The sequence below is a fragment of the Parambassis ranga genome, chromosome 13 (genome assembly GCF_900634625.1).
Source record: "Parambassis ranga chromosome 13, fParRan2.1, whole genome shotgun sequence".
NCBI classification, from domain to species: Eukaryota; Metazoa; Chordata; class Actinopteri; family Ambassidae; genus Parambassis; species Parambassis ranga.
In genome coordinates this window covers 5,257,909-5,501,701 of record NC_041033.1, presented here as the reverse complement: position 1 = coordinate 5,501,701, position 243,793 = coordinate 5,257,909, and the positions used below count along the sequence as shown (strand labels likewise).

General features: G+C 42.3%; 18 protein-coding genes across 28 annotated transcripts; 9 read left to right on the top strand and 9 right to left on the bottom strand.

The window, feature by feature from the left end:
- Window positions 1-266: 266 nt before the first annotated feature.
- On the top strand, window positions 267-5,788 carry LOC114444542 (TRPM8 channel-associated factor homolog). Its single transcript, XM_028419193.1, has 12 exons — window positions 267-364; window positions 929-1,663; window positions 1,776-1,992; window positions 2,073-2,370; window positions 2,677-2,978; window positions 3,309-3,483; window positions 3,645-3,739; window positions 3,922-4,132; window positions 4,251-4,487; window positions 4,767-4,987; window positions 5,118-5,231; window positions 5,358-5,788. Exons 2-12 carry the CDS (start codon window positions 1,020-1,022, stop codon window positions 5,598-5,600), a joined length of 2,757 nt encoding a protein of 918 aa, XP_028274994.1. The 5' UTR covers window positions 267-364; window positions 929-1,019; the 3' UTR covers window positions 5,601-5,788.
- Window positions 5,789-6,866: 1,078 nt separating this feature from the next.
- LOC114444865 (endonuclease domain-containing 1 protein) lies at window positions 6,867-10,419 on the bottom strand. Its single transcript, XM_028419731.1, has 8 exons — window positions 10,176-10,419; window positions 9,458-9,560; window positions 9,019-9,106; window positions 8,840-8,929; window positions 8,648-8,748; window positions 8,450-8,564; window positions 7,999-8,155; window positions 6,867-7,385 (listed from the first exon to the last, which is right to left on the bottom strand). The coding sequence occupies exons 4-8, from the start codon at window positions 8,915-8,917 to the stop codon at window positions 6,994-6,996; spliced, it is 843 nt and encodes a 280-aa protein (XP_028275532.1). The 5' UTR covers window positions 8,918-8,929; window positions 9,019-9,106; window positions 9,458-9,560; window positions 10,176-10,419; the 3' UTR covers window positions 6,867-6,993.
- Window positions 10,420-23,611: 13,192 nt separating this feature from the next.
- dpf1 (double PHD fingers 1) lies at window positions 23,612-55,953 on the bottom strand. 3 transcript variants are annotated; one of them, XM_028419679.1, is made up of 12 exons: window positions 55,841-55,953; window positions 45,156-45,185; window positions 44,536-44,696; window positions 43,385-43,492; window positions 42,399-42,526; window positions 41,101-41,190; window positions 40,329-40,410; window positions 40,110-40,241; window positions 27,609-27,728; window positions 26,055-26,167; window positions 24,699-24,780; window positions 23,612-23,740 (listed from the first exon to the last, which is right to left on the bottom strand). In XM_028419679.1, exons 1-12 carry the CDS (start codon window positions 55,951-55,953, stop codon window positions 23,670-23,672), a joined length of 1,230 nt encoding a protein of 409 aa, XP_028275480.1. In that variant the 3' UTR covers window positions 23,612-23,669. The 3 variants fall into 3 exon arrangements, with proteins under 3 accessions (XP_028275480.1, XP_028275481.1, XP_028275482.1); XM_028419680.1 differs by lacking the exons at window positions 45,156-45,185; window positions 55,841-55,953 and adding an exon at window positions 31,711-31,744 and having other exon boundaries at window positions 24,699-24,802; window positions 26,047-26,167; window positions 40,099-40,241; window positions 44,536-44,649; XM_028419681.1 differs by lacking the exons at window positions 45,156-45,185; window positions 55,841-55,953 and adding an exon at window positions 31,711-31,744 and having other exon boundaries at window positions 40,099-40,241; window positions 44,536-44,649.
- Window positions 55,954-57,518: 1,565 nt separating this feature from the next.
- On the top strand, window positions 57,519-64,329 carry LOC114445325 (zinc finger FYVE domain-containing protein 1). The gene is made up of 12 exons (XM_028420291.1): window positions 57,519-57,739; window positions 58,467-58,748; window positions 59,021-59,243; window positions 59,395-59,612; window positions 59,732-59,838; window positions 60,447-60,555; window positions 60,687-60,784; window positions 60,915-61,032; window positions 61,424-61,594; window positions 61,689-61,881; window positions 62,026-62,124; window positions 62,280-64,329. The coding sequence occupies exons 1-12, from the start codon at window positions 57,623-57,625 to the stop codon at window positions 62,510-62,512; spliced, it is 1,968 nt and encodes a 655-aa protein (XP_028276092.1). The 5' UTR covers window positions 57,519-57,622; the 3' UTR covers window positions 62,513-64,329.
- A 5,258-nt stretch (window positions 64,330-69,587) lies between these two features.
- numbl (NUMB like endocytic adaptor protein) lies at window positions 69,588-114,969 on the bottom strand. Of its 4 annotated transcripts, none has more exons than XM_028420403.1 (9): window positions 114,673-114,969; window positions 83,261-83,411; window positions 80,435-80,509; window positions 79,006-79,080; window positions 77,057-77,197; window positions 75,791-75,998; window positions 75,402-75,671; window positions 73,068-73,253; window positions 69,588-72,979 (listed from the first exon to the last, which is right to left on the bottom strand). In XM_028420403.1, the coding sequence occupies exons 2-9, from the start codon at window positions 83,384-83,386 to the stop codon at window positions 71,820-71,822; spliced, it is 2,241 nt and encodes a 746-aa protein (XP_028276204.1). In that variant the 5' UTR covers window positions 83,387-83,411; window positions 114,673-114,969; the 3' UTR covers window positions 69,588-71,819. The 4 variants fall into 4 exon arrangements, with proteins under 4 accessions (XP_028276204.1, XP_028276203.1, XP_028276201.1 ...); XM_028420402.1 differs by lacking the exon at window positions 114,673-114,969 and adding an exon at window positions 92,820-92,988; XM_028420400.1 differs by lacking the exon at window positions 114,673-114,969 and adding an exon at window positions 84,172-84,290.
- Window positions 114,970-116,570: 1,601 nt separating this feature from the next.
- Window positions 116,571-124,459, bottom strand: coq8b (coenzyme Q8B). Its single transcript, XM_028420551.1, has 16 exons — window positions 124,355-124,459; window positions 123,675-123,856; window positions 123,470-123,593; window positions 123,131-123,339; window positions 122,639-122,705; window positions 122,268-122,342; window positions 121,802-121,921; window positions 121,619-121,704; window positions 121,405-121,545; window positions 121,244-121,325; window positions 120,429-120,522; window positions 119,924-120,065; window positions 119,191-119,298; window positions 119,034-119,099; window positions 118,730-118,816; window positions 116,571-117,334 (listed from the first exon to the last, which is right to left on the bottom strand). Coding segments are annotated over exons 1-16 (1,890 nt in total). The 5' UTR covers window positions 124,356-124,459; the 3' UTR covers window positions 116,571-117,028.
- Window positions 124,460-125,707: 1,248 nt separating this feature from the next.
- fbxo46 (F-box protein 46) lies at window positions 125,708-135,935 on the top strand. Its single transcript, XM_028419850.1, has 3 exons — window positions 125,708-126,128; window positions 131,589-132,204; window positions 132,278-135,935. The coding sequence occupies exons 2-3, from the start codon at window positions 131,725-131,727 to the stop codon at window positions 134,087-134,089; spliced, it is 2,292 nt and encodes a 763-aa protein (XP_028275651.1). The 5' UTR covers window positions 125,708-126,128; window positions 131,589-131,724; the 3' UTR covers window positions 134,090-135,935.
- A 246-nt stretch (window positions 135,936-136,181) lies between these two features.
- slc5a2 (solute carrier family 5 member 2) lies at window positions 136,182-140,390 on the bottom strand. Its single transcript, XM_028419078.1, has 15 exons — window positions 140,234-140,390; window positions 140,083-140,154; window positions 139,700-139,804; window positions 139,573-139,632; window positions 139,401-139,505; window positions 139,222-139,327; window positions 139,072-139,152; window positions 138,313-138,542; window positions 138,010-138,145; window positions 137,822-137,929; window positions 137,600-137,750; window positions 137,281-137,449; window positions 136,991-137,206; window positions 136,779-136,914; window positions 136,182-136,708 (listed from the first exon to the last, which is right to left on the bottom strand). Exons 1-15 carry the CDS (start codon window positions 140,330-140,332, stop codon window positions 136,500-136,502), a joined length of 1,983 nt encoding a protein of 660 aa, XP_028274879.1. The 5' UTR covers window positions 140,333-140,390; the 3' UTR covers window positions 136,182-136,499.
- A 308-nt stretch (window positions 140,391-140,698) lies between these two features.
- On the bottom strand, window positions 140,699-145,886 carry LOC114445459 (kelch-like protein 8). 2 transcript variants are annotated; one of them, XM_028420532.1, is made up of 5 exons: window positions 145,440-145,886; window positions 144,967-145,120; window positions 144,748-144,826; window positions 144,439-144,666; window positions 140,699-144,245 (listed from the first exon to the last, which is right to left on the bottom strand). In XM_028420532.1, the coding sequence occupies exons 2-5, from the start codon at window positions 145,118-145,120 to the stop codon at window positions 142,748-142,750; spliced, it is 1,959 nt and encodes a 652-aa protein (XP_028276333.1). In that variant the 5' UTR covers window positions 145,440-145,886; the 3' UTR covers window positions 140,699-142,747. The 2 variants fall into 2 exon arrangements, with proteins under 2 accessions (XP_028276333.1, XP_028276332.1); XM_028420531.1 differs by having other exon boundaries at window positions 144,439-144,826.
- Window positions 145,887-146,348: 462 nt separating this feature from the next.
- On the top strand, window positions 146,349-150,577 carry sars2 (seryl-tRNA synthetase 2, mitochondrial). Its single transcript, XM_028419725.1, has 16 exons — window positions 146,349-146,634; window positions 146,722-146,817; window positions 146,935-146,964; window positions 147,050-147,190; window positions 147,283-147,337; window positions 147,404-147,467; window positions 147,568-147,673; window positions 147,770-147,817; window positions 148,351-148,456; window positions 148,748-148,793; window positions 148,869-148,956; window positions 149,080-149,192; window positions 149,401-149,494; window positions 149,645-149,737; window positions 149,824-149,889; window positions 150,273-150,577. Exons 1-16 carry the CDS (start codon window positions 146,359-146,361, stop codon window positions 150,411-150,413), a joined length of 1,563 nt encoding a protein of 520 aa, XP_028275526.1. The 5' UTR covers window positions 146,349-146,358; the 3' UTR covers window positions 150,414-150,577.
- Window positions 150,578-151,049: 472 nt separating this feature from the next.
- On the top strand, window positions 151,050-154,356 carry LOC114445044 (vicilin-like seed storage protein At2g18540; the record flags this gene model as incomplete). Its single annotated transcript, XM_028419988.1, has 5 exons — window positions 151,050-151,185; window positions 152,819-152,859; window positions 152,945-153,014; window positions 153,273-153,338; window positions 153,452-154,356. Coding segments are annotated over exons 1-5 (1,128 nt in total), but the record flags the coding sequence as incomplete, so codon positions are not given.
- A 1,974-nt stretch (window positions 154,357-156,330) lies between these two features.
- LOC114444785 (inositol-tetrakisphosphate 1-kinase-like) lies at window positions 156,331-159,177 on the bottom strand. The gene is made up of 10 exons (XM_028419605.1): window positions 158,965-159,177; window positions 158,837-158,861; window positions 158,234-158,356; window positions 158,020-158,137; window positions 157,844-157,945; window positions 157,711-157,751; window positions 157,469-157,634; window positions 157,018-157,085; window positions 156,731-156,893; window positions 156,331-156,654 (listed from the first exon to the last, which is right to left on the bottom strand). The coding sequence occupies exons 1-10, from the start codon at window positions 159,045-159,047 to the stop codon at window positions 156,551-156,553; spliced, it is 993 nt and encodes a 330-aa protein (XP_028275406.1). The 5' UTR covers window positions 159,048-159,177; the 3' UTR covers window positions 156,331-156,550.
- A 188-nt stretch (window positions 159,178-159,365) lies between these two features.
- Window positions 159,366-162,215, top strand: psma6l (proteasome 20S subunit alpha 6, like). 3 transcript variants are annotated; one of them, XM_028419608.1, is made up of 8 exons: window positions 159,366-159,628; window positions 159,945-160,039; window positions 160,179-160,260; window positions 160,411-160,566; window positions 160,704-160,882; window positions 161,505-161,599; window positions 161,699-161,772; window positions 161,853-162,215. In XM_028419608.1, the coding sequence occupies exons 1-7, from the start codon at window positions 159,553-159,555 to the stop codon at window positions 161,754-161,756; spliced, it is 741 nt and encodes a 246-aa protein (XP_028275409.1). In that variant the 5' UTR covers window positions 159,366-159,552; the 3' UTR covers window positions 161,757-161,772; window positions 161,853-162,215. The 3 variants fall into 3 exon arrangements, with proteins under 3 accessions (XP_028275409.1, XP_028275408.1, XP_028275407.1); XM_028419607.1 differs by having other exon boundaries at window positions 161,850-162,215; XM_028419606.1 differs by having other exon boundaries at window positions 159,367-159,628; window positions 161,699-162,215.
- Window positions 162,216-172,726: 10,511 nt separating this feature from the next.
- On the top strand, window positions 172,727-174,970 carry LOC114444987 (homeobox protein otx5-like). Of its 2 annotated transcripts, none has more exons than XM_028419905.1 (3): window positions 172,727-172,826; window positions 173,963-174,114; window positions 174,332-174,970. In XM_028419905.1, the coding sequence occupies exons 1-3, from the start codon at window positions 172,727-172,729 to the stop codon at window positions 174,968-174,970; spliced, it is 891 nt and encodes a 296-aa protein (XP_028275706.1). The 2 variants fall into 2 exon arrangements, with proteins under 2 accessions (XP_028275706.1, XP_028275704.1); XM_028419903.1 differs by having other exon boundaries at window positions 172,727-172,852; window positions 173,965-174,114.
- Window positions 174,971-189,882: 14,912 nt separating this feature from the next.
- On the bottom strand, window positions 189,883-194,750 carry LOC114444396 (histone H3.3). Its single transcript, XM_028418891.1, has 4 exons — window positions 194,623-194,750; window positions 193,542-193,685; window positions 191,861-192,014; window positions 189,883-191,343 (listed from the first exon to the last, which is right to left on the bottom strand). The coding sequence occupies exons 2-4, from the start codon at window positions 193,667-193,669 to the stop codon at window positions 191,215-191,217; spliced, it is 411 nt and encodes a 136-aa protein (XP_028274692.1). The 5' UTR covers window positions 193,670-193,685; window positions 194,623-194,750; the 3' UTR covers window positions 189,883-191,214.
- Window positions 194,751-195,338: 588 nt separating this feature from the next.
- On the bottom strand, window positions 195,339-198,296 carry LOC114444395 (histone H3.3). Its single transcript, XM_028418890.1, has 4 exons — window positions 198,138-198,296; window positions 196,750-196,893; window positions 196,318-196,471; window positions 195,339-196,232 (listed from the first exon to the last, which is right to left on the bottom strand). Exons 2-4 carry the CDS (start codon window positions 196,875-196,877, stop codon window positions 196,104-196,106), a joined length of 411 nt encoding a protein of 136 aa, XP_028274691.1. The 5' UTR covers window positions 196,878-196,893; window positions 198,138-198,296; the 3' UTR covers window positions 195,339-196,103.
- A 506-nt stretch (window positions 198,297-198,802) lies between these two features.
- Window positions 198,803-205,198, top strand: nop53 (NOP53 ribosome biogenesis factor). Of its 2 annotated transcripts, none has more exons than XM_028418888.1 (12): window positions 198,803-199,042; window positions 199,316-199,392; window positions 199,494-199,593; window positions 200,054-200,256; window positions 201,294-201,349; window positions 201,461-201,556; window positions 201,745-201,846; window positions 201,928-202,092; window positions 202,304-202,479; window positions 202,908-202,974; window positions 203,353-203,429; window positions 203,538-205,198. In XM_028418888.1, exons 1-12 carry the CDS (start codon window positions 198,837-198,839, stop codon window positions 203,596-203,598), a joined length of 1,386 nt encoding a protein of 461 aa, XP_028274689.1. In that variant the 5' UTR covers window positions 198,803-198,836; the 3' UTR covers window positions 203,599-205,198. The 2 variants fall into 2 exon arrangements, with proteins under 2 accessions (XP_028274689.1, XP_028274688.1); XM_028418887.1 differs by having other exon boundaries at window positions 199,491-199,593.
- A 3,144-nt stretch (window positions 205,199-208,342) lies between these two features.
- gjd1b (gap junction protein delta 1b) lies at window positions 208,343-227,930 on the top strand. The gene is made up of 2 exons (XM_028418889.1): window positions 208,343-208,413; window positions 225,917-227,930. The coding sequence occupies exons 1-2, from the start codon at window positions 208,343-208,345 to the stop codon at window positions 226,764-226,766; spliced, it is 921 nt and encodes a 306-aa protein (XP_028274690.1). The 3' UTR covers window positions 226,767-227,930.
- The last annotated feature ends 15,863 nt before the right edge of the window (window positions 227,931-243,793 follow it).

Below are 243,793 nucleotides of genomic sequence, written 5' to 3'. Positions count from 1 at the left end.
ATGCGTAACATGCAGACTAAGCAAAACATCCAACATAAACTGGCCAGTTACAACATGCATGCTATTTTAAGATGTTATTTTTACACAATAAAATATACCTACACAAATTTCTGGAAAAATAATTGCCTTTTTATTATTATTTTTTTATTTCAAAAGCATTAGTTTTAAGGCATTAGAAAGTACTGGGGGGGGAGGGGTGTATTTACCTGTATTCACCTGAACTGCTGTCTTCCTCTTAGGCTGAGCTTGTGTTGTCTTGTTTTGCATACCACAGAGGGAGGGGAGAATTCACCTGAGCCTTTCCTCTGAAACAGACACTCCTGAATATAGACGCTGAGGTAGATTTTCATCAACAACAAATAAGGTATGTTTAAGCAAATTGTTTTTGTTTCTTAAGGATTTTTTTTCTATTCCTTTAAAGCTAAACCATCTGTGCCGGAGGTTGAGTTAGTATCATCTCTTTGATGTATTCATGCGAATTGCAGATAGTTTGTTATTGTTACTTACTTAGTTAAAGTATTGTAATATGATGTATTTAGTTGGCAGGCATAAACATTTATTTTATTCATCTGGTCTTTGACATTTTTTCTACTTTTACTCTACTCTTTTTTAGAGAAAAGTCTTATTACTCACAGTCAAACAAATGTGCATATTTTGAGTTACCTGTCCTGCCAGTTGGGCCACTATTGTTTTCTGTTGTTTTACCTGAAAAAGAATGCTGCAGAATAGTTGTTCCAGAATAGTTTTATAGTTTCAGTTTTACATCACTAAATTAAGAACTGTAGGGACGACATCGGAGGATATTCCAGCTCTTTATCCAGACATGTCAAACATTTCACTCTGAACAAGACATGGTGTTACCTTCATGTTATAGATCACATCAGCAGTTTCCTACTATTACTGTAAGCTCTCTTTTTGTTTTTTATAGGACAACATAGCTGCCATCCATTAAACTCAGCACACCACTTTTTGGTCTTCACTATTTTCATCCAACTTTAAGTGCATCAGTCCGTCTCAACATGTCCCAGCCCACCAAATCCTGGGCCACAGAGGCCTACACGTCTCTGACTAAAGGTCTAAAAGAAGTGGACCTCTGCGGCCCCTGTGTTCCCTGTAACCTGGTGCTGATTGGAGACTATGCTTTTCCTTTAGTGATGAACAGCCAAGGTCAGGTTCTGATGGCTGCCTCAGTGTATGGCCGCGGGAGGATTGTGGTCCTGGGTCACGAGGCCTACTTGACCACCTGTTCCAATTTGGTAGAGAATGCTGTTATCTGGCTTAAAGGAGAAGGATCTGACAACCTCTCTGTTGGGGTGCACAAGAGTGTCAAGGCAGTAGCTAATACTCTCAGCAAATCCACCTTCCAAGCAGAAGTTGTGAAGGCCTTTAGTGACAATGTGGAGGTTGGTGTGTATGTGACAGATGCATACAGCATAGGTGCAGATGTGAAGGAGCTGGTGGCTTATATGAAAGCAGGAGGAGGAGTGCTGATCGCAGGGCAGGCATGGAGCTGGGCAGGAAATCATCCCAAGGAGAACACCTTCCTTCAATTTCCAGGAAATAAAGTGTCTAGTGTGGCAGGGGTTTACTTCACTGACTGTTACGGTGAGAGAGAGAGGCTGCCAGTCTATCCTGAGATCCCTTTCAACTGGAAAACACTCAGGTGTGTGTACACATTTTATTTGAAGGAATGAAGGAATAGTCTTTCTTTCAAAATATTTTCACTGTGACCTGTAAGCTTGTTTTTTTACTTTTAATCTTTTTTTCTAATACAGAGTTGGAAAGGACTTTCGGGACGATTTAGAAACTTTACTCCAGGGGATTTCCAAGTTTGACCTCCAAGATGGGGTCTTAGCTTCTGAGGTCCTGGTTCACGGCACTCTTGCTTTCCCCATTGGTACAACAGAGAGTGGACGAGCGTTCCTGGCAGGAGCCTACTATGGTCAGGGACGGGTCATTGTGATTACACATGAAGGTCTTCTTGGACAAGAGGTAGGGTCTAAGTGATAGTGTGGTGGAATGGTTTGTGAAGGGAATCGTCTTCCTTCCTAAGTTTTTCATTTTCATCACAGACACTGGTTCCAGTTTGGAAGAATGCTGTCCGTTGGTTGGATGAGGGTCGGAATGGGGCTGTTGGTGTGGTGCCACAACTGGAGGCAGCCTGCAACCTCTTTCAAAAGTCAGGCATAACCAGCGAGAAGACAAAGTTCAGGAAAGACCTGAGCGTGTTTGTGTGTACAGCATACAGCGATGACTATGTGGAGGAAATCCATGACTTTGTAGCACAGGGAGGAGGCCTGCTGATTGGTGGACATGCCTGGTACTGGGCAGAAACACACAGTGGGCAAAATCTACTGACCGATTTCACAGGTATGATAGCATGCATATTGAGTTGAACAATAGCATGACCCATTGGATTTGCAGACACAAACTCAGAGACGAACTTAGCACAGACACGTTATAAGAGAAAGCCTGAGCCGGTCAGGGCTAGAAAGCACATGAACTGTGAGAGAGGAACAAGAGCACACACATACAAACAATTCCATCTTTTTGAGATCACCAGAAAACAGGAAACTGAACACAAGATCTTCAGGAATATCTATAGATAAGACACAGAGAAAGCAGATGTTATTAACAAAAAAATGTTTGTTTAAACTTTGTCACTTTGTCTTTCAGGGAACAAAATCCTGAACAAAATGGGCCTAAGTCTGCTGGAGAACACCATCAAGGAAGGTTCCTACAAGGCCCCAGTGCTGAGCCAGACCATCAAAGACACCTATCACTTCCGCCACCTTCTACAGCGTTTTGCTGGTCACGTGTATGAGGGACAGAAATTGACGGAGCGTGACGAGGAATGCCTGAAAAAACTGGGTGGAGACTGCGCCAATTTTCTGCGCATGCAGGCTTATAGCTGCTCCTCATATACGCAGGTGGTGTCAACTCTCACCAACGTCTTGAAGAAGTCTGGCATGCCGCAGGTAGGCAGTGACTTGGCAGGCTGTGTTCTTATTTAGTGAATAAAGATTCTCTGATTAACTCTAATTGGCATGGCAGCAGCAGTGCACAGTCAGCAACTACATATTATACTCCACTATAAGTGCAACAAGAGAAGTTGACATTTCCTGTTACCCCACATAAATGAACATTGCTCCGAGTAGCAACAAGTACAATCTGTAGAAGTAGGTTCCCAAAGTAATACCAACACAGATGCTGAAAAGCAGAGAGGGTGTCTGCTATTGTTAGTTTGGTGTTTTTAACCTGCAGCTCTGATGTCAGAGATATTTAAAAATGCACAATTCATTTTAAAGGTAAGTGAGAGCTGCCCTGTGAAGAGACCCACAGATCACCTTCTCCTCAGTGTGGGGACAGAGGTGTACAAGATTTGCTCAAATCCTGATGCCCTCCTGCCCTACCTCATCAAGGACAACCCGCTGATGCCTGTTTCGTATAACCACAGGGTCAAGCTTCAAATAAACACAGCAGGTCAGATCTCATTGTGGACAGATATTTGAATTATTTAGGAATCCTAACATGTTAACACTGATTGTACCATTAACATATTCAGTTCAATATGTTAGTGTACACTAATGTGAAAAATCTATACTTAATATATGTAAATATTTGTGTGTGTGTGCCTATGGCAGGAGGGAAGGAGTGGGTCAGTACAGGCCTCTACCTGTCCCCTGGTATGAAGACCTACATAGCCATACCAGCAGAGATTGTGAACAAAGGATGGCAGGTACTATACATGAAATCAAATAATTACGGAGTTAAGTGTCTCCACTTTCCAAGCATATGTCCCAGCAGCAGCAAATAGTACTGCACAGAAACTCAATGATCAGAACAACTGCTTTGCCCTGCTTGAAAGCTAGTGTCACTCTGTCCTGCAGTCTTTGTTATATTGTGTTGTTGTGTCCTTAGGTCCAGATCGGCTGTCAGACAGATCAACTGAATGCTGAAGAGTTGAAGAGAGCACCACGTGTTCATGACCAGTTTCCTGTTACTGCAGAGATGATGCAGGTGTGGAACCTGTGGGGTGGACTTATCTACCTGGTGGCCCCACCCAATGCACAGGTGCAGGAGGCAGAGGTCATAGTGCAGATGGCTGTACCTGCACCATACTATAAATCTGGTGAGTGTGTGGTGGACGGACATGTGGTGGGTGATGCAATTTTCCCCTGGGATTAATAAAGTATTTCTGATTCTGATTCATTTCCAGCGCTACATTTGTTTTTTGTTTCTTTTTTCAGGGGTGACAACAGCAGCAGATTGGGCCCGGCTGCGCACAGCTCCCTCACCCTGGGCAGAGTTGGAGTTTGACAACATCATCCTCACTGTACCATCAGATGTTGTTCGGGGGCTGGAGCACCCTGACAAGTTGGCGGAGTCCTGGAACAACATCATGAGGGGCATTGCTGACTTGGCTGTCATACCACACAAGTTTCCCCGGAAAGAGCGCTTTGTAACTGACGTGCAGATTTCTTATGGTGAGTTTGGCTACATAAGGGGACAGCATAAGAAGGGACTGACGTTCACAACTATGGGCTCTTTAAAAAACTGGAAATTTGAGGGACATTTTGTGTGATGATCATGTTTGGATTAAAAATGAATGAAAGTAATGACTCTGGATTTGTCTCATGCTTAGTTGAGACTTACATTTGGTTCTTTGCTCCGATTACTTTACCAATGTTTTCTATAAAAGCAGCAGAACCCTGAAAAATCATCAATATTAGGCAACCATTCTAATGTTTAGCTTTTCCATCTAGGTTGGATGCATGCAGGTTATCCTGTCATGGCACACACAGCTGCAGCTGTTGATCTGGTCAGCATTGACCCTAAGAAGAGAGACCTGTGGGGAGCCATCCATGAACTAGGACACAACCAACAGAGAGGCTGCTGGGAGTTTCCACCACACACCACAGAGTGTACATGCAACCTGTGGTCAGTGTATGTGCATGAAGAGGTGCTGGGCATCAACAGGGCAAAGGTGGAGTAATTCATGGCAGTCTCTGAGTATCATTATGGGATGTGCTGTCACACTTTTTATATGAACTGAATACTCTTTTTTAAATCTTTAATGATAGAATAGTTCCCTTGGATTGTTTTGTTGAATGCAGGCTCATCCAGACATGACTTTGGAAAAACGACAGAGTCGAGCAAAGGAGTACGCTAAGGGGGGCAAGAAGCTCAGCAACTGGAAAGTGTGGGTGGCTCTGGAGACATACCTGCAGGTCAGAGAATGATACTGTGCCATGCTGAAGTCAGCATTTAAAGACGGTTGTATCCATTTGTATGCAGTCACATTTGTAACGCTTTGAAGCTTGAAGTCATATTTAAATCTGTCTCCTCCCATGTAGCTCCAGGATCGTTTTGGCTGGGATGCCTTTAAGAAAGTGTTTGCTGCCTACCACAAGATGAGCAACTTCCCTGGTGACAACAAAGGAAAGATGAACCTGTATGCACAGACGTTCTCACAGACTGTGGGGATGAACCTCGCTGCATTCTTTAAGGCTTGGGGCTGGCCCATAGAAACAGCCACTGAACAGAAACTCTCCAATCTGCCTCAGTGGAGAGATCACCCCATGGTTCAGTATGACTGAAAGTCAGACTGCTACAGATTATAGAAAAGCGATTTACAGATATAACTGAAATCACATTACATGTGTTCTTTACACGTTTTCAGTATTGATAAAAAGCAGTAATTGCATGCTTGCTCTGGTAGGACAACAAGATATGAGATGCCATTTTTACCTATATTCCCAATAAAATCTCGCTTGATGACAGATAAAGAGAGACTCCATGGCTGTTTCTTGTTTACACAGTTGAGGTTACATCTGTTGACCAGTAACCACCTTTTCTTCCATCTTTTTTCCCACCTCCCTATTTTTCTGTTGGTCTAACCAGTCAGAGGTCATCTCATACTGTACAAAGGATGTTATTTAGTGTCACTTAAGTTCTGATGTCATCAGAATGTGCAGGATCTGGATAAAATTAAATTGTCAGGAAAACAAAAACGCATGTTAATAATTACCCACAACGGCATCAACCATCTACACTGCTCAACAAATAAAGGGAACACTTAAAGAACACAATGTAACTCCAAGTTAGTCACACCTCTGTGAAATCAGCCTGTCCAGTTAGGATCAACACTGACTGTGAATCAGTTTCAGCTGCTGTTGTGCAAATGGAACAGACAAAGGGTGGAAATGAGAGGCACTGATCAAGACAAGCCCTATGAAGGAGAGGTTCTGCAGGTGCTGACCACAGACCATTTCTCTGCTCTCATCCTGTCTGCCTGATGTTTGATCACTTTTGCATTTGGTCAGTGCTCTCACCCCTAGAGGTAGCATGAGGCGGTGTCTACAACCCACACAAGTTGCTCAGGTAGTGCAGCTCATCCAGGACGGCACATCAATGAGAGCTGCAAGAAGGTTTGCTGTGCCTGTCAGCACATTGTCCAGAATTTTTATACCAGCCTGGCACGCCCCCTGGTGGCTAGCTGCAGCAATACTTTTCCATTTGGGGCGTGAAGTGTGACACACATATCCAGTACACAGTTAAAGGATGAATGCATTCTGCTATAATTTTAAGGTTTCATTGTCATATCTGCTTTAATGTTACCGGGACACTCGACACTCATTTATAACAGGATTTTATACATGCCATAATATGCATCCAATTCTTTGGGGTATATTTGTGACCAGTACAATCATCAGGAAGATCCCCTAAGACAAAAACTCTCCGTTACCTACCGTTTGTATGGTTCTGCACTTCTTAAAAGATAATCCTAGAAAAAAAAACTTTTTTTAACAATTAAAGTCACCAAAACAGTTCATTCTTAATTCATAATAATGGGGTAGCCATTATAGATGCGTTAAAACTGTTGAAACATGTCTTTATTTAGTGTCTGAATCGGTGTTAAAAACTGTTTTGGTCATTTGTCCAAATCTAAATTTAGCCCAGAAGTATTTTCCAACATCTCCTCAGTGTAGTCTACACCCTGCAGTTGTTGTAAAACAGCTCCCCTACTGTTTGATTTGAAAACTGCTGCAGGAATTCTCCCAGTTCATCCAGAGAGACCTTCTCCACCCAGTTGTCCTCTGTGTTTCTTGCTGTGGCCGCACCACTCTGAGTGGGTCTGCCATTGTTGTCCACGCAGCAGTGGGCATTCCACAGGTAGTCTGGGATGTTGACACGCTTCACGTTGTTTTTGATGATCCAGTTGTCAGCAGAGGGAATGGCACCGACCAGCACGTAGGCCTTAGAGCACCTGTCCCTGAAAAGCTCAGTGAGCTCAGACTCATGGATTCTCCAAGCATTCTGGTTGAGTTTGGGGTTCTGAGGAACCACATTAGTCAGGGTGAAAGTGGCGTTGCGACTAGGGACTGCAAAAGAAAGAGGAGAGGGTCTTATATTTTGTGGTGTATCCAAAGAAACACAGGGTGGTGGAGGAGGACAAGATGTGGTGGGTGAGTCACCCTTTAAAAGAGTGATAATTTGAAGGCACGTGCATAGTTTGTCATCCATAGCTATATTAATAGCCTCACTGTTTGTCTAGATGCACCCTCCAAAGCTGCATTATGGTTGCCGTGACAACAAAAGTCACATGCGCACTCTTGACTTGTCTGTTTTTGCAGACTGAAAACATAAAGTACTACTTTTCTTTTGTAAGTGCTAGTTATGTGTTTGTTGATGAAGATTCTCAGTCATCCAGGTCATCATACGTAGAGAAGATTGAAGCAAGGCGTCTGGACTTGTAGACTCTACAAGTCCAGACGCCTTGCTTCAATCTTCTCTACGTAGTTATGTGTTTGCATTATCACCTAGTCTCAAGTTTAAAAGTTAATTATATTTTGTGCACAGACTGAATATCATACATTTGTTTTTAAACCAAAAACCTCCAAAGACACAGAATAAAGGGTGCAGCAGGATATTCCCTCACTTTATATACTGGTATCTGGTATTGTAGCACCACCTGCTGTCCAAAACCTCCACTACCTGCATGGTGTCCGTTGGGGTTGAGGTGACCACGATCGAAGCCAGAGTGTGTGTAATCCTCAGTGAGAGCCTGATTCTCTCCCAGATAGACCCCAGGGTGGTCCTGCCCCAGCCAGTAGCCATCCTTCATCTCCCTCTGCCAGGACATGTCTACCAGCTATAATGTAAAAGGAAAAGAGAGGTGTAAAAAGACAAAAACTTAAAATGTTGTGCATCAAAATTTTATGTTTTTCCTCCTTCCTCCCCCATCAATCATCTGATGACCTAACAGATTTATGCTAATATACTTTAAACATGGCACCACATCTAGCTACTATCTAACACTGATGCTTGACAATGAATTGTCACACATACAATACGATTTTTCATACAGGATCATTACTTGGTTTTCTGAAATCCCAATACTACTTGAAATATTTCAGATCAAACAGTGCAGTCGGACAGTACCAACCTGAGGCTCCACAAACCACCTCTTCTCCCTGCCTCCTCCATTGCTTGGCTGGAACACATAGGCAGAGTACACAGCAATGCGGTGGTGGGTATCATACAATGTGGCAAAGTGGTACCTGATGGTTCAGATTTTTTGAAAAATATTATCAGAAGATACTGTGTCAACATTAAAAGAAACATAAGGAACATGATAACAGACCTGTTGGCAAAGCGTTGACAGAGGCGAGCAGCACTGGGAGTAGAAACCCCCCACTCTGGCACCTTCTCTTTATAGAAGTACTTCATGCATTCTGGCACATCCTGGGGCAAAAAAAAACAAAATACCACATGCTCCTGGATGAACTCTTACACATTACACACTCAAAAGTCTCTTGAAAACAGGAACACAGACCTCAAAACGTTCCACCACGTCAGCATTGACTGAAAAGAGGAGTGCGAGTACAGCGCACAAATTTATAGAGGTTTGCATTCTGAATCAAATCTATGGATGACAAAAAATATCGGAGAGTTATGACAGACTGCAGGTCTGCCTCAACAGTATTTGGTTTGTATGTCGGTGTTTTCACTCACCTGCTGGTGCGCCTGTCTGCTGTAACAGCCTAATCTCATGTAACAGGCTTTTATATGTCTTCTCACCACCTCTCACCTAGTTTGTCCCCTGTTTTTTTATAGTATTTGTGTGGGATGAACCATAATATGACATCAGACATGGATGACCAAGAGTGAGTGTGTAAATAAGTGTGATAATCATATTCAACAGAACAGAACATCTGCTGTTAAATCATTTATTGTCTATGAGATCAAGCATATTTCCAATACATGACTATATCTGTTGCCTGATTCCTTGGAAACAAGATAAATTTGTACAGCTACTGTACAGGAAGAAGTCACAGCTTTGTTCTGATGGCTGACCCTATCACTTGAATTATAATACCAAGAAAACACTCTCATAATTATCACAATTACTTGATCGCCTCCTGGAATATTTATAACACATGCTTTCACTCACAGGCTCCCACCAGCAGCTCTTTAGGTTAGGTAACACTTAGATGTCATGTGCTGGTTTTCCCACGAATGTTGCACAAGCAGTGTTGGAGAACCTCACACGTGGACTGAAATACACAAAACTCTGAAAGTGAGGATATGAGGACATGTACCCAGAGAGGTCAGGAGGTCAGGTACAGCTATATCATGCTGAAGAGTCATATAGCAGCGGTGCGATGTGGAGATACTCTCCACTGTGCTGAGCTCAGCATAGCCACACGTTTTCCTACAGATATGCTGCAAAATTCTCTTCTCTGAGAACACTTCAGTGGACTCACATCTGCTTCTTTAAATAACCTCATCTCTCCCTTCGCTTTAAGTGTGCAGACTTGATGATTTATTTGTGTATCTAACTGAAGCACACATCAGAGGATCTACAACTCAGAGGGACACACTGTCCTTATTGCCCTATATATCTGCATTTAATAAAGAGATGTGCATGTTTGATTTGAACATCAGGTGCCCTATCATCTGTCTTACCTGGTTTGGTATTTTAATTGATTACAAAAGTTATTTGCACTACTGAAGTACACTGCGCGCATTTTAAATGTGAATGTAAGATTTAAATATTTCAGGAATTACATCAGATAATGTGCTAATTATGTAATAAAAGCTTCACTCAGTGAAGCTGCTTCACTCCACTGAGGCTATCACCTGCGGTGTGGTGGCCGTGTCTGGCTTACCTCCTCTCCTCTCTCTGGCCTCGGGTCCAGCCGGCCATGGCTCTCCGGTACGCAGCCTCGCTGCGCCTCCGGCTCCATCAACGGATCTCATCACAACAATCACACAACAATCACACAGCATGGCCTTCTCCGACGTCGACCCTACATCCACGAAGGATCCCGTCGTTTGTCCACAACTTTACATCCGAAAACAGCATCCCCACTCTCTGGTCCGTCCGTAGCTCCTGCTCCTCTGTGCAGCGGCTCCACAACATCCGGCTACGTCATCCGTGCTCTGGCCACATGACTCATGATAACATCCGGCTAGTGCCAAGTTCCGCCCCAAAGACTCCACAACAACAAAAGCACCTCAGATCTGCTCTATTCAACAAGAGGTCTGTTACTAACTTTCACTAACTGACCTCACCTTTTCTGACCACCTGGCTATTAACATGGACATTAACATCCCCATCATCCTGCCCAAACAACAACGCACATTAACCTTCTGAAGTCCTTGTCTCCTCCCACCCTCTATAACTGACACCATCTCCAGCTCCCTTCTCCCTGCTGACCCCACACCCTCTGAACTTGTTGACCACTAAAACCCTACTCTATCCACCTGGCTCAATCAGCTTGCCCCTCTCAAGACACTAACCGTATCCTTCACCCAGTCTGCCTCTTGGTACACCCCTGAACTCCACACCCTCAAGAAAAAACGGCGTCAACTGAGCGCCTCTCTAAGAAAACCGGTCTCACTGTCCACAGCCAAATCTTCAAACACCACACCACAACGTACAAAACAGCATGCAACAACGCCCGCTCCAAGTTCTACTCCGACACAATCCATGCCAATACCTCAAACCCCTGCACCTTTTCTCCCCATCTCCAACCTTCCACTACTCTCTAAAATTATGGAACGCTCAGTCATCGCTCAACTCCAGCAATACCTCCAGCTCTTTGAAATATTCCAATCCGGCTTCCGCACACACCACAGCACTGAAACAGCTCTATTAAAAGTCACTAACGACCTCCTGATTGCCTTTGACTCAGGTTCCCTCACTATTCTCCTCCTTCTTGACCTCAGCTCAGCTTTTGACACTATAGACCACACCATCCTCCCCAACCATCTTCAATCATCCATTGACATTACGGGCCCAGCACTCAACTGGTTCACCTCCTACCGCTCTGACTGCCACCACTACGTCTCCATCAACAGCTACAAATCACACACTGCCCCCGTCACCCACGGTGTCCCCCAAGGCTCAGTGCTAGGTCCCCTCCTTTTCATCCTCTACATGCTTCCCCTTGGACACATTATTCGCCAACATGGATTTCATTTTCACTGTTGCGCTAAAAGCAGGGAGATCAGGTAGCTGATCACCTACTCCTGCGTACATCAATACAGCTCCAGAGTATCGGGTACACCACTGGATCCTCTTTATTCCAACTAAGTCCATGCTGGTCACGTTGTAATGTCAGGGTTTGTAGTGTGGAAGGCGGACTCAGATGCAGGATAGCAAACAGTAGTGAATTAACTAAAAGTTTTTTTATTCAGCCCAAGGGTCAAAACAAAGGAAGGCAGTACATGAAGTGAAGTTACGAAAGAAACGGCTAAACTGAGGTTCAAAAATACTAAAGAACAAAAACTAGTAACTAAGAAACTGGGAACTAGACAGCGAAAACACAGGAGTACTAATAGGACGACACCACAAAGACAAAAGAGACCACAGGAGTTAAATAGACAATAGACAAGACACAGGTGAAGACAATCAGGGCGAGGCAATATGGTAATCAAAACTGGCGGGAAACATAGGGGAAGTAAAACATGAGGGAATACACCAAGAGGACAAGACTTTCAAAGTAAAACAGGAAGTACGAGAGAACTACAACACAACATGGGCAGACACCACAAGGGACAACAAGAACCACAGAAACCCAGGTAAACAAAACACCAAACATATAGTTACACGGAAAATGATAATAACCACACACAGGATAACTCAGAAAACCAAACCTAGGAAAGAAATGTACAAAAGAAACACAGGATCATGGCAGTTAATGTTTGTTTGTCCCTGTGCGTTTCTACTGCCCTGTTAGTAAAGTGTCTTTGAGTGTCCTAAAAAGCACCTTATATATATATATTATTATTAGTTTGATTGCTGCAAAGCAATCAAACTCTTGTTCTTCTACGTCTTTATTATTATTATTATTAGTTTGATTGCCATGGCAATCAAACTCTTGTTCTTCTACGTCTTTATTATTATTATTATTCTTCCGTACGTTTTTTGGCTCAGCATATCTTCAGAATGCATGGGCCGATTCAAACCATTCAAACATCAAAAGATTCAGCTCATGCAGGACATTCCCGGAAACCTTCAATAATAATTACAAATATTATAATATTAAAAATATTAAACATTTTCCACCCTCAAATTAACATTGGAGTCAATGGGAGAGCCCTTCAAACCATGCATTTTGCAAAATGCTACTGCTCCTACAAATATTAAGTTAGAGAAACCATTCGAGGCTTAAAATACTTCCAACGTCTTGGTCTTCAAAAGTTGTATTCAGAATTTGGAAGTTCAGCTCCGTCTTCAAATGCCAGGGGATTAAAGATGAAGTGGTTTTTGAGGTCTCTTCTGAGTTTAACATTAGTGTGTATTGCGTGGAATGTTGGGAGCTAGAGTGGGTGAGTCATCGCTCAGAGTGCGGGAGGGAAAAAAATTAAACCAGTTTCTGCGTTTCTATCCTGCTGTCACGTCTGCACCTTTTATCTGACAGGGATAATTTGGCCACCAGTTCGAAGGAAAAATGGTCTGGGTTCTGTTGGTGTCGGTCTTAAAACTCAACACCAAACAGTTTTGCCTGTAGATCGAGCTGTTCGGGGAGAGTGCCGGTCATTCCTCCATTAAGACATAATGTAAAACCAAAAACAGAGAAGCAGAGCTGCCATATTTTCTAACTCGCCGCCATCTCCACATCTTCGACATCCCAGACATAAAAATCGTACCAGTTTTAGAGCAACTTCTTGGGATTCTGACGGTGTTCTTATTTTTTGTCTAAAGTCTTCGGTTTGGAGAATATGAGACGTTGTTCGGAGGGTGGTTTTACATAGGAAATGCATTAGGAGGGGGAAAGAGAGCTGCAGTTAGGGGCAGCTGATAAACATTCCGGTTGCCATGGATGCAGGCAGGCAGGCAGGCAGGCAGGGCCGTTACCATGGTGACAGACTGACTCACTAGAAGCATACAAAGCAGCCATATTTGTAGTCTTTATCAGACTTTAAGCATTATATCTGTCATATTGATCATCCTTCAGCTGTATACTACTTTTCCACATTCAAATCACACAGTCTGAGCTTCTTATAGTCTTATGGTATTATTCCACCCTCAGACCTTTCATATGGTATATTCACAGGCTATTCTTTAAGGTCGTGACTTCATACTGTTCTTGTCTTCAGCTGTTTCTCTTTCATATCTTCATAATATTAAAACATTTTCTACTTTTCCAGATAAGAGCTTCATCTTTCTAAATTCTTAACTGTGTTTCAGCAAATTAAGTTCAGATTGCAGATTCTCCAGCAATTCAGAGCAATCGTTCACATCAGCATTCAAAGCAATGCTTCAGCTGCGGCAATCAAACTTGCATTTTCTTCAGGAAATGCTTTTCTAGTTATTATTATTATTCTTCCGTACGTTTTTTGGCTCAGCATATCTTCAGAATGCATGGGCCGATTCAAACCATTCAAACATCAAAAGATTCAGCTCATTCAGGACATTCCCGGAAACCTTCAATAATAATTACAAATATTATAATATTAAAAATATTAAACATTTTCCACCCTCAAATTAACATTGGAGTCAATGGGAGAGCCCTTCAAACCATGCATTTTGCAAAATGCTACTGCTCCTACAAATATTAAGTTAGAGAAACCATTCGAGGCTTAAAATACTTCCAACGTCTTGGTCTTCAAAAGTTGTATTCAGAATTTGGAAGTTCAGCTCCGTCTTCAAATGATAGGGGATTAAAGATGAAGTGGTTTTTGAGGTCTCTTCTGAGTTTAACATTAGTGTGTATTGCGTGGAATGTTGGGAGCTAGAGTGGGTGAGTCATCGCTCAGAGTGCGGGAGGGAAAAAAATTAAACCAGTTTCTGCGTTTCTATCCTGCTGTCACGTCTGCACCTTTTATCTGACAGGGATAATTTGGCCACCAGTTCGAAGGAAAAATGGTCTGGGTTCTGTTGGTGTCAGTCTTAAAACTCAACACCAAACCATTTTGCCCTGAAGGCCAGCTGTTCAGGGAGAGTGCCGGTCATTCCTCCATTAAGACATAATGTAAAACCAAAAACAGAGAAGCAGAGCTGCCATATTTTCTAACTCGCCGCCATCTCCACATCTTCGACATCCCAGACATAAAAATCGTACCAGTTGTAGAGCAACTTCTTGGGATTCTGACGGTGTTCTTATTTTTTGTCTAAAGTCTTCGGTTTGGAGAATATGAGACGTTGTTCGGAGGGTGGTTTTACATAGGAAATGCATTAGGAGGGGGAAAGAGAGCTGCAGTTAGGGGCAGCTCATAAACATTCCGGTTGCCATGGATGCAGGCAGGCAGGCAGGCAGGCAGGGCCGTTACCATGGTGACAGACTGACACATTAGAAGCATACAAAGCAGCCATATTTGTAGTCTTTATCAGACTTTAAGCATTATATCTGTCATATTGATCATCCTTCAGCTGTATACTACTTTTCCACATTCAAATCACACAGCCTGAGCTTCTTATAGTCTTATGGTATTATTCCACCCTCAGACCTTTCATATGGTATATTCACAGGCTATTCTTTAAGGTCGTGACTTCATACTGTTCTTGTCTTCAGCTGTTTCTCTTTCATATCTTCATAATATTAAAACATTTTCTGCTTTTCCAGATAAGAGCTTCATCTTTCTAAATTCTTAACTGTGTTTCAGCAAATTAAGTTCAGATTGCAGATTCTCCAGCAATTCAGAGCAATCGTTCACATCAGCGTTCAAAGCAATGCTTCAGCTGCGGCAATCAAACTTGCATTTTCTTCAGGAAATGCTTTTCTAGTTATATTATATTATAAACTGACATTTAATGCAAACTAAAGTAAGAAGCAAGTAATGCAAAACACATGCATGTGTGCAGAATGAAGTAAATGTATTACACAGCGGGAGTATAAATATATAAATGTCAAGATGCATTACAAAGAAACATGGAAATATTGCATTTCATAGTGACACAATCGAACAGCTGCAAATAAAAGATCTGTCCATAATTTGAAAACTGCCAGTAAAATTTTAGTGTGAAACAAAACTGATACTGCTGCACTGTTTTAGCTTTAGTTAAATTCTCCTGCATTTTATTGTGTGTTTGTGATGACGTCCTCCTGCAGTTACAGATACTTGATGCTCTGCAGCGTCTGCTTTAAATCCCTCAGTTAAATATAGCTGAATTTCTGGATACATTTTAATACCACAGTGAATATTGTTCAATTCTCAAAAACCTCTCAGGTTAATGCGGACGCTGAAATAAAATTATTTTGGAATAAAGCCAGAGAGGCCTGTGAATGCCAAATAAAACATTATGGATAAGATAACAACACTAAGGCATAACCGTATTTAATAAGGCTTGTATTTTCCCATTATTCTGCTGACATTCATTTTTCACATTAAACCATCTGTGTACATCTCACAGCAAAACAATGACTGCAAGGCGGTACATGACAGCACACAATGTAATAACTGTGTTTGCTCAGTGTAATTGCTTTATTATTAAGGGAAATAAATTAATGTAAATTAATGACCCATATTGTTTGGCTTTGTATCTAATTTCAGATGTGAACATGCGGACAGGGGAGAGAATGTTGTGGAACTCAGATGATCAGAAACCCAAAGCATGTTTGGCTGTTAAATTATTGGTTCAAATGAAAATAACCAAAATGTATAACAATTTTTCTACCACATTATGACTGAATCCGTTCTTTCTTTGTGCCTAACTGAATGATTGATGTCACACATGTGCAGCAGGTATTGGTCTTTTTATCTGTCTGGGTGCACTGCTGTTGTTACTAAACTCTGCCTCTAGGTTGCAGTGTTGAATCAGGATTTCAAGTTGAACAGCTAAAAGATTTTTTTTAACACCATTGTATTCCAGATGATTTAAGTGTTTATCTTCTTGGAAAATACTTATTCTGCAAACTAATGATCCAATCGCTGATCGGCTGTGTTGTCAATGCTGAAAACAAACAGTTTTGTCTTCAAAACCATAAAACACCTTCAAAGTGATACTTGTGACAGATAATCATTAAGGATGGTGCTGCAAATGACAAGAGAAGGTATTGAACTGCTGCTATGATGGATTTCAGTAAAGTCTTTTATGTTTTTGAGTCGGCCCTGAAGTTAATTTTAGTGGACTGCATCTTTAATTGACTTGAGTAGTGCTTTGTCGCTGGGAAAGATCACAGGGAGTTGTGTTCCCCAGACACAGATTTAGCGTAATCCCTGATTCAAAAGCATCTTCAGACACTCTCTGTAAATGAGAGGAGGTTCAACAGGAAAACTGTGTGCAAGAGTGATATGTAGACTGGGAAGGCAAAAAATCACTGGGTGGTAAATGGGACAATTGAACAAGAGTTTTCCCCTCCCCTGAGGTCAGGAAGACAATGATCGGTTTTATTTTTGATGTTAACACTTTGTTGTTAATTAGATTTTTTTTTAACTTTATACCAATTGCTTATACACCTGATTTTAAAACTACTTACATGTTTCAAGGGTTTTAATGATCTGTTTAGACCCAAAACCAAACTACTACAGTCTCCATCAGTGCAGCACTAATATACACAATCCCAACACATCTTGGTTTATGCACAAAGAGTTTTACAACAGTTCATTCATTCGAGGCCTAACAGAATATTTTAACTCTATTGATTACTTATTATTATTATTTTATTTTAGATTTAACAATAAAACCACCATCTTTTAAAGATGGTTGGTAAGTTAAATGAAATGGTGCCTGATCTTTACTATTAGCCTTACAAAGTTTTTTATATAACTGGATAGTTTTGATTTTTTTTTTTAATCAGAGATTAGAAAGGAGTATGATGGTGCAGCAAAAAGGTTCCTGGTTTGAAACTGCAGGCTGACTGAGGCCTTTCATGTGTTCCCCCTGTGCCTGGGTAAGCCTCCTCCCACATTCCAAAGACATGTATGTTAGGTTAATTGGAGACAAATGGATTAAGAGAATGAATTGATCGAACACAATTGGGGGAAAAATTACAGATCATGCATGTGACGTGACAAGGGGTGTGTGGACATTTCATCATCTGAAGGGTAGAATTGTGGGTCTAATAAATAATGCCAAACACCACACTTTTTGTTTGTGAATGTCGGTTTATTATAAATCATTAGTTTCTTGCAGACAAAACCGATTTAGGCAAACACTGCATAATTTATCAGGTAGTTTTGGGCACAATTATTAGACTCCATCCGACTTATGAAAGTGTGTTAACCTGATTCCTGGCCCTCAGTGTGAGTGGGAGCCGGGTGCAGTGGTCTGGTGGAAACACTGAGGTAGTTCCTACACAAACTGACTGCAGTGCTGAGGAGGCAAAAAGGTGAGACTGCATCTTTCCACACACTTACCTCTCTGTCTGCTCCAAGGACAGATGGCCAGACACACGTCTCAGCCTAGACAGAAGAAGGAAAGATAGGAATTCAATCCCCCCCATCCCCCAACCCCATTTCCCAATATCTTTTCCGCTTTATCATTTTCTCTCATTCTTTTTTTTTTCATCTTTTAAAGTCGCTTCATTTCAGATGCATTCATACATTTCCAATATCTTTATGTATGAGTCTGTCTCCCCCACTCCCTCCTCCTCCTCACCTCCCCCTTCACCCCATTCCCTCCATCCCTTTCTTTCTCTTTTTCTTTCTCCCATTCTCACCTCTCTCTACATCTTCCTTCTTCCCTATCTTCCTCCCTCCATCCCATTACTGTAATCCATCACTCTTCCATCAGCCACCATGCAAACAGGCCTCCTGGTTACCATAGCAACCACCTCCGGCCCGGCAGTGCGCAGCCCCTTTCTGATTGGCTGGCAGAGCCCAGGCAGTCTCAGTCTGTCTGGGAGATGTGGTAATTGGCTGGGAAGTCATACACACACACGCACACACACGCACACACGCATATATACACACACACCACATACACAAACACACAGTGCAGTGTTACATACAGTACATATAATGCTCACACATGCACATTAATACACACACATAAACAAACTTGTAGTTACTCTGAGCCTAAATAAATACGTACACATATTCTATTGGGTATTAAAACACACACACACACACACACACACTGCATAAACATCCTCTGAGATGTGAACAGGAGGCTTGGGTCAGAGTAATGAAGCTCATAAGAAAATGAAGGCTGCAGGCTGCGCGTGTGTGTGTACAGTATATGTGCATGAAAGTGCACGTTAGTGTGCACACATGTCTGAATGTATGTGTGGCACATGGGTGGTTTTGTGTGGGCTTCTGTGTGCACAGGATGGTAGGGGTTGGGGGTGGTGTGCAGGATTTTGGATAAGGTTGGAGCTCTGCCAAAGGATGGATGGAGGAATTGGTTTTTCAGGAGCATATTGTTAAAAATACCTATATTCCCCCAAGGAACCAAGTATGCACTAGTTTTGGTTTTTTTTTCTGTCTTCTGGAAGGTAGTAGGGAAGGAAAAAATGGAACTGTTGATTGGCTTGACTTCACCCTGCTGCTGTTGCTCAGCCAGGTCTGGCCAACACGGCGGCTGTGATGAATGTCTCATCTCCAGGAATACATCACAAATAGCAAAACTGTACCTGCCCTGAATAGCAAAGTGTATTCTCTTCTGCAGTGTTGCTGGAAAACAATTGTGGACAATGGGGCTTTTTTGTCCCCATAGCCAGTTTTTCAGGCCAGCTATGGAAGTAAACAATGACTAACCTCAGTCTTTTGTCAATTTATGGGCATTTCCTTCACTTTTCAAGCAGAAGAATAGGTTAAAATATTTTCGGATTGCACGACAAAAAAAGATGTTTTTGCCAAATTGAAATATGAAATCAGTTATTCTACAGTATGTTTGAATTTGACAGATTGTAATCTGAACAGTGAAAAGAGGAAAAAGCGGTTTGTGTTGGCCTCAGCTCTCATAACTGTGAGAGAAGACGAGTGTGGACCAGTCCTCCCCACCTGAGAAAAAAAAATGACTTGTAAGCTGCCCTAGTTGGCAACAATACAGACGAACACATGAGCAGACAGACAGACTGACTGCTGTCCAAAAACACAGAAACATTCAATGATTTATACCACGGGAACTACAGCAAATAATGCACGTGCACACACTCAGTGCACACAATGACAACACAAAGGTACAGCTCATTTTTCAATCTCATCTTTTTAATGGAAAAAAATGAGTCAAGGGAAGAGAGAAAAAACTGGGTAAATTGAGAAAGCCGAATGAATTCACAGAGAATGATTGACAGCAGTGATGACAGCAATGCGGTCACAGTCCACATTTCAAAGCATTCCCAGGTACCAGACAGAGAGAGAGAGAGAGAGAAAGAAAGAAAGAGAGAGGGGGAGAGAGGGGGGGGGAGAGGGAGGAAAGGGGAGAGGGGGTAAAAATGCCCAAGAAGATTTCATCTTCCTCTCAAGGTAAAAAATACAAATTAAAAACTCATCTTTATCCAGTGTTGTTTACAACAGACAAGCACGTTGAAAAAAGATTCAGAACAAAAAGTGCACCCGCACTCGCACACATACATACTTACAATTAGTTTCTTATTTTTCGGAAAGAAAATTAAAAAGTGCAAGCAAGATCACAGAACGACAATTTACAAGAGAGGCCCGAGAGCGGCTCGAAGTGTTAACTGTCTGTCCGAACCACCCTTCAAGGCCTAAAAATAGCGGGAGATAGGGGGATAATGGCATCAACTTGAGGCCTGGAGGTTCCCGGTGTGGCTTTTGTTCGAGCCCACACCCCAAACTCATCACCTTCACCTGGGTTTGTCCATTTGTACAAAGGGAAGGCTTCATTAAATAATCACACCAATACACACCCATCCAAAACCCCAACATGGCTTCCCCACCCTCCCCAGATAGTACAATCAGAATTAGTTTGACTCCACCATGCTTCTCCTCATAAGTGCCAGGAAAGCTCCAAATATAAAGGCTTTTCAGTCACCATTGACATCATCATCATCATCATCATCACCTGCATCATCATTGTCCATCATTATCACAAACATTTCCATCGTATTCACTCAGCATCACACTGTTCCCATCCAAACACACTTCAAGTCTAAATGTTAGCTCTGATTGGTTAATGAAAAAAAAAGTTTTTTTTTTTGATTTGCCATGAAATGAAACACCATAATCCAAGTGCATTATATGTGACGTGCACACTCAGGTGCACCTTCTCATGTATACTGGACATTACAATCCTCTAGCAGTACTGCGCCATGCAACTGGTTCCACTGAAAAGAAACTGTCTGCAGAATAATAGCAATAATAATAATTCATTATTTTGGTTCGGTTTCACTGACCTTCCAGTAGTCATAAATGGTCTCACACACACACACACACACACACACACACACTTAAAAAACAAATGCAGTCACACTGTGCAAATGTGAAAAAAAAACCCACACATCTAACGAGGAAACAAACAGTAAATGAACAGAAAGGTTTTATCTCATTGTTATATAAAAAAGCATCACTGATGATATCAAAATATGAAATCAGAAACATTTCAGGTGCCATTCATGCAACATTGGAGTCACATTGAACTGAGGAGGAGCACAGTATTTGTACCAACTATCCTTCTGTATCTTCGGATGGCAAACACAGTAATTACAGGTACATTCTGACGAGCCAGCAGATCCTTTCCCTTTACAGAGGCCTGATGCAGCATTATAATGAGATCTTCATTCAAACCATGGCTGTTACATACTTTGATGTGCACACAAGAATGTGAAATACTGTATGAAATGGCAAATCGTTGCCCTTAATTCAATCCTATATTTACAGCTATTGTCTCCAAGCTTAAGGCTTGCAGTTCAGAGAATGGATGTCTTGTCTTTGACAAACACACAATTCAAACATACTGAACTCTTAAATCAGCACTGCACTCCATCTTCAGACATTCCCATTTAACCTGTCATAACTAATCCAGTTAGACTGGTTGAGGCTTACATAATGAACCGCTGAGTAGAACCAAAAAACAATTTTTGTTTCAGTGCAAGCTCACTGAATGCATGCTGGCATATTGAACCCAAACTCTGCCTCAACAACTGGCCAATAAAACACAAAGCAGGCAGGCAGGGAACAAGAAGTTTCACTTTCATACTAGAGCCATCCTTTACTTTGACTTAACACTATATATCAGTCTTTGGGACCCTCACCGAGTTGAAAGCTATTAAAGCTAATACATCTGTTTGTCACTTGAATGTCTATGTGTGAGCAGAAGTGGACTTTCTCTGTACCAGAGATGCTATGACTGCAGGCAGGCCCACACAGTACAGTGGACCACCACAGGAACCAATTCTGGTAAAAATATGTATGCTGCTCAATGGCAAGAGACAAATCCTTTTGTGTAAAGACTGATTGTACAATGCTTTACACATAATTAAAAACAAAATTTTTCAAGTAGGAATTCCCACATAAATTATGGAACACAAGACATGGAGTTCACCGCTTAGTTACACACACAACTAAAAGGTTAATTTACGGTCTTTATGAACGAAGTGTTACTTTCAAAACTAATAAAAAAATACTTATATACGGATAATATGTGTAATTCATAATAAAACAGCATTAAAAGATACAGTCATTTGTCTCTAGCCAATAACATTCTTCTTCTTATGTTGTAATATTTTTCCAGAATTTGGTCTCATTTCTAATGATTCAAAGTGTGAGAGCAAAATAACATATGTTGCCAATGTCCATACACATGGTAAATAAAACTGAAGGATGTAACAGGCAAATTGTGTTTGTTACTGTGAAGTTTGTGCCAGACAATTTCTTTCCTGGGCGGGATGAAACCAACCTCTGTAAACAATCCTGTGCAGAATCACACCCACTTCCCTTACACTCACATCCATTCCATCCTGCTACTCAAAAGCTTTCCCAGTTCCCCTCCAACACAGAACTGGCTACAGTTTCTGCAGTGCTCAAATAAACAGACACACACACACACACACACACGGTTTAAAACACTCTCAAGTTTGGCCAAAAGAGTTCATATCACAAACACGTTATTGCGAATTAAGTGTGCTTTCTTTTCAAATTCACTTAAAAGTTTTTCTTTTTTTTGTCAAAAACAATTGAAATAACAACATGCAAATGAAAAAATAAAAAAGGAAGAATCATAAAAAATAAGTATTTAGGCCTCGGTATGAGCCAGACAAAGATCTGCACCATCCACGCGTCAATCCTACATTCTTAACACACAGATAACACACCAAGCACCAGGAGTGTTTCAGTCTCGCATTGGCTTCACAGTCATTGTTTCATAGAAGGAAAGGGCGAATAAAGGTCACGTAAAGGATTTGTGAGAGATGCTAAGCCTAAATTGTCATTTTTAAATACACTGTTTGATCAGAGATAGCTGATTAGAGAAAAAAAATCCTTCTCTCTTTTCATCACAGGATCATATCCGTGCACTAAGACCTTCAGTGTCAATCCCAAAATGCATCATTAATTTGTGGAAACTCCATGCAAGGAGAGAGGACAGGGTGAGGTCAGACGAGTTCCCGACCGGACGCTCCTTGTTTTCCAGTGAGAGGAGTTCTTTTTTTTGTGTAGATAGAGAATCAGTCAGAATTCTGTACAATTCACTCCCCCTTTGAAACTGCAGATGAATGACAGAGCAGAATTCAGTGTCTCAGCTCTGCATGGTGAGGGACAGAGGGAGTGAATGAAATTTTGGTTGGATGTATATTTCACAGTTGGCTAACACCGAAACATACTGCTCCGTGGTTATTCAGGGTCTTCATTGCCCTGTCCTCTGCTTAACACCTATCCATCTTATTAATTCTCACTCACTACTTGACTGCTTTGCAGCTGAAGATCATTAGGGCTCATCCGAGGGCCCTTACGAGGGTTCCTGTGGAGTAGTAAGCCTCAGAAGTGCCCTTGGCAGGCTGAAGTGTGTGTCTTGCTAGCAAACTTATTGCCAGCTGATGAATTCCTCTGTTGAGACAGAGCAGGAATGGAGGAGGGGGGGGGGAGTTCAGGTCAAGCACAACAGGGAATATGAGTGTCGGAAGTTTGTCCGCTGCTGGAGAGACATTTAAAAATGGGTGCTGTGTGCCCAGTTGTGTCAAAGGTCAAGGAGATGGATTGTAGAGAAAGTGGTGGCAAGCACAACAGAGGAGGGAGAGAACACTGAGAAAGAAGGGGGTGAGGTGGTGCAGGAGGGGATGAAGGGCCAAGGGGATGAGGCGTGGCTCCACAGATTAAGTGAGGGTGATGTAGGCTGAGGCCTTCTCCTTCAGTTGTCTCAGACACAGATGACAGCTCCAGCTTCCTGTACAACACACACACACACACACAGTGCATCACGGATCGGAAGTTCAATCACTGCTATTGTAAAGCCTCATGGATTAATCCCTCATTTCACACAGAGCATTAAGTAACACTGTAAATTAAAGCCTCATGTTGTAACACCACATGCTGTGCCTGTGGTTTGTGGATGCAGGGGATTTGACAACTAGTTCAGTTTGGATTTTGGCATTGGATTTGTGACATTAATTAAACATCAACTTAAGACAGATGCTATAATTTACCTCTCAACCTCAATACTTCAAAGTGAATGTAGGTCCTGCCTAAAGGTGTTGAGGCAACATTAAGCCCAGCACAGAATGAATAAGTACACCATCCGTCAGACCCCAAAAATAAGTGACTGCTGCTGAATTTTAAAAAATGTTTCTTGTAAATCAAAAACATTGCATGTGTGGGCAGAGCTTGACACTGTTAGTGAGTGTTGAACACAAGTGGCAATGCTACTGTATGTTCAGCCAAGTGACACTTTTGCCATGGAAACAGATTATCCTTCTACTACTCATTTCCATGACAACACCATCAAACATCCTGAGGCAGCCATCTTATGTGGCAAATGACAGTTTGATTTAAATAGACGTACCTGCTGTCATTTCTGTGATTACAGACTCAGTATCAGGACTCTATCAGCCTGGTTTATTCAGATTAAGATGTTCCAACAAAGACATGCAAATTCCTGAGGGTGTCACATTTTCCACTTCCAAAAAAAAAAAAAGAAAGTATGACTGCTTTGACCGCAGGATTAAATCTTGTCAGTGTGACTGTCTCTCCACCTACAGCACAGACAGTTACATAATCCTGTACCAACAACACAAAGGTTCTCAGATGAGCTTCTTTGGGTTGTGCAGTCTGACCAAAATACAGGACTCCTCCTATGCAGTAGTTCCAGATTATAACGCTTGTATTGTGTTTATTGTTATGCGTACCCTCTGGTGGTTCAGACATGGGAGGGCTCAGACAGTACATGTGGTAGCCTCTGTCACAATCATCACAGAACAACAGCTGGTCCTGCAGCACAAGAGAATAACAGATGTTATTATGTGGGGACAAATTTGACATCAAAGCAGAGAACAGAGCAGCAAAAATGTGATGTGTGTACTGCTTTGAAATGTGATGCTCTACACAGGTTGAGGTGTGATCTATATGTGCATGTCACTGGTGTATATTCAAAGGATGAATCCAGTTGGATATTTAAAACACTGTGAACCTTGTGGATCTTTATTTGGCATCAAGTAAGGGAATCAACAACTTTCCTTCTTTACACAAGAACATGCACTGTGAGTTTGTTATCTTACTGTTCATTACAGTGTAAATAACACCTGTTCAGTCCCTGGAAATTAAAAGAAAAAACTGCCTGTATTTCAGGTTGACATCTGTGCCTTTGGAATTCTTTTATTGAATGTGAAATAGCTTTGTTGGTGCATGGCACCAAGCACAATAGTTTCACAGTAAAGGCATTGAAAATGGGAGTTGTCTATGTTTTTGAGGGGGATTGTGAATCTAGGTTTTGGGGGTAACATTGTGAGATGGTCTGCTTTAGCTGTGGATGCACTGATCTGCCTTTTTCAGTCACTCATGATGGTGAGTGTCTTTATGCTTTGTGTGTCGACCAATACTGAATACTGACCTGGCACCGTTTCCTTTGCAGAAACGGCAACTATCCATCAAACTTGTTGTCTTAGCATGAAATACCTTCATACAGCTGACTCCGTGGCTCACTTAATGACATTGCTCCATATGCTCCTGATACATACATCGAATCTGGGATCTATGCTACTTGTCTTGTGTCTTTCAATGCCGAATAAACCAGTGCTGTTTAGATGGTGACGGGTGGTGCTGACTAGAGGTGCATTGAAAAAAACAGGGGAAAAAATGGAACCATATGTATTTTTTTATTTATTTTTGTTGAGTTTTGTTCAGCTTTTGTTGATCCTCCACCTTCCCCCTCAGCATCTGATTAAGTGTATCCGCCAGCACACGAGCAATAGAAAATAATAGGGCAAAAAAGAAAAGCAGTCATTCCACTGTTGTTGCGTCTTTAGTATGAAAGCCCTGTTTGCATGCAGAGCATTGGAGCTATTAAACATTCTGATGTGCGAATGAGCTGCTACGACCCAGCAGTTAAACATGAACCTTCTCTTCATGCACAAGCCTCTGAACCTGCAGCTCCTCCATCACTGCTCTACGTAAATTCAAGCATATTTTTATGTGGTATAGTGTACAGTCTGTGTGTGTGTGTGCAGCCACATATGTTTAACATGTAGTATAAAGTCAGATCCTACGTCATTCTCAGAGGTGCCACACAGGCTGCAGGACTTGCACTCGATGCACTGCCAGCGATAAGTCCTCACCGCAGCCGTCATATTCACTGTGAACTGCAGACAGGATGGGTGGCCTGGGTGCACACGCACACACACGCACGCACACACACACACACACACACACACACACACACATTTCACTATTGCTGTCTATGCTCTGAGTATCATCATCCATCATACAACTATTATATATATCCATCAATTTGTTTTCTGCAAGAATTTTAAATGCAGCTTTTCTCTAAATGTAAATTTAATTTAATATGTGGCAAAAATGTACATTTACTGAGCTACTGCAGAAAGCATAACATGTAAAAGAATCTCTTAGCCAGTTATGTTGTATGTGCTATAACATGGTCATTATGTCACCCTCACTTCCTGACCTGTGTGTGTTTGTGTGTGTGTGTGTTGACAAAGAAAAGGGACCATACCAATGTTTTGCATGCACCAGCCCATTCACTACAAATCACATACATCTTTTTCATTCGTTTGTTTTTTTTTATTTTTCAGATGAGATGAAACATGGAGCGGAATCAGTTATACAGTACATGCAATCAAATAAGAAGAACACAAGGTGCGCACCATTTACACTGAAATCTCTGTATTTATACACATAACCAGAAAAGTACAGCACATCCCAAACTTAAACAAAGTGAAACTGATAAGGAAAAAGATAATACAACAATGTGAATGAAACAAATACTGTTTGTCATTCATAACAAAAATACAAACTATGGAGATCATTCCCTCACAAACTCAAGAGGAATGATTGAAAAGTTAGTGGCCTCAGGTAGAAGAAGTTATGCACATGCAGCTGTTGAGTGACAATATACATTTTGTGATTTTACAGTCATATGTCTTCCACATGTAAAAGAATCCAATGTGTTGCTAGGTTATTTTTTTTACATGTTTTTCATCAACTCCTTCTATTTTAGGCCACGAATTTATTAATCATCCTTTCTAGGTTTCTTTGATCAATGAGATAGATTCTTAAAAGAAGAAACAGACAAAGTTTAATAATATTAAAAACCTGTGACCTGGCCAAGGAGCCAGGATTGAAAGATGGATCCATTTGTATTTCAGTGCCAGTAAGATCTGTATGAACTTGGAAAGGATCATAAGATCTTTTTAACCAAAGGACAGGAGGTGTTATGCATACACTGGAAGTGGAGACTCATTACACACCAATTCAAACTTCACAGACACCAGCTGAACACTTCCACATGTATGTCATTTTCTCTGTTAAGGTTCATCATTTAATAAATCGGCTAATTTTCACATTGGAGTGGAATGAGTAGTAACCAATGTCTGACACATCAGACAGCTGCGAGTCAAGGCTGGGTACCCTGTTCATGGTTTGTTTTTAAATGGGCTGAAACAAAAACATTGGTATGGTCCATCGGCTTTATCAAAATGAATCAAGGCTTGCATTAATATGAAATCTGTACTCTTGTGGAGCACTTCATCAACAGAGGACTGCCTTCCTCCTGCCAATCATCCCCTGCAGTGCTGCCCTACCTGAGCGTCCACAGTCCGCACAGGAGATAAGGTCTTCCGGACAGCCGGTCTTCTTTGAGCCTCCGAGGCAGAAGTCGCAGTAGCCGTTGGCGATGACTGAGCCATCCGGTGCTTTTTTGGCTGAGAGAAAAGAAAAAGAAAAGAGAGGTGAGTTCAGCTTTTCTTTTTTGTTTTTTTTTTTTACCAGCTGGACTCTCGGGTAAAGGGGATGAAGAGCAAAGTGTAAACTCATAAGTCAGTGTTATAAAATGTTGCCCCGGAGTGAGGAGGCTGTGTCAGTCTCTCAACAGTAAGACAGATCGGAGAGCTACAAAACAGACACAGCAGCTTTTGAGAGGAGTATTTCTGAAAGAGGGTGATTAGAGATAAAATGTTGAGATGTAAAGCAAATAAGAAGAAAGGAGACATGTAGGCAGTTCCCTCTTGTCCCTCATTATCTGTTTGCTTTGCTAAAAATAAGCAGCGGTGCAGGCCTGCGCTGGAGCCTGGGACTCTCCAAACTAAGGCTCACCCAGGAACTGAGGGGAAAGGGGGGGGCAGCGCAGGGAGAGGGGCATCAGCTGGGGGGGCCCTAAGGTCTGGTAAATATTGTCAGGAGTAGAGGAGGTGGGAAAGGAAAGGGGAGAAAGAAAGAAAAGTACAAGGAAGTGTGTGTGTGTGGTGGGAGGTTGCTGGGACAGACCTGCTGTCATGCTGAGTACGGAGAAGCAAGTGCTCCACGTGAAGCCATTTCATAATAATTATTAACAAGAGAGAAATTCCCCCTGCAGGCCTGAGCTCTGTGTATATACATGTGCATATTTGTGTGTGTATGTGTGTCCCACATCTACCCCCACCTCTCTGTCTGTCTGACTGTTGGTCTGCCTGTATGTCTGCCTCCTGTCTGTCTTACTGCCGTTGATTGCATAATCACTTTAATGGAAGCAATCACATAACCACTGCAGACTAGTTTGTATGTGCGCTTTCTTCCCTAAGATGTAATGCAGTGGACGGGTCCTTCACAGTGAGTCACCGGGCAAGGAGGACGCAGCAACAGTGAATACAATAGAGTGGATTACACAGGTACACAAAATAAACACACACACACACGTGGACAGGCAGCACTCTCACATGAGAGACAGAGGGGGCATTAATCCGTCCATTTCAGGGTGGAGTTTTGCTTGGCCCGGATAGGAAGGAGAGAGAGGAAGAGGGAGAAATTGATGGAATTTGATGGTGAGAAGGAAGGAGGAGGAGGAGGAGGGAGGAGGGATTGGGTTTCTACTCAACGGGTCTGGCTTTAATCCTCTGAGAACTAAAATAATAAAAATGAAAAAAAACTGATCAGGATGAGAGACAGAGGGAAGTGGTGAGCTGTACCTGCTACTGCAGGGTTATATTGAGAAAAAAATCACCAAGAGCCTGTCATCTATATTGAATGTAACTGCGTAGGACTTTATTGCTGGGCTGAGCACTTTTTATGTGGTGTAATGATGAATACCAAGGTGACGAGTCTACTGCATCTGCTGTTGGGCCTAAAGCGCTACCAGCAATGATAATCTAATCAACATTTATGGTATGTAAGACTAATAGTAAGCATAGTATCTTGAGACAAATGTTCCATCTGAATAATTTACATACTAAATGAAAAGCATGATAAGCTCTTTCACAATACGAGTTACATTTATTTTTTAACTGCACATCATGTTGCTGATGTGCATGTAATGGTTAGACATATAAGCTCTTTCCTATTTGTTCCTACTTCCTGTCAGTCAGCCTGGCAGTCTGGTCTTCTGTGGATCATATTGTTGGCACGATATAGTGATAATGAATTCAATATGAAGGCGCTACACACAGAGACGATGTTAGCAGTATTACATATATACATATATATGTTCCCCTCCTGTTTGTCAGGCTGCGGTATTTACCTGTATCTGCATTATTTCTTAAAGGGATAATTTGATTTAAATTATTCACATTTTCATGCAAATTGACATCATGTATAAAAGTGAGATCATCTTCCAATGACACATTGAGCCAAAGCATCCAACCTGTCAGAAAGATTGAATGATAATCAGTAGAAATCATTAACAATGAGTCTTAATCTACAATAGATAAAATGCAAAACTCATACATATCTGAGAATCACGATAAGATAAGGTCCTTTATTAGTCCCACAGAGGAGACATTCACAAGCCATGCATGTGATTACTGCTCACTGTAAACCTTTATCTAATAGAGAGGTAGATTTTCTTCATAAAAACCAAAGTATTGGGACCTGATGATAGTACTAAATGAAAACTCCTTATATAGGGTTATATATAGGGTTGTAATCTGAAATGAATTCATGTGGGACCTGAATCTGTGCACAAGAGTTAACAGGAAGGATCACTAAATCTAAAGTGTCTGAGTTCCACTGATGCCTTTTTAATATTTAACCCTTTCAGGTAATTACTGAGTCATTTCAGTATCAGGAAACTGGACTCTGGTGTGCAGATTTCCTGCTCCATCGAGAACAGAGTTCGGATGAACAACAGAGCGGTAGAGAATGAGAATATACAGCAGCGTATTTACTTTTTAAGAAACCAACACAGGCAGATGTTTACTGAGCGTAGCAGGAGGACGTATAAAGCTGCAGAGACATATGTGGTACGGAGGCCTGGAGCCAATGCAAACACCTTTTTGTCTTGTTCTGGTCAAATAAATTGCTTTTATCTTCACTGCTTTTATTTGTGCTCGCTGCTGCTGATTGGGCCTCGCAATCCCTGGTGGGATAAACTAGACTGGCACACATGCGGATAGACACACACACACACACACACAAATGAAACACGGCTGCGAAGGCTGCATTTTATCTGTGTGCTATAGTTGCATGTGCACGTGCGTATCTTTGTTTGCCTTTATATTTCTGTATGTGTGTGCGCTCAAAGGCCCCAGAGAGTGAATCAGCAGGTCCTGACGCATGTGAGTGATTCGGGGCTGCCCGCTGGCTTGCCTGCATGGAGGAAAAAAACTCCATCAATGATTAAATGCCCGCGGCCATGTTTCAGAAGCCGCCTGCAACCACAGACACGCCATTGCCAGCACGGGGAGAAAGGGAAAGAGGGAGCAAAGAGAGGAATGAGATAATGAGCAAAAATAAAAGACATACAGGAAAGAAAAAAGAGAAAGAAAGAAAGAAAGAAAGAGCGGCAATTGTCAGGTGCCTTCCCCTTTTCTCCTCCTCCCTAACCCTACAGTGTCTTTCTCCACTTTTCTACCTGCTTTTTTTAATCTTTTCTTTCCTTTACCTGACCCTCCTCTGTTCTCCCTCTCTCCTCTCCCTCCCTCCCTCTCTCCCTCCCTCCCTCTCTCCCTCCCTCCCTCTCTCCCTCTCCTCTTCCAATTACCAGGAGGAGTATGAGCAGAACCGCACACTTCACAGCTTTCAAGTGTTGGAGAGAGATCCTCCTGGGAATTATCCAGCAAGAGATGAATCCTCAAATGCTCCTCACCCCACCTCCCTCCTCTCCCCCCACAACACCTACCCGTCCCCATCCTTCCTCCCTCTGCTCATAATTTCTCCCTCCCGCTTCACCCCCTTTCACATTTTCTCTCCGTCCCCTTCATTCTGATCCTTCGAAATGTTGTGATAAGAAAATTCTCTGAAAAAAAAATTAAAAACACAGTGAGGAAGTTTTTTTTCTAGTCAAACACAACAGAGCAGCTGCAAAGCTGAAATCTAAAATCGTTTTGTATACTTTGTGTTTGCCATTTTTTTTTTTTTACCTAATTCATAATGATTGTGATTTTTTTCATTGTTTAGTCTAATAATAGCGTTCATGCACACTGTGTTAGTTTTGAGTTTTTAGCAGAATATTTCTCAAATTATTTAACTGATCTTTTGGTTTGTCTGACAAAAAAAATACATTTCTAGCTCTTCTTCCACTCTGTTCCTCCTCCTCCTCCTCCTCCTCCTCGTCTTCCTCCTTTAAGACTTGGACATGGAAGCAGTGCTGCAGCCTGACTCTGGTTGATAATTCCATCCTCTGGCCGGTCACAGTGGAAGCTTTCATCAACTTAGCTTTACCATCCGAAATGGAATTAACTCGACCTCACTACACGGGCGTGCAAACAGTCCTACCTGTTGACTTTCTCACTTTCTCACAAAAAATCCACTTTACATCATCCTTCATAAAGCACAACATTTGCTTGACATTTGCTCTAACTGATTGAGGTGATTCAATAATGCAGCTTCAGCCTTCTAGCTAATGCAGCTGTATAGCTCAAAGGTAAGCTCAGAAAAGCCCGTTGCCATAGTTACTATTTTCACAAAAATACAAAACTTGGTTAATCAAGGCTAAGATTTAAATGGGAATTAACAGGTGATGTGTGAATGTTTTCATTTCACAGTATATTTGTTCCTGAGAATCACTGAAGGCAACACACACACACACACACACACACTCCAGTACAGCAGGTGTAGACAGGAAGGAAGACAAAATGAGGAAGAGGAGGAGGAGTTATGGAGGTGAAGGAAGAAGAGAAACAGTAGGAAGAAAGAAGAAGAAGATGAGGAGGAGGAAGAAGATGTGGAAGCACAAAGGGGAAAGATGGAATGGAGGCTCCTGTTGTATAGGAGCAGCGGTGTGTGAAAACACACACTCTGCACTCCTGTCGCCTCGCTGCTTAATGAGGAGAGCCTCTCAGGAGTAGCGCACACACAAACACAATGAGAGCACACGCAGATGAAAACTACCACACACATACAGTAGATTGCGCACACACACACACACACACACACACACAAAGATTTATAACCAAGCCTTTGCATAATAACTTTTGCCGTCCAGTTTCAGTCCCATCCCCCCACATGCTCTCTTTAATGTGATGAATGAGTCTCTGTAACCCCTGTGTAGCCACACACACACAATCGTAGTTACAAACATTGCACTTATATTAGCATGAAACAAAGGGACAAAGAAATGGACATCATATAAGGTGCATGCATACACAGACACAACCCTCCCCAAATGCTCAAGGAGACATTTTCAGGCTTTTTTTATGCAGACAAGGAGGCAGAGATGCAGTCAGATGGAAACCGTCAGTCACAGATGAAAAGTCACTGGCTTCCTCTCTCCATCTTCTTCCTCTCCTCTTCCTCTCTCTTTCTCCTTGCACTTTCATGCGTTCTCATTATTGCTGCTGCTCTCTGTGCTTCTGATTCAATCTCTGCTCTTCATTGTGCTTCCTTTTTTTTTGCTTCCCTTTTCCTTATTTGGTCTCTTTTCCCCCTTCCTTCTGCTTTACTCTCAAAGAGGAAATTGGAACTCTTTTCTGCAATCCATCTGTTGTCACACTAATGCCTGCACCAGTGCTATGCTCTGTTCTTCCTCTGCTTTCCCCCCATTTCTGCTCCTTTTCCCCATCTCTACATCCACCAAATCTACCCCACCCTCCTTCTCTCTTAAACACATACACACACACAGAGTACTTTCACTCATGTCCAGTCAGCAGGTTGCGTAACTCCCAGTGCATTGTGGGACTGGATGCATGCATTTGTGTGTATGAGAGCGTGCAATGTGAGCTCGAGTGCAGAGATGACATTGCAAAGTAAAGAGGACAGAGGCAGTTTTGGTGCATAATAAAACTTGATCTATGGCTGCTTTGTAATCACACTGACCCACACGGATGCGCACACACATTCACACCATCCGTCAGACGCTGCAGTCTGCAGATATGTGCACATTTAGCAAACAGACACACATGCAAGTAAATTACATACACGCGCACAGACACACTGCCACTCCATAAATCATGCATGTAAAGAAATCGCACATAGACACAAACAGTGTGTGTGCAGCGCTTCGTGCACATGTACTCACATATGCACACTCCTAAAAAGAGCCACTTAGCCAGTACAGGCTTGTGTCCCTGTCGATGAAGAGTTAAAATGCAAATTATTAATCCTATTTTGTTCCAGGGAGAGAACCGGCTGGGAATGTGACTGTGAAATCCTGTTTGAATTTCACACAACCTCACATGGTCCCATGTATAATTTAATATGTGTGTGTCAGCCCTGCACTGTCATGTGGAAATGTCAAAAATGACCAGTCGGGATAAAACAGTGTAGATTCACAAAATAATTGAAAGCTGCATCCAAATTATTGCGGCATTGTTTGCAGTAAAGTAGGGATTTTTTTGTATGTTCTGCCATTTTTGTATGTGTATTGTGTCACTGTAGCTGTTGCTGCAATTCTGATTTTATTCCAAACAAAATAGAATTGAAAGTAGCATCGTTTTTATGCAGCAGACTTGAAAGTTTACTAGAAACAAAAATCCACCCTTTAGACTAGAATGTAGAAAAGTTTTTTTTTTATCAATCAAGTCTTTGTTGCATTATATTGTAGAAATAATTGATGATATTTCTTCATCTACTGTCTGTGCTTTACAGTCACTGTTATGTTCAGACAGAAAAACAGACAACAGGAGATGGTAGCGAGTGAGATGGATTTTGGGGTGGGGGTGGGGGGTCTGTTGGTGGTGGAGGCTTATTCAAACATGGCCAAGACAACTGAGGGACCACAGAACAACCAGTCGGCAAGCCACAGCACCACATCTTAAGACAGAATACCAAATGAAGCAGACTCCAATATTACCCTGCCTTCACCACTCCAACTGTCTGGGGGAATCTATATGATGAATCATGAAGAGATTTCTCTCTCTCTCTCAGTCTGTATAACTCTCTGCTCCTCGCTCTGCTTCTCTCTTTGTCTGTTTTCTTTCTCTCCTCCCATTCTTTATGTTATTTTTAATGAACTCCTCTGTGCCCCCTCCACTCCTTCCCTCCACTTCAACTTATTCCATTCTGTTTTTTTTCCTCCCTTTTTCTTTTCTCTCTATAACTCTCTTTCTTTCCTCCTCTACTATCTCTCTTTCTCTTTCTCTCTCTCTTTTCAATGTACATAACAGTGTACTCTTTAGGAGGGAGCCCTGGCGGTATCTATGGCAACCAGATTGCTAGGCAACAGCCATTTCTCCCTTCCTTCCCTGCGCCGTGCAGCAGGGGCAACAATCAACCAATCAAAAGCTGAGAGGGAATGTCAGAGTACGTGAAAAGTTCAGAAGATATCCAGAAAAGCAGTGAATGGTGCTCGCTGCCACATGGGCTGCCTCAATGTGCACAAAAATGACATCATGTAGGCTTTAAATGGAGATTCAAATTAATTATGTGGATGGTGTGACAAAAAATACAGCTTTGCTTTTGTTTTGCTGTGCACAGATAAATAGTAGGAGGCACTCTGATGTTCGTTAAAATACAATTACACCTCTGTGCACACACCGACGGAGCCCAATGGAAAGAGGTTTAAAAGATTACTCATTAAATTTTGATATTTTGGGAAAATTTAAAAAGCCCTGTTCTTCCATTTTTCATTAGAGAGAGTAAAAATATTAAAAACAAAAATATAAACCAGCAATTTTCTATGTATTACCCACTACTTTTCTAAAAAATTACAATTTTCAGAAATGGGAAGTTTTTACAAGAAAAAGCAACACAAAGACTGTAAACACATCTGTATCTGCCCAGTGACACAGCTATTAATGGCAAAGCTCTAAAACACCAGAGCTGGAATCTTACACAGAGAGCTCACGTATAGGAGTGATAATGAACACACAATGGGAGGCAGCCATTTTTTATCAAAAATCATTCTTTACTCCTCTGCCTGCATATAGCACGAGGTGGAGAAGGACAGGGAGGCCATTTTGAAACACAAGGCAAAAAAACTGGAATGGGGGGGGGGGCAACAATGGTGAGTAGGAACAGAGGGCTGCTGACCTTCAAAGGGCTCAATTACATGTCACACACACACAAACGTATGCGCACATACACACTTGAAGTTGGGCATGATTGCCCACACAGCACATTCACACAACTCAGTGGCACACAGACACAAAAAAGCATGTGTGTGTGTGTGTGGGTGTGAGTTTTCAAAAAACACACACACATATAAAAACACACACACTCACACTCAGAGCGTTCCTGCTGCTCCACACCATAGGACCGTCTGTCCGTCCAGATAAAGTGGCCTCTGAATCTCAGTTCTGATTTGAGAGAGAGGGGATTTAATGACAACTGCACCCCCCCATCCATCCTTACCTCCCTCCCACCTTCCCCTCTGCCTCTTTCTTCCCCTCTCTGTCTTCGTTCCTTTTATTTCTCTCACTCATTCACTGTTTCTCTCAGTCTGTGTCCTTCTTGCAATCTATTAATCTTATTCCTGCAATTATTTTCGCTCTCTTTCTCATCTCCCTCCTCCACCGTCTCTGTCTCTCTCTCTCTCCCTTTCTCTATCCAGACCAACAAAACCAATTTTCAGGTGGACACTGCGGGGCCGACCTCTAAAGTAAACATCCCCCTTATTCGTCCACTTCTTCTCAGACTCCAATACCCTTCATCCCCCCTTTTCTACCACCATCACGTCAATGCCAAAAGCACCCCCCCCCCAACACACACACACACACACCAACCAACCCCTCTGCACCTCCAACCTCTTCCTCTCCTGTTTGTAGGGAAAGAAACATAGTATGGGGTGAAGTCATGAATTTTAATGGCGCTGCTCATTTTGAGGAAACAATATATATGCTCGGATCCAGACATCTACATGAATGGTTACAAAGAGTGGCTGATTTTACTTATAGCAGACACAATGCAAAGGAATAGGTGTAGAGAGGAGAGGGTTACGTGAGGAAAGCAAGTGGTGAAAGATGGCAGAGGAGAAGAAGAACAGGGAAATCTCATCTCCTGCTAGAATAATGTGTCATTTATCACACTGATGGAAAAACAGAGAGCTTCAGAAAACACTGGCTTTTTAAGTTTCTGTGTCCTGTGTTTTCGATACTGCATGACACTGTAGTGTCTAGACAGCCATAGTATGAATATAGTATGAATTATGCATGCAGGGTTGCTCTCATTCCATAAAGCCATATTAATATTATTACATACTGTATGTGGGAATATATCGAATGGAGGAGGTGGGTGGAGTCTCGTCCATGACACTCAGCAGATTGGGAAAATGTATAATGGCATAATGGCACGCACACACACATCAACGCATGCACACTCACACATGTGAAGCCATGCAAATGCACTTGTATATCTGGCCTCACACACACACACACACACACGCACACATGCACACACACCATCCAAAAAAGCTAAGCTTCCTTTTTCATTTCACAGGAGAAGATTGCATTTTCTGGGGCTGTGTGTGTGTCAATGTGTGTGCATGAGTGTGTGTTTGTGTGTGTACTGACTGTTTGGGAGGGAGTGATGGGGGATATTAAACGATTCAAATGCTGTCTCTCCTGCTCTTCGAGAGACCTTCGACTGCAGCATGGACACACAAACATATATATATATCTATAAACACACACACACACACACAGTGGCCCAGTCTGTCCTGTTAGACAGGCCCATTTAAAAACACACAGTGCCAATTAATGGAGAGACAGCACAGTTTGAGTGTGGACATTGTTAAGAGTGCAGCATACACAGATACTGTGGACGTTTGTGTTCTGTGTGTTTATCTGTTCTATTCTGAGCAAATTGCTTGTTTTAAGACCAGGAGGAACAAAGAAAGTGGATGATTCGTCTCTGCTCCCTTTTCAAATGTCCACAGCTCTTTCTCTGTTTTTTTTTTTTTTTTTTTTTTTGAGTGTGAACGACTGTAGCCATTTTACTGATGATTATTGACCAAAAACACAATCTCCCGCAGGATAAATGCACACCATTGTCATTTAAAGAAGTGTTAAAAAAACGAAACAAAGCATGCCAACAGAAGACAACACTAAACAACACACACACACCAATAAAAAAGAAGCCCATGGGACAAAAACAAACAGCCACAAAGAAACAAAGGCAGCAAGGTTTGAGGTCTGATTCAGGACCTGTTCATACAAATCAAAATATTCATCTTTATTGCTGTCCACTGATGTCTTCCTAGTCCTATAGCCATGATACCTTTAGCAGGGCCCTTGCATCCTTGTACTAAGTGCAGTCTTGGGTTGCCTACAACCCACTTTAGTGTTAGGATACCACAGAGACATTTAATGCCTTTTACTGCAGAGGTGATCTTTGGACAATCTCTGCTGTTTAAATGTCTGTACAAACCTGTGTCCCTCCAGATTCTGCATAAGGCCAGTTTATAGCTTCAGGAAGTCTGCCAGTTCCTAGTAACTCCCACATATATTTTCAGCAGTTCATCTGATTAAATATACTGTAAGGTAAAAGTACCACAGGGAGTAAAATGACGTGATTTGAATCAAGGTGATATTCAAAGAGAGTGAGGTCCCTTAGATGTACAGGCGACTTTGTCACTAAGGGCATTACAACTTGTTAAACAGGGATTTAAGCAATAGCATATATAATGGATGAAGTGTAAAACCAATGCTAAGATGATCTTGTGTAGTATTGGGACTAACGTGTGACACTTGTTTGAACCTTCATATCTGTCAAATCTCCAGGATTCAATGTATTCTTAGTGAGTTCATGCTCCTTACATTAGCACTTATTAAGTCAAAAAGTATAGTTCCTATGGCAACTGTGTTTATGTGGTAATTTTACCCTTGCATCCTAACTTACAGCACATACAAGATGCACCACACCTTGTACTGCAAGTGAACATTTGCATTGGACACACTTACACATCATTAACTATAGACTCTTTAACAAGACACATTATAAGGCAACTGTTTCCCAATCTTCCACAAGCTTCTCTGCTATTTTATCGGCATGATCAATGAAATCCTGCCCTGACTTCACATTCACTTCTTCACATGACCACAGGAAGTCACACATCTATATAAATACAAGCTGTTTCAGTTGCCTTTACCAATTTTCCCAGGATGGCTGTTACTTCTAATTTCTTACTGCATTATTACATAGGTTACCACTTGAACAAATGCCTCTGCAACACTGATTTTGTGCATCGACATTGATACCTACACTGTTTGCAAGAAAGCACTGAAGCCATTAGCAAGCGATATAATAGATCTTCATTACAACCTCATAACATTGCGGATCAGTGCATTAATGGACCCTCATTAAGCCCTTTGAGAACGGCAGCCATACTGTGTGCTGTAAATTAAAAGATACATAGAGTAGAAATTAAAATATACAGAGATGTAACCGAGTGTGGCGTTTGTGCATTGGCAGTTCTTCAGAGAGTGTTGATTATAGAGATGTTTGTTCTCTCATTGAGCTAATATGTCCTTGCAGCAGTTGTTGAAACTGTCTGAAGTGTTAAATTAACTGAGATAGGTGATGGGTGGGAAAAGTGGAATTACACTCTGAATAAATTAACATTCATCATTTCCAGTTAGGTGAGGCCTGTCTCTACTGTATTATAATCATCTTTTTTATAAGGTGTCTACAGAGTAATAATGCAAAAGTCATGAAAGAAGTTTGAACGAGGTCTGACAGTGACATTAGCTCAGGGCTACAGATGCCCAGACAGTGAAAGGTTAAATTCTGCACTGTAATAAATAAATTAAAGGGGAAAAAAAAACATTAAAATTACCTTTGGGCTAACTTAGCCTTGGGGCAATCATGCAAATATTGAGGTGCCATGAGCCACCTTGAGTTGACAGGAAATAACAGAAACAAGTGTAAAGTGCAGTGCGTCCTACAATGCAGCTTTGCCCAATGCATGTTTTAGCTTGGCTAAGAGAAAAGGCACTAGAGTTTGAAAGTGACCTTATCCTGAACCTAACACACAGTGAATGAAAAAGAAAAGAAACAATGACCCAATATGGTAAAATATCAACTCAGTCAACTGAGAGAAAGCTAAATACTTGCAGTAATGCCTCGTTCCACTCCAAACAGTGACTGAAAATGAACAAAACAAATAAAACAAGCAGACGTTGAACTATTAAAAACTGATACAAAGGTCACTTCTGATTAATAATTAATTATAATATAGTTTAGTACATACATGCATTTTTTTTTAACGAGGGCAAACATTTGCAGAAAGAAAAACTTGTGTCAAATTTACATTGCTGTCAAGTGAAAGTGGAGCACAGTACTGGATGGCTGTTGATTGTAAAGCCAGATGTTGGTGTGTATCTGTGTTTTTGTCCAGTGTCACAGAGGCTATGGTGACCCATTTTGAACAAAGGCAAACTTGTGTATCTGTGTCAGTCTGAAAGCAGAAAGAGAACTGAAGAAATCAGCTAAACCCAGACGTCCACTGGGAGAAATCTTATCCTCCATGCACACAGGTGCACTCTTTGGATTCGGCTCAGTCAGCACTGTTTCTATCTACAGTGTAACGATGCAGGAGGATCTACAGGACAATCAATAGTTCTTGATGATATACTGATTATGAAGGATTGTTGGAACAAGCCTGAAACTGCCTCAGCTAAACTATTCATTCTCTGAGTGCGGACCTTGAATGTGTCAGTCTAGCAAACACTCCACGTGTAAGTAAATAATGGATGATTGAGGACGGATGGACAACTGTAAGTTTCAGACAGCGGACTCACGCTTGTGGTTGATCTTGCGCTGGAAGGGTAGCGTGTGTCTCTCTGTGTCCTCTTCACCCTCCTCATCTGCCAGGTGTGTGTGAGTGTAATGGTAGCTCAGCCCTGGGCGGTTCTTATAGCGCTTTCCACAGACTGGAACACACACACACAGTATAACATTAGCTTATTTATGTGTGAGTAAAGAACAAAAGAGTAAGGTGCAACAGATTTAGCTCTTACTGTCACAGACGTAAGGCTTGTCTCTGTCTTCAATGGCAGGTTGCAGCTCTTGTCTCTTTCTCATGCCCCCGACACCATAGGCCTAAAGACACAAACACAACATGCAAAATGCAAAAGTGCACATGTAAGAAACACACAAAAAGTTTGAACTTCTTGTCTTGTCAGCACACACACAATAAAACAACACAGTCCTCATTTGAGTTTTCAAGTGTCTACACACACACACAGACACACACACATGTTTGCATTCTAATCATCTGTTCTCAGTGTAAAGCTCCACTTCCAGCAGGAGGGGGCTGATGACACCTAGCAGGGGAGCAACAGTTCCAATTAGCAACCCTGGTGTCTGTGTGCATGTGTGTGTGCATGTGTTTGTGTCTGTGATGATTTTCAGAATACATTGTTAACACTTGATTATCTTCCCATAGGATGCCCCAAAAGAGTGGGTAAGGAGAACCTGTCTGATTTAATCAGAGTTGTAAAAAAAAGAAAAAAGAAAAAAAGGGGTCAGCTCAGCAGGATTTAAATCACAGGATCGGTTTGTCACAGACACACAAAATCACATTTTACACAATGCAACAGTCAAAACGATCATATTGTAGATGAAATTACAACGGTTTCCTCCAAATAAATGCAGGACTTCATAATAATAATAACTGGTAAATGTGATTCGTGTCTTCGTGTTTGCACGAAAGAAACATTTATTTTGGGGAAAGGAGAAAAAAGGGAGGACAAAAAACCAGATAAGTATGAAATGTCATTGCTGCCTTACCCGTGCTTTGGTACGGTTCTTGCGCTTTGGGACGTCTTCCTCCATCTCATCCACATCCAGCTCATGAGGAAAATCCCCGACAAGCAGCTTCTATAAGAAAATACAAAGAGACAGAGCAGGTGTGTCAGACAGGTAATAGCCTCTACATTAGTTTCCATTTACGCCTCTTTTTAACCTAAAATATAGCTGTATGTTTTGTGGGTGCTTGCATGATCACAGAGCAAAAACAAACGAACAGTAAATACAGTGAATTTATGTAGGTAAATACCTCATTAAAACAGCTATAAGCAACATGTTGCATGGAAGGAGACGTGCAGGATAAAGGCACAAGGTAAATAAAATCTGTGGTTAGATGCTTCAGGCTGTATATAGTGAAGACTATGAAGGCAATGTCACAGTGAAGTTAACCTTTGACCTCATATAAAATGTCACCACCTGATCTTTTTACCCTAGTTTTGTTAGGAATATTGTCACAATAAATGTATACATTCTTGAGACATGACCAGTAACCTCTGAACACAAAAACAGAAGTGAACATGCAGAGTGGCAGTCACTCACATGGAGGCAAAACAAACTACATATTCCCCCCTTATGTGATGAGTGTGTGACACCTTCTGTTCAAATGTCTAAGAAATACTTGGCACAGGCGTTTAGGAAAACACCAGCTTTGTGTTAAAGGCATTCATGTGATTAATCATTTCCGTCTCACTAAATAGATTATGGTAAGAGTTAAGTGTGGACATGATGGGGGAGAGTGTAATGCCTGCCTAGGAGAGCTGAAGCGTGGGGAAGCCCCAGATTAGAGGCCCTAAACACTACTCCACCTCTCAAAGTGACACCGTGAGCACCATTCACTCAACTGCTGATTGATTAGCTGTCCATCTGAGAGCTGCTAGCTTCTGAATACTCCACCAGATGAGCACTAAGTCTTTATTTAGAAGTTAAGTTTCTCTTTAATGCAAAAGAGAAAAAAAGCACATTTTAAAGTTGATGTGTAAAATACATGAATGGAATCCCTGTAAAACAACAAGCTGCCACACACTCACACACAACAGGAAACACGCACACACGCTACGAGCCAGGAGGGAGCTGTCAGAGCCGCGGGAGCCCGTGTCACCGCCAAAACACACACTCCAAGAGAGACAAAGGCAGAGACAAAGAAACACAAACACAGAGGGTAATACAGACAGATACAAAGAGAGAGACGGCCTGACATAAGAAGAAACAACATGACACAGAGAACAACAAACAACTTAACAGAGGGAGAGGAAATAAAGAAAGAGAAGCCGCAGTCTCACCTGACATTCGCTCATTGGCTCCTCTTCCTTAGTTTCTACCTTCTTGTCCAGGGTTTCCCCGGCGAGCAGCGATTCCAACACAGGGCCGTCTGGGATGCCCCCCTCCTTCTTTAGAGAAGCCTCGTAGTCTGGAGAACACGGCAATTACAATCAGAAAACAGCAGACATCTCACATTCATGCTGACATGCAGAGTTGAGCTGACAGCGCCCCGAGGAATTTGGCTGCTCCGTGAAGCCACAAGGACTTCAGTTTCTGTACTGCACAGCGGCTGATGTGATCATTTACATTTTAATGTCACATGACTGTGTGTCACTTGAGGGAACATTTGCAAAATTACCGGTACTTGTTTTTTTTTTCTCCGTGCAAATCAAAAAGAAATAAAAAAAAACTGTATGTAGAACCTTTTAGAAGTGACAAGCATCGCAATCAGTGAAACATGTTTGGTTAATTTTCTTAAAAATCCAGATACCTGGTATGAGGAGTGATTTAAGAAAGGAGAGCTCTCATTACACACATGTGCAGATCAACTCTTTAGGTGATGGTGCAGACAGTTTTGGCAATTACAAGTCAGCACTGTGTGTAAAAAAACACTCCAGAATCCATGCAGCTATCAGGCATGTGGACTTGAGCTGATCCAGACACAGTTTGGTACCCTCAGACTAGTATGTCTTGCTCAAGAGAAGGGAGCATTTTCCTGAAGGTTCCAGACACAGAAATCTGTAAAGCGATGATGTGTTCGCTCCACAGCTGCTGGTTCCTATGGGGAACTATGTTAAAAAATAAATCTGGTAGGATTTCTAAAACTAGCCTCTTCTACTTCAGGCCACAAACTTATCAATCCTCATCCTGTATATCACAATAGGGACACGAGGCGCTCACATGCCATCGGGAGCAACCTGCCTCACGGTTCCTACATTTCATAGATAGACAGCTTCTACAATTCTGTCAGTGTTCATCAAAAAGTTCCACCCTCCTCCCTACATACCAATCTTGAACTCGATGGGTACAAGCCGTGGGTCCTCCAGGATGTTTAGCCGCCTCTTCTTGCGCCAGCATCTAGCGGGATATGTGTACAACTGACCAGGAGCGTGACCTGAAACACAGAGGAACACACAGCTTTTATAGAACACACCAGTTCATTTATTAGTACATGGACAAGGAGGGATGATTAGATAATCATATTTATAACACATCAAAGTCTGATGTTCTATAATAATATACTAATTAACTAAATTTAGCGTTTTTACATCATTACACAGAAAAACTAGAGACTGTGTGAGGCTGTAATTAGGCCTTGTGATAAATGCTTACACATCTTAGTTTACTGTGTAATATTTTCCAATTAGCATTTCAGGTATTTTATGTAATATTTGGTTTATCTCATCTTCATTTATCTTCATCTAAGATTAGCTACTGTGAATATGTTGCAGGTGGCACCAGAAGTCACACTTCACCCTCTGTGGATCATGAATGTCAACACAAAATCTGATCTAATAGATGTTCAAATATTCCAGATATTGTTTGTGTTTGTTAGTTTTGGAAAAACACAGCTTTAGATTTATCAAACAAAAAGAATTAGACACAAACATCAAATCAAATAAGTTTTATGCAAATCAGATTTTAACTAAGATGACTTACAGGCATAACAACGAAACTTGTAGTGGCAGACACCAGGCTCAGTCTACAAACTATAAGATCATTAATGCACCACACAATACACACACACACACTCACACACGTATAATTGTATTCTCTGTGGAGTAGTCGGTGCCAGCGGCGTATCATTGCCTACAGGGGTGTCTGATTCACTGCCAAAATACACTGATGTTGCAGAGAAAGAGAAAGCAATGAGGAAACACCCTTTGGGGCAAAGTAAAAAAAAAAAGTTAAGGTGTAAAAAAAAAAGTTGGAGGTCTGGAAGAGGAGAGGCGGAAATGAGAGAGGAAGAAAAGATAGACAGAAACAAGCAGAGCAGAGGACGGAGGAAGGAAGCCGAGAAATAAATGACTGGAGAGGATAATCTGTGTGGTACAACAGCTGGCAGGCCACACACACACACACAGGAGTGCTTCTCAAACTAAAGCGAGCCACTTGAGTGTGCCCAGGTACAGTAAACACACACACACAGGCACACACCTGGTCCACGGTGGTTTTTCTCCATCCAGATGTAACAGTTGCTCTGAGCTACGCCGGTCTGGGAGTCCAGGAAGGGGAGACGCATGGAGCGCTCGGCGCACAGCCGGGCATTGTAGCTGCGACAGTGTTCAATGGCCTCCTTATAAAACTCCTCACCAAGACTGAGACAAGAAGAAGAAGGAGAGGGAGGGGTCAAAGGTGAAGGATGAGGAGGGTGGACAGTCCAACATCAGCAGAGAAACCATGAGAGAGAGGCTTTCAAGTGAACCTTCATGGACAGGTGGAGGGCAAGTGTGTGTTAGCCTCACACTGCACACATTTAAGAGGGCATGTGTGTAAGTCAAAAGGGTGCACTGGGTGCACGGGCAGTCAGAGTGTGTGTGTGTGTGTGTGTGTAGGCAAGCTGTGGCGATGCACAGTCCTATTAACCTGAGTCACAGCAGACGAGCTGGTAAGTGCACACTGTTAAAACCTCACACACTCTGAGTACAGTACAATCTCTCACACATCCCTTCACTGTGAGAACAATGTATGCACTGTGTTTTCTCACCTGTATAAGTGTGAGTTTGATTAACATTCAGTGTAATATTCCTCCCTTTGCCCCCCCCTCTCCTCCTTACCTGTTCTTGATGACTGCACCTCCAGATTGCCTGTAGGGAGAAGAAGAAAAAAAACCAATAGATGTGTGGTGAGTCACTCCTCCACCCCACCCTATTTTCTTCTCCATCATTTGGTTGGCTTCTTCTGCAACACGTTTCTTTCACTCTCTCACTTCTTTTGGTTTTTTTTATTTTTGTGTTTAACTTTCACACTCTGCCCGTTCCACTCACTGCAATTCATTTTTTTTGTTTCAAATTTCCATCTTTCTTTGCACTTCTCTCTCTCTCTCTCTTCTTTTTGTCTCTCTCATGTTAATCACTCCTCTCTAGTGTCTTCCTGCTGTGTGCAGACATCAAGGTCACTCTACTATACAGACGGTAGCTACAGGACACACAAAACTACACACACACACACGTATTCAGCTATAGAATACAAAGTAGAGCTGGTAATCATTTGTTTTTTTTTTACTGTACCAGCACAAAAATCAGCAGCTGATTAACTGATGGATTCATTTTGCTGAACCTTTTTGCTAACAATGCCTAGAGTGGGGTTGGAAATTTTGGTTGTAGTTGCACAATGCATTTCTGCATAATGTTTACTCCACCAATGCGCCACACTCATAAAGGTTTAAAAAGAACTATCTATACACTCAGCAGAGTCAGAGACCTTGTCTTTTTATTCCACATGTATTTCTATCTTGTCAAACGTGGCACCAACATTATCCACAATGCAGCCTGACCTTCAACAGCTCACTTCAGAGATTCACTATGTAGCTACTGTAACCTCAAGCTGTTGGCCTCAAGCAGAGACGAGGAGGAGGCAACAATGTTCTGGTGGGTAAGTTTTTTTGTTTTTTAAAGTTTTTATTCTTCAGCCCCCTGTCATGCAGTGAGTTCCCCTGAAGGCACTGCTACAACTTCTTTTACACACATACGTATTAGACCTTTCCAGCACCTGAAAATAAACTTTGATATCTTACTTACTTTTTCACTTTTGTTTGACTGTTTTATTTAGTGTAGGAAATTAAAACTTTGCTTTTCCTAATATTCAAATACAGCTCACAAAGCAAACTTCTTCCATCTGCAAGAAACAGCTCTGCTATTTTCCTGGTTACCACGGTGATTGGTCCCAGTCCCAAACCACAGGCAGGCGCAAAGCATCACCAACAATTAAACAACATTTGTATATGATATTCATCCAGGTTTTTATGCTACGCAACTTTAAAAAGTTATGTTTAAGTTCAACTGGTTTACATATCACTTCCTAAATGAGGCCCTGAGTCACCTCCCTTCATCTTCTGCTGCCACCTGAAGTACTACAGACCTGATCTTGATGCCACTTGATCGTAAACAAGGTCTAGTGGGATACTGATGCTATTGCATGGCTCAATCTGACAGCATTACATACGGATGCATGGTTGGTGTCGCACACAGGAAGCTGCACTTTGTTGTTAGTTTTCAACATGAACTGTACCCTGACAGATTTTAACGTGAAGTGTGATGATGTTTTGTCTCCCATTTCCTGATAAGGCCCTCATATTAGCTCTTAGAGATGACGCTTTTGAAGGCGTTTCAAAGATGGCTTCAGCTCAGAGAATCTGGTATGCAGATAAAAAGTGCGTGTCAATATTTGGAGCTTATCGGTAGTATGGTTAATGTTTGCTGCAAACTTTGTCTAAATCCAGAATTATCTTTTAGTTTGTAAAATGCCCCGAGAAGAGAAAAGATCACATTTCTTCACCAAAATCTAATCAGTTCCTTCCTGAGCCCAGGGCCAACATTTCTACCAAACATGACTGAAATCTGTTAAATATTTTTTGAGATACCTACTAATTAACAGATAGAGAGCAAACCAACTTGCAGGCTTAAAAACCTCACAGGCAGATTTAATTACTACGCCACCACACTACAACACAGTATGGATGTACAAACAGAATATAATCATATTCAAGGAGTAATAAAAGAAGAATTAAGTTTGAAAAAATGTGACGTTCTCCACATGAGGAAAGACCATTTTGTGACAATGTCATGCAGACACTGTGATGCGGAAAGAAGGAAAAAAAGTCAGCGGTGCCATCGCATCCAGCAGATGCTGCTGAGGCCTGACAGCCATCTTCTAAACCTCCTAAACCAGTCCTGCAACCTCGAAGGCCATTGCTGGATGCGTGACATTTAAAGGAGGTGATCGGGGCGTCACTAAGTGGGGCAGGCTATACGCTCATGCCTGTTATTGTGTCGTTGGGAATGAGCTTCTTCTTCTACAGCTCAGGGCCTGCAGTTGGCCACTCAGACAACTATTACAGTACTTCATGACTATGTTTGAGGCGCGTCACCAGAACTTTTCTTCACCATGGTTTCCCTTTTGGTTTAGTGGCAGTGATACTCTTGCAGTTCACTATATAATAACTGAAAACAGCATAGAGACATGTCCAAAGAAATATCAGGTTAGATCCACACAGCTAGTGTGAGGCCTGTGCCGAGCAGCTATGTGGATAAAAGCAACACCTGAATATTCACTTGTCCTTCAGAAGCCCTGGCCAAAAGAACCCATCCCAAACAAATATACAGTACAAAACTGCTGTTTTGGTATAAATAGTCATGAAGAGGGACACTCACACGCACTGAGAGGCACACAAACAGTCACATACATTCAGAAGACACCAGCCCAGAGAGCCTTACATGCTGCTTTTTTAAATATTAAGAGGAACATGGTGAATAAAAGAACTGGACTTCAAGGCTGCACTGTAGTGACCAAACTGGAATACCATAGAGAGAGACAGTGTGTGTGTGTGAGAGAGAGAGAGAGGGGGAAAAAAGAAAATATTCAAAATGTAAAACAGCTCACCCCTGAGCTCCTCATACTCCTCCTCCCTCTTCAAACCTGCTCCCCCCACCATCACCTCCATCACTTCCCTCTCTCTTCTCCGGCTGCCTTTAGAGGTACTGGAATAACTCGGTCCCCTTCTCGATAATAAGTTGACAGCTGTAGAAAATGGCTTCTTTCAATTTGGGTGCTTCCAATCTCATTATATTGTGATAGGAGAGCCGCATGACTGTTTGCCTGTTTGGAAGCTTGTACCGGAGGGGAGCTGAGGCACTCGAAGCAGAGGCTGAGAGGGAGAAACCCACATCAGTAGAAAACATTTGAAGAAAGAGAGGCGAGGGAGTGAGACTCATGGACACAGGAGAGAAAGGGAGAGACATCTACATTGGGAGAGGCAGAAATGGGAAAGGGACAAAAAAAGTTTGAAAGAGAGAGTGATGAACACTGGAAGAACTGAGCTCTACAGTCACACAGCAAGGCGACCTGTGAAAAATCCATTTTGGAGGTGGCTCACAGATCACACTTCTTCATTTTGTAGTCCTCAGTCATTTAAGAGAGGGCTGCAGACACATTTTCCTGCAACCATAATTCAGCTGTGGCTTGCAATGAGAGTTCATCAGACTTTCAACATCGTATTTGAAAAATAATAATCGCCTCCTCTTGAGTCTTTGATTAAAAAAAATCGCATTGAGTGGGAGGAAAGAGCGTGATCAGCAAACACTGCTATCTCTCATTGTGCATGGTGGCCTGCTTAGCAGAGTGGCAAACCTGAATAGCACAGAAATAAAGCTATTCTCAAATGAGCCAGGGCCACCGTTTGCTCCCTCATGAAGCCTGCAGGTTGGACACAGATAGAGCTTGAAAAACCACTCAGGAATTTTTGTTATATTTCTTGCCAGGAGACTGCTAGCTTAGCTTGACAAACTGAAGACTGAAAACAGGGGGAACAGCAAACCTGCCTTCAGGTAACAAAATCAATATGTCTTCCAGTAGGAAAGAGAATAAGATCCTCACATTGTTTCTCTTTGAGAAAAAAAAACAGGGAAGAATGATGTTAGAAGGGAACGATCACCCTGATATTCCTGTTGGTCCTGTTCCCTTGCAGACTTTTACACCACCATTACCCATTTCCCAGACCTGGTTGTGCAGTTCAGTGGAGAATAGTTCCAACCTGAAATGCTGATGACATGTTCTGCGGATTCTGTAGAGTGGCCAGGCCACTGAGAAGAGACATTGCTATTGAGTTTAACAATTTTTTGGCACTTTTGAGCACCACAAGCTGAGTGCCATTTGGTTCCATTATATTGGATAGATGGCAGAAAACTCTACTGCCAAAATCTCCAAAACTACGAAACTTAAAACATTCTGTGATATAAAGCACCACAGGCCACTGGAAATATATGAATATTTGATTTTTGGGAAGAATTGCCCTTTTAACGCAGAGGATATTCCAGGGAAACTCTCACAGCTGTGGCCCTCTGGCGTGTGGCCACTGTGGTCCTATAACAGCCAAACACTTGCTAAAAACACAGACCACAGCGAGAAGCTCTGAGAAACCAAACTGCCTATCATCAAACCACACAGCCGATGAAGGAAAGCTGAAACCTGTTTCTCCACCAACACACGCGCACACACAGTTAATGTAAGCCTCAATTAGCGTGAAAACTAATTTTACAATTACAGTCATTTTCACTGGTGATATTTTTTCAACATTTATGTCTATTTCTGGTTTAATTCGGCTATATTTTACACTAATGGATACAAACAGACTCGCAAGCGCTGAGAGAAATAGTAGCAGCTCGAGTAATGACCTGGCGCAGGGCCAAGAATCCAACAAACTGGAGCTGACTACCAAAAATGTCCAGGCAGACATGACAGAAATGACAATCATGTCGATCTGCACCAAGCAAGGACACAAAAATACAAAGGACGCACACAAAGTAATGCCTGATGCCACAGTGTATTTCGGCACAGTATAGACAATAACGTGAACCTTTAACCAAATACACACCCTCATCACAATTAGATGAGGATAGAGAATGAGTGTCTGGAGCCTGTTTGTGTGTATGAGTCCTAAGCCCACACTGAGCTGTCTGCCTCAGCCTGCACTGAACAAACAGCAGGGAGGGAGAGGCCTCCGTGAAAACACTGAAGAAACTGGTATCATTGGGAACACACACACACACACACACATAAATAAAAGCACAGCAGTCCCACCAGGCCCACCCTGGGTAAGCTATTGTCTGAATCTCTGGGTGATCCCTCAAGTCTCATCCAACAGGAGCAGTCCACTTCAGCACATACTGAGTCTCAGTCCATCCACACTCTGCTAAATCACACATACACACACTGCCAGCAGCAGTTCCTGGTTATGGCGCAATTAACCATACCAATTAGCTGGTTCTCCCACCAATAGGGAAACTGTGGGCTCCCCCTAGAGGTGAAACCACATTATTGGAAAAGCCAAAGTGAAATATAAGGGAATCATAAAAATTAGTCCACAATTACAGGAAACGTCTATGCCAACAAAGGATTTCATTTCATCTGTGGCTTCCAACTGGGTGAAATTAGGTAATTAAACTGGAAAGGAATGAAGTAGTTCACATGTAAATGGCTTTATGAGGGCTGAGGGCAGATTGTGTTTTGCACTTTAGATTTGTTAGCAAAATGCTGCTGACATGGCTGGTAGCTGTGTGTGTGTCTGTTTGTGTGTGTGTGTGTGTGTGTGTGTAACTTAGTTGAGGCCTGTAAAATAACACTTGTGTCTATATTCACAAGTCTGTACACCTGGTCCACACACCTGTCTCATCCACCATTGTCCATCTGTGCAGTTATTCACACAGAGACACACACACACACGTCGGCCTACAGGGCTTTGTGTGTGTGTGCAGTGGAGGACTAATATCAAGCGGCCTACTAGTGTTCTGTTCCTCCCCTCCCCCCACCTTCAGCCCTTCCATGGCTGAACTCAACAGATTAAACTATGCAATATCACCCTTACCAATTCACCCCACCCTCCTCCTCCAACCCTCACCACCCCCAATTCAATTTCTTCTCCACTCTCCTCCACCTCTCTCTCCCTCTCTCCCTTGCTCCCCCCTCACTCTCAGTCAAATGATTTGTCTTTTTTTTCTTCCAATCTGTGTGCGCACACACACACACACACATTTTCCAGTTCTTCAGAAGATTGCCAGGCTGCAGCAGTATATACACACAGTATACACACACACATATATATATATATATATATATATGTGTGTGTGTGTGTGTGTGTGTGTGTGTGTGTGTGTGTGTGTGGTGTTCTACTGTAAACAGGGTGAAACATCAGGACATATACTGACTGACTCACAAAAGACAAAGAGGCCACACACTGGCTTTGACAGTGACAGACAGACAGATGGACAGACAGGAGTGTGTGTGTGTCTATGTGTGTGTGTGTGGCAGTGTCTGTGCAGGAGTGGACGTCTGCCACACTACCAGCTGGAAAACGTCAGTTTCCTCGAATTGCTGTCACAGCACTGGGTCTGCCTGTGTATGTGTGTGTGTTTCTGCAACTGACTGTTTGCATATTGGAACATGGCGACAGATCTGACACAGAAAGGCAGAGTGAGGAAGGTAGACACAGCGGTGCAGCAGATCATGTCATTTCTGGCAGCGCTTTGTGTTACCTGCTGTATGTGATTTTAATGAAGAGTTGCGTGTTATTTTCTTCTCCCTCAATGCGTGCTGGGTGTGGCTATCTGAGAGTCACTCTAAATCACAGGCCTCTCATGCTTCCTGTTTGCGTCTACATAATTATGCATGTGTGTTATCATTGGTGCTTACCTTATTAGGCATGCTGAGTATTTGTGTTCCTGATCCATGTGTGTGGGTGTATATAGCCCATAGCTAGCTGCAGTGTGTATTGAGGGCAGTACATCAGGGTAAGGCAATCTGCCTCTGAACAGCTCCTTCAGGTGAGATTTATCACCACTGCACTTGGCCTCTTATTATGGCGATGGATTCCCTACCTCTGTATCTGAGCGTGCACATGTGAGTGCATGTGTGGCTATGTGTGTGTGTGTTTTCATGCCCCCCCCCCCCCCCCAACCCACCCACACACCACCACCACCACCTCCCCACCTCAGTCTGCATCCTTATTAAAGTGCTGCAGAGGGAAAGAACCATTGTTTTTTTGTTTTTTTTTTGACAATTCCTGATATGATCCATGCACAGACGCTGGGTGTAATGTAAATAGACAATGTCATGATGACAAGAGAGAAGATATTATGGAGAGGAGAGGAGGAAATACTTGGGTTGGTCTTCTTCTTCTCCTACCACACCTACGCCACTTGGACTACAGGTTCATGACAAAACAGAACTACAAATTCAAAATTTCCTGGCAGGAAATCACGCAAGGTCCCAAAAGCAGTGGAGCTGACTGACAGTCAGTTAGGTAGCACTGGAGAAATAGGTCATAGAGCTAAAAATACTATCTATGTCTCTCTCATTCTCTCTCTCTCTCAGTCTCTCTCCATCCCATCTTCTTAAAAAAGACAAAGTAAAACAGATAGAAAAGTCTAAATAAGGGGATGATGAAAGGAAAAAGAAATACCCTTAAAAAACATCAGACCTCAGGCTTACTTCCATATGAATAAAAAAAAGAGGTAAGAGAGTAAATGAGGGAGTGCAACAGCGTGGATGTGTGTGCGTGTCCCTGCCTCTGTATATGCATCTGTGTGTGTGTGTGTGTGCCTCCATACACACAAATGAGCGAGTGAGGGAATGAAAAGGAGAGGCTGAAAAGAGAAAGAAAGATCTAGAAATGGATGCTCAGGCTGTGGCTTCAGCCATCACGCGGGCTGTTTGCACACAGAGCCGGTTATTACGTGGAACTCATTTAGCTCGGCTCAGTCAGGCAGTGCAGAAATAATATTATATAGGCCCTGCCACAACTGCTGCCAATACCACTATCTACATCTGCACCTCTAAGCAGCACAAAGAAGTAATATCGCTGGAATGTATGCGACATCCGCTGCCATTTTGGCAAACTGTGCCACCTGTGCTTTTGAAGTTATCGGTTATATTACTTCTGCGCAAAATCTTTCCATTTTCCATCGTGTTTATTCCATCAGATTTGAACGCATTTTAACAGACCCACAGCATCTTTGTAGCATTACATAAGTTGGTAGCAGTAGATGACAGTCCAGTAAATCCCTCTATAGGAACACTTATGTATAATCTTAAAAAGGATCTAAAAAAAAATGTGTGCTTGAGTTTTTGCTGAATATTTAAACAGTGGAATGCCTTGATTCACAATGTAAAGACATCTGATGGGAGGAGGAGGGGCGTGTGTGTGTGTGTGTGTGATGGAGGGGGGGGGGGAGTTGAGGGCTCAGATGGTTTGAGGCCGAAAAAATAAGGAAAATGGAAAAAAGGGACCAAGACAGAGAGGAAATGGCTGAACAAAAAGGGAGCTGGTGAAACGAGTGATGGATGGACAAAGTGATGAAGAAGGAGAGAAGACAGGGCAGCATGGGGGTGATAGGAGGACAGAGAGGAAACCAGAGGGAGAAAGGAAGCATGAGGGGAAAGGAGAGTAAGAGAGATTAAATGAGTCTCTAATCCAGCAGGGAGATAGATGGGGGGAGAGGGGCTGGTAGGGAAATGCCCAGTTAGATTGGAGCAATGGCTGCTCTCCTCCACTGATCTGCACACATATGAATGCTCTACTGTACTTCCGCCACACTGTGCTCACACTAGGGTTGGAGGTGCGCATCAAACTGCTTCCCACATACACTGATTTCATTGCAATTTAATTCATAGATCCAGCAAGCTTTAGGGACATTTCAGGACACACAACAGGCATTGTCTCCGGCACACAGCCAGTCACCCTATTAGGGCCGACTTTGAACCCAAATTTTGCAAGTTGTTTGGCCCGTTTTACTGGATAGGCCTCTAATTTGTAAGCCTCTAACAGCAAGTTTGTTTGTAGACACACTAATTACCAGATCTTGTTTAAAGGCCCATCTCAGTGCGGTAACACAGTTAAACCCATACTGTGTAGGGATGGCATTTATACAGTTGTTGAAATATTAAAGGCAGCTGTGATTGCTGTGGCCTTGTGTAATAAATACATTTAGTTTTATTTCTTTTGATGCAGTGAGGAGGATCCAACACCCCTGCCTGACAATGTGGCCTTCTATATGCCTTCTTTACCACTATTTGTCTGTCTTAAAGCACTTAAAAATCAATGTAAGCCTGCCATTTAATACTGACTTCATTAGTGACCGACCCTGAGCCGCTTTTTAACCATTTCACTCTGCTCTATTCTTTTCCCACTATACCTCTGCTCCCTTCTCTGTCCCGGTCCATGCAAATCAGTCAATTTAATCCCCTGACATGGAGTCAGTGAGGGCCTCTGGGAGCAATCTGACCACACTTTTGCTTTGCTTGAATGAGCATCCCATAGAGGGAAGGGTTGGGGGGCAGAGAGAGAGAGAGGAGAGGAGAGAAGGAGATATTACAGACTCCATCCAGCTGTCCATTCCTGTCCTGCCATAAAATAGGCCAAATATTGCCAAAAATAAACCTTCAAATTGTTCTCCTGACTCTCCCTTTCATTGGTATTGGTGTGCTGAAAAGCATAGAACCAAAACACCAAAATACCATCACAGTCAATCAGAGCAGTTGTCCAATCAGTGCCATTGCACTCCTCCTCTCTGTGAAGTGCTCTTCAAAGCAGGCACGTACAGGGCAGCCGTTCATGGAATTGCACGAAATGTCGCCTGCATTTCAGTAGAAGCTGACAGACAATCAGACAGACAGACAGACTATACTCCATGCCCCTGCACAGGTAACAAAAAACTGCACACTCTCCGATGTTCGCCCCTGCTGCCTCTGCACAACACAGGTCCTGTGACTTCTTTTCTTTGTTTCAAACTGCCTGGGCTGGAACGTGTGTGTGTGTCCAAACACTCGGTTGTAGGTTCATATTGGATTTGGAGATGTTCTTTTTTTTGGCTGCATGTGTAAGTATACCGCTGACAGACGCACATCAGCCAGCCACCTTTTTGGCCGGGAGCCGAGGCGGGCAGCAGGCGTCTGCATTCCGCTGAAAACCAGTCTCAGAAAAAAAAAAACAACAACAAAAAGACCCCCAAACCCTGCACAAAGAGGATCATCACAGAACAAACTTCACAGGAAAGCCTGCGCTTTATAAACCCCTGGGTAGAAACGCATGTCCGCTGAGTAGCTCAGATTTAGGACGCTGGGATGTAATTTGGATTTTATTCTAAGCTTTTTTTATAGGCGCTGAAGATGAAATCAAGTCTCTGACCAGCGTTATTTACCTCAGCCGACAGATCTCTGAGAGGTCCGGCTGTACTGAAGGTAACGCTGCAGCCTGAAGCCCGGGCAGTGAGCGTCTTTCTGCCTACCTGTTTACCCCCGTCTCTGCCTCCCAAAAAAAATGTGCACTCAGGTACTATAAAGCCATCTAAGCTCCCTTCCTCCCGGCATGCCTGCCTCTTCAGCCTGGCTTTGGCCGTGATCTTGGCTGGCTACACTGGCAAGGGACATACCGGGTCACCCAAATCTACCTCCAGCATTCCTCCATATCCCTGCACACACGCTGCTGTTGGCTCAGGGATATTTGTAATATGAATTACATCGGAGCGCACAATAACCCACACATGCCAGAAAAACAGAGAGCTCCGACAGCTTTAAACGCAACTTTTCTTTAAGGCTCATTCGCATCCTGTGACATTATCTCTGCTATAGCTATGCATTGCATGTATAGATAGATAGCGGTGGTAATCAGGCTGTATCTATGGTCTCAAATTGCACTGACAGCATGCACGAGTACAAAGAGGCGCAAACGCGCAGGAAATGTTATACTTACGATTTGAGGGGGTTCTGTACCGCTGTGGCCATTTTGATATAGTATGATAGAATGCAACACTGCAGAGCCCGGTATTGTACATGTAATGTAGCAGCTATTTCAATTTCATTCATTCTCTGGGGCTGCGGCTGCAGCGAGCAGCCAATGGGAGGCGGGAGCGCTCTGTGACAGCTTTGGGGAAGTGTAGTTTTTTACGCATGTCAACATGAAACATGCCGAGGGAGACAGTACTACAACTACCGGCGGGAATAGCGCTCGGAGTGCACCCACAGTCCCGCCTCGGACTTGTAAAGGCAAAGCCACCACCCCCCCTCCCTCCCTCCTCATCCAAATTTATAGAAAGAAAAAAAAAACCGTCTACAGTTATGTCAAGGTTGGGTTGCAGGACTGCCTGTCAGTCTGAAGATGCCAGTTCCTCCTAAGCATTGTCTGGATGGGTGAGATTTGAACCTACACTGGCTCCTGGTGGCTGCTGATGAATTACTGCTGGAAATTATGTCAGAAAATATGTTGAGTAATTTTGTTTACATATACATAGATTATATGGGTGCGAATTTAGGCTTGTTATCGCTTAAACTTTGTCCATATAAAGGACACAATTTAAAAAAAAGATATCAGAGGGGTATAAGTGTTTTCTATTAATGAAACTTTGGATAAGTAAATTATTTTATTACAGCCCATAAAACACATTTATATAGCAAATTAGAAAGGTTGTTTCTACATAATCTTACATTAATGGTGGCGTGTTGATAGACCCATGGTTAATCTTATATTATCTATGTTAGGTAGCCCAGTACTGAGCAGCTTTAATTATTCATTAATCAGGGGTGATGGGTTGGGAGTAGGCCTATAATTGATTCTTTCAGACATTTGTCTCTCATGGTTGAGCTCAGAGAAAGGATGGGACCCTCTCCAAACCAGTCACCACTCCAACCTTCATTGCAACCTACCCTCCGCTTGCTCATTTTCCTGCCTGTATCTTCTGCTGAAACTACCCCACATGGGCCTTTTATTCTTAAGTGAAATATGTCATTGGCTTATACAAAGTATTATGTCTTGATTAATGACACCCCAGGTGGAAGGAGAGAAGAAATGATGGAAGGTGGAGGGAGGAAAAGTCCTGATGCAGCTCAGCCAGGATTGTTAGCAGGGATGCTGGAATTTCTTTCTCCATGTCATGTTAGCAGCAGTGGCGCCGCTCTGAAGCCATTCAGTGACATGCGATATTTATAGATCTGTGCTAACAAATATTTAATGAACATTAGCAAGCAGCTCTAACATGGCAGCATTGCTCCAATAAAACACTCCCTGTCAGTTCAATGGAAACTTTGATTTCATGTGTATTGCTCTAATTATGAATAAGTATCTTTTTCCGAATATGCATCATCTGTAGCTTAACACAGTGGTGCACATAGGTCTACTTGAATTGTTTTTGGCTTACATGAGTAAAATAAACTTTGAATTATATTACAGCTTAAACACGCGGCAACACATGGGCCATTTTATGTCATTTTGTGGTTTGTTAATCTTTGGTTTCAGAAGTAAGGTAAACGGCAGGTTTGTTGTTATGCCCCATTTTCACCACACGGCGGCACTAATGCACCGATCAAACCAAGCCGGGCACATTGCGTCTTACGTCACTGTGTACGTGATCCATAGCTCCTCCTGCAGCGTCAGTAGTCCACGCGATGTTGTTGTGATTGACAGACAGACTGGAATCATGCTGAACTTTCGTTTTCTCTCTGTAGCTGCCATACATTTGGTCTATGTGACTAAATAACGATGTCCGACATATTAATGAAAGAAATGGAGTGTATATCGATCGGTCCTATGAAGCCAGAAGAGCGTGCCGACGGGGTCCGGAGCTTCCTGCTGGTGGACGAACAAGAAAACCTGCAGGTAAAGTTAGCTAACGTCAACTGAGCTAACGGATGCTAACAGCTAGCCGCTAGGCTAAGACTGGGAAGACAACTCTACTTCTAAAAAAGGCAAATGTGTCACTAATGAAAAATTGCGCTACCGATGTGTAAGTATATCTAGCTCTCATAACTCTGGGGTAAAGTGAGTTTACACTTTTGAAACGACCAAAGTACGCTTGTGCTACCTTGCGCTCCGTATCTACAATATTTGCTAACACAACATCGAACAGCGTCGCCCGGGGCGTTCATAATGTTTAGCTTTTAGTAGTGTTTTGACTCATAATGGCGCATAATACCTGAGCAGAGGGAGGCAGAGCAGCAAACGGGTTCTTTATTTGGGGAAGTCCCTGGTGAGTCATTCCGCAGAGCTGATCAGCAGGGAGGCACCCACATACTGGATTGTTGCAACAGCTGTTCAAAGTGCAGGTGACAATGTCCATTTTTATACTTGTTTACATGGAAAAGCTCGAACTAATATCGTGTTTGTCCTAAGCGGAATAAAGGCTCGGAAGCGGATTGTTAATTATGGGATTTTTTAATTCGTGAATAAAACATAAGTATTTATTTTGTTGTGTTGTGCAGCCTCGTGTCATCCAAGATTTAAGCCTTGCTCTCACTAATTGATCCAATCATGTCATTATAAAGCGGCCCTACTATCCACTTTCTGTGCCTGAACAGTGCCTCTTTTCCCCCTCTCCTTCCTCCAGGTTCGTGATGAAGCTGAGTTTGTTGACAGACTTGGCTGTGTGGACGTTGCCGGCGTCAAGGTCCTCTCCATCTTTGGCAACACTGGTGACGGCAAGTCTCACACGCTCAACCACATCCTATTCGGCGGTGACACTGTGTTCTACACCTCCAAATCTCCCAGTTCCTGCACGGTGGGAGTGTGGGCTGCTTACAACCCCACTCTTAGCCTAGTCGCCTTGGATACAGAAGGCCTCCTAGGAGCAGCAGCCAATCAGAACCAGAGAATGCGACTGCTGCTGAAGGTAACTCTTGTGATTGCTTAAGGTTTTGTTGGATGTGTATGTGAACACTGAGGGTAAAATATATTGTACTCTTCATTTTTGGCTACAGCAAGATGACTTACTTTGCAGTTGCTACTCAGTCATCCATTTATAGGAAGAATTCACCAATGGCATTTTGGTCATATTTTTGGATAATGCATGCATCCTTATTCCTTTGCTTTATGACATTTTCTGTGGTTGAGAATAAGTTTTAGGTGTGACATGTTATATTTATTGTCCATCTACTCTTACAGGTATTGGCAGTATCTGACATGGTAATCTATCGCACACGGGCAGAGCGCCTGCACAACGACATGTTTCAGTTCCTGAGCAGCGCCTCAGGGGCCTACCTGAAACACTTTACACCAGAGCTGAGAGCCCTGTCCAGCCGGTGTGGTTTGGATGTGCCCCTCTCCTCTCTTGGACCAGCCGTCATTGTCTTTCAGGAAACAACACACACCCAGCTGCTGGGACAAGGTAGTGGAATCTGGATTATTTGAATGTTTCTGCAAAAACCACAGGGGATATTTTTCAAGCACATTTCTTGGAGCATTATTCATTTATTTCATGTGTGTGTTTTGTTTTGTTGTTTTTGCTTTATTGAAATGTATTTATTTTTCCTTCATAGACTCGAAGGTGGCCGGCCATGCTGACACTCTCCTACAGAAGCGTTTTCACGATCTGTGTTTGGGGACAGAGGCTTTTAGCTCAGTGCAGTATGTAGGCACTCAGACCATTACACCTCCCACTGACTACAGCAGGCTCCTGGAGGCCGTCAGGCAGCAAGTGAAGAACACTCACACACGCTCCCCCCGCCATCCTGGGATAGTGTTTCACGCACTGGAAGTAAGCGGGGGAGTAGAGAGCTTTAACCTGAAAGATGAAAAAAGAGCAAATCATTATTTTGAATTAGTTTGATGGGAATTTATGCTTCATCCAGTTTCTACTTCCTTTTGTGTGTTTAGGCTCTGAGTGAGCGTTTCTGTGGGGAACTATCAGACGACAAGATGACACTGTACTCCTTCTTCCCAGATGAGTACTTCACCTGCTCCTCTCACTGTCTCAGCTGCAAGTAAGTCGACACCATTGTATTCACTTTAGAGCCAATATTGGGCCTGAGACTTAATCTAATTGGACCTAATCCGATTGGAAGTCAAGTCATTTGTTGAGACGTGATATAACCTGACTATGCCAGCATACAAACTAAAGTTATCCCTTACAGTAAGAATATGTAAGCTGTTTGGAGCTATGAACTGTAGAGATCCCCATGTGCTGAATGTGTGCTTACACAGAATGGTATTGTTTATCCAGCCTTCAAGACATGATGACTAATCCAGTGATGACTGGTTTAAATAATTTTCCACCTGATACACTTGATAAAGACATTTCTGTCCAGAATTCTAAACATTACAAAGAGTTTTTGTACTGGCTGAATCACAGTTTTGGAATTTATGTTTATAGTGCAGAAATCTGTTGTTATTCTTGTGGCTAGTAATTATCTGGGACACAGAAGTTGATGTATTTTCCATATTTCTGGAAAAGCTAAGCTTTTTTTGTGAGAAGTCTGAGATAAGTGTGAGAAGTCATAAATACTATTCTGAAAGGATTCAGTCCTGTATTAGTAATTTATCTATTTATAACCCTGACTTACTGTCTGCACTGTTGGTCTAAATTTTGCAGTATTCGCTGTAAAAATGGAATGAACCATTTGAGAGACAGGGTCCCCCACATGGCAGATGGACTGTGCCAATATGCACACCAGTACAACAACAAGGTCCTCATCTGTAAGGTAAGACTCAGCTACTCTTATTACTCAGTTTGGGTTAACCTACCTGGCCCTACCGCTAATTGTTACTGTCCCTTTTTAAAGGCTGGGTTTTTCACATTGTCTTTGATACATTCTGTTTCTTGCATTCACAGAGGTGTTATGAGGGAGGCAGGGAGGTGATTGTTGTGCCCAAAACATCAGCTTCCTCTGACAACCCATGGTTTGGACTGGCCAAGTATGCCTGGTCAGGGTGGGTAAATACAGACTCACAGACGCTTTACTATCATTGCCTTTTAGCCAGTTATCTCATGTCCACCATCTGTTGTCTTGTTCCCTTGTTCTCCTACACCCCCACCCCCTCCCCACGCTCTCTGTCTCAGATATGTGTTGGAGTGTGGGCACTGTGGTGTGATCTACCGCAGCAGACAGTACTGGATGGGTAACCAGGACCCTGAGAGCAGCATAGTGCGATCTGAGGTCAAACACGTCTGGGAAGGGGTGAGTATTCCAGCCTGCATTAACATAAGTCTGTATTTCTAGAATTTAATTGGCATTGTTCACACATTACGTTTGTGTTATTTGGATAGAAATAAAAAGGCAATGATCAATGTTTCTTTGCTGTCATCATATTACAGAGAATCGAACAAAAAAGCCTATAGTGGTTTTAATTTTCAAAGTCTGACCCCGCTGGACAGAGGACAGTATTCAAATGTCAATGCAAAATGAATATTAGAAAGTATTATACAGATTTAAATTGGATAACAATTCTACGAGCCTTAATGCAGAGTACTACTCTTTCATATGCACAAGCTAAGAGTTTCCCTTAGTTTCTAATGCTGTTTTATGCTTTACTCTCTGTTTATTGTTTTGTTGCCTTCTTCTCTTTCAGTCTGACACCTTCCTGACCAACCACCAGAATGCTGCTCAGAGGGTCCTGGATGGGATGAACTACATGATTCAGTCCGTGTCAGAGTACAGCTCTGGCCCCACTAAAGCTGTGACAGCCTGGCTCACGGACCAGGTGGCACCTCCATACTGGAGACCCAACACAGAGATTACTGTGAGTACAGAATTTTAACTTCAGCTCAACGTTCTCAGTATCAGTATTGTTACTTTTGTCTTTGCATCTTGCATCTCTCCTTTCTGCCACTCAGACCTGCCATGGATGTCAGAAGGTGTTTGAAGAAGCAGAAAGGAAGCATCACTGCCGCTCATGTGGTGAGGGTTTCTGCCATCCCTGCTCCAGCCACAGGATGCCCGTGCCGGAGAGAGGCTGGGGCAGCAGTCCTGTCAGGGTGTGTAAGGCCTGCTACCAACAGGGAGGGCCACCTGACACTAACAGCCAGGGTAAGACACACAGAGCACGCCAACCAACTCATACAGAGTTCAGTCTCGACAAAGAGAGAGAACAGCGTTTCATGTTTTTGATGTTATTGACATGTGAGTATAATATGTATCTTAACACATTTATACACTTTATCATTTTTTCAGTGTGTAAGATGGAGCCTCGTGGTCTAATAGCTCGTAGGGTGACGGAGGTGGCTCAGTCTACGCTGGACATAGTCACCACAGCTGTGGACTACCCTCTCTGTGAGTGTGTTTACATTACACTCTGTGCACTGCAGCTGGTGGCATCACATTCCTTTGTTTGTTGAAAATGACTAATTATCAATTTACAGTATAAATTGTACATTGTTTACAAAGCTGACAAAGCACATAATGCTTTCAAACCATATTCCACACAGGTTTTGTGAAGGATGTGGCTCGGCCAGACTACTGGGTGCCTGACCACAGCATCACCCAGTGCCACCAATGCTCCAAAACCTTTACTCCAGCCATGTCAAAGCACCACTGCAGGGCCTGTGGGCAGGGTGTGTGCGGCCCCTGCTCCACACATGTCAAACCCGTGCCCTCTCGAGGCTGGGACCACCCTGTCAGAGTGTGTGACAACTGCCATGCCCGCACAGACAGCCTGTGACTTTTTAAATCAAGACAACTTCTCAAAGTGCCCTCAGTCTTCCTCAGATGATCCACAAAAACACTGTGAATCCCTGCACTGCTGCTCCAAGGGAGGAGGGAAGCAGCTTTGCATGGCAGAACTGGAATCAGCTTTGTTTTTGTGTGAAAAGACAAACTGCTTAAAAATGCTAAAAATGATCGCGTCGAGGCTTCATTACCACCTGGGATTTCTCATCAGTCAGTGAGGAGGAAAAACAACCTCACCTGGATCACCACCACTTACCAGTCAAACTGCTTTTAGACCAACTGGAAAGCTGGACCTCTGATTTAATCGGTGGCTTTTACAACTGTCTATGCACATTAAAACAGCAGAGCTTGGACTCTACTGCTCTCTACCTTCTTCATTCTTTCTGTTTGGACGTCCCTGCAGCAGGCTGCCCCTTATGTTTAAACAGTTTCCACAAAAGTTAGATGTGTAAAATGTAAATGAAAACACAATGCAATGATCCGCTAATCCTTTAAACCCTATATTTAATTAAAGACAGAACAAGTACAACAACAACAGCAGCTTCTTTTGACAACACACTGACATGTTTTCCTGTTGGTCCTTAACACAGGATTAGTAGCGTTCTGTTGGGACTCCCTTTGTTACTTTTTGGTTTCCTAGTAAGACAGATGTTTTTATTGGTAACAGGTCTAGCATTGAGACATGATATCCATAAGAATGTCATATTTTAAAGTGATACACTTTGGTCCTGAGTCCATGGATGCATTTCCACTGCAGACTGACGAGTGTCTCAGTACAGTGTGGGATCAGATAATTCCTTGAATCTTTTTTAAGATACCATACATGTACTGTAGATGAAAAAGATCTCCAAATCCTGTAATATTTAGAAATATTCTTAAAATGCCTGGCTATTTGTTCACACTGTCTTTTCTTGATTGATAGCTCCTCCTCATCATCACTTGTGAAAGTCTGTGTATTCTACTTTACTCATGTGACCTACCTGTTACGAACCAACGTTGTTAGTTGTTTGTTTTGTTTTTCCAAGTAATGCTTTTTCTGACTTTTTCAAAACTTTTTAAAACTGGCATCAAATTCAAAATGAGCATATTTCCAAAAGGCTTATTTTCTTTAGTTGATATGTTGATCCTTCAACTTTTGATAGGAATGATTTCCATATTCTGCATTCTGTTTTTTAATGATGTGTTTGTAAAAATATCAAGTTAAATACTTAAAGGGATGCACTAGTGGGATTTTTTTTATGTTTAAAGCAATTTTAAATCTATAATAGTCATGACACCATCTCACATGGTTACTTATATCTGCTAAACCTTCAGAAGAGTATTGATTGTGTGTGGTGATTTTTTTTGTCCTGACAAAGAGTAGAATGAACTTGGCGTGTTCCTGCGTTACTCAGGGTGGAAAGAGATGCAAGATGGGAAACACAAGCTGCAGCAGTGCGTGCCTTTATGGGACTCTGGATAATCATATCTGTTTTTGGAGGAATTCCTCTATATGAGCAAGGACAACTGAGATTATTTGTGCCTAATTTTAGAGCAATGGAAATTTTCCACCTTGCTCCTCCTAATTGTAACAACTGTATCTGCAACATGGTGAAATGAATAGAATACAATCTGTAGCTTAACACATGTAGACATTCCAATGTTTGCACATAGTACCCGTGTACTAATGTAGGTTAACCTTCCTCAGGTTATTATAGGAAATGAGTGCATACTGAATACACCTCCACTACCCTGGACAGCTGAGTTCCTGATATTAAACAGTGCTCATATAATCATGATAAAGAATAAAGTACAAAAAAAACACCATAACAAAGGGCGTTTCTGTGTGTAACACTGACTGACTTAGTGCTGTTTCTCTGACTACAAAATAACCACTTCAAATTTAGCAAATGACAATCTTGATTTGATTTCTGCTTGTCCAAATAAAGAAAACAGGATTTAAATCTGTCTGCAGGAGTCAGTTTATCTCCACAGTTTATTATGCATGCATTTCCTTCATTTAAATCCTGAAACCCTTCACAAAACGTACATTTCTTTTTTAAACTTAGCTCTGAGGTTACATTTAGGGATGTTTGGCCACTTGCTATCATAGCAGCTGTAAATATAGTTTACTTTAGATGGAATAAGAGTATAGTTTCTTCCTCTGTGCTTCCTTTGCCACCTGCCACACAATTCTTGTATCATTAAAACCCTGTTTCTTTAAAGACATTAACCTCTTTGCCCCTCACAGTGATCCTCTTTGATGTCAAAGGATATGAAAGTGACCATAAGTCTAATATCAGGCTGTAGTCACGTGAGCATGTAAAACATTCAGGAGGCTTTCTGTCACTGACAGTGTTTGGAAAGTCTAAAGTTAGATCAGAGGAGCTGCTTGGTACATACATATCCAGAACAGCACTGTAAATACACAAGGTTACCCTGAGTTCATGGTCCCTGGTGTCCTGGGCACTAATGTATCGCTGACTGATATCCATGAAGCAGTGCTCATTTCCTTCTAATTACACAAAAACCAATTAAAATTGGTCCATATGGAGGCTGCAGACAGACAGAGCCATCTGTCAGTGGACTGTAGACCTTTTATATTATATTGCAGATTACATGGGTAATACTCAGGAAAGAAGCATAAAAGTGATGTTTAGTAGCCAGAACTCTGTCATAGTTTTTCTTCTTTAATCACATCTGTTCAGTAGTCACTCAACACTTTCCAGCTGACATACTGCAGGTTGATTTAGTGTTGTAGAAAGAGCACACTTGCTGAATTGTAGAAGGGAAGCTGAAGTGGCGTTGGTGGTTCTGACTGACTGACTGGTGTACAGATGAATTACACTGCACCATGTGTCTGCACTGTTATTACTGTTTCCTTCCAAACCACTGTGGAAAAAAATCCATCATTCAGCACTCATTTCAACAAGACACATCCAGTTGGTGATGACAAAACCGCCAGTCCCTTCAGTTTTAGTCAGTGTCAGGTCACTGTGGGATCTGACAGTCACTGGAAAAAAACAGCTGGAAACCATCACCGGATGTCTAAACTGTCTGTAAGCATCCAGAACCAGGTTTTGTTTAATAGATGTATGTTTGTTAGAAAATCAGATTTGGGGATTTGTATTTATGTCTACTGTACACTTGTAAATGTCCAATAAACATGGGTAACCTTTCAAATAGATTTTGCAGACAGAGCTACTGTAACACTCACAGTTTATAGTCTGACATGTAAGAAAAGGGTCCCATTCCGTTAAGCTGCTCCAGCTTTAGGATCTTGAAGTGCATCAAATAAAAAATAACTAAAAATGATGGGTGATTCTGCTTGAGTGTACATAATTGTATATAATAATAACTGAAGTTATTAGAAAACACCGCAGTGTGGTCATTTATTAATGAGTCCTTCAGTATGATACAGTGTTTGTCTGCCAGTGTTGAGCCTTAACTGATTGTCTGGTCTATAAAGGTTACTGGTACCACTGCAGTCCTTCAGACATGCGCAGTTAAACAAAGAGAACCACGGTATTGACTTGAGCAGGTCTGCTGGGATCTGTTGTAGTTGTAGCAGCATGATGAAACAGGGTCAGTTGGGTCCAAGTTTGCAATGTCATGTATTACCACTGGAGGGCGCCAAATGAACAGAAATACTACAGCTACACTGTAGTAAATTTTACATGAGACCACCTACTGTTAACTGTTCTGAGTGAGGCCCAGCAGGGTATTCACTATAAAACTGTCCTATTTGCATATTTTTTCTTTTCCTGTAAGTTATTCATGTTTTTTTAGAATCACTCAATCTCTAATTCATAACTACATAGTGCAAGGGGAAAGTACACCTGCTACTGTAATCCATGGCAGCATAGGATCACATGGAAAGCAGGCAGAGGCTGTATTAATACATGCATGTATTGTTTGTAGTGATGATGCCTTTATTTTAATAGATCATCACAGACAGAAAAGCTGATTACATAAACTGTGTTGTTGTGTTACAGTGTAAACAGGCCTTGTAGCATGATCAAGGAGACATAAATATTAGATGATTCACTCACACTATCGACAATCCTGCAATCTACGTGATGCCAAACACTAAATACTAATACTACTAAATACTACTAGACTAAGCTTATTATTAAGTACTGAAAAGGCCATATTGGTGAGCATTGTAATCTTTGTCTCCTTCAGGCTCCTTATGTATAACATAGCACACAGGAGAGCTCCCTCTGCTTCAGTGGCATAGTAAACAGGCTGTTTCCATCACTGCCTGGCTCTGGTCTTCTCTGGCACCGAATGCTGATGAGTGACAGCGGCTGGTAGGGGGTGGGCGGTAAGAAGCTGATACCCCCTGTGTGTGTGTGCAGGTGTATGTGCGTTACATGGATCCAACCTCTGGGCTGACACACCTTTTGCTAAGAACTCCAATAGGAGCTCCACAATAAATGATAAATATGATAAAATGTTGTAGTGGTGTGCACACCTGTGTGTGTGTCCTTGCCCTGGCATTTTGAGGTTGCCTCCAACCCCGAGGGCTGTACAGTCATTATTTCTTGACGTGTGCAGATTTCTGCGCACGTGCACGCGCCATGCTTGCAGCCCCCTTCATGGAAAGTTTGTCATGGCCTAATGGCTCGGTACACAAGCATTAAAATGAATCGCTGCTCCACTACGTTCAAGCCTTATCCTTAACATTTACATTACTGTCACTGTCATGCTGTTGGAACCAGCTGTGTACTGAACAATAGACAAGCTGCTGCTCTAATCAATAGCAATCAATTAATGTAATTACTTCCTACTAGCTTCCAAAGACTGCAAGGTCACGTTCATTGTCAACAATACATCCAATGCAGTTAGCAGGATTGGACCTGTGTGTGTATTAGAATAATCTTGAAATCCAGGAAATATTAGCACACCTTGCTATGATGGCTGCTATACACAGAGCCGTGTGTATTTTTGTGATAAAGCATGTGATGAGATGGATAAATCAGTGTGTGTGCATGTTGCATGGATGCATTATCCAGTGCTGATCTGACAATCTATCCACGACCCATTACACACACACCATTACTGCTTAGACTGCTATCAGATGTTGCCATCACAAAGGCACACACACACACACCTACACACTCATACTGTATGAATGCACTACCAGACACATCCTTCCTTTCTGCGTCTGTTCCATTACATACACAGTGATGCAAAGAATTGACGAAGCAACAACCTTCATCTTGAAAATATCCACTAAAGGCGCTGAGAGAGAACTAACTGTAAGTGAAACAGCATAAGTCACAGTAATATCTGCCATCCACACACACACACAGTCCAGTGAAGACATAAAGAACAGATCACCCACACACACACACACACACAGCGTACCTGCCTTGTGAATCCATCAGGATGACATTGTATTATCAGCTGCTATCATCTCTAATATATAGGAAGCATATTTTTGCAGATTCCAGCACTTTTAGGATCTCATAAATTAATCTTTTACTGTGTCACCATGGAAACCAAGCCTATAGGCGGTAACTTTATTATACAGAACGATGCACAGAGCACTGGTGGAGGTACTGGTAGAGGAAATTAAAGAATAATATTAGGTAGATTACTATATACTATATATAGTAGGGTACTATACTAACCTTGCAGCATTTATTTTACGCTATATGTCTCTGCATCTTTCCCAGAAATCTGATAGAATCTGTACGTACAGGCTTTAAAATGGCACAAATTCTGAACTAAAAGCAGTCACAGATAATCACAACAAAGAAAGAAGCCCATCAACAGACTTCTCCTTAGAAGATGCTCAGCCTTCAAGCGGACATGGACAGTGACTTGAAAAGACTCAGGATATATAAGGAAAAGGGATCACAAAGAGGTAAGGGAAAATCAGACGAAGGATGGGCCGTGCAGATGGAAAATCCTGGCTTTCTCCATCACTGTAAGCCAAGAGGAACATTAACGTAAAAATAACCTATGTCTTATGTCACCACTTTAATTCACTTATATATGAGTAGCAGGTGACTAATGTAATGTGTCTAACATGAGAGCAAATAGTGTTCACTGAGGCTTAAAGGCACAGAGTTCCACTGAGCTCTCCTCCTCTACTCTTCTGCAACACACACTAATGGACTCTGTCCTCAGATCAGAGGACAATGGCCGGGTGAGAGTTACTGCCACCGCTAGAGTCCAGTGTGTGCGTGTGTGAGCGCTCGCTCCGTTTCTCACGGCCCTTAAGAAGAAAAGAGGCCTTGTCTGGTTCCATTAGTGACCTGAGATGAAGTAGCAGCAGCAGCAGCACTCGGCCCTGGCTGACTGGAGGACAGTGCTGATCAGACAGCAGAACATCCAGGAGCAGGGAGTTCAGTCAGAGAGGGAAGAGACGAGGTACACAGGAGGCAAGCAAGAAGATCAGCCGTCAGCTGTTTGGGCCTGTCACCAGCAACAACATACCAAAACTGACACCAAAGAGCAATAATGACATTAAGGATTAGTCTAGTGTCCTTTAAGCTAAAGGCACATGCTCAGATGTTAGATGTCAACCTGAGTGCCATGAAAGATGACACCTAAAGGCTTGTTTTATGGATCAAGCAATATGTTGCATAACAGCACCACAGTGGTGCTATCATCACATCTAATGATGGAGGCCCTGAGGTTGTTGTCTCACTCCAGCAGGGAAGCTAATTCCACCTATACCATGATGGACCTTTGTTTTTGTACAGATCAAACAAATACAATTAGCTTGTGTTAGAGGTGCTTTTAGCTCTTTCCAGACTACAATCAACTGTAGCCCTAACACAAGAACAGTAAGACAGCAAAAACAAACTCTTTTCAGGACACAGAAATTATATCAAAAAGAAACCAGGATTTACAATAAAGACAGGAAAGCAGCAGCTGTAAAAAGCCAGAAAGTCAGCCAGCTACAAAACAGGAGCAGGTGTAATATTATATTACTTTATTTATCTTTTGTACAATGTAATTACAATACAAATATGTTGGTTTAAATACAAAAATTCTGTAAATAAAGATTAAAAATAAACTCCACTGGTTTGCTTTGTTACCATCACTAAACTATGGTTTTACAATCAAGTTTATGAGGTCATTTAGTTTGCCTTAACGCGGAACACAATTAACCTACATTTATAATTTGGAGGGCCTGCAAACAAGAGTCGAGGGCTAAAATATATCTTCAATAAAAGAAAAGAATTGATTTCATGAATGAATTGGGCTTACATTTTTTGTACAGAAAAGATGGTAGAGAGTGGGTTTTGTTCATTTAAAACCTGGGAGTATGAATTAGGGAAGTGGCTCGTCAATTGATGTGCTCTGATGGGACCGCAGCCACAGGAAGGGGCCAAATAAGCTATTTAAACAGCGGAGAGTTAATGAGCAGGAAATCTAATCAGTGGCAGTCCACATCCATACGATTCAATTCCCAAGAAACATATTGAGAGCATCTCTGCTCATAATGTACAGGAACGACCTGTGGAACAGCCCTTCAATACACACGTCTCAACCCAGAGTGCTGGAGTTTTAACTGAATACAAGGTTGTAACTATATAATAAGCAACATTTTTGAGGAGTTGAGATGAAAATGATAGTGAAATGAAAGCGGCTTAGCCTTGAGATGAAAAAAAAAAGAGAGCAGACAGTGCTCATGTTGTGGGTTAGGTGACAAATGTGTCTTTGTTCTCAGCTCTTTCACACAATCTGCCTCTCACTTTAATCTCTCTTTTATCACATCTTATCTAACTCTCCTTCCTTCAGACATCCTCCATCTCGTTCTTTTATAGGTATGGCTCCATTCTCTCCTTCACCCTCTCACATACAGTTCATCCTTCCTCTCTCCTCCCTACAATCTACACTTCTACAGTCACCAGTCACTTTTTTTGTGCATCATAATTCCACACATGAGGTTCTTCACTGCTTCCAGTTCTTCGATTCAGCTCATGTTCTTCTTCTCTTTTCACCTCTCATCATCAATCCTCAAATCTCTTAAGAGTGTAGTGTGACTGCAGTCATACAGTAGAGGTGAATACACAGTCATACTGTACGTGATGAGACTATACCCTGTATTTGAACAAGTAAAAAGGATTTATGAATGTTGGAATGTAGTGCATTTTTCACCCAGTTGCACAGTGTTGGAGAGTTTCTTTTTATTTCCACTGAGTTGTTAAAAGTTCCTTGGGTTTTTGTGGTGAAGGTAAAGTCCAACGGACTGTTGTGCTGTATCGTCCAGAGTGTCTGTGTGCTGGATCTCCTGAAGTGATTTTTCATTTTCCTCATTTTCGCTGCCCTTGAAGTCAGGCAGCAGAAACGGGCTGCACAGTCAACGACTGACTGACTGAAGTTGCTTCAGCAGCAGTGGAGCATATATATTTGTGGGTGGAAGAAACATGCTGCTATGTACACTGGTCTCACATGTCACACTACACATCTGTCAGCCCTGCCTGTTTGCTTCCTGTACGACCCAGTCACATCTGTCTATCTGTAGCATCTCTACATTTCACGATTTGACAAAAATAAATATAGGGGTAGTAAAAAAAACATGCTCCTGAAACATCGCTTTTTTGATTTTTAAGTACACATACCTTGTTAAAATAAAAAATACAATAAATAAAATAATTTTGGCCATAAATCTCTACTATTGGTCAGTCAAGTCCTTTTGGGTTGGTAGGGTTGAGTCTCGTTGGCTGGTCCTTTCAGGTATCCAAATGTCTGCTGTGCTTGGCTAAGATCAGCATCAATCCATTCATCAGTAAACAAATCACTTCTCTGCTTCTCTGCATTACCTTGTGATGAAACCACATCTGCTAAAGTCCCCACCAAAATCAAGCCAAAAAAAGGAAACATCTCATGGGACTGGAATGCATCTGAGTGGAGTCCCCTTTTAAAGAAAGCACCCACTGAACTGTGTCCCCTAATCAATGTTCTTATCAGGAGCACAAGCGGTACATCTGGGGACTTGCAGCAGGTTAAAATAAAGCCAGAGTAGAGAAGTTAAAGCAGGGGATAGAGGCATGTAGCAGATAGAGCAGAAGGATTCAGTCCATTAAGTCTAGAAAGCTAGAGACCTGATCATCCAATAGCAGCCCAGCAAACTGCTGAGGTCCTCTCCATCTCATATGGGAGGATAAAGAAAGCAATTAAGATCAATTTGACTCCTATGAGAGCTTTTAGCACATTGCTAGGCTGCCACGGGCCGGATGCAAGGCTAACTTTAAGGACCTGCATCCCATTCTAAACAAAGATGCTGAAATTAGTGCCTGGCTTTCTCAGGCTATAACTTCCAGGACTAGTGCTACAGCTTTAGTGGGGCTGGCTTAGAGCTCAATCTCAAAAGTCTTCTGCAGATTGTTGGAAAATGGGTTGGCTGCAGGAGCTGGCGCCTTGTTCCCAGGCTGCTGAGCTGCTGATTTTGTCTCCAGTGCTGCCCATTTTGCCTCAAAGCGGTCATCATCTTGGGAATCGCTGACCACTGGCACTGTTAACATGCTGCCCTCAGGTGGCCAGCTGCTACTGCTGCCACCATTCCCACCACTGCCAGAGGTCCCGTTCTGGAGGGCTATTGTGGCACTGCTGTGCGGTGGGAGGCCGTTAATGGCTGTGGATAAAGGTGGAGTGGAAGAGAATGGAGGTGTGGAAAATCCTCCAGTGTGGCCAACTGCACCAGGTGCTCCTGGGTAGGATTGATGTGGCCCAACTGTCCCAAGTGAGCCCACTTTGGATCCTCCTCCAGCTGAACCAATAGCACCACCTGTGCCTGATGAGCCGGTGGCGGTGCAGAAAACATTTGCAACCATTTGTGATGGTGTGATGCCTACCACAGGCACACTGGCGTTGGGATAGGTCATACTGCTAGCAAGACCGGGCATGTAGGTCTGCATGGGCACAAAAGCAGGTTGGACAGGCTGGCTGGTGAACATTCCGACTGGGGCTGGAGTAGCATCAAATGCCAAGGGGAACGGCTGCATGGAGCTCGGGAGGGAGCCAGGAGGTCCAGGGAGGGAGGGCTGGATCATGGGTGCCCCGGACATACTTGGACCTGACATAGTGGGGATAGACATGGATGGAAGAGACATAGGGGGACCTGACACTGGAGGGCCTGGTATAAGTGGAACAGAAGATATCGACATGGGTGGGAGGGGCATCGCAGCCTGAGCTGACAGAGCAGAAGGGCCCGATATGAGAGGTTTGGTCATGGTGCCAATGGACATTGGGACAGTAGACACTGGAGCAGCAGACATGGCTGCCTGAGAGGGCATCTGATGACTAGACATGGAGGGTGGTCCAGGGATGGTGGGGATGGTGGGGCCTGGGGGAGGGGTCTGCTGTGCTTTCACAGCCTTGGAGACCTCTTCCAACCATCTCTCAGCCTCTGATGGCGTGCGTCTGTGTCCACTCTGCATCTGCATCTGCATCGCCACGGAAATCGGAGGAGGCGAGTGAAGAGAAGGTTCCGGCTGCACCCAGGAGGAAGTGGCTAAGAGAGAGAGAGAGAGTACGTTTTAGACAGTGGAATGACTCCCCATCTGTGAGCGCAGCTCAGTGAAAAAACATCTATTTCTTACCCTGCATCGGCACAGGTGGTGGAGGCAGAGCAGGGGGCACAGTGCTGGTCGGTGGGCCGTTTGCAGACATAGAAGTGTTGGAGAAGAGCTCATCTGACGGATTGGTGAAGGAGGTGTTGATCTGGCTACACAGAGCGTTTATACTATTGTCTCCCTCACCCGGTAGTCCCATGTCCATCTCTGGTACTAGCAAGAAATTGATGCACAGAGGGGAGGTAGGGAAGAGAGAAAGAATGGGAAAAAGAGGGGATAGGACAAGAGGAGGATTAAAGCAGAAGGACAAACAAACAGAGACAGAGAGGGAGAAAAGCAACATTTATTCAGTTGTGTAATAGACCCAGTTTGCATCAAAAGCAGAGAAACTGGAGCAGATGAATACTTTGATACTGGATGCTATTGACCCGCAAACAACCGAAAAAACAGAAACACAAATGATGCCTTGTGATAATCAGGACATACTCGCTACAGACAAGTTTCAACTAAATCACAGGGATGCAGCATAATTGTGGCATAACGTCCCATGTTTCAGGAATGTGACTTTGTTTAACCATGTTTTTAATCCAGCTGTAAGTGATCTGAGCAGTGAGGGATAATGTTACTGTCTGACTCTGGTTTGCACTGCAGCTTTAAACCTTTCTGCACAGACCGCTGATATAAATAGATGTAATATCTAATTCCCCGTTCATTTTCTCCTGGTCGCTGTCTTCACAACCTCAGAGACCTCAGGGTAATCACATTTCTTTCTCTCCTCAGCATCCTTATCTTTCTTTGTCCTTCTGGTTTTGTCAATTCTTTCACACTGAAGATTTATAGTATGCACATGCAGATGAATACAAGCAAAAGCTACTGGTGTGCCATTCGAGTCCATTCCTCTAACACATGTATATCCCTCTCAACTGTGTGCATTGTATGGCTATGGGCTTTGAATTACAGTGGAGGGTGCAGAGGGCACTGGAGGCATGTGTAAGGTCTTCCATTAAAGATTTGTCCCTGCTTTGCTCTGTGATGCCTCTCTTTTTTTCCATCAACAGAGTTCTCACAGAGTTCAGGGGCGCTTGAAGCACTTGCATGTGTGTCTGCACGGTGTGTGTGTGTGCAGTGCAGTGGCAGGTTTAAGGGCAGGTAGAAGCCTTGCTGAAGGCTAATCAGGACAGCTGATAGACCACACAGATCAATACACACATTGTTCAGAAAGTCACAAGGGAGTGGGGAGGCAAAAGGAATTGGCTGCTAGCATTTAGTGCATCTGTGTGTGTGTGTGTGAGAGAGAGAGGGAGACAGACAGAGAGAGAGCGAGCACTGTGTACGCTGTGTATATTCAAACTGATGGGATCAACCACCGCTGGATGGATCTGCTAACCATCAGTGGTGAATGAGAGACTGAAATCAAAGCATATAAGAAATGGTGTGTTGAATGTTGTGGTTTAGTATTCCAGTCATAGCAGCAACCCTCTCTCATCTCTGCTAATGACTATAATCAGCCCCGCTACTGATTCTGTGGCACCACACAGAGTGGGTGTGCCAGTGCCAGTGTGTTTCTTTATATGTCCGCATACATCAACCTGTCGGGGTTAAGTCAGTTTTTATTAATTGTCCTCAGAAAAAAAGAGCAGGGAACTCCCAGTTAGATGAGCAGCAGCTTACAGTCCTTCACATAACTAACACATAAGGCAAACGTCAGGACTAAACAGAAGAATTACACTTAGTCTCTTATGAAAACATGAATATAAATGCATCCCTGCAGGTTTATTTGGTAATATGATTACCAGACCCCTTCTGATGAGGGTCAGCGATGGCACACTGAAGCCAAATGGAAAAATGTAATAATGCTCCAGCAAACAACCGTGACACAGCTGGAACCCAGAGTCACAATGAGCATTTTCTGTTTGCATGTAGAAGCAGCATTCTTTGGAATAATAAAAAAAAACTCAGTTTGTAAGATCAAATCCTTTTTTTGTATCAGATGCTGTATCATTTTAGACGTGTTTTTTTTTAAATATCTGCAAATTAAATGTAGATCAATCACCTCTGGAGACACAACTAATGTGAATCATGTTACAAAGTTGTTATCAAGCTGTATAACTGAGGTGTGCTTTTAATTTCTTTTTGTTGTTTTAGATATCTGAATGAAGAGATAATTGACTACTGACTGTGAAAAAGTGCTACTGATGACTCATTTTAGGTTTGCTTTTGCTTTACATTGCAAAAATCGACAAATTCAGTCGATAATCTCCTGCTTATCTGTTGCCCCACGCCCAGATTCCATTCCTGGGCCCTTACAGGTCAGAGGGTCAGCAGGTGTTCCTTATTTGTGAATCTAACTTTTCAACTCACCAGGGTTCTTGGCCTGGAAGTCGGTCTTGCGTTGCAGCGTGGATGGCAGGTCATTAAGGCGGAGCGACAGCTGCCTTTTGAAGGGAGAGTTCTTCTGGCTGAGAGCTGGAAATCCCCGGAACGAGCCCTGACGCACCAGCTGCTCTATAGGCGCGTGGCGGCGGGGGATGGCGTGAGGCCCGCCAGGTTCAGGACGCTCCATGGGAGATGCCGCACCCTCGGGTGGAGAGGCGGTGCCCGGCGGGAGGGCTGGGATGGCAGAGGACTGGTCTGGAAGATGTAGAAATGGTCATTGTTTCAGACATAGTCCTAATAACTGTGCTGTGAGAAACCGACCACCAGCCTTATTTCCAACTTAATGAGTAGACAAATGTGTCTGTGTGTCCTACCCTTCTTCTTGTCCTGCAGCTTGTCATCTCGCTCGCTGCTGCTCCCCTGTTGGCTGCAGGAAGAGTTGGTGCGGAAAGAACCCTCACGCACAAATGAGGTACGACTGGCATCAAAGGAAGCCGTCACACCGCACTCCTTCTCCCTGCGCTGCTTCCTCTCCAGACAGGCAGCAAAGGCACAGCCGACTGCATGGCTCAGTCTCTCCCCCTGATTAAAAAATAAATAAATCCTGAAAAACTCTCATGACATGGCACATTCATACATGTATGTAGAGTATAATTTATTAAGATTATGATGCAAATTTTAACCTCAAATCATTTTGTCAAATATCACCAGACGTTCACACCCATGTCTCTGACTACCACTAATTCCAAAGTGCGTTCTGCAATTAATCCTCCTTCATTCCCACCTAATCCCTGGTACCCTGCTGGCCTGTCTACTTTTTACAAAGGCAGCCATGACAGTTATAAGAGGCAGTTGAAGAGTTTAAGATGAGCAGATAAAGATACGGATGGTGTGCAGTGGAAATAGAGACAGACAGTGATGGGCAGATAACTCCACAGGCTCCTGTCTAATCCCCTCTCCTAATCCCGCAGGTCTGTGTTGCATTCTCTCTCGTACACATTATTAATCCAACTCATAGTCTAAGCTGATGAAACTGCTGCGGGGTTGGAGCCACAATGCACCCTGACAGCACTGACTCTATCGCAGCTGTCTCTAAATTATAACCTGCTCGTCACTGTGTGAGTCTGATGAAGAGAAGAGGAGCGGGAGTTCATTCAAGTGGCTACAACTGTACTATGAGACATTGGTGTCACATTCATGCTCTGGTCATATGTGCATGAGTTTGCACAGTATGCCTGTGTTTAACCGCTGAAGATAATTACAAATTAAATGTTTGTGTACATTGGAAACCTGCTCAAAGTGTATCAAGGATGCTGCTCTACATGTCTAAAAACAACATTACTTGTCTTACTTATCCAACCTTTATCCAACAAAATGCCATTTTCCACAAGCCCCATCATCATTGTGGGTAAAGCATCTGACTCCATACTCCATAGGAGTATGGAGTCCATAGGAGACATTGAATATAAACATGGACTCTTAGCACATTGATGTTTTTACCCCTTAAGCTGTTACGGCTGTAGTTTTTTGTCTGCTAACCAATTACCAGTTTGTCCCAGAAGTTCTTTCTTTTGCAGACATTTCCTGAAGCTAGTGGAAAAGGCTTTTGAGGCTACGTGAAAGGTCAACAGTTTCCTCACCGAGTCTTTCAGAGCCATAAAGCAGTGGCACATCCACCGTCTGGTAGTCCCATCTCTGCAGATGTAGGAGAAGGCTTTGTCATAGTTACGATCAGGAGCACAGAAGGAAACCTTCTCTATGGTCTGGTCCACTATGAGGTCCTGAGAGAGGCAGATGGGAGAAATGAGACCGATTAAGAGGAGAATCAGATTTGACTCACAGTACATCACAGCCAATCGAATTGTTCCAGCAGGTGGATTGCATCAAATCACATCTAACACGATTTTGTCTCTGACTGCCGCCTAACTAATGACAAACAGGAAATAAGGCCTCAGTAGTGGGAACATTAGCTGATCACAGACTGATCTGATACTCAACACACAGCTTCCAACCTCAATCCATGACTCCCCCGCTCACACCCCCCATCCTCACCTCTGATGACAGAGGAGAAAATGACTACAGGCTAATGACACTGAGCCCTCTTTTAATCTTTGGGATGTTTCCACTACTTGCCCCTACCTTCTATAAAAGGGTTATTCAGCTGAGCAGCAGTGTCTATAGCCACAATAGAAGTAGCTGAGAGGGGGCCCCCAACTTTCTCTGTGTACATTAAGGGGCCCCGGGCTCACCTCTTTGACTCACCGAAAACAGAAAGAGAAGAAAAAACTGGAGGCGAGAGGGAGAAGAAAAGCAACAAAGAGAAAGAGGGTCCACACACTCATCCGCACACTTCCTTCCTCTCTTTCAGTGTTGGCGAAAACAAAGAGAGGGGAGGATGAGGAGAGAGGAAGAGGGAGGACAGGGAAAGGAGTAGAAAGGAAGGAGGGATGTGAGGAGAAAGAGGTGGAAGAATAACAGTCCATTCAGTGTGGGCCAATTAGTGAATGAAGGGGGATGCTGGTACCGAAGTGTAAGGCTGAGCAGAATCCAGAGTGTGTTTGTGTGAGTACGGGTTTCTTCCTGACTTGTATAAGCTACTCTGTTAGTATAAACACGCATTACTGTATGTATTTGTGTGTTTGTGTGACTCAGGTTCTTAGTGTATCACTGATAGGAAAAACAGTGACTCAGTCATTGATCTGGAGGAAAAGCCTTTCTTTATAATGATGCTGCTTAGACTGCAGAGCTGTATGTGATTCATTTTTTCTGTACACTGACAGTGGGAAACACGACGGACAGCCAAGTGGGCGTTACTTAAGAATCACGAATGGCTGATTCACAAAGGTATCGGTTGCCTTATGTTATGATGCAATAGATATGATTAAGTGCATCTACCAGTTTAACATGAAGTCTAACGCCCATGCTCACAAATGAGTAAAAAGGAGCCTGTTGGATTTTGCTAAATGATGGAGATCTATGACGTGGAGGAGTAGGAAGAAAAGAGACTAAAGGGAATGGAGAGCAGAAGCTGAGGGACAGGAAGAGGTGATGTCGTGTGTGTGGCCTTGCAAACAAAAAAAACATGATAAAGCGGCTGTGGGGCTGTGAGGTCTGCTTTATTCTTTGCTGCTTTTTACTCTGTCCTGTTCTTAATAGAACCACAGCTAGCTGCACTCACTGTGGGAGGCCTCCCTATAGCCGCCAGACACTCCTCAAGTCCATGTATGTTTACTAGATCTTCCCTCCCCCACTAAGCACCTTTAGCAAGATGCTATGAATCACACATGTCTGCTCTGAAACTGCACACACACACACACACACACACACACACTTTTGTCCAAACTAGCCTTGGAGCAAGAAAGTAGATGCATGGTGGGCCTTTCTGCTGCCCTCAAACTGGGACAGAACAAGACTTTTGTTAAGGATGCATGAATATGAGACATACAGGCTGGATGCACATCTTTTGACCAGATAGCTGCTATTTATTCAAGTGTTTGTGGGGAAGGACAGATTTGTAAGGTATATAATAAAAAGACAGAGAGGGGAGGAAAGTAAAAGGAGACAGGCACCATGTGCAGTGTGTTCTCACCTTAGTTTTGTCATCTACCACCCTGAGTCCGTCGGCAGAAACCCACAATACTGCTTTTATTGTCTTCTTCCCACTCTGGAAAGACAAAAACATGTGAGAATTAATCATTTTAAGCCTTACATGGACTTCAATCATGTTCGAATAACAGCAGATGTTTGCAAATATTACAGAGGTGTGATCGACCAGGGTATGAGCAAGCATCTAAGGCCACTTTTATTCCCATCCTTGGTTATGTAAGGTGATGATTACATCCTCACAGCAAATGAGGTGGTGGAGGGTTAAAAGTGGCGAGGCGGGCAAAAGGTAAAAACGCTGCCAGCTGGCAGGAGGAATCATTTCTCCAGAGGAGGGCACCAGGCAGCGCTAATAACACACTCAGCATGGGCTATGCTAAAAATACACAGGCTAAAAAAGCCTTGTGTGAGTGTGCATCTGCACATGAGTCTGCATATGAGTTCGTATGAAAGAGTGTGTGTGTGTGTGTGTGAAAGAGGGAACCAGAAAGCTGGAGCACTGCAGGAAATGGCTTTGAAACCCACAGCGAAGAGATAAGGAGCCTCAATTTTTGCATAATCCCATTGACACGAGGAGAGAGGAGGAGTGAGGATAGAGGTGAAGAAGCTGAGAATGATGGAGGGAATAGAAAGGAAAAGCTAAATGAAGAGGTGGAGTCGGGAATCAAAAGAAAAAGTCTGGAAGAAAGTTCTTAGTTTGCACAACTGCCGAGAGGAGAGGCAAAGAAATAGGCTAATACAGATGGAGGAATGAAGTATCCAGCAGGGAGAATCAAAAGAGAGAAACAAATGAAAGGAAACAGAGAGGAGAATTAATGCATGATACGTTCCTCCTGTGAGCTTTATACTGGCTGTGATTCAGTTAGTCCTAACAGGATTTCTGTCTGCCGAAGCAGAGTCATTTGTCAAATAAAGTTAGCCTCCTTTTTGGGGATGAGATTTAGAGCTGAAAGTGAAAATGCAAATCCTGCAAAAGTCCAAGTTGATTCCATCTATTTCAAGAAAAGTTCAAATTGTAAACAAAGCGACACCACGATGTGTGTGTGAGCTGTCTGACACTGGCTAGTCTGTGTCACCATGTTCACACGCTCCCTGTCCGAGTCCAGCCTCCCAGCAGGGCAGGCAGGGTGTGTTTGTGTGTGTGTGCTGGCCCAGATTTGATCCTTTTCTGTTGTTGACACATAGAAAGTCTGTTGAGCAGACAGATATGGACTAAGAGCCACCAGGGAAGGTGATTAAAGAGGAATAACAAGAAAGGAGAAGTACCTGCAGAGAAAGTGCGTGTGTGTCTTTGTGTGTGGGTTCACTGGTGCATAAGCTTTGTGTGACTGGGTCTAATGAGTAACGGTGAATTTTGTAGGACCTTGGTGTGTATTTGTAGCTGCGTCTGCAGCAGAAATGTTTCAGATACTCACAACTTTGAGCTTCTTCACTGCATCCTCACACACGTGCATCCCTCTCGACTCCTCCACCTCCACTAACCCCAGGTACTGCAGAGAAAAGAAAGCAGATTATTCAGAGATAAATAAAAACAAAACAAAACGGATTTTCATTGTGTTTAGCTTAACTATGTCAAACAAAAGATTAAGACAAAGTGACATAAAAGCTACCAAAGCCTCACTAGATGCTATCATGGTTATGGAACTCAACAGGCAAGTACAGCTAATAAGCACTCATAGTTAATGTATGGCTGTATGTTGGTGCTGATAAATGAGGACAGGAGAAAGAGAGAAATAGAAGGACGAGTAGAGTCATTTTTAGCCTCACATCCCTTTTTGTTGTCTCTCCAGTGCTCTGCTGTGTGCTGCATGGAGGGCCCATGGGGACACAATTAAAGCTGACATAGCTCTGCTGGAGTCGAGAGCCAATTGGTGTGGGGAAAAGGAAGAGGGCTTGTACGGAGAGCTGTGAGTTTTGACAGGATTATTGGATCCCTGAACTGAGGCACCTGTTGTAAGCAATGTGTGAACAAGTTTGGAGGGTTTTTTAACATTTTTGGTAATTGATAGGAAAAGTTGTGTCTCTTGACTGGGCACATCACAAACTGATATGACATCTCATCAACTGATCATTGATATGTCATTGTTAGATGAATTAAAGATAAATAATTCAAAATGAATGAGAATCAATGTCAAAGTTTTTTTTTACCAATAGGTAATTGTCTCTATCAGCTGTAAAGAAAATGAAAAACTGAAGGCACTATGAAGATTATGCCAAGAGGCAGGGATACAACGTTAAACACTAAAGCTCAGGCTGGCCAATCAGAAGCCTGAAAAAGTGATCATCATATATCAGTCTATGACGTAGGTGCGTTGAATTATGTTGCACCGATGTCCCTGTTCCCTAATATAATAATACAGTTTTGGCCATGTCTACATTACATAACCTGTGAAAATGTATATTCTACTTCAAAGCAGCAGGAGGCTTTAGATGTCTGTGGCTGTTTGATTGACTGTTGCTGTGAGGTAGTGACAGCTGATAGAAGTGCGACCGTGACAGATGATTTTGAAGGATAATGCATCACATAAATGAGACTAAATCTGATGCGACAACCTCATGAGTGAAGCTTTAACAATAGATTTCATGAATCAAACAGTGTGGTTGTACTCAAATGTATCACATCTGGCATATATTTAGTCTATTGTGATGGCAAACAGCTGGAATCACATAGATGTCAGTGCTTCTACAATAATATGCCAAACAAGGGGTGTTTCTTCTTTTAGATTGTGCAACACCACAGACTGAGTCATGCTCACTGATGGAGGGGTGTGGGAAAAAACTATATATCTTGTTGTTGTTTATAGAGAAATGAGGAGGAATGCCACATAATAACCTCTAATAACTTCCAGAATTTGACTTATTTTCCCGTTTGTAAACTTGATGACTTGCGCTGAGGAGGCACAAACATTTTTCAGCACACCTCTCTGCTTTTACAAAAGTCTTCTTTTCTTTCAGGACTACATTTAAAAACTTTGATTTAGCTCTTATGGTACAGTGGAGCAGCTCTTGAAGAAGCATTAATAGTGTATGACTTGTGAATACATTTAGAAACAGTAAGGAGGCAGAGATGTGAGAAAGAAACGCTGGCCACGGGACAAAATATATAGATGAAGATAAAACATACAAAGAGGCTTGAGAGTTTCTTTCTTTTTATGCATCAGTATCTATAGCTCTGTGGGCCATCACCATCAGGACCATTTTCCATTTGTCTGCCACTCACACCTTCGTCCTCCTTTGTTCTTCTCCGTCTGCCTTGTATTTTTCTTTTCTGTCTGTCGCCTTTCTTTCCTTTCTCCACACTTATCTAGACCTACATCTCTCTCACGCTCCCATTTCATATCTCACAGTGTCTCTCCGTCCCCTCTGTGTGCCCTCATCCCTCACCCTGTCATTTCCTGTGGTCTCTGTAATCTGTAACACCACATCTGTGTCGGTCCTCCCTCTCTTGACTGTCATTGTCTCTCAAGCTCTTCAACAAATCACTTCAGCTCCCAGAGAAGGGCATATTGTACCTGCTCAGAGTGCAGCTGGTTATCAGTAAATTGGGCTATTAATAATGCTTCTTTTTAAAATTTATTGCATGGGAGGCATTTGGCTACAGAGCTAAAATATGGGTCTGCATATGGTCACCTCATGTTTCCTGTAAAGAGCCACAGTATCATATTTTAACACTTTAGGCTTACTCATACTTTGCCTGCCTGTCAGCCTCATGATAAGGGATAAGGGTTTCTCACATATACAAAATTAAATCCGATTTCTTGGATTTTAAAGAAAGCGTTCTAAAATTTCTACTTGATTAGCTTAGCCTAGCATACAGACTAGAAACAGCCAGCTCAGCTATATTTCAGTGCAACAAACCTACATGGCATGTGTAACTTAAATAGAGCCTTAGGTAGTCTTGTCCAGAAGCAGATTCTGTGTTTGCTCTTCTTCTATGATGGTCAAGGATAAAGTGATTAAATGAGGACCTGGTGCACCTGCTATTGTTGAGTGTCTTTATACTGTCCTGACTTGTGTTATGATAAATGGCCTGCGGTCTAGTCCTAAAACCAGGCTGATTTCCTCTTGTGTGTGGCCCTGTGATTTATTTAGTTGAGGTCATGGTAATATATACAGAGCAGAGCTTAACTTCCACAGAGTTAAAACAAACTCTATAAGAGAGAAAGCTCCCTTTCCATAACAGAAAGAGAGACAAGCTTTTTCCATGAGCTTTGGTGTAAATAATATAAATAGATACTAACCCGAACAGCAAAGTTGCATTTGCCCTTGCGTACTGCCTCCTCGTCAGCCTGCCACTGATGCGGTCTGCTGGCCTCTGGCACATAGGTGGGCTTCTTCCTCCTCAGACTCTGACGAAGCTTGTTCATCTCCGGGGTCACGTGCTCCCTGGTACTGCAAACACACAAGATAGCACTGAATTAGTTTGTGTGGCACTTCCTGGAAAGAGGACTCAACTCACTCCTTTTAAAACACATAATAGCATTTAGTCTCAATTGACTTGTAACACTTATTAAAATCTGTTGAAACGCAACAGTGCATTTTTTTAAGGCAATGCTACTTGAGAGACTTGTACAGAAAATGTATGGCATTGTTTCATACAGGATTAGGAGTGAAGTGGGATTCCAATGATTAGCTCAAGCTCATTATACAGTAATCATCCCCGACAAAGCAGTGAATGCTACAAACACTTCGCACCAGGATGCTCCATTGATTCTCCATTCACAGACAGGCTGTGCAAATCACACAGGTGGAATGTTGATGAGCACAGTGCATATAGGGCACGCTTTCATCCCTCCAAGAAACATCAGGAGCAGCACACGCACAAAAACACACACACTCACACACTGCAGTCTACTGCCTAATTAGACCATTCATCCTCCTAGCCTGTTTAGTGCTGCTAATTTCCCAGCATAATGAAACATGATGCTATCAAAACATGACCTGCTTAAAAATAATAATAACTGTTTTCATTCCAGTCAAATCCACAGAAGTACAATAAAAACATTTCTCCTTCCTGTGTGGCTAACCTCTTAAAATTGTAAAATCTGTCTCTCAGAATCCCACCAGTAAAAACCACAAACGAAATACGTGTGGATGAAAATTAGAGCTTCCTGTCTCTCTCTGCATTTACTCTAATTAGCAATATTCTTACCATCTTGTCCATCCATAAGCTGGCATGTGAGGTTCTACAGGGTGTGGAAGCACACAGGTCTTATACTGAGACATGTTACGTCCTTTAGAAAAGCAGTCAACTGTACACTGAGAGGAACCTTTCCCTCTCTGCTCTGCTGCTCACAGGTCAGAGTTGACATATATACCCAAACAGACACATCACTTCTCGTAATCACTGCTATGCTGCTGGTAAGGCCAAAAGCTGCTGAGCCGGAAGTATGTGCAAAAAGGCGTTTTGTATCTCAGACACATACACTCAGACGTGTGTGTAATGTGGAGGATTCAAATGCAGCAGCTTGAGTGGCTTTACTCATTCCTGGCATGTAAGGCATGCATCCTCTGCCAAGATCAGGTTCACACACACACACACACACACACACACACACACACACACACACACACACACACACACACACACAAACAAAGCCCCTCTGCAAGCTCATCGTGCACACACGTCGACTGCCAGTAATTTCTAGGCAAAATGCCAATTGACTGGCACCTGGCAAGCACCAGCACTGATGCACCAGGTGTGTGTGTGTGTCAGTGAGGGGGTAGAGGCAAACTGGTGTGTAATGGACATAAGAGAGGTGGGGGGGGGGGGGGGGGGGGGGGTTGGGACAGTGGGAGAGGATGAATGAAAGAACAGGCACAGAGGAGGACATTAAATAATGTGAACTTGGGGGACAATTAAAAAACCATAAACTGGAAAATGTAACAAAAACAGTGCAAACAACACACTGTAGAAACCATTTTATAATAGTTTTTCATTGTATTAAAGCAGACAACAACTGAAGATAGAAGGACACACATTGTTTTAACATCTAAATCTAATAATCCCCAGTTACATATATCCACTTATCCACTCACTCACAAAAAGGGTTAAACTTAGGAGGAGTAGTGTCAACAACCTCTGTCTGTGGAGATACAGGACACACACTTGTCATAATTCTTATATTTAACACAAAGCTAATGAAAACTTTTGGAGAAAAACTACAGTAGAAAAGAAAAAGCTGGCATATGTTCAGAATTAAGGACACTCACTCAAGCATTCCTTTCATTTGTTGTTCTGAGTTACAAAAAGCAGCTGTCTACACACAATACACAACTGAGATCCATATTTGGATGTTAAAATATGACCCATGGCTGACTACCGGTACACTGAAATTACAGGTGAAAACAAGTTCACCGTCCTTCTCTTGCTGAGCACCACAGCATGAAATCTGGTAGTAAACACGTCTTTATGGAGAAGCACATCAGGGTGGAGACATTAGGAGTCATGCAACATGCAAAAGGCCTTGCATAGCTGTGACCTCACCCTGCACAACAAGAACCATCTGCATGTGGACAAAACGAGACAGACAGAGGGGGTGGGCTGGCTGGCAGGCGAGGATGCAAAGCATCAAAATAAATCCATAAATCAAGGACAGCAATGAACTCCCTCTGTCGTCATAAACCCACGCAAAACTCATAAGCACTTCAAGTGTAGACTACACAAATAAGAGGCCTGGTGCCAAAAAACACATAGTTGCTCCCCATCCAGCGTTTTAGCTGCAGCCATCTGGAATGTATTGTTGCAGAGTGCGTGGCAAGAGGGACGACTTGTACTCATATGATGTTATGTCGTAGACATTCAAATTTGTTCACCCGAGCTGACCTCCCCTCATAGCTGCTTCCGACCCGGCTCCTCCCTGCTTTTCTTTTTCGAAGGTGTTTACACTTCAAAGCTCCTCTTTGCTCCATACTTATCCAAAGGATGCAACGACAGATGCAAAATAAAATGAGCCTGGAGCTTGAAGTCAGCAGTTCTGCTGATGTGAATGTGAGGAAATGACTTTCACATAGACGGATTTGGTGTGAAAGTTTTCCTACGCAGACAGACTAATAAAATGCGGTGAAAAGAAATGTACATTTTTATCCAGCTTGTTAAGTTGGTATTTTAATTTGTTATGGTTGGGAAGAATGTTATTAACAGTGTGTGTGTGTGTATTAGCCTGTATATACAGTACATAGCATAAGTGTTAAGAATGTTCAAATGTCATTCATACATTTGTGTCACCTCTGTATTGACTCCATATAATCTGCGTTAAGACTGCATGTGTGTCCAGCTGTGTCCTGTGCTTGCCAGATGTCTGATTGATATCTTTGGCACTCTGCCTCTCTTTCACACACACATTACATCCCTCCCTGTTCCAGATGTTCTGTGTTCCACAGCGGCTCAGAGATTTTGGCAAAATGAAACACGCTCCTCCCTCACACGTCTTCTCCACCAGATGCTCACAAAACACACCTCGTACAAGGAGGGGGACGGCAGGGAGGAGGAGGAGTATGGGTGAGAGGGAGTGATGTCACACACACACTGCTAACACACTGTATGAGTCGCAGCCACCTCGCATTACGGTAAGCCATATGTCTATGAAGCTCCGGAGAAACAAGGAGCGGACACTGTCCGCTGTCCGCTCTGTCCGCTCCTTGTTTCTCACTTGCTGTCCGCTGGACACATCTCCCGCTGGACAGCAAGTGTGTGTATGAATGTGTGTGTGTGTGTGTCAACAGAGGATTGTCTTAGCTTAGTCATCACTGAGCTGACCACACTGCACCTCTTCCTGTTTCTCCCTCTCTACTCAGCCGAATTCAAGTTGTCATTTTGACTGTACAACTGAGAAGCTGCTGTGTTTTGCCAACGTTCACACTGTGAATGTGACTCAGAGTAAATCTAAAGTCATAGCAGTGGAGAATAAACAGAAAAACATCCAGCAACACAGTGTTAACAACTTATTTTGCTTTGTTAAAATACAGAATAATATAACGTTTGCATCAATTTCGGATTTAGAAAGTAGAAATCAACACAGAGGAGTCCTCACTCAATAATAAAACCTAAACATGTACTCTAACCACATTACACACAAAGGTCCTCCTCTGTCATTTCACAATGACTTCTCCCTGCTGTGAACAAAATGGACAAATTATAAGCTAATAGGATTAAATCAAAAACACAAGCACATTATGCTGACACACATGTATACTGTATAGACACACACACACACCACAAACTGACCCAGTTTCTGGGCCCTGCGGACTTGCAGAGCTGACACTGAGTGACCCACATAGGGACACTGAAAGTTACTATCATCAAAAACTGTCTGTCTCTCTTCCTCTCTCACAAGCACATGCTCAGTGAAAACGACAGGTGGTGTGTGTGTGTTTGTGTGTCATTAAATAATAAAGGAGGATGATGTTGCAGAGATAAACCAGGGCACTTTTGTTTAGACTGAAGTCTGACCCAGGACAGGATGGCCTTATTTATTGTAGGGTTTTATGAGGCTGTGTTGGGTTGTGTATATGTGTAGTGTGTAGGAGACAAACACAGAGAGTGTGCTCCGGGCTGCTGTAAGTTCAGCGTCCCATCATGGAAAGGTTCCTCTGAAGGGTCTGTCTTTAACAGAGACAACCACAGCAGGAACAGCCCCAGAGAAACCACTAGTGCTCGCCGCTGTCTGTACTTATTCTGTCTATGTAGCGATATATACAGTGCACTATGAGTACCTGGGTGTGTAGTCATAACACATTACAACAGTGAGTGTGAAACAATGACACTTCTCCTGCTCAGTGTTTGCCACCGAGAGTGAAACAGCTGAGGAAGCTGCAGCTGTTGCAGTTGGCTGACCAAACACATGTTGTTAGCATGACAAGTTAAGAGCAACCTGTGAGATGTCTACACTTTATCGATGTGTTTTTTTGGTCTTTTTTTAGGAAAAAAGCAAAATGCTTCATTCAATTACAAAAATCTAACAAAATAAAAATAACAACCTGCTTCATTGTCTCTGATCATCATCACTATGAAGTGAAAGCAGAGTCACACAAAAAAAACTTGACAGTGAGGTGATATTTTTCAGGTCAACACAGACATAGGCTTAAATACAGACATAAACCTGAACTGTGCTCAGGCGGCCTCATGAGCCAACGTGAAGCATACGCCCTGAGGTGCAGCAGCTACAGTGAGCAAATCGTTTTTCAAAAAAAAGAAGTGAAGGTGCTCTATAGCAACAGCACAGTGTGTAGGTGGTTTATGAAGCATACTGCAAGTGAAGAGGTAAGATGACCACACACTGCATCACTGATAGCTCCTTATGTTTGAGATTAAGAGTGTGTACAGAGGCAGCTGAAGCAGAGCCAGCAGGCACCATGCTGTCTTTGTCACCACACACACACACACACACACAGCTCAGCCTGCTCCCTAAACCACATTATAAAAGGAGTATATTGGATCATATATCTGTCCGTTAATAAAATTCAGAACCAATCTACAATCCATAGTAGTTTTTATGCACTGCTCCCCATACTGTCCCTGGTCAATATATCTTATAACTCATAACACTGAACACTGTGTACATGTCCTTGAATGATTTTCCATATTGTTAAATGCATTATTAATGAAGCCTTTCTATCAGATTCCCCAGTGTGTTTCCTGTACTGTACTACGTGCTGTGTTCATATGTTTTAAATGTAACAAATAAAATAGAAAGCATATCTTTAATAAAAAAGAACTGTTTAAATTTATTGCCAGCAAATAATTCAATATCCAACAACCTCACACTGCAGTCATTTCTCGGTACATTTGACTCAGCGAGAAGAAAATGTGACAAGAAATCTGTCACAGCTGAAGCAAAGTGTCATTTTATTCCCCCATTTTTCTTCATACTCACAAACAGCCACTGAAAATGCACATTATGATTGCAATTCTAATTGCATTCAGTTTCTATCACAGAGCAGTCAAAAGGGGCGAGTCCCACCTAACAAGTTGGTCATATTGATTATCTTGTATTTAATGGTGCAGTCTGTGGCTTCTCTTCAGTGTCAGAGGATAACAAGTTAGATAACTCAAATGTCTGCTGAGAGTCCAAGCATGTGTGCGTGTCAGTGTCAACGTACTTAACAGACAGCAATTAGATTGACTCTGACTGGCAGGCACACAAACACGTCCTGTCCTTCCTCTGACCCTCTAATGCAACATGATCGTTCAGGGGGGATGCTAGGCAGGGTGGACCATTACAGAAAGCTGTCCTAATATAATTATAGTCATTGTGTGTGTGTGGGGCCACCTTGTATAATGAGATTGACGGGCCCACTGTGACTCAGTCTGCAATGCAGTTTGACAATTTATGGTGCGATCACAGCAAAGAGGGAAAAGAGCGTAAGAAAGAAGGTGTGACCATGGTGATGGATGAAGAGGTGACTCAACCTGCTGATCCAGGATCACATCTGTCATTGGCACTTTACTCTGCAATCAAAACCCACCTGAAACAAGTAACCTGCTGTGGGGACTCTCTGTCATCCATCTTTTTGAATCTGAATCAGTTTTTACATCCACAGCCTGCACTTTGATAAACATACATATTTTGTCTGTAGATTATCTGAGGTATCATCAGTCTTCATGCACATCTGCTCAGGCAAACTGAACATGTTGATGTAACAAAAGCACAAAATGTGTACACACAGGTGCTGAAGCAGCAATGATGGATGCGTAATGATGGACGGGAGGTGTGAGGAATCGTTTTACTGTTATTTCTATAAAACTAGGAGACATTTTCACCTGGATAAAGCTTCTCTTTTAATCAGCTTATCACTGAACATCACAGGAGAACAAACACACAATCTTCTTATGTTGTTTTAATTCAGTCTTATTTAATACATTTTTTGCTATTCTGATTAGGAGACTTTGACTAAAAAAGTAGCCTGGTCACTAAGTCAACCTGCCAGCTCTGCTGTGATTGAAGAAATAATTGCACGCAAAAATTACAGGCTAATAACATACTTGTTGCCATGGTAGCAAAAGAAATGGCAGACAAGCTTGTTGCAAAAGGTTTGTCTTAAATTAAGTTTAAACATTTGATTTATACTATAAGGAAGTTAAACTACAACATACATACATACATGATGAAGCTGACAATAAAGTCAGATAGTCAACTTAACACAGCACTCTTGAATTGTCAGCACTACAAATATAATATATATGAATATATAATTCTATAATTAACTCTGCCATGATTAAATGAGATTATCTGGCTTCTCATCTGTCTCACATATTAAATAGCCTTACCACATCATGCTCATACACAAGGCGACGTTTTTACACATATAAACATGCAACAAACACGTTTCCTCTCAGCCTGTCTCACTCACTGCAGCCAAGCAGCTGATAATCTTGAGGCGAGTTAGATTGTGTGCAAAGCGTTTTCCTACGAGAAAGAATTTAAATCATTAAAAAAAGTATCAAATGCAGAAGAAATTAAAATTCTGTTCCCCATCTTTTGGGTTTAATGTGTCACATTGCATCACACGAAGTCTAGGACATGTGAGACTGTGTAGTCATCACCTCTACACCAGGAGACACACACACACATCTCCCACACCTATTATCCTCTTCCTCCAGGCTTATCACAGTGCTGTGTCACTGCCCCTCCTGCCGCTGTTTTTTCCCACCCACCTATGTTAAGCCTTGTGAAGACTCTCTGTGTGTGTGTGTATGTGTGCATCTCTGCATGTTCCTGCAGAATTATTTGAATCTTATTTATAAGAAAAACATTGTGTTGTCCCTCCACAGCAATATAGAATAGAATAGAAGTACTTTATTCATCCCAAGCTGGGAAATTTCACTATTACAGCAGCAATATACAGACACTCAGCATACTAAACATATACTGCTAATGGTAAAAATAAACAGCATAGACATTATTTACAGAAAATTGAAATAAAATATGACAACAGTCGGTCAGTGTTATCTATGGCACAGACATGAGGTATTATACAGTCCTTTGGCATGAGGCAGGACAGATTTCCTGTAACGGTCTGAGTGTATATGTGCATGTATTCATACCTGTCTGTGTGCGCTTGTGTGTCTGAATGGGTCCAAGACACAAAAGGCAGATTAACGTAACAATATCCAAATCCCCCTCTGCCCTTGGAACAGCAGGCAAAGAGGACATAAACCTAGCTATCTGGCTAGCTCTATGGGGGTGTGTGCTTGTGTAGTGTATAGATGAGCATCTGCATCTGTGTCAAAGCTGTGTTCACGTTTGCATGCTAGTCTGTAACTGTGACAGTGTGTGTGTGTGTGTGTGCGCGCGCATGTGTGTGTGTGTGTGTGTGTGTGTGTGTACGGGGAAAGTTAATCTAAACACAGTGCAGCCAGGCATGAAGTAGAGCAGTCTAGTCGATATGCTCTGGTATCATATTGTGTTCTAAACTTTGTATCCCCTCCTATCAGTCTAGACCAGAGCCACAGGCCAGCTTGTCATGTGTACCACACATCTGATATGACAGGAAAGTGCACGGCACACTTTCATCTCAGAGATGAAGCACGCTCAGCGAAGAAATTGAACAATAATCTGGGCGCATTCCAGACAGGAGACAATTCACACCAACGTGAAACATTGAGAGCCTCAAAAACGTACAAGTCTACTTTTCGTGAAGTCAACACCAACAACTTTAAGCTTTGCTAAACTGTTTCTGTTACAGTGTCTCAGCATATTAACAGCTCCACCCTTGAGCTTCAGCTGTGCAGATTTTACATCAGTGTTGTGTCGGAGAACAATTATGTTAGCTGTTTTCACAAAATCTGAACTCACTCACAAAATAGTGTCTACGTCTGTGTAGATTCAAAGCTGCTGCATTTTGGTGTAATTAGAGACAAACAAGATATCTCACTATTTTTATCTCCTGTTTCTATGTGTCTTAAAAGAAGAACATTCTTTAAACTCCCTCTGACTCTGCTTTCATGTTCACACCGCTCATCCTCACCCTCCTGTTGAGTCTCTGTCTTGTCCTCATTTCACTTATCACAGAGGTCTCTGTCGCCTCACTCTCGCGCCTGGTTCTCTTTCTTTTGTGCAACACACATGAGAGCTGGCCTCCTCGATTATCTAATCATAGGCCAGGGAGGGAAGAAAAAAGAGGAAGCATTGCATTTGGTGGGGGATTTATTATAAGCTAAAAGGCTTGAAAACACACTGTGCTCAGGGGAAAGTGTTCGACAGGTGTCTACAGACACACAAACACAAGCTATTCATGCATGTGCAATGTACCGATGCTGTGCAAAGAAAAAAATGTTGGGTGTTAGTATCAATTTAGCAGGTTTAATCTCTTCCATATGGGCATGCAGGCTAATGCATCTGCTAAGGCTATTAGCCGCTATGAGCCCTGTGGCTACAGGCTGGACAAGTCCTATTATCAGTTTGGCAGTGAGAGAAAATGCCAGCATAGCCAATAAGTTAAACAACAACAACAACAACACACTGTCAGGAAAAGCACAGATCTTCCGTTGACCTCTATAGAGCTCAGAGATTTTCTCTCTTACAGAAACAGGGTCAACATGATGGACAGAAAAGAAGGTGAGGCTGAGAAAAGGTGCTGATTGCTACGGTAACGGTACAGTCGACCCAGTTAGAAGCAAAAATACATCCAGGTGCATAATCATAAACAAACACACACACAAAATATTACATTTATGCACCGATCCCGTCAAAGTAAAGGTGCATGTGGATGTCAACTGTGAGCTCCTGCACAAACATACACACCCCCCCCCACACACACACACACACATCCACACACCCACCTCTGTATCTGACTCACCTGAGTTCAATGGCCTCCCCCATCTCGCCCCAAGAACTCATCTCACACAGGAACAGATGAGGAGATGCAGAGATGACAAGCTCAGAGAAAGAACTCCCTCAGACTAGTGGCCACAGCAATAACAGCAGCGCAAGGAAGAGATGAGAGGAGGAGAGGAGCGAGAGAGCATGTGATGATACTGCGCTGTGAGGGACAGAGAGGAACGCGAGTGTGAAGAGAGAGGGAGGGAGAGAGAGAGACAGAGAGAGAGAGACAGAGAGAGAGAGAGAGAGAGACAGAGAGAGAGAGAGAGAGAGACAGAGAGAGAGAACCACACCTCTTCTTAAGGGATTAACTTGGAAAAAGAAGCCTGCACACATTTTCAAATACATGTACGCTGATGCACCCAAACACAATCAGACTGCCCACGAAACAGTGTGGATGAGCGTCTGCTATACAGACAAACTAACAAATGCAGCACACACAAGCACATATAGACTCACAGCTGCTCTAAAAATAAAGACAAATCAATGTTTGATGCTCCAAATCCTGGGAGTAAGGAAAGAAGGGAGTGGGAGGATAGAAAGAGAAAAAGAGTGTAATAGAGAAAAAAGAAAGGGGAGGGGTGATTAAGTGAGTCATGGCGGGTGGTGACACAGTTTTCTTTTGCTCTCCATCTGCTATGGGCGCACTGGTCAAGAGTGCACTGGGGGAGAGGGCGAGAAGCGGGGCTGGAGCCTGGGGACAGGCGCTGGAGCTGGAGCTGAACCTGGGGAATAGGGCCAGAGCTTGCAGGATGTGTTTTAGTAGCTAAGCCTGGCTGTGTGTTTCCACCAGACACACGGAAGAGGGCTGCTTTCCCAGTGCCGGATGCTGTCGAGCAGGTCACAGAGTTCCGAGTGTCTGATTAATTCAGGCTTCACTTTGCAAAATGATGAAATCTACACACCACATCCCTAAAACACCTGGTTGTGTGCATATTTGTGATGTTTTTTGGATATTGTGGTTTTTGTTCCAGATCGTTGAGCTGGAAAAATATTTGCTGGCAAAGCAAAGAGAGACAAAAGAGACATATGGATTATGAGAAAAAGCTTGAGCGATCTTTCTCTGAATGCTGAGATTAAGTGTTGATGTGAACTGGCCTGTGCTGGTGTTTGGTTTAGAGTTACAGTTACAGGAAATGTGCTTTCCAAGTTCACTAAGAAATTAGTTTGAAGAGGTTGTTGGAGACATACAGTGAACTTTTGAGGACATTTCTTTTGTACATTGTCGTGTTCATGGTGCGTGGTATTCACGCTGAAACAACTCGACTGCTGACAGTCTGAGGTTCTCTTCTATTTTTCGAGCTTCCATCCTCAATCAGACATGAAAAGTGGAACATTGAGATCTGGAAAGATCATTTCTTTCTAACTGGTCACCATTCAACAGTGCGCTCCAAGTCCAGACAGACTTCCTCCTTAAAGGACAGAGGTTAAATGTTGGTGGCTAGTACAACAGATCAAGTTATGGAGATGTATATATGGGGGTTAAACTGAACACTGGGTTAAGGAATAAATATGTGGGGCTAGAAGGGAGTTGGAAGGGTTTTGTGGAAAGCATGCAGAAAGAAAATGGTTATTGGGTGTTTGGGAGAGATGGGAAGTGAAAAGACAAGAGCTGGAGCTGAGGTGGGTCAGGCTGGCAGAGGAGTGGTAATTGAGCTTGAACAAGGGGGCCAGAGAGTTGTTTCTACAGGTGAGTGGTTTGGGGATTAAGGGCTAGCAGCACACGTGGACATGAAGGGGGATCTGACCTTGAGCCTGTAAGAGGTTTTTATGTGAAGCTTGTGGAAAATTACATTCCTAGATTTAAAGAGATGGACGAAGAGAGAATGTTGTCAGCTAGGAGTGGCTGGTAGGTTTAGAGGACTATGAAGGGTGCTAGAACCATTTCAAACCTTACTCTGAATTTCATCTTACATACAAAATTCCAGTTTTGAATGCTCAGTGGAATTCGGGAACATATACGTCCTGACATAATGCAATGGGTCTGAATATACATTTGCTTCCTGATTGCACAGAAGGGATGGCCAGTCACAGCTGAGTTACTTCCTCTATGTGCAGGATGATGGAGCCCAGGTAGAAGAATGTGATCACAAAGAAGCCTTTAAAACACATTTGGAAGTGTGGTGATGTAAATTCTTATGTGCACTGGCTTCAATTGTGTGGATAGCAAAAGACACAGAATGTGTTGAGTCATCTCTCCAAGTCCATCACAAGCTGCCAGTTGAACGATGACTGGTGCATGGAACAGGCAGCATTGGCCTGCACATCTGATATCATCATCAGATTATTAATAATGTGATATCAGATTGTGTGAAGGCTGATCTGCAGCCTGGGTTTAAGGTTATAGGTAAGGCTTTGGAGTGGAGGACTGAGGCTGGAGACTCAGCATAGTGTTGAGCGTGAGCAATATCTCTCACACATTCCCAAGCTTTCATGATTCCAGTTAAGCTGTTTACCCTCCAACACCCAGAGCCAGAGATCAGCGATGGATGAGACTGAGAGGGATCAAAACGTCCTTGTTGTGCTTATGGCTTTGTTCACGTGTCTGTTTCAGACACAGCTTTCTGAGTATTTGTGGCATACTGGAAACAATCAGCACCATTTCTCTTTATACCTTTACTTTATACTCATTGTTTCTATGTCACAGCTTGCTGACAGAAGTGACAGTAAACACCGACAGGCCTAACATCATTTGTGATTCAGCTCTGCCTAAACACTCCCATGGGGAAACTTGTATTAATGTTCACTGAGTCAGAGTAGAAAACAAATACATTTGTACATATGCGGCTAATACAAAAATCCATAAAACTAACAACCACCTCTAATCCATTCATCCCAAACACGTTAATCCCACTTTGACAACAAAGACGAGGAGGAGACTCAAAATCTCAGTTATCCTGTTGCATATGTTTCTAAAACTGAAACGATCCACACTAAATGTGCCTGATATCCAAGTGTCGACATATTGTATTACTGTCACACAAGCAGCACATTTGACTGAAGGGTTAGGTGCTTCCTATTATTGAAAGACGCACAACAACACCTGTGACATTTACAAAAAGAGATTAAAACCCCACACATCTGTCTCCATGGTATTCATGTTACTTTATGCTGGGACATAATTTCAGGGCACAAAGTTGTCATATTAAACTATGGGGGTGACACAAAGTTGGCTTATTAACGTTAGTATCACGAGTAAGTTTCATTTGTTTCCTTTGTTTTAAACGAATCATTTGCTCTGAATTGTATATTCACTATTAACTTGTCCTCCTCCTCGTCCCTTTTCTTTTGCAATCCTCCACGACTGAGATGCACACAGAGAAAGAAGAGGAGGGTGAGAAAGAAAAGGATCTAAAAATAAGAAGGGAGAGTGGAAGACAAAGCCGGAAAGAGACAAAGAAGATGTTAACTAGCCAGAGGAAAGTCTTTAGTTCTGCACTGCATCAGAGCTGTTTTATGTTGTGTGTGTGTGTCTGCAGGCATCTGTCTGATTGTGTATATCTGTCTACTGGGCAGACACTAACATAAGCCTATTAAAACTGCTGTGTAGTTATGAAACATGATGATCTCACCAGCCAGGTGGTAACCACACACTTCCTGCTCACAGTTAAGTAAGCCCTCTGGCACGTGTTTCAAATGAGCTTTCCCACCAGTTAGAGCAAAAACAAAGAAACGTAATCATACTGTGTGTGTAATATGTGTGTGTCTGTGAGCATGTTAAATCGGAGACTCTGTGGTTTTACAACCGCCATGCCTCAGTGACTCCCTAACAGCCTGTTATTTTAGCCAACACAGTCTGAATGTAAATTAGGCTCCACGTAACACACAATAACACACACACACACAACCACGATTAATCATCTGTAAAGTAACAAATACTCAATAAACAGCCGTCATGTGCAAATAAGCAATCTTCCACTGTGCCATTGACCGAGCATTGCCTCATACAGAGACATGCACAAAAACAAGAGTACCTCCGCTGAGTCTGCAACGACACTAGGGCAAATTAACTGTGATTACTGGGCAAGTCCTTCATCAAGTCCTTCCACTTTATTAGCATTGATTTGTCATAAAGCTGCTTGTGATTTGAGTGAAAATGAAATCAGGCCAATTTGTCAGTTAAAGCTGACCTTAAAAAGATTTCATGCAGTAAACCGCAGGACTTTAAAGCAAAAGACACTGATTTTGACTTAGACTCCACCAGCTGTGTCTGATAAATGATGCTGTTTGGACTTTAATCTCTGGATGTAACAGAATAAACACTTTTGACTAACATTTACATAACTGAGCTATCTATTTTTATTTTTTATTTTTTTTAAGCTGGGTAACGGCCTCTTCTTTTTTCTTTAAAAAAACTATATGTAAATCATAAATCAGGTAAAAGAACAATAACGTTCATACAAATAAGTAAACAAAGTGCTGTTTTCTGTACTAACACTAAGCCAAGTGAAGGCCTTTGAACTATTTCCCTCAACATAACACATCCTTAAAGCATGCACTCTAAACCTCAAAAAGTGTGTGTAGGCGTGCGTCCACAAAACATGTAAAGACTGGTCTGTAATTCAGCAGCATAAAAACTGAAGAGACTGGAGCATATAAAGACTTTATTGTGAAGGAATTCAGTCTGAATTCTGCTCAGAGGAGCAGTAAGTAAGACTATAATGATTTATATCAGCTATATAAAGTTGTTCCAGTGAAACTTACCTTTTCACACAGGTTACAGAGCATCATTAGCATTCATCCAACATCCTTTTCATTAGCTGTGGGCTGTAAGCAGATGAGCTCTCGATGCTTTGTTGGGAGTTTAGCCACTGTCATCATGTCGTCTTACTGCCTGACTGACTTCTGATTAACCAAACACAAGCCAACCAATCATCTACTGATAAGACAGCCTGATACATTTAATTTACCCAGTCAACTCTGTCAAAGAATCCACAAAACCACCGCATTCTCTTCCTGTCACAATCTGTAAAACTGCACCTAATGGACAGGTTGTCCAATAGCGATGCGTGACAGCCAAATCCACTGCTTTATCCTGACGGGCGGCTTGATCGATCCCCACCTCTGGTCAATACCACTCTCTTTTTTTTTTCTTTCTCTACCCATCCCTCGTCCAGCTCTCCTCTCCTCAATGACTCTCCATCATCATATGTCTCCATTATCCCAGACTTATCTTTCTCCACAGACCAAGCCTGTAGTTATAGACAAAGCCTCACTGACCAGTTGTAAAATGATTGAGGGGGTTATGCCTTCAAGTGGCTTCAATACACACACACACATACACAAAGGCTGATAAATGTAAACCCACTCACGTAAATGTAAACACATTTGGTACTAGCTTACATGATAAAGCATCAATAGCCTTATGTATGTGTGTCTATACTCTAGTATGGGTCCGGCAATGGCAGCACCTCTCTGTCACTATTACTAATCAACATGGCATCCAAACTCCGACACGCTACAGTAGACACATATACATCTGAGGACCACATGAAAACCTTGCTGCTGCATGGCAACCGGATCCCATGGCAACCAATGGTATGGTTTTTTTGTGGGCTGGAAGAGTGTGAGGAGACTGAGAGGGAAAATAAAAGGGGGGGTGACAGATATTTGGGAGAAAAACTCTGGAAAAGAACAAAAATAGAAAGAGAGAGGAAGGCAGAGGAAGTGGAGAGCAGCATCAGTACACACACACACACATTTCTTTCACTGTGCTGAGATCAGATGAGGGTGAGGACAGAACCAGACAGTGACAACATTGTGAGTGAATGGAGACCTCCCTCTTGGCAGATCACAACAAGGTCTTGCTACTGTGGAGCAGAGAGATGCAGAAACACAAAAGAAACATCACTCTCTTAATCATCTGCTGCATTGCTTCAGCCGGCAAAACAATCAGATATAGTTAGAGAAAAGAACAGTGTACAGGACGGAACTTGTTATTACCCTGAAAAAAGGTAAACAACTGACGGCTTTATTTCACACCTGCACACCCTGCACTGTGCAACTTTCTCCCACGTACACAGTTCGTGCTGTCATCCGTTAACTTTGACATAAGCTAACTATCTCTTTTACTTAAAACAGTTGCTGCTTGATAACAGCTAACCAGAGCTCATCATAAAAGTGCATCATAAATTAATTACTTTAGGATGAATTTAAATAAAATCTGAGTGACAGCACATCTAATCAGCCAATTTATGGATGAACATAGATGGGTCCGAAAACACACAGTATTCTTATTTCCCTGATACACCTCATATACAAAACAAAGTCACTGTAATCTGCAGGCTGTTGTCTTACTTTTGCACAGAGGATAATAGCATTTATCATGCCATGGAGGGGTGGAGAAGAGGAGAGGCCCTTACAAAGCACTGATCTTTGTTGCAAGTGCAACAGCGCCCCTGCTGGATAGCAGCTGCATCACAGTCATTGTAACAGACCAGCTGCCTGTGCACATTTTGTGCATTTGTCATTATCCACTCACTTTCACTCACCTGTTAACCTCTGACCTTCTGTCATAACAGGAAGAGTTTTTTTCTTCTTCAATTCCTGATATATACAAATAAAATGTGTGCTGAATACAAAACACATGCTGTCTTAAAGTGAAGTGAATTCACATTTCTACAGATTGTCAATACAAAGCATTCATGAATAATAATAATGGACTTAATAATAATTAACATCTGCTCCATCACTCTCTGCTGGCCTGTCTGACAAGCTTCTGTCTGTCTGTGTTCCTAGACAGGAAACAAGATAAAATCTTAATATAATTGCTGGTTTGGAATAAAGTTTGTATTTAAGGAGGCAAATATCTATTACAAATTCTTTAAAAATCAAATTCTTATATTTTTTTAAATTCTTCTACATGTAAATGTATATTGCATAAGGTCTGAGGTTTATCGGCCTGTTTATCCATCTGTCTGTCAGTCTCTCTATTTGCCTGTGTGACATCAACCATCTGTCTGCCTGCCCTCAAATCTGTCCTCAGAGAGTCCTGCAGCATTTCTGGGCCACAAGGAAGCTGTTGTGTCATTTCCTATTTGCCTTCATCATAACAATCCTCCTTATAGCAACATCTGGTGAAACAGCAACTTACTACACAGGAAACAAATCATACCTCAGAGACAGATTTGTTCTGATTTACAGTAATAAAAGAGAGAGAAACATGGAGGAATTACAGTCAGGCTGTGTTACCATTGTGGCTGCCTTTACAGTGGTTTGGGAGTTTTGGTTTCTGCGGGGAGGTGAGATGGAATGACCTTCACGGAGTTGTCCTGTCTTATTGACTGGCACTAAAAGCCCAAGCCAGTCACGCAGAAACACACTGGCAGAGGAATAGGTTCAGATATTCAGGCAGACATACATTGTGTTAGAGGTGGCACTGTGGACTTCTGAATCACAATACATGGAGTGACACTCAAGATTTGGACTGAAAGCCTGATTTTAGGGTAAATATTCAACAATATTCCATGTATGGAATGTTCATGAAATGATTTTTGGGAGCTTTACATAGTGTTCACTTGTTTAAACACATTTTAACTTCTCACACATAACAATCTTCTTGGCCATTTTATTGGCTGCCACTTATATTTGGCTATATTTTGGTAAATGCATGTCCTTTCAATTGCCCTAAAATGTGAACACTTGTTCTCTGGTGGAGATTGGATGTAAAATAAAGAAGAAAATGCAAAAGATGGGATTTAACTCTCTATGAAAGGATATGCAATGCCCTGCGGCATTCCCCAGATATGTCACTTTCGGTAATTTTGTAAAAGGACTGGAGGGGGAAAGATTAGAAAATAGATAATGAGAGAGGATTAAAGAGAAAAAGGTCAGGCCAAATAAAGAAACTGGAAGAACTGAATATACAAAAAAGGATGAATGCAATATATTATTGACAGAAAGAGCAAGAACAGAAACACACAAAGGAAAAGCGAGGAAGTGAATGAATGTAGGAATTAAAGCGAGAGCAAAGAAAGGAATCTGGAAAGACGAAGGTAAGACAGCCGCTTGGCAACAAGTCGTGACTCACATTACAGCTAACAGTGACTTCTAGAAACACTGTCATGTGAGAGCCTTCAGTTTTGAGAACATCAGTTAGACTCCAGGAAAAAAAGGAAGTGGAGGGAGATTGTGAATACACAGAGTAAACACTGGTGAGGTGAAGACTCTCAGACAGAGAGGCCGGGCCAGAGAGAGAAACAGAGCAGAAAGACAAGAGGACTGGTGTTCAGGGCAGAAAACGGACACTGAACAATAGTCACTTTAACAGGAGGACAGGAGAAAGAAACTGAATATATTTTATTGTCACTTTGACTTCAGGCTGACTTTAATAGTATCAATCACTTTGACGTTCACTTTCTATTTCTAAACTCCACTTCAGGACAAAACAAAGCTCTTCAAAAGCAAAAGGAAGCCACCTCAATAGGCATCATGCCCCTAGAAAAGTGTGGCGAGACAAAAGAGAGGAATTCTTTTAGAAACTGAGAAGTGTGTGTATGTGTGTGCAGTCCCCCCCAGTCACTACAGATTACAGACACGCACCACAGATGGCCAGCGTGTCTCGTCTTTTCACCACCACCACCGCAGAGAATAATGGCCAGCGGTGGCCCCTCCTCCTCCTCTTCTGCTCCCTTTCTCTTTTGTCAGCACGTGTGTCCGTCAAATGGAAGCGTGTGTCTGGGACAATGGCAGCCAGACAAAGAGCCCGCCTACCCCCCACCAGGAGGCTGAATAGGGGGGCACGTGGGCCTTGTCATAGAGGGAACAATAGCACTGGGGGAGAGCGGGAGAGAGGGAGGGAGAGAGGGTGTGGCACCCCAGCACCAAGGGTAAGGTGCAGCCTGGGTGGCCCTGAGTTCAGATTTGAACTTGAGTTATTTTAATGGAGGGCAAGGATCACAGAATGTAATATATTACAGAAAGGTTCAGCATCACTGTTCCCTCTTAACCATGTGAATTTAATCAGGCAAATCATGTATTTATAAGTCACCAAATTATTAGTCACATTATGTTATATGAAGGCATGGCATATGTTTTCAGACTCTAGCGCCCAGGAAGCCACAGAATGATAATCAACTTGGAGGGACATACAATCTCTTTGGGATCAGTAATCCATCACAATTATGTCTCTTACAGGTTTCTGTGGTTGTGCAGTGGTGAAATTAGAGCAAGAACTATAGGTGGTGCTTGCAATGAAGAACATCAGATATCAGAAGCAACTGCTGCACAGCATACGTTATGATTTGCGTGTAAATATAATGACATCCTTAGATTAAGTTAGCTTCTTTCATTGGACAAAAAAACCTAATAAGACCCACTAATATCTCACTTTTAGTGTAAAAGCACACATGAACGCATGAACTCTTCTGGGTCAAATGACAAAGCTGATTAATACCAAAAACTCCAAGAGGAGCAAAATTATTTCATGAAAAAGTCGAATCACAAACCCTCTGCATTAACCTGGCTGTGAGCTATCGGGGTATGGATCTTTTGTCTAAAATGCACATACAGTCACACTGTATGTCTGCTTGTTTTCCTTTGTGCTTTCTCTTGCCTCTAGGTTGTGTCTTTTCTTGCACCACTGGCACACACACCTTAGCCGTGACGCCTGAATTCATTTATTCTTCATTTGCTTTTAAATTTCCAGTCCATGTTGGCAACACCGTGATGCTTCAGTGTTGAATCATCTGCTTTGAATGATTACCTATCTCAAATATGTTTCAAGTCTTGGCAAGTTAATGTTCATATAAATAAACAAATGGTTACCAGGTAGGCTGTGATGTCAAATACATGCAAGCAGGTCCCTGAAGTTACATCTGATGAGGATGGAGAGACTTGATGCCCATGACCAAGGCAGAAGCCAAGTCCATCCTGGAGGGCCAAGGCCCAGCTGGTGGAATCTCCTCCAGTCTCAGGCTTCACTCAGTCCAAACAGAATCCTGGGACACTTCAGATTAGACTTATTGGATTGCAGCCTCAACAGCAGGCAATATATAGGTACTCACATGCACATGTGTGCGCTCGATAACATGTATGCTTGTAAGTGTTTTTTAAGATGGTAGTTAGGATGTGTTGACAAGGGAGGGTGAGGGAAAGGATGGAACAGCTGGCCTGAGTCTGCAGGGGGACACAACAGAGGGTGAGTGAAGAGGGGGGTGGGCAGGACAGAAAGAGAAGCAGAGGGGCCGTCACATACACCCAGGCAGGCAGGCAGGCAGGCGGGCAGTGAGGGCTGCTGACGGGCTCTTTTGAGGCAGCAGCTGGTTGGAGTGGGGGTCTCACCAGCTGTGCCTCTGCTGACCTCTCCCCACAATTCTCCACCTCTTCTACATCCCTAAACTTCTCTTCCCCTCCCCCCAAGAAAACTAGAATCCTCACCAAAATGTATGCAGAAATAAACACACACACACACATACCCCACAAATGGCCATCTGTCAGTAGGAGGACAGTTGTCTCTCTGATGGCTCCATAAGAGTGTTGAGACAGTCTTGGTAAAAAAAAAAAACACAGCACCACGCCCCAAACCAATGCCCTGGAGATATGGAACTATTCTTAACCAGACATCTTCCAACAAGCCTGCTATGACGTCTCATATTCAGAGACAGGTCCCTAGATAGATCACTGCGACGCAAAGGCTGTGACTCATACTTGATGGCAAGCAACACAGGGAAAGAGAAAGAGCAGAGTGATGGAAAGAAAGATGTTTTCATTTCTTTATATCATCATAAGACAGAAGCACATTTAAAGGTGTTTTAGTAGGAAACTTGATGAAAGTTGAGTATTGTGTATTGTACTTCTCAAATCAAGCCCTTTTTAGAAGAGAGAAGCTGACTCATGAATCTTCCACCTCTCTTTGGCGCCGCCCTCATTATAATCTGCATGTAGGCTGACAGCAGATCAACAACCATCCGCTCTGATTTATACAAATAAGTTGCCTCGCCTGATGCAGGCAGCATCACTTCAGAAGTGCTTATTCAGGGCATCGCTAAATCAAGTGCATTCACAGAGTAATTGATTCAAGTTCTGTTCTTGTTTTTCCACTCTGTTGTGTGTCGCTAGCAGAGTGAATACGCTGGAAGAAAAATGGATGTGAGAGAAAGAGAAGACCAAGGCCAAAACACTGATTACTTTAAGGAAAGAAAAGCCAGAAAAAACGCATTATTAGGCTCAAGCTCAGAGAAGCGAAGGACAACACAACACTGGCGAAGACAAAGAGACAAATCTCTCTTGATTCTTCATGTCATTGTTTTAATTACAAGCATCCCAAAATATTGAATCCATTTTATATTTTGCCTACAGCTCACATTGCATCACAGGACACCAGCTGGCCATTGTCAGGTTCAGGGAAAAACAGCTTCCACATGTTTACATCCTCACAATGTAGTTATTGTTGCACTGAAGATGAACTACAAACATTAGCAAACACCCTGACATCTGTCATGTTCAGGCTTTTAACATAAATGTACCGTCACATCTTTTTCATTTTTAAACCAACAATAAGTCCTAGAAAATAAAACGGCTGGCCGAAATGTGTGTTTATGTAGCACGCTACTGATTATAATAAGAAGCTGACTGAGATGAATGGTACATATAGTCATGAATATCCAGCTGCATGTACAGCATTTACATCACATGCACACATATGCATCAACTTGTGTTTTAATCCATCCATGCTGACTTGGACCACAACGGCATGTGTGCACTTTGTGTGTGTGTGTGTGTGTATTAAACTGTTTTGTGTAGCATTTCCATTTAAAGTCAAGAGGAGAGTTGTGTTTATTGGCAAGCAAAATCTCCTCTCCTCTCCTCCCCCTTAAGGGTTAGCAGTGTGAATATTAGATAGGGACAGATTGTATTAGATAACACAGACCTACATAGGGCCATGCACAGACTGACACACACAGGGAGATTCATGACTTTCTAATACACAGATGGTAAGGATCTTGAGGAACAATTCACATGCTTAATGACATAAGAATGCTGCCATAACATGAGGCCTAACTAAGTATGACATTTGTTTAATGCAAGTTTTGTTTCATGACAATAACACAGAAGAGTGTTATATTAAATCTGCCACACCTTGCACTGTGAGTCAAACTGAACTCTGTGTCATTTCCCATTATTTTCACAACAATTCGTATTTTTGGTTCATATCCTGTAAGCAGCAGTGCAGTGATGCACATTGTGAGTGAGGTCCATACATATCTCTCCTCACTTTAGTTTGCCAAGTTGACGCCTTTTGACAGTGAGATGTTTCATTATTATTTTTTCCCCCACATGTTAAACACAGTCTGTTTGATGTGCAGGGGATTAGTGGAGAAACTGGGTGAAACTGAGAGAAAGAAGTGACTGATGAGTGCAACAGAGTGCAGGGTAATCAGGATACATAATGCATGCTTATGGTAACTGTGTCCCTCACAAGGTCTCTGAACAGCTTTATTCAAGAGACACAGAAACACATACACAAGCATACATGCATCTGCTCATTGGGCTGGGCATCTGTCCATCAAATTCAGTCTCCAGGGAGATGGGATGGTGAGGAAGAACTAGCATGTGTTTTTGTTTTCCTTAAAATGATCACACATTTGTATAAAATCATCATGTAATGTAAGTCCAAATCTGTAAGTACAGCCTGACTGAGCAGCACCTCAGCATCAGGACATATACACGAACGGCAAGAGTTGGCTGCCAGGATGTAAACAAAATCCATGTGAGGAAAGGAGCTGTGTGAAGAGTGTGTGTGTGGAGTTAGAGAGGAGAAAAACACTTCAAAGCTGGTGTACAGCTGAGAACAGGCGGTTAAAAGGGGTTGAGATTTTCCTCTGGCTCTCAGGAATGCAGAGCAAGAGCAATAACACATTCCCTATGTGGAGCACAGCAAGCATCATAGGATGAATAGCATGTAAAAACACACTCACGCACACACACACAGAAAGTCTGGACTTGGTCTGTTCTCCCTGCACATATCAAGCAGCCATCTGGTGAACTGGACAGTCCAGGACACGACTGAGTCAGACTGTTGTCCAGTTTCACTGCCATTTATTTCTATTCTCCATCACCTCCCCCATCCTCCTCCCCTCTACTTCTTGTAACACACACTACTGTTACTACTGTGATGTCAAAGGAGGTAGGGCTTAAAGAGAATAATAGATGCATGCTCACCTCCCCTGACATGTTGACTTCACAGAGAGTGAAGTGGCAGCACAGGGTGAGAGATGAAAAATGAAGATGAAGAGAGAGGGTCTGTACTAATCACACCATAGTGTTCCCATTACATCAAATCATTTCCACACTGGCGGGGTGTCGCCTTGGCATCTCCACAATATTCCTCTGTGATCCGAGGCGAAAGCAGGCACAGCCTGTGGGGCGACAGTCTATATACTTTGTATTGATCTCCTTGTTAAGGCTTGTTGAGGCCTGAGGTGCCTGGAGCCTCATCCATTAGAACATAACTTAAAAAAAAGAGAGAGCGGGAGAGAAAGAGAGCACTATGGCTTTATCCTAGATTTCATCATGCTTGTACAGTTCGTGCAGAGTGCAGTCAAAGCTGTGAAAATGATATCAGACAGATCATATTGTGCGTAATGATGTAAAGTAGCTTCAGCTTTGAAATATAATAGAAAATCAATGTTTCTGGATGTTTTTGGTCGTCTTTCCCAAAAGGGGCTTGGATGTGGTTGGGAAAGCAAGTTTGTGCAGGAGTGTGATCATATTAGTGTGTATAGAAAGATAGCAATAACCAGTAGGCTGGGATTATACTTTCAACACTTCTCTGTGTTTATTTATTACAGGTCATTTGGAACGTCACTGTGACTCTTCTCATAGCTGAAGCACAACTAGCTATAATAACATTAACCCACTCCTTCCTGTACATATTACTATATTTGATAGTTTGGAAAATATGCTAAATCCACTCTCCTACGAAGATCAAGATGAGAAAATCAATAGCACTCTTATATGTCTCCATTAAATACAAAGCTACAGCCAAGAGAGCTTTCGTTTACTTTAATTAGCTGACTACTTCCTGGAAATGGGTTTGGCCAAGAAATAGTCTGGTGCATACCCTGTAAAATCCCTATTTTCTGAAGTTAATAATGAAGCTACAGCTGGAGCCTGCCCTTTACCATTTGCAACTAATACTGCATTCTTCACTACTGTGTTCTTCGGACACACCAGAATAGTGACATGTCTTAAAGGTAGGGTAGGAGATTTCATTCTGATGCACTTTTTGTTAAATTAGTGTTAACTTCTATTTACAATCCGATAGCAACCAATTAGTTTCGCATTAAAACGAAGAATATTAATCATCCGTGGAAGCTATAAAATGCTAAAAACATCTGTGACACTGCACGGAGTATTGGCTGGTTGTCACTCTCTTCCTGCTCTGTGCACCAGAGAGGTATGTGCATGATGGCCGAAGTCACAGACCGCAGCTCGTCTTCAGGTGATGCGCGTCCATGTGATTGGAGGAGTGGCTTCAGGGTGAGCTCCTGACTCCCACTGAGTTTTCAAAATCTCCTACCCTACCTTTAAGTTGTATTGTTCTATCAATTGAGCTTCAGTTACACACATTCTGGCTTCCCTGTTCAGGTTTCAAAGTCATTGTACATTTTGATCATGCTTGGAAAACATTTAACTAAGATTTGCAGTCTCTCTGTCTCCATCTGCACTCTGCTTTCCCATCCATTCTTCCTAATAGTCATGAGTGCCTGCCTAACATAATACTGACTGACTGTACGGGGTACCGGGAAGGCCCTGGCTTGAGTGGCTGGCTGATTTACAAGCGTTCTGGGTGGCTGGCTCACCACGGACAAACCTTAAATCCTTACTGGGCTAGCTGGGCTTACTGGGTGGACTGGCTACTCATCTTCCTACAGAGGAGATAGACAAAGGCCGGTCTGTTCCTCTGGGAGCCAACAGGCAGAGACTGCCACTTCCCCTGACCAAAAGAGGCAGAGGGAGAAGGGGGGAAAGTGAGACAAGATGAAGAAATGAGAGGAAAGGGAGAAGACTGAGAAAGACAAAGAGCAGAGAGGAAGAGGTGCTTATTATTAACAACCGAGAGCTGCAAGAAAGTGGCAAAAGGTAGGAAAGATAGCTACAAACAAAGGTAAGGAAAAAGGGAGTTAGAGAGCAGAGGAAAGGTCTGCAGGTCGTGCACTGCCTGTTAGCTTTTTATTTTCCAATATGGTTGGTGTTGTGTGTAATGGCCTCTAATCAATCAAAGTGTTGCATTCTATTGCCCTTTTCACAACGCATTTGGCTCACAGCCTGTAGTCACGACAGGAGCGATCCAGTCTAAATGCTAACACTATCAACAATCTTCATCTCCCATATGGTTGTTCCTTTTTTTTCGTGGTGGCATTTGACTGCAGCTCGCCTGCGAAACCAGACAGCTCTCCCTCCTCCATCTTGCCCTCCTTTCATCCTTATCCATCTCTGCAGCACCTATGGCTCCTCACCTCCTTCTTTTGTGCCTGCAGCTTCATCCATCTGCCCCGTAAAACACTGCGACTGTCATGTGAAAGGCAGACTGGATGACTTGGATTGCCTGTTTTATTTTCTTCTTCTTCTTCTTTCTTCTTTTTTGAAGTTTTGTATTTTTTAAATACAACTGCACAATATTTCAATCATTTAAACACTACATTTTGGTCTAATTTTGTGAGCTGTCAACACACATCTCTAGACAGCTCAATGAATTAACAAGCATTAGCTGTAAAATCTAGCAGCAGTTAGATTCTACTTTCAACTAAAAACAAAATAATATTATTATCTGACCCAGATATAAATACAGTATAATGCTCTGTCACTCTGTTTATGAGCTTACTTGCTTATGCAACATGTCTTGCTTGTACATTTTTATTTGAACATAAAAATGCCTTGAAGGGCTTCTAGTTCTCAGGGCAGATCTCCAGGGAGTAGTTAACCCCGGAGAGGCCACATGCAGGTTGCATGTACACAGAGTTCATGTGCATCTTCTTTGATGAATGAAGGCTCCTAATGTCATAATTGGTACTTACTGCAAGACTTGAACAGTGACCTCACTCCACTTTGTAGCACTTTTATCTTCAGTAGCACTGCTGTAATGACCCTCTTGGGATATACAAGGTGTTTCTGGTACTTCCTAATCTGTATTTCTTCTCTCTGGTAGGGTATATAATAATATATATATGAGGATATTAAGTATATTTTTCTAGCAATCTTGTTCTTGGCCATAGTTCTGGTGTGGGTTCTCTTCCTTCCATCTTTACGATATATTTTTTCATATGTATTATGAAAATAAATATCTGCTGTCTTTCATTTCCATCTTATTCCTCTCTTGTTCATGATCATGATGCCAACAGCTGGAAGAAAGTGCCGCATCTGGTTTGCAGCTGGGTACTGCAGAAAGGCAGGCAGATGGAGAAGACTGAGAGTGAGAGGGAAAAGGAGAGGAGAGTGTAGGATGGTGTGATAACAAAAATCTTCATAAAGTATATTAAAGATGGTTGAGAGCTGCAGATAGCAAAAAGACAGAAAAGTAGAACAAACTGTAAAATAAAGGAGAACAGAAGCAAGATTACAGGAATGAGACGAAGACTACAAGACAACTAAAAAGAGGCAGAACTCATGGAAGATGGACTGAAGGAGCCAGAAAGAGAGAGAGAGAGATGAAGGACGTACAGTCATGTGGAGTCAGATGCTCCTAATCAGCTGCGTTGCTGTCAGAGCTACTCGCCATAGCAACCATGAGTCATAGCACCAGCAAACAGTGAGAAGGTTTTATAAACTGAGAGTCTCGCTGCCACATTCAGCGTGGCATCCCTCTGCGTTTTACAAGCAGTGGAGCGGGAGGTGAGCCACAAACTAGCTGCACCAAAAATAACACATCCAACTAACAGCAGTTATTCTTTTCCACGGCCAGTTATTTTTACAGGTGGATTTGTGCAACGTTATAGAAATCTTTACAAGAGGAAATTTAAGAGCTTGTGAACAAAACGTCCTTGTTGGTTATCAGTGCAGCAAAACTAGTAGGCCTATAGTAAAAGTTATTGGTGCAAAACATTTACAAACATATACTAGAGACAAATAGATACTATAGAAATCAAAGTAATCAAATCAAGTAATCAAATATTTCTTGCTTGATCCACCTGATTTCCGTGTGTATGTTTTCAACACAGCAAACGAAAACCTGACTGACAATTTTGAACATTAGAGTCAAAAGCAAATCCATAATGTATATGTGATTGCTCCATACAGCTTGGTTGTTTGGAAATCAACTAGGGAGGAGGAAGGCTAGATGTGTTTTGCCAGAGCAAATGAAATCTCAGCACATAGATGAAGGGTCTCTGCTTAAGACATGAGGCAACACAGAGGCATGTGGACACATCACACAGATGTACATCGCCTGTTGTGACCCCACTCTTTCATCCCATCCCACCTCACTCTCTCTTTCCTCTTCTACTCTCCACTCTTCACTCACAGCCCACTGAATGGGCCACTCTGTGCTGGAAGTTTTAGCTTTAGTTCCATCTGTCTCCCTAAGTGTCACTCTGAAACAGTTCGGTGAAGAAACAGACATCATATTAAAATCTGTTTTTTTTTCTGCTCTGTGAAATCAAAGCTCAGCAGCACAGGTACTGTACAGGCAGGGGAGAGAAAAAATCAGTGTGTGGGCTGTGGGTACTGTAAATAACACAAGATTAGAAACTAACAACTGCCATCCACTGATGCAGTCACGATAGGCCATCTGGTCCCATTTACCATCTCTCTATAGATCACGTGCAGAATCCTTATTATGCAATCATGTTTATTTAATCCTGGGAAAGTTCAAAGCATACATGTTTTATAGCTTTATCCTGCCATACATGTCATATAACCTGTGCAAGGAAAGCTGTAATCTTTAGGAAACATGGCTAAAAAGAGCGCCATTACTTCCTGAAGATCAACTTTTACACGTCTTTAAAGGAATAGTTCAACATTCCAAACATATTCTCATTTATCATCTTGTTCCTAACTTCAATGAGACGGTCCCATGCTCATGTTTGTGTACCTAACAGGAAATGTGACCATGCTCTCTGCTGAAGTGAGCACTGCAAGGCATTCTGGGATTTTAGAACAACAAAGCTACAGTAGAGACAGAGGACCAGGCGACCATAGCTTAAAAACTAGAAACACAAAAACAGCATGTTTAAACAAAATGCTCAACAAAACCCAGGCAGCAAATACAACAAGTGCCTTCTTTTAAAAAATAACATATACTGCATGCGTCTTTAGAATTTCCTAAATGCCCTTAAATTTCTTGCTAAACTTAAAATAGAGCAACCAGTGTTTCCCCTTTAAGATTTGTTTTCAGCAGTGTAATGGAGGGGAGGACATAATTAATTATTTGTTAATTCTGACAGCCTGCCATGTGTCTCCGACCTCATGTCACAGCGATTTGTGAGCTGTTTCACAAATGGGCTCCACGGTTGGCAGACAGCACTTCTGGTTTGCATGTCAGAGGAAGGGTTTGGTTTAAAAGCACTCTGCACTGGATCTCTATAGGGTGCCAGGTGTCATTTAGAGCTAACCTTGTGAAATCAATTGACGAGGAATAATCAAAGCAGCAGCTAAAAGCCTGGAAAAAAGGTATGGATCAAATCCGGCCCTGAGGGATGGTGTTACAGTGGCTTCTTTTAGCATTCTATTTTTTATATATATTTATAAATAAAAGGATTGCAGGTCTCTTATTACACCCTTTCATCTGAACTTCCACAGCTTAACAGGCTAAAATAGGCCATCACAAAGAAAAAAATAAATAAATTAGGAGACCAATAATATAATAAATGCAACCCTGGCAACTGACAGTTATTAGTTGCGACGAGTGCTCCACTCAGAGTTGTGGCTGCTGAGAAAAGACCTATTTCCACTTTTCTCGTTATCTGCAGAGAAAAAAACGCCACTGAAGCAAAGACATAAACTGCTGAAACAGGCGTGTACTCACTCTAACACACGGGCCAGCCTGCATCCCTCTGTACACGCATGATCAGTCCCACAGAAAACACAAATTGCTGCCTTCACACATGAGTGTCCACAAGACAGGCATTTAAATCCATTGCTCCAATCATTAATCAATCTAGTCTAACATAAACACACAAGTAGGAGCACATATATGTGCATTAAACAGATGTATAGACAAAACAATAGACTAATGTCTATGCACATATGAGCGTGCCATTAGTGTGAGCAGTAATGGAACTATATGGGCCAAAGGAGTGGTTGCATTTAACTAGCCTGCAGAAATCAGATAACTCCACTCAGCACATACTGAAGGCACTTAGGCATCAGACAGCAGGGTGTGTGTGTGTGTGTCTTTGCAAGTGAAGAGAGAAGAAAGATGAGGATGTCATGGATGTATGTAAATCTTGCGATCTTCATGGTCAGAGTTCAGTGAAGACTGACGTGATCACATGTGGAGACGAACCTTTGGCCCAAATTAAAAACAGCAAGCATAGAGCCAAGACATCAGCCAGATATTCCCACTTATTTTATTGTCTCCTCCTCTCCATTCCTCCGCACACTCTCTCTCCTCCTTGATTCATTTATCTCATCTACTGTAATTTCTGGCTCCTCTCCTCTTCCTGTCCCCCCACCATTCTCATATTTTACCTCCTTTAAGCACCTCAAATGTCGTTATTTTATTCTATTTCATTCATCCTACAGGCAGGAACAGAATTCTGTAAATAATTAAAGTGTTTGTGTTTCGGAGTATGGTTTCATTCATTAACGCCCACACATGCAAATGTTACAAATGTACAGTACACAAGCGCATAATACCTACAGTACACTGTAAATCCTCTGAGAAAATACCTCCGTAGATTTGTGTACATATTTTAGAGTTTCACTCTTAACCTCTTATGCTTGTAATCTCACTCCATAAACAAGTTTTCAAGAAGCAGCTGGATTACAAAAAACACCACAAACGCATCATGGAGGACCGTCTCTAAACAGGACAACTGCTTGGCCTGCAGTCTGATAGAGGCTGGAGTGTGCGGCCCTCAGGAAGCACAGGATGGCTGCCGGCAGTAGCTGGGCCGGGGCTGGAAGCGGGGCTGCTTGTTTAGCAGTCCCACCCTGACCAGCACAAAGGGGGCAACGCCCTCCTCCACCACCAGCCGTCCCAGACAACAATCCTGATTGGCCAGCTGGATGACCTTTGATCCCTGCTGTATTGTGGTCTCAGCTGGGCCAACCCTCCCCCTGTGTGTGTGTGTGTGTGTGCGTGTGGACAACAAAAGGCAGCCAAGTCCTAATGCAGCAATCAGAGCAGTGGAAAAGGGGAAATGGAGTGTGTGAGTGCATGTGTGTGTATGCATTTCTGTGTGGGTACTGCTGTGAGGATGGGGGTGGTGTAATTATGCTCTGGTTGTAATGATTGAGTTGCAGCAATGATTAGCTCCATTAGAGGCAATTGTACGTTCAGCAGCTTCTTCAAATTTTATCAGCTCTGCCTCTTTTCCAACCATAACTCTAAAGCAAACTCTTTCTTTTAGCCACATCCTTACACCAAAGTGGGCAGAACCCACCCCAGCCAATGACTAAATCTAACATTTCAAACAACACAAGCTTTGGACCACTACATGTAGCCAATTGGGGGAGCAGAGAAACTTTTTAAAGGAACAAGACGATTTGCCTCACTTGAATGAAAGTGACCTAAACCGCTATACACCAGTGAGTACACTGGAGGCTATGCGGGTAAAGTGCCTTGCCCAAGGACACACAACAGTGACTAGGGAGGAGTTGGGATTGAACCACCACCCTGCTATACCACTGAGCCACTGCTGCCCAACAATCTAAGGCGACCAACTCAAAAGCCATCCCTGCACCCAGGCTGATACACCCTGAGCCCTTCACCTACACTCTATACACCCCAACGTGACTCTGTCCTCACTCTGAGCCAGTGGGTCAGGGCAGACCACCCCCTAACAGCGTGACTGGCTGTCTGTGGAATGCCATGTCATGGAACAGATGGAGCTCCACAGACAATAGAGCCGCATGCATTATAGGCCCTTGTATACGAAGGCATGTGCCAAGTGTTTAAGGGAGTGTGTGTGTGTGAAACTCAGCACTTTGGATGCAATACTTTTGCTCTCACATTCATGTCATAGAACACCTTTTGTCCAAACAAAGAAGAATAAGCTTTAATGAATGAGCTTTAAAACTGATGCAACCATGCATACAAAGCACAATTCACCACACAGCATGATGCAATGGACAGAGATGGAGTAAAATCAGGTAGAGTTATGATCTCATATATTTTAAACTCTGGGCACGTGTTTCAGTAGCCATGCAGCCATGGAGTTAATGCCTAGAAACACCACATGTGAAGTAAAGCTATGGACCACACATTGCCCAACAGTCAATGTGACTCTTCACAGCTCAAATGACAGCACATTATCTCATTCCCACGCCAATAATGACGCAATAAAGCTCACTTCCTGACAATAATCGCTATAATAGGACCATAAGAGGAGATATATTTCAATGATGGGGCTGTAAAGTTAGAGCTAAGGCACTATGGCTTTAGGATAACATCCACTGGCACTATCTGTGCGCCGGTATTGTGTGTGTAGGTTTAGATATGGATCAAACCGTTATTAAAGGCAGGAGCTGCCACATTTCATTCATTTCACACATATGGGCCCGCTGGCGTGATCCATATGAAAAACGTTGCAGTTCTATCTTATAAACAAGAAACTCACCAACCCTTCAGTAACACTCAGAGCGGATAGTCCACTTCTTAGTGATGAATTAAAAACGCCATAAAGACATCAAAACCCTGGAAGTGTCAGAGAATCCAGTGAACTCACCCAAGAGAACGACGGATGATCGGCTCCCCGCTCCTCCTCTGTGGAAATCCAGGACCCCGGACAGCAATATGCAATGTAGAAGAACAATCTGTGACTGGTAATTTCACCAAATATTCTTCATCCGCACTATGAAAGCGATGTACGGAGGCGACGTGCTGCCCAGATCAACCTGGTGGGTGCTCGTACGCGCGCGCAAATAAAACACCAATTCTGTCTTACTCATGTAATCAAACCCAAATAAAAGAAAGAGCCCCGATTCCCGGATTCAAGTGTGATTTCGGTGGAAACTGATGTCTCTGTAGTAATCTCGGATGCTTTGGTTGTTGACTGTGCACTTACTGGGCTGCTTCCCCCGGCTCCACCCGCTAACCCAGCCTTCCCAGTGCGCCCATTGGCACAGACGGCCGGACATGCAAATCTACTCTCCCCATTGATGTTTTCCAGAAAGGGGGGAAAAAACCACGCAGGGTCCTTGTTTCTGCTGCTCCACTGCGCCACTGTGCGGCATCCACACGGCTGTGGAAACGTGTTACTCCAAGCTTCCCTGAAGGCAAATTTCTCTTTGTGCTTGTAAAGAATAAGTTCCTTATAGCCAGCAGGGAGCAGGTGCTTCACATCCACTGTTCTCTGTCAGACAGCGCTGCGAGAACTGCAGAAATAATTGTAATGAGTTCTATCTGGACCGCTTCCTTTATTTATTGGCCACTCATGTTGATGCAAATGTTTGAACATATTATTTGATAATAGTATATTACTCAAGCCTGCAAGAAAATAGCAACTGTCTGTTGGCACACCTTTTACACTGAATATTTTGAGTCTATATAGGTATAAGGTAGTTTGAAAGAAACTTACCCAACGTATTTTATTTATATAAATATCAGTAGTGATGCTGCATTAATGCCCCAGTAATTGTAAAGATACGCATTAAAATGTCAGAGTTCTGGCAGAACCTTTACCTTTGTGCCTTTGTAGTCACAGTGACTTGTGCTCCTTCATGCACCAGATGATTTGCTGTAGTATTGCATTATTTTCTCATTCAGCAAGTGTTTCCCTATCATGCAACACTAGTCACAATGAAAGGTTTGAGAGTAAGGTCCAGAAGGAGCGATACTCTTCTGCTATAAGGGGAATCCAGCTGCTTCTTACACGCTGAGAAACTCTCCAACTTTCCGTTGCGTGAAACTATGAGAAGAATGTGCTTTTTCTTCTTTTAACATGTGCTGCAGCCATTAACTGTGGCCCGATTCCCAAAACTCAGAAAAATAAACAGTGGCTGCTGCACTGTAAAGGTTGTAACAGAGCTCACTGGAGCGAGCACTAATGGAGATAGACTAAAAGTCAGGGAAAGCATCACACTTCAGCTCCCATCCCTCTGTGAGCAGTCCTCTAGCACTGTAGTGCTTTGATCAGAGACAAAACAGGAAACAGTACCTTAAAGCACAAATAGTTCCTGGAATCTTAGACCCATCAATGCCACTGTGAGTCCAGGTATTACATCATATGAGCACAGCTCTCATTAGGCCCAGCTGTCAGGAAAACAGTGAGGTCAAACATGGCCTCGAGTCATTGACATTTCCCAAATGGTTCTGAAACTGAAATGGAAAGATCAATACATGGAAGAAAGCCTTAGCTTGTTGCTTTTGACACTGGCCAGTAAATCTCAATTTGTGATAGATACACATATTTATTTCATAAAAACATGCACAGCACTCTGCTATATACAGTACAGTACACATCTCAGTAATAAAGAAGTATTCAGTAATAAATAGATGACTGTTCAACAGAAGTTGTAAGCCGAGTACTTTTTATAATGCAAGGCCATTACTCAGCAGGCTCCCATTAGACCATCTTCTCTAATTCCTCTGAAAATCTGCTCATCCAGTCTGACAGGCATCACATTTAGGTGAAAGCTTTATTCAGTAATTTATCAGGAAGCACACAAAGTCCTTTTAAAAGACGCGAACACTTGGCAGCATCTGCTGGCTTATTATCTGCCCTGAAGACAGAAGAAGCAGTCTCTTAGAAATACGCTGCAACTTTTACAAGGGTGCACAAGACATAGCCTTTTAAGACATTGTAGCCGTGTGTTGTATGGCTGCTCTGACAGAAATAATCAAGCATACACATTTATAGAATTTGTAATATTTATAGTGTTTTAATTTAATGTTATAGCAATTTATAATTTTTGTCACACGAGTAGGCGCACCGCAGTGAATGCTGAATGACACCACACCACAAATCGAACCCTCACAGTGAAGAACACTCATGGATCTCATGAGAGCACATGGTGTCTAAGCCCAGTCTGACCAAATCTCTTCTCTTACCAGAGTCCAGTTCTGAAACAACTGTGTGTATGTTAAACACTGGCCTGTGCTGCCTGCTCAGCCTGCCTCCTCCGGTTGTAGGCATTGTACACATCCAGAAACATGTCCTTGCAGGGTATGCGCGCCTTCAATTTGGAGCAGATGAGGAAGGAGCCGGCCATCTTGCGATGGAGGGAGTACGACTCCTCAGGTGGAGGGGTGAGGCGGTGGCGCAGCATGACAGGGATGAGACTCTGGATGCGCTGGGTGGTGCTCTGGGTGCCAAAGTCAAAGGGCTCAGAAGACGCAAAGGCTTCGCCAAGAATCATTACCGCCTCTACGTGGGCATCCTCAAAGGCCTGGTAGTAAGAAGGAAGAGGAGTTACAGTGGGAATCTGTGTGCAAGTGTTCCTGCATACATGATAAACCACCTAAATACGATTTTAACAAATACACAAGCAGCAGGAAGGCAAACACTATTAAATTAAAAAGATTTGTCAGTATCACTGCTCAGAGCTGGTGTTTGCTCTGAGATACTGTCTTCTCCTTTCTGTATTTAGTTTTGCAGCTCACCAACTGAAGTAAAAGACTGCCAACTCACTACCTTGCTGTAGTTTTTCTTTTTCTTATTTGTGTTGTCTTGAAAATGCAAATCTATCCAATTTACTATTCTAATTTAACTAACTAACTAACTTTAACTAACCAACGTGGACATTGTGGACAGCTACAAATACCTGGGTGTCCACATTGACCACAAACTGGACTGGTCCACAAATGCAGAGGCAATATACAGGAAGGGACAGAGTCGCCTGTATCTACTGAGGAGACTCAGGTCCTTTAACGTCTGCCAGACCATGCTGCAGATGTTTTACCACTCGGTGGTCTCCAGTGTCATCTTCTACGCTGTAGTGTGCTGGGGCAGCAGGATGAAGACGGCCGACACCTACAGACTCAACAAGCTCATTAGGAAGGCTGGCTCGGTGCTGGGAGTGGAGCTGGAGTCTGTGGTGGAGGTGACGGAGAGGAGGATACTGAGGAAACTCCTCAGTATTTGTAACAACACATCTCACCCCCTGCACGACACACTGCTGTCCTACAGGAGCACATTCAGCGGTAGACTGAGACTACCGAGGAGCAGCACAGAACGCCACAGGAGGTCCTTCCTGCCAGTGGCCATCAGACTGTATAACTCCTCCCCTTTCTGTAGGGAGAAGCGCTAGATAATCATGTCAGGCATCACTGTCATTCCCTCCACTTGTCTATATTATGTTTACTTAGCACCTTACATCTCCATATTTGTATCCATGTATCATATATAGTGCTTATACTGCGTACTGTACTCTTTTTTGGATTATAGTGACACTTATACTCTTATACTCTGTACTTAACTGCATTTATTGTGACTTGATACCTCTGGCACAAGAATTTCCTTCAGGATTAATAAAGTTTTATCTTATCTTATCTTATCTTATCTTATCTTATCTTATCTTATCTTATCTTATCTTATCTTATCTTATCTTATCTAATTTAATAAAACAAATCCATCCAATATCCAAACAGGACTGAATGTTGGGCTTTTTTTTAGCAACCATTGTCTTCATTCTTTTCCCATTTGGGAGATCATGCACTGCAAAGAAAACGGCATCAAGGATGTCAACAAGGAACACAAACACACAGAGAAGACAGAAGAGACAGAGGAGGATAAACCATATCAAAAATAAATGAGCACAGCAGCAGTGACTAAAATACTTCACCTTGGCCTCGAAGCCTGTCAGGAATTTTAGCTCTTTCGATTTGGAAAGAACAGTCGCTCGATCACCCACGGATGCTGCATAAACCACCTGAACACATAACAGCATAACAACATACACACACAAAATCAATATATGGATGAGAAAATGCATTCACCGAGCTCCAGGTAGCTGTGTGTGTATGCTTGTAATGTACACACATCTTCTCAAACACGGCAAAATTTAGCCAAATACTCTAATAATAAATTATTCAGAGAAATCTTGTTGCATAAGTCATGATGTGAAGGTCACTGGTATGTGCGGATACCTGTATGTAGTCATCTGTGAATGATTCTGGGTAGCTTCTGCAGGCTCCAAAGTCCAACAGAACAACCTACAAACATAATGAAAGTCTCATCAAGCTGCCGTGAATAGTGACTGTTTTGATATAGGTAAATATATAGTCAAAATGAATGTCTCCTCACCTTGTTGGTCTCCGAGTTGTAAAAGAAGTTGGCCCAGTTTGGATCTGTCTGCATGAATCTGAAGTCAAACAGCTCCCTGAGACACAGCTGGAGGATGTTGAAACAGATCTGAATTGGAGAGAAGAAGAGGCTTGCCTTTACTACCATGCTGTAAGTAATTAATGAGATATTTTAATGCTACACATATATGTATATCATGTATATCCTTCGTCCTCTGAAATTACATCTCAGCCAGGCGTCGAGACTTCATCCCATTTTGCACGTTACTCTCCTCAGTCTCACGGCGCTATGATACACTACTGCACATTCACCATGTCTAAAGATGTTTGCCTTACTGCAAGTCATACTCCGAGTGTAAAACCTCAACTGTTAAACACACACTTTTGCAATGACACAGTATAATTTCCACTGCTCCTGTCACTTTCACACTGTGTTTGATGTTTTTCTGAATAATTTACTAGCAAGAGATATTCTTGAGATTCACTGACAGTTATATGCATCTGCTCATTTGTGCACTTGTAGTATTATGGCATATGTCATTCATTAACAGTGATTTCAAAACGTAAACCTAAACTAAAACCTAAATATATAAGGAACTGGTGATGACCTTTAACTGTGGCTCTTTAATACATCACCTTTCTTACTGCAACGTTCACAAGTGTCCAGATCATGAATGTCCTTTTCTTTGTCTCTAGGAAATGAAATGTGCTGTTGACCAAAAAAAAACACATACCAAGTTCCTTGTCTCCTGGTCCAGGTCTACACAGCGGTCCAGAGGGACTCCCTGCACCAGTTCCATGGCGAGCACTCTGCTCCCTGACAGCTCATCAATCACCTCAGGGACTTGGAAAAACTCATCTCCCTCCAGCAGCGATCTGGAGGCCAGACACAAATGGTCCAGAATAAAAAAACACACCCATTCAAGTTTAATGATGTTTCATTTGTACAATCAGTCAGAATAATATTAAGAACACTAGCGGCAGCTATAGTAATAGTAGAATGAAACCACTTATTAGACACAGAAAATTGCTCCATTACAGTATATTATGTGCAATATAAGCAGTTTGTAGAAGCAGCCAGAAACCATGTTATTGAAGCCGCTACCTAATTATAGAGTAACTCAATGTAACTTAAAAGGTGACATGGTGTGGTCTCTATTTTGTTTAGCTAAATGTAGCTGCACACCACTAGGCTTCATTGGAGGAGGCTTTATAGTTCAATTACTCATGTAAACCTACCTGAACTTCTTGGCACACTCTGCCTCCCTCTTATAGTCACACTCCCATGCCAGTTCCCTCTGAAGAACCTCTAAACTACTGTCTGCAAACAGACCTGTGGGAAAATACAGTTCAAAACTCAACATAGAGACCATGTCATCATTTAAAACAGCAGCGAAGTTTCTTTCTAAATATATTTAAATTAATTGTGTGTGGGTCTAAAATGGGGGTGACATACAGGGCGTTAAATTAGGTCATGGTTCTGCAGTATTTCTGCACCGTTGTGCCCATGAATTAAAGAGAGAATCACCACCACAGCCTGCTGTCTCATTTTCTGTCATCTTCAAAATTCAAGATAAAGTCGTGAGGTACACAAATTCTACATTTAAGGTCATCTGCTTATCCCAAAAACAATGTATGTGCGCAAAAACTAATATAAGCAACACAAATCTATGTAATTCAACATCACCTGTCAGTAAGCAAACAGCTAGTTTTGAAGTACAGCTACAGCACCACCTCATGGTTTAAACTGATATTAAAAATATACGATGTGTCTGGAGTAAAACATTTCAATAACTTTTACACATAAATTCATTAGTCAATTCAGAAAGTACTGGTCCCTTCAAATGGCACAAATCACATTATTTGACTCAGGAAAGTTCTATTAATACACTTTCTCTAAACAACAGTCATCTGCCATGGCTTTGTTCAGGTTTATATCCAATGGCATTTAACAGTATAAAGTAACCAATAATTAGAGATTTTCCTCCTGGTTTAACAATATAGCTGAAGAACTCTTCTGTAGCTAAACAACTCAATGTGTATGTCTTTGTTACCTTCTGGCAGCACCACACTCATCTTCAGTACAGACATCAGGTTGTTTATGTCACTTTGGATACTCTCTGCGACTCCAGGGTACTGGGATGAATATGGGAAGATATATCAAATCAATACACAAAGTCAAAGCAACAAAAGGATTTAGTGAACACCCTCCTACCTGGATCTTCATGGCAATCTCTCTGCCATCTTTTAACACCCCATGATGCACTTGGCCGATTGAAGCAGCGGCAAACGGTTTGTCCTCAAAGGAGGAGAGCTTTTCTCGCCAGTCTGCACCAAGCTCCTCCTCCAGAACTTTCTACATAACCAGAAACATACATTACAACTCTTTTCTTTGAGGCATAAGATGATCGAGTGTCATGAATGCTTACATTCATCTGCCATGCAGGCATGAAGTCTGCACTCTGCCGGACTCTCTCAAAGATCTTCTGCAGCTGAGGGTTGATAAAGGAGTTGTCTGAGGCAAAAAAAGAAAAAACAGAATACTGTAATTTTCACTGAAAGTAAATCCCTTGACTTCGAAGACATCTGAACAGCTATTCAACAGTGTGTACCTTGTATACTGAGCATCTGGCCTATTTTGAGTGCAGCTCCACGAACTTTACACAGCGTGTTGACTATCCTCTCAGCATTTGCCTCCGACAAGAGAGGTGAGTCTAACAGGGCGCTCATGTCTACAAAATACAAGTACAGCATCAGCAGCGATATTAGGCACAACACACTAGTAGAGTAGTAGCATGACGAGAGTCATTTATCTAAGCAATTATCTCCAAACTGCAGCCTGTAAATAACTAAGCACTGGCACAAAACTGGGCCAACAGTGGACAGGAGAGCATAAAAACTGGGGCAGTGGTACATCATTAAACACAGTTCATTTTACACATTTTAAAATCTCTCTTCTGAGTTTTTTATAACATGTTAAATTTAAAGCCTCTCAGGTGCTGGAATATCAGAAATGTCTTGTCTATTGCACATGTGCCAGACCAGAGAATGTTTTACAGACTGTAACAAAATGTTTACCTCCTTTTTGTTTTCCTCCCAGTGACTGTTTTGCCACTTCAGCAATAGCACCGATCCCCAATCCTACTGCCAGTCCTGTAGCAAAAAGTCCCAGACAAACAATTCAGACCTTTGCCACAGATGCAAACCGATGAGTAAAAAACATTGTATCAATTATTGAATGTTTGAATGATTGTTCTAACTGTACAATATTACTCCCATTTTATTACAAATTCGGACAGCCCTTTATCAGCAGTTGTCAATTTAATTATGCATCATAACTCATGAAAATTGTTTTTAAAACTTATTGTACAATGTCACAACATATTTTTACTACTGTGCCCTGAGACATGGTAGACAATGACAGGATCCGTGAAATGACACATTCTTACCTCCAAAATTAACCAGCCTGCTGAGCCTTGTAGCAGGTACTTTCCTCTCTCTTGCACGGTCACTCAACTAAAGGACATCAAACAAGCAGATAAAATGTTATATTATAGGATGTCATTTTACAATGTAAGAAATATTATTTATAATTATTCATCATTATGATTTCAATTTATTGGTGATCGAGGAACTCATCAGCTGTCATATGATTAGCCTCTGGAAGCATCAGCAAATGTTTTGGGGCGTTTATTGTAAACTACAGACAATAAATGTCTGGACCAAAATACTGTTTACAGTTCAAGTAGATGGAAGTACAATTTACCTGTTCAAAACTACTACAACAGAAGTATTTGACGTATTTGCTTGCTGGTTGTAATAGTATTACAACCTCTGACTACGTACGTTACAACCTCTGACTACGTAATTATGCATGTGCAAGAGACCACCACACAGAGGGACACAATATCCACACCAATGTGCAGATGGATTTAACTAACCTTCTGTCTGACAGGTTTAACCTGGGCCTGCTTTGCCTCCCTGGCTTTTTTGATGTCCTCTGGTGTGAGTCTGGCTACTACTGTGTTGTGAACAGACCTGGTCTGGGTGTAGTAACGGTGGAGGCTTAGGGAGGTGTGGAGAAGGCGAGACTGCTGTCCAGGCCAGCCTGCTCCTCCTCCTCCTGATGAGCCTAGATTAGGATGCACTCCTAACAGAAAGAGGTAAGGGAAAAGGAAATACAAACCATATTTTTTACTATTTCTACTAACCACCGGTGACATCTAGTCAGTCAGTGTATGTCAGCTGATGTTACATGTCCATCTCTGCTGTAGACCTACCTTCTGTTTGGCTTTGCTCCACCGGGGTAAACTCAGACCCCACTGACCATTTGCCTGCTTCATCAGGGTCCATATTCTCCCAGCCTTCCGCATCCGGAAACACATCTTCCTTAACTGACTGTTGCTAAACAGAGTTGGGTTGGATTTAGCCAAATAATTACTTTTTGTATATGCAGCTGTCAACATAATTATCAGTAAAACTAACCTGACTGGTCCCGTCCATAAAAGTGCCCATTAGTTCATTCGCCACATCTTGGGCAGCTTTGACCCCTGCACCCAGTGAGGAGTTGCAGGCCATTAATCGGAGCTGTTCTCCCTGAGTGGTGACCAGGGCAGAGCCCACTTTACCAGCCCCACGGAGAACCTGCAGGACCTCTGCCAGCATCACTTTATACAGACAGGAGAGGACAGGGAGTTCAGTAACATGTTATATGATAGAACCAGAAGTAATGAAGAAAATGTCAAGTGTACTAAACCCACCACACAAAATGAACCAATGTTTGTAAAAATAGTTTATTTATACAAATATTTATAACGTAACAGATTCTTGGGACAAAGGGCCAGGACGTTTAACCTTGGATGTACATATTCAAGTTATGCCAATGTGTCATTAACACGTGCAGCCTACGGAGGTTAAGCTGCAGGTTACTGCAATACAAATGTTAAATATTAAAGTACGTACGTATGTACGTAATACATATTATTATTACGTTAATTAGCTCATTTTCTAGCCCTTGAATCACAGCTAGTATAACCATGTTGTGTAACGGGTGAATGTCGCCTCATAAGCTAGCTACATCCAGTTTTATATCCAAAATGTACACTTCTGCTGGAAAACACTTTGCTGAATGAGACATTCTGCTGTTAACAAACTAAGATACTCACTTTTCCTGAAAACGTGTTCTCCAGCTGTTTTGTTTTTCTCGGTGACTGTCCTCTTCAGACGCTCCCCAGTGTTGAGTCTTTTGCAACGACTCAACACCCGGAAGCTTAAATTTGACTGACTTGACCGGCATCAAATCAGAATACGGCGAAGGTTGTACCCTGCTATTTTAACCAATAGTAGTGTAAAACGTCAGATGATGAACAGCTGAATTATAACTATTTGTCCAATCACAGTTCGGACAAGGAGGACCTAAACCAAACAGCGTCTAATGAGAATAAAGGGGTGTTATCATTGCACGTGTAAAGTGGTGTATGGGTACGAAAGTGTAATTTTGAGGTATTCATATGTATTTTACTTGTATACATATATGATACTTTAGCACACACCAAGCCTTAGAGGGCAATACGTTTGAATACAATGCACAATTATTATTATTTTTTTAAGTAATGGTCACTATTTGCTGCCTTATTCAACAGCTTCGTAGAATTAACCTATGTGATTACTTACCATAAGTTAGTCAGAAAAAAGTATCAAACAGTGTTAAACTCGGTTTTTTCTTGCATGCATTGTTTGTAATTTGTGCAATGACAATAACTTTATTATAACAGCATTACCATACTGCAGAACCAATGTTTACCTACAGTGGTGGCCCTCTGCTGGACTGGTATGGTGCTACTTTCTTTCAGCTTTTCTCCAGCCTGTTTAAAACACAAATCTGTTAATCATACTGACCACAATGATGACATTTATTTTATCATTACCCATCTGAAGACAAAATTAAAACCTACTGCATGTACTAGCCTGCAGTGTAAATATACCAATGAATGACACAGCTGAAGATGCATGTGTTTTATTTACTCACCTACAGCTTTTGGGAGATAAGATGAAACTTTAATGATCCCTCCTGGCAAACTGGGTCATTGCAGTAAGAAATAGTGTGTTGTGGATTTAAAATTGAACAAAAGAGCAACATTTTTTTGCAGCAGCACAGATCTAGGCAAAAAAAGTACTAGAATTTAAAAAACACAATAAAATGCCACAGAAGGGGGAAACACTGAGTATAGAAAAATACTGTTATTGTTATTATTAGTTTAATGTAACATTAATGAGCTGTAGAGTGTTTTAGAAAGTGTTTAAAATGATTCTCGCACCTGTCTTTGACACACTGACCTTTTAAGTTGCGTTTTTCAGTGAGTGTGTGTGTGTCTGTGTGAGTGTGTGTGTGTGTCTGTGTGAGTGTGTGTGTGTGTGTGTGTGTGTAGGGGGGCAGGGGGCAGCAGAGGGAGGGAGCTGTGGAGACGCCATATATGGGCACACCACCGACTCTGCACTGCTATTGGCTGTGGGCCTTATGCAGCTGCTTGTCAACAAGATGGCCTTCCTCCTCTTGCCGTTTTGACACTGATTATTTTGGTATCCCCGAGAACATACCGTAAAAGCTTGTGTCACTTCTAAATAGATAGTGGGAGAGCGACTGCTGAGAGTCCTAACAAGGCGTACAGTCAGCTAGACTGTGTTCCGAGAGCTGACAGGCACTCAAGCTTCGATAGCAGCTACCACTAGACAAGGTTGATAATAGAAAGTAGCTGCTGGCTAATGTCGACGTTAGCCAGTAGTGAGCTAGCTTAGCTACGTGGACACGGGTAGTTAACTCGTGTCACCTGCATTTCAGCAGGCAGACTGCTTTAGTTTGAGCGAATTACAGCAAGGAAACAGTTGTCATCGACAATCTACAGGCCAAGCAGGTTGTCAGTGGAGATTAACACTGTAACGGTAAGTGAGGCGCGAAAATATAACGCTGAGGTTTTTTTAAATATCCTAGCTTGCTAGCAGGCGCTGTCATGTTATTATGCAGGTAAGTTATGCTATGCAGTTAGCAAGCTCGTTAGCTAAAGACGGAGCTGTTTACGGTATGTAACAACTGATTAATTAACTATACAAAGTATTAAAGTTACTGGAAAGAAAATGTGGTTTGGAACTCAACGTCAGTTGATGTTAAATATTAATGGATTGGAAAAAGTAGGTCCAACTTGACAAATAAACGCTAAACATTGTACTAGAACGCTATGTAAGCTAATTGTTTGCTAGTGCTTGGGTAACTAGTTTTTGGTTAAAGACCGTCAAATCTAATATCACAACATAGATTATCTGGTGCGGGCTGTTGTTATTTGCTCTGTTTTTGGGATTCCTCACTTGTTGGTTGTAACGGGAGAAGTTGGCAGTGTTTTGGTAGTTTATAGGGTTATAAGGTTATCTCAGACAACCAGGAAAAAAGTAGTGGTTAAATGACCTGTGGGCCTTTTCGTTTTCGACAAAGACATTTACATCACAGCATAGACTGCTCACTATGACACATCATAAGATTGGTAGTTTACTTTGTGTATATGCCCATTTGAAAAAGCACTACTAGTTTTTATGACAATTGAGTAATTAAACCTCATGTTTTAATTTCTGTTCAAACATGGAATGCTGTTTGATGTGATATTCTGAGGCACTGTATGATTTGCCTTTCTCCTCTCAGATGTGTAATGAGATAATGCTCTGTGTTGACACTTTGGCCTTTGAGATTGTAGGATCAAAACTTGCATCAGAGTCAAACTTGTGATGTTACAGCAAAAACATCAGATTCTCACACATGCATACTCCCACTCAGTCACTGCTATGCAGTCTCAGAGACAACACTGCAGGCAGGTCAGTCAATCTTCCCAGGTGTCCCGACAGAAGGACTGCTCTCATATAATGTTCCTGGGCAGACTGCTGGAAAAATGCCCTCAGCACTATTGTTGTGTTGACAGTTTGCAGCAGAGCTGGCCTGCTGGCTGCACGTCTGTTGTATTGTCTTCACAGGCGCACATGCAGAGAGTGATATGAAGCTAAGGTTTTTTGGCATGTCTTGGTACTGTCAGCTTTTGCCTGACTGTCTCAAACGCTATGAAACAACTTTGGCAGCTTTGGAGGATAGTAAGAACTGGCCATTTTGTGTTTTTCAGGCTGATGTTGATGATCTCTTCTTCAAACTTTAAAGTCAAAAGTTAAGAGATTGATTCGCTAATTACAGCTTTTTGAACCATAAAAATAGCATTTAATGGGTGTGTAGTGTACTCTTTTCGGAACTACATACACCTACCACAGTGAAATTATTCTGGCAACTGCTCTTGAGTTGGATAGTGAAATTACCCCATCCAGCCAAAAATCAAAATTAAAGTAGCGGGAAGAAACCATCAATATGTCACTATGCAAACAAGATAGTAATTGCTATGATAACTGTAAATGCTGATGTTGCCGATGAAGCAACAGCATACAGAAGTTCCAGGCTGTGTTCACATATGTGCTAAATTAGCTGATTGTTTATATGTTGTTTATACCTTTTGGAATGCTTAGGTGTTTCACTAGCTCAGGGGTCGGCAACCTTCAGCATTATAAGAGCCATTTGGGCCCATTTCCCACTGAATATCACAATCGGAGCCACAAAACCTATTTGATATTAATAAACTTACATATAGCTTATTTGAACATCGCTGCATTAGTGTGTAGCCACGTACTGAGTATTATGTGGATTATCACATTTTGACTGCAGCAGTAATCCACAGGCATTTGACTTTGACAAAAGGATGAGTAAGCTATTTCAGTACGCAGACATATTTTGCAGTTTCAAAAAATGTAGTCAGAACCTTTCAGACACTGAAGAAATGGTGTACCCTGTTATTGACACACTGCACTGTGTATACACACTGTATGTAGGTTAAGTAATAGAATTGCTGCACCTGGATATCGCTGCCTAATACAGACTAATCTGTAGTGTGATTTGACCTGTACTGTATACCTTTTCTTGTAGGAGCTCAGCAGGACTATCACTGCATAATATGCTAACTAGTGTCATTCAGACCATTCAGAGCCATTTCTCACTTTCTGCCTTCATCTGGAGCTATGTGTAGTCTTGTGTTTGGAGGAATGGTGAAGTCTTAAGTATTTATATTGAAAGTTATCATACTTTTTTTTGACAGTTGCTTTGTCAGACTGCTCGGGTACCTAACGTTACTGTGCTGACCAGGGCTCTATAGTGTTGCTGTGGTGTCACTGGCTGCCACTGTGCTTGGACAGGATTTGAAGGATTAGGCTGTTGCAGAAAGCTTAAAACCAAACCCAAGCCTTTATTTGCAGGAACTATTTCAAATGGGGAGGACTAAACGTAAATGTAGCTCAGCACTGACTTAAAACGACTGTAGGAAATCACATGAAATACTGAAAACAAAAGCTTAGATGATGCGAGACACTGGAAAGTATATAAGTTAGAAAATTTTCAGACAACATTTCAGTATTCTGTTTTATTTGTTTGGTCTTGGCTTTATTTTAATAGTCTTATAATGATGCACATTTTGCACTAGCTGTTATAAAAAAGAACCATGTAATATCAGAACAATACATCTATTTGTTTTTGTTTTTTTAGCAAAAATGATCCAAACACAAAATAATGTGATTGCTATCTAAGGCCACATTAACCCTGCCTCCCTCCCAAGAACTGGGCTTTTGGATGAAAATAAAAATTTCTCCAAAACAAAAACCATGTGAAAATGCTTGGCTCTAAAGTGGTCTGAGAAAACAAAGTTTTTCCAAAATGAGGATTCATCCCTGCACAGATAAGCCTCCATGCAGTGTGGCAGTAATATTAAGAAGCCTACTGGAACCCACAGGACCTGCCTAGCTGTCCTAGTTCTTGCCAGATTTTGGCTGCACAATTTGGTTGTTTGTCAGTACAAAAACACAAAGGAGAAATATTTTTTTTGTGTCGATGATGAAAACACAATGATTTTGTGACCATAGTCATGTATATATCTTAATATTTCTAGTTAATCTTCCTTAGTTTCTTCATGACATCCATTTCCCTAACCGCCCTAACTTTTGGTCTGGAGTTAAGGTGGCTGATTTGTAGCATTCATGTGTGAGACTTCATACTACAGTGTTGCAGTGGGCAGATGCTTTCTCATCCGGCCTCCTTCATGCAATACCATCCAATGTGGTATGAATGATAGATTGCATAGTGCAGTGAGAAGACGGGAGAAATGTTTAGTGGTTTTAAATGAGGTAGAGAATAAAATTGGTTAAAGATAGATTGAGAAATAGTCGTAAGGGGTCATAAAAGAGCAGTAGAAAAGGTTCACTAGCTTTTTTTCCACAACAGTATAATCTGCCTGCTCTTTGCAGAGTTGCTGTGTGATTATAGAGGGAGCATTTGAATTGGTTCACCACACTGTGTGGGCGGTGTTTGGTTTTTGCACTTCTCCTAGCCATTCCATTAGTCCAAATGTACAAAGCACCACCCATTCAGTGTTTCAGGCAGTGCACACAACAAATGACCTGTTTTAAAGTGTGTGGATTGAAGGAGTCCAGCAGGCTACTGTGCTTCTACTATACTTCTTAAACACATGCACCAATCAGTTACTAAATAATCTCTTTGATCAACTGAAATACCTAACATTATTTGAAGAGCTGTGCATTGATCATTTAAAGAACTGTGGGATTTTCAAGGGCTGCAATTGTAGCTTGTATTGGCCATTGTCTACTTAAAAAAACATCCTATGTGAATGGTGTAATTCTACAGTGAGCGGTGTAATCCTACATACAGCACATGATTACTAATTTTACTTTTTAGACAGTACTAACTTATAATATTACCATTAGTAAGCCCAGTTTTATTTTGGTGTGTTTTACTGTAGGCTATGCTATTTTATATCCTTGCTTTTTAGGGACAGGTAAAAGAAACACTTGAGAGAACTCATAAAAGAACTCACCCCCAATATCACAGTGAACAAAACAAAACTTTAGCACAAACAAAGTAAAGGTTCACTGATCAACACACTTCTAAACAAGTACATTAGCCTTTTGCTAGATTGTTTCTGGGGCTGACTACATACCTGGACCCAGAGATATGAGGAGATGCACCACACCTACACAAAGATGGTGTCATTTACTGTAGAGAAAGACCATACTTTACCACAGTGTTTACCAGAAGAACTGGTTCTTGTTCCCACATTTCCCTTTTCACATGGGCTCATGATTGATATGTTTTATTTCATAGCACTAAATTAATCAATTTAATGATTCAGTACTTTTGTCTGACCTGGTTGTTGTTCTTGTTTGTTACTGACAGTCGCTTTAACAAATTATAACCAATTCTCTAATGTCAATGAAAGTTTATATTGGCTGCTAGAATGGCTGGTCTGTTTGTTTGCTGCATGTCATGGCACTACTGTTGAGTCAGTTGTTGTCAATTGATGTAAATCCAAACTCTTGCCCAGTTTTATATTATTTCATTTAATCATCTAGTGTACACAGTGTAGCTTTTAAAAAGAGCACTTTGGGATTCACAGCTGGGGTGTAAATGTGGGTTTAAGAACTGCTTTTAGATGCAGGGGAGACTTTTCAGAGCCACAGTGTGCCAGACATGTTGCTCTGTTGCCACTTATTTCACTCCTTAAGCGTGCCGGCACGTTCCTGGCAATCCTTACAGCTGGCATCCCTGCAGAAGCAAAGCATGCTGGGTAAACTAAAGGCTTTCCCTTCTAGCCTGTAGCATAGGGTTTTTGGCATGGAGAAAGGGGTGAGGACAAGGAGGACATCTACAGCAGTTCCCTACCCCACCCCCTCCTGATGTGTTCTAAAAATAGGTCCAGCATATGCCTGCATGCTCCTCCCTGTGTTGCCTCCTATTAAGCAAGTCCTCTTTGAAGCACTGAGATGCAGAGAGGAGCAGGAGAAAGAGATGAGAGTCCATTTGGTGCTATTGTGTTCCATCTTTCATCCCTTTCATCTGCAGGCCACAGACCCCAAACCTGAAATTGAATCTCTTTAATTTAATTTTAATGCTCCAAAGTGGGGGGAATGATCATGGTACACAGTAGCAAATGTAAACGCTAATCAAGTTTGGGCAAAGTAGTGGGCTGGCCAGTTGTGATTAGCTGATAGTAGTATGATGATAGCACTGTTCTTTCCAGTTGAGTGATTGTGCTGGTGGTGTGGAATGCTAACACCCTGTGCAAATACCTCAAGGCAACTATACAGCCTCATTCGGACATTGATTATCTAAATTAATCCTGGCACTGAGGAGCATTGTTGCTCTAGAGATATGGGCTGTGTTACTATTGATTAAGCTGTTAAATCTCTCTGTCGTTTCTCTTTTCCATCCTCACCCCTCCTCAACTGTACTCCCACCTTTTCTCTATCCTGTTGATGCAGGTTGTATGCACAGTGCTGCTGGTGAGCTTGGTCATTGTGGCATCAGGTTGGCACCGGGACACAGGGCCAACAATGAGAGCTCTTGGTGTTTTCTGGCCAGCGTAGATGCCGAAATGTCACGGTGGTCTGCATCCTGATGGATCGAGACACCTTTTCCCACATCCGGCTGTGGTGCCCACGCCCCTTCGGCACCTACTCCCAGAACAAAGCTAGGAGCCCAGGCTCAGGGGGCAGCAGTGGAGGTGGTGGTGGGGCAGGGTCCCCCTCCCTCTGCAAAACTGACCCCTCTCCAAGTGCCAGAAGAACAGCGGATGGAAGTGAAGATGTTGGGATGATAGTGGGGGTGCAGGAAGAGACTGGAGAAGAAGAGGATGTGGGCTCAGAAAATACTCCACCTGAACCTGAGCTTGATTCCACTTCTCTGACACCCAGCCAGGCCACTCAGCCACCATCATCCCCTCCTTCACCTCCCTCGTCTGGGTCCCAGATGGAAGATGGCCGTGTGCTTTTAGACACCTGGTATGTTATTAAGCCAGGCAACACCAAGGAGAAGATTGCCTTTTTTGTTGCACACCAGTTCAGTGGAGCAGGCCAACCAAGACCCAGCGCTATGAAGGTAGGGAAACAAATGAATTTGTTTGTTGTGGATTTTATTATTCAACTAAACATGAATGATTTCTTTCCTACAGGTTAAAGGTAACTGGGCAACTGACTGTAGTAAAGCCAAAAGACGGAGACGATGCTCATCCTATGACCCCCCGACACGCTCCCAAGTCTCACACCTCCCTGACTCCTCTATTGGACCTACTAGCTCGGATGACCCACAACTAGGAGGGGTGAATGAAACAGACCTACTTTCTGTGGCAGAAATGGTTGCCTTGGTTGAGCAGAGGACCGCCATGGCCCTTCAGGGGATTGTGGCTGCTAATGTGAGCCAACACCTCCACCAGCCCCCTGCTACAACTCACAGTCAGGGCCTTACATCCCACCAGCACACTCTACTCCGGGGCACAGTGTCAGACCCCTCTCCTATGGTGTTTGTGTCTGACAGTTCAAATGGCCATCCCTCCAAAGAGGTCAAGGAGCCATCATCTCCAATTCAGACAGACCAGGAGTTGGAAGAGGAGCAGGAGTCATGCAGGGTAGCCCAGGCCATCGCACACTTCGAGTCCCAAAACCTGGACAATCGGCTCCATCTGGGCTCTGGTTCTGGGGTAGACTCTTCTAATCGAGAAAGAGAGCGCAGGAGAGGAGGCGATTCTGGCACTGCAACACCTCCTCCACCCCCTAGTCACAGTCATGGTGAGGTTAGAATAGCTTTCAGAGTGTCAAATCTGGACCCACGGTCTCAGCTGGAGCCAGCTGGCAGATCCCGCTGTATGTTTATGAGCTGTGGTGGTGGGGGTAATCAGGCAGCAGCCAGGGCCAAAGAAAAAATCACCTGCGACCTCTACCAGCTCGTCAGTCCTTCGTCCAGAGACCCCAGTAGTCTGCTGCTGGCAGCCACAACTGCTGCTCCCAAAGCAGATGGAGACCATCATCCAGACAGGTCAACCTGCGGCAGCCCAGACCCAGCCCAGGAGCTCTCCTCTGGAGACAAGAAGGCTGCAGGTGTGGGAAGGGAGCGAGTGACTGGTTTCCATGTCGAGGTAGTGGTCACAGGTGCTGTGGACCAATGTGTGTTTTATGGCAAGGACAGTACAGAGAATGTGCAGGAGGAGACGGTGTGTTTTGCTATGCCTAGTGGAGGAGGGGGTGGTGGGGGTGTTGGAAGCTCTACTGACCCTTCATCAGATGATCCTCCTCCTGGACAGCTTTTTTTCCTTCAGTCCCCTCGGGGCCAAGAGGAAGATGTAAAAGGAACTGGCACTGGCAGTGGGTCAGGAATGTGCTCTTTAGACTGTGCCAATAACAACAGTCCTGGGGCAGGTGTGGCAGTAGGCTCAGGGGAGCGGGCAACTCGACCAGACTCCCCTAGAGTTGGGGAAGACTGTTCAGACCCTTCACTGTGCCGCCTCTACCGCCATGTGTCCCATGACTTCCTGGAGATCCGCTTTCAGATCCAGCGGCTCCTTGAACCACGACAGTACATGCTACTGCTCCCTGACCACATCATGGTCAACATCTTCAGCTACCTGCCAACACGCTCCCTGGCAGCTCTCAAGTGCACCTGCCACTACTTTAAGGTGTTGATTGAGACTTATGGTGTGCGGGCAGTAGATTCACGCTGGAATCAAGACCCTTTGTACAGGGATGACCCCTGCAAGCAGTGTAAGCGACAGTATGAGCGTGGGGATGTTTCTTTGTGCCGTTGGCACCCCAAACCTTACCACCATGACCTGCCTTATGGACGTTCCTACTGGATGTGCTGCCGGCGTACAGACAAGGACACACCAGGCTGCCGTGTTGGGCTGCATGATAATAATTGGGTCCAGCAGCCTGCTGATGGTTCTCAGCCTATCCGCACCAAGAGGGAGGACAGGAGGGAGCAGGCCAGGTAGAGAGGAAAGAATACACCTCACTGATACCAACTTTCATCTCATTCTGTACACCTCCTACTCTCTCCCTTATCTCTGGTCAGAGACCAACAGGGGAGCAGAGAAAAGTATAAGGAGGAATCAGCACTCCAGGACTGTTTTATTTTTCTTTGCTCCAGCACTCCTTTCTCATAGTTGCCCTCAGCAGAAGGAGGTTGAGAGGTAAAGAAGGAAGAGAGGTGTGTCACTCTCCTTGCCTTTTTTTTTTCCAACCCTCCAAATCCCTCTCCTCTACTGTGATCCAGAGTGGCTACTTTGCAATGTTTGCATACCAGGTTTAGGGTCCCCTCATGCTGCTGTCATTCTGCTCCTTTTTCACCTTTTTAATGTTTGGGTTTCTGTCTAACTCTGCACATCATTGTTAGGTCATTTGTGTGAAAACTTTGCAGTGTATTTGATTGAGATTAGCATTCATAAAGTGACGCATAGAAATGTAATGCCCTAGAGCCTGCGTACTATTCCCAACTCCTGTTCATTGTTCTGTGTTGTATCACAAACTTCCATGTTAGCTGTACAATGGTGCTTTAAGGAATGAGCTGTACTGAGTCCAACAGATGTAAATCTCTTCAGTGGTGGAATGTTCAGCATCGCTTTAGAAATGTGATTGTATAAAGCAAACTTGATTTTCCATTGTACAAGATTGCCATTTGTACCTGTCCTGCACCATGCATTTCTATTTTTCTGAATGTGCTGTATTGTACGATGTTGATCAGTCCCCTGATAATGCTGCTGAAATCATTGCCTGTGTCATTTATGTTAATTCTGAAATAGCCATACCTTTGGTTTTGACAGGCACAGTCTCACTGAGACCAGTCGAGACGTGAGACCCTTGTCATTGTTTCAGAGTGGACCCTAACCTTGATGACCAGCCACAAAGAGGAGTACTTTCTGGTTTACAGAGAATTATGGGAGATAGACGTGATTAAGATCAGGGGGGTTGAATGGGATTAAAAGAGAAACTTGATGTCACTTTGGAAAGGCCTGATGTCACTTTGTATGGTTTGATTGAATTGCTTGTTTGCCATTTTGGTTTTTGTTTTTTCTTTTTTTTTGCTGTTATTGTGGTGTGTGTCAGAGAATGTTTGCTATTGTATTTGCTTTTATTCTGAAGACTGTGTTCTCTCTGTATCAGTCTGTCACTTGACTTCACCTACAAAGATGTATTTCTTTTTTTAAATATGCCATCTTTGTGTGAACCCCCAGCTCTCTTCCTGTGCTCCACCTTCCCTCCTCCGTCCTCCAGTTCGGCAGAGGGCAGTGTTTTGCCAAAGCCGTCATTCATGCTTTTAAGTGGGTGAAAGCAACCACAACAGACCGCAGAAACTCTCTACACCAGCTTCCAGCCTTAATAGCCCCCCTACCTCTTACCTACCCAGCAGGAGACTGAGGCGTCAGATACCTCACAGATGAATTAAGAGTATTGGGAGTTGCACAGGACCCTGTAAGTGGATAGATTTTACATGCTTGACAGACTCCATCTAGCTCTACTGGATCCACCCAAAACTCTTGTGTGGGAGTATAACATGAACAGTGCCTGGTGATGGCTCAGACTCTTCATTCTTGGGAAAAAACACCTCTTCTTCTCTCTCTCCTTTCCCCTCTAACTTGCTTTTACACTCCCAGATCCCCTGCAAGCTGACAGACTGGACATTGAAGAACTGATGTGATGAATGATGCTGAAACTCTGCATGGAGATGGGAAGATGGTTGGGTAGTCATGGGACACCTGTAGGTTCCAGATGTGTACAATGCTAATGGGAAATATCTGCTTAAATAAAAACAGAAGTGATGATTAAAACTGGAAATCTGAATCACTGCCTGGTTTGCGTGTTGTCTGAAAACTAATGAATGTCTGCGCTGAAAACACTTTCATATCTTATCAGAGCTGTTTTGAGTGATTCAAGAATCAACACTTTGAATGGGTTCTAAAAGAAAACATGATATGTAGTCAACTGCACATCCACCTTTCTCTGATTCAGTTTGCGCCAAAGTAAGTTGAGCTTTGAACAAAATGTAAGAGAACTTTATTGAGTTAATATTATAGTAGTGTCTTCTCCCACCTTTTATGATTTCCTTGTGATTGAATCAGCATGTAACCTCATACAGTAATGGCATTCTAACTTAATGAAAAAGTTTTAAGACTGAATTACACACTTTAAAACTTCACTGGAGGGCCGTAGGCTCTTGTGATTTTGTTGGTTTTATATTTGAATGGCTGCCTCTCCTGTATTGTGAAAACGTATTTTCAGTGCAGTGACAAATAATTACCAGTAGGTGGCAGCACTGTTGCATTTAGTTTCCTCCATTGGAAAACTACCATCAACAAAGTGATCCAAGTGTGACATTAACCTAAATTTCAAATTATTTCTTTGACATCAAGCGTAGTATCCCCACATAAATACTGCCACCGCCATCATGATGAGAGCGTGAGCATCCACAACATACTTCCAAACTGGGTCCTCACTGATGTCAGGCATCTGTTCTGACACTTCAGGGGCTTCTTGATCCTGAGTCTGGGAGTCATTGCCCCCGCCAAAGAAACGCCCAAACAAGTAGCAAATGCCAGACTTTTCTTCTTCAGCCACTAAAAGGCAGAAAGAAATGTTAATGATGTTAGTGTATGTGTTTTGTTTTGGTGTCTCTCTTTTTCGTACCTTCACAGCTACTGTTATTTTCCCTTCTCTTCTCCTCAGCCATTCTCCTGGCTGTCCTCCCTTTTTCCTCTTGCTCCCAGTCCAAATCCATCCTCTCCTCCTTGGAATAACGCAGACTGAACACCAGACGATGGAGCTAATTCAAAAACAAGAATAAGCTCCTATTTTGGGCCTTAGTGAATATGTGCACGTAGAGTACAATTATCACTTACATGTTGATCCTCTATGGGCTCGCTACAGTAGCTGACCAGCAACACCAGCACTGATGTACAGAAGAAGAGTATAATGGCAAAGTGGAGGTAATGGATGCCGCACACCAAGAAAGGACAGCTGGAAGGGAAAACACAGCTGCCGGTACCAAACCAAAACTCAGGCAACATCCGACACAGACCCATCACCAGACCACCTATCAAGCCCCAGAAAGCTCCCTGAAGGTAAGGGTAGATGGATATAAGAGAATGTATGTGATGTTTTAGTATATATAGATGTATATATGTCCCACCGGTTCATTGACCCTCTTTACAAACACAGCCAGGACGAAGACAGAAGCAATGGGAGGAGCCAGGTAGCTTGAGATAGACTGGATGTAATCAAACAGCTGGCCGCTCTGGGCTGCTTGGACAACAGGGATCCAGCTGATACTGACGGCTACAATGCAGAGAATCCAGACTCTGCAGGGGAAAAGGGAAAATGACTAGATACAGGTGGCTTTGTATCACTTACTACATTAACCAGCTATTTCCACAAGTCCTCAAATACCTCTTTCAAAGTTGTTACAAGTGCAGAGGTGCCATTTGTTCTCTATAACAGTATCCCTTTACCTGCCCACAATGATGAGCTCGCGCTCGGTAGCCTGTGGCCTGATGCGTGTCCAGATGTCCATGGTGAACAGAGTGCTGCTGCTGTTAAAGATGGACGCCAAAGATGACATAAGAGCGGCCAGCATCACAGCTAGCATCAGACCTCGTAGACCTGGAGGGCAGGAAGCAGAAACAGGTTAAGAATTAAAGTTACTATTTTAAATGTAGACAATATGTGCTTACCATTGGGCATAATTGACACCACCAGTTTAGGATAAGCAATATTGGAGCAGCCCACCTCAGTCCCACATATCCTCTTACAGTCTTCAGGAACCACACAGCCAACCTCGTCTGCACACACACACACATGCACAGAGTAAACTGACCAGCCTCAGCGGAATGATATTGGCCCTTTGTGTCTTTGTACAGACCTGGGTAAAGCACCCTGCTGATCATGCCAGGGAACACCATGAGGAACATTGGCAGCAGTTTGAGATAACCACACATTATGCAGCCAGCCTTCACGTGGGTGAGACTACGAGCTGCAAGGCACCGCTGCACAATCACCTGCAGAAATGGGCACATTTAAATGTTTAACATATTGTGCTACAATCCATTCTCACACTGTAAATAAACACAGTCCAATATTTTGTTTATTACATGTTTTATGTTAATACATATTTCCCTTCTGTGATTGTATCCAGCAAACATCTAAAGTTCAGTGTGATAGTCACCTGGTCCGAACACCAGTACCAGCCTCCCACTATTGCAATCCCAAACACCACCCCAGGCCAGGGCAGGTCTCCTGTGGTTGGGTCCCTCAACAGGCTGAAAGCATCTGGCCTGGGGGTGTAGCAGTTAGGGGAGATGTTGTAGCGCTCAGGGTCCATGGAGGAGAAATTACTGGGTCTGGCAGAGCTGTATTTGGCAAGCAGAGCATTGTAGCCTCCGACTTCTGCAAAGGCTAGAGGTGAGAGAGGGCAATACACATCTGATTTACCCGAATGTACAAGTAAGTGACTGTAGTCTGCATTCAGCTAGATAGTACAGAACTCTGTGGTTGTCTTATATTGTTTGCGCTGAAGAAATGAGTCAGCTGCTGACTCAGCACTACCTGTTCCATGCATCACCACCTCACAAATGGAGGCTGCACAGAAAACTTGCTTCTCTGACACTTTTATCTTGTCTCTTCCATCTTGGACTTTTTGCAGGAATTTACACCAGGATTAGACTCAGATATATGTTGACCTTTTATTTTTAAAAAATCAATAAGGTTGTAGGTCCTGGTGGTTGTTGTTGTTGTATTAACTTAAGTCTCAAGTTGAAGAGCTTTGTGCCTCTGCAGTGTCAGCATACTGTACCCTGCTGCAGTGACATTAATGATTACTGACCCAGGTTAACCTTCTAACTCTTGTGAAGCCACTGGAGAGAAGACAGAGGCCCACAGGGACTGACAAAAGCTGAAAACATACTAAATATTTGTTTGTACTTACAGAAGCCAGTGAGAACAAATGCCCCAGCAATGATGACAAAGGTCTGAACGGTGTCAGTGTACATCAGTGCAGCCAGGCCACCTGGTGGCAAACAGATCGCAGGGTTAGTTTTAGTAAAAAATCCCCCCATTGAAACATTTATTCACATACCTGTAACAGTATATAAGGCTGTTATCAACAGAAGAGTGATGACAGCGATGTAGATATTCCATCCTAATGCCTGCTGGATAAACACCGCCCCTGAAAACATATCCACCTGGACAGAGACGGAGAGGGAATCAAACACACACACACACAGTTTTTCTAAATGCTCGAACAGCATGACTTACTGAGATCTTGGTGAAAATGTACAGGAACAAAGAAATAACAGAGAGGTAGAGGCTGATTCTGGTTCCACCAAACCTCTTCTTCAGGTACTGCGGCATTGTGATCACCTAACAGAGCACATTATCTTAGTGACTGAAACATCATATTGATGCTTATGTGGTTTAAACTTCTTACCCCAGCTGTGAGGTAGACGGGTACAAACAGCCAGCCCAGCAGCAGTACGATGAACAGGGCCTGTCACAATAACATGTTTAGACCTTTTTTCCAGTCAGTTAACGCCGATCAAAACAATGTGACTTACATTCCACTCAAACCCTCCTACAGCGATGCCGCTGGCTGCCCCGGTGCCGGCCAGGCCCACAAAGTGACCGCTGCCAATGTTGCTAGCAAACAGAGATGCACCAACCTGCAAAAAGAACACAAGAATGCACTGAAGATGCAATAACTCCCCTTTTCTGATTTACATGACTGCAAACACATTGTGACCAAGAAATACACAAAGAAGGGAAATCTGTCAATTATTATCATACACACTGTAAACACTTATTTTCCTAAAATTACTTGTTTTTGAGCACAACATGTTAGTGTTAAGTTTGTAAATGTGTAATGGAAATACTGGTTCTTATAAAAAACATATCCTTTACTGTATATATATATATATAATAAGTTGTAAATTGAACTCACTGGCCACCAGGTCATGGTGCGTCCTCCCAGAAAATATCCACCAACTGTCCCACGGTTGGTCCTGGACATGGACTGGAACAGAGACATATATTTTCCTCCTTGTATGTGTCATAATCTTCTGATAATTAGACAGTTTCTCAGTTGTACTTACCCAAACTCCAACACCAATAACTATGATAAAATATCCAACAATGATAGCGATGTCCGCTGGGTTGTTGACGTTGACCTTCTCTGATGAGAGAGTCTCCATTGCTCTACTTGTGCCTTAAAAAAACGGAATAATCTACAGCTACTGTTTGCACCTCCCCACAGACAAAACACACTAAATTTGTATATTGATATCAAGCTGGGCAGCAGCATCAGGGTGGTCGGTCCAAATGAGAACTTTGGTCTCTGTGCATACTCAGCAGTTTATTAATTAGAATAATTATTAACAAACCATGAAAAACAACTTTCCAGTCAAGCAGTCCACTTGATTTTTAATGTTGACTTTCATCTATTCTGTGCTTTTACACCCATACAGCCACCGGCTGTCACAGAAGTGAAACCTTAAACCTTAAATTGTATGCTGTTCTGATCATTGAGAAGCTGACAGTAAAAGAAAAAGGCTCAAACATAAGCAAATAGTCCTTTAATCGTTTGACCACGCTGCTTTCATCAAAGCATCCATTCGCCTTTCACTTCACAAATGTCATTAGGTTGTACAAATGAGGACAGCTCTACTCGTCTGAATGGGCGTACAGAATGGAGGTGTGGATGTGTGCAAAGAGCTTTTACGCTCAGCATAGAAGACACGCATGCACACACGACCACTTTTCACTTCATACAAGCTGTAAGCACACTGAGGAAAAGAAAGAAATCGGTTGATCTGACATCTCCGAGTGAAAATGGAGAGCATGTAACAAAAAAAACACAAACTGAAGCTCGAATAAAGAACCCTACTGAATAAGTATATTTGCTACCTGTTCTTGGTGATGAGTTTTGGTCTGCCACACACTCACCTATAATTTTCTTACAATATCACATGTCTGGAACTGTAAACCTAAGCAGACGCCACTATTGTCTCTGTACTACAGCACAGCTCCTCCTGCATAACACCAAGGTTTCACATCACAATGAGATCACACAGGAGAAGAGAAAGCCCTCCACCTACTGTAACGTGAAGTCATTGCTGATGAGGAGCTAAAACACCACCACCTATACCTTTACCATCAAGACCAAACTGATAATCAGGAGAAAGGGGGATGTATGTATTAATGACATGTAGCTGAATGTATTAAATACAGTGTTACTGTAATATGAAGAAGCTAGTTTCCATGCTTACTAGAAATAACCTGCTGTCTGTGGTGTTAGACATCTGCTGTTAGCCGGGACATCTGGTGAAATTCCACCAACGAGTTTTAAATCATTTTGAAGTGGAAAACTTATAGGCTGCTTGCTGATTGTCCTGGCCGGCTGAGTCAGTAAAACCTTGTAGAAAAGTTGAAGTGACAGCTTAGACACAAGGATACATGTGCAGGTCACATTCCTAGATGTCTCCACAATGCATTTATTGCTTGTTGCTGTAACTGTACAATGTGCTATAACAAAAAAAACATGAACAATTCTAGGCCTGTAAGCACACACAGTTAGGTGATAATATTTAAGTTGAAATTTAAAGATACGGTAAAACAAATTGCTGTGCTTCTGTAACTTGTTTGTGGTGCTTTATAAACAACTCATGTACCAAATAAAAAATGTCTACAAGCCTTTTAAGTTAGCCTTTATTTGCATTGACAAAAGGCTTTATAGGCCCTCATCTGACAAATTAAACATGTTTTAGGTGAGTACAACTTAGAATGGTGAGAAATGTGATGGTATCCTTGTGCCCAAACTGCCAGAAAATTCACAGCATTAAAACAAGTTCCAAACATCAAAACATGATATAAGACAAATCAATCTGGAAAAAAACAAACAAGTTTTGTGAAAACTATTAAAAGGCCCTTTTCTCTCTGAAGGACTTCACCGTTTAAACAACTATTGTATTAGCTTACATTCAGGTGCGTGTGGACTGGATGTCATCCAGCTTCTGGCTCTACTTTCTTTTTGCTTGTTTGACTATCAATAAAAATTTCAAACAATTCAGCATCGTACATGTCTGCTCTGTCTGCAGTCCTATTGTATAAAATGGTATGAATTCATTTCAAAACACCAACATTTCAGAAGGGCCCCGTTTCAGGAAGCAGGTTTCCTAAAAAAAAAATGTTGTTAAAGAATTTCAGAAACTCCAAGTCAGGTTCCACAGTAATTGACTGCTTTATCATCCACTAATAAAATTTCAAGTCAGGTAAATGATGTATGAATGGACTATGCGGAACAAAAGGTAACAGTGCTATTAATGGAGGCTCTGTTCTTTATTTACTTGATGCCATTGTGAATCACACCATCTGAGCCCCATTGTTGATTTCTTTCATTACCTACACACACTGCACTCAGGGCGAGCATGGCTCAGAGCTAACTGAACTAACTTTGATCACATTTTTGGAACTCTCAGGATCACAGTTCACTTCATTTGTTAAACCTGCTGTCTGAAAAGGGGCCCCAGATGATGAAATGTGACACTGAGATGAGCCAGAAGCTCATTAGAACAGCTGCTTTAACTTCAGACATGCTGGTCCCTGTTAAGCTAGTCGGTGGGCTTCTTGCAGTTTTCTTTGGCTAGTCTCAATCTGGACAGGATGTGTTTCTTAGGGAATTTTAGAGTGGTACACCCAAACTGGCTCACCCCTCCAGTGTCTCCTGGAAGTTTTTCCCGTCTCTGAACCCAGCTGCGCCAGCCGGGCTTCCAACAGTACACGCTGTCATAGAACCTGGAGCCGTTTTCTCCACCCAATACATAAATCCTCCTTTTCCACCTGGCCACGCCCCCTGCTGCAATCCGCCGTGGCAACCCAGGAAAAACAACAGGGCTTGGGGCTCGGTCACTTCCACCGCCTGCACCGCTTCGTTGTTCTGTACCAACCAGCACTCCTCCTCCAGTCACCTCCCTCTCTACTGCTGAGCCCCTGCCCTCTCTAAAAAACAGCACACGCCCAGTAGCGTCTAAAGTCTCCAGGTTAGTGTAGTTTCCATCTAGGAACTTGGTGGTATCCCTCATGTATCCACCAATGGCACACACTCCCCCCCGCACTGCTACTCCTCCAGCCAGGCAGGTGGCACCAGAGTCCAGTGCCACACGCGTCCAGCAATCGGTCAGGGTGTGATAAATAAGCACTCCTGAGTGGACCACTGCCCGATTCTGTTCAAGAGTGGTTCCACCCAGGAGGTAAAGACGTCCACGCAGCGCTGCACAGGCAAAGGCCCGCAGGGGAAGGGGCAGCCGAGGTCCTGGACCCCACTGCAGTGTCGTCAGCTCCAGCGTCTCACTGGAGTCCAGCAAGGCTGAGCGGTTACAACCGCCCAAGGCATAGAGTGACTCTCCACATCCCAGCAGGCCTAGCATAGCCCTGGGCTGGACCATCGAAGGCCGCTCTATCCAGCGGTCCAGAACAGCATCATATTCATGGACGGCTGCAGACACAGAGCCCGTCCGCAAGATCCCTCCGGCTACAAACAGCCTGTCCCCTACTGCCGTGCAGCCAGGACTGACAAGTGAACCAAGTGCTGCTAGCTTTTCCCATTTCCCTGTCCGAGGATCAAAGCAGTCCACTGTGTAGTCTCTCACGGCTAAATTCTCATCTTCCCGAGGTGTTAGGTCCACACAGACAATCTTCTTCTCAAACATACCCTCCCTTGGTCTCAGAGGTCCCCCAAGACCTTCTCCAGCTGCAGCAGGCCCCAACTCCTGGCTTAGTCTTCGGCTCTCTTCCTGGGACAACAACCCTGGACGCAGGTGGTGAAGCAGTGCAGGCATGTGGGCATAGCGATCAAGGGGTTGGTGCTCTGCCCAGCGGCGTGCCGCGTCATAGACCTCTGCCTCAGAGTCCACGCCCAGTCGGTCAGAGCTCAGGAGGCTGCCTAATGTGCCATGGTCAAGCAGGAGGAAGTCCTTCTGTCGGGCAACCCGGGGAAAGTGCTGGGCTACCAGCCGCAGGGAGGCACGCAGCAGAAGCTGGTCATGGTGGGAACGAGCCAGAGAGTACATCCCCAGGCAGTTATCCACTGAGAGGTGCTCGAATAGAAATCTAAAGGGATTACAGTGGAGGAAAAAAGCAAATTCAGAGAAGTGAAAAAGAGGGGGATAAAAGAGAAAAAAAAAGAGAAAAATAAGTGTAGTGCTAAAACTCTTCTCTTTTTTTCCTCAATGCAGACAAAAGCCATATGTTAGTAACTCTTAATAAGTTTCTAACCATAGGGGCTAAGAGCTGAAAATGTCACCTGGAGCAGAGGTCTTGAAGTGGCATGACTTGAAGCCGGTTGGCAGCCACAAACAGATCCTCAGCTGTGTCCAGAGAGAGCCCTGCCTCACCGGTGTAGACAAACTGGATGACAGTCTCCATGACAGATGGTGTCACCTCCTCCAGTCGGATCTCCGTGAGACGTGACTCCACCAGGGGGCTGGTGAACATGGCTCGGAAGTACGGACTCACAGCTGCTAAGAGGACCCTGAGTGGAAAAATAAGGTACAGAAATGGAAGATCTGGTGGCAAGACAATAGTCAATTTTGCAAAGTGAGAACAATTGTACCTGTGACACATGAACTTCTTTCCCTCAACAAGCAGTGTAACATCACACAGCTGCTGTGCATCCAGGAGCTGCTTCAGTCCTAAAACACACAAGAGAGAGAGGTGGATGGGAGGCAGGATGGGGTGGTGAGGGTCAGAGGGGGTGGGAGGGATGAGATTTAGAGAGAGCAGACGGGTCAGAGATAAAGAAAGCCCGGCCTCATCATTTTTTCTGTCTCACCGTGTGTAATGTAGTCGCCCAGCGGGGTGGTGCTGTCATCGGGGAAGTCCTCCTCTTCCGAGTCGCTGTCTGACAGAGGCTCTCCTCCTCCCCCATCCCCGTCCTGCCATGGCTGGGGCCGCCAGGTGACTGTGCCCCCACGCACAGCATTCATCTTACACCCACACAGACACACACACAATTACACACATGCATTTAAAGTGAGCAATCACAGAACTGATTTACACATGAATCTTTAAGCATGCAAGGCCCTGAGTTATAATTAGAGGCTCAGGACACATATGACCCAGATAATACCCATCTCAGTGAATAACACTGCTTTTCAGGTAAAACATAATGGGAGCATGTTACTGTTTAACAGTTTCACACAGATTTATCAGACACTGGTAGAGCCTGTGTTCATCTTAGCTCAGTGGTTAACCTTTTCTGTTAAAGCCGGCTGTTCTGTAAACTGAATTCGGAGCTTTCCTCACCTTTGCTCTTCTTCTCGTTTCCACCGTGAAAGCTGGTTGGGTCTCACTTTCAACAGGAATTGGTGAGGCACTTTGGAGGCAGGCTAACTGTATCCAAACAGCCCGTTTATTACCGGAAACTTTGAAGCATTGGTGTCTTGGTCCTCTGGGCTCAGCTGAAAGGCTTGTCCCGGCCTGTGGTGAAGACGCGTCAGGCTACTCGCTGCTCATCCAGCCCCGTGCACACCATCACCACTAACTGACGGACGAAACTAGCTTACAAAGGAATACATTTCCTCCTGTGCAACCGTGCCTCATCGTGACCCGCATCAGTCCACCATGGCATTATAAACACACGTCCGGCTCGGCGGTGAGACAGTGACTACTGTAGTTTTTGGGCTGGAAATTAGGACTGAGTTCAGGTTCAGTCGGCCGCACTTGTCATGTCTGAACCGGATTACCGCAACGTTAAACTTCCGCTTATCTGATTGGCTGACCTTTGGCTGGTGACGATTGTTTGTGGGGGGAGTCGTTTTTCGTTTATACAAAAAATGTAAATATGGTCTTGTTTTTTGATCATATGTGGTATTTACGGTGTTAAAATGGAGTATTTAACGAAATATTTAAAAACAATGCATTTATAAATATTTATTTTCAATACTGTTCGAGTTAGGTTAATTTCCGCATTTATGGTGCTTTCAAGGCACTTGCGGGCGTTTTGCAGCGCTCACTGATTTCTAGAGAAGTTGAAATAAGAAAAGAAGAGGATATGAACCCATAAAATCGAATTATTTCTTTTCTTTGATTAAATTTTAAACACACGGAATCAAATGCATAAAAAGCAATGGGGTGCAAGAAGAAATGCAGGCTTGGTAGGAGCCCAAAATGATGGTGCTAATTATTCCCATCTCCTGAACGCAACTTCGACTAGAAGACAAACATGGCGACCTGCATCAGCATGGTTGCAAGAGCTGGAGGTTTTGCACTGAAAACCTTGAAGCCGGTATCCAGGCACTGTTCACGGCAGAGGACGTGCGTTTTCCGCCCGCAGCGTTTCCTGCACGAAGTCCGGAGTTGTTTGTACGAGCATGTCTGTCAAGGTTACAGCGACAAGCCCGAGCTAGACATGAGAGTAGTGTGTGAGGAGACCGACAAAGTCATCGCTAATGTGGAGAGCAGGAAAGGAGTGCTGCGAGGAGACGATGTTAGGGAAATTGTAAGCGTTTCGCTGATTATTTATTCCTTCTTTCCACAATACAACTGGATTTTTTGACTGTACTGAGTGTGTTTATGTACATTGTAGGTACGCGTGTGGCAGGAGCTCCAGGTATTAAGGACAGAAATCTCTGAGCTGGAGGAGGAGAAGACACGCATCAGTGAGACTGTCAAAGCGCTTGTGGTGAGTACAGCTTCACAGATCACTGTTGTTACAGATGCAAAGCACAGATTCTTTATTTTTTTGTGTGTGTGAGTACAAGTTGTCTAAAGCTATGACATGAAGCATTTCCCCTAACAGGCCAAGAAGGACAAGAAAGCTGTCGTTAATGTAAGTTTAACCCCTTGCATCTCATCTGATACATTTACTTGTTATTGACGCTTTCAGTCTTGAGTCCTTGTTGTTTATCCTGCAGCTCCCGGAGTATACCCAGGCTGTGCAGAGGGGTCGGGGGATCCGCAACAGACTGAATCAACTCTACCTCAGAGAGACCGAGTTGGATCGGGAACACTATGGCCGAGCGCTCCATCTGCCCAACACTACACACCCTGCTGTGGTGAGGATGTGCCCCACACTCACACTTCTTCTAAAGTATCTCTGAGATTCTCTGTGAAGCTGAAGTCTGTATGTTTTTGTTGCCTCACTCAGCCAATCGGAGATGAGAGCCAGGCGAGGGTGGTAGAGCTTGTCGGAAAGAAACCAGGTATGACTGTGAATAAATTGCGTTTACTCATATTTTTATGAAAATGTGTGTCTCTTTTTGCTTTAGAGTTTGACTTCAAGCCCAGAGGCCACGAGGAGTTGGGAGAGAACTTAGGTTTGATCAGGCAAAGGTGAGGAGAATTACCTGTTCCACTTTATATTCCACTTGCTGTATTATATAACCATCCATATTGACATGAAATGCATGCGTTAATATGTCCTATGCTGCAGGCATCTGGCTCATGTCGCTGGCCACCGGTCCTACTATCTGAGGGGAGCAGGAGCCAGACTTCAAACTGCACTCCAGAACCTTGCTCTGGACACACTACAGCGACGGGTGTGTATGTGAAAACATTCTAAATAATCTCTCTAAAATGGTGTTATTATAATACATGTAGAAGACAAACTTGAGTTTTATTTTTGCCTCCTGCAGGGTTTCATTCCTATGGTTGTGCCAGACCTGCTGAAGGGGGCAGTGTTTGTGAGTAGTAGTCATTAAAACACAACTTAACTTCAGGTTCCTCTCCTGGCATTGATTAAAGCAGTTTTATCATGCAAATGATCCTGGCATATTTTTGAATGGCTTACATGCCTTTGACTCATTTTATTATTTCCCACTTTAATCTCAATCTGGAGCATTGTACAAGCCAACATTTTTGACAGGAATCATCCAGGTCCTTCTCTAGGAGAAAAAAAACAAAATGATGCAATTTTCTGAAAATGAACATATATATGGTTTGACGGTATATATTCAAAGACTACATTTTGCTAATTAAGCCATATGGTGGTGAAAACAGCTTGGATTACTGCCACGACATTTTCACAAGGTCTTCACCAGAATGCTACTCCAGCTTTCACAAGTCACATAAAATAATAGTTGATAAAATTGTTTTTTTGTTCCATTCTATTAGAGCATGTCTGTAATGTAAAAAATGATCTGTTTAAAAATTAAGCATTACATGTGAAATTCTTCATCATTTCACTGGCTGCCATCATTGTTTCATCATCCTCCAGGAGGGCTGTGGGATGCAGCCCAATGCCCGCTCTCAGATCTACTCGCTGGACCCATCACGTTTCCCTAACCTCAACCTGGCTGGGACTGGGGAGGTCGGGGTGGCAGGTCAGACCAGTTTCCATTTCTTCACAGCATTACCAAAGTTCAATTAACAAGCAGTGATAATCTATGAACATATTTTAATAATGTATGAAGTCCATTAGGACACTGCAGTACCAACAGGCTTTAATCAACATGAAAGTAATGTCTTATCAGTAAAATAAGCTGACATTGATGGTTGTAATCCCTCTTAAGGTGTTGCTATGTGGCACGTGAGCCACTTTAGTGGATTAAAATTGAGCAGTAAAGAGGTTGTTGTAAAAAACTGAAGACTCTATTTGTGTGTTTTTTTCTCAGGCTATTTCATGGATCATGCTGTAAACTGGAAAGACCTGCCTGTGAGGTCAGAAGCACCCCCTGCTCCTCATTTACTGTAGATAGTGTTAAAACTGACACAGGCTGTCCTCTCTCACTGCAGGACCGTGTGCTGCAGCACCTGCTACAGAGCAGAGACAGACACAGGCAGAGAGACATGGGGGCTCTACAGAGTTCATCACTTCAATAAGGTTAAAGTAGCTGCAGTGCACAGCTTTAACCTGGAGGAATATATGAACCCATCTGTTTAATCTGAGTTACACCGCAAGTCACTTGCAGCCTGATCATCTGTGCGCATGTGTGTTTGTATTCAGGTGGAGATGTTTGGAGTGACGGCAAATGAGACTGGAGAGGAAAGCTCTCAGCTGCTACAGGAGTTTGTCTCTTTGCAAAAAGAGATGTTTTCTGCGCTGGAACTTCACTACAGGTCAGCACACATCTCACACACGTCACTGACACGGCTCTTGCTTTGATGATAGCCAAAGGTGAATAGTTACATAAAAAACCTTTTGGAATCCCATCTTGAATTTATGTGTAGAGTAAAAAATAGATTCAAATCTCTAATATTGCAGTCCTTCAGGTTTACATAACATCCGGTTATGGCTTGAATTGAGGTTGTATGGATTTTCCTTCAGAGTTCTGGACATGCCGACTCAGGAACTGGGTGCTCCTGCACACAGGAAGTATGACATTGAAGCCTGGATGCCTGGGAGGAACAGCTATGGAGAGGTCAGGCGCAATTTACGACTACCACTCAGTTACCTTATTATAATGATTTGTATTGGGACACACTAATATGCCTCTGCACCATCGATTTGTTCGTATGGAGATAATGGATTACGTAAATACTGTTGATCCTGAAAATGTTCTCTACTTCAGATTTCCAGTGGGTCCAACTGCACAGACTACCAGAGCAGACGCCTCAACATCCTGTATGAGAGAGAGGATGGCAGCCTGCAGTACGCCCACACAGTAAGACTGCAGATGAGCAGCACTGCCCGCTGCTTTACGTTACAACAGTACACCACCTCCACAATATTTTTCATTCTTTGTTTTAGGTGAACGCTACAGCCTGTGCAATACCCAGAACCATTATTGCTATCCTGGAGACACACCAGACCAAAGTAAGGCAACAAAGGACCACACTCATGTGGTATACTCATACACTGTGTAACTGGTGTTCTGACAGTGACGATCCAATAACTGCTGTATCACACAGAGGTTAGGACTACAGTAGATGCAAGGCTATAGAAGTGTCTGATGATCCTCTGCTGTGCTGCATGTCTTGCATGTCTGGTGTTGAAGTAGCTCCCCCTTGTGGTTGTTGTCATCAAACATACAGGTGTATATGTATCCTCATGCTGATTTATTTTCCCATCATGTTACAGTTAAACCTCTTTCTCAACACACTTTGTTGAACACACTTATGTAACTTCTCTGATATTGCTGACGATTGTTGCCGCTGTTTTCCTGTTTACTCCTTCATCCATTGTCATTGTCTTTCCAGGAGGGAAAGGTTCGTGTCCCCAGAGCCCTGCAGCCATACCTGGGTCTGGAGGTGATCGAGAAGCCAAAGTACACTCCGCTGAAATATATCGGACCCAACCAGCACAACCGGCCGTCCAGGCATGCACCAAACAACAGATGACACACATACAGCAGGTGGAAAATGTCTTCAATTTTCTTTAAATTAAACATTCTGTGTCAAGTAGGAATGTTCAGTGTTTCAGGGGATGGATCAGATCTCAACATAGCAATTTGCCACCACTGGAAATATATTGATTTAATATCAGGAAAGTAAACCTGATAACTGGGAATGATGAATGAAATAAATGAATAAATAAGTGTTCACGCTCTGTCTTATTTGTGTTTTGTTGTCCTGGTACAATGTTAGATTTAATACACACTGAATGACACTGTGACCTTGAAGGTGTATTTCAGATAGAACCCAAATATTTAATGGGTGACACACAGGAAGTTTGTTAGTGTGTGTGGTTCAACACCAGCGAACATATCAATAAATAACGTACAAAAGTAATTAACACATAGCTCGGGGAAGTGGTGGTGTTTACACAAATCCTCTAAATAAAGTGTTATCCTCCAGGTCTTCTGCATTAGGATTTACCTCCTGAGCCATTATCAGATTGGACGCTCACACATGCTGTCAGTGCATGAGGACCTGAGGCTGTGGCACAGGTCTGAGCTTTCATCCGGTCACAGTCACCTGACGCCGCACACACACGCACGCACGCACACGGCTCGCGGCTCAGCTCCACCTCGCTTGCTTGGCGGGTGTGTGTGTGTGTTTGTGTACAGAGGATCCGAGTCGTTATTCGAAGGTTATCTCGTGCAGGAGCTCCACTTCTCGGGTCCTATGGGAATTCTGATAGCCGCGTTTTGTCTCTGGGCTGCCGTCGGGGGTGAGTGTTCGTCACATTAATTAGACTGTGTATGTGTGGAGTGTTTTTACAGAATCCAGCCAGGGTTCATCTCTCAGCAGGCTGCGCCGGAGACAAGCCTCATCTTTTACTCACTGTTCCGCCTCAGCTGTTCTTTTTACATACCGACACAGAGCCCGCATTTACGGCAAAAAAAGACCAAACTAATGCTTTATAGACATGAAGGAGCAAAACGAAGGTATTTGCTAACCTAATGGCGAAAGCCTCCGGGTCTTAGACTAATAGGCTGAACAGGAGCGTCGTTATATAATTGTTTATGAGCCCACCGTCCTGTGTCTGTATTGCAGACAGACGCTGCTGGAGATTTATTTTTCTTACAAACAAAATAGTTCAGTGTGTAAAAGACTCATGTACACAGAAATAGTCCGTACGCGTTTTCAAATCTCCGCACAGGTCAGCGGGATCGCGCTCCGTGCGCGTGCTGCGCGCCTGGGGACGCGCGTCAGCCGCTGTGAAAAGGCTGATTAGCTAAAGTGTGTGCTTCCTGCTGCGTGTGAGAGTCACGGCGAAGTCTGCCTCCCACGGACACGGGAGTGTGCAAACGGGGCCGATATTAGGTAACCTACATAAAGCAGATCGTTTCTGTTGGTTGGTTTAATTTGTGTCGCATTATGTGAGGACAGTAACCCCACCCTGACACAACAAATCAAGCAGAGTAAACAACAAATAGTATCACTGCAGTTATGTCCATCAAATGGGGATGGTGGAGGGGGCGACACTGCGCATCCTCCAGCCACTATACATGTGTGTAATTTACCTTGGTTGACTCATGAACAGCAGGAACAGCCAATAAAATCAAAGCCAGATCACAATGTTATTTAAGGGGCCGGGGCGTCCCAGCTTAGAAACAGTGTGACACACACACACACACACACTCACATGGACATGCAGAGTCATTACAGTGTCACTTTACTGTAGGCAGCTGCACGTGTCTGTGAACGGGTTGATCACTGGCCAAAGTATCAATTAATCCTATTGATCCTGCTCTTCTCTTTAGACTACTGATCTGGCTGTGTGAGTTTGGTTGGAACACAGCCTGCTCTTATTGTGTTTTAGTCTTCATCTCATATAGATTTGATGGATGTAAACAGGTCAAACAGCTTTAAGTGAATCTTATACTGTCTGTTCATGGTATTTGTTTAAAAATATACATACTTATATGACACGTGTTTTTATCACGGAGTGAACACGGATGTGATCTGTGTACTGATGACTATAGGTCCTGGTTAGATTAGATATATACCCGTGAGAAACAGCACCGGTGGAGCTGCTTAGAGTGCCTTTAATGATGTATAATGTCAGACCTGGGATTGGATACTGATTTAGCTCTGGTGGGAAACTTACCTGTGAGCTAAAGCTTCTGGGAATGCCTCAATCCCAGAGAGAGAGAGAGCAAGAAAGTGTGTGGGGGTTAAGCTTCTTCGCTGCGTCGCTTTACCAAAGTAACTGTGCTTACCTTAATGAGGGAAAAACTCCTCCCACAGGACAAGCGGTAAACATATGTGTGGTGTTGTACTTGATGTTGTATACACGGCTGCAGAATTGTTAAATATGTTTCCTGTCTCTGCACCCCCCTCCTTGTTTTGTGTCACAGTGGGAAGCCGACCAGTAACCTCACCCCTTAATGATGCAAAGGTCAGAAACACTTCCACTGCCATTCAGGATTTTAAAATATTATTTTGCCACTAATTGTGTGTGTGTTTTTTTATTGTGCTCTCAGGTTGAATGCATTATTCAGCAGTCTCTGAGTGAAGATGGGTCACAGCGTGAGTGTGGCCCACAGTTGGCAGGTAATCACACAGTGTTTAGAACTGAGAGTGAACAATTATTATATAAAACAATCTTACAAGAAGAGTAAGTAACAATACAGCATGTCAAATTACAGGTACAACATAGCAGCTAATTGTAGCTAAAATGTTGATCAGTGGGAATTTTTCACTAGATGGATCTTTTATGGATCAAATCAGTAGAAAAAAGTTCTGCTCCTTGTGTATGTTTGTTTTTTATCTGCTGTTGCTTGAACTTCTTGTGTCTCATTATTGTTGCAGAGGACCTTGATGAAGTGCAGAGACATCAGGGTTTGCTCATGGAGCTGGAGAATCTGGCTGATGATGGTACATCACACTTGTTTTTAAACACATCACTGCTTGAAAACATGTCCACTCTCATTGATTTTTTTAAAACCAAAATATGCACGACACTAACTTCTGCAATCTGCCTCTTTCAGAGAGAGAAAGAGAACATGAGGATGAGAGGGAGAGATATGAGTACAATCTGGCAGATGACGAGAGCGACTTCGAGCAGAGGGATGAGGAGGATGACAGAGATGTGAGCAACCATGCAAAAAAGATGAAGGCAAAGAAAGAAGACAAGAAAGAGAGAGGTGATGACACCAAGGCGAAGATGATGGAGGAGCCACGGATTGAAGACAGAGGGACAGATGATGAAGAGGAGAGAGCCAAGGAGCTTGAGGAGCTGCTTGCTGAAGAGATTGCCAAGAAAGGATTAGGGGAGAAAAATGATGAAGAGCTCAAGGAACTGCTCAAGGAGCTGAAGAAGAAACGATATGAGGCTGTGAAGGAGAGAGAGATCCAGAAAGAAACAGAGCAGAAAGAGAATGTGGAGGACAAGACGACACAGCAGGACGACGAGAAGGACGCAGATATGGCACTTAGAGAGAACTTAGAGAAGGAGAGGATCGAAGAGAGGAGGAAGAATGAGGTGGAGCTGATGGTGGAGAAGGAGAAGGTGGAAAAGGAGCTGAAGGAGCTGCTTAAAGAGCAGGACAGCAAGAGCAGACCAGAGCAGGAGAGGGAGAGGAAGGAGAAGCAGGAGGAGCTGGACGAACTGGTCAGAAAGATGAAACGGGTGCAGGAGGAGGAGGAGGAGAAGCAGGAAACTCAGGGTGGGAAGAAAGAGGACAATGAGACTGAAAAGAGCGGCGAGAAGAAGAGCGAGAAGGAGGGAGAAGAAGAAAAGGAGCCTGGAGGGAATGTAGATAATGAGGTCGGTAAGAAGGAGGAGGAGGCAGTGGAGGTGAAGGAGCCGCAACAGAAGAGGGTGATGGAGAAAGCCAGCGATGAAGCCACGCGACAGTTTGAGAGGGAGAGGTACAAGGAGGAGGAAGAGGAAAATGGGGAGGGTGATGAAGATGATGATGATGAATATGTTAGAGAGGATGAGGAGGGGCAAGAGGAAGAAGACAATGATGATGGTGATGCAGAAGAAGATGAAGGAGAGGTGAGTGCCCACTTATATCATTAATATTAGACCCTCTCCTTTTTAGTTTAGTGATCCTCCAGTGACATGTGACGAGTGCTGCTAGCATTGTGTAGCAGGTTGGTCCTCTCTCTCCTGCTGTGACTTAATGCTCCTGTGTTATCTGGCCCTTTTCTCTGCCTACAGGAGCTGCTGGAGATTGAAGCAGAGTTGCGTAAAGTCGCCGCAGAGCTGAGGGAGCTTCGCAGAGGATAAGGCATACACACACACACATACTGCAGACTGACAATACCCTTTGTTGCGTTCACAGTCACATGTTCAGCTCGCACATTTTTTTCTATTTTAACAGCCTTCAAATTCCTTCAGCACTGAAATGTCTGTAGATGTGAACCTGTAAAATGGACTTCAGTAGAAACTGTACATACTGTTTCATTTCCGCTTTTAGATCGCCTGGAAAAGGCTGTCAGTATTTTTCCTTGTTTCAGTGCAGTTATGCATTGAAGGAAAAAGAGACACAGCTTTCTAATGAATCTGGAGGCTTGTGTCCTGCACTGGTGTTCCTGTCTGAGTTGCTGTTTGTAGACAGGTAGACGGGGGATTTCACTGAAGAATGGATGAAAAGCATTCAGCACTTTTATTCATATGTTTATTTTGACTGCCATCCACAAGGAGCGCGTTCGTTATTGATGGCGTGTTATTGGTGGGAAACACAGATTTCCTCCCTACTATAAGTAATATGTGTATTTTAATAGATATTTTGTGCAATAATTGATACGTGTCAGCTGTTCCTGCTGTTCTGACTGTTATGTAGTACTGATGTTTCTACACATTCTTTCCTCAGCATTTCTTTGATTATAGAGTAGAAACGAGGAACGTGTTTCATTTGGCTCACGCACTGTTAAAACCAGACTGTTTGTGACGAACCAGGGTGACACGAGCAAAAACACACAGAGACAGGTTGTAGTTGTGCGCACCTACACGTATGTCAAGTGTTAGTCTCCTGCACTGTTGGCAGGGTGATGGCAGGATGCGATGTACTTAGAGCTTACAAGGTCTAAAAGTGTCACTCCAGGTTCTCAGCCAGCTTTGCACTCTTATCTTAACAAGCCAAGGAGGAGGGGAAGGAAGGAGGAGGGGAGACACTATAAAGCCATTTGTTGTCTTTTGGTACCAGACAATAACATTGATAAAAGTTTAGTAGTGTCACATCACAGAGTTTTCATGGCTCTCATGTCATTTGTGTAAATAACTGAGATGTGGTCTGTAAGCCAAGGTCATAGAAAATATGAAGCAACAGCGCCCCCAAGAGGACACTGGGTAGACATGCACATTGTGCAGGATAAACAGGGTAATCACTGGAGGCCCATTGCAATAACACAATATAGACTACAGCACATGTGAATGCAATAATTAGCCAAATAATGAATAATTTCATGTATTTTATTATGTAATCAAAGTGCATCATATAGTACTCATATTACAAATATAATCTCTCTTTTTCTACACAGCCAAGATTTACATGTATTTAAACACTGGCAAATTAGCTGGTGTAAACATGTAACACACATTACGAGTCAACACTGAGGAGGTCTTTTTCTGTCTATTCCAAAGAGGAAATGTTTGTTCATCTGAGAATAAATAAAAAATAAAACTGAATGTACTGTAGTTTTCTTTTTCTATAGAAGTGCAAAATGTTTCCAGAATATGTATCTTTACAAACCAGCAAGAAAGCCGTGAAGAATGTCTGAGGGGGAGGGATGACATACTGGGCTTAGAGAACATTTCAGACAACAGGAAGAAAAACATCATTTGTATTACTGGCCAATCAGAGTGCTGTATTTTGTGCCTGCTGTATCTTCTTCTATGCTACCTGTCAATCAATAAACGGAAAGTGTATCGAACTGCTTTGTGTTTTTCTTGTTTAAACAGAGCAGAAGCAATTTAGCAGCACAGTCTGATATTAGTGTGTGGTTTACAGGGGACAAATTACAAATAAATAACTTATTATAAACGAAGCCTTAAAGTAGCCAAGCTTGGTCCATCAAAATAGTAAAAACTGTTCTGGTGACTTTTATTTGTCCTCCAAACAATCAGTTTCTTCTGTTTACTAAGGCGAGTCAGCACCCTGATGTCCTGCAGAGACATGTTTGTCCAACACTGACTTGATGTGACTGAGCAGAGAGGAGAAAAACTGGGGGACACCCTCGTAGCCTGATGGAAAAATGTATGAGAACATCAGTGTGTCTTTCTGTGTGTATCTGCACATCACTGTGTGCACCTGAAGTACCTGGGAAGATGTTGATGTCGATGACAGTGAGCGTGTGCGTGTGGATGTTGATGATGACGTCCACGCCAAACAGGGCCATGCCCAGCTGAACTCGAAGCTCCCGAACCAAGGCGGACATGGCCTCGGAGCTGGGAGGAGGCAGGCACGGCATCTGCTCATCCAACTTAGGAAAACAATGGAATGCCAGCATTTTATAGTGGATGACAGCCTTCTGATGTACCAAATATCAAAAATGTGCACGACTACAGCCTATGGCCCTGAACCATTTTCACTCAGATGTTACTCACAGCTGTGAGATCAGAGCTGGATTCTGGCTTTGACACCTGGTGGCTGTTAAAGAAGATGGTCTTTCTGTCTGGAGGCAAAGGAATTGACAACACTATACATCTGTGATATTGTGGGCTTGATTTTCTCCCATAGCTGTCTCAGAGATGGTCCCAACCCCCTGTGTGGATAGCCTTAAAGTTTTCAAGGTACTCCACCAGCATAATTCATGCTGGCTTGCAATTTTCAATTACCAATCAATATATGACTTTAGACTCATTTTCTTCTATCTTAGGCCACCGATGGAACAATGCAAAGTCATAGCAGGACAGCACAATGGAGGAAATGTAAAAAAGATTAGTGATAAACTGACAAAGCAATAAAGTTAAAAGGGGAAACAACAGTGCAAGAAATGGACAAAGAGAAGAAACCAGGGGAAAGTAGGAATGATGTGTTGGGGGGGTGCAGACTGACCACATGGACCTGAGGGGAAGTTCTTAAGTGAAGGCCTTTCAACGCAGTAATGTTTGTCTCCCACCACAAACACCTTGTGCAAAACAGCTCCATGGTTCACAAAGCTCTGCAGCACACATGGAGGATGGATATCAGCCAGACCGCCTGCACTGAAGATCAGAGACATCTGCAGAACATGGAGAGTGAGCAACAGTGATTGAGAGGAGGGATGTTTTCACACACAATATAAGGAAACTACTCACCTCGTGGGACAGTGAGCCATGTGCCACTCTGGTTTTACAAACTAGAGTCAACAGAGAGAAAAGGAGGAGTGTGTGGGTCCTGTCATACTTCAAGTAAAAATGAAACATAAGTTAAATCAGGAAGTGGACTGACTGAGGGGGAAGCTTAGCTCCTGTGCTATCACAGCCTGCTGAATGGACGACAGGTCACCGGCACTGTGGATCTCTAAGTACGGAGGACTGCAGATACGCCAGTCTGTCAAAGCAGAACAGAATAGACGTTAATGCCCATAATCAAGCTGTAGACTCTTTATTTACACTAGGGGTCACCTCGGAGTGAGTTGTGCAGCTTGCTCATTATCCGATAGGAGGCAAAGCGGTCTAGCAGTTGAGTCATGGCAGGCAGGGGGTCCAGCAGGATGGTACTGGGGTGAGCTGACACATAGCCCTGCATTGTGATAAGACACAGTGAGAAGAGGAATTCCTAAATGTTCATGTTCTACATGGAACAAAAGGAATTAAGAAAAGTCCTATATAGCATTACCTGGAAGTTGGCTAGGAGCTGCTGTGATTGGCTGTCATGCTCAGCCTCCACAATGACATCAGAGAGCTTGTGAACGATGACATCAAAGGGTCCTTGAGGTACAAGCGGCTGGGAGAGGTCAATCTGCCACAGAAGATGGCACCCAGTCACATTTCACTCAGAATTACTGCATAAAAGTACAGGTGCACTTACTACAGCTGATGATTACATCCTTTTATTTATGCATTTTTCAACATGTTCAAGCTCCTGTGAACATGTAATAATAAGAATCCACTGAAGAAGCTAACTGCAATGTCCCTGCACAGATATTCAGTTAAATGTCTGAGCAGCAGCAGCCATTGTTTAGCTACAAGCCTGTTGCAGTAGGTGGCTGCAGGTGGCTGTGACACTGATTACTAAAGTTGTGGACATCTGTCCATGTCACACGTGTCTCTGCAGTCGCTCACATACAAGCATCAACAAACAAAAACAAAAATGCTTCTAGCTGAAAACCTAGAATAAAGAGAACAATAGAAACTAAAACTATACAAACCTTCAGTCACTTCTCTACACTACACTAAATAAATAATAATAACACGTTGTGTGAGAGTGGAAAACACTTACCTCCACCACTTCCACTCCATGGCCCCTACAGGGCACATAATGAAACTATTTTAGACATCTAAAATAGTTATAGGCCCCACTATAATAACCAAAATAACTACTCAAATAGAAAGTTTAAGTCAACTTACGCACAGAACTGTATAAAGGCGTCCAGGTTCATCCTCCTGCGCTTCTTGTCGCTGAGACAGAAGCCCACCCTGCGGTCTGACATGAGTCTGAGTGTGTGTCTGTGTGTGTGTGTGTGTGTTTGTGTATGTGTGTGTGTCTGGGGGGCACCTGCAGCCAAATGACCGCAGACACGCACAGAGAGAGAGAGCGAGAGGGAGAGAGAGGGAGAGAGGGGGGAGACCAGTGTCACTCTGATCCATCCAACCCACCCACTAACACTCCCTCTGTCCGCCTGTCCTCCCCCGGACAGCAGCCCTAACCACGCTGTCGGTCCCCCGGTGTAAACAGAGCGGCCCAGCCTGACTGGTCGCTTCAACTTCCTTGTTGCTGCCTCCGACAATGACTGAGCGGAGCAGCAACTGAAAGAGAAAGTAAAAAGCTGTCAGGGAAGTTTCAGCATTAGCTTGCTAACAGTTCAGCAGCAGCACAGGCATGTTGTCTCACATCTACTGACTCCTAAAAACTAAAACACCATCGATTACTCGGCCACATTTAGAGATACATCACAACCACTCGCGCGAAGTTCACCTGAGGTCACGAGGAGGAAAATGTCGCGCGGGTCCAACGCAGGTTTCGACCGACACATCACCATATTTTCACCGGAGGGCCGCCTCTACCAAGTCGGTAAGAAGGACATTTTACAGAAGTCCCGGAGCATGCTAACTGCATTGTACCACTGCTAATGCTAAAAGAAGTACCAAAAACACAATGGAGCTAATGTTAGCTTGACTAGCATCAAAGTATATTAATTAACCATTGTTCACGCTGCTCTTTAATGTAAAAGTAAGAATTTATTGTTTCAACGTAAAGTTGTCTAGATTTCAGTGTCACAGCCATAATTCATATTTCTCTATAAGTAGATCTGTGGATACGAGTTCTTCTCGTAAACCTGTCAAATAGTAAAGATGGAAATAAAGTGTGTGTGTGTCCCATTCTGCAGAGTATGCCTTCAAAGCCATCTCTCAAAGTGGGTTGACGTCTGTGGGGGTCCGGGGGGCAGACAGTGTTGTGGTGGTCACACAAAAGAAAGTACCGGTAAGGTGACACACACACACACACACACACACAGATGATGATTATGTGAACTGAAGCCAAACGTTGAAGCCACACAAGTCGCGCAAAGTCAGCAACAAGCTGGAACACAATACGAACAGCCTCCGTCTCCTGTGTGCAGGACAAGCTTCTGGACTCGTCCACTGTGACCAACATGTTCAAACTAACTCCTCGCATTGGCTGTGTGATGACCGGGCACAATGGTATGTATTTATCACACAGTATTACTGTCAGCATGGCTGAGAAGCATTGACAAAATAATCCTGAATAAATGTGAAGGAAGCCCTGTGATCCACTGAATAAGGCAGAGAAAGACGTCAGTTTAATGGTTACGACTCTTTTGTTTCATGCAGCGGATAGTCGTTCCCAGGTTCACCGTGCCCGTGTGGAAGCTGGAGAATGGAAATATAAGTTTGGTTATGACATCAATGCAGACGTGTTGTGCCGTAGATTGGCTGACATCTCCCAGGTCTACACACAGAACGCTGAGATGAGACCTCTAGGCTGTTGTGAGTGTGCCCTTGTCTCTTTTGTAATTGCCGGTTACTTTGTCTTTCTGTCTTTCTTTCTCTTCTTAATATATTTCTCAAAACAGTGTATTTTCAGTGCATAATGAAAGCATTTCTCTCTTGTCCACGTTCTCCAGGTATGATCATGGTGGCTGTTGATCCCCAGATGGGTCCTGTCCTGTATAAATGTGACCCTGCAGGCTACTATTGCGGTTTCAGAGCTACTGCAGTTGGGGCCAAACAGACGGAGGCCAATAGCTACCTGGAGAAGAAACTGAAGAAGAAGCCAGAGCTGACCCAGGACAGGGCAGTGCAGGTAATGTGGAGTGTTTCCTTGAACAGAACCCTGAAGCTGTATATCTATATCTATATACAACCACCATTGTATTGGAATAAACAGAGAAGCCCCAGAAATATTGTGTCTCAGTGTGACGGTGTAAGAACAATGCTGCATGTCCTTCTCCTATCTCTTATGTTGTACACTGTCTATGACCTTTTTTCCACACTGCTCGGTTCTCTTCTCCGGGTTACATTCTTGCTGTTAGAGGCTGGGAAAACTGCCCCCTTGCTGTGTAGCTGATGCTGTGAGGGTCCTTTCAGGATTAGATAATAATAATAAGTATATAATATTCTCTTTTGTCCGTGTCGGGTGTGTTGAGATGTCAGATTGTGACATTGGGTAACCTGACATTGGGTAATGGTAAAAACAGTCCGTTTGTGATATATATATATATGTTGCAGTCTCTGCAGGATGTTGTTGAACTCTGGCCTTTTACAATACAGTTTGTTGAGCCCAATCTTTAGGGCTAGTTCCCTTGCTGTCCTCTTCTAACAGTGCTTCAGTAAAGCCTGCTTACAATGATGCCTTGCTGAGCTTCAGTTTATTAATACCGTTGTTCTGACAGAAGCATTTACTATATATGTATATACTGTTGTAGATGGCTATATCCTGTCTGTCCTCTGTGCTGGCCCTGGACTTCAAGGCCAGTGAGCTGGAGGTTGGCGTAGTCACCAAAGAGCAACCTAAGTTCAGGTAACCTTTCTGTTAAATGGTGAAGAATGTTGATATTTTGATATAACATTGATAAAGACTGATGTTCTGCTTTGGATTACATACTGTCTTTTTCTGCAGAACGCTGTCAGAGGCAGAGATTGAAGCTCACCTGGTTGCCATAGCAGAGCGGGAGTAGAGGTGTCCTGACAAATGTCGGTCCATGATTCATCATATTTCAGTTTCTGCCTGTTTGCTATGGCCCAGTTTTAACAACACTGTCTGCCTCCAGCAGTCTGACAGCAGATGTTGGGGTGATCATGCACACCTGATGAAGATGGATCGATATAGGGATCATAATGATTTGACAGACAACTCCAGTGAGCCTCAGTATATATTAGTCATGATCTTGTGCATTAAACCATCATTAGTAGACTCAAATGATGGCTTCAACAACACATTCCCCCTCTACACTTTGCAACAAAACTCCATTTGTGACATGCAAATGTTGTTGGATGCTGGTTTTGTACAAATGATCATTATTTTTATTAATGCTGTTGTTTTTACACCACTCTTCTCAAAATGCACTAAAACTCGATTGATTTTACTGTTAACCCTTCCCTTATCACAACAGTTGTCACAATAAAACTGAATAGAACGAAACAATCGCATGTAATTCTTTAAATTCAATATATGATCTTTAATTTCTAAATTTTGCAGCAGAAGCTAATAATCTAATGAAATACAATTCCGCTTGCTGACCAGCAGGTGGCAGCAGTGAGGTGAGGAGTCAGGATTCAGTGTTATTCATGGGGATGAATAAAGAATATTAAGTAGATGACACATACAAGTTCAGCAGTTGTAGAAGCAGTAATAGTTCTTGTCTTTGAACATTTGTAAACAAGTATCGAACTATTTATTATGCTGTCAGTCATCCCTTCCTTCCACTGGCTGTACCTCATGTGATCACTAGATGGCAATGCTGTGCCTCCTTCTAAGTCAGTCTGAGTATTTCATGAAAGAATTCTATATGTTTGTCTTTACTTCTCTATTTAGGAATCCTATTTTGATTCTTGTAAACAATTACCCCTCCGAGTCCTCACAGGCTGTGCGTGTGTCTGTTTTCGTCAGCTATCTTGTTATGTGTGGCTGCGTGTGTGTGTGTCCGTCAGTCTTGAGCCTCCACCTCAGTGACCCATCAATCTAAAGATACGGATTAGTGTCCTATTTAATTACCAAATGTCACCTGCCAGTCTGGAAGTATAAACATTCCTACGTGCGGGCGCACACACATATACACAATTGAACATGAACACATACACTGACAGTAAATCAAGGAGAGAACACTTGTACTTTATTGAAATGAGATTTACATGGTTGACATATAAGAACAGTGTCTGTTACAGGTAAACAGTACTGTGCTTTGTTATATTTTTCTTTTTTGCTACTTTAAATTTGAATCCACATGATTTCAGGAGAGCTTTCAGGCAGTCATCCGACAGTCACAGTTCTTTACAGTCTGATCTTTAAAGAGTGTTTGCAGACACAGTTGGGATTTATACTGATAGGCTTGTATCACTGACCTTCAGTGAAAGCAGCAGCCATGCTAGTCTTGTTAAAGCTACTACTGCAATACGCTCCTGAGTCACATTGATAGCCCTCTTAATACGTTTTAGCGTCTCATTTGATACTTTTAACGTTTTAAGCAGGAGCGTTTTGTATCTGCTAAAGAAAGGCTGTGTATTCAGGCCTAGATCCTGACCTGCTTTAACCTCATGCCAACAGACAATCTTAGGAACAATGCACTGATATGTCTATATTATTTGGTTTCACAGAGGAATAGAGAAGGTTGATATTTTGGTGTACTCCTCACATGGCACAGGAACCTGTAAGAACACAAAGGAGAAGACCCTGTTAGTTCCTGTTAGGACCTCATGCAGTGGCACCCTGGGACATCAGGGACATCGCAGTAGCAATCATCAGTGGCCAGAGGGGACGAACAACTGGTGTAGTGTAAGCATTTAGAGAAAAAAGCAGGCGTCACTAATCAAGTCTCTTCACCTGTTACAAAGTAATTATGAGAAACCAGGATTTCCATGTACCTTACTATTCACAGTAGTCACAATTACAATTTGTAGGATGCTTGTCTGGATTCACAGAGTTAATTGCTATTAAAATATCTTTGATTAAATCTTTTCCAAAGAGAGAAAATGTATCAACCCGTATACTGTTCTACTTTGAGTATTTTATCATGTTACATGGATTGTATAATTCTAATTCATAGCAGCAAGAGTGCCAATATGTTTCACTGCATACTGCAATGAATAGAGCCCCTATAGACTTTATATCATACACACACACACACACACAAGGATTTAACAGCTCCAAACCAAGTAGCCCACCTATAATGAAATATGTTGGCATTTAAAAAGAAAAAAAAAACTATTGATGAAACAGTATTAACACGCACATAAATATGTCACACATGGAGTTTCAAAATAAAAGCCTCAAAGTCATTACAGACTTTGCCAAGAGTTTAATTATGAGCTAACAAATGCTAAGTGGAGCCTACTAGCAATAGCAGGAACTGATTGTGTCACATACACACAGAGAACATGGGCAGTAGCATTGGCACACATGAAATTCCTTACAATATATTTCCTTCTTTATTTTAGTCTTTCCATTCCCCTGCCCACTTTTCCCTACATACTCTGACAATTCAGATACATCCTGAGTATTTCCTCTTCCTTTGCATCACCATCCTACCTTCACTTCCATCTCACACTACCTCTCCCCAAATCCCAACCCTGTACCACCCGAGTCACACTAACGTCCCTCACACATTCTGCCCTCCTTCAATGCAGCTCACCTCCACCTCATACAACTCTACACCACATTCTCCCTCATCTCCCCCCTTCATATGAAACATTGACCCTGTGCCTGGTGTCTCCTAGTACTAGGACTGCCTGCCAAGCTGAATGGGTCCTGAGCATTGGGAAGCCAAACTGTGTGTGTGTGTTGGGTCACAGCATGGGGATTAGGTGTGTGTGAGTGATTGAGTGTGACAGCGGCCCTAGCATTAGGTGCCCTGTGGCAGATTTCGTGGGCCTGTTTTAGACACACTAAGCTGGATTTACCAGCAGCAGTGTGTCAGCAGTGATGCAGCCAGCCTGGACCTCCTACGGAACACACTCAGACACACACATGCTCCCAGACACACACATACATGCACAAAGAATCTATCCACCTGTAACCAGTCTGACTGTCCATCACCATTTCCAATCCATTGCTTAATAGACACAAACCTCCAGACAAAACCTTGTCCATTCACATCTTTAATGTCCATTAGTTTACTTTATCACTATGTTGAATATGCTGAGGCACAGTGGACTCTGTGAAGCATGCAGGCACTGTAGCCTACACATTGACCCCAAAACAAACACAGGGCTCAGTCACACCAGCATGTAACAGAGGGTTTGTATAGAATTCAACTCAGACTGCTATTCATAAAGATGTGTTTAATCACCTGTAACTATTAAAAGTTGGCTGCTATGTTGCACAGCATTGTAGAAAATTAAACAAACTAAATGCTCACACACACACACACCCACACACACTGGGGATTTATGTTTTCATATTAAGTTATTGGCCCTCCTGCAGCATTGAAAGGACAGCTGTTTTTTGTTGATTGACTATTGTTTTTTCTGCAGTGTGTTTTCTACTATTAAAAATACTGATGTAATTTTTGCTGTTGAGTTGCATGCTGGGTAAATTGTTGAGCGTGTGTGGTCACTCTGTGTGAGGGCATATGAGGCCGCTGAGGCCCGACATGTCTGCACACACACACACAGGTACTGATGCTTATTTGTGTTGTTTTTTGTTGTTGTTGTTTATCTAGGACCTGTGCGCTGCAAATTTCTGATACACCTTTGTGTCATTGTGTGTATGTGTGTGCACTGGTGTGTGTGCTTTCTCCTAGATCTCTGTTACAGCCTGTCCATTGTGAATGAGAATGTTGGGCAAGATCCTGACCCACCGGCGGGTACTAATCACACACATTCCTCAGGATTAAACAGCCAATTAACAATAAGAGAGCCATTGTGGCCTTGTCTCCTTGTGCGTCACAGTTAAAAGGTTTTGTGTGTGTGTGTGTTGCAGTGCGTGCATGTCTTTTTGTGTATGAATTCTATAAGTGAGATTAAACTGTGATTGTGTAAGTCTAATGCAGAGAGATGTGCACTGTGGGCAACACGGGGCAGCAAGTCACAAGATGTGAGTGTGTGAGAGTGTATAACTTTAAGTGCTCTTAAAGATGCAGTTACACCTGAGACCATTAGTATTTACAACGCACATAAATACATTTTCATAGTCATGCAAATAATGCAGTTATAATGCAGCATCACATCTGTGTGTGATGCTGCAAGTGCAGAGTGTGTACTGACAATACTCTATTGTGTGTTTGGATGAATGTGTATCTCTCAAACAGTGTGTGTGGGTGTATGCATCAGTGTGGCACGTGTCGGAGTGTGGCTGAGGATTAGTGAGGCTCAGGGCCTGTTGCTCCACTTCCATGATTACTACTGCTGTCTACTGCCATATGGGGTGGTGGGGTCGCGTGTGGGGGGTGGGGGTGCAAGCTACTGTACCACGCTGCACACACAAATTCAACCCACCCATATCCACCCGCAATAATGCCCCCTTTCCCGCACACACCACCACACCAGCGCACACATGCTCCACAAACACATGCCCAGAGGCCTTCTTTGCTATGAATGTATATATACAGAATTATACTAAAGTTAAAACTATTACATTTTTGAGTGAAGACTAAACTTTGAGCATCATTAAGGTCAGGTAATTTGTGGTTTTAAATTGCAAACAGCAGTCTCCAGTGTTTGTCCTGCACCTTGCCACCTGGCTGCCTGAAAACCAAAATTTTTTAGTAATGCATCCAATGTCTGCACAATCGACTCATTTATTTATTTATCATTTTTTTCAATTAAGATATTATTTAAATATTTTTCAAGCACATATATACTTATATTTATTTCTATTTATACTTATTTCTATAGTATTTTATATATTTGTAAATAAAGCAGAGATTTTTATTTTTATTAATTATTTTAGAAAATGTGACAGGTTGGCTAATTAATAATGAATTAGCATCATCTAGCAATCTAGCAACACTCATGGAACTACTTTTTTGATAACAGCAGATACATGGTGGCAGCTCTTTCACTGAGTATTACAGTAATATCTTAATCTTTTTAAGTATTAAAATAAAGTTTCGTAACAATCTGGATGTACAAATGCAAACGTAACTTTTCAGCTAAGTGTATGAGAATGAGGCCATGAACAGGTGTTAACATGCTTAAGACCCCAGACACTAGTCAGGCAGGGGGTTAAATGATGTCAGTTAACACACACACATACACACAAATAAAGACACACAGTATAGACCCCACCTGCTGCTGTCTGCAGTAGATTAGAGGTCTGTCTACCCTGAGACAGCAGGACACACACATGCACACACCAGGGGGTCTGCAGTTTGTGAAATTGATCAAGATGCTAGCCAGACATTATTTACAGATGAACTCATGGTCAGACAGATCCTCCCCTGCGCTTCTGTCGCATATAGTTTGTGCCAGCATTCAGGACTTTGTTCTGGGAGGGCTGACCTGTTCTTGCTAAAATGCACATCAGCACCCCTCAACCCAGGGGGTAATTAGAGACTACATGCTTTCACAAAAAATTGTTTATACATCACTTTGGAAGCTATGTTTTCCTGCTCTGAATTTACCATAGAGGCATAAATCTGTGGGCAGCTCAAACCCTGAATATAATATACTGCAACAAAAACAATGAGTCAAACTCATTGAAAAATAACACAGGTGTGTGAATAAGTTTTTCTTTTTAAACGGCATGAATCATAATTGTGGGAAATATGACTTTACATGCACATATTTACATTTTGTTATTATTTTTTTGGCCTATAAGTTTGTTATTAGTTATTACCCTGTTACCTACATTGTAAAGGATAACTTAATTTGTATGTACAGTACAACAATTTAAAATTGCACATCTAATGTTTTAGACATTGCTTTAACATTTTTAACACCAGCCTGAAAGTCAGGTTTCATAATGTAATGTAATTGTGTCCACAGACAATTTGTTCTCTCTCTCTTTCTTTTATATAAGTATACATATGTATATAGTTCATTATTATATAAGCAACCAATGCCTTATGTTTACCTTTACCCCAGCCCATGACAGACTGCACAACAACACAAATCCCTCTGAATGGATGCACATACACACAAACCATGCATGTGTATACACATATACTAATGGCATGTAATGGCTCACTAACAGCAGGACCAGTCAGTGTAACCTATACACAGCATGAGACCTTAATTTCATATGGCCCATTGTGTAGCTGTGAGAGGTAAGCGCTGTGCACAGAGACACATGGTCAGGCCTGGACTCACGCAGAGTAATCCTCACATCACTTAAATGAGGAGTTAACACACACTGACCTCGATACACACACACAAACACACACAAATAGACACAGCATTTATAACCTTATAAACTCAGAAAATAGAATAGTCTGGTTTTAAAAGTGAAACAAATTCAATTAAAAAATAACTGTGAGTGTGAACAATTTAATAAAAATATTAAAAGCAGCACAAAGCTTACAGTGAGACCCTCTGAAAGCTGTCAATGCCCCTCCCATACTCCCCCTTCTCCATCTGCCTCTCTCTCTCTCTCCTTCCACCTCTTTCTGCCTTGTTTTATCATCACGCTCTTCTACTCTTCCTTCCTTCCTTCCTTCCTTCCACCCCACCCCATCCACCCTTACTATCCACCCAGTTTCCTCCAGTTATAACTTTGACCTCCACCAGTCTCGCACAATAAACCCACATTCCTTCCTGCTTATTTGTTGGTCTGTTTCTCAGCCTCTCTCTCTCTCTCTCACACACACACACACACACACACACCACTGTGACACACTCTCTCAATGTCGCTGCGCTGACACTCTCTTCCCATCATGTTCAGTTTACCTTATCAAACTTGATCGATCCAGTCACAGAATTGAAGGTCCTACTCTGTTCCACTGTTGTGAGCGCTCGGTTCTCTCCATCCACCCTTCCTCTGTCAATCTGGCCACAAACCCCTCTTTCCTCCCTTTATCCCGAGGTAAGATACTTACTTTTCAGATAAAGCATATTATGATAAATCGGCTGAACTCTGTGCGTGTGTGTATGTGTGAGTGTGTAACTGTCACACACTCTCTCACACACACACACACACTTACACTATAAGCACACAGTGTGCACACAGACATACAAAAATACACTGTGTGTATCGAACAACATGATGTCAGAGGTACTTAACAGCTGGGTAAGTGTGTGTGTGTGTGTGTGTGTTGAGGCTTTGGTGTGTGTAAATAATGCATGGTGTGTGTTTTGGGTCTCTTGGGATGTGATGATTTTTTTTTGTTCTCTGTCATGCTTAAAAATGATCTGCCCTCTTCATCATCAGCATTACACACTCAAACAAATGATTGGTATCAGACAACCAGTACTGCTCTGTCAGCAGGGGAGGATTCTGGGAAAATCAAAACGTACTAGAAAAAAAGGCAATTAATTTTCTGTCACTAGAAGGCCGCAGGTAAAAATAATTGGTGTGATTGTTCAGAAAACTTCACCCAGTCAAAGTTCATTTTATAGTTCCAACTTGAAATCCTTTTTCTTTTTATCTGATTTACCAGAACAGATATTGATGAAAGACACAGATGTGCATGCCTCAACGGAATAATGAGGAAGAGTTGATCTGTTTTATTTAGTCGTTTCTGTCTTTTTACTTTAGTAAATGAGTCTGCTCCAGCCTCTTAGTTCATTGAAGGACGTTTACTAATAAAATTGGATGAGAGAAATAGCAGAGCATATGGGCAAATGTTCTCCAGCACAGTGGGGTGGAAGTTAAGGTCACCAAGGGGAATAAAAGAGTTTGGAGAAAATGAAAACTAAATGAAAATACAATGGCAGTGTTTGCCTTTGACATGTATGCGTGCTTGTTTCAAAATGGGATGTTTGTGAAATGCTGTGTGTGTGTGTGTGTGAGTGTGTGTGTGTAGGAGTATAGATTAGATGTACTAAGCCTCTTATGTGATGGTTGTCCTTAATTTGCTTGCGCTCTGGGTCCTAGTGCGTCCAAACTACCAGCAGTCTGTTAGAGCACAAACAGCCCAGGAAACACCACTTGTCATGGAACAATAAAATACATTGACTAACCATGAGCATTAATATATACTAGTACTTATCTTAGATCATATATAATTATACACATGCAAAAAAAAGATCAAACTTGTGCAAACTAGATTACATGGAAGAGAAAAAGAATTACTAAGAGAAATCAAACCAATCCATGCAAGCATGGCTTGTTTTATAAAAACAAACAAACAAACAATCAAACAAACAAATGCAGGGTTTTAAAACCTCTTGTGGTTGTTATTAGTAGTTGATTTTAAGCCGAAATGTATGACCCAATAAATGATCACTGGATCTTTGACATTTAGAAGAACATTTCCAGAGTGGGCATGTATTTGATTTTATTTACTCACAGCCTTGTTTGTTTATTCATTTGTTTTACGTTGTCAAGTGCTCTGGATGTTGAGCAAAGTGCTCTATAAATTTAAGTTATTGCTATTATTATTAGCATTTGGGCTATTTCATTCTTTTTGCCCAGCATTTTACATTGATCACTGTTGCTATTTATGTTATAAGTATTATTATAGTATTGTTAAAAGAAGACGTCTGTTACAGCATTATCTAATATGTAAATATATGTTTGTATTTATGGTTTATATCACATTTAACATTCTGAAAATGTCATGTTCATAAATACAACAGAAGAAGAAGAAGGAGTGCGCGTGCACAGCGGTGTTGCGCGCGCTCTGACGCGTATGTGAGGTCTTCGCGCAGTTTTTTTTTTTTCAGCTGAAGGTCTGGAGTCTCCCATGGTTAGCTTAGCTACCCGAACTACAACAAACAAACAAACAAACAAAGCGTACCTGGATGCGGGGCAGGTGAGACCTCCACTGAAGACTCAAGGTATCCAAACGTCAGCAGCACGCACACACTCACACACACCCAACCACGGGGAGGCCTGGTGCACTGAAACAGCTACACACACCTCAGCAGGTGAAGACATTTTATTGGAGATTTGAAAACGTTCAAACACGCCGGTAAAGTCTCCCTATCGCTCTGTGTGTGTCTTTATATCTCCGCTTTGGCTTTACAGAGCTAGATAAACCCCTTATACAGTTTGGCCTGTAGCTACATGAGTGTGTGTGTGTGTGTGGATTTCAAACTATAAGAAATCCGATTCAATTAACAAGCGCAGAGAATCGGCTTTGGACACTGTGAAATTGTCTCGCCGCAGAGGATGGCACAGGCCACAGCAGCCCGCGGAGAGCAGCCACACACAGCTCCGCGTTCATGATACACCGCGAGGCTGACCAAACAAACACACACACAAACAAACAAACACACAAAACAAACAAACAAACGAACAAACAAACGAACAAATAAACAAGGCATCTGAAAGTGTGTTTGAAATTAAAACCATAACCAAACAACCTCACCGTCACATTCTGGCCAACAATGATACTATAAATGTACGAAGTGAGCTACAAAGGAACCAGTTTGTAATACTTAACATAAATCAACTAAAAAAAATTGTTTTTCATTTTATTCTTGAATTTATATTCAAAAATGTGTATTTTGTTTTTGAAAGATATAGCCTACCTGTAGCGTTGCAAAATAAATTGTCAAATAAAAGGTGTTTTTTTACTGCTGTATTTTGAGCTCTCTCATACCTTCGTTTATTATTATTATTATTATTATTATTATTATTATTATTATTACCGGCTGCAGTGAATGGATGGCTGAATGGGCCGGAGGGAGCATGTTGGGGATCAGAAAGGGATTTAATAGCAGAACAACGTGGCCTTTGTGCTGCTTTTAATCCTGTACCCCCTTCTCCGCCCCTGAGTTGCTCTACCTCTGTCTCTGCACTCAAGCAAGGTTGTCCAATTATTTCAGCAGGCCAATTTCGAAAATTGTTCCTAACAACAACACAGGTTCTGGGCCTGAGATGGTTGTTCGGGGTGAAGCACAGGTTTGTGCTCTATATGAGGTAAATTCGTCAGGTGCCTCCATGAACATAACATACTGTTGTAATATTGAACCTGTTATTTATAAATATCTGCGAGTCTTTGCTGCTGTAACGGAACGAAAATCGCCTTAATGTTCGGACATGTCCGTGTCAAATTAAACACTTCAGGTCAATACAGGTGAATACATCATGCAACATAATACATATGAGCGCGTGCGTTTTCCGTAAGCGTCCACAAAGAGAGAGAGAGAGAGAGAGAGGAGGAGGAGGAGGAGGAGGGAGGGCTCTGGGTGTCTACTTGGGTAAGAAGTTACTTCTAATTAGCCAGTCTCTTCTCGCTCGCCTCACTTGTCCACCCTGCAGATCCACATCCTCTTCTCAGTTCTCAGGAACCAGGGGCCCTCACTCTTTTCATCACCCCAGACCGCAGCCGACGAACTCCTGGGTGGAACTGCTCATTTTTTGGCACATTTTCACCTTGCAAAGAAAAGAAAGGCGCGCACCGCAGTTACGCACGACTTTATTGGAGAAACTGCATTGCAGCAAGAGAGCTTGTTTAATCAGCTGGTATATATTTGTTTTTTATAGTTTTCGCTTCATTTAAGTTGTTGTTGCTCTTCTCGTGTGAATAGAAGAACCGCAAATGATTTAAAGATTCTTAAATCTGCCGTGATTTTACGCATCAGGTGTAAACAGGTGCAGGCGCACCGCGGTAGCTCCTGCAGTTGGAAACACAGGTGCCTGGGTTGACTGCAGATAGGGTCGGCTTTAAAGGAGAGGGCCTGGAGTGGAAAACAACAAAGTAACAAACAAGGCAGAAAAAAACGAAAAACAGAGGGAGGGAGTAATAGAGAGAGAGGGAGAGAGAGAGAAAGAGAGAGAGAGAGAGACACCCCCTGGAGACTAGTTAGGAGACCCGGCCCCCGGTCTGAGAGAAGGAGAGAGAGAGTGAGGGAGTGAGGGAGTGTTTTAAAGCCGGCAGAAGGCATGATGTCCTACATTAAGCAACCCCATTACGCCGTGAACGGGTTAACGCTGTCCGGCCCGGGCATGGATCTGCTCCACACCGCTGCCGTTGGATATCCCAGTAAGTACCCTTTGACTTTCAAGTCTATGTATGTTTTCAAATATTGAAACATATTGTTTTATTATTGTTACAAGTAAAAAAAAATGAATCGCCAAAACTGAAAGATCCTGCACAGAAAACATTGCTGTAACTTTTGCGTATCAGTTAAAACAATAGACCAACTGTGTGTTATTTTTCATCTGTTTTGCCGACATTATGCTGAGTATGAATATAAGTCCCTGATTCTTCAGATATCAGAACATGTGTTCACTTGACCTATAAGTTCAGCGGATTATAGAGTCAAAAAAACAATGAAAATGTGTGTGAATGGAATCACAGCCTGTTCTCACACAGAATTAAAACAAACTCCAATCTGTTGCTCTTATAACCTATTTACAAAAGGACAGTCATTGTGTTTTATTTAGCGTCGCCGTGTATTTAATCTTTCCGCTAATGAACACCTCTTATATTGTTTGGATGCTCTGATCCACATCTGTCATCTTGGAGAAGAGAGTTTGATGCCGAGGTTTGGCGCAGATGACAGACGGCGAGTTCCAGAGCTCGGCCTTCACTTTGGCTGATAAAGATTTTGAATCAATAAAGTTTAAAGAGCATTCTTAAAGAGAGATTTTCGTTTTGTAACTTTGTGTATTTCAATTCGAGCGGTCCCATGTCTGAAAACTTAAACCATATAAACCATATAAGACCTTCCATGTCAATTTATTCGATCCAATAAAAACAAAATAAATACAAACAGGACAATTTCCCTTGAAGATCAGTATTCATACAGTATTATCTACTATGGACTAAGACTTTTGCAATACGCATTAATTATAAAAATTAAAAAAAACATAAAAATTTCGAAAAAATATTCGTTAACTCAAAAGTAAAATTTATTGTATTATTTATTCTCTAAATTCACAAAAAAATTCCCTACTTGAGAACAAATTACTCAATAAGATTGTTTTGTTCGTATTACATTGATATTAATATAATATGGTATTACTACTATTTCCAATGTAAAAATCTATCCAGCCCTTTAAGGTGTTCAATTAAGCAGCAGCAGTCGCTTTCTCTCTCTCTCTCTCTCTCTCTGTAGTATTGTTTCAAAGAAGTCACACGATAATAAAAATTCCTAATAATAATCTTTTTCATAGACACCCCACGTAAACAGCGTCGGGAGCGCACCACCTTTACGCGCGCACAGCTGGATGTCCTGGAGGCTTTGTTTGCCAAAACCCGCTACCCAGACATCTTCATGAGGGAAGAGGTGGCCCTCAAGATCAACCTGCCAGAGTCTAGAGTTCAGGTAACCCTTTGCACAGTGATATAAAGATTTATTTGTCTTGTATTAGAAGCTTTTTAATACTGTTGGGACAAATAAAATGTTAGTTCTGTGTGTATAGTGTGTGTGTGGCAGGAGCACACACATTCAAAGAGAATGGGGACTTTGACAGTTGTATTATTTCTTCCAAACAGTACATTTGAAATTTAAATATAACTTATATTTAAATTCTCCCTCAAAGGTTTGGTTTAAGAACCGCCGTGCCAAGTGCCGCCAGCAGCAGCAGCAGAGCACAGGCCAGTCCAAACCTCGGCCCCCTAAAAAGAAGGCATCCCCTGCTCGTGAGGCCAACACTGAGGCCAGTGCCAACCCGACCAATGGACCCTACAGCCCACCGCCCCCTCCTCCAGGCACCGCCATCACCCCCAACTCCAGCTCAGCTAGTGCCACAGTGTCCATCTGGAGCCCAGCCTCCATCTCTCCACTGCCAGACCCCCTGTCTGCCTCCACCACCCCCTGCATGCAGCGCACCACCACCTACCCCATGACCTACACCCAGGCCCCAGCCTACAGCCAGAGCTATGCAGGCTCCTCCTCCTACTTCACTGGGCTGGACTGTAGTTCCTACCTTTCTCCAATGCACCCACAGCTGTCAGGCACTGGAGGAGCTCTGAGCCCCATCACAGCCTCCTCGATGGGTGGGCCTCTCAGCCAGTCTCCGGCTTCGCTGTCCTCCCAGGGCTACACAGCTGCCTCACTGGGCTTTGGAGCTGTCGACTGTCTAGACTACAAAGACCAAGCTGCCTGGAAGCTTAATTTCAATGCTGCTGACTGTCTGGACTACAAAGACCAGAGTTCCTGGAAATTCCAGGTCTTGTAAATAACAGAAGGGTGGGAGGGAGGTCAGAGGAGAAGCGAGAAATTGAACAAAAATCAAAGTAGGCTGAGTAACTCAAGATTACTTTTGGTGTTTTTTTTTAGTAAAAGGAAAAGAACTTGGGACACAAACATATTAATCATCTCAGTTGAAGACCTAATTAGCTGAAATAATCTCTTCTTGTTTGTTGTTTCAGGAAAATATTTGTGGAAGTAAATGTTGATTGTTAAAAGAAAAGCGATGACAGTATGGGTTTCTTCACAGAGCAACAGAAATCAGCCTTGAAATAAGGAACGGCCACATTCCAGACAGAACACACAACTGATATGTGAACAAACAATCAGATTAGTCAGCGAGAACAAAAGCTTTCAGTGGTCAAATTGTTGCTATTTTAAGACGTGATGGGATGACTCAGATTTTTTACATTTTGTACATTTGATTTGAATACAGAAACTATTTTACTGGCCTTGATTTGGACCAAATCTGAAGCAGTGCTTATTTTTTATCTTAACAAAGCAGAGCAACACTTCCCTCACTTATGTACAGGTTGTGTAACATATAGACAGCACACACAGCCCGAGCTAACTCCTCCTTCTATACTTTGTCTTGTATTTTCTGTGATGTATTTCTTTTGCAAAGCTGCTTTTATATCAAAAAAAAGCTTTGAGATGAACAACTCAACTGACCCACAGCAACATCTAAAGGAGATGTCTTTGCAGGGTGGCGTCCAATTCAACAGCACATGAAGAAAAAAAAAATGTATAGCAGACTGGTTCCCAGTAGCCTTGTATGATACTGACCCTCTGCAGCCTGTGCGTGATACCGGAGGGGTTTGGAGTTGGTCACTCCAGTGACTGCAGTACTAACCTGTTGCCTTTGAGCATGGTTGTAATCATTAGAGGAATAGCTCGTACCTTGTTTAATAGGATCGCCTCCACATTGTTTGGCCAACAGTGGTCACGCTGTGGCAGGCGGTGCACCCCACTTCATCTAGTTGCATGGGGTGTGAGCAGATTGTTGAAGCAGTTCTTGAATCCACATGATTTTATTAACAACTGCTCCAGTGAAGTATCTGACAGGAGAGAAGACTGCACCAGAGAAAGGGAAGGGACCGGGCTGCCATGCAGCCCACCCCCCAACCCCTTGGCACAGAGAGTTTGGTGCCTCTCTCAGCTCCCACCTGTAAAGATGTTATGGGTACTGCTTTATGTGTTTGATGTGTCGTTTTTTTGTCATTTTTTTTTTGTATTAGACTTAAACAATATTATGTTTCTTTTAAAAATTTGTGAATTTGTCAAAGTAAAAATTGTGGTAATTTGTTTTGAAGTTGATATTATCAGTATTATTACCATCATCGATATTATGTCTTCAGCTGATACGGACATTGCTAATACACTTTTTTTGTGGTTGTTTTGTAAATATTCAAACTTGAAAATGCAATAATGTGTGGGATCAGCAGTGTGTTGTTACGCAGGCGCTCCACCCAACAGACTCTCTCTCACTCTCTCTGTCTTTCTTAATTTCTAGAAAACTGCCAACTTTTTGTTTTTTTCTGTTTATATTTTTCTGGTTTCTGCTTCTTTTTTTTCAAACTCAGGGGTTTATCAATAAAAGTAGCAGTAATAGGACTCAATGCTATTTATGCTTAATCATTTACTGTACTTTTATCTTTTTTTGCATTATAATCTTTTCTGCTTATTTTTCTGACACGAATTATTTTGTTTATTTCATTTTGTCTCCTGTGTTTGAGCGGTCTCATCACTACCATGCTAGATAGTTATGATGTTTCTGAGACATTAAACGACTACATTAAATCTCTGTGGTCATTGTGTAAGTCATTGAATTTCAGCGTCATTCTCCCATTTCCCTGTATGGCTGCAAAAGAAGAAAGGTGGTGGTCAGAGGGGAGATTGGGAATCAGTTTCTGGGAGCATTCCACTAATCCGTACAAGAGGTTCAGTCTGTATAAGGCAGAGATGAGAGGGAGCAGGGCAGAGAGGACAGAAAACAGATTAGAACTAACCATAATACTGAGTCCCAGTACTCTGCCAGCCCCAAACAGAAAGTACAGGAGACGGGCAGATTATTTTGGATTGCTGAATGTTTCTGTGTGTTCCTGCCACTGATAGGCCAGGGGGTCAGCTCCACAGGGGTTGTGAGAAGTGCAATGGATGAAAGGCTTTAGGCATGCTATTAGCTCATCATGTGTGTAGGGAGGATGTCTGACAAACAAGGCAGTGGGCCTGTATCAAGATGACACAATGAACAGAAGACAACACCAGAAACGGAACCAGTCTGAGCTGAATTCTGTTCACATGCTAAATAGATATCATTCATTTCAAATGTTTTATAAATATAGCATAAAAATAGTAACCGGACATTTGAAAAATACAATATAAAAATACAGCAACATGACAGAAAGAAATGATCTTTTACAGCTTCTTCCTTGGTTTCATGTCTCTTTATCCACACACATTATCCACTCTGTGCTCATGCTCAGGTGTAGCTTGTGTAAAACCTCCCTCCAACAAAGGTTTTCAGGACCTTTCATAGCCACTCTGGATGGTTGGTCTAAATTTCTAACTTGCAAAAATAGTGTCCAGTGGACCTTGTAGTTGGAACACTAAACCTCACTGTGTTTGACTACCTTTCAAACTCTATGTACTTACTTAGGTATGTTAAAGTGTCCAAGTAGTATGGATAATCATCAGCATCTCAACATTGTTATCATGAGTGTGTCAGCATTTATCTCAAAGTACCACAATGTGCAAATGCTGCCAGCGTGACTACTCAGGACATAATGAGTTCTGTTTGTCCCTGCTGGTTATTGCTTTTTCTTCCTCAGGCTGCCCAGTAACAGAGAGACTTCTGACTGGGATTTAGCCTGAGAACACAGAGCTAGTTTCAGCCTCGTGGTGACACAGCGTAACACTGGACTGTGTAAATGGCGTTCATTTATTCTGTTAGATCTGAAATGGAAATGCTGTAATGTGGCACAAATGTTATATGACAGTTCTGTTGCTGAGTTTATGAGCAGATAGATAGATAGATAGATAGATAGATAGATAGATAGATAGATAGATAGATAGATAGATAGATAGATAGATAGATAGATAGATAGATAGATAGATAGATAGATAGATCCCCTCCCGTGCTCTGTAGGCAGTGTCCGCCTGTAATCCCCCAGCAGCAGCATATGGACTGTGAGGCACAGAGACACAGACACAGACTTAGAAATATGATTCATTTCTTTCCTCTCTCTAATCCCCTACAAACAAGCTGGTGGCCGGCCTGCTCTGGAGGCACACTGTAATCATGCCACAGCCTGCTGCTGCTAGAGCTGAGCGGCCTCCCTCCCTCCCCTCATCCCTTCCTCCCTTCTTCCTCCCTCCCGCCTGTCTGCAGTCCAATTTCCTCTTAATCGATTCCTAATCCCAACGCCGCCAAGCATACACGCGCCGAGCACACGCCACACGCAAACGCACACATTAGCAAAATATACATATATGAGTGCAGACCCTCACACACACACTTGCATGCAAACTCATCGTGCTGCTTGGTGGGAGTTGATACACAGGAACTGTTTAATGGCAGCAGAGGAACATTTTGTTCCTTTGTGTGGGAACAAAGATGTTAAAAAAGATGTTAATATAGTAGTAGCCCGGTTTGTTTAAATGGGACTGGTATTGTGTAGTAATGCTGCTAAATCACATAGCGCTGCAGTGTAAGTAGGTGTGAATGATCTGCAGCTAGTAGTGGTAACAGGATCAGTATTACACTATGAATGGATCAACCAGCCACTGTCAACCTCAGCATACACTTCTGCTAAGGGCTTTACTGCAGATTACAACTTAACACCTAGTTAATATCACTAATAGTAAAAGTCAGAGTTTAGAGCCACAGATTAATCATAGTATGTTTGACTGTAGTCTGGATTAGGGGGGTGCTTGGCGTGCACTGCTGCTGAGAATATTCAACAAATTGTGGTTAGACTGAATCTGAGGTGACAGGTGGGGAACGATTTAATGTCAGTGCACTGATTTATTTTTCATGATCACTTTTGTTGACGTCTGCTCTAGCTTTCATGTGGCTCAGAAGCTGCTTTTAATAGAAAGACCCTTGTAAAAAATGTTCTTCTAAAAAACTCCCATGAGTTTCTTTGTAGATGTGACCCATCTCTTCTGCCTCTACAACTTCCTCTCACATGTTTCCTCCTTCCTGCCACCATCCCACGTCGGTGCCACCTCTCCCAGTGTGCCCCCTCGTTCCGTCCACTCCGCCTCTCCTTGCAGTTTGTTATTCTTGCTGATCTAATTTAGAGAATGTCCTAAATCCTCTTAGTGTCCTGCTCCCTCAGCGCAACACTAAGTGAATTAGACAGGATTACTGTCTCCCTTTTTCCTCCTCCGCCTCTTCCTCCTTCCTTACTGTCTTCCTCTTCCTCCTCACCCTGGCCTTCACTCTCTCCTCATCATCTCTTTACTTGTATGTCCATCATTCTCTGGACATTTCTCTTTTCATCGGCAGGATTAAAGCCTTCTCCCTCTCCAGATGACAAATTGGTTCCAATGTTCCCCCTACAGCGACAGATGCTCCTGCAAAGCCCAGAGCATCATGGGACATAAAGTATCGTTAATTAAACTTTGACCCTTTGCACATAGAATAAAACCCTGACATAACACTGTTGAAGTCCACTGAACATCAGCATGTACAACTAGTACACGGAGAGGAAGCTGTAAAGAAGACACTGAAGGAATAAGGATGCTGTACGGGGTGTCCTATAACATGCCACTGCTGCTCTCTCATTATATATTAAAACACTCAAAAGGACATATTCCTTGCTTGTGTCCGGGCACAACATGGGCCTGGTTGGACAGAAGCTTGGCTGGAAAACCCCAGATGTAGTTTCATGCCAGTGTGATGTAGTCTAATCTGCAGTCTGGTTTACGCAGGTTCACCCTGATCTGTGCTGTCAAGTGTGGGGTCACTTTAGGTGTTGTTTACAGTTTACAGTTACAAAGTAACTGCAGCAAAGTTGCCAAGTACCTTTTTTTATTATTTCACTTTATAACATATTTATATATAGACTGCAGGCAGCACTGGAGCAATACAAAACATAAAGATGGCATAATCAAGGATTAAATATAATTCCAAACTAATGGTATAATCTCAATACATGCAGTACATAAACCGTGGTTTTACTCACCTCTGGCTGCTGACTTGCCAGCATGAGGTCAGTCATTGTGATTCAGGTAACAAACCCACCTGGAAGCTTATGTTCTTAGTAATTTTGCCTCCCATCTGCAGAATTATAAAACTGGTCATCATCTCAAAATAAGTCACAGATGGAGTTTCTGCATGTGAGTCCATTTTGTTTGTCTAGAATTATATCTAAAACCAGGTGACCATACTTTTTTCTTTTTCTTTTTTACTTTGAAGAGAAGTAAGTAGCTGGAATGTTAGCTTACAAATGAGTAAACACATTTATACATGTTTCAAATATGACCAGAAATTGCACCAAATATCTAAATATATAATGATGAAAATACAATATTACACATATTACTTAAAATATACCTCTGTAAAAGCTGTGCTTGATTTGTTTGCATGGTATTGCAACTTTATTTTTTACGTTTTGTCACATGTTAAAGCTGCTTTTTAAATTGGCCAGATGTAACACATTGCCTGTCTGGTCGGGCCCTATAGCAGCTTTGTTAGAGATGCAGCAATCTAATGCTTCTGTGAACATATGAACACTGCCCTCCAGCCATGCACCTGCGTACAGTGTGATGTACAGTAAATTGGATTAACAGGTCAAGAAAAGCAAAGAACACACACACATACACCATGATTCCTTCACTTCACCATGCTTTCTTATTCGAATGGATTTTAGATACGGTTGACAGCTCCATACGCATGTAGTCTACTGTATTTTATGTATTTTGTCATCAATAAGTTGAGGTGCCATGCTGGTGCTCTTTTTCCTCTCAGTGCATGGTAACAGATTTATAGAGCCGCCTGTAACTTCCTGCCCGAGCTCTTGACCTTTGACCTCATCACCATCACCTCATCACTACTCTTTCCTTTATCTGTCTTACTGCATCTGTCATCTCATGGAATCATTTAGAACCCTTTTTATTCTTATGGAGCGCCACTTTGTCCCAAATGTTGCATTAGAGACCTTTCTATTGTTCAATCCTGCTTTTAGTGTAAACCCCCTGCATATCTTCATCCCACTCTCTGCCTGCCTCCTTTCTCTTTGTCTCAATCTCTCCTTTCTCTCTTTCTTCTCTTTCTCTCTTCATCTGTGGGCCATCTGAACACCCCCACCCACCGACTCACTCAGTTCTCCTCCTTCACTTTCAGTAATTCCAGCGTTGCCTCTCTCGCTCGCTGGCGTAGCTCACCCTAATCCAGCTTTGACCTCAATCCCGTGATGTAACGGATCATGTGATGTGGGGAGAAAGGGAGAGAGAAATAGAAAAGAGAAGAGAAAGAGAAACAGGGGACGTAAAGTGGGGAAACATGGCTTAATCCCCCCATGCTCAAACTGCAGACCAATCACAAGCTGATGGGGTGGAGGGGGGTCAGGGTGCCTCCATTAACTTACAAAATATTAGTCAGCCACACACACACACACACACACACACACACACATACATGCACACACACACATACATGCACGCACGCCCCTTCTGGAAACAACAAGTCAACATGTTTGTTTCATCTCTGTAACTCAGTGGCTATTTACATGCCTGTCAGTCTGCCAAAAACACATCAACAACCAGTCTGTTTGTGACTGACAGGCACACACACAAATAATCACTGCGAATAAAAACACAATTTGTTGTGAAAGAAATCATATATGTCATATATCATATATTACATAGGTTAAAGGGTGGATTTAACACAGTGGCTACAGAATTCGGTTACATTAAATGTAATAAAACCTTAATTCAAAATAGATATTTTAAAAAATAAAAGTCCAGCTGTGACATTTTTCTGCACTTTAGGAACTCCATGCTCATTTTACTTCATTGTAAATGAATGACACCCCATTAATGACACATACACACATTAGGGTGTTAAAATAAATAATTAATTCTCAATAGTCTATGTATAATTTCACAAATACATAGGAAAACACATATTTTAAAAGTTGTCATCCATTTCATATCTTTCACTTATTTTGCTTCACTGGTTAACTGCTAGAAAGGTGCACTAGTGTAATTAGTCTAGTGTAATCAAACTCTTGTTCTTCACCCTCTTTCTTCTTCTTCTTCTTCTTCTTCCGTACTTTTTTTGGCGCAGCGTATCTTCAGCATACATTGACCGATTTCAGCCATTCAGTTATCAAAATGTTCATCTCACAGAGGACACAAGTTGTTTTTTTTAAATTATAATTTTTCAAATATTAAGCAATTTTTGCATCATTTTTAACATTAGAGTCTATGGAGGAGCCTTCAAAACCACCATGTAACATGCTTTCAGCTACAGAAACCCTTCAAGCATCATTCTGTTCAGCTCTTCGAGGGCTAATAAACTTGTATTCGGATTTGTTCAAATATATTTCGTTTTTAAAATATTAATAAAAATTCAAAAGCCATTTAACATTGAAGTCTATGAGAGAGCCCTTCAACGAGGGTCATCTGCCAAATGTATCTCCTCCTATGTAGAGAAGATTGAAGCAAGGCGTCTGGACTTGTAGAGTTTTCTAGAAGACGTTTCGCTGCTCATCCAAGCAGCTTCATCAGTTCTAACTGTTTGGTGGGGAAACATGGTTTATATGTGGTTACAGACCTATGTGGGTGGGTCTGGGTAAAAACTTCATCTCAGGCTGAAGCGTAGGTGGTTCCTGTAGTCTGCCAGTTTCCTAGAGGTCTTTTCATGTTCCCTCACCAATCGTAGGGTGTCCTTCCCAAAGTGATTGGCAACATGTTGATGAAGATTCTCAGTCATCCAGGTCATCATACGTAGAGAAGATTGAAGCAAGGCGTCTGGACTTGTTCACTTTGGGAAGGACACCCTACGATTGGTGAGGTTTTTTTTGTCTGAAGGCTTCGGTATGGACAAAAAGAGAAGTTGTTTGGAGGGTGCAACCCCCATTAAAATACATGGGATCTGCCCTAAGAGAAGTAAAAGGAGAATCACACAGATGTTTTAATTAGGGCTTAATTAGGCAGGCAGGGCTGTTACTGTGGTGACAGGCTGACACAAGAAGCACACAAAGCAGCCATATTTGTAGTCTTTATCAGACTTAGAGTAGAGTCATAAAGTTGCATAAAGCTATTTTTGGGATATGCTCATATGCACCCTCACCTCTCAGTGAAATTATACTGTCAACCATGTAACAAAATGAAAATATCCCAGAAAGTGTGTCTACTTCAAATTCATATAAAGACTCTTTAAGTACATTAACTTTCAAATACACTGCTCAAAAACATAAAGGGAACACTAAAATAACAATGAATGAAATATTCCAGTTGAAAATCTTCATTCATTACTTAGTGGAATACGTTGAGAACAAAACAACATAAAAATGATCAATGTAAATCAAAATTATTAACCCATGGAGGACTGGATTTGGAACCATGCTCAAAATAAAAGTGGAAAATCACAATACAGGCTGATTTAGCTTGAGTGAAGTTCCTCAAGTCAGAATGAGGCTCAGTATGTGTGTGGCCTCCACGTGCCTGTATGACCTCCCTACAATGCCTGGGCATGTTCCTGATGAGGCGGCTGATGCTCTCCTGAGGGATCCTCCCAGACCTGGATTAAAGCATCAGTCAAGTCCTGGACAGTCTGTGGTGCGACTTGGCATAGGTGGATGGACCGAGACATGATGTCCCAGATGTGCAGGATTGGATTCAGGTCTGGGGAACGGGCAGGCCAGTCCATAGCATCGATGCTTTCATCATGCAGTCACTGCTGACACATTTCAGCCACATGAGGCCTACATTGTCATGCATCAGATGGAACCTAGGACCAGCATATGATCTGAGGTCTCATCCCGGTAGCTAATGGCAATCAGGGTACCTCTGGCTAGCACATGGAGGACTGTGCCTCCAAAGAAATGCCTCCCCACACCATTACTAACCCACCACCAAACTGGTCATGCTGGAGGATGTTGCAGGCAGCAGAACGTTCTCCACAGCGTGGTCAGCACCTGCAGAACCTCTCCTTTATAGGGCTTGTCTTGATCACTGCCTCTCATTTCCACCTGTTGTCTGTTCCATTTGCACAACAGCAGCTGAAACTGATTCACAGTCAGTGTTGATCCTAACTGGACAGGCTGATTTCACAGAGGTGTGACTGACTTGGAGTTACATTGTGTTGTTCTTTAAGTGTATAACAGCCTCAAGCCTCCCTGATAGACAACTGCTGCCAAATGAAGACAGTTAAAAGTTGAATGAGGCTTCGCTGCCTCGTCTAAGACTGAGGCCAGAACTACATGTTCATGGGAAAAGTGGACGCCCAGGGCAACGGCCAGCTCAGCCCCTCCAGCTTCACTCGGCCTCACTCACTGACATCACGGCCTAATCCAGATTAAGAGTTTGAGTGTGAAAATATTATCAGCAATATCCATCAAGTTTTTTCTTAATGTCATAGAATAAGGTTGTGAAGATCAGTGATAACATTTTAAATATACACATTAGGTATTTCATTTTGTATTTTGTATGTAAATTATATTGATGATTATGTAATATTTCTGTGTTTATCGCTGCATAATAAACACAGTTTTGGGGTAAATGTGAGGACTGAGGACTCTGCTATACCTACAGGTGGACAGTCCACAAAGACTGTATGAGGAATTAGGGAGACATCTAGTGACCTGTTGACATTACTGCATTGTTTATGTGCACAAGAATTATTTGATTTAATACATCAATTTAGTGACAGTGTCCTGCTCTGCATGATTATAAGCTTTAGACACTGATCAGTGTGCAATATGGTGACATTTTTATAACACTGAACTACTGTGGCACCTCCTCTGTTGACTAAGAAGACTCCAGAGTGCCACACAGTCACACCTGTGATCCAGAGGGAACACCTTAAACATCAAATGTTTACATTGCATTATATGTCCGAAGCAGTTTTAAATGCAAAAAAAAGCCTAAGCCCTTTAAATTTGTATTCTTTTTAATGGCCAGGAGGGGGCGTCTCTTGCAGTTGTATTATGTCCAAGTGTCATGATGGCCCCACACCTGAGGTTACCTGAGGGGGTTAACCAAAAAACAGGTAATTAGATCTAATTAGGTAATTAGTAATTAGTGAGCATTTTGGTCACTGACTCACTTTTTGGAGCCACCCTCTAGTGGACACATGAACCCACTCAAAGGGCTGAAACTCAACAGGGAACCTCTAATAAAAGCTAATTACAAAATGTCATGTATGGCACAGATAAATATCTTTATAAAATTGCTGCAAAAATCATTGAAAGATGCTGCAAAAAAGACAATAACAAAAAAGATAACAATAAGTGCAGAATTACACAGATACACTACATCGGCTCGAAGGAACACTCGTTAGCTTTCTGACGGTGGTACTCCTAAAACTGAACACCAAACTGTTTTGCCTTTATAGCAGCTGTTTGGGGAGAGTGCCGGTCATTCTTCCATTAAGACATAACCAAAAACAGAGAAGCAGAGCTGCCATATTTTCTAACTCGCCACCATCTCCACATCTTTGACATCATAGACATAAAAAGTATACTGTGTTGTAGAACTTCTTGTGATTCTGACATTGTCCTTATTTTATTTTCAGATTGCAGATTCTCCAGCAATTCAGAGCAATCCTTCACATCAGCATTCAAAGCAATGCTTCAGCTGCAGCAATCAGACTGGTTACTGAATGTTTTTAATTGAATGAAGTAAGTTTTGTGAACAACAATGAGTGGAGAGGTAGGTGGACATGTGCATGCAGCAAAGGTACAGTGTTTTTGCCTGTACTGTGGTGTAGTACCACAATTAGTCAATAGGGGGAGCTGTAGAAAAACAACACAGCACTGACCATGTGTCTGGACAACACAGACTGTGTATGCACTCCTCCCTCCTCTCTTGTTTCTGTTAGCAGTGTGACCAGAGAAGCAGATGGCCTGAGCGATGCAAGCCAGCACACACACACACACACACACACACACACTCACACACACTCACACACTCCTTTATTGATCCCAGGGGAATCAATAAAGACACCCCATGTGTGCTGACCCCTCAACTTTTCCCGTAATCATACATCTCTTATTGCGGTTGCATTAATAGCACCAGCTCTTGTTAAATTGTGTGTGTGTGGTTGTACTGAACCCTGCTAGCTGACTACCAGGTTGTGCTAATGGCTGAATACAGATAATCCCTGGGAGCAGTTCCTGACTCCCTCCACACACACACACACACACACACACACACACACCTACCCTCGGGTTCTTTAGTCCTCCACCTCTACTGTTCTCCACTGTGCCTCTTGTATATGAATCTCATTGGTTCCCTATATTCAGACCCCAACCACAGAAAAAAACCCCAAATGATTCTTCTGACTCATACCCAGATTCTTATTCTTCAGTACGCATTAAAAAGTAATATCTGTTGTAGAACATCTGAAACCTTCCTTCTAATGACAGAGGTGTGATGGGCCACTGTGCCACCACACGGTGATTGGTGACAGACTCAAAACTGTTCTAAAGACTACCCCCTGGATCCTATTTGGTTCCTACCTCACACTTTGTATGAGCTTCAAACTATAACTGCACCTACATCTATTTTCAGATTAGGATTTGGACATCTTTCACAGACTTTTTTCCTTTCTTACATAATCACAGACTTTATGGATACTCAGGGAGCCCTGAGGCCATCATCTCCAGCTCCTGTTCCCACACTGACATTGTGACATTGAACTTTAACGTAGATCAACAGAGGCTCTTCCTCTTAAGGGTTATAATTTCATCCTCTCCAATTTTACAGTTTTGCCTCAGCTATGATGACCCCCACCCTTCATCCACCATATTCATCTGTCCCTCTTCCTTCTGTCTCTCGCAATCTACAACCCCCACCCCAAGACACACAGCACTGATAAACACACTGCTCCAGTTGTGTACTAATCTAGGGTCGACCCCTCAATGTACCCCCCCCCCCCCCCCACACACGCACATCCTCTTCAACATCCATCCACTTCTCTCTTTTGCCAACCCCCCCATTCCCCATCTCTCCTTCTTCTTACCCACGCTCCACCCGCCAGCCTCAGCTCCCCTCCCCTCCCCTCCACACCACCACCCCCACCCCTCCCAATCCCAGCACTGTGTTAATCTGGTGCTGGTCTGACGGTCAGCACTTTGAGCGGCAGACAGACAGATTGGCTGTAATCCCCTGAGTGCCACAGATGGAGCGGCACTACGCAGACCTTGGGGAAGGTGAACGCACAGTTGTGAACACACGCAGGCTGAAGTACACACGGACAAAGACATACAGTTAGGGAGGAAAAAAAATCTGTACACACCTCTTTGGATGTATGGATGTCCATTACACTGGATGAGTTTATGGTTGATCACAATCTCATGTGATGCTCCTTTGCTTTAGGGATGAATGTCTCTGATATCCAAAGACATGAATGCACACAATAAAAACAAAAGAGGCTCTTGTTACAGAGGGACAAGTGGACATATAGTTTGCAAAACTAACGAACAAATATAAATATAATTATATGTGTAAAAAAATATTATACACCATGCATGAATAATCCAAGCATCATTTTTCTTCATAATTAAAGTGTATTTAGAACAATGCACACAGACCCGGGTCGTCCTGTTCCACATGCCATGTTTAGGTCCAAAAATGGCAATTAAGCCATGTAATCTTACTGTTAGGTTAGCTCTGAGTTTAATTTTAATCCAAAGGATGAAATTATTCCATGCATAATTAACTGTGTTTGATGTAATCTGGGAGAAATATGCAGCATTTTGGGACAGGACTGTGTTACAGCCTGATCGTTGCTTTGAGATCCTCTGGCAGGAACCTCACGGCTGTTCCTGAAGCTGAAGGAGATCAGGCCTTTGCCACACATGCCAAACAGTTCCCTGTCTTTTATACCTTATAAGGACATAACTGGTGCGTAATTATATTAATTTCCATCTTGTTTTATGTTATTTTTGTTTTCTCATCAAAAGCATGCCATCCTCTGAGTGTTACAATAACTCTCAACATTAGGTCTGAAGAGGCATCTATGCAAGTTGAGGAGGCCATCATTATACTAGAAAAAATGATGAAATACTCCTACCAGAGAGACAGCATAAACACTGGGAGCAGCCAATAAAACAGTCTGAAATATTCTTATAAGGACAGAATTAAGTGGCAGGATCAGCAACAGAAAACCTGGAAGCCTGGAACCAGACATGTGTAAAAAATGATGAATTAGCTGATAGTCATGTTTAACAACAAATTTACAAGAGAAGTGACTTTACAACAAAAATAATGTAATTAGGGCCCGAGCACCGAATGGTGCAAAAGCCCTATTGAAATGCAAGCCTTTATTATTATTATTATTATTATTATATGTCAGTCCAGAGGACCTTTCTTTTGTATATGCATTTCACTATACTCCTCTGTCCTGCTGACCACCACACATGCCAGTAACGGGGGACAGGGGCCGCAAGAGGCGAGGGGGTGAGGGCTGTGAGTATCGTGGACCACAAGGAGTGCGAGGGCCCGTCATCGCTGCTTACAGCTTTAATTATAACTGAATTTTGACTCCTGTGCAAGACATGATAGATATTGATAAGACTGTTACAGTTCTGTAGCCCATAAAGCAAAGATGTCACCATTAAAATAATGTAAATAGTAAAAGGACTGACAATATAAACACACAAACACTTTTGTTTTGTTTTAGAGGAGACTTACATACATACTGTATTCTAGAGCTGTCCAATAAGATAATCAGCAGTATCTCAACCTACTAAGGAAAACATGTTAACATAGTGTATGTTTGTATTTTATTATTTTCTATTGTTAATTTATGTATTTAGTGATTTATTTATTGTTATAGTAACTATAATAGATCAGCTACAATACACTGCCAAAAATCATTTTGAACTGTGAATCAGAAGTGATACCGGATTGTGACTCCCAAACACTTCCCAGTGATTGCTTGTTTGTGGGTTTACATGTGTTGTTACATGTGTTTGTGAGTCTCCACCATTGTAGTGGTGATGCCCATTCAAAACAACAGGATTAAAGGCTGGCGTTTGATTAGATGTTTGTTTGTCTGTGAGTTTCATTGTAATAAGTATAGCAGAGGCGGTGACAGTGACATGAGTGTGTTTCATTGTAATGAATATGGCTGAGGGTCCGTGCTTTATCCCTTTTAATCAAGGAAGTAGAAGGATGAAATGATACACTGATGAGGGGAATGATGTCGACCTAGAAAGGGATATTAATTATGGGTTCTACATCTCTCTCTCTCTGTGTTTGAACTCTGGCATTTATGTTTTTAAAGACATATGTCTAGAAAATTATCATAAGGGTTGAGTAACCCTAACTCCAAAAAACATAAAGAAACACACAGGACATACAAGTGTGAGTGGGATAAATTCCTGTGTGTATAGCATCAACTTTAAAATGATCTAAAATTACACATATTCTGTCTGCACTGCAGATTAAAATACATGTCAGTACAGGTCATTCTTCAGTATCACTGAGATTTATAGGAGCTGAAGTTACACTGTGTCCTGCTGCCATCTAGTGGTGCAACGGGCATCTAAGTGCTGAGAAATCTGAAGAAAACACATTTTTCAAAGTGGGCTTCATGTGTTCAAGAACATAAGGGGGAAAAAATCTGCCACCAAACCAGACTACAGACTGCACGCAGGCTAAGGACTGTACTCTTTTCTATCTAGCAGAGTATTTATGTACCACAGACACATGAGAGAGTGTGTGTGTGTAACATCCATTTATTACCACCTTATATGACAAATCTGGAAATTACAAACATTGTTTAACTGAAACATTGTCCTCAACAATTCAAAAAAGAAAAATCAAACTGAGCAAAAAGAAACAAATTAAGTTAAAAGGGTGACAAGTTAACCTGAGAAACGGTATACAGATGATCCAGAGAAAAAACAATAGAAGCACAGGGGGGACGTATACAGAAACCATGACTAGTATTATTAGTCACGTCACAGATTTAACATTTTCACATTTTAACCTTCTTGTTTTTTAAAAAAATGTTTTTACAATTTGAGAACTTTTGGTTTTTGAGAACATTACAAACCACATTGAACCTTGCTATAAAAAGGTCCTTTATTAAAAAAGAAGCCACTGCTATAAAAGTATCTCTGACACCATTCTTGAGCTCTCAAGCTTTGGCTTGAAGTAATTCATTGAAACCAATTTGAACACCACAAAAACTGGTGAGGTTAAACTCATCGGTCGTTACGAAACAAGAGAATCAGTCTTTGGTGTCAGAATGAGTCAGTAGCATCACATTTCAGTAGAAAAACGTATTTCAAATCTGCTTTGTTTTTTGTTCTCTGCATTTTATCTGATTCATCCCCCCCATCTCTGTCATCCACATATAATCTGAAGTAAAAAATAAATCCTGTGCATGAGACTTATTTGGAAAGAAACAACCTAGCACAAATGGCAGCAATGATCAATATGGTAATCATAAATCAACTTCTTCATATATGCTGATGGATTGTATACAATTTGCTGTGGTGATCAGAGCCAACACTCATGCAAACACATACAGGGACAAAAAAATTCAGCCCAGAGACAAACAGTTGCTGCTCGTTTCTGGCTGGCAGAGGACAGGAAGCAGGAGAAGAGGAATAGGAAAGTTCTTCTAGCACCCTGCTGCAGAAAAGAGACCGGAGTCCCCCCAGCAGAAAAATACCCATCCTCTCCTCCTGTTTGTCCCTTCCACATTTGCATTGTTCTAGTCCAGGTTATCCATATTGTATCCACAAATTATCCACTTTGTCATAGAGTCAGTTACAAACAGTGCAAACTAGGAAATGTGTGCTTGAGGAGATCTCATCACCAAAGTGTTGGTACATGCACAAAAAGAGAGTACCCTAGAAGTCTGTTGCAGAGAGCACTAAGAAAAACACGACTATACACTTTAATTATAATATAATCAGTTTTCCTCTACATACTACTAACACAGAGAGAGGGAGGGGGCAGGTGAGTGGCAGAGGGACGGAGAGACAGAATGGTGAGGAAAGGACAGGAAGAGGTGAAGAGGAGAAAGACTGAGAGTGTTTAAGCACGCTCTCCACGGATACGGCGTGCCAGCTGGATGTCTTTGGGCATGATGGTGACACGCTTGGCGTGGATAGCGCACAGGTTGGTGTCCTCAAATAGACCCACCAGGTAGGCCTCACTAGCCTCCTGCAGAGAAGTGAAAGATGAAATGGGACAATAGTCAGGAGATCTGAAATTATTCATTGATTTACTTTGATATCTTGTTAAAAGAACATTAGTTTTTACATCTTCAGATTATATTGTTAATACTGAAACAGATGTTTTGGTGATAGTGTCTACATATTGTACACACGATTAGGGAAAATATACTGCATGTTACATATATGAACCCTTGTGGCCCCAAGGGGCACATTTAGAAAAGTGAAAATGGAAATGTTGAAAACTGGGAAACTGCATCTATCTTTTTAGATATTAATAGGTCCTGAAGTGTTGAGTGAAAAGTTGTAGAAAAAGGTACAATAAGAAAAGTTATTAGGCCTATAAAAACAGTGCAGTTGCCAGCTCTTTACACCTGTCCAAACTACAAAGCTACGTGTATGATCAGACACAGACATCCTTATCTAGTGTCAAAAGGTGTGCAGAGAGGGCACTTCTGCAGTTATCTCAAAGTACAGGAGGAGGGTAACGCCCACTCAAAACCAACCTGCAGAGCTCCGATAGCTGCACTCTGGAAACGCAGATCAGTCTTGAAGTCCTGGGCGATTTCCCTCACTAGGCGCTGGAAGGGCAGCTTACGGATCAGCAGCTCAGTGGACTTCTGGTAACGACGGATCTCACGCAAAGCCACAGTTCCAGGCCTTCACAGAACATGAAAAACATTCACTCACATAATCCTACACACATCTTTAATTTTAAATGAATGTGGTACTACATAGGTGAGCAAAAGGAGGAGAAATAACTGGGGCAAAAAGGACCAGAGCGACTTAAACCACTCCTTTTTCTGGTCAAAACATGGCTGCGATACTCATACATGTGCAGACAAGTTTAATATAGTTAAACTGTAGAACAGTGATTTAAATGCAGCTTTCTGTGTGATGTCCACCTTTTCTCAAGCAGTGTTAATTTTGGCAGCAATTTCGGATTTAGTTTTTATTTTAGTCTTGTGACTAAAATGTCATTTGATTTTAGTCACGTTTTAGTCATCAACATTTTTAAAGTTTTAGTCTAGTTTTAGTCGACTAAATATCAAATAATTTTAGTCGACTAAATCCACGGCAGATTTAGTCGACTAAAATTATTTGATATTTAGTCGACTAAAACTAGACTAAAACTTTAAAAATGTTTAAAAAATTCTATGATATATATTTTTCATGAAATATTTAAGGTTTGATTGTGCAATAAAAGCAGGCACAGCTTTAACTTGTGTTATTTGAAACAAACATCTCTTTATTTAATTGCTATGACCTTTTCACAAAAGCAGCAGTGAACAGTGAGCTGCTCTCCCTGAATACACTGTTCAGTCATGACCTTCTTCATGAATACTCCATAACTACAGCAAAACACTTCAGTGACAACTTAGAAACAGGTCGCATGCTGTAAAACCATCAGCAGCGGTGTCTTAATTTATAAATTTTGTCACGTGTATCTTTGAACGGAAGTTAAGATGACTCGTCTGCAAATGTCGCTTCAGGTTTGTTGTTTTTACCGCTGATAGTCGCTCCGCACGGTTTGTAAACCGTCTTGATTGTCTTGAAATTAAACGTGTCTGTGTGTCTGTTCTCCTGTTTTGTGTGACCATGCATGAGTACGCCTTCTTCCAGCATCGCGGCGCAACGTCCTTACACAGAGAGATCACTTCTGATTGGCTCTCTGCCGCCGTCTCCTGATTCGTCCCTCCCTTTCCACAAACAAAATTTGCTCTGATTGGATCTCGTCTCCATCAATAATTTCGTCTCGTTTTTATTCGTTGACGAAAGTGTCAATCCATTTCGTCTTCGTTTTTGGCACCGTGCGTTAGTTTTTATTTAGTTATCGTCTCGTTTTTATCAGCAAAAAAAGGTCGTTAACGAAAACTATGACGAAAATGATTCGTCAACAAAATTAACACTGTTCTCAAGCTTGCACGGGACAGTGATAACTTAATTCCTAATTTCTAAAAGGTATCACCAAAAGTAAAAAAAACAACAACATAAAGCAGAATAACCACACAAGCTACAGACTACATGTTAGTCTTAAAACGCTCATTAGATGCTGCTCTATCAAACTTGTTTTATATATTGTTTTCCACATATTCTTGTCCCTGAAACATATTCAGTAATGTATGGTTTAGATTTTCTTGCTAGGCTTACACCATATTTAAAATGCTTACTGAGAGCCTGACTCACCTGTAACGATGGGGCTTCTTGACGCCACCAGTGGACGGGGCACTCTTGCGAGCGGCCTTTGTGGCCAGCTGCTTACGAGGGGCCTTGCCTCCAGTGGACTTACGAGCAGTCTGCTTAGTACGGGCCATAGCTACTACAGGTCACCTGAAGGAGACAAAGGGCAAATCATTTTGGAGCTTTAGTTTCACATTCATCACACTTTTCCTGGATGAGAGTCCTCTGTTTATCACACTGACACAGAACAGAAGGACAAATAAGTCAATACAAATTATAAATGAAATTATAATTATTATATTTTGTAGGTTTGATCTACTTGATGTGATACTACTGCCAACACTACTCTTCCTAATAATAATAATGAATAATAAATAAATGCCTCAAAGGCACTTATGTATCAGCAAGTTATGCTATAAAACTTTGAAACAGGATCCAGCAACTTCAACTAAGTTTTATCTTTTCCAGTAAGTAAACAAACAAAACATTCACTTTCACAATGAGACCGACAACCATCAATCAAGAAAGTACGCCGACATTACTGGCTGGTGGACTGAAACGTAGTTAAATACACAACCCGGGAACCAATCAGCGTGCAGACTATATAAAAGTGGGCGGGCCCAGTTGCTGCTCTCCACTGTTGCTAGGTCCGCCTACTTCGCTCTGATGATGGCGGCGGTTTGATGCGCAAACGGGATAAAGACCCAGAGTAGAAGAGCAAAGGAGTAGCTCATAAACAACTTCAATTTCCCGAAAAACCGCTCTGCAATCATGTCGGAAAATAGGAGAAGGACACAGAGGACATTTCAAGGAACTCATAGATAGGCAATGGAAAACTGTACGGACCTTAACGGCTGCGTAGAACCGAGCTGAACCGGCGCATAATTTGAAACAGAATTCCCCCTAATCTGAACGGCTGCAGAAAGACTGCATTTTAGCCGTCGCTTCGACAGCCGTGTGTTATTTTTCCTCACACGACTAATATAGATGATTTTCTCCGGTAAATATCTCTATAAAAACCAAAATAAACAGCTGAAATTTTACAAAGTTCTTTCACAAACACGGTGACATATTTAGAGAGGCTTACCTAAGGGGAAGTGAGTTGAAGTCGCGAGAAATGTTTCGCTTGTCTCTATTTTCTTCTTCGTATCCACAATGGGAAGCAGCGTCCAGCGGGAAAATGGCCGCCGCGTCAATCATCTGTCCCACAATGCAACAGTGTTCAGACAACATTTATGTCAGTTTTGACACTTTTTGATCAACATGCGGCTTTGCATGAATTCAGTTGCATCTATTATACAGGTCAACGCTTACAGTTTGTGTAAGGAAATTGGTAAATACAGACACTGTTACTGCCTTTCAGTGTACTAAGAAATGAACATGTACACTCGGGTCAAAGCGAAAGTGATTTTAGAGTTGGTTTGTTGTACTTTTTAGTACTTTTTACGTGTATCTGGCTGTTTTTATCAGCAGAAATATTTATGTTTATATATTTAATATTATGTTTAGTTTTGCAATAAAAGTCTATAAATTATGTATCTTGATATTATTTACGTATTATCTGCAGTATTGTGAAGCTTAATTTTATGACATAAGAAAATAACATTTTAATCAAATATCAAAATGCTACAGAAATTTTATTCAATTTCTTGTCCAGTGACTTTAAATTTATTGTTGTGACATATCCAAATTATTATTTAAGACGAGAGTGGCTAGTTCCTATACGTATATATAATGTACATTTTTGTTTTGTCTGCCTTCTGTACAAATTTTAGGTCAAATATAATTACGCTCACTCACACAACCATTTAACCACAAGAATCTGTTTATTGTGTCTGTATGTGAATTCCAGAGTACAAATATTTTGCTCTTAAAAACGACTGAAAACATAAATCAAAAACACAGTAGAAAAAAATAGGTTATCAACCTGAGAAAAGAACAAAAAGTCAAAACATTACCTAAACATAATAATGTGGCTAAAAATTAAAAATATGATCAACACAGGTCTGCTACATATATGCCGCTTGTAGTCTGCCAAACCATGCAGTGTCATCATAGCAAATGACATTTCTAAGTGACAACCAGGATTTAACTTTTGTATTTTGATACACTGAACAGCAACAGTAGAAATACACCATCATTGTAAAAAAAGAAAAAGAAAACTCACTATGTTTACAACAAATTTCTATTTAAAAAAAGAGAGGAAAAATCAGAAGACCCATGTGTCCACCTGTAGATTTCTCAACCTTAATGCTAATTCCTATGCCCGTTTTAGATTACACACTATTCCTGGCTTGAAAAAACACTTGATTTGTAGCAAGGTATTCCTTGGCACTTACTAATTTTAACTGATGAGTGTAATTGTGATTCAAAGTTTGAAATATACATGAAGATACCTCTAAGGAAAATCTGCTACTAGTAGCACCAAAGAAGACATGTTCACACATTTACGGTTATCACAATCATATGATATATATATAGAACCTCAAACCAAACTACTAACTAAGTATAGAGGAAGGAAGGGAAGTGAAGGAACAAGAGGACAGCATATAGTAAATCAGAAAGCATTTAAGCGCGCTCTCCACGAATGCGGCGTGCCAGCTGGATGTCTTTGGGCATGATGGTGACACGCTTGGCGTGGATGGCGCACAGATTGGTGTCCTCAAACAGACCCACCAGGTAGGCCTCGCTGGCCTCCTGCAGATGGCAGAAGAAAACTTGTGAGCAATTTAGTGGAATGATGACAAAGGGCACCAGATCTTCAACAAAAAGTACTACCAACCTGCAGAGCTCCGATGGCGGCACTCTGGAAACGCAGATCAGTCTTGAAGTCCTGGGCAATTTCTCTCACCAAACGCTGGAAAGGCAGCTTGCGGATCAGCAGCTCAGTGGACTTCTGGTAACGACGGATTTCACGGAGAGCCACAGTTCCAGGCCTGGAGAAAACAGGGGGAAATTAACATTGAAAAGGACTGGATGGAGTCTAGTTCGCAGTAATGCAGTAATGCATCCTTCTTGGATTAAAGCAATTAAAGCGTTGACTGTTACTTTGTTAAATTTTGATACAGCGAATGACGCGCTCAGCCTCAATACGTTTTATGGTGTATGATTACAAATTACAAAAGAGCTGCTACAGTATTTACTCCTGATGTTCAGATGTGAGCTGTGTGCCTAAAAATAGTGAAAACAGGACAGGAAAACAGAACAGCCTTACCTGTAACGATGGGGCTTCTTGACGCCACCAGTGGAAGGGGCACTCTTGCGAGCGGCCTTTGTGGCCAGCTGCTTACGTGGGGCTTTGCCTCCAGTGGACTTTCGGGCAGTCTGCTTGGTACGGGCCATGGCTACTACAGGTCACCTGAAGGAGACAAAATAAGGGCAAATCATTTTGGAGCTTTAGTTTCACATTCATCACACTTTTCCTGGATGAGAGGACCTGAAGGACATAAGAAAAAGTAAATAATTTAATTTCAAAGATGTTTATTATGATATCTTGTAAATAACAAAGCATTTAAGAATCATGTTGTGTAAAACATATGGGTACAGAATATGATTGGAGGTTTCCTTGAAGACGTTTCACTGTTCATCCAAGCAGCTTCATCAGTTCTGGTGCTGGTTCAGAACTGATGAAGCTGCTTGGATGAACAGTGAAACATCTTCAAGAAAACTTTACAAGTCCAGACACCTTGCTTCAATCTTCTCTACGTATGATGACCTGGATGACTGAGAATCTTCATCAACAAATATGATTGGAGTATTCCTGTTACATTTAATAATTGCTTTAATGCAATAATAATTCAAATAATTCAAAGCTTTAGATCAACATGACACAAAAACTCAGCCAAAGTGTGTAAAAAAATCGAAGTCTGTTTTTTTATCAATCACACCAAATGCAGCTTATGCAACATTTGTAGAAAAGTTGACAGCAAAAGCATCAAATCATAGTACAGATCTTTATCAGCTAAACCAATCGTATTGCGTAAATGGCATTGTGAGGCGGGATGTTGTGAATCTTTCAACCAATCACAACAAGATATTTACCTCGCAAGTCCCGCCTCTTGCGCAGTGAACGGGTGTTCGCTCGTTTCTTCATACTGGGCTCCCCGGTTGGTCACGAGTTTATTTTTTTATTATTTAGAATGAGCTATTTTAAAGGAAAACCAGGCGGTCCCGCCCACATCGGCTGCCCCGCATGTGTAAACGAGCGCACCTAAACATAATGGCTGGCTGCTAGCTTTAAGAATGTAAACGGGAAGGAAAAAATCGTTGTACCAAACGAGAGGGCGATGATAAAAACGACGGAAGATTATGAAAACCGCGGCACCAAAGTGGAATACATTTTTTGAAGATGATACTAGACATGTTAAGGGATCAATTGATGAACAATATTTTGTCAGACGACCCCTCACTTTAGGCGCATTTCCGAGTCAAAGTCGACCGGATCACGAGTGCTTTAGGTCCCCGACTCCCCGAGCAGACAGATAATAGCTCGACTGCTCTCCGTTTTGTTTTTTACCGAAAATAACCAAAAACCCGCATCATTTCCAAAATAACATGACATTAAATGACAAATCGAAGCTTTAATAAAATAGTGATACTCACCTTAGAAAACTTGATGAGAGATTGCAGCTCAAAACTGGGAATTTATTCTTGAGTCTCTAAAGCGTTGTTCTCGCAATAAAATGAAGGGAGGAGAAAAAAAGGAAAAAGAACATAGGAAAGCAAGAGGAGACACGTTTCCCATGATGCATCTGGGACAAACACATTACATACATGCTGTGATATGATAAACAATCACACAGACACACATGGTAATACTGCGCAACAAGTTTACTTAATCTTGATTACTGACCTTTTTGTTAGTTTGGATATTTTATATCAAAGTTTTGGGCACATTAAAGGCGCCTCAAGGGGAAAAAACAAGCAAAGCACTACCATCATTTGAGAATTAACATAGAATCAATTATAATAATCCTTTCTGCCCTTTAACACTATATTTACAAATTATATGTATTTTAATTTAGTTATTTCAAAAAAGCAATAAACTTCAACATAATAAAAAAAATACGTCTTTACGTTTACACCCACGTCTATAAAAACTGACATTGTAATAAATACATTGAATTATTGTAGCCTAATATTATTTTTTATTAACACAGAAATCAAAATAAAATTGCAAGTTATTTTGGACATTAAGTAATTAAGTAATTACATCATCAGTCCTGCAAGTGGCGCAAGACACATTGTTCCGAAACTAAAGAAGAAGAAACGTGGGACTATTTTTTTCCCTGATTCTCCAACATGGCGGCCGCCAGGAGGTTGAAACGCGTGGTGGCCTCACAGACAGGTTTTTTAAATTTAAAGGCCACTTCAGACCCTGAAGGCTTGGTCAGTAGTAGTAGAAAACGTGTGAACAAGAACAAGAAAAAGAACTGGAACAAACACAGCGACATAAATGATGTGGAGGAGTTTTTAGAAGACGTCAGGCATCAAGAGAGGACTACAGGGTAAGCTAACTGTTTGCGGAGTGGACCATCACATGCCGTGATTTTTATTTCATTTTAGCTATATATTTAGCGTGTATCTTTACAGTTGTCCTGTAGCACACTTGATTCTAACGTAACTGTGAACCTTACTGTCTTCTGAATCAGCATACAGGTGCCCATCACTACACCATAAATAAACCAACATTTCCAGTTCAAGTGAAATAACTGTAGCTCTAAATAAAATGTTGCATTATTTAGTTTCAGTAAATGTAACGCATGATCTTTGTGTTTCAGGGGTCTGATTTCAGAAAAATCGGATGACAGTTTGTTCTTTTTGGATATTGGACAACCCAAAAAACTTGAACAGAAGGGTGAATATTTGTTTATTTCACAGAGCAGTACAAGGAAATATTTGAATCTTAAGATGTCTCTCTGTTTTTGATGCGCACTTATTCACTTATCTGTAAAGCAGTAGAACCTGTGGAAGGAAGGAAGAGGAAAGGAAAAACACAGCGTCCTCTGAGGATAGACCTGATCCTACAGCGTGACTCCCTTGTCCCACCACCTAAAGAGTAAGTCGCCTGGGACTATTTCTCCTGGTCTTTCCTCTATAGCTATTCTTTATGTGAAAATAGATAGGAAGAAACAGCATGATTTGGTCTAAACTGATTTAGAACTTATTCAAAAAATTAGTAGGGTTTAGGAGTTGTGACAATATACTTGGTTTTCCTCAGACAACATGACTTTTTATGTAAAATACTACTTTAAAGTTTGATCTGTGTGTGTCCTGTGATGATCTCATCCTTGCGCTCCCAGCATTTCCTTTATGGGAATGTGAAGACAACACATAGGAGCTCAGGAGACTGTTATGTGAACAGTATCTTGGGATCTGAGGATACTTAAAACTTAAACATATAATGATCCATTTTGCACACTGAATGTGGGTTCAACACTTGTCCCTGATTTCTCCTATTTCTTTACTATCCCCTTCCTTACCTTTGTAACTGAGTATCTTATTGTCTCTGTTGCCAGTGTGCTGGCCTACCAGCAACCAAATGCCAAGAAACTCCGTCGTATTGCCCAGAAGGCTGAGCAGCTGGCAGCCAAAGGCGTGGTACCACGGAGACAGAAACGGCTGCTGGACAGACGGCCCATCGAGCAGAAAGCCAAGAAAGCAGTGACGGAAGCCAACAACAACCCAGACAGAGACTTCTATAACATATGGGATCAAGAGAGTAAGTGTAGTATGTGTGTGTGTCTATGTAAGTCGGTCCAATGATGATCCCATCCTTGCGCTCCCAGTATTTCCTTTGTGGGAATGTGAAGACTATCTTGGAGCTCAAACAACTGTTGTGTGAACGGTTGTCTGGTATCTGAGGATAAATGAACCCTGATGTGCAAGATGAACACAGCAGGATATTTTAAGAAGTTCATAGGAAACGATGCTGCCTGATGTGCAAAAAAAAAGTCACCATCCTAAAGAACAAATAACCTCAAGTGTGATTACTCGACTAAATGCAGAGAACAGGATCAGGGAGATGAGAGGAAGAACGGTGCACACAGCTACAGCTTTTGGCGTTTATTCAAATAGAAAGAGAGAGTCATGCAAAGGTATGCACATGGCACAGCAGCACAACGGCAACAAAAAAATATATTGGCCCCTTTATAGGAAGACAAGGTCCAGAGTGGCCCCCTGTCAGTTTGAGTTTGACACCCTTGCTGTGAATGTTTAACTGTGTGAACACATTACCACTGTATGTGATGTGCATGTTAGACTGTTTTGGGCTACTGTTGACCTTACAGTCAGTCCTTACAGAAGGTTAAGTGTAGCAGGCAGCTCTGTTTTGGGTATAGGATGTGGCCCCAGAGCAAGAGCATACTTATTATTACTTTTCCTCTGAGCTTTCTTGTCCCTGGCGGTCAAAGTGACCAGAGGAACTGAAAAGAAAAGCGAGTTTTATTTTGTTTGCTGAACTGGTTAATCCTGGCCTGTTTAGTGCGTATGTTGTAATGTGAAAATCTTGATCTACTCCGAGTCCCAGTTAGGCCAGTCTAGCCAGATGTAGAAGTTGAGGTGAGGCTGTAAAGTTGTATGTCCTACAGCATGTTTCTGACAAGCAGCGAGTTATGCTTGTAGAAGTTTAACTTCTTGGTAAGCTGTCACAAGTATATTAATTGGTTTGGTAGCTTTTATACATGTAGACTTTTTGGTAAAACTGAAGATTTTTTAGGAAAGCTACATACTTACAGCATTTTCTTCTGTTGAATGTAGCCAAAGAAACAGCAGATCCCTGGTATCTTCAACAGACGGGCAAGAAACGCGTTACGGTGAGGATAAGATTTTAATTACATCTAAACAAACTGAACAAAGATGGTTGATATAACGCACTTTACCTATGGATGCTGGAGGTTAACTTAGCTGCATCACTAATTCATCAGCGTCCAGTGAGGTTGAATGAGAAGCCATCTGTGCTTCCTGCGGTGGAGGTGATCGCCCCTGGAGGATCCTACAATCCAGACTTCTTCTCCCACCAGGTAACTTAAGTCTCCACCTTTAGATGTAGTCCCCAACTGCAACTTTTATATTGTAATTACAGTAAAATTACTGTTTATTTTCTCAAGTGTGTTAAAATATCTAACAAATACTTTATTTGAAGATGCTAATTGTAGTCACAGCTACTTACCTTATCTCCTGTCCTCTCACTTACTCTCTGTGAAACCAGGCATTGCTTCAGGAAGCCCATGAAGTGGAGGTCAAAAAACAAAAGCAAGAAGACAAAATAGAGAAACAGCTGGCTGTCAACAAAGAAGACACGGCTACTGAGGTATAAAAGATTACATCCTCAGGGGGAAACTGACAAACGGATCTTTAATTTTTATCTGATGTGCATTGTTGTGCTTTTTAGGAGACAACTCTGCGTGAGCAGGTGGAAGGTTTGGTTGAGGAGGAGATCGAAGATGATGATGAGGCTTCTGATGAGGATGAGGAGGGAGCAGCAGTAGGAGCCATTGCATTGGCTGAGAAGAAGACTGAGAAGCAGAGGAAGAAAGAGAAAGCAGAGAAAATAAAGGTACATGAACAAGTTTGACCTTTGGTGTAATGAAATTGTAGAATTCTACACCTTTTTTTTCTTAGCACACATGTTGACCTGTCACAGTGGGGACAGTACAGGTGTGTCAATTATGGAGTCAACATCTGTCTCATCCCCTGTGGGGATAAAAATAAAGCAGCTATCTAAATTTGTTCCCTAATAGTTTTTGCTTTTAACAAATCTATTCCAGGAGCAGCAGCGATTGGCCAGCAAACTGCAGACAAAACAGCAACAGCAGCTCTTCCAGCTTCGCTCCATAAAGGCCACCATCAGGAACGAAGAACATAAGACCAAGTCCAGGCAGATAAAACGCAAGACCCAGCAGGAGGCCCAGAAAGCTCAGCCCAGAAGACTCGGCAAACTCAAGTACTTGACAATCTTAACCATCCTTTCTACACATGCGTCAGCTTGTTTTATTGGCTATACTGGGCTAAGATAAGTTTGCATTTTTAATCATAGACATTGAAAATAACTCGCATAATTAATAAGTTAATCTTAATAAGAGTTTATATGGTATGTGTCTTACTGGAGAATTCCACTAGAGGGTGCAACTAGAACACTAAACACTGGCTTGTAGTAAACAAAGATCCTGGCACATTTTCAACAACATGACGATTTTTCAGTAAATGTTCTCAGTGACCACATGGACATACATATTTAGTGCAGCTAAACCTTTGTTTGTCACACTGAATTATGGAGATGGCAACACTACATGAACATGTTATCCTAATGACATGTCTTTATGCCAGGAGCAGTTTGGGAGTGAATGTCTTTGTAAATGTGTGTACTCACAGGTTCCAGGCTCCAGACATGGAGGTTCAGCTGAGTGATGAGTTGGCCGGCTCCCTGCGACAGCTCAAGGTACTTCACTAAAATTTGTGATTTATGCTCATCCACTTTGACGTCTGCTAGTGGGGACACTGTTTATCTGTAATGAGGTTTGGTTCATTTGGTTGGTGTATTATCTTCTGCACTCTGCATTGTCTTATTCTAAGATTAATCCTATTCTCTAATACTGTGATGACCCACTTTTTCCCCTCGTTTCATTTGATGTAATTGCTCGTGCAACCTTCTCACTTCTCTCTTGCCATTATGTCAACGTTTATAGTGTGATTTGAACGGATTTGTATCATATTGGGTGTGAATTGTGCATTGAGTCAGACACTAGTCTGACATGGATGTGTCTGGACTTGTCTTATCCTCTCACCTATTATTTTCTGTAATGTTTTGTTTCTGCAGCCAGAGGGCAGCATACTCAAGGACCGTTTCAAGAGTCTGCAGAAGAGGAACCTAATCGAACCCAGAGAAAGGGCCAAGTAAGGACTTGTGCTTCACTCTTACGTAACACCTCATTAAAGGCAGAAATGATGTACAGACTGTTGAGGTGTATATTGAGGTAAATTTATGTTTTCACGCTCTCTTAGGTTCAAGAGGAGGCTCAAGCTGAAGTATGTGGAGAAGAGAGCTTTTAAGGAGATCACTTAGTGTTGACCTGCAGACCACCACAGCTGAAGATGGGCGACATTTAAAACCACAAGTGCAACATAATGGAACTGTGTAAATAAAGAGCAATGACTGTGCAGGGCCTCTTTAACCCTTTCATGCAACTACAAATTCTAACCAGTTTTTACTACTATTATTACTATCATATAAACTCTGATAAAAGATGCTGGCCCTGAGTATTTCCTGGTTAAGTCCTGCCTTTTTCCAATCCCTTCTTCCAGTTAAATACAGATAATGTTATTTTTGTGTGTGTTGCGTAACTCAACTTCTATCAGGATAAGGTTATCAAAGGGTTTATAGTATACAGCTGAGCCTGCCGAGGCCAAGTGTCAGTGTGCCACTACTCTGCTCATACATGAGTAAAGATTCGCAGCTGAGGTTAATAATGGGGTCAGCAGCCCCATTAAGAGTTATATTCACTGCAGGGTTATTGGTCTGGTTTATGGCAGCTATCAGTATGTGCATACCTAAACCCTTATACTCTTAATTTGTCTAGTTCAGAGTGGATCTCTCATATGGAGGTATTAATATACAGCAAAATGTTGAAAAACTAAAGCGAAGCATTGAGTTGACAAAAACATGGAATATGCTTTTTTAATCCCTAGTATTAGATTAGTTGATTGAGTGGCATTTAATTGAAATGGATTAATGGTTTCCTTTATCTTGAGGTGGAAAAAAAAAAACTCAGACAGATGGGCTGAAAGTGGGCATGTGATAATTGATTCCAACCCGCTGGTTTAAAACCATAATTGCCTTCAGTGTCCTGCCGGTGTGAACAACAACGCACACACACATACTCTGTCCCATGGTGCCCGGAGCTACGCCAAAGCTTCTTATCCGTTAATCAGTGTGAAAATGTAATCTTTTACCTTCAGACTTTGCAAAAGGGCCCCCACCCACCTAGCTGCATAAATCGGTTGATCACCCACCCCCCCCTTACAAGACAAAAGAGTGAACTAGACTCCATTTTAGTGGATTACCAGTGGTTTTATGCCAGTTACCTGCTGACGTAAAGCACTTTGTCCCCAAGAAACCTCATCCATTATTTTTCACTTATGGGAATTACTGCAGAATACATGAAAGTATAATGCTGTCCAGTCAAACAGCTCCACCAGGGATAAAATTACATCATTTGTACTGTTTGTACTATTGGTGTACAATGGACAATACTGTAACATCATACTAATTTTGATTTATGTTAATGCATTATGAGGAAGTTATTATGTGCTTATTTCACTTGCAACTGAAAATCTATGGTAACCTGATCAGAATTTTTGTATCACGGCAAGCTCATATATACTTATGGTAATTTTAATATTTTTGAAACATCAGGATTTTGTCCTGAAAGACCCCTGAATCTCTCTACCAAATGTCATGGCCATCCATCCAGTATTGTCAATATGTGGATGAAGAATCTCATCCACATCATTTCCATTCAGTGTGAAGCAAGGCAACAAGTCCAGTTGTGTTGCTTCTCCCTTTGTGTCTTTCTTCCATTGCTTCCTCTGACTCCTACGTTTTCATTGGTGTTTGTAATAAATGCACTTTTCAAAGCGCTGGAGGCAAGCCTCTGTACCAACAATCCATCAGTGTCCTTTGGTGATAATAAAGCACGGTTCTGTTTTAGGGCATGGCTGCCTCCACTTGCCAAATGTCTTCTCCATATCTGGATCTAAAAGAAAAAAAAAATATTTGTCTCAAACCAGTGCATGACATCATGATGGCTGCATTTACTTTAATGGTAATAAAGCAACTGTGTTGGCCCTAAGCGATATTCTGGGGACTCCATAAACCCATGTTAGTGTAGCAGGAATGAAACGTGAGTCCCCTTATTTCAGATTAGTGCATCCATCAAAATGTCATGGTAGAATCATTGCATAATGTGTCTTAAATTTGAATTACAAATGGTGGTGGTGTGGAGGAGTCAGCAGAATACTGATGTCGGTGGGATTCACCCTCAAAGCATCATAAATGAATATTAGTACATGATGTTAGAAGTATGCTCTGAAAGCAGCTGAGATGTTTTAGTCTGGACCATGGACATAAAGTGTCATATAGGTTCATTAATCTTTATATTTAATTTTGAGAGTTTACTATCTCCTTAGTGGGTGTTGTGGGGTTAAATAAGATAGTAAACGCTCCTGTTTTCTTGTACACTCGTGCCAGAGACAGATTGCGGCCAAGTTGTTTGTGTTTTTCCTTTTTCCCCCCTTTTGCCTTCCCCTTTCACGTGAGACACTGCACTGCCAGATTGTCTTGGCATGGGGTAGGGCGGATTATGTGTGTGTGTGTGTGTGTATGTGCGTGCAGCCACTCATTACCTCCTTCGGAATAGATTACTACTCCACAATCCGGGTAGAGAGGGAATGACAGAGGAAGTCGCTAAAAAACTCGGCTGCATCTAGATGTCACTGTGTATATATATTTGTGGGTGAATATTGTCGTCTAATCCCAAGCTTGTTTGCTGCAAAGTGACAGTTATTTGTGTGGCGGCCCAGTGTCCCCGTGCCTGTCTCACCCCTTCACTCACAGACATTGTAGTTGGGCACACACAGAGGCACGTGGACACTGAGCTTTGTGCTGCAGGATAAGTGAGGTGGTAAACATCCCAGAATGCTCCAAATAATGCAAAATGCACATGTGGAAGTTGTGTGTATGAAAGATTGGTAAATTAAAACATTTTTCTTCTAGCAGGAAAATAGTTGTTCTAAAGGTAAATTGTATGTGACTTTTCACATAATGTTAATGTCATTCGGCTTAGAGTGTTTCTGTTTTGGTGTCCACTGTGGCTCTTAAACGGCTAAATGCTACAGTGTTTTTACTGTCTAGGTGCCAGCTGCACGTACGGTCAGGTGAGCATTGTACAGTGAGGTATTTTAGAGGCTTTTGGATGAAATTATAAATTACACCATTATAATGGTGTACTGAATGACAGAGGTGGTGTGTGTGAGGGTGACTCCAGGTTAATCCAAATGTGTGCACAGCAATGGAGCCTGTGTAGAACTGAGGTGGGTGGACAGGTTTTGGAGCTAGCCTCAGGGGGGGGGGGGGGGCTACCTAAGGGATCCATGATGGTTTCTCTTCTTAGTCCTGGAGGTTGCTGCTTGTCTAGTTTGATCTCTGGATCTCTAGAACTCATCGTGTGTTATGTATTGAGGATCATAAAATCATGTAGATGCAATAAAAATACTGCTTAATGTGGATGTGGCATCACATTTATAGTCAAATTAATAAAAAAAATATTTAACATAAACAGCAATAATAAAATAAAACACCTGGGTGCAGGAGTTCTTGAATGATCACAGATTTTGTGTTTTAGGGGCAGAAATATGCTACTCTGTGGAAATTACTCTAAATCTCAATGACTGTCACTAATTCAGTTTCCAACGCATGCATGCACGCACACACACTGATTCCATCGTGTTCTGGCTCTGTCACACACTCCCCCTGTGTCAGCTCGGTATCCTCGTATAGCCTCGGCATGGCACTGCCTCTCATGTCTCTGCCTGAACCTGTGTGTGTGCAGATATAGTGAATATCCATGCACAAGGACTGGAAAGCCAGAAGATGATGAAAACAACAGAAAATGTGTTGTGTTAGAGTAGAAAATAGTGTGTGTGGTGGTGTTGGTGGTGAAGCAGTAAGGGATGAAGAGGAGGAGGGGGGGGGATAAACACAGTGATGGAGAGTGAGTGAGAGGGAGCGAAAGGGGGGAGGAGCACAGAGATGATTCCTCTCTCTAATCCTCTAGACACACGCTTGGTCTGGCTGCCTACTGGCTCAGAGAGGGAGAGAGAGACGGAGGCAGGTGGAGGGTGCAAACAGAGAGAACCCCAAGTGAGAAGGGAAAAAAAACAAGATGAAGGGAAGAGAAGAAAGGAGAGCTGCCTATTGTGAAGCACGCTGAGAGAGAGAGCGGCAGAGAGGACGAGGAGGAAACCAGCGACTCTTGCACGGTCTCTACTAGAGGGAAGGAGACAGAGGAGGAGGGAGAGTACGATGCCTCACTTCTCCTCTGCTTGAACCAAACCAGGAGAAAAGGAAGAAGCAACAGAAAGGAGGAGGAGGGATAAATACCTGGAAGACAAGACAGAGAAAGAGTAAGAGATGAAGAGGATGGAGGAGAAAAAGGCAATCAGAAGCACTGATCCCTGGTTACTCAGGCACACGTGAGAGTATGGACCTGAGCCCGGCCAGAGTTACTACAAGATGCTGTCAAAGAACCAGCGTGTGAGGGCGGAGTGTTAGTGATGGATGTGTGTTTGCACAAACTACGGCTGCTCCTCGAAACTCAGCAGAAGTAGATGAGAGCTTGTGTCTCTCTTAGACCAGGTGTGTGTGAGAACATATGACAGAGCAGCTGTTTAGGAGGTAAACAGGGTCAGGGGCACCCAGAGGAGGAACACAAGGAGGAAAGTGAGAAGACACGTGCACGTGAGGAAGCGCATGGACAGAGAATTACACACACCTCAGAACTGGATGTGTGTGGTCAGGTAGCGCAAAAAGACAAGCTTCAGTCCGATCATCTCAGAGGTTCTGGGAGGCACCAGAGAAGAAAGCCAGATCGCAATGAGGTGTATCTTCTGAGTCTTCTTTCACACTGAACCAGCCACTCCCTACCTCATCTCAGCACAACAAGCAGACTTGAAGACACAGACCACCAGCCCGCCTAAAGTGGGGTCAGTCCTGATTTCCTGCTCCCAGTGGATGCCTCCTAACTCCAACCATGGGAGAATGGACCATCCTAGAGCGCCTCCTGGAGGCCGCCGTGCAGCAGCACTCAACCATGATCGGAAGGTGAGCTTTTGACAGGGGTGGTGTGGGGTGGCAGTATGGACTTCACATCCATGCTTTGGGGAATTCAAACTGTGCATGTCATGATATGTGTGCATGTGATTTCATAGTGAATATTCAGTGTTTATAATAAGCGTGTAACGTGTTCATCTCCGGTTCCCATCCGTGATTCCTGGTCCAAAGTGGCTGATTGCAGGGAGAGGAGGGGAGGGCTTTATCTCCTCTAATCCCCTCTGAGTAACATGAAGGGAGGGTTAGGCAGCCATGAGGGACACTATTAGTCCACACAGAGGCTTTGGACATTAAAGGATCCAGAGCAGTGAGGACAGCTCACCTGAAAGGTTCACTCCATTCACAGTTTTCTCCCTGCTGATCTGCGGTGTTTGTTCTCCCTCATGTCGGCTTCAGACACTACCACGTTACACAAGCATGCTCAGTTAAGCTTCTCTACAGTTTCTATGCCTTCTCTTTCTTATCTGAAGTCACTTTCACTACCAACCAAAAAAATACAATAAAATAAAATTCTAGTGCAAGGTCAGGGTTATGATTTATGCATTCATCTACATGGTGAGATGTCTTGTATTTTAGTATGAATAACTCCTTCTTGTTGGCCCTGGAATGAGCAATTATTCATGGGGGTTTTATCCACACAGGCACGTCAGAGCTCTAAACAGTATTAAACATGATTTGACACCAAATAAAGAACATATCCCTGACTCTAAAGGTTTTCTTAGGATGTGTTTGTTTTAAAACCACAGGTTCAGCACAAGTTCATTGGAAGCTGTCTGAATTTGCAGTTTAAATCAATCCCCTAAAGCTACTGACTCACTCCGGCTAGTGGGTCTCTTGAATTATTGAGCGAATAAATGTCAGGCAGTTTACGAAGGAAATGATGTGTGGGAATATTATGTATTTTTGGCAGACAATGAGTCTTCCTATGCTGACAATGCTCTTGAGTGTGATCTTTGTCGTGCCAAGTTATGAAACGAGACCAATTGTGAGACCAATTTATCGGTCGACTAGTTAGTTGGAGTCGTCTTCTTTGGTGTTATGTTAAATGACTGGTCAGCACTTGGTTCCCTTCATTTATTAGACACTGGAAGTGCTCTGACGCTCAACAACTGGGCTAGTCATACTGGCTGCAGGGTCTCTGCGAGAGTGAGAAAGAGAAGAGACAGAAAAAGGGCTGCTCACCAAAGAAGAATCACTTCCACAGGGGCAGCCGAGGAAGAGTAAGGTGCGAAATGAGAGAGTTTGGTTGCCAAGCAGGAGGCGATCAACAATCCGAGTACAAGAGGTTGCTAGGCTGATGATGGCGAACAAGTAAAAAGGCTGAGTGAAGGCGAAGAAGGCAACGAGGAGCGGTTATTCACAGATGAGGAAGCAGACACATGGCTTCAGACTGCAGGGTGTTGGTAGGATGCCAGGAGGACTGTCTCGTCACGAGATGGTGCTGCATGTCATGACCTAGGCAGGGTAACCAGGACACAACACAGGCAAAAATCCTCAGATCATCTTTTCACAGATTATTATCTGTTGTCCAAAATGTTCAGATGATGGGAGGAGTCAACCACAACACAGGAGCCCCGTAGTGATATTGTACTGACATTCAGTGCCACCATGCAGTTGTTTGTCTGTTGTTGTTGTCACCCATTGTTTTCTTTGGGGTGCTAAAGTTATGTTGATTGTGGAACTATTTTGGCATTCAGTCTCAATTCCACTGCTGCTAATTGAATTGATTTTAAAATTGATTGACTGTCTAATTGGCCAGTTGATTGAGTTGCCTCTGCTTTCCCTGCGACTAACTCTACTAATTATGTATGTGGATTTCATGGTAATGGCGGACTATTAGAAATCTCAAGCTGTATTGTTTGAGAATATTTACATATGCTTCACCTTGTCTATTTAAGAATGGACATGTCTAGTGTTCCTGTGTTTAATTATTACATTTGTATAATAATTCCTTAGCTTAATGCTACTACTGAAATACAGTGATTTTTAACTTTGGTTTCTGAGTGTGTGTTTGCTCCCATACTAATGTGCCTTCCTTGCATCTGGCTTTCCTACAGCTCAGCAGCAACATCTGGGCCATCACCGCTGACATGATTTTTTATAAACACATGCTAATACTCCCTCAGTCCTAAAACTCATTGGTTTTTCCTCTTGAGATTTTCACCCATCTCCCCACCCATTGGTTGACGACAGCACCGTCCAGCAGGAGGAACTGCTGGAGAGGCTGCTGCCGCCCCTGAGTCCATGCCAGCGCATGCTTTCATGAGCCCACCATGACAACAGCCAGCCTGAGTCGATTTGTCATACATGAGTCACACATACGTTAGCAGGAATGTAACACTTGTTTGTGTAAGATTACACACAGCTAGAGATTCCCTTCTACAGTCAGTGTGTGTGTGCAGAAACAGTCAGACTGTGTGTAAAACGTGAGCTCTGGTGTACTTTGTGGGCATATCACATGTGCTTGGATGGGTTTCAGTCCTGTCTACCCATGTGCGTGCGTGTGTATGTGTGTTTGTGTATTCACCTGCTACCAGTGATTTATTCCTCCCATTACGAGCAGTGGGCCAGGTGTAAATCGACTTCCCTGGGACCATCTGATGGACTGTGGCACTGCCGATCCTCACAGCCTCTGAGGATAAACTGTGATGAAGCACTCAACACCCAACCACTGTCAACACATCACTCATGCTACCTCTGATGTCCTCCCCCCATAGGCTGCAGTCCCACCTGTGAGCGGCCATTGGTCCGAGTGGGACTGCTAAGCATACAAGTCCATCCTCCCACCATGCTGATATTGATCTCCAATAATGGAATAGGAAGTGGCGCTTGATAGAAGACGGGGCACTTAATGAAACAGTCTTTAGGCAGACAGGCCTTGCTTCAACCTTCTGAATACAAATGGACTTATGGGCAACACTGACTGGAATGTTAGGAGAGTAATTAAAGCTGTAAGCATCTTATTGACTTTTTGCAGATAAAATAAACCTCGATAACAATTAGCAGGCCAATTATTTATTCTTACCTTAGCTTTCTTAGTGAGAAACAAATGGTTAAAGACCTTGAGAACTGTTAGACAAAGTTGTAGTGACTCTTAACAATCAGTATGACAACTTATGAGAGACAATTGGGGAAGTAAACTTATGATGTTATTAGTTTGAGGACATGATAGTCCTCGTCCTTTTTCTGAAACAGAAAAGCAGAACAAACGCTCTCCTGTCAGGCTGTTTTTTAGGCTTTTTATGAGCCTTTCTTTGTGATGCTGCTCATTTTTTTCTGCACGACAGATAAAAGCTTCTTGGTTTATTTCTGCATTAAAGGTGTCAGGACACAATTTAAACTGATGTTCAAAGGACAGGAATTCACTCAAGTCAGTGTGTATCACACCGTGCCCGTCCCCTCTCAGTAATGGCACTATACAGTATGTAGGGTGAATGCTGATTAGTTGAAACGTTGGTTTGAACCCCAGTAGCTCATATTTCCAGATGTTCCATGTTGTGGACCATGAGGCAATGGATATACATGGACTACAACAGGTAGACATGCATTTTCTGTAACACACTGGAAGCTTTATTCCAATAACAGCAACACCAACCTAATATTGCCTAATATTATAATAATATAAATGAGGCAAGTGTCCACCCAACACAGAAAAGGTTGTTGTGTTACCATGTTTGAATGTACAAAGGGGAATTACTTTTAAAATATGAAGCATTACAGGCTATTGCACTTTGGCTGACACTTTCAAAAAAAGAGCAAAAGAATAGATGTTACATGATCTGACAAGTGCTTTGTCTGAAGGAGAGTGAGGCCTTAAACCTGCTTATGTGCAGCTGTACATCATGAGAGGCTGGTAGAAACCCTAAAATAGAAGAGATGGTGGAAGGCTTACTTATATCTCAGCATGCCCGTTTGCACATGTGGACTTTTCAGCAGGTGATGAAAAATGTGTATGGGTATGATTCCACAGGGGCTCTGCCCCTCATCCTTGATGTAGATCAGCCTGTTCAGTGTGACTCCTCACCATGGGACCTCTGAGTCAAATAGGTGTTTGTCACTGAGGATCTGACTGCTCGCCCGTCTCTGAAAAATGTGTGTGATGCACAGATAAGCCAAAACCAATATTTATTAGCGAGCTGCATTTACATGGGGCTCAGCGTCCCTGTTTGTTGACAGGTTACAGCTCTGTCATCACATGACCTTTAAATCATCATGCTTTTATTTATCAAATCCCTGTGGAGTAGTCATACACTCCCCCATGGAGGTGATGGATGGTTTCGTTTGTGCAGAATTAGGCTCATCTGGCAAACATGTGCTACATTGCAGGAAAGAAGAAAACTAGATGTGATGTCGCCTTGCTTGCGGCAGATTCCCCTGCGAGATTGTTACTGTAAAAAGACACTCTTAGGGAAGGCCATGTACGACCTCCAACATTTACTCACTCCATCCTTCCCTGCATCTGCTTTCACACTTCCTCCATCCATATGTAATGACCTCGGAGATGCTGCTGGCTGTAATGTCAGTGCCTTCTCAATGCTGTCATAAGAAGACAGTTATTAACATGACCTCACACGCTCCATAAGGAAATCAGTGATGGAGGGCATGTCCTGACAGCATCTTTTACAACAAATGTACAGCAGCCACCTACTGATAAAACTTAAATTTCCTGCAGCATCTGGCGATGTAATTGTAATGTCAAACGTGTTATTGAAGATGCCTATGTTAGAGTTTGTGTCGGTGCTGATAGCGGGACTGATCTACTACAGCTGTGCTAGAGATACAAAGATCATGAAAATGAGCCCCTGGAAAAGCTGCTCTTTAACTACTCGCAGCTTTTCATGACTTGAGTACTACGACCAGCCTCCACAGGGACTGTTGGAGAGGCAGGGTTTGTAGCTGGAGGATAAAGAGAAAGCGACTGCACATAATTATGCAGCTTGTGTTCTCATTTCTTTCTGCTTACGACTCATATGTGCTTCCTTTGTGTCTCATCTTGCGTTTTCTCCATCTTTTCATTGTCGTGGTTCAAATATGCTGAGGTCAGGATTGATGTGCTGTTTACATGCTGATTGATTAATCGATTAAGCTCCTACTGCAAGTGTGTGCGTTCATCAGATGTTCTGTTATAAAGAAGATAAACCTCCATCTTCATCCTTTTAAGCATCTCTTAGCCTCTATTTAGTGCTGATAACAGGGCATTATCTGGCACACAGGAAGAATACAGGCAGATGACAAAACTCATCAGGCCCGAAGAGAGAGAATAGAAAGTATGAATGGTGTAGATAAAGAAAATGAGAAGGAGACAGGGGGGTGAATGTATAAATATAAAGAGATTAAATCAGTCAAAAGGGTCAGAGTTCAGGCAGATTTCACCTTGCAGAGCCTCAGGGAGAGGTTGTCTCTGGCAGGGTGACTCAGCAAGGCTTATAGATTTAGTGTTAGCACCTCGCTGGAGGACAGAGCAGGTCAGTGTTAGAATGATACTGGGGGGTTAGTTTAACCCGGACATTACCTCCCAAACAAACACACCAGAGCAACCCTGTAAAAATAGTCACCCAGAACAGTCACCAGGTGTTTATTTATAAAGCATCTTATCTATTCATAGCACTTGTGAATAAAGTGAGATACCCAAGAGCGATGGCCATAAAACAAAATTGCCTTTGAAGTCCTTGTTACTCCATGTACATTTCAAGTTTTGTCTCACTTAAAACACCTAAATCTGTCTCACGACTGAGACTCCAACACTGATCCTGATTTTGTTTTTCTCCAAAATACACCTAAAAGCAGACACAAAGATTTTGTGCTGATGCATTCACACACTTATCATCATACTTTACCTCTGAGGAATAGAACTCACCCGCCAGGATCCACAGCATGCTGTCAGAAAATCAATACTTAAACCACCCGACATGAAGAGCAGTCCCAGCACTCATCTGCATCACCACATGATGCTAACAGTGAGGCTATGAATTATTTATCACAGAAAACATTTTACATCACTGCATGCTGATATGAATACTGCATATGCATAGGCAAATGTCACCTTTTAACATGATTTTTGATTCTTTCAAAAGGGTAGCCGATGAACTTTTTTTTCAGAAATATGAAACACACTCAGTCTATTCCGGATGTATGAAACTTTAAAGTGACATTTTTCAGTCACTCTGGATTCACACCAACTCCAGTATTTTCTTACATGTATAATAAGCAGCACCAATATGACAAAAAACATCATGTGCTCACATTAGGCTCTTGAACATCGTCACACTTCAAGATTCTCTCAAGAAAACCTAATACAGCAAGGAACAAAGCTGAGTCTGAGGTAATGGAACATGAATAAGTCATATACATCGGTTGTAGGATGTAAACATGGCACTCATATTCCCACATCTTTCAAACATTACACCCCTCATGTATGATACATGCTTTCAGGCTGAGAAAACAGTACTGACAGCTTCATGAAGTTTTAGTGTACACGGTTGCACCTGTGCTAAATAAAATAAAAGCTTTCTTAGATCTATATTAGTGAGGTGTGTCACAGAAGTTCCATAATTCGGCACTTTGTAGAAAAGCTGTTGTCACACAGGATTTGCATCGACAGCTTGTCCCATTGTTTGAGGCAAATCCCATCAATGTCCATCAGACTGGATGGGAGGGACTCTCCATGTACAGTTACTGTACGGGCTTTAAATCTGCACTTCTCCTTGGCCACTTAAGGACAGCCAGAGACTCGTGCTTAAGCTGCCTCATGCTTCAGTTCTTTTCTTCAGTTTTCTCCATAAAGCTCTTTGTATCAATTTTATCTGCATTTTTGCCTTCCTCCCTGTCACATGATGCTACCACCACCATGCTTCATTGTGTGTGATAGTCATACGTGTGTGATGTTGAACAGACCTAGTGCTTGGAGAGCTGCCCAACAATTACATTTTTGTCTCCTCATTGTATATACAGAGTATTTTGAAAATCTTCTGAAAAACTGCTGCAAGGCCATGGCTGAATATCTGCACACAACAAAACCCAATGAGTCGGTGGAGTAATGGTTAAAAAAAACTGAACTGACTGTATTCACTGGTATAAAAAGGATACATTTGAAACAAATAGTCAATTTTGATCTTTGTTCGGTACAAAGCATTGCTGCTTCTTTTGAAGTTCTTGGCTGCAAGATTATTGTCTTATATACACAGTGTGCTCTTATTACAAATGACTAACATCATTTCGGCGCAGGCATCGTAAGGCTGATGTGCTGGTGCTGTGTGATTGATCTGTCTGCTGATGCTCAGATAAACCCCATCCTCCTCACATCACCAGCATTCTTGTTGTGTTTGTTCTTTATTATTCTGCCTCCACACTTTATCTCCCTCCATCTCGCTCTTTGAAGATGAAAAGGATGCTCTTCTGCCATTGATTTATCCTTCTTACTCCTACCCACCCCAGCTCCGATCACTGGCTCATTTTAAACACTTTACTGAGATCTCTAATGAACAATGAAGGGATGTTAGAGCATGTGGTGTATTCATCTATTTAAGCAGTGTGTGCAGTATCACCTTCTGCACAGTGCAATTCACTTTTATGTATGAAAACAAAAATGAGACTGCTCACCAGGCGCACACCTTACACCATCACTGCCACGACTAACATACTGTACACAGCCATCTGATTCACTGCGTCCTCACACAAATTCACCCTCACACACACCTGTGCACTCACAACCAGATGGTCATCCAAATATACAAACATGTGCGTAAGCGAACTTGCAGCGTGGTTACTATATTTACTCAGTACTCAGGGGCAGAAACGTACACATAGACACGCTTTCTCATACAAGCACGCATGTTGCCAAAACTGTCATAGTCCCCATGCTCACAGCTGATCTTACAAGCAACCAAAAGTGGGTGTGACAATGCATTCACACATCACCACACACACACACAGAGACACAGACGCACACACAATCCCATTTGCATGTTCCCCAATTAAGGAGTGAAGCCAAGCTGCAGGGAGTGCACTTGACTTTCGGCAATATGCTGCATTCACACTGCTCTTGTAGCCAATATAAAAAAATAAAAAGCTACTGTGCAGACAGCTCTGTGATGTGAAACAGATAAATTTAGACTTCACAACCTGTGGAACGACAGCAGAGGGACTCATGCTGTTGGCTGCTATTTAGTGGAAAAAGATGCATCTCCCAACAGGCATTTGTGTGACATTTTAGGAATGTGAGCTTGCATTCATATCAGATAGTGAAGATAGTAAAGTGAGAGCTTTACAGAAAAACACTTTTCACTTCTAGCTTTTAGATTGCACATACAATGTGGAAATTCAGGGTTGAATAGGCTTGGTACCATGCCTGGAATTCTGATGAGACAGTGATGTGAGGGAAATGGTTATTGATTTTTATTTGGAAGAAAGCAAACAAAATGTATCTTTTAGAAAAGACACTTTGTGTCTAAAGGCACGGCATGAGATTTACATGCTGGATTCAGAGTGGAAAGTTTGGTCTATCTAACACTCAAATTTAACAGCAAACAATTATATCACAATGTCCACAGTAGCTGTTATGCAGCTTTTTACTGTGTACCTGAAAAAAAAACACACCTCTGTGGAAACAACATGGAGTTTTAAATCCTAAAAAAAGGAAAAAAATGAAAGGTCAGCTATGTAGAAAATGTATGCCACAAGCTATAGATATATAATTACTGGCAATTTCACAGACTATGTAGCTACATCAACAGCAGAAAGCATGCAGATCAAACAAAACGATTTTTAATGGCTTTCCTGCATAAATCAAACTTTTATGTTTGTTACACTCAGTGTGACTAGTTGTTTTTTTTATTACATTTTTATTTGAAATATGTAAAATAAAGTGGTTTTAATAAATAACGCTTAGATATGGATTTGTGTCCAGATGTAACAAGTCCATTGAAAAGTTCAAAGTCAGATAATTCTTCCTTTTTGGCTGACTGAGTGGAAAGACTACGAATGAATCCTCTGAGCTGTGCATTAAATGCTGATCAGGAGTGGTAACTGGTGTACTCTTAAATTCATGGGTTGGAGCATGGCTTTGAGTCTCATGTTCGTGCCAAACTCCTCCTTGTACTTATGAACCTGGTTTCATCTTGCATATATCAAATTACAACACTAAAAACACTTTAAATCCAAATGCAAATGAACCTCCAAAGCCCCAAAGATCTTGTCTTCCACTACACTGATGACTTTTGCTTCTGTTTACTTTCTTGTGGAAAAAAAAAAAACAGCAAATGAATATAAATGTGTTTGAAACCAGAAAGCTTTCAGTGCCTCCACACTGGACACAAATCACTCCTACTGATTTGCATTACCTACTATAATCATTTTGAAACACTGTATTGTTAAAATAAGCATGAGAGTATTTTGTGGTGTGTGTTTGGGATGTTCCCTGCACGGCCATGTGCTGTCTGCTTGTGTGTCATGGAGGCTCCCTGCATGTGCCAGAGCGGCTGATTTGGATAGAAGCTTGGCATGGGAAAGCCGCAGTGGGTGGGGAGCTGGCATGGATGTGTCAGCCCTAGCTTGGGATTGTCCAAAACCCGTTCATTTAATCCGGATTATGGCCATCATTTCTCTCTCTTTCTTTCTGTATTTCCCTCCATTGAACCCTTCCTCCCTCCTACCTCCCACTTCCATCCATCCCTCCCTCCTTTCCTGCCCACACATTTGTGTTCTTCCTCTCTCCTGCTGCTCTTTCTCCTGCTCATGCCTCAGTCCTCCATCACGACCTTACAACCTATCCTAAAAACCAAGGCTTCTGCCGGCTGCTATGTTGCTATGGCAACTTAATTACGTGACTTTCCTCCCATTGATACATTGTGAGTGATCACTCAGAGCAGAATTTAGAAAGTCTATTTTTAATGTCATGCTCTTGATGTGATCACCCAATCTGTTGCCAAGGTAACTGCCATTCTTATTATTGCCATAGAGATCCTTTTATAGAGTGCACCTATGTACCTATGCACTTTAATAACAGAACAATTATCAGACTGATGGGTGCCTGTCATTTTATAATATTATGTATAATATTGGACAACTGCATGACTGCTTCATGACAGCTACTGTAAATTTACATTTGAATTGTCTGATTCTCTATTAACTGCACAGACTGCTTGCTTTCATCAAAAGCGCACATAAATACTGTACCAGTATGTGTATCTGTGATATAGAAAGAGAAAAATGGTCAACACTATCAGAATATATCATTATTAGATTTTCATTTCAGCTGCCTACAATTGGGGACTTGTTATTGGATCAGAACTATACAATGCACAGTGCATAATTGAAATGAGTGTGTACCAATTTCAAGGCCACATAATATTTGCAAGAAAAAACCCTTTTTTCAGCTTCACACTTACTGCATAAAGTTGTGTGTGTAAATGTCCTTATATCCTGCTCATAAAATAAGGGTGTAAGTACTATATACCTGTGTAGCATTTCCCATTTTAGGGATTAAAAGGGGGTCTATGTAGCAGCAGTGTGCATGTACAGTACAGTGTGTATGAAACATGTTTTCTCAGGGGATTGTTTGAAAGAGCTTTGCGTACGCTGCTCCACGAGTATGGTGACATTATGTGAGCGCTTTACCTGACCTGATCCAAAATCTCTGAACCCAAAAGTCTCTTAAGCCAGCTGATTGGAGTGCAAAAGGTGCTCACCCAGACAATGGTAAAACCATTATTACTGCTCGGTATGATAGAAAATCATCTTCTCTGGAGATGATGGACACAGTCATGTCAGACACAATCAGCTTTGTGACACCCTGCAACAGCTGGAAGAGTGTGTGTATGATTAAAATGTGTGTGTGTGTGCACAGATATATTTACACGGGTATCTGAGTGAGATGTGAATGTGTGTGTTTGTGTGTGTGTGTTGGGAGTAGGTGGGTGGCCATGCAGGATAAAGGTCTGTCAGCAGGGGACACTCCTTCTGTCACTGGCCTGAAGCACCGGAACATCCCTTCTGGGTGTATGTGTTTTTGTGCAGTGTGTGTGTGTGTGTGTGTGTGTGTGTGTGTATGAGGTCTCCTGTGTGAGGTTGGATCCAGCTCTATGCCAGGTGACCTGCCGTGAACTACGAGCTATTGATAAATCTTGGCAAAGGAACACATAGACTGCGTGAGGGAGGGAGAGAGTATGTGACAAGTGTCCATCCATATTTGATGTGACAGGATTAGATTTTTGAGCGCTGCCTGTTCGTTGCATTTGGGTTGAAGCACAAGCACCCTGAAGACGCAGGAGAGACAGAAAGAAGAACCATAGGGAAAATAAGATGGGTGCAGGCTGGAATGGAGGAATCTTCCCAAAAGGATGCTAATGGTCATCAAAAAACACAATTCACATTTCTTCACCAGAATATTTGATGCACTGGTCATTTCTAGCACCTTCCTGCGGTCATGGATGGAAATCTCCCAAGACAGTCAAAAAATGATGGAGAGAAAGGTTCTGTTTAACCCAAACTTTTTTTTGTGTACCTGGCGAAGCAGCTGTCATACCTAACCTTTACCAAACAAAATGAAATAAAAAACAGATTAGATAAATGATCTAACACACAAAACATTAATACCACCACCAGGCTGCAAACACAACCAACACAACAGATGTCATCATGGACGGCAATGGCACATTGGTCATTTATATATGATATGATAAGGTATGCTATTTTAAAGGTATGGTGTTCGTGGCAGTAAAATTTTTTTTTTTGCTTGAGCATGCTAATTTATTCACACAGCCTTTATTTTGGTTTTCTTTGTGCATATATATATATATATATATATATATATATATATATATATAATGTGCATATTTGTCATATACGAATATATATATAAGAACTAGAAATCAGTTGTCAGTCTGGCTTAGCATCAGCGTCAGAGTGGTCTCATTGGCAGCACAGTCCCATCATGCTATACTCCCATGGTCTGCTGACCCCTGAAAAGAGGTCAGCAGACTCACTTCATGAAATTCAATTTGGTGTGTAACCACAGCCAGATTCGTTCTAGACCTCTTCACTTAACGTGAAATGGCTGATTATGGGCTGGTGAGTGAGGGGCGCAAACATCTGAGGTGAAGCACAAGATGCAACATAGGAGGCTGGAGAATATTTCAAACAGCAACTGTGGGGGGAAATCAAAGAGGCATGCAGGCTCGAGATGTAATTAATAGCAGAAACAGCAGCTGCTGAGGTGGAAATGTGCCTCTGTGTAGGTCTGTGTGTGTGTGCAGAGAAAAGCCCACCTAAGCAGTGTTGGACCAGGTATTGATGGAGACCAAAGGTGAGGCTCTGAAAAGGATTAGCAGGTCAGGCATAATGTTGAGCTTGTTTACTTCACAAAACAGCAGCTACCTCACTCCTCAGTCTTCAGAGACACGGCTCAGAGCTGCCTTTTTTCCCTTATTGACCATCACTGACAGTTCCATCCTAAAAGACAAGCATTTAATTTTTGTTCAGTACCAGGAAATCTGACAGTTTGTATCCACTTTCTGGATCTCATCTTGAAAATATCATAGTTTCTTTCTCCTTGCCTTGCTTATGATGTTAGAGTTTCTATGCTCTGGTTTTCCTAAATGAATTATTTTCAAGGCAACTTCAGCACAGTATAATTTATTTTTGCCTTGCTGGGATAATTTGCTGTTTCAGTGTTCAGCTGTTCTTCAGGCTTTTTGAATAAACTATCATCAAGCTCTTTGAAGCACCTAAGCCATGCACGGATCTGTTCCCTCCACAGCAGAAAACACGCTGTTCCTTAGTTGACTTAGCTTCTAGTCAGCACACTTCTCTCCCTCATTTTCTGCCCCTCGCCTGTTGCCGTGGTAACTAGCAGAGGGAAGTTGAGATGAGGGGAGATTGAGGGGAGAGAGGAGGAAGAGAGGGGGGTTTCTGGGTAAAGGAACCACGGCTGCTCTTCCTCCACCCTCCTCTTCTTCTTCTCTCTTGTGTTTTATCTCCTCTGTCATATCTTCCATTCTTCACCCTTCTGTTCCTTATTGATCCCTCCAGCCAATTATTTCATGTCCCTTGCCTCTTCCTCCTCATTATCTCTTTTTTTTTGTTTGGCTTATCCTAAGTTCATTTCTTGTTTATCTATGTTAATCCTTATTCTCACGGTTTCTGAATTTTGTATTTTTCTAGTCTCTGGTAATCTTCGTGTCCAGCTCTGGACCTGATCCTCCAAAGTGTGTATTTTTTATTGTGCTGTCTCATTAACCCTTGAATCTCAGCTCCAGCTACTGATCAACCCTCATTTCCGACCTCACCTTTACTTCTATTTTTATTTATCCCATGCTCACCAGTCTCACCAGCATTTCAACAAAAAAAAGACTGACATAAAGATAAAGGCGGATCTACAATCATTTCCAGGGAGCTGAGCTGCGTTTTAATTTCTGTGAAAGTTGAATAATGCAGATCAGTGGGGCAGCAACAACATTTTGTGTGTGTGTAATTCTGTGAATGTGCGCATGCATATGGAGGAGGCAGATGGAACTGGATTTCTCCCATCAGATGCAGAGACTGTGATTATTTGTGCTCACGTTACTGTATGTGTTTAATTTGTTTTAATTCCCACAATTAAACTGCACGACCATAATGAGAGCTTTGAATGTGACAAACGCCTCCTTAGTGTGAGATCTCCCATTGTTAGATAATGACGAAAACAAAGAGGGAAAGACGGTGGGTCAGGGATGCACAATTGCTGGAGGAGAGGAGAGGAGAGGCGTTATGGACTTGGCATAATGTTTTTGCATAATCACCACTGCATGTGTTGTAACACAGGCAACATATTAGCAATAGGGAACAACATACACTGTCTGCTGGGAGCAGAAGGTGTGAGATATGTGCTAAAAATGTCTGCAGCATCATTAGGGCGTATTTATACATTGCAGGGTTCAATTAAAACAAGACTGATTCAAAAAGCTGCAGACAGAAGATTTTGGCATCTTTACTTGATGACATTTGTGAACAGTAACACTAATGTAGCACAAATGATTCTGCAAAAAAAATTCTAAACCAATAATAAAGGAGCAGTTGGATTTTGGTTTCTATTTTTTGTAACTATTTGTTGGAAAAATAAGACTCTTCATAGAAAACTACACAATCTGGTGATAATTCCTGACAGAGAGACAGAGGGAGAGAGAGAGAGAGAGAGAGAGAGAGAGAGAGAGAGAGACAGAGAGAGAGAGAGAGAGAGAGAGAGAGAGGAAGGAGAGAGAGAGAGAGGAGGGCTTTGATGAAATCAAGAAAACAGAAAGAAAGAAGCACTAGAGAAGGGAGAAAAAACAGGTGGAGGCTGCTCTGTGGGATATGATAATCTAAAGCTATTCATTCGATGGCATTAACAAAAAAAAAAAAAAAAAAAAAAAAAACCTAATACAAGAATCCTCCCTTGGCCCAGCCACAGATTACAGAACTGGGTTTGCGTGTGAAGCTATTATATAATTCATTCTCTATGATGAGATTTTCCACCATTGCTGGTTTTCCTTACTAACCCCCCTCTATCTCTCACACTCTGTCCCAGCACTGGCAGGTTTCTCTTTTAATTTAAGGAGAAGACGTCTGAGCCACACTGCGTTTTTTGGTGACTTTATAATCTTTTTATCCCTGTCTAGAACTAATTCATCTTTAACAGCAATTTGATGTCTTCTCTTAGCTTTCAATTTTAAAACAGTTTCCCCTCACTGTCAGGATGGAGCTTTGTTGCATTGGGCTTTGTTGTGTGCGAGTGTGCACATGTGTGGCGGTACAGTGTTTGTGTGTTCACGTGCATGTGAGCATGTTTAGTGCAATACACTCTCAGTGTGGTATTGTGAATTCTCTGCTCACTAAGCTCCTTAATGGAGTCACTACAAGGGCAAAAGCATTTTTTTTGCAATTATTCTTTTCACCCTCCCCCCACTCCACATCCCAGCTGATCACAGGTGGGCGGATTGACAATGAGTTTTTTTTATTTTTCATTTTGGACGCCATCAGTGCCAACCTGCTGTACATGTGAACGGCACGCCGGCAGACTCTGGAAAGGATTAAGTCTGCCCTTCGACTCCACATCTGCGCCACACAACGCTGGCAAAGCCACAGTACGATTGGTAGATTACCCTTCACACAGCCAAAAACCATCTAATGATTATCGGGCTGTGTCTAAGGTGCAAGTGGCATGGGCCTCCTCCAGGATTCAGATCCAGATCCAGGAGTCTGCTCACAGCACTGTCCAGATAAACAGATCTTCTAATTGATTTGATAAGTCTAAGAATCCCTTGTTGTTGTGCAGTACAACCTTCATATAACCTTTTACCTGCTGAAGTAATATCACTATAAGTACAGTAGGTCCATTTTTGTTGTTAGCATTAAATTAGCTCCCACTGTAAAACAGCAAATAACGTTTAAAACACATGGAATTGTGCCCCTCAGATCTTCCCACACTAAAACTACATGTGTTGTGTGTGTAAGTACATATGTAAATTTTTTACAGTCAATGCTGGAATTTAAGGCTAAAATGGCAAAAATGGCAGAGAATCACTGAAAGGTGTGGGGCTGACAGTGTGAAAAGGTATACTGCAAGTGTGCAAGATTGGTTTTCTTAACAGGTTAATACAGGCTACCTAGAAAATGCTTTGGACATTGAATTCAGAGGTGACCCTTGACAGTCTTCAAAACTGCTGGGCAAAGCACCATGAACGTCTAAGACCCACACACGCCGACTGCTTGTTGTGGAGCAGTGAAACATTTAAGAAGTTCCTTCTCATGAATGAAAGCCTCTCTTGCCCCTGTGGCCCTGAGCTCTGCTTCATGAGCTATTTTTACATGTCACCATCTATTGACTTGTATGCACACAAAACCCATAAATCCATAATAAATGTAATGAGGTCAGGTTTTGATGGTCCACTGTAATGACGTATTCTCTTGGTTCACGTGAAGTGACAGCGATTTGTCTCAGAGGTATTTATGAGATTATCATTAATATAAATAGTGGTGATTAGTGAGGGTGGATCTTGCATAGAACTTGCTCTGGACTCCTTTGTACGCATCTGCGGGATTGAACCACAAGGCAACAATCAATCAACAGATTAACAGCGATGCTGAGCCTGTCTGCCGTCTGCAACCTTGCTTCCAGACTTATTTACTCAGTGCGAGACAGCCAGCAGGCTCGTGCGGTCTGAATAAAGCCTGCTGTCTAAAGTGCTTGCATGGTCTAAGATCTGAAAAATAAATGAGGGATGGATAAAGTAAGAAAAGAACAAAGAGAATGATGTCTGCAAGAAAGGAAACACGATTGGGGGAGGAATATAAAACTGTAGTACTGCTCTTGAATTAATGTAAACATGCACTCCTGCTAAAGATGTGCTAAGTCAGCATATGCTCAGATAGTCACACATTAACACCCATACACACACAAAATGAAATGAAGTGAACCTATTGCAGCAACAATAATCTCTGTCTCTCCATATCACAAAACAGAAATAGCATCTACAAACAAAGCTTACCTCCATTCCACCTGTTGCTAGGGGACCGAAAGCAGAGTGTGTGTAGTGTTTATAACAAAAGCCAACATTAGAGATAGGGAGATTATGCTGTATTTTTTGTGCGTGGTTAAATTGCAGTTGCCATGCTAACTGGGCCTAATGATGCAGAAGAAACTAAAATTAGAGGAGGTGTCGTCAACTCTTTTACACTCTCATGCTTGGTGTTGAATCACTGATAAGAAGCACAGAGTTTTTAGGAGTGACGACACACCAGGCTCCACTCATAACTGTTCTTCTTGTTGGAGTGTTTACTCTGGCTGATAAACGAGATGTGGAGCACTCTCCTCTGGTTCTTATCAGTGGAAGGGTGACTTCATAGTGACACAATGTCCCTCTTTCTCATTAGTGCAGTTTTCGCCTCTTCTCTCTGACCTCCTTCACTTTTCTCTGCAGGAGTTGCTTCTTTGCTGTGATTTCATTTGAAAAAATCCAGTTTTTTGATTCCTTTAGTCCGAATCGTATTTTCCTGCAAACATCATGTATGTACAATTTCAGTGTGGTGTGCAATTCCCTTTTACTTGCTTACTCTCTCATACAGTCTTAATAGTTTTGTCCCATACATAATTAGCTGTTACATCATTGACACTACAAACACCTGAACTGCAAAGCAACAAGCCCATATATAGAAGTTGGGCCATGCTGTGTGTAGGCTACGATAAGACAGAAGTAGATAAGACAGGAATAGACAGAAGTTCTAAATACTGTGAGCCTATTCAAAGAGCAAATGTGTCTAAATTCAAATGTTTGGAGAATTTGACAAAGCTGGACTGAACCTGGTGATCTATATCAAGGCTGATTTGTTTAGTCTCCCTAGTTTCCAACAATGTCCTCTCATATGTAGCATTCTGTAGAGCCTCTGCTGGTAAGGACATCAGGACATCTAATTCTTTCTAAGACACTAAATCACTGTATGCATTTGACTATATTAACCACACGTATCTCTCTCTGTTTTCCAGGATCTTGCTGACAGTAGTGGTGATCTTCCGAATCCTGATTGTGGCCATTGTGGGAGAGACCGTGTATGAGGACGAGCAGACCATGTTCATCTGTAACACCCTGCAGCCAGGCTGCAACCAGGCCTGCTATGACAAAGCCTTCCCCATTTCTCACATCCGCTACTGGGTCTTCCAGATCATACTAGTGTGCACGCCCAGCCTCTGCTTCATCACCTACTCCGTCCACCAGTCGGCCAAGCAAAAAGACCGGCGCTACTCTTTTCTCTATCCTGTAATGGAGAGGGACTATGGAGGAAGGGACGGGACACGGAAGCTCCGCAACATAAATGGAATTCTAGTACAACATGGCGGCGATGGTGGAGGAGGGAAGGAGGAACCTGACTGCCTGGAGGTGAAGGAAATCCCCAATGCCCCACGGGGCCTCACCCATGGGAAAAGCTCCAAGGTGCGCCGACAAGAAGGGATCTCCCGCTTCTACATCATTCAGGTGGTGTTCAGAAACGCACTGGAGATTGGCTTCTTGGCGGGCCAATACTTCCTTTACGGCTTCAGCGTGCCTGGGATTTTTGAGTGTGACCGCTACCCATGTCTCAAGGAGGTGGAGTGCTACGTGTCCCGGCCTACAGAAAAAACGGTTTTCCTGGTGTTCATGTTCGCAGTGAGCGGCATCTGCGTGGTGCTCAATCTGGCTGAGCTCAACCACCTAGGCTGGCGCAAGATTAAGGCCGCCATCAGGGGCGTGCAGGCTCGCAGGAAGTCTATCTGTGAGATCAGAAAGAAGGATATGGCGCATCTCTCTCAGCCACCCAACCTGGGACGCACACAGTCCAGCGAATCCGCCTATGTCTGATTATGGAGAGAAGAAAAAGAAGAGGAGTGGGATGAATGTTCAAGAGAGAATGAATGAATTCAGATTTTTTTATTTGATGGTGATGGTGTTGAGGTCAAACAAGACGACCTCTCCTCTGTAATGATGGGATGAAACAGAATGTAAAAAGACCAAACCTCTGGCTCTGCCACTGTGAGAGTCATGAGAGGGTGAGGAAGAAGAAGAAAAATACAAAGCATTAATAAGAGGACAAACATAATTAAAACATTTTGATCTCATGGGGAGATATTCCAACTGCCATTTTATACTTTTGTCTTTTTTAACTAATTAACTTTTCCTCTGCTCCTCGCCTCTTGTGAAGTGAAGACTTAAATCCTCTCGGGGCTGGAGAAGGAAGGACTGGATATTAGAAGGAGAGGGGAAGAGAGAGGAGAGGGATGAGAGGCTGTTTTGTGTTCTTTGGGGGTAATGGAAGATGTCGGTGGTGTTTGATGCATCCCATGGTGCTTTTCTTCTGGACTGTGTCAGCCTCAGTGAAAAAAAAAGGACAAGATAGGGGATGGGACACAGAGGATGAGCTGTAGCGTCATTAAAAGAGGAACGGAAGAACTGTCAAAGCTGTGACAGACTCTAGAGAACGAAGGCAAGTTTAGGAGTGAGAGAGAGGAGACTGGGAGGGCGATATCACACGCTAGGAAAACATATGAACCAAGCGAGGAGGGAGAGAGGAGAGGGAACGTTTTTCTTTCGCTTCCTTCCTTCGTTGAAGAATTTGTGGGTGACTAAAAGCCAAGAGAGAATGAGCTGCCTCTGAACAGCGTGTCTTGCCTCTGCTGGAACATCGTCACAAGCCAATGACTGACGATGTTTATGTTTTGTCTCTTGGCAAAAGATGATTTTAACACAAACACAGCGAGTACCATAAACACTTTTTCCCCCTTTCCTCTCCCCTAACTCTCGCTCTCTCTGCTCAATGGTTGGCAGCTATATAGATGGTGGGGGCTTCGAGTGACAGTAATGACCATTGCTGCTCTCCTGCTGCGTAAACTTTGGAGAGGAACTAATGAACAAATGGACTTGTGGCCGGTTAACATCAGTCTCTCACAAAGCACAAACCAAATCTTCCTCCTTCCAGTATTTTAGTGTGCTAAGAGACGAAGGAGAAACAGAGAAGGAGAGCCTGTAGAGGAGGAACAGATCACTTTATTACAACAAATTTTATAAAATACATCACAATGAGTTATGACTTTTTGAGAAAGCGATGGTGCCATCCACAATATATTTAATTATTGTTAAAAAGTAACATAGCATATATCATGATAATATTATTTATCCATTTAGAGTATATCCAAATAGATTTATTTATCTTCACGGGCGGGTTGGTCGGGAAACCATGTTGCTGTTTTTACAAATGTATAAACTTTCTGTCTTTTTTTTTTTCATTTTTGTTTAGTTTTAAAGCGTTTCTCACTTATGGGACTGATTAATAATGTATGGGGTGGGAAGGGACAAGTTTGTGAGCTTTGTTATGAAATGCTTTGAGGGTGTTCAGCTGATTTTTTTTTATCATTTGAAGTTCTTGAGGGAAACCTTAACTGCAATTGTTACTTAACTGCATTGAAAATGCAGAGCATTGCAGCTGTTAAACACAACCTGCGTGTGTTTTCTATGGAGAGCCTTGGTTTTCTGTTAAATCAGCTGCACAGCTTCAGGCAGTTGAGGCCTGTGAGCCGCTTGAAAAAGGCATGTTTACACGACACAATGTTTTCTTGAATGATCAAGCTGTGTAACGGAGGAGTAGTTACTCTCTAGGGACAGTTGTGTTTTTGATTCTCAGTGGTTTTGATTTTGCATTTCTCTCCTGACTGGATATCAGCATGCATGCATTGTTAGAGAAAAGTAAGAGAATGACATGAAAGAAAAAAAAGATAAAGATGACAGAGAGTGTTGCACCTTGATAATGCAGACGAGTGGGAGAGTTGCAGACTGAAGGAACTCACGCTGGGATAAAGGTTACCTTTAGGACACACACAGACATGCACCAATTCACATATTAAACCTGCAGCTAGCACACTGTGAACCTATGAAACCAGATATGGTGACAGTTCACATGAAGAAACATATCACACCTGCATGGTGACCTCCCTCTCTCGCGGCACATTTAGCCTTTTGATTTAACTGAGAAGCTGCATGGCTTTGTGTGGCTCCACATTGTACGAGCTATTACGGCAGCATTTGGGTGGTTGCCTCTAAGTGGGGTCACCCATGTACTAATGCAATGTTTTCACTCTACTTGTATTATACCTTTAATAAACACATTGGTCAAATGACCTGGCACAACTGACACAAAAATATGTAATAGCAGCTACACTGGTCCCCAGCACACCATGTCCAATCATAGTTTCATCATAAGCCTCATAAAATGTGAGACGGTATAAGGTATAAGCTATTATAGGGTCAGGCCAGTGACCCTGGCATCCTCAGAAATGGAGCTTTCAGCTGGAAACATGTTACAAGGCTGTGCAGCGGCACAGAATACAAGGCAGCAGTGAGGGAAAATAAATAAATTACAAATGAAATAAATTAAACAAAAAAATGGTCCAACATGAAAATTAAATCAGGGTCTCCTGAGTGTAAGTCCAATATGTGAAACTTATGCTTATGCTTATGATATAAAAAATTAAAGTGTATTTTATACCAAAAAATATACAGATGGAAATTGTTCATGTTCTCTGTCATCAGTTTCCAGTGAAGAAGCTCTGTAATACCCTGAGTGATAAGACTGAACACAGCGTAGCAGAGCTACAGTTGGTCTTTGAGCTGCAGCAGCAGCCGATGAAGCAGAAGAAACTCCCCCAACACTACTTCTCCATTCACTCCCACTGTTATAATCTCTGTGATTCTTACAGGTGATTATCCCCCAGGTTTAGGCTCCTATGAGGGCGTCTATGGGTTCCCTGGGAGGCGTCCGCTTTATTTACTAGGAAAAGACAAATACGCTGACAGGGCATGCTAGTATGCCTAATAATAGAGGTTGAGCTACCCCTTACTTACTGTGTACATGTGCTCCTAGCAAAAGCTTAAATGCTGACCTTGAGCTTAAAAGCCAAGCCAATGTCCTGTACTATATGTAGCTCCTGCTGGAGAGTCCCTGCGCAGTACAGCACTGATCTAATCTGTGCAGAGCACAGGCCGGTGCTGGTGTGAGTACTATTTTTACTGAATGGTGTGCACACACACACAAGTTCACCACTCATTCTGAAGCAAATCTGAACGTAGGAAGAGCAGCTCAGTGTGGATCCTGTCATCATGTCTGGTTTGGTTCAGGTCAGAAACACAAATATACACACAGTGTGAGGATGTAGAGGGCCATAAATGTGTCCTGGTTTTCCTCGGTTTACATTTATCCAGCATTCATTAGTGACTCACATCTCTTGCAGTTGTACAGACAGCGGGTATACTTTCAAAGTAAAAGCAGGCCCCAGGTCTTCCAGCAGTCCACTACTCTCCACAGTCTGCTTTTCTATTTGTCAATGTGAAATGAATTATGCAACTTTTTTTTTCTCATTTGCTTTTCTGTTTTTGACTTGTGGATTCATTTTGTTGTCTGTTGCTCTTTTTGTGCAGTGACATATCAAAAAAGGAAGATGTTTTTTTCTATATGTAAAGGAACAATTTTTTTTAATTTAAGTGTAAAATCAAGGGTAGATTGTTGAAATATAAAACTAGCAGAAAAAAGTTATATTTCCTCCCTTGCCAAAGTGATATGCAAAATTGAATTCAGTTTCAAAGATTTTTTAACTGCATGTGTAATGGCTAGAAAAAGCATGTTTCTATGTTTTCCTCAACAGAATCTTTAAAGAAAGACTTTTTTTTTTAGTCCAAACTATGGAGTGAAGCTATTATGTCTTGATGCCAAGTGTGTATATTAACTACCCAGTTGCTCAGATGGTACAGAGCCAGGCAGACAATACCAACTCAGTGATGTTAAAACTACCTATCAGTATCATTCCCAAAAAAGAGCCCAAATTTGCACATAAATTATATTATACCTTATTTAAAGCTGTAGACGATAATGTATAGAACAGCTCAAATGATCTACTGTAAAACACAGGGTACACAGAAATATAAGCATACAGGTAAAAACACCGGCACTGTTAGATGCCACAACATTCCAGGGTTTAGCTCCCAGCACAATGTCCAATGAACCTGCAGTGATATGGTTAAATCCTCAGTGAAGCTCCTTATGGACAACTTACAGTACACAGACTCAGGAAAGAGAACAATGCTGATCTTTTACACCCACCTTTTCTATAAAAAAACAATGATGCTTTTATAGAAATGTTCAGCATACTTTCCATTGACCACCCAACCTTCTACTGTAAATACCACCATAAGAAAATGTTTTCCTCAGGCCTGTTGGTGTCACTGAGGTTCAGATAAGATTCCCACACTGCCCAGCACACCACTGCCCGCATACTACAGGTCATGTAGCAATGCAGGTCTCCTTAAAATCAAGCTGTTACCCTTGACTGTTACTAATAAACGCCTACAGTGGGTGATGATGATGTGTTTTTACTTTATACTGCAAAATGGTAGCAAACAATTCGATCCCTCAGGAAAGCAGCGTGTGATCGGACTGTTTCATTTATTAACACAGAGCTCACTGAACTACTACGTTACCTTTTATTCTGCTGCTGCCAGACAGACCTTAGATCAACTTAGTAATCACATTATGTAGCCAATCAGAAGGGTTGGTTGTGGACCCTGAGCAGGTTTTTTATAATGCCCCTCTTATACATTCAAGGGCTCCGAAAATTAGAAAAAGCCATAGCTAAAAAAAACGAAAGAGAAATTGACTTAGCACATTATTTTGAAAGTACAATGATCACTTGTAGGCTGAGATTAATCACATTCATATGTAGTCAGCTAGGCACAAACATAAGATGTTTTGCATTTAAATTAAAAATTTAGACATCTTATTTCAAATGAAAAGCTTTTTACTCTGTTTAAATGAATGAGAGAACATGTAATATAAAGCTCCTGTATCCAAGAGATCAGCTTCAATTTTCATTTAATTGTGAAATAAAATACTGCCTCCTCGTACCAACTCCAACCCTGTCTGATACTGGTGCTGCTGTCCTGTGGGCTAGATTCTAACCATTTTAAGGTCCAGGAACAGACCTCTTAGCCTTCCACTAATCTGTCATGATATCAGTTGTGATTACTTCATCTAATTATGCTGAGTGGCAGATCCAGGCAGAGTGGAAATTAAACCACCACACGGATTTGGCCAAACAGCCACCGTGCTTCACCCTCTCTCTCACCCCCCCCCCCCCTTATACCACCTACCTGGTACTGAGGATGGTGATGTGAGCTGCAAAAATCCTGAAAAAATGACATGATTTCAAGAGTGTCTGGTGGAGGAGGAAGGAGTAGGGAGGAAGACTTACCACAGGTCCACTCTCAACTTTCCACTGCTTCTCCAACACCTCATTAGCTCAGACCAGATCACCTTTATGTCATGACATGTGTCTGTAAACTGAGAAGCCATATGTTACAGTTAGAGGGATGCAGCCTGAATGGTGATGTGTCAGGGGGGTGGGAGAGCAATGTCAAGTGTGGCCAATATTTGGCATTCTATAGTGGTGAATAATATTTAAGGTTTCTGAAAGATAAAATGGATTTTCGCCCTAGGAACTTGTCATTCTTCAGCATAGCTTCAACAGTCATCTGTGGCATCTGTCAGGATGTAAAAACATGGACGGACAACAGAAATGATGGACTACATACTCGGAACAAGCTCACGCTTTGTAACCTTCATCAGAGAATCTCACAACGGATTTTATGATGCACGTGACAGACCTTCGTTGAAGGTTTACTGTATATTTCTGACTGGTGTACTGTATGTAAAGACTGAATAAAACCTTGAATGTTACATTAAGCCTGAATTGGCCTCCCGCCTGCTGATTTATGACCTATAAGCGAGCGTGTTCCTGCATTTGTGCGTTTGAGATTGTGTTGTTTCCTGTACAATGTGGTGTGTGTGTGTGTGTGTGCGTGTGTGTAAAACGTGAGGGGGTGGATATCTTACCATGTGGGAATGATGGGATTTAGGAAATAAAAAAAGCACTGTGGTGTGAACAAATTTGGCTACAATTCATATTGATACAGGTCTATATATAGCAGCGCAGAAACTGTGTGTGCAGAAAGCTGCGTGCTGCACAGCTGGTTAGTGTAATGACATTTCTGAACTCAATAGGTGACACTGAAACCTTTCAGCAGGATTAAAACCTTTGGACCACGGCACTGATGAAAATAGAGGAAGCATGTGTGTGTGAGTTATATTATCTCAGAGCCCTTCTTAAGGAAGTATTTGCATGCATGCACCCCTTCCAAACTTGCATGTATGTGTGTGTGTAAGCCCACATCTGTGTGTTTGTGTGTGTGTCAACCCCCATCCACCTTCCTTAGCAAGGTCACATGGTGGCTGTGCTGGACTGGGATTGAAGGCTTGTTGCCACGGCGATAAGCCAGCCGGTAATATCTCTAAGCACAGCCAGGATTAATCTGCCGACAGATGGCTGGCTGCTCAGCGTCACTTCCTGAAACCCACACATGCACAGGTTTCATATTTGCCATCATTCTCATCATTATTGTCCCCTTATCCTTTCTCCTCACCTTCATGTCCATTGACTCACAGAAGCATATGCACGTACACCTCCACCTCCATCTTCCACACCGGGATCAAATCCATCCACCTTAACTGCACCATCTGGCATTATCATCATCATTATCATCACCCCCCCATTACTCTTCATCTTCATCATGACACATCTTAGCTGCCACCCTTTTCTTACCTGATCACCATATCCATTACCACCACTATCATCTGAAACACCACAGCCATTATCAAAAACTGCCTTCATCCCACAAGGATCAATACAGCAGGCAGCAGTTAATTCACTGTGTGAGCCTCTCCATACATCATCACAGGACCTTGGTTCATGGTTCAGGGCGTCTGCATCTCATCCATACAAAGAGAGTTCTTCATCTACTTTCTTAAGAATTTACACACTGTGTGCAGGTGAGGACAATGCACAGAGAATAAATATGAGGAACAGGGCAGAAATGATCTAAACCTGACCTCAAAGTACACCTAAAATGAAACGTTTATCTCAGATTTTATTGTTTTATTTTTGTGTAACAATTAGTAGAGTAGAAAAGTCTTAATATCTGATCATAGATTAGATCCTCCTGTCTATGTCACATAGCTGACATCTCTTAAATCTAAGTTAGAGGCAGGCCTTAAACATTACTCAATTGTTTTGAGTATCTTTGTCATCTTTGAAAGGCCAGGTGTCACCTTCATTCAGGGATGCAGTCTTACATTCACTGCACCATCTGTGATCTCCCCTCCACCAGCTGGTCAGGTCCACATGACACACATAACACTTCATTTTAGTTTCATCTGACTAAATAATGTGCTGCCAATATTCATCAGGCTCCTTTTCGTGTCTTTATCCTGCAGTGTGCATGGGGTGGAATCTCCTTTGCAGTGCCAAATTGCTCACTGAAACGTTATTTTTAACTGAGTTCGTGTCAGTTATTGTCATTTACATTCTTTTGTAAAATGATCAGTGCCAACCTCTGTCACTCTTCAGTTTTTAAATCTTTAAATCTCTTATTTCAGTGGCACAATTTACTTTTATTAGCTTTTTAATACAGTATCACAGTAACCTTCTCTCTTGCATTACAGTTACAGATACCACACTGCTCTAATGAAGACTGATGAGGAGAAATTATACATCCGCTACTTCAAACCGTTAAAATTACTGTGATGATCATTTTTGATTTAGTTGGCTAAATCGAAAATGATCATCACAGTAATTGTGGCAACTTTTTGAAGTGACCTTCAGCAAAGGTCATACAGTTATTGATTGTGTTCTCTCCTCTCTAAAGTTTCACTCTCTGTTTTTTTACCCGGTACTTCTAAAGTAGTAATTATCACATAGAGTCATGCAAGCAGTTGTATTTCAGAGCTCAGGCATGAAGCTGCTTATTACATACCCAGGCTTTTAGATGGTTTTTGTGCTCCAGATCTCCACCCATCTATGCTGGGGCCAATACCAGCAGGCACTGGTCAAGTTGATATACTATACTACTACTATATTATACAATAAATTAGGGCTGACACATATTGTGAAACCACCTTGAACCTAACCTGTATGACTTTTAACAGGGGGGACTCGAAAAAGGAGAACATGCAACCACCCCAGGCAAGGTGAGGCAAGCTGTGTGTAAAATGTTTTTTTAGGTCAATTTTGTATTATCTATATGAACAGAGACTGTACACTGGATGATTCTATGTGTGCTCGAACTCACCACAGAGTCAACAACACCAGGGTTGGTGAGAACCACTTGGTTCTGCTGGCCTGCAGTGTTTGGCTGATGTATGTATGTCCATTATCACCTGTGGCTTCAGTCTCTGAATTGTGTGGCAAAAAGACTAATGTCAAACAAACACACATTCTCCAAAACAAGGCTGCTGCTCTTCTCTCCAGCATCAAATATTTTCTCAGCTGTCATGTCTCAGAAGATGCTGACACTTCCATTTTTCTCTCATGACCCTCTGAAAAAGGATCAACCCACACAAACATCCCCCAAAGCCTGTCAGCCAATTATCAGCGCATAGAGGTACAGTGACGCTACTTTATCAAGTACATGTGAATAAATTAATCTGTACCACTTTTGAATTGAACTGCCCACATGTATTACAATTTGTATTCATCAAACTGGATTAGACATGATGTGAACTGTGGTGAACAGGAATGACGAGTGTTTGCAGACATAGACAGACAAAGCACTGAAGGAAGCTGGTATCAACTCAGCAGATAGCCAGCAGCGGAAACATAATGAGCAGCCAGTTTCTATTCAAAGATTCAAAGCATTTATTGTCATATGCACAGTAAGGAAACGGGTCTCACTGTACAGTACAAGCACTCCACTAGGTGCTTTTGTTACTGTCTTTTATTTAAATAAACGTGTTTTTTTTTTTAAGTGAGCCACTGCCCTTTAAAATTCTGCTCTGTGTGATGTGACAAAGCTGTGGGGAAAGGGCAAGGAGGACATTACCATAAACACAAATCCATTTGCGACACAGATAAAGCATGTACGGCAAAAAAAGGAGGGGATGATGAGAATTTAGTAGTAAATAAAATATTGAAGAATCATAGAGGGTAAGGAGGCCTGGAGAGTCTGTTTCATGTTGGGTTGAAAAGAAGCCAGGTTGGGGAGAAAGCTCAGAAACCTTTCTGGCAATAGTAGAAACAGAAAGGAAAATGAGCGTAGAGGGTTTGAGGAAGAAAGAGGCAAGCATGGCCCCAAGGAATGTTTAGCAGGGTGAGAAAGGATAGAAGAGAGATGCATGGACCAAGGATAAAGCCTGCAGGGAAAAAGAGATACATGGAAAATGAAGAAAGTTGGAAGAGAGAAGAACTAAAAAGTCTAAGAAACCATGCCAAAACATAGTGCAGGGACAATAAGGGGTGATGGAGAAAGAAAGAGAGAGGTTTAAGAGGGATGCTGCAGCCGCAGAGCTGGAGTCAGAGAACATGGGAACATGCTGGCTGTTCTGCCTGGCTGCCTCTGCTCTGTCTTCAGGGAGAGCAGCTGAGGAGGAGGACAGGAAGAGGGTGAGGAAGAGAGGAGGGATGAGGAGGATGGGAGATTGCTTTAGGATTGAATACAGAGCAGATATGCAAAGAGGAAGAGGGTAAGGAATGAGAGGGACAAACTGGAGAGCTTGAAGGGGAGATAAACATGGAGTGAGAGGTGAAGCAATGCTTCATTGAGGATGATGAACTGGCTGTCATGTTGTTAAAACAAAAGTGGCCTTCTGAGAGTGAATACAGAGAGACAAATGGAGAAAGACTTGAGGGGGAGAAACACGCTGATAGTGAGAATATAATGGAATGGAGGAATGAAAAAAAGTAATGAGTAATTAGAGAAACAGATAGTCCCCTTTAACTGCATTTATAGAAAGCTTTAAGACAACAAGTAAGAAGGACAGGAAGTCAGGAGAGGAGAGGAAAACAGAAAGAGAGAAGGAGAAAAAGAAAAATAAGGAGAAGGGAAGGAATCATGTCAGAGTGATTGTGAGATGGCGAGGCAGTAGCTTTGGGCAGGGTGAGAGGAAGTGATGCGTACGCTAACAGGAAGGAGCAGATCTCGGCGGCATCCGCCAATCAAACACCAGTCCTCCCAGGCGCCCTCCTTGACCGCCAGCACAAAACACACATGCAGTATGTTAGCAGCACGTGCACACACTCACCCATTACAAAGAGGGGGTCCAGGGACCACTTTATATACATGTCTACTTATGCAGACATGTAATGTGCATACACAAAATGGAGGACTGACAGGAGCTTCATGGGCCCTTGCAGTAAGAGGTCACCCTCACACACACACACACACACGGATGTAGACACACAGGTCAATTAGCAGACTTTCAATAGCATGACACAATGTCCAGGCTATGTCTGAACATTTCCTCAAGTCCCTGTGGCTTCATGCTCAGACATGCAGTCGATGCAGCCTATAGTCATTACATGAGCATTCAGGAAGAAGCATTAAGTAAAGTGACCTTCACACACGCGTACAAGATAATGATGATGTGAGATCTCACACATCATGCAGCCAAGACGTGATATTAACTTGGAATGCACTCTACATTTCTGTCCTTTTGTTGAGTGGTACCTGACTTTAGTAAAGGAGCAATACCACTCTAAAAAAATACTTTTTCAAAATTCTGTTTAAACTAAAAGTACTAGTAAAATCCATGTATTCATTATGCAGGATGGCCCTTTTCCATGTTTTAAATTATGGAGCCCTCAGGGTCATGAATGATGACTCATTTCATTTTACATGCACACGATCATATTTTATGGGCACATTATTATCTTATAGATTTTACCAGGATTTCACAGTTATCATCAACTCCAGGAAATTTGTACCTGAACCTGTGGTTGTGTGGGATGTTTGATTAAACAATGTACAACATTTGAAAAGTTGTTCATGCATTTAGAGAAATAGATCTCAATCAGCTCCATAGTATTTCTGACATAAAGGGCCAACTTTCTGTTATTGACATGTTTAATCAATCAAGTAACTTCAGATTTTATGTCACAGTCATTTGAAGTGATTGTTAAACAGCCGTAAAATTGTTTCTTTGCTCCCTCTATGTTGATGTGGTCACATTATGTGTTACATACTTAAACATTGGATATTGCACTCATAAAATAAGAGCCAGCGCAGCAGAGAGAGGTCACATAAGTCTATAGGAGGGGTATGTTAGATTATTAAATTATTTCATTTACTTTGTACTATTTTATCTTACCTAATTTTATATTTCTTCAGTTCTGATCATGCATGGAGCACCTGGAATGTAAATAATTTCCCTCTGGGATTAATAAAGTATTCCTGATTCTGATTCTTCTACACAAACGTACTCACACATCAGCAAGTTCCACTTTGAGAACACAGACCAGCCCTGCAGCATCTTAAAGGTTAACAAAGGCACTTCTACAGAGGTATTTTATGTAATGTATACATAATAATGTTGAGATCCTGTCATGCACAGAGAAACAGATGAGACACTTACAAACAGCCTGAGGATGCAATAACAAAGAATATGTTAGAAACCAGAGAATAAACTAAAGGAAGTTGGTCCCGGCAGTGACTATTTAATAATTTCCACTGAAATAACAAGAATTTCCACTTCTACAAATAGTCGTAAAAATCAGTCAGCAACACACAGCCTGTTGGTCATGGACCAGGACACACCATAGTGTAAACAGAACATCGTGCCAGAAAAAAAAAACAGGCTGTAGTCCTGTAGATTTTTTTGAACTGTTTTATTGACTTTTGAACATACAGAAGAACTTTAAAAAAGACTGCAGCATCACAACATATTGCTTGCTTATCTTATTAAATCCTCTTATGTGACCTTCATGATGCTATATAGGCTGTAAATGGCAGGTTGTGATGCGTTGCACAAATATGGCATATTCAACCTGACATGCCCTTTAAAGCAGCCAGGGTCTGAGTGTTTCCAGCAGGCACTTACACCACATACTGTTCAAGTCATGTGTGGATGAATTCCAGTCATTTATAAAAGAAAAAAATCGGTCATGTTGAAATAATGTCCATTATTTAGCTGTACTTTCTAATCATTACAGAGAAAATAGATTATTATTGGTTGTGTAGAAACGAGTCCATTGCTTACCTGTATTTATATCATTTCTCCCTGTTAGTGGCTCTACACTGGGCTTCATTGATTAAATGCTTGAATTCACACTTATAATTAAAATGAGTCTTGAGGTTATAATTTCATTAAATTCAGAGTTAATCATTAAATCCTTCTAATGTGATGAAGAGCACAGAGCTGACTTAAATTACACTATAATTGTTATACTAATATCTTTATTTGGTTTTTGTTTAATTTTTACCTATTAAAAGCTGGAAAAATAAAAAATAAAAAATAAATTCAGACCTCACATTGCTGCAATCACATCAAGTCAAAGAGCATTTTTAATGACTGAGGCCCCGGTGTTTCCTTATATAATGCCCAGGAACAGAGGGACAGTGGACATTAGACAGGAGCTCTTTACAGGGCCGCTGGACTGTGTCTGCTGAGTGCTTTCAGAGGAAGAACAGCAAGATGACTTACCCTGCCAAGCACGCATATATATATATACAAGTGTACACAGACACATACATACATGTATATGTATACAAGTACACGTGCGCATGCACCCAGCCCCGTCCCCTTTGAACCTCCACTCCCCGCCTCCACGCGTACACAAACCAAAGAGATCCACCATCCATCTACACGACACACTCTCCTTATATAATCCTCACCACTAGAGATCATTACAGGGGCTTTAAAGCTCCAATCCGTCACTTTAACTGCATCTCGAGCCTCTGCCACTTTGTTTAGGGTAAGCTGAGGGATGTGGCACCGGCAAAAAAATCTTGGAAGCTGGTACTGTGATGTGTGCCAGGAAAGTTGCTCTCATGACGTTATCCACACAGTACAGTTTACAGTGGGACTCAGAGAGAGAACAAAGAGACCAGAACCTGAAGGATCATTGCTCATCAGTGGACCTTTAAATACAGCATGCCATAAGACCAATCAGGGTTAGAGCTCTGTTTGCCATGTTTCTCCTTTATTGGTTAGGATCCAGAGACCTGACAAGGACAGTGAGCGAGGGAGGGGCTAATGATATAATAACATAACATAGAAATATTTGGTTATCAAAAGTGTGCATAGTGAGAAGCGGTGGTGCAGGTGTGACCTGTGTTGCCTCATAACATGAGGGTTATGAGTCTGGACCTTTCTTTGTGGCATGTGCATGCCCTCCCAGTGCCTTGGATTTTCTCCAGGCCAAAAACATGCAGGTTAGGTTAACTGGCGAGTTTAAAGAGGCTGCATGTGTCAGTGCCTATTAATGTCAAGCCCTTGCCCTGTATTAGTTGTGATAATCAACAATTAACATCAATAGCTGGAAATGATGGCTCTGTCTATCAACAATGGTTTCTGCTGCAAGGATTCTTTTTAATAATATAATAATGTTATCTGGGACAGTGTGAACATATATGGGAAAATGACAAAAAATTGAAATAGATAAGAAGACGTAATCACACATAATTAATTGATCATTTAACTGAAGCATATGTGTGTGTTCTGCCTGAGTGGGTTCAAGAACAGCATTGGACATGTCACACAGGTAACACAAATACAGCATGCTGAAGTGTACACACTTTTATACACTTGTCTTGTTGGTTGTGTAACATGTATTCATGTATAGCCGATTGATATTCCCGGAGAAGCCAGACTAATTTTATTTAGTTCCACTCTTTGTTTACATTCCAATACAACCCCACTTCCTGTCTGTCCATCACCTTATGTGTTCCCCGTATAACAGGTACACCTCTGCCCTTACTACAGGTTGTATACAAAATCTAAAATAAAAAAGGAAATCAGCTGTCACACTAGTGTAATTTTCCAGTAAGACTGTCACCATCAGCAGTTAGTCACATGACTTTGGATGTAGCCAGAAGCCAAAGCGCCATCAATAATTCCTCCCCTTCAGGGCGATGGAAGTTGGATAGGCAGACAGATGGAAAGATGAGTCAGCTGCCTCTTCAACAGGAAAAAGCTGAATGTCAGGACGAACTGGGAGAACTGTTAATGGGATTTGCGTACAGTTGACCTGAACCCTGAGGAAGAAGGTGAAATGAGTTCAATCCGTTCACATACGTCCTCAAATATTAAATATTTATTCAGTCATCCTGAAATCTTTTGGCCACTGTGAAATGAAGAGACATATATTGTATTACATTAAATCAGTGTGCATGTGACATAAATGTTAACAGATTGTAGCAGGATTAAATGATGACTTTTACATGCAGTCAGTTCTAGTATTTCCAAGCCTTTCAGCTCTGAATCACAGAGGACCCTTCAAAGACCATCAGTGAAGCCTCACAGTCTGACTGTCACTGGCATACACCTTTGGCCTGGGATTGCTCATCCAGCAGATGGTGTGTGTGTGTGTGTGTGTGTGTGTGTGTGTGTGTGTGTATGGGTGGTGAAGGAGTTTGGAGATGTGAGTTCATGTGCATGGATGCATACAAGAACAAGCACTGTCTGTCTCTGTGTGCCGCATCATTATACTATAGTTTTATCATATTTTACATGTTTACATTTCAGCTTCCCAAATTTTTTTTGTAATGTATTATTTAGAGAACTGATTTTAAGACTCAGTTGGGTTTATTTTGAAGTCACTGCATGCACAGTGTGTATGCTCTTGTAAAACTGTACATACAAAACACATGAGAGAGAATACATCATTCACAGGGGCGAGTGGGCAGTCCAGTTTAATCTGTATGAAACTTGCTATGTGAACATTGCAGCTGCAAAGTTCAGTTCAGTAATATTAACACAGATATAAATGTGGTGATTTAAATGTGATTGTGCTGTGTGTGTATTTGAATCTGCTGTTGGACTGACACTGTGACAGGGTCAAAGTGAGACCACCCTGAATAAAGAGGTTGCTACCCTCCAGCTGCTTCTATACAGTCTGTCTTTACAATAATATAGACAAGCAACTGCGCAAGAGATGCTGCACAGACTATGGAAAAATCTCCTGTGTGGGGAGGGGTGTCCTTGTCCATGTATGGAACACATCTGCCAAGAGGACCAGGAAGTATAACAATGAGTTGAATGCCTATTGTGTCTCCAGGAAACTAATTTAGCTGCTTGTACATCACGTACACTCTCAGGCTTTCTACTATTAACCAAAGCCCATGGTCCCAGGTTCCCACTTCTCTCCCCAAGCATGCCAGAAAAAATACAAACAGGTGAGCTGTGCATGGAATAATGGCACGAAGACTATTCAAAATAGCTGAAAACTGGTTGTTAAATTCAGCCGTTTCTCTCTGCACTGATGCGACTTTCAGAGACAGTGGAGTTGGAAAAGACAGATGAAGGTGACAGAAGATCATGAGGCGCAGTGGATGGAGATGAGATAGATGAGTAGAAAGGCTGATTGGTGCAATATGTGCTTCCTCTATTCTGCTGTCCAAGTCCCGGCTGGTGCTTGCATGACATGAAAATCGTGGCTGAGAGCATATTAAGCCTGAGCCTCATTAATTAGCTTTCAACCTCTGTACTTCAGCATGATAAAGGAGGCACTGATGGCATGCATGGGTGGAGCAGGACCAGGATGATGATGATGATGATGATGAGGATGATGATGATGATCAGAGAGAGAGAAAGAGAGTACTGTGGATAAATGGAAGAAGAGAGAGAGAGACTCTTTTTTATAAAACTGCAGATTTTAAATTGAATCCAACATTGATAATATGCTCTAGAGATTAAAAGTGATGAAGAGGAGGGTAAAGCAGATTAGTAAGGTTGAACTGCATAGATGGATGGGTGCACGGGTGGGTGAAGGGTGAAAGAGGAAATTGAAGAGACATTGTGGGTATGTCAGAGGAAATAAATGAGCAGAGGAAGAGTAGCGTAGGACGATGATAAAACTCCAAGGGAAGGAGATGAAGGACAAAGACAGACAGATAGATAATGATACTAGGAAGTGGGAGAAGACGAAGAGCATGTGCCATAGATGAGGATTGACTTTGTTTACATGAAGCCAATCATATCCCACCACCATCATAATGAATAATGCTGCAGTGCAGAGCTGTTTTTGGCGTCACAATGAATGAGATACACTGTGTGATCTAAAAACATTAATTTGATTTATTATGTTTTCCGTGGTGTTCATCCAGTTGTCGTGCGAAGAATCAGTGAATCGTAAAAATGACATATAACATGTCTTGAATAGTAGAAATAACAAATTACTCTTGTCTTGGCTATTTTCTCACTGCATTAACAAACACACGGCCCTCAGCAGCTTCCCTTTAAAGTGCTTTCTTCAAACAGCATTACATGGGCAAACCTTCTATGATGTCACAAATAGACTTGTGAAGGGTGACATTACAGCTCAGTGTCATTGTGCAGTGCCTGAGTCCGCCTGGTGCTTTTGGTGCACTCATGCAATAAACACCAAGGCAAATTCCTAGTAATGTGATTCTTCACTTACATGGCAATAAACTCGATTCTGATTCTCACAATGCAGCCTGTAACTACAAATCAATCGCTCCTCATCACCTCTGACTGCTGTCACTGTGCGCTGATTACTCCACATCACTGTCATTTGGACACAAGCTTGTATCTTCAAGCTTAGTATACCTCTTAATGTATTGAGAATCCAGCTGTCTGTAGTTAGCATCAGCCAATGATGCATCGTCAGGCTATTTAATGGACCAGTTTGGCATATCAGAGAATCAAGTTTCAGTTCAGTTCTCTTTTGTTACCCACTAGACACAGACAAAAGTTCTTGCCTTCTCAGCTTTTGCACTGTTAGATGTGTAGGTGTGAGTCTAACTGTATTGTAAAACCACTAGGGTGCTGAGTGAGGAAA

Coding starts and splice junctions, on each gene's coding strand:
- LOC114444542 (XM_028419193.1), top strand. CDS start 1,020: ATGTCCCAGCCCACCAAATCCTGGGCCACAGAGGCCTACACGTCTCTG. Junction 3,484..3,644: donor GCTTCAAATAAACACAGCAG/GTCAGATCTCAT, acceptor TGCCTATGGCAG/GAGGGAAGGAGTGGGTCAGT. Junction 4,988..5,117: donor TGGGCATCAACAGGGCAAAG/GTGGAGTAATTC, acceptor TGTTGAATGCAG/GCTCATCCAGACATGACTTT.
- LOC114444865 (XM_028419731.1), bottom strand. CDS start 8,917: ATGCAAACCTCTATAAATTTGTGCGCTGTACTCGCACTCCTCTTTTCA. Junction 8,749..8,839: donor ACGTGGTGGAACGTTTTGAG/GTCTGTGTTCCT, acceptor TTTTTGCCCCAG/GATGTGCCAGAATGCATGAA. Junction 8,156..8,449: donor GGTGGTTTGTGGAGCCTCAG/GTTGGTACTGTC, acceptor TTTACATTATAG/CTGGTAGACATGTCCTGGCA.
- dpf1 (XM_028419679.1), bottom strand. CDS start 55,953: ATGAATGAAATTGAAATAGCTGCTACATTACATGTACAATACCGGGCT. Junction 42,527..43,384: donor ACCCATCGAGTTCAAGATTG/GTATGTAGGGAG, acceptor CGTGTTCTCCAG/ACTACGAGGCTTCTCTAAAG. Junction 40,411..41,100: donor AGAACCGTACCAAAGCACGG/GTAAGGCAGCAA, acceptor TTGTGTCTTTAG/GCCTATGGTGTCGGGGGCAT.
- LOC114445325 (XM_028420291.1), top strand. CDS start 57,623: ATGTCCGACATATTAATGAAAGAAATGGAGTGTATATCGATCGGTCCT. Junction 59,839..60,446: donor TCTCACTGTCTCAGCTGCAA/GTAAGTCGACAC, acceptor TAAATTTTGCAG/TATTCGCTGTAAAAATGGAA. Junction 62,125..62,279: donor AGCTGTGGACTACCCTCTCT/GTGAGTGTGTTT, acceptor TATTCCACACAG/GTTTTGTGAAGGATGTGGCT.
- numbl (XM_028420400.1), bottom strand. CDS start 84,245: ATGTCTCAGTATAAGACCTGTGTGCTTCCACACCCTGTAGAACCTCAC. Junction 77,198..79,005: donor TGGTAGATGACAAAACTAAG/GTGAGAACACAC, acceptor TGCCTCTCTCAG/GACCTCATAGTGGACCAGAC. Junction 72,980..73,067: donor ACCACCTGTGCCGATGCAGG/GTAAGAAATAGA, acceptor TCTCTCTCTTAG/CCACTTCCTCCTGGGTGCAG.
- coq8b (XM_028420551.1), bottom strand. Junction 122,706..123,130: donor TTAAACCTGTCAGACAGAAG/GTTAGTTAAATC, acceptor GATGTCCTTTAG/TTGAGTGACCGTGCAAGAGA. Junction 121,705..121,801: donor CCAGATGCTCAGTATACAAG/GTACACACTGTT, acceptor TTTTTGCCTCAG/ACAACTCCTTTATCAACCCT.
- fbxo46 (XM_028419850.1), top strand. CDS start 131,725: ATGGATCGAGACACCTTTTCCCACATCCGGCTGTGGTGCCCACGCCCC. Junction 132,205..132,277: donor CAAGACCCAGCGCTATGAAG/GTAGGGAAACAA, acceptor TCTTTCCTACAG/GTTAAAGGTAACTGGGCAAC.
- slc5a2 (XM_028419078.1), bottom strand. CDS start 140,332: ATGGAGACTCTCTCATCAGAGAAGGTCAACGTCAACAACCCAGCGGAC. Junction 138,543..139,071: donor ATTTGTTCTCACTGGCTTCT/GTAAGTACAAAC, acceptor TCTCACCTCTAG/CCTTTGCAGAAGTCGGAGGC. Junction 137,751..137,821: donor GGTGTCAATTATGCCCAATG/GTAAGCACATAT, acceptor CCTGCCCTCCAG/GTCTACGAGGTCTGATGCTA.
- LOC114445459 (XM_028420531.1), bottom strand. CDS start 145,120: ATGAATGCTGTGCGTGGGGGCACAGTCACCTGGCGGCCCCAGCCATGG. Junction 144,827..144,966: donor GGGCGACTACATTACACACG/GTGAGACAGAAA, acceptor TGTGTGTTTTAG/GACTGAAGCAGCTCCTGGAT. Junction 144,246..144,438: donor CTTCAAGACCTCTGCTCCAG/GTGACATTTTCA, acceptor TAATCCCTTTAG/ATTTCTATTCGAGCACCTCT.
- sars2 (XM_028419725.1), top strand. CDS start 146,359: ATGGCGACCTGCATCAGCATGGTTGCAAGAGCTGGAGGTTTTGCACTG. Junction 148,957..149,079: donor GAGTTCATCACTTCAATAAG/GTTAAAGTAGCT, acceptor GTTTGTATTCAG/GTGGAGATGTTTGGAGTGAC. Junction 149,890..150,272: donor TGGAGACACACCAGACCAAA/GTAAGGCAACAA, acceptor TTGTCTTTCCAG/GAGGGAAAGGTTCGTGTCCC.
- LOC114444785 (XM_028419605.1), bottom strand. CDS start 159,047: ATGTCAGACCGCAGGGTGGGCTTCTGTCTCAGCGACAAGAAGCGCAGG. Junction 158,357..158,836: donor ATGGAGTGGAAGTGGTGGAG/GTAAGTGTTTTC, acceptor CTTCTGTGGCAG/ATTGACCTCTCCCAGCCGCT. Junction 156,894..157,017: donor CCAGCTCTGATCTCACAGCT/GTGAGTAACATC, acceptor TGTTTTCCTAAG/TTGGATGAGCAGATGCCGTG.
- psma6l (XM_028419608.1), top strand. CDS start 159,553: ATGTCGCGCGGGTCCAACGCAGGTTTCGACCGACACATCACCATATTT. Junction 159,629..159,944: donor GGGCCGCCTCTACCAAGTCG/GTAAGAAGGACA, acceptor CCCATTCTGCAG/AGTATGCCTTCAAAGCCATC. Junction 160,567..160,703: donor GATGAGACCTCTAGGCTGTT/GTGAGTGTGCCC, acceptor CACGTTCTCCAG/GTATGATCATGGTGGCTGTT.
- LOC114444987 (XM_028419903.1), top strand. CDS start 172,727: ATGATGTCCTACATTAAGCAACCCCATTACGCCGTGAACGGGTTAACG. Junction 172,853..173,964: donor ACCCTTTGACTTTCAAGTCT/ATGTATGTTTTC, acceptor TTTTTCATAGAC/ACCCCACGTAAACAGCGTCG. Junction 174,115..174,331: donor TGCCAGAGTCTAGAGTTCAG/GTAACCCTTTGC, acceptor TCTCCCTCAAAG/GTTTGGTTTAAGAACCGCCG.
- LOC114444396 (XM_028418891.1), bottom strand. CDS start 193,669: ATGGCCCGTACTAAGCAGACTGCTCGTAAGTCCACTGGAGGCAAGGCC. Junction 192,015..193,541: donor AAGAAGCCCCATCGTTACAG/GTGAGTCAGGCT, acceptor TGTTCTGTGAAG/GCCTGGAACTGTGGCTTTGC. Junction 191,344..191,860: donor CAGCTATCGGAGCTCTGCAG/GTTGGTTTTGAG, acceptor ACTTCTCTGCAG/GAGGCTAGTGAGGCCTACCT.
- LOC114444395 (XM_028418890.1), bottom strand. CDS start 196,877: ATGGCCCGTACCAAGCAGACTGCCCGAAAGTCCACTGGAGGCAAAGCC. Junction 196,472..196,749: donor AAGAAGCCCCATCGTTACAG/GTAAGGCTGTTC, acceptor TGTTTTCTCCAG/GCCTGGAACTGTGGCTCTCC. Junction 196,233..196,317: donor CCGCCATCGGAGCTCTGCAG/GTTGGTAGTACT, acceptor TGCCATCTGCAG/GAGGCCAGCGAGGCCTACCT.
- nop53 (XM_028418887.1), top strand. CDS start 198,837: ATGGCGGCCGCCAGGAGGTTGAAACGCGTGGTGGCCTCACAGACAGGT. Junction 201,350..201,460: donor CGGGCAAGAAACGCGTTACG/GTGAGGATAAGA, acceptor CTAATTCATCAG/CGTCCAGTGAGGTTGAATGA. Junction 202,093..202,303: donor AGAAAGCAGAGAAAATAAAG/GTACATGAACAA, acceptor AATCTATTCCAG/GAGCAGCAGCGATTGGCCAG.
- gjd1b (XM_028418889.1), top strand. CDS start 208,343: ATGGGAGAATGGACCATCCTAGAGCGCCTCCTGGAGGCCGCCGTGCAG. Junction 208,414..225,916: donor CACTCAACCATGATCGGAAG/GTGAGCTTTTGA, acceptor TCTGTTTTCCAG/GATCTTGCTGACAGTAGTGG.